Source organism: Dama dama, chromosome 15 (genome assembly GCF_033118175.1).
Source record: "Dama dama isolate Ldn47 chromosome 15, ASM3311817v1, whole genome shotgun sequence".
In the NCBI taxonomy this organism is placed as follows: Eukaryota; Metazoa; Chordata; class Mammalia; order Artiodactyla; family Cervidae; genus Dama; species Dama dama.
This window is the reverse complement of record NC_083695.1, coordinates 83,355,313-83,643,670: the sequence shown is the minus strand read 5'-3', so window position 1 is coordinate 83,643,670 and position 288,358 is coordinate 83,355,313. Positions and strand designations below refer to the sequence as shown.

At 46.5% G+C, this 288,358-nt stretch overlaps 1 protein-coding gene and 1 long non-coding RNA gene across 5 annotated transcripts; one reads left to right on the top strand and one right to left on the bottom strand.

Moving 5' to 3' along the window:
* Window positions 1–147,517: 147,517 nt before the first annotated feature.
* On the bottom strand, window positions 147,518–153,720 carry EMX2 (empty spiracles homeobox 2). Of its 2 annotated transcripts, XM_061162746.1 has the most exons (3): window positions 153,312–153,720; window positions 151,237–151,421; window positions 147,518–149,029 (listed from the first exon to the last, which is right to left on the bottom strand). In XM_061162746.1, exons 1-3 carry the CDS (start codon window positions 153,718–153,720, stop codon window positions 148,862–148,864), a joined length of 762 nt encoding a protein of 253 aa, XP_061018729.1. In that variant the 3' UTR covers window positions 147,518–148,861. The 2 variants fall into 2 exon arrangements, with proteins under 2 accessions (XP_061018729.1, XP_061018730.1); XM_061162747.1 differs by lacking the exon at window positions 151,237–151,421.
* A 1,052-nt stretch (window positions 153,721–154,772) lies between these two features.
* Window positions 154,773–281,009, top strand: LOC133070464 (uncharacterized). Of its 3 annotated transcripts, XR_009696152.1 has the most exons (8): window positions 198,906–202,123; window positions 204,280–204,333; window positions 204,894–205,004; window positions 207,496–207,623; window positions 252,787–252,846; window positions 253,121–253,242; window positions 271,304–271,359; window positions 278,014–281,009. It is a non-coding gene; the product is annotated as an uncharacterized LOC133070464 (long non-coding RNA). The 3 variants fall into 3 exon arrangements; XR_009696154.1 differs by lacking the exons at window positions 198,906–202,123; window positions 204,280–204,333 and adding an exon at window positions 154,773–154,883; XR_009696153.1 differs by lacking the exon at window positions 252,787–252,846.
* Window positions 281,010–288,358: the final 7,349 nt, after the last annotated feature.

Here is a 288,358-nt window from a genome sequence, read left to right as displayed (position 1 = left end):
GCCACCAGCAGCCTGCAGGGCTGAATGAGACTCCCCCAACTCATTTTCCGTTTTCCCATTGGATCCATCGATTCCAGGCCTTCCCAAGCTTGGAGTGCAGCTCATGTTGGAAATCCCATAAGATCTTGTGTCTGGTACTGTGTTGTAAAGTCCATAACACATACCATGCAACTGAAAGTGAGATGTTGGAAGATGAGGAACAGCCCAAGCTGGGCTGTTCCAGCAAACTCCACGGAGCCTCTAGGAAATGTTTCATCGTTCATGCTTTGAGTTTCACAGTTTTTCTCTGTGATCTCCTATATTTCCTAAGCATTTTAAATTTTGTATTCATTCAATAAGTAGGTCTTAGTCACCTACTATGTGCAAGTAAGATTTGGAGGGATAAAGAGAGTGCAGAAAAGAGAGCTCACTTGGAGAGAGCTCACTGATGGACAGAAATAAAAATGAGAAAGATGATGATAGGTAGAACAAAATGGGTGTCAGCAGAGAATAAAACAAGAAGAGCTGATATTTTCAAATAGTCAGCATCTTCCAAGCATGCTTCCAGTTTCTCTAACATGCATTAATACTTTATTTAATCCTTACACCTCTCTTATCATGAAGGCAGTATTATTAGTACCTGTCCCATTCTATAGATGAGAAAACTGAGGTACAGAGAGGTTGAATAATACAGACATTCCTCTACTGCATTCCTGAAAATATACATGAGGATTAAATGAATAGAAGTTGAGTAGCAGGCTGGAGTGTTAGAAATGGAGCTCTCTTTCAATGACAGAATACATAGAAATTATCTTGCACAGTGTTCTACAATTTATACTTGATTATTTAAATTTAAATATTTTATATCATTAGCATATCAAAATGATTAAAACCCTAAAGCATTAATTAAATATGTATATATAGACAAAAGCATGGCTAAAATAATTTCTTACCCCAAATCTCTGACCTCTTGGTTGACCTAAAATGGTATTTATAAAGCAGAGTCAGTTTTTTTTTAATTAAAGCATGGCTGATTTACAATATTATATTAGTTGCAGTGTACAACGGAGTGATTTGATATTTTTATAGATTACACACCATACAAAGTTATTATAAGCATTTGCTATACTGTACATTATATCCCTCTGACTTGTTTTAAAAGAGCCAGTTTTAATTTAGATCAGAGCATTTGCTGAGAAGGAGGCATTGCAGCGAAACCAGCTCTGAACGCAATTCTGAGCAGAGAAGCTGGGTGACTGGTGAGTCAAAGCAGAGCCCAGGAGTTGGTCATCCTGAATCGGAACAAGGGCTTCTCCCACCATGGCTTGGTACCCTTGGGCTAATCATTTAACCTCTCTGAGTCTTAGTTCCTCAGCTTAGCATGGAATCTTTGATATTAACTTTCCAGGCCTCCTGGACTTTTTGTCAGAATCAATTAGAACATGTTGTGAATGAGTTCTATGAACTATTAAGCATTTATGCTCCAAGTCAGGTTTCTCAAGGTATGGTCCCTGAACCTGCAGTATCAACATCACCTGGGAACCAGGGCAAATTCTTAGGCCCTAACCCTACTGAATCAGAATCTCTGAAGGCAGGGCCCGAGAATATCCTTTGACATTCCTTACCCATGGTAAAGTTTGAGAACTACCTCCTCAAGGGATGCTACTTCCCCAAGAGAGTCCCAGGTTACTGCTGTGAGAAACATTTAAGAATGGCCCTTTCATTCTCAAAAGTATCTGAGCAGGTGATAATTGTAGGGTCCTTGCAAACGGCTCACATGAGCTTAAGCCTTCCTAAGAGAATTGCGTTATGACCATGGAGACTGGACTAGGAAAAAAAAAAAGAAGGAAGAAAGGAACAGAGGGAGGGAGACAGGCAGACAGACTTTCTCTAGGATCTGCTTTTTGGGCAGCTAGAAACAGAGAGAAGTAGAGATCATGGACACAGGCCCCAAGACCACAGCGACTCAGAGGATCTTGGCTGTTGGGGCCATTTCTATGTCAATAATCACGCCATCATCTATAATCATCCTCTTCATCCTGGAGATGAGCAAACTGAGGCCCAGATAATAACTCCCCCATAGCACACAGGGTATTTGCAGAGCTTGGAGTGCCTCACAGAGATAATTCTTCTTGGCTCTCTGCAACTCTGTGCTGTCTGAGAGTGAATCACATTGAATGGCTTGGCCTGCTGAGAAGGAAAGATAGGAACATTGAAACTTTCAGTGACACAAGCCTGAACCATCTTGAGGGAAGTAACCTTAACTTTACCCTAATCAGGCAGAGAGAGGTCACCCATTTTTCAGATGAATAAATGGAGGTGCAAAAAGGTTAACTGGCTTGCCATAGTGGTTAAGAGACCTAATCTGAACCTCCTGATGCCCCTTGATCCTTGAATATTTGATTGGAAGTGTTGACTGCCTTTTTTAGACCTTAAGGACTTTCATTTGCTGCTAGCCTGAAATTCTTATCTTAGAGATTCATTCCTTTGGATGTGTAGAATAACTCAACTGGCAAGAGCCTTACCTGTGAGATTAGTGCCCTCATATGCAAGTGTTGTTATAAAGTGGCAGTGAGCCAAGAATAGGACTTTCTCACCAGTTTGACCATAGCTACGCACCTGTCCTTATATTCTTTACTCAAAATTTAACTTTCAGTTGATTTGCTTTTTTATTAATAGTTTTAATACATTTATTTTAAAAGAACACATCACGTTACTATTGGAAATGAGAAACCAACTTCACTTACCATCATTCATTATAACCCATATATAACTTTCAAAATATAAAATGTTCCTCAATGTGATAACTTCAACCAACTCACATGCCACCCATATGGCACATAATGTGTATGGAAATATGATCACACACAGGAAGGCGAGGCCAGGAGAGGGCAGGGAAGGAGTTTCCATATCTGCACTGAGGTTGCCCAGCACTTTCCAAGGAAATCTCAGGGTGTGGAGGGAGGGTTGGACATGACCTCGTTGAAGCCACTTCTGTTTGAAGCTCAGTTTCTTCAGCTCAAAAGTGAGACTGCAATGTGATCATCCTTTCCTTCTCTGGAGGCCTGGGAGGACAATTCATTAGGATTGTAGCTGTTCTGAGCTTTATAAACAGTAACACAGCACACAACTGAATGTTCACTGTCATCGTCCTCAGCTCTCCCCACTTGTGAGGCTGCCAGTCCTGAGTAGATGCAGGCGTGCACAAAAGGGCACTGTTCCCAGAAACCTTGTCACACGTGTATGTCACTGAACCATGTAAACATGAAACAAAAACTGAGAAAGTGAAAACAAGAGCAGACCATCAAGAAGTTTCCCTAGTTTAAACACTGAGCCTCCTAGTGGCAAAAGCAAAAAGGGAAAGATAGTCAATTATGAAGGAGAGAAGCAAAGCATTTTAGTTGCTCAGTGGACACAATTTCTTCCTAGTCTTAAATTTAAAAATTACTTTTTCACTTAAAATTTAAGATGAGGATGCTAGGTGACAGGAAAAATTGCCTTATCCCAGAGCTGTACATCCAGCCTCAGCAGCTGCTATAGATTCCAGGGCCCCTTCTGAATCTGCCAGTGCTCCCCAGCTTTTGAATTCACACCTTCTCTCTGTTTCATTTTGTGACTCTCTCCACCATGTGCACAGTGGGAAGGGTGCTGATCTGGACACCCAAGAACTCCAGGTCAGATTTGGGGTCTTGAGACCCCACACAAAGGTCTGTCTAGTAAAGCTATGGCTTTTCCAGAAGTCATAAATGAATGTGAGAGTTGGACCATAAAAGAAAGCTGAGTACTAAAGAACTGATGCTTTTGAACTGCGGTGCTGGAGAAGACTCTGGAGGGTCACTTGGACTGCAAAGAGATCAAACCAGTCAGTCCTAAAGGAAATCAGTCCTGAATATTCACTGGAAGGACTGATGCTATAGCTGAAACTCCAGTACTTTGGCCACCTGAAGTGAAGAGTCAACTCATTGGAAAAGACCCTGATGGTGGGAAAAATTGAAGGCAGGCGGAGAAGGGGATGACAGAGGATGAAAAGGTTGGATGGCATCACTGACTCAATGGACATGAGTTTGAGCAAGGAGTTGGTGATGGACAGGGAAGCCTGGTGTGTTGCAATCCATGGGGTCACAAAGAATCAGACATGGCTGAGCAACTGAACTGACTTAGGCAAGTCAAATCCTCTCTGTGCCTGTTTCCTCCTCTGTAAAATAAGATAATAATGGTACCTACCTGATAGACTTACTTTGAGAACGAGATGAATTAGTATATGAAAAGCATTTATAGTAGTGCCCAGCACACTGATCATTGTTCTGTGTGTACACATGTGGGTATGTTTGTTTGTGCACGTGTGTGTGCGCCTGCATGTGACTGTGAGTATGTTCAGCCACTGAGAAAATTTCCAACAACAACAAAAAAATCCAAAGTGCTAAATGTCTTCTGGTGGTGGTTTGGGTTTTCTTCTTTATGCTTTTCTTTGCTTTTCAAATGATTCTCATTATTTTACTTTTCTAATCAGGGGGAAAGTGCTCATGTTTGACTTTTACCATCTGAAAAATCAGGATCCCAAACCTTGATCGACATATTTCCCAGGGTCACTGGGAGGTTCAAGGAGACACCGAATTCCAGGGTTTATAAACTGTAAAGTGCTGTACACAGTTGGGGAATTGCCCATATAAGCACCCTGGAGCCTCGAACCTCCAGCACTTTTGGGCACAGTCTCCCGTGGTGGGTCCTGTGGCTGTGTCTCCCTCACACCCTGGCCCTGAATCTGGGTTGAGGGCTGCCTCCCTCAGCGAGTCCTCTCTGAGTGCCCCCCCAAAGGCCTCTGGAGAAGGGAAAACACTTCCCCCTTTGTGCTTAAAAGCTGGATAGTCCTTTATCATTCCTTCCATGGTGGAGAGACTATCTTTCCAGCACCCTCCCACCCACACATACCTCCCATCTCTACCACAATCAGGCCTCTGAATATTTTCCATTAAATTCAATGTTTTTTTTTTTTTTTTTTTTTAATGTGCAGGGATCTCCTTCCTTGGGTATTTATCCCACCATTTAGGAGGTATCTGGAGCCACCCCCCCTTCTCCAGCTCACTGATCCCAATTCATATCCAGAAATGAAATTTACAAAAACCAAGAGACCCAAGGAACCAAGAGACCTTTCCCACATTTTCCTCCTGAGATTATTTTTTTTTCTCTTTAAAACAAATTTGGCATCTTAAGCGAGATACCACCCTATATTTATGGGAGTTTAATAACTTCTTCCATTAATAACATAGACAAACTAATTTACCCAAACGTGTCTGTTTTAAACTCTGGGAACAAAGGGTGGGAGGAAGAAAATCAATCTTTCCTTTGTACTTGAGCCACTGACCCGTTAAAGCTTTGAAGATCATTTCTTTAAGAAATTGTGAGGAGTTATTTAACTACAAACAGCAGCTACCTTCCCATTCCAGCTGCGTAATCAAGCATAATAAATTAGAGTTTTTTAAAAAAAAACAAAGTTGACTCCTTTTTTTTTTTTTTGTATAACTGAAAATCCTTAATAGCACTTTGACAAATCGGCGTCATGGCAGACATCAGCGAACTTCCCTTGCACTGGAGCTGGTTAACCCAAGCTGAAGCCATCCGGAGACATTCCTGATTGGAAGGCGTTGGGAGAAACCCAGGTTTTACCTTTGAAGCAGGGCTTGATAAAGTTCCTGACGCTGGCAGGGGTGACCGATGCCCTGGGACCCAGCCATCCTGAGCGGGTGGCAATTTCCGGCCTCCGCCCTGAACGCCCACCAGCCGAGGGACAATCCCCTGGGGAGGAGCAGCTTCTGCTGGCCCCCAGGAGCAGCCAGGCACCTCCCTCCCAAATCTGGCCAGCATTCCTCCGTGCAAACTGTTCTGATCCACTGTGATAAAAATCAGTCTCCGTGGGTCTTGAAAGAGTCAAAGGCCCTTCTTAATCAAATGATCAACTGTTCATTTTGAAAGCTTGACTGGTTCAATTAAGATCACAGGCAGGAGACAGGCCGGTCATATTACCCTCCTTTCTAGCCGGCCTGGCCAGTCCCCGTCCCCAAAAACCTACCTTTGACCAGCCCACTCCTGTGCCTGCCTGGAATGTTCCACCACCCCCTGATGAAATCTGACCACCCTTCAAGGCCTCATCGTGCTCCCACCTCCTCCCAGAAGCCTTCCCTGGGCCCACCAGCTGCTGGCGACCTGCCTTCCCTCTGAAATCTTGCAGCCATATTGTGTATCTTTTCACTCGGGGTTTTATTGTGGTCTGTCTCAAACTGCTCTTCACCACTTCTGAGCAAGCAGACTGCAAGCTCCTTGAGGAGCCTGGCCATGGGACGTGGCCTTCATGAGTACACCCTGACCGCTGACTGAGGACAGGCCTTTATAACCCCTGTGCGAGCCTGCAAACAGGCAGTCCTTGACGACCAAGGGTTGGCTTCCAAAAGTTCATTTGTGAGTCAGGCTGTTTGGAATTCAGAATGTGCTCTTTTATTTTTTGTCCAGAATAACAAAGTCCTAAAATGATGCAATAATGCTCTGGTGGAGACTGGGTTGCAGGCTAGCCCACAGAGTCCTATTTTGCCTGTAACATACCTGCAATACTATTCAACAGCCATGCTCCAATTAACAATGTTAATCCACTGGGAGCTAAATAATTTTTTATGGGCCAGCCTGGGAACTTGACCCCATTATCCACTAAAGGGAAATGCTTTGGTGGGAAGACCAGTCACCTCCCCAGCCTTCCTCCCATCCGTCCAGCACCACAGTAGCTAGCAGGATACAGAAAAGAGGCAAACCTATGGATCTGTTCTCCTGCTTTTTTCTACTGATCAGGTCAGCCTGGTTGCCCTAAAACAAAAAGAGAGAGGGAGACTTAGGGAGTCCTAGTTGGCCAGAGATGCCCCTGCCAAAGCCAGTTCTTTGTTGGATGCTGGCAGCAGGGGTAGGGTGAGGGCTATAAGTTTAGGGACCCTGGGAGGCAGCACCTACATCTCAAGTTTCTGGAGAGCTGCTTTTCCAAGCACGCCCAAACCCAGCCCTCAGACGTGTTATCTCCCAAAGGCATTATTTCTACTGGGAGACGTGGCAGACACCCGTGTGCTCTGAGGTCACTCTCACAAGGACTCTCATCTTTTTCCCCTTCTGTCCCTGGCACAGGGCCAAGTGGTGCAGCACCCCCCACCTTACCCCACCGCCCAGCCTCCAAGCACAAAGTCAGATAGTGCTGGGACCCCCTGGGCTCCAATCCTACCAGTCTGTCTACACCTGGTGACTAGACAGGCTGAATGTCTATTTTTTAAAAGCAGTGAAACTTAAGGTATAGCATTTTCTATCTCCCCTGCCCAGTTAATCCCATGCACCTCGCCCCCCAAAAGAAACTCCTACTTTCAGAATTGATGCTTTCAAGGACAATACCATGTATATATCTCTTCTGATCAAGTGACCAATAAATTATGTTCACATCAGTGATTTTTCTAGAAACAACTCCATCCCAAATTTTAGACCCACCCTGCGCTCAGTGCATGTGACCCCGGAACACCTTTTCAACTGACACATTAATGTCAGGGAGGTTGACCCTGGAAGGAAAGTCAAAAATGGTCTGAAACGGACAACTGTCGGGAAATCCTTAAATGGAAGCTTTCAGAGACTCGTTACCTCGTCGCGTCACCACTTTGCAGACGCTGTGTTAGAACCCATTTAAAGCATTCAAGCATATAATCAAATTTCAGTAATGAGTTATTAATTAAGCAGGGGCAACCAATTCTCTGCTAACTGCCTCATAAACAATCGACAGGAGATTTGTGAATTTTGACTTCCTGACACTATTAAACAAATCAATATTAGGTTTCAGACACAGCAATTCAGACAGTTTTCTCTGTTATTTGGCAGTCATCTGCCTGGAATACTAATGAAAGAATTAAGAGCTGGAGATTTTGCATGTGTTCCATCAAAAAGATCCTTATCTGTGGGGAATTGGGGCCTGATTTGCATGGAAGAAGTCTTTGCTTTTGTAGGTACAATTTTTCTCAATATGTCACTCATTAGTATTTATAAAAGCTCTGGGCAGTGGAACGTCCACCAGGCTTCAGAGCCAGCAGCCAAAGCCCTACTGGAGATAGCTCGGAACAAAGCAATTCATTTATTTATATATTTTGCAGACTGGTTAATTTATAGCTAACCTAACCCATGGAACACTTGGGTCTAAGAATACAGCCAAGCGTCTTACTCAGCTTTTATTTTTTTCTAAAGGTCTGTTTGTTCCAGTGTAGAAACAGCTAACTAAACCAGGAAGATGGAGTTGTGCAAAATCTGGGCAACCTCTGAGTGGCAAAGCGTGGTCATCTCAGTTTACACTTAACCTTCTCTCTTCCTTTCTCGTCTCTTTGTTTATTTCTCTTTCGTACTCATTTGACTCAACAACAGTGCTGTTAAAAATACCTTATAGAGACAATGACAGAGATTTACCTCTGTTTATCTAAGGAAGAAATGGAACGCAGGCAGTAGCAGTGCTAAGGTGCTCTTATTCTTCCTCGTGTACCCCAGACCCAGAGTCGGGGAGTTGTTCAAGGGGTCACTCGGCAGGTGTAATCCATTCCCTCTGTGGCCTCCTGGTTGGCCACAGAGGTGCCAATTAGGAATTGACCTGAAGTTTTAAGGATTGGGCTAACGTGTGGATAAGGACTCTTTTCAGAGGCAGAAGATCCCCTGCTTATCACACACTTATGTAAATTGCTTGCAACACCTCTGTTCAAAAAACCCACAGCTATATGTCTGTGTGTGTGTACACATATACACATGTATATACATATATGCACACATATATAGTTTTTAATAGATATTTATATATTATGTACTTTTATATATTGATATATTTTGTGTAGATATACATATCCAGAGGGGCTTCCCAGTGGTGCAGTGGTAACTGCCTGCCAATAAGGGAGATGCAAGGGAGATGTGGATTCAATCCCTGGGTCAGGAAGGTTCCCTGGAGGGGAAAATGGCAACCCACCCCAGAATTCTTGCCTGGAAAATTCCATGGACTGAGGAGCCTGGTGCTACTTCCTTTGTGGCTCAGATGGTAAAGAATCTGCCTGCAATGTGGGAGACCCAGGTTTGATCCATAGGTTGGGAAGATCCCCTGGAGTAGGAAATGGCAATCCACTCCAGTATTCTTGCCTAGAGAATTCCATGGGCAGAGGAATCTGGCAGGCTACTGTCCATGGGGTCAGGATGAGTCGGACATGACTGAATGACTACACTTTCTTAGAGGAGCCTGGTGGGCTACAGTCCATGGGGTTGCAAAGAGTCACGACTGAGCAGCTAAGTACATGCACACATACATACCCAGAAATATATTCTTGAGAGAGTTGAGGTTTAATTTTTTTCAGATGCATTTGATTTTGTTCCTTATCAAAAAGTATTTTAGAACTATAATCTAAAGCCATACAGAAAAAAAAAAAAAAACCTGAAGGTTGTTATATATTGCTAAAGCTGAGACATCTTGTCAATGGTTCTTATTCCCTGGTATTTAGACCACTAAGGAGTTCATTGACTAGCTTCAGAGGCCTCCAGAATTCTCCCGACATTGTCTGCCAAACTTGTTCTCTGTGAATATGTGTATATTTTTAAAGATGTGGCTCAGGTAGTAAAGAATTCGCCTGCAATGCAGGAGACCCAGGCTCAACCCCTGAGTTGGAAAGATCCCCTGGAGAAGGAAATGGCAACCCACTCCAGTATTCTTGCCTGGAGAATTCCATGGGCAGAGGAGCCTGGCAGGCTACATTCCAAGGGTTGCAAAGAGTCAGACATGACTGAATGACTAACACTTTCACTTTTCACCACTCAAAATGAATTAAGAACCACTTTTTTACCCCTTTTATAGGTGGAAATCAGGGTGAACTGAGTGCTGTGATTCTCAAGATGACTACTGATGGTGGCTAAACTCCCACCTCTAGACTTCTAGCCTTTCAGTCTTTCATTGCATGACATGCACGAGTTGCTATTTATCTATCAATTAAGATTATAGTCAATTGTTAATAACAAGAAACTAAAAATAATAGCGACTTAAGTAGGAAGAAATGTTTTCCTCTTCCACAAAAATAAGGTCCACAGATAAGCAGTCCAGGACTAATATGGCGTTACAATGGTCCCAGGCTTCAGACATTCTGTTGCCTATGTTCTACCATGAGGTCCCAGATGGCTGCCCCAGCTCCAGATATCACATCCTCAGCTCTGTAGTCAGCGAAAAAGGAGAAAGAGTAGAGTAGTCGAGAGGGCATGCCCCTCTTTTAAATATATTCTTCAGAGACCATCTTACATCCTAAAGAACAAAATTTACATGGCCCCACCTATAAGGGAGGCTTGGAAATGAAGATTTTATGGTAGGTAGGGGAAATTGTGGGCTTCCCCAGTGGCTCAGCAGTAAAGAATCGGCCTGCTGTGCAGGAGACCCAGGAGACATGGGTTCGATTCCTGGGTTGAGAAGATCCCCTGGAGGAGGGCATGGCAACCCACTCCAGTATTCTTGCCTGGAGAATCCCAAGGACAGAGGAGCCTGGCGGGCTACAGTTCATGGGGTCACAAAGAGTCAGACACGACTGAGCAACTGAGCATGAGGGGAATTTGCCCACTGGAGGAAAACAAGTGGAGAGAGAAAGTACCTAGTGTCCCTCCCCAGCACAACCTGAAAATCAACACAGAAGGTGCCCGGAGTGACTCTGACCCATCTACTTCACGGAGCCAGAAGACAAAAGTGTCATCATGCCTAAAGGACAGAATGGACAGTATGTCGAAAAATGGTCACTGGAGTTCAGTGGTAGAAGGGACAGCCTGGTGTGGAAGTGGAGAGTTAAACAGAGAACCAAGAACTGCAGAAGAGAGAATGGGTGAAATGGGAGGTGGCAAGGATGGGTTTCAGAAACAGATCAACACCCTGGCAGGTGCTCACATCAGTAGGTTTCTATAAAGGGGACATCATGGAGCAGATTTTGAGTTTAGTTCCCCTTTGATCAGCCTCATTTTCTCACCCTCAGATTCTGAAGTCTCCAAATTCAATTAGGGTAATAAAACAGTATCTCCTAGTGCATGAGTACTTTCAGTCGGAAATTGCTTGAAAGTGAAAGTCACTCAGTTGTGTCCAACTCTTTGCGACCCTATGGACTGTAGCCCACCAGGCTCCTCTGTCCATGGGATTCTCCAGGCAAGAATACTGGAATGGGTTGCCATTCCCTTCTCCAGGGGATATTCCTAACCAGGGATTGAACCTAGGTCTCCTGCATTGCAGGCAGATTCTTTACCAGCTGAGCTACCAGGGAAGCCCAAAATTACTGTAGACTGTTAAATAATTCATCAAATGAAAAATCCAGAGAAAATTCAGAAATTATCTGTGTCCCATCAAGCTTATATTCCTTGCCTTGATGGAGCAACCTGGAAACATATTATGTATCTTAAAATATATTTGTTCAGAGCACTGGCCATATGCCAATGGACCAATCAATAACTGATCACTCAAGATTTGTCAGCTGCAGTTCCATATTTCTTCATGACACAGTGTCAGCATTTGAATATTATTTCTGTACAACAGAGTCTACTCCAGTCAGCTTAAGCAGAAAGGGACTGTTTTCAAGGAAAACTGAGTAGCTCACAGAACCTCCAGGGGTATTGGAGAACCAGATTTGGATTCTAAAGAAAGACACTTAGCCAAGGGGCCACTTCACTGGGAACCCAACCCATGAAACTGTTGTTCTATAAAACCCAGGGTTTCTGTAGTCCACTGATCAGAACCTATGGTACCGAACTAAGGGCTCTACAAACTCTACCAGAACCAGCTGCAAACACAGATACCTACACCCACTCACCAGCACATCTGATCTTCCTACATATGGCTACCATCTTCTATTGCTCCCTTCACTTCCAAGACTTGCATGACACACAGACAGAACAGAATTTAAATCATATGCAAATTCCTAGCTGCAAGGTAATCTAGGAAATGTACTTGTTTTGTTTTCAGTTCTAGAGCATCTATTACAAAAAGATACGCTAGAAGAGAGTTGGGATGAGTGATGAGTAAGCCGCTGGACAAAATCAGCCACTGTATTGCTGGTCATGGTTTTCTATTTGGAAAAACTAATCCATACACTACGAGGCTCACAATACACTACAGAGTATCCATGATGAGTAATAATCTGACATTTGTAAACTTATTTAATTTTCATACAAATACCCTTGGCTAGATAGGTACCATCTTACCTGCAGATGAGAGATCTGAGACTTCGAGATGTTAAGAAATTTTCTCAACATCATACAGCTAGTGAATAGTAGAGATGAGCTTTGTTCTCCTATGTCCTAGTCCAGCAGAAAAGTTATACTTTGAAAAGATCACAGAAACTCAGCCAGTGACCAGCCAAGTGACTTAAACTTTTATCTGACTTCCTTAAACCTCAAGTTACTCATCTGAAAAGTGGAGATAATTATGCTTCAAAGGTGGCATATTGAAGGTAGAATAAGATATTATATGTATATCCCTAATTTGGGATCCAGAATATAATTCAACAGTCTTTTAAAACAGTTAAATAAATAAATGTATGAAAAAATCTAGAAAACAACCCTCCCCCAAAAAAGAAGACCTTCCTAATTCTCACTCCCTAACAACCCCTCTTCTTTTGCTGAATGGGTCACGATTTACTTGATAATCTCCCCAAGACATGAAGGATTCATGGCCAGTAGTTCAATGTTAAAATAGGATTATGTGCCCAAGCAAAGGGAACCTTTTAGAGTAGCAGTGGCTCACTTCAAAAACAGGAGGCCTGTTAACACTCAGGCTTAATTAAACTGATTTCTTGATAAATCCACTGTGACAGGGACCAACACCTTTAACTGTTAACATGCAAGTGCTCTCAGACTTTCTCTGGGGAGAGAGAAAAAAGGGTATTTTAATAATTGTTGTAGAGGTTATTCAATAGATCTCCCTTTGCTGTTGTGATGATATAAGTCAAATTTGGAATTCCTTTTGAGTTAGATTTGGCTGATGGATAGCACTTCTTTGAATATGACCCTACATAGACTGGGTTACATAGGGTCTAACTTATATTTGGGTTACACTCATTTTGAAAAACTCAGCCAATAAGACAGTGGCAGTTGGCTTATTTCAAGGGTCAACATTTATGGATTTGGGATTCTCAGGGAGTGGAGGGTAAACAAAAACCTTGTAAGAAATATCTGCCTTCATTTATTCACCAAACATCGCGTGTAGATTGAATATGGAATATGCTTCAAACACATATACATGCACAACTATTTTTCTCCTTCTTTATCGAAAACATTTAATTTTACAAGTAAAACAACTTGTTGCAAAAAGTTCAGAATTCAAGATCCCTTTACCATTTATTTAATTCAAAATGAATGAAAGAGCATTTGTGTACCTATGATGTCCCAGACATCATTCTAAGTGCTTTACATATATTAACTTACATTCTTCTCCAGACAACTCTAGAGATTGGTCCTAATATTTATCCACATTTTCCAATGAGAAACCTGAGGTGAGAGAAGTTAAAAACTGATGAGATGACACAGCCAACATGTTGTAAAACTTGAACCCAGGCTGCCTGGTTTCAGAGTCCATGCTCTTAACCACCACTATGTGCCAATTTCTGCCCATCAAACCTTTCAGGAAAAGACACTGTTACAACTTTTCTGTGATGCCTCCCAGATATTTTTCTTCATGTTTCGATCATAGGCAAACCTATAAAATATTTTTAAATTACCATATGTGATACATTAACAAAGTGGTTCTCAAAGTGTAGTCCTCTGTCATCAGCTTTATCTGGATAGTTGTTAAAATGCAAATTCCCAGACTCCACCCTAGACCTACAGCATCAGAAATACTAGGTCTGGGGATTTGTGGCGTAACAAATCCTCCAGGTGATTCTAATACACACTGACTCTTAAGAACCGCTGTGTTAATGGTGTGCCCTAGACCGGCTCTTCCAAGAAGTAGACACCAAGGTAGGAAATTCCTCTGTGAGAGGATAGAGGTTGAGAGTCATGCGTTTCCGTTCTCCAAGGGATCTTCCCAACCCAGGGATCGAACCCAGGTCTCCCGCATTGCAGGCCGATTCTTTACCAGCTGAGCCACAAGGGAAGCTCAAGAGTCCTGCAGGAAGAGACTAAAGGGGAAATAGGAGGAAGGCTGAGATAACCATCAGACTACAATGCAAGTCTGACCCTGAGGAAGGAAAGGGGAGAGAAGGTTAGGTGGGGCTGTCTAGACTGATGGTGGAGAATCCTTGAGATCAAAGTTGGCCAATAGAGGAGTCCTATGTCTCCCAGGAACAGGTTGGCTTTAGCTTTCTTCCCACATCCAGTCATTGTGGGGAGCAGCTCATGTGAAGCTTGGCCTTGACTCAAACACAGAGATGGATTTCAAAATGTGACAACTAAGATCCTCAGTCTGCGATGCTACCTGGAGATGTATGAGACTTGTTCTCAGGGAGGCCGAGTAACAGCACAGGCAATATTATCATTCTGCAGCTGATCACTTGTTTCACGTAACTACCTGTCTTAGAAATCCTGATCTGCTCACTCAGTTTAAAGGCTGCTTATTATTCCATTGTGTGACGATTCCATTGTTTGTGTAATTACCCCTTCATTGACAGACATTTAACCTACTTTCCAATGTTTTTGCTATTCCATACATTCTCTATTCCATAGGGTGGCAAAGAGTCAGAATGACTGAAGCGACTTAGCACACACACGCACAGTATTTCAAGGTGGTGCTGGTGGTAAAGAACCTGCCTGCCAATGCAGGAGACAAGAGAGACAGCGGCTCAATTCCTGGGTCGGGAAGAGCCCCTGGCAGGGGGCATGGCCACCCACTCTAGTATTCTTGCCTGGAGAATCCCATGGACAGAGGAGCCTGGCGGGCTATGGTCCATAGGGTCACAAAGAGTCGTACACGACTGAAGTGGCTTGGCATGCACACACACGCTCATGCTCACATCGTGTTTCCAAGTTCATCTCATCTTGTACACTAGAGGAATTACCAAGAAGTGAAGTTGCCTCATCCCAGTGTGTGTGTGTGTGTGTGTGTGTGTGTGTGTGTGTGTGTGCTGTATTTTAATAATCACTGCTACATTCTCCTCCAAACTAGCTGCACCAATTTATACTCCTGTGAACAGAAAATAGATAAAAGTAACCATTTCTCCACACCGCCACCAATACGAGATAGTATCACTCTTAATTTTTGCCTATCTGATGAATGAAATGATGTCTTATTGTTGTTTTAATTTGCATTTCCCTGATTATTAGTAAGATTGATCATCTTTTCATTTACTTATGGGCCATTTGTGAACTTCCCCAGTGAATCACCTATTTATATCTGTACCATTATCATTAATTTACATAGATGTGATGTATAAAATACAATAGTATTAAATTGGGAGTATCTTTTTATCATTTGGTTTTTATCAATTAATACATTCTAAAAATATTGGGAATGTTTTCATATTAAATGGATATTTGTAACTAAAACTATCAAGAAGGGGTGGATTCATGGGCTATGAACTCAATAAATATGCAGAATAAATATGCAGAGAGCCCAATAAATATGCAGAAGACAGAGGGGGGTGAACCCTGGCTCCCTAGGAGTGTCAGCAATGTTTGCACCAGGCTTCCACAGCCCTGCACAGGATGGGTCCCAGACGTGCATTCATGTATGCTAAGTCACTTCAGTCATGTCCAACTCTTTGTGACCCCATGGACTGTAGCCCTCCAGGCTCCTTTGTCCAAGGGAGTTTCCAGGCAAGAATACTGAAGTGGGTTGCCATGCCCTCCTCCAGGGGATCTTCCCAACCCGGGGATCGAACTCGAGTCTCCTGTGGCTCTTGCATTGCAGACGGATTCTTTACCGCTGAGCCACCAAGGAAGCCCCTCCAAGTGGTAGGGCATCAGCTAAAAACAATGTCAGGTGGGCAGGCCTTCCTTCCCAAGCCATCCTCAGCTGATGTCCTGCTAGATAGCCAGATGACAAGGATTGAATGCCAGCTCTGCTCTGTGCTGTCTGCATAAGCTCGGGCAAATCATGGAACCTCTCTGAGTCTCAACTTTCTCATTCACAAAATTACAGATAACCACACCCCTCATAGAGGCGCTGCGAGAATCCAAGTATGAGTGCAACCCTCGCCCCAGACATGAGCTGTCAGATGCCCGGTGGACAGCTGCCATCGTGACTGTACTATGTGCTACTCTTATCAGTCACCACAAGAAAGAGAAACGGGTATAAATTCCTTCCCGGCCAGTTTACATCAGAAAGAAGGTGTCTATTTCCAGTTTTTTAAGAAATCTCCACACTGTTCTCCATAGTAGCTGTACTAGTTTGCATCCCCACCAACAGTGTAAGAGGACATGAAACATGTATATTACCGTACGTGAAATAGATAACCAGTCCAAGTTCAATGCATGAAACAGGGCACTCAAAACCGGTACACTGGGACAACCCAGAGGGATGGGATGGGGAGAGAGGTGAGATGGGGGTTCGGGATGGGAGATACATGTACACCCGTGGCTGATTCATGTCAGTATATGAAAATCCATCACAATATTGTAAAGCAATTAGCCTCTAATTAAATAAATCAGTTCAGTTCAGTTCAGTCGCTCAGTCGTGTCCCAACTCTTTTCGACCCCATGGACTGCAGCACACCAGAACTCCCAACTCCTGGAGTTTACTCAAACTCATGTCCATCGAGTCGGTGATGCCATCCAACCATCTCATCCTCTGTCGTCCCATTCTCTTTCTGCCTTCAATTTTTCCCAGCATCAGGGTCTTTTCCGGTGAGTCAGTTCTTCGCATCAGGTAGCCAAAGTATTGGGAGTTTCAGCTTCAGCATCAGTCCTATCACTGAGTATTCAGGACTGATTTCCTTTAGGATGGACTCTTTATTTACCCCCGATGTTCATCACAGCATTGTTTATAATAGCCAGGACATGGAAGCAACCTAGATGCCCATCAGCAGATGAATGGATAAGGAAGCTGTGGTACATATACACCATGGAATATTACTCAGCCATTAAAAGGAATTCATTTGAATCAGTTCTAATGAGGTGGATGAAACTGGAGCCCATTATACAGAGTGAAGTAAGCCAGAAAGATAAAGATCATTACAGCATACTAACACATATATATGGAATTTAGAAAGATGGTAATGATAACCCTATATGCAAAACAGAAAAAGAGACACAGATGTACAGAACAGACTTCTGGACTCTGTGGGAGAAGGTGAGGGTGGGATGTTTCGAGAGAACAGCATGTATATTATCTATAGTGAAACAGATCACCAGCCCAGGTGGGATGCATGAGACAAGTGCTCGGGCCTGGTGCACTGGGAAGACCCAGAGGAATCGGGTGGAGAGGGAGGTGGGAGGGGGGATCGGGATGGGGAATACATGTAACTCCATGGCTGATTCATATCAATGTATGACAAAACCCACTGCAATATTGTGAAGTAATTAGCCTCCAACTAATAAAAATAAAATTAAAAAAAAAAATGAAGGACTCTTTATTTAAAACAAATAAAATTTAAAAAAGAAAGAAGGTGTCTTCAGCCCTGAACCTGGCACAGGGAACCTGGGCTTAAGATCTTCCCACAAGGCACCTCTCCAGCCCCTTCTGCAGGAACCCCCGAAGCAAAGCCTGGGACTCCCACTGGGTATCGCCCCCTCCGGAAGCCTGTCACCCTCCCAGCACCCCAGTCAGGCCCCACTTGGCACTGACTTCTTTGTCTCTTGCTGCCTGCCTTAATCTTGTGATGCCAATTAATTTTAATGAAAGTTACATGGGAAAATTGCGGGGTGTAGACACACAAATATGTCTTTAGCAGGAAAACAAGGACAGCCTTAGAACCGTGGTGATTTCCAGGTGGAAAGAAATGTGGAGCTTTCTGTCTCCTCCGGGCAAAAGAGGATTTGCAAAACCCAAAGAAAATAACTCTCGAAGCAGAGGTTTGAACTGTGCCAAGTTTGTGACACGAAGGAAGCCGCTCCCCAAAAGGAAGTTCTGATTAAGACTGACAGTCTTGCTGCCACTCCCGGGGGGCGGGGGACGGGACCGCATGTCTCTTGGACAGGTAGCGGGCTCCACCCACTCACCACATGAGCCCGAGCCGGTCTGGGGGACACACCTGACTGCTGGTGATGGATTTCCCCCACTTTTATTTAATTACCCTAATTCCTCACATCTGGAGAGCCTTTCAGCATTTACAGCACACCCATTATCTTGCTTTCACTTCCTAGCCACCTCTTAGGGTAAGAATCACTTTGGTCCCTGTTTTGTGCATGGGCAAAACTGAACCAAGGAAAGGGTAGGTGATTCACCCAGTAATGAGACGACCAGAATGCATGTAACCCACTGCTTCCTGCAGCTTTCCCCATGAACATGTGTGTCCTTCTTGCTTTCTCCCTCGCCCTCCTGGAAACTTATCTCCTGAGTGTGACAAGCAGAACTTACTGGGAACAGTGAGAACAAATTCATAGGTTGTTCCACGTTCATCACTGCAGCTGCCATTGCCAAATCCTCATATCTTTACACCTAAGGGACATCTCTAGGGTGCCTGTGCTTCCTCTAAAACTCCATCTTGAGAGGTACCTAGAGCAGGTGTCCCATCCTAGAAGGGGGGCTTTGGCCTTGCAGACTTACCACTCTCTGACCTTGTTCAAACATTTGTGGCTGGACTCTTTTATTTTTTCCACCCCACCCTACCCCACCAAAAGAACAAGAAAATATGTACCCTGATTACATTATTATAACATTCAATTTAAAAGGATGCCTTTTAAATTATTAGATAATAGCTCCCAGTACTCAAGTGCAGGCATGCTTTACAGCTTAAGCACACTCTCTGACCTAGTCCTCTCCACAGCCAGCTGATGAAGCTATTTGTGGTAAGACAGCTAGTTATCCATCAGAGAGCAACACTCCTTCTTCCATAGTAAGAGAATGGTAGCTGAATACCTGGTTGCCCATCTAAGGACTACATTTCCCAGGCTCCTTTGCAACTAGTCTGGTCATGTGACTACATTTAGCTCAGTAGAATGTTATTGTAAGCTCTGTGTTCAACTTCCAGGTCATTCTTTAATTCCAAAGGTGAACCCCTTACTGTGATCTCTCTCTCTCATTCCCATTTCTGCATAATGATTTTGACTTTATGGATGAGGACAATGACCCTGAGAGGCAGGGCAGTGTGGTAGATGGGATCTTGGTCCTGGAATGACCACACAACTAGAATGAACACAACTGCACATTGACTGTGCAGTTCATGCAGGACTGATACATGAGAGGAAAGTGCACATATATTTTTTGAGCCCTGTATTTCGCCATCTCTTTGTTTCTCACTATAGCTTCATCTTTAACTGATGCAGTACTATTATGCCCATTTTACAGATGGGGAACTTAGGCTCATAATGAATAAGTAACTTGCCCAATTTTATATTAATACAAAGCAAGGATTCAAGACCATGTCTGTTGGATTCCAAAACCTCTGCAAGATGATTCATTCATTCATTTACTCATCAAGGCTTTAACAACTATCTATGTAATAGAAGCAAGAATCCCAGGGCTTTGCCTGTACAGGAGGATCATAAATCCATGTGTTGCCTCCCTCCCTCCCACCCTCAGGAGAATGCCATGCTCAAGAGGTGAGTTGCCCTGAGATGCAGATGAGAGTTAATTTCAGAACTTCTTCCTGGTCTTTGTGTAGCCATAAGTGAGTAAGTAGATGGCTCTGAAGTGGGTGCCAGCTCCTTCTACAGATGACTCTCAGAGGGCAGTCCAGGATGGCCAAAGAAGGATTAAAAGAGAAACAGAGAACACCTTAATTAATACTCTAATGGCTTTTCCCTTGGAGAGGAGTCTGTGAAGATGAGGTGGCATTTGGAGAAATGTCTTTTTCTCTTAGCATGATCTACCCTCTTTAGTCTCTGAGAATTCATATTTCTCATTAAAGGAGGTACAGGTGTATGTGTATATGTATGTTTGCTCATGTTCACGTATTATGTGCCAATGCGGTTACATGTGTATATGGGTAAGTGTGTATGCTATCGTGTATGTATATATGTATGTGTGATGTCTATTATACTTTTGGTGTGATTGTGTAACAGTTGCGTGTGGAGGGCGGTGCTCCTTTGCAGTTGTGTCTGTGTTTGGAAATGAGGGTGGTGATCTACCAGTTGTTACTGGATGGCTAGGAAGAATCACCCCTGCACACCTCCCACTGTGAGAAACCTAGCAGACCTGACTTGGTGTGGCCAACCACACTCCAGATGTCCTGCTGGTCTTCTCGCAAATACACACACACAAACACAAGCTCATCTCTCTTTTCTTTGCTGAAATATAATTGATTTACAATATTGTGTTAGTTTTAGGTGTACAGCAAAGTGATTCAACTGTATATGTACATATGTGTGTGTGTGTGTATATATATATATACTTTTTAGTTTCTTTTCCATCATAAGTTATTACAAGATATTGAGCATAGTTCTCTTGCTATACAGTAGGTTCTTGGTTAACTTTATGTTTGTTTGTTTGTTTTCATGCTCTCTTTTTTTTAAGCTTTGATCAAATCACTCAGTTTCTGGAAAGGAATTACAAAGATTACTGAGGCTCACAGACTAGCTGCTGAAAAGAGGGAGTGAATTCCAGGGTCAGGCCAATCCTCCAAGCTGAGCATGGAGCTTTCCCAGCGTGGGGTAGAGACTCACCTAGAAGGTTTAAAGGAGGAGGCAGGCTCCAAGGAGGAGAGGGCCGTCCCAGTTAGGAGCCCAGACTCCCTGTGGATGGTTGATCTGGTCCTTGTGCTTTTCTTTCAGGGAGTTTGTGGGAGTCCTATGGACTGGGGAGTTTCACATCTTCCGCTCCCGGTGTTGTCAGTCCTGTTAGTTACTCCCGTCGCCCCAGGAAAGTCTGGTCTGGTGGTGCAGAAACAAGTTGCAACAGGGCCATACAAGCCTGTGTATCTTCTGCCCTCTCTCCCACCCTTCAGAGGTGCCCCAGCCCCTCAACCTGCCCAGAGTATAAGCGGTGACTGTCCCTAAAGTGCACAGAGGTCTCAAGGATGATGAACGAGAGCCAGAGAACACCCTGGAGAAGTAGATGGGAGACAAACCTTGAGCAGCCCCATGTGTCCTGGATGGAGGTAACTCAAAGCTGCGAGGCTGAGGTTGGGCTCCACCTACCCTGTTGCCGGGCCTGGGCCTTGGAGCCTGTGTATAGCTGAGAGAGGGTTTCCTGTAATTACTCCTATTATGCAAAAGGAACTTTAATATTTTCTTTTCTGTCCTATTTCATGTTTTGCCTGTACTGTGGAAAATACCCAGCAAATTGGTTTTGGGATCCCCTGAAATTTCGTAATGAGTAGTTAGGAAAGCGCTTTCTGGAGTAAGTCATGCAGAAGGCAGCAGCGGGCAGAGGAGCAGCTGTATCTTCACAGCTGAGGGGGTGGGACCAGGGGGAGGTAACTGAGATGCCTGAAGCTGACATTTAGAGAGGCACTCACTCTCAGGGTCGGCACCCAAGAGTAAGTATCTCCTCAAATTTTGTTTCCCACCTACTTCTCTTGTCACATCCTAGTCTCAGCCTTGTAACTAGGGACCTTCCCTGTTCCAGACTTTGTCCTAAGGGCTTGTATGCACCATCACGTTCCATCCTCTCAGCTGCCCCTCTTTTTATCAGGAATATTGAACCAAGAGAGACACTCAGGGAATGTCAGTATAATGATTAGCAGCCCCCAGACTTGAGAGTCCCTCGGACTGAAAGGAGAACAAACCAGCCAATCCCGAAGGAAATCAGTCCTGAATATACAATGGAAGGATTGATGCTAAAGCTGGAACTCTAGTACTTTGGCCACCTGATATGAATATCCGACTCATTGGAAAAGACCTTGATGCTGGGAAAGATTGAAGGCAAAAAGGAGACAGGGTCAGCAGAGGTTAGATAGCATCACCAACTCCATGGACATGAATTTGAGCAAACTCTGGGAGACAGTGAAGGACAGAGGAGCCTGGCATGCTGCGGTCCACGGGGTCGCAAAGAGTCAGACACGACTTAGCAACTGAACAACGAACAAGACATCTTGGATGATTGATGATGGCACCAGGACAAAAAAGCAACAGGAATGGCTGGCTTGAGTGAGGAGGGCTGGCACAGGAGCTGAAAATACCTGTATGAGAGCTAAAAAGTCACATGTACAAAGAGCATATATATTCCCAGCACATAGGTAGGAGATCAGCAGATAGTAACTGAGTTAGACATAGAAGGGAAGGTAACAGTGACTTCTAGTAATGCTGACCTTGGACACAAAGAGCTTGACAGGGAGGATGCCCCTACAAATTCGCCTACTGCGGTTTCCTCTGTGAACATCCTTCATGCCAATATCTCAGGCTGCTCCTCAGGACCACAGCTAGCCCATCAGTCACCTTTGTGTGAGTTAGAAAAATGCACCCCTTCCTCTGGGCAAATGCAGTGCCCCAGTCTTCCCAGCAGCCTTGGTGCCACTGGCTGAAACATCGTCTTGTTAGTTAGACCCTTAAGGGTCTTTCAAGTCCTTATTCTTGAACCAAGTTCTATGTGAAGAGAAAAAAACAGATCCGATCCCATTCCAGAGAATCACAAAGGCAAATTATATAAATGAACATGGCCATTCATGGAGTCCCATTGGCAAATTCAGCATTTACAAGGCAGTGGGCTCTGAAACTTCCCAACGCTGTTCTTTCACAATCCAATGTCTTGGGTGGGAATGGGAGAGGCGGACAGAGACCCCATTTTCTATACGGAGAAGCATCATGAAATATAGCCCCAACCTTGTTCCCTGTATCCAAGCTTTCAGGGGCTTAGTATCCACTTGGATGATGACCTACCATGGGGATATGAACCCCACTATTAAACACCCAGACCCGTGAGCCTCAGAGAAAAAACTAGCTTCCCAGCCCTGTGTAGAGAGAATTGCTACTGTGTCCAGGAAAAACCAACAGAGCCTGGGCCCCAGGAACCGTAATCGTCCAAAAGTTACTACAGATATCAGATAAATGAGGTTCCGCCCTGCAGAGACCGGACTTGACAGGCCCATAAAGGCGGCCTAATACCCTGAGCCCATGTGCTTTTGATATCATGTCTCATTTTCTGCATGAATGAGAGACTCAGCCAAGGGAAGAAATCTTGAGTTTTCATTTACAGCTCAGGAAGCCTGGCTTGCCGGCCGTGGGCAACCATGAGGGCCACCGCAGAGCTGGTGGCCACCTGGCCTGGCACACACGGAAAGAGCAGGGGTCCTCAGTGGCTGCTCAGTAATTTAACGGGAAATGGAAACTCCCATGCCCTCCCGAGGCTGAGGCCTGATAAACAAGTTTTCAGGGCTGAGTAAATCTTCAGTGAGCCCTGATTTCCTGGTGCTTTGAGGGAGAAAAGAAACGCAGGGCCCATAGGTAAGGTCAACTCTGGGGCAGTCTGTCGAGCTTGTGATTAGTGACCCTGATCCGGACATTCAGGCCCTCTGCCCTCACTCCCTCCAAGAAAGGGAAGTAGAAAGGAACAGACACTTACTTGGCACCTACTGTCAAGCTGTAGGCCCGTGTCTCCACCTCTAGTCTTTCTTTAACTATTATTCCCACTTGACAGATGGGAATACTAAGTCACACAGATAGTAAGTGTCAGAGTCAAGCTTCGGATGCTCCTCAGAAAGCCAGCAACCTCTGGGCTCTCCCTCCTGAGAGCCTGCCCCCAAGTAAAGATCTGCTAGCAGTCATTTACACGTCAGTACAGAAGGCAACAAGGGCTTGGCTTCCCAGGTAGCTCAGTGGCAAAGAATCTGCCTGCCAATGCAGGAGATGCAGGAAACATGGGTTCGATCCCTGGGTCGGGAAGATGCCCTGGAGAAAAAAAATGGCAACCCATTCCAGTATTCTTGCCTGGGAAATTCCATGGACAGAGGAACCTAGCGGGCTACAGTCCATGGAATCGCAAAGAGTCAGATACAACATATGCACGCAAAACTCACCAAAGGCAGAGGCAGCTGAAATCTGGTAGGAAGAAGGATGCTGCATTGAAAATGTGTATGCAAAACAAGCATGCTGAGTTGACTCGTGTCCAGGAGCTCCCACCGGAGGACCCTTCTCTGAACTTGAGCATTCCAAGGCCCTGTACATGGTTTTGCCTTTGCAATTCTGTATTCTTACTCCCCAAATTTTGGCAGCTTTAAGCTTGAGACTTCCCTTGCTGCATGCATGCAGACTGTGTTTTACTGGGGAGGGGGCTTTGGAGATGGTGCTGGTGGAGATGATGAGGTCAGGGCAAAGACCCGACATTGAAACTCTGTTCAATGTTATGTGGCAGCCTGGGTGGGAGGGGAATTTGGGGGAGAATGGAAATGTGTGTATATATATGTGTGACTGAATCCCTTTGCTGTCCATCTGAAAGTATCACAACGTTGTTGACCGGCTGCCATACCCCAACACAAAATAAAATTTTGAAAAAAAGAACTGGGTGCCTCCCCCCAGGTGTTGGCCTTTGTGGAATCTGGAAGCCCAGCCAGGTATCCGCCTTGTTCCTTTTGGCTTCGGTGGGTAGGGGCACCGTCCATGGGTTAGAGCAGAGAAGGTGCAGGAGACCCCCTGTGTAAGGACACCCGAGGGGACCAGAGGGCCAGAACTTGCCCATCCTTCCAGGAGCAAGCGGTCCCTATCCCAAGGCTGCCATCCCATCGCAAACGCCCACACACTGGCTTTGGACAACAGGCCAGACGTTCAAAAGACCACAGCTCTGGAGGCCAGAAGTTCAAAACCAAGGTGTCACGGGGTTGCTTCCTGCCAGAGGCTCTGAGCGAGAAACTGTTGCAAGCTGCTCTGCCGGTGGTTGCTGGCGAGGTTTGGCTTCCCTTGACGTGTGGATGAATCACCACGATCTCCGCCTCCGCAGGGCACCCTTCCCTGGCTCTTCTGCATCTCTGTCCAGTGTTCTGTCTCCTTATAAGACTATCTTAATCCAGCAGGACCTCATCTGAACTTGATCACATCTGCAAAGACCCTGTTTCTGAACGGGTGCTGCAGGGGAGGACTTTAGCAGTTTTTTGTATGTGTGTGTCAGTCGCTCAGTCGTGCCCAACTCTTTGCAACCCCATGGACTGCAGCCCACCAGGCTCCTCTGTCCAGGAGATTCTCCAGGCAAGGATACTGGAGTGGGTTGCCATTTCCTTCTCCAGGGGATCTTCCCAACCCAGGGATCGAACCCGGGTCTCCTGAACTGCAGGCAGATTCTTTACCGACTGAGCTACAAGGGAAGCTCTAACAGTTCTTTGGGGGGACACAACTCTACCCACTGTAGGAGCTGGGGTCACCTTTGCCAGAGTGGCCTTGTGGACTCCTGGCCCTGTCAGTGGAGGCTCATTGGCTTCTCAGCCCATGTGCTACGGCCCTGCCCAGGGGCCTGCATGAGCAGGGCTGGTGCCAGTGGTTCATCTTGCCCAGGATGGGAGAAGTGGCCAGTCCGGCAGCCTGTCTCTAGGCCTCCTGGGCACACCCTAGAAAGCTTGTTACCCATGAAACTCTGTTCAATGTTATGTGGCAGCCTGGGTGGGAGGGGAATTTGGGGGAGAATGGAAATGTGTGTATATATATGTGTGACTGAATCCCTTTGCTGTCCATCTGAAAGTATCACAACGTTGTTGACCGGCTGCCATGGGTAACAAAGGAAGAGTGGGGCTTTCCCCTTCTCCTGTCACCCCACAAATCAAAATAGATGTCCTCTGGAAGTCCCCCCATTTATCCACCTGCCATAGACTGAATGTGTCCCCCTCCCCCACAAAATCATACATTGAAACCTTGTCCCTAGTGTAATGGTATTTGGGGTTGGGGCTTTGGGGAGGTGATTAGGGCAGATATAAAATGGGATCTGTGTCCTTATAAGGGAACTGGGAGAGCTCTCTTATTCCTTCAGCCACATGAGGACAGAGGGAGAAGATGGCCACCCATGAATCAGGAAGTAAGCTCTCATCAGACGCTGAGTCTGCTAGTGCCCTGATTGTGGACTTAGCAAATCTCCAGCCTCCAGAACTCCGTGAAATAAATCATGGTGCCAAAGCAGTTTCAGACTATACAGAAAGGAATGGCCACAGCTGAGTGCAGATAAAACTTTATTTATAAAAACTGATGGACAGCTGGGTTGATCCAAGGGCCATAGTTTACTGACCTGGCCTAGCTCATCAGTTATCAAGTCAGTACCTTTCAATGTTAGAGCTTAGGATGGTCCCAAATTAGAGCTGTTCCAAATAAGTCTGGAGAGATCTTGGTGCTGACATCCCGGTCTACATTTCTGATTATTTTCTAGGACAGTGTCTCAGAAGAACTACAATTTGAAGGCTCTTGAGTTATACTGACAAATTCAGCAAGCATCACCTCTTTCCTTTGAGCCAGGTCTTACACTTCGACCTGTACCTTGGCTTGTCCCACGACTGTTTTCCAGATGTCTCAAGCAGAATTTCTGTCTCTTCTCTCAGACTTCCAATTCCTCAAGTGTAAAGAAGTGACATCTTATTCTACTATTATGTGCCTTGCCCTCAGCTTTCCCATCTTCCTCCTCTCCCCCACAAAGCTTGTGCACAAGTGAGTGCATGCACACACACACACACACACACACACACACACACACACGCTTGCCCAGTACCTATTGTGACTGCACACATAAGATACACAAGGGAAACTGGGTAATAGCTGAACGAACGAACTCTACATGTTTAAAACCCTAAGGAGGCACAAGCCAGATACATGTGGTTAGTCACCGATACTCGAATGTAGCGGACCTTCGTAAGTTAGATGATAAGTAAACCTCACTCTTTCCCAGAAAACCCTGGGCAAGATGTCAAAGAAAATAATAATGATTTGTCCTAAAGTGCTGTGTTCCCCTTTGCTTGCCCAGGGTTTGGTGCCACCCCTGCACCACCCCTTTCCCAGAGAGTCCCTTGGAAAGACAGGGATCGCACGACTGGGTTTCCCCCCATTCCTCTCATGTTCACCAACCTCCTCTGCTCTGGGTCCACACCCCAGGGGACCCTCTCACCAGCTCTGCCATAATCCAGTTCATGAAAAATTTAAAATGTTCTTTTACATTTCTTTTCACCTTGAATTTTTCGTGAAACCAAATGGCGGTTTCCAAAGGTGAAAAACTGTTATTTTCCAAGGCAAATTCCTGTGAAGTGAAAATTGCTAGTTTCACACAGCTCTACCACTGATGACTATTATTACTGCGGGTGCTAGATTAACACAATTTGATCAGGAAAAAGTAAAACCTGGGTTATATTCCCAGCAGGCCTTAAATATTCCCATGGCCAGACTTTCACAGACCAAGAGTGAGCGGGAAGTCTTCCCAAGGCTCTGGTCACCAGGCCCACCATCATCTCTCCTGTGGATGTCCGCTGAAGCCAGTCCCCTACGAGGCACAGTCAAACTCAAGAACATGCCTCTTATCCTCCCGAAGACAGGGATGGACTCTGTAAAGGGCATTAACTCAGACCCTCTGAGAGGTGACATACAATGTTTGCTAGATGTTAGAGAATGGGATAGAATTGCTTAAAATGGTGACCTGTATGGGAAAATATCTCTCCATGTATTAGTCCATAGACCTGCCATGACAAGTAGCACAGACTGGGTGACGTTAACAAGACAAATTTATTTTCTCACAGTCAAGGATCAAGTCCAGGATCAAGGTGTTAGCAGATTTGGTTTCTTCTGAGGCCTGTCTCCTTGGCTTCTAGGTGGCCATCTTCTTCCAAAGTCTTCACATGGCCTTCCGTGTGTGTGTGTGTGTGTGTGTGTGTGTGTGTGTGTCCTAACCTCGTCTTCATACAATTCATGTTCAGCCACTTCAGTCGTGTCCCACTCTTTGCGACCCTATGGACTATAGCCCACCAGGTTCCTCTGTCCATGGGATTCTCCAGGCAAGAAAACTGGAGTGGGTTGCCATACTCTCCTCCAGGGGATCTTCCTGACCCAGGGATCAAACCCAGACCTCCTGCATTGCAGGCAGGTTCTTTACCATCTGAGCTACCAGGCTGGTGCCAAAAGGTGAGAGTCCCGCTATAGTCAGAAGCAGGAGTGAATTCACATGTCACAAAGCATCATTCTTGGGGTATGGACATGTGGAAAAGTGAAAGTGAAAGTCGCTCACTCGTGTCTGACTCTTTGCGACCCCATGGACTGTGTAGTCCATGGAATTCTCCAGGCCAGAATACTGGAGTGGGTAGCCTTTCCCTCCTCCAAGGGATCTTCCCAATCCAGGAATCAAACCCAGGTCTCCCACATTGCAGGTGGATTCTTTACCAGTTGAGCCACAAGGGAAACCCAAGAGTACTGCAGTGGATAGCCTATCCCTTCTCTAGTGGATCTTCTTGACCCAGAAATTGACCTGGGGTCTTCTGCATTGCATGCAGATTCTTTGCCAACTGAGCTATCATGTGGATCTCAGCTTAAATATCGGAAAATCTGAGTCACTGCTATCCTCGTGTCAGAGATTATTTGGGCATTGTCATTTCCAATAGGAAGAAAAAAAGGCCCCCTTCAGGTGCGTTTGGGTGTCTCATTTAGGGGCCATGCACAGCGTGGAGAAGTGATAGATGTCTTCAGTGACAAGCCGTGGCTGTTTTTGCATGCTTTCCTGGGTGTCTGGCTGTCAGTAGCCCAGATAGAGATGAAGAAAAAGCATCAGCCTCTACTTAAAAAAAAAATTAATCTCTGAAAGCCCAACCCCCTGAGCTCACCACAGAGTGAGAGTTTTGTCACCTGTAAGTTCTGAAGAAATGCCCTCAGTTGGAATATCCCAAGAAGTTCTTGGCTATGAAAAGCTGAGAGTCGTTTTACCTAGAGATGAAGTCATTTTACCTAGCGTTAGGGTGAAGGCAGCTTTTGGGTGGGAGGAAAGGGCACAATCCCAGGCTGTACATTTGGGGGGTCCCTGCACTCTCTCCTGTCTGCAGCCCCCTGGAATCCCTGGGCTGGAGATAGGAGTCAGCACTGGGTTGGGCCTGTGCTTTGCGGGGCTTCAGGGTAAATTGTGTGAGAAAAAATGGGAGTCTCACTCCACACCTAACTGAATATAAGAAGCTGATTCCCCAAGCTTCTGTTTGGAATGTTCTGGTAGGGACCACACCAGGCTATTGGGGCCACTCAGTTCTTATCCATTCTAATAAAACTTGAACCAACTCTTTATAAAGTCATTGAAAGAAATCCTGGAAGAACAGCTGACCCTCCACAATGGAAAGAGCATGACCCATTCCCAGGCTACTCCTTGGCAAGGTCTGACCCCTTGGCCTGGGCCCATCTTCCCCCACCATGGCCCGGCTTCCCTGGGGCTTCCTCCGGCACCCAGCTTGGACAAAAGCATTTCCCAGCCTCTGCCCAGCACCAGCAGCATCAGACTCACCTGGGAGATGATTAAAAATGCAGAATCACTGAACTGCCCCAGACCTACTGGATCAAGATCTGCCTTTTTGCCAGATCCCTGTAACAATTTGAGAAGGGTTGGTCTACTGGCAAGGAACTTGAGCAGCTGGTTCTGAGGCTTCATGAGAGAGAGCCCCATGCTGTGTGGACAGAGAAAACTACCTATGGTTTATAAGCTCTAACGTGAGAGTCACAGGGCAGACTCTGGTAAAGTGTTCAGGATGAGTAGCAGCAGAATGTATTACTGGAGACAGAAAAGGGCCCTCCCCAACCCTGCTGGAGAATGGTGCCAGCTGGTCAAAGCTCCAGGGTCCTAAGCATCTCCTCTGTGCAGGCCTGTGATAAATAAATGTTCTGTAGGCTTTGCATGCATTTAATTCTTGCATCAGCCACATGAGGTTGACATTCATATTCTAAGTGAAAGAAATGCAGGCTTTTAGTAAGAGTCTCTGAAAAATCGTTGAGGTGGCTCAGTGGTAAAGAATCCGCCTACCAATGCAGCAGATGCAATAGACTCCAGTTCTATCCCTGGATGGGAAAGATCCCCTGGAGAAGGAAATGGCCACCCACTCCAATATTCTTGCCTGGAGAATCCCAAGGACAGAGAAGCCCAGTGGTCTACAGTCCATGGGGTCACAGAGAGTCAGGCGTGACTTAGTGACCGAGCGTACACGCATGTAATGTTGACGATCCCTACTCCCTGCCTGTGTGTGTGCTAAGTTGCTTCAGTCATGTCCGACTCTGCAACCCCATGGACTGTAACTTGCTAGACTCCTCTGTCCATGGGATTCTCCAGGCAAGAACACTGGGGTGGGTAGCCATGCCCTCCTCCAGGGGATCTTCCCAACCTAGGGATCGAACCCATGTCTCTTGCATCTCCTGCATTGGTGGGCAGGTTCTTTACCACTAGCACCACCTGGGAAGCCCTCCCCTACTCTCTAAGATCCAGCAATTTCACTTCTATGTGTATGTCCTATAGAAACTGATCCACATGTGAAGTAGAAGGCATACATTTAAATGGGCACAGAAGCGCTTTTATAATTGTAAAAAAAATCAATAACAGCTGAAATGCTCATCAAAAGGAGACCAGATAAATACATTTTAATGTATTCCTACAACAGGATATTCTCCAGCAAGAAAAAAAATGGATGAAACACAGCCTTGCTTCATAACAAGGATGACTCTCAGAAATATATGTTTAAGTGGGAAAAAAGCAAGTCACACAAGACCTCAAGAAAGTACAATGCAACTTTTCTAAAGCTAAAAAAAAAAGAAAAACCAAACCAACAAAAATAAGAAATATATTATTTAGGAGTGCGTACATAAGTAGTAAAAAAAAGTTTGTGCTGTTTTCTGTTGTGTTCTGTTGTTTTGTTTTTAAGGAAGAGAGCCATAGACACGTTTCAAGATCACAGCTGCTTGTCTTGTGGAGGCAGAGGGTTGAAGGAAAGAAGCCCACTGCTGATGCAAAGATATTGGGAAAAATCTACCTCTTAGGTTGGGAAGTGAGTTCACAGGGATTTAGCACTTATTCATATGTTGTCTGTCTTCTAGTATATGTGTATATATATAATTTCCAAGGAAAATCAAAATGGTGAAAGTTGACATCAGAAAGACAATAGCTTGGATAGGATTACACAGCTAGTAACTGGTAGCGCCAGGGTTTGAACACAGGCAATAGATTGTAGAATCCACATAACCATGAGCTGAGCTGAGCTGTCTCTTGTGTGTTTGGCTGCCCCCAAGAGCAGCTACAAGTGCAGTATTATCTACAGGTATGACTACGGGGTCTGGGGACGGGGTGGGGTCGGGGTGGGGTCGGGGTGGGGGAGTTGATATGAATGACCCAGGTCACTCCACAAAGGGACAGGCGCAAACAGGTGCATGTCAGACACGCCTCAGGGTGAGGTCAGTGCCGGATGGTCCCCTCCACAAGCTGGTTCCAGGGGATGCCAGTCTGCCTGTGAAGCCACCTGCCTTGTTCCACTGGACACACAGTGACCCCAGCTCACAACAGACTCACGAATTTGCCTGAATTTGCTCCAAGTTCCAGCACTGTGCGGCTATCACAGATGTATAAAATAAGGAAAAGAAACAGAAGGCAGAAGAGAAAAGTAGGGACATCTTGTTCATTTTCACTTCATCATTCCAGCTCCTAATAAGGAGTTTCAGGGGCCCTTGCTTTTGGAAAATACATTGCAATTATTGAAAGAACTACTCTCTCTCGCCTTCCTATTGGTCCATGTTGTGAAAAGCGCTCCCTATTGACAGATAAGGATGGCAGCACTCAGAGATGGTAAACAAATTGCCCAAAGTCAAGGCTGTGTGACCTTGGACAAGTCACTCTCGCTCTCTGTACTTGATGTCTTCGTCAGTAAAACAGAAGGGTTGACCCCAGTGATTCACAATTGACAATCGGCAGTTCTCTGGGAGAAAAGCAGGAGAAAATCCCCATCTTCCAGTCTGACTGGTTCTTCAATACCTCTGCTTTAGGAAGACCTCATGCGTTCAAAATAACCAAAAAGGAAAAGGGAAAGACAACAACATATCAGGAAAATGCAAAAAATAAAAATAAAAAAGTCAACTCCTGCTGCTCTATTTATCTTTTAGGCTCAGTTCTGGAGAGCATAAGAGAATAATTCGCATTTCCTGTTTGTCTCTTGGCTTTGATAGCAAACAGCCCATCACCAAGTTAACACAAAGGAGGACTAAAACGGCATCATCCCAGCAGCGGCGTGGCCAGCAGTGTCAGAGACAATGGGCACTGGTTTAATTTCCCCACCTCCTCCCAAACTGCCTTGAAGCAAAGTCAGATGACGCCTTCCCAGAAAGTGGAAGAGGAAAATATCAATCTGTTTCGGGGAAAGTTACGAATTGCGTGTGCCTGGAATACTTGATATATGACTGTAGCCTGGTGAGCAACAAGTGATTCTGGCTGTTGCATTTGATCTCGGGATGGTAATATGCTCTCCTGACATCATCCAAATGGGGAACGACTGAGGATGTTTTATATAAGATGCTTGCAAACTTCAAAGGCCACTCTTAACCCCAAACCACCCCTCTTCCCTCCCTTTCTTCCTCCTTTCCCTCCAGACCCTCCTCTCCCTTCGCCCAGCAAATTGTTTCGGGGCCAAAAGTGATTGTAGGACGATCAAGAATCAAGGAACTTGTGGCAGGTGGTACCACCTGTGTCTGGGCAGCAGCCTCTCAGGCCGCATCTGCTCTGCAGTTGTGGAGGGACGGAGAGGGGGGCGGCATCTGAGAAGGATTCCCAGCCGGAGAGCCAGAAGCCTCGCCGCCAGGGAGGGCAGCTGGCGGGGGTGGGGGGGGTGATGCGGGGGGCTCACTCACATCCTTCTACCAGAGTCAGAGGAGGACTCCTTGGGGAACCAAGTGCCCGCATGCAGCCCCCACATTTGTCACAGATGAGGAAACTGAGGTCTGAAAAGACGAACTCAGAGTCAGCCACCGAGGGGTGGGGGCAGAAGCGGACCCCAGGTGCCCTGACCTCCAGCCTTGAATTCTTCCCCTGCACCAACCATTGCCCCCGGGCTTGGCCGGTTGGAGAAAGTCATTCCATCCATCTTCTCCGTCCTTTGGATGAATGGGAGCTAACATTTAACCAGGGCTCCCTGTGCCAGGCACTGTCCTCAGCCACCTACATGAATTAACTCATTTTGTCATCCTATTGATCTGGTGGTCCTCAGTGGGGGTGATTGTGACCCCTGGGGAGTGTCTTTATTATCATGATTGGGTTGAGGGGGCGCTACTGGCATGCCTTGGGTAGAGGCCAGAGATGCTGCTCAATATCCAGCAATAGACAAGAGAGCCCCGCACAACAAAGAACCATCCAGCACCCAACATCAATACTGCTATGACTAGGAAATTGCATTAACCCTGCATAGTATTTTATCATCATCATCGTTATAGTAGTTGTCTTGTAATGGTGGTACTGCTGGTGGTAATTTTCATGTTACAGATGTAGAAGCCGAAAACAGTGACATAGCCCCTGAGTGGCAGAGCCAGGATGTAAACCTAGGCGGTCAAACTTCTAAAGGAAACGGGACACAAGTTTCCTCTCTTCAGGAGGCCAAATTCATCTAGAAAAAATCTCAGAAATACAGCTCAAGCCAAAGAACCCTTAGCCCTCACCCAGATTCATTCCCCTTCCCAGAATGAGGCACAGTTGGGGCACATTCTCTCAGCCTTTTTCTCTGCGTATGTGAATGCATGGAGCTCTGGTGCTGTTGTGTGGTTGGTGAGCACTTCAATGAAATGTCTCTGTATCTTTTGCAACTTTCCTTTTCTCCCTTACTCTTTGTCTTCGAAATCATTCTACAGCGGGACATGCAGGCAGACATTATTTTTAAGCAACTATTTAATATTCCATAGTCTGGATATCATCACTCCCCTACTGATGGACATCTGCGTTGTTTCCAGTTTTGGACTCTTTGAACCACATGATATGGTGGTTGGAAGTAGAGGCTTTGGGGTCACAGAAACCTGGAACTGAATTTTGGACTAGCTGTGTGACCATGGAGGAGTTCCTTGGCCTCTCTGGGCCTTGCATTCCTCGTCAGTCAAATGAGAACCTCACAGGATTTGAGTTTAAGTTTTCAATGACATTGAATGAAAGGGATGAATGAAGTGTCTGGTACATAGGGAGTGCTCAAAAATGGCAGAATTTGCTATTATTTTTTACCACACCTCAATTATTATTTGCATTATTACTATGATTCATACTATCATTATTAATCCAGTTAGTTAACAGTCTGCTGAAGCCAATTCACCCAGAAATGCCATCAAAATCCTTTAGAGAAAGTGGGCCAAATGATGGAGTGTTCCATGTCCAAAGACTTGAAACACTTTCCCGGCATGAACTGACTCAGCTACAGGGCACCCATCAGGAAACTGGGGGGCGAGAGGGGCTCACGTTGCTAAGGCAGATTTAGTGTGGACCACCTCCCACCCTGGGCTTCCCCTGTGGCTCAGCTGGTAAAGAATCCACCTGCAGTGCAGGAGACCCGGGTTCGATCCCTGGGTTGGGAAGATCCCCTGGAGAAGGGAAAGGCTACCTACTCCAGTATTCTGGCCTAGAGAATTCCACGGACTGTATAGTCCATGGGGTCGCAAAGAGTCAGACACGACTGAGCAACTTTCACTTCACACTTCATACCTCCCACCTTAACCAATGCGGAAAGGCCAGCATCCATGGGAGACTCAGCAGATGGGTTTTCAAAAAAAGTCAAAGGAAAAGAGGACAGGGGAGTTCTGTGCCCAGCTGACACTTGAACTGGACAAGATGAAGACCTGATACTGGACAAGTGCAGCTCATGACTCAGTGGGCCATGGTGACTAGGGCTCCTGATGGCCAAAATCCCTAATCACACCTGCAATTCAGGGAGAGGCCAGATGGGAATGGTTCTGCGATGGTTCAGCCTCTGAGATGGTTCAGAGGCTGAGGCTGGCCTTGGGGCAAAATTTTGTAAACAGGGCTCTGTTCAGCTCCTTCTTGGTTGTTCCCTGAGAAAGTCCCCCACACTCCTTAGGGATGGAGGGTGGAGGAATGCCTCTTTTAGGGGCCTGAGACAAGAGTTCTAGAGCAGAAGCTTGTCAAGGAGTTTGCAAACTGAGGCAGTTGTGCCAAGAAAAGAGTGCCAATCTCTACTGTTATTACTGCCCAAATCCTTGGGGGTGGGGGGTGGAGAGAGAGGGCAGAGGGCAATCATAACGTATTCCTGGTATCCTTCCCTACCCATCCTCCTTCTGGGTCCGGATGAGGAGAGATCTGCCACTCTGGCTATGAAAGTGGGGTCATAGCAGGGTGGACCAATCACAGTAGAACCTCACCTAGAAACAGTGACTGCTCTGAGGACAACACCTGACTCAAGATGAGACCATCACAGATCTCCTGGATTTTTTTTTCCAGACTGGGAGGAGACGGGTAATAGTTCTCCTTCCTAAGATAATAGACCCTGTGGATCTGTCTCTAGAGCTGCTAGTGGCCAAAGAGATGTCTAACAGCACAAAGCCAGTGCAGAAACATCCATGGAGACACAGCAGGGGGCAATCTGGCGGCTATTCAAATGCCTAGAAGCACTCCTCTTTATCCTCCCTGGATACCTGAACCAACTGATTGATTTTTTGTTTTTCTGTCATTAGCAAATGAAAAGGGTTCTGAGTAAATATATCAACCAAGTCCTGTAAGGAAGTACTGTGACTGTCCGTGGCCTCAAGGACACTCAGAGACCAGGAGATCCAGGAGGGTCATTGGTGACCATGTAAGCATACGTTCCCCCAAAACCGCTCTCCTTTTTCAGAGAGGGGAGGCTTGTTCCACCCAAAGCGAAAGTCAGACCCGTCCGTCCCAGGCCATGCGTCCTGCAGTCCTCCCAGTGCGCCAGAAAGGATCCTCCCGGTGCCGGCACATGAGGAAGACCCTCACGCTCAGAGCTGAGCTGAGAGCAGGCATAAAAGCCCAAAGAGGAACTGAATCCTAAGGAGGGAAACAGACTTCAGTCAGAAAGAGACAGGAAAGAAACACCTCCCGAAAGACCAAAACGACTTCATTCGCTCATGAAGCCTCGCTCAGGATTCCAGCAACATAGGCCAGTCAGCCAAGGGGAGCTTAGTGGCATTCATTTGGGGCCTGGAGGTCTGCAGGTCAGACTTTAGGTACCCCGTTACTAGCTGGGCTCTCTCCAGGATGGCACATGTGCCTGCTTTTCTGCCTGGCTCTGCCCCTCCCCAGCTGCGTGTCTGGATGAAGGATACATGTAAGCACACGTGTGTGTACCGTGTGCTTCCCAGGACCTGAGAGTGGGTCACCGGGATGACACAGCTGTTGCATGAATGTCTGTGAGAAGTGGCAAGGGCGTGTGATGTTCATAAATAAGGCGAGTGCATGTGGGTGAGTGGACACGGGCACCTTCCAAAGGGTAGAAGAGGGACAAAGAGTGACAAGTACTTGGAAAGGGGGTAAAGGATAGTGAGGGGAGTGTGAACACCATGTGTGTGTGTGTGTGTGCACGTGCACACACATGCCTGCACACGGCAAAACAGGCCTCGAAATTGGAGGGTACCACTTGACTCGGGGAAGTGGAGTGGGTGGGATGTGTCTACTGGACGTATATGGCAGAGCTGGGGGATGGGAGTAAGGGGTCTGCTGACGGTGAGCAGCCCCCGAGGGGAGACCCTACCAGACCTTCCTGGGGAGGCAGCAGGCAGTCCCATATATCAGGCCCCCTCCTCCCAGACCCTGAGCCCCAGGCAATTGGCTTTCCTAGCCAGTGCCAGGGTGGTGTACCCCAGGGCCTCCTGGCCTGGCCAGCTGCCTGTGTTAGTAATCCAGCCCAGAAATGCCAGCCTGATTCCTCACCCCAGGGTGCCAACACACCTCATGTTTGGCCTGGAGGCTGGGGAAATGAACTTGTCGGGAAAGACAGTCTAATTTTCTTTTCCAGTCCTAAGGCAACTCCTGGATGCCTCAGAGAGAGGGAGTGAGCAAACCTGAGGTGGTGATGATCAGTCTGGCGGCGCTCTCTTTTGGTGAGCTTCCCACAAGAACTTCCAAGGGGGCAGCTAAACCCATGGTCTCCAAGAACCAAGAGCTCTGCTTCCATGGACATGACTGCCCTCCGTGGCTATGTTCGGGCCCCTCTGGAGTCCCCCAGTCTGCAAGGGAAGTGAGGGAATCTCTGGGATCTATAAGCCCATCTCCAGGGATCAGAACCACCAGGAAATCAGAGCGACTCATTTCTGGGCTGAGAAGCTGTGTCCCCAGGCATCTCGCTGGTACACAAGTTGGAACAGGCCTGGCCTTAGTCACATCTCCACTTCTAATCCTGGTCCATGTCCAACACCCACATGCCAAGTGGCTGAAATATCTGGTCCTTCCTGCGTGTCCATCTTCTCCGCCCCACCCATATTCCCGCAACCCGGCCCTTTTCCACCCAAACCCAGGGCCACTCCCATCCTGCCGGCCCTGGATTGACAGGGTCAGTGGCCATCAGGAGGTGGGCTGCTCTCTGCGTTCACAGGAAGGCTCCCCGGGGAGACCCCCACCACCGCCGAGCTCTGTGCGTGACCCACGCCCCAATTCCTTCCTCCCTCCCGGATGATGAAATCATAGCCTCGATCTGGACCTGTTCATGCCACAAGACAAATTGTCAAAATGTTTTGATCTAATTGGGTCTTTTTCAAGTCAGCTGAAAACCATCAGGCGGGGAACCAGATGGAGCTGGTGATTAATGAGGGACATTTGGTTGCTTCTCCACATCCATCATGGAGCCCCATTTGGGCGGGTGTGTTCTCATCCTCCGCCACGAATGGGTATGACCAGGCAGATAACTGAGGCTCCGCTTCCACGCTTCTGTGGGCTTCTCCCCTGAGGCTCCAAAACCCGGGGTCCAGGAATGACTGCTGCTGGACAGGCCCCTGACTCAGAGATAGCCTCTTGTCCACAAGCGGCCCCGGCACCATTGGGGACCACGTGTGACAGTGCCAGGCTCCAGTACAGTTAGGGGGCAGAGGGGAAGAGAGAGCATTTCTGTGAGCCCCGGGGACACGCTGGCTGCCATCGACCCCGGGATCCAGGTTTGCAGGCTCTAATGCTCAGCCCACGTGGCCACCGTCCCTTTGTCTGAAAGGCACTCTGCCCTGGTGTGGGAGGTCTGAGCCGGTTTCTATGGACGTTTTCTTCACAGGGAAGCAGGCTCAGAGCCAGCGTCCAAGGCCTGACTGTTGGTGCAGCCTGGGCCTCCCACTTGCAGTGTGATTTTTCAGTGAGATCCACCCCTCTCTGCGCTTCTGGTGCTGCATGGGTAAGATTCGATGGGACCCAGTCCTTGAACCGGTGACTGCTCTGTGCCGAGGACTCTTCCTTGCACCACAAACCTCCACATGCGTGTGTGCTCAGTCGCTCAGTCTGATTCTTTGCAACTCCATGGACTGTAGCCCGCCAGGCTCCTTTGTTCATGAAATTTTCCAGGCAAGAATATTGAAATGGGTTGCCATTTCCTACTTCAGGGGATCTTCCTGACCTGGGGGTCGAACCCACGTCTCCTGCATTGGCAGGCAGGTTCTTTACCTCTGAGTCACCTGGGAAGCCCTACAAACCTCCCCAGATGAACGCTTTTGGTTAAAATTTCACACTCACTCGAAGTGGTTCCCAAGACCCAGGATTTGTTTTTCCTAATGATAATAATCTTTGATCAGCGAGACTCAGTGAAGTGGAATTTACCGTGGGATTCATTTTAGGTGGCTGGGAAGTTGGCTCCCTTCTAAACAGCCATGGGTCCTTCCTGCCCCACACTCTGGGGGTCTGTCACCCGGGGGCCCAGCCCCAGAATGGGGTAAAGCTGGTGTGAGGATGGCAAGGGGCTTGCAGTCAGAAGACCTGACCTCAAACCCTGCCACAGCCCACTTCCTGCCTGTGTGGCCTTGGGCAGGTTGTACCTATTCTCAGATACCTTTTTTTCACATCTGTAAAATGGAATCATCACACCAACTTTCTTGGGGTTATTGTGAGGCTTAAACAATACAATACTTGTGTATCATTTTTTTTTAGATTCCACGTATAAGTGACATCATATAATATTTGTCTTTCAGACTGACTGCACTTAGTATGATAATCTGTAGGTCCATCCATGTGGCTGCAAATGGCCTATAGAAAACAGACTTATGGTTACCAAAAGGGAAGATGGGGGAGGGATAAAACGGGAACTGGGGATTAACAGACACACACTACTGTATATAAATTAGATAAACAAGGACCTACTGTACAGTTCAGGACATTCTATTCAATATCTTGTAATAACATATAATGGAAAAGAATCTGAAAAAGAATATATATATATATATACACACATGTATATAACTGAATCACTTTGCTATACACCTGAAACATTGTAAATCAACTGTACTTCGACTTAAAAAAAAAAAATGATCCCTGTGAAAGCTCTTTGCCTTGGAAAGTAGATTTCCTGGTGTGAATTGCCATTACTATTCTGTGGCCACATCCAGGCAGAGTAGAATGGTGACCCCTGGACCCCCAAACTGATTTCCCCTTCTGATCTCTGAAATTCCCTTAGTACAGGTTTTCCCAGCTTCAATATTGTTGATGTTCAGGGTAGGCTAAGCCCTCTTTAGGTAGGCTGTTCTGAGCCCTGTAGGATAATTAACAATATCTCTTGCCCCTACCGCTAAATGCTAGAAGCAGCCCCACTCCACCCAGTCTTACAACAACTAAAAATATTACAGATGTTGCCCAGTCTTCTCTACTGGAGGGTATACCAGCCCTGGTCAAGAATCATTGCTTCAGTAGGACCCATGGTATTTCTGCCCTTCGACACGATGGGTGGCTTGGAGAGAAGGGACATGGTGTTTCCAGTTCATACTGAGGGTTCAGCTGGCTCAGCCTCTAATGAGCTGTGTGAGTTTAGACAAGCCTCTGGCCTCTCTGGGCCTCGGTATCTCATTTGTGAAAAGAGGAACGTGGGGATGAGCTGCCCTGTAGGGTTTCTCGACTTGGGGCTGAGTCCTTTCCCAAGGAGTGTCGGGTGGGGGAAGGTTTGGGGACCTGGTAGGCGGGAGGCATGGGAAGAAAGGATGGAAAGACAAACGCGTCTACATCATGGAGCTCCCATCTCTCCGGAGGCTGGCCTGGTGGAGAACTGAAATGCTTGCTTCTCACAGTTCCTTCAGAAGAGAGTATAGAGTCTATAATAGAATAACTGCCAATGGTCATTGAGCCCTTTTAGGAGGCACTTTGCCATGCTTTTTACATGCCTCATTTCATTTAGTCGTCAGAACCACCCAAACGGCCCTCTGAAGTAAGTTTAATTATTGCTCATTTCACAGATGAGGACACTGAGGCTCAAAGCGGGTGAGTGAACAAAAGGTATATATGGTGGGGAAAAGCGAACGGAAGAGAGCCCAGAGGAAAACGAAGACTTGTCCTAAAGCAAAGTCCTGCACCACTTCGATTAAGCTCCTGCCCCATCTGGAGAAAGATTCTCTCTTGATTCATGCATCTGATAATAAAAGAGGTGCCAACCACATGCCTTTTACTACCATTGATTAGTTCTGTGTTGCTGGAAACTAGGTATGTTGGAAAGATGAACCAACACCACAAAATTTCCACGTGGCTTTGGCACAAGCTTTTTGGGTTCTCCTTGATGCTCTCCCAGGAAACCCCAAATCTTCACAAGCCCTCTGGGGCCTGCAATATCCCATCCTTGCCCCAGCACAGAGACAAGAGCCTGCCGGCCCTGTATTTCAAACTCTTCCTGTTGGTGACTTAGCTTCTCTTCCCCCCACAAATATACTTGGGGCTATTTTGGAAGGATTTTGCCATGGCAGCCTCTGAGTGCTAATGAGTGTGACTCCAGAAGAGAAATTTCCATTAGTAGGTAAGAAAAGAAGACAAATAACCTTGAAATCTAATAAGCAGTACTTTGCCTTGTAGTTTTCAGGGTTCTTCAGAGAAATAGAACCAATAGGATACAAATAGAGAGAGAGAGAGACAGATAGATGATAGATATATAGATGTTGTTGTTCAGTAGCCAAGTCACATCTGACTCTTTGCAATCCCATGGACTGCAGCATGCCAGGCTTCCTTGTCCCTCACACATATATAGAACTGTATAAAAAGATATATATGGTGGGAATGCAAACTAGTACAGCCACTATGGAGAACAGTGTGGAGATTCCTTAAAAACTGGAAATAGAATTGCCATATGACCCAGCAATCCCGCTGCTGGTCATACACACTGAGGAAACCAGAATTGGAAGAGACACGTGTACCCCAATGTTCATCGCAGCACTGTTTATAATAGCCAGGACATGGAAGCAACCTAGATGCCCATCAGCAGACGAATGGATAAGGAAGCTGTGGTACATATACACCATGGAATATTACTCAGCCATTAAAAAGAATTCATTTGAATCAGTTCTAATGAGGTGGATGAAACTGGAGCCTATTATACAGAGTGAAGCAAGCCATAAAGAAAAACACCAATACAGTATGCTAATGCATATATATGGAATTTAGAAAGATGGTAACGATAACCCTGTATGCGAGACAGCAAGAGAGACACAGACGTATTGAACAGTCTTTTAGACTCTGTGGGAGAGGGCCAAGGCGGGATGATATGGGAGAATGGCATTGAAACATGTAAATGATCATATTTGAAGCGAATCGCCAGTCCAGGTTCAATGCATGAAACAGGATGCTCAGGGCTGGTGCACTGGGATGACCCAGAGGGATGGGATGGGGAGGGAGGTGGGAGGGGGGTTCAGGATGGGGAACACACGTTCACCCGTGGCAGATTCAAGTCAATGCATGGCAAAACCAATACAATGTTGTAAAGTAAAATAAATAAATAATCTTTAAAAATACATGTATAGATAGAAGTATTTATTTAGAAAAGGAGGTTTCTATTAATAACAGGAACCAGCTCACATGATTATGGATGCCAAGAAACTCCATGATCTTCCCTGTGCAAGTTGGAGGTCCAGAGAGTAACGTGAAAGTCGTTTCAGTTGTATCCGACTCTTTGCGACCCCATGGACTATAGCCCACTAGGCTCCTCTGGCCACAGAATTCTCCAGGCCAGAATACTGGAGTGGGTAGCTGTTCCCTTCTCCAAGGGATTTTCCCAACCCAGGGGTGGAACCCAGGTTTCCCACACTGCAGCTGGGTTCTTTACCGTCTGAGCCACCAGGGAAGTCCAGAGAAGCAGTAGTTAAATCCAGTCCAAACCCAAAGACCTGAGAACCAGGGAAGCCAATGGGGTAGGACCCAATTTGAGTCCAAAAGCCCAAGAATTAGAAGCATTGATGCCCAAGGTCAAATGAAGATATATGTCTCTGCTTAAGCAAGAGGGCACCTTCACCTTCCTCCACATTTTTGTTCCATATAGTCACCCAACGGTTTGGATGATGCCGATCATATGAGTGAGGGTGATCTTCTTCATTCAGACAACCAGTCCAAACACTAGTCTCTTCTGGAAATACTGTCACAGACACACCCAGTCATAATGTTTTACCAGTTATCTGGATGTTCCCTCGCCCAGTCAAACTGACACACCAAAAACTGACACATCAAATATCGACCATCACAGTCCCTTACCTCCTAGCAATGTCCTATGTGCTAAATTCTACCTGGCGCTCAAGTTCAAAACTAAAGTTGTTTTTTGGTTACATCCTTCATTCAACAAATATGTCTTGAGTACCTGCTACATGCAAGGCAATGGGCTGGGTGATGCTGAGAATCCAGCCGGGAAAGGACATGGGCCCTGCTCTCCCATGGCGTACACTCTCAGAGGATAGCACACATAATAAAATATGGCCAAAGAAGAAGAGACCTGCAGATCCACGGGAAGACTTCCTGAGACGAAAGACTTCCTGGGAGGAATGGGCCTTGAAGGATGAAAATAGATGGTGCCCCACCACCTTGCTTCAAATCTCATCTCGGAAGCTCAGCAGCTGTGTGACCAAGGCAAGTTACTTAACTTCTCTGTGCCTCCCTTTCCTCATTGTCAAGTGGGCAAAAAACATAAAAATAACACCAACCCCATTGGATGTTGTGATGATTCACTGAGTTAATACATATATAGTACAGATCTTGCCACGTAGTAAATGCTCAATAAAAGTGAGATAGTAAATGATTATTATCTGTTAAATGGAGTAATAAAGGGTCTTATTTTGCTGCCAGGATAAAGATGAGATGATTCAAGTAAAGCATTTCGGACAAGGCCTAGGGCATGCTAAGCACTAGATAATGTTGCTATTCTTTCTTAATGGTGCTGTCCTGTTGGCGGCAGAGGTACAGAAAGGAGGAGTGCAAGGCACGCAGGGCGAAGCATTAATTAGCCCCCCCTCCTCTCCTTCCGGGTCCCAGGCCCTCTGTTTAGCCCCACGCCCTAGGCTGCCAAGTGTCATCTCTCCTGTTCCCCAGCCCTGAATCGCCCCCGGAAGCTGGTGCAAAGGGGACGCTGGTTTCCGCCGCTCTCCTCTGTTCTCAGTCAAATGTGCCGCTTTTCTGCCTGGCTTCACACATTGTAAAAAGCAGCCGTGTGCGGATTGCTCAGTGTCCACACTTTGGGCTCCTGACCTGCTGATGGCTCTGGAGCCCATTATTATAATGGATTTGCTGTTGGGAAGAAGAAGGGGTCGTCTGCCTACTAAACCCCCACCCCTGGTGGATCACGTCCAGCAGCCCATCTTCCATGCAGGTTTTCACTCTCACGAATTTGTTTAGTGATTTCTGAAAGACAGACAAGCTCTAATAAGTGTCCTGAGATACAGGCAAGACACCACCGAACTGGAACAAGAAACGCAAGACTTTTTGGAGCAATGATTCAAGTTCTTTTTTTTTCCTTTTTTTTTTCTCCTGTTCACCTTCTGAAAGCTTAATACTGTCTTGCCGTATTAGGTTTTTTAAAAAAAGAAGTACTGCTAATGAAATGCATAGAAAAGTAAAAACATGTCATGCAAATTAGACACCTTTGGGGATTTTGAAAAACTTGTTTGAAGGGCTAATTAAGAAGCTATTAAAAATAATTAATAATAATCTGCTTTTCCCAAATTCTTTTCAGTTCAGAAGTGTAAGTGACGCCATCTTTACTTCACTTTTTAAAAAGTGTAGGCTGAAGTGGCCAATCCTTCGTTTACCCGGAAGTCTTTTCTAAACTTTTCGTGATGGTGGGTGGGGGGAAGGTAATCCCATTCGTGTCCTTCCTTCCTTGGGTTTTCTTTTTCTGCATCAGCTGGTTCAAGCAGTAGATCGTTCCACAAATGCAGTCAATGTACCATCACAGGAGTGGTTCTAAAGTCTCACTGGGGGAAAATTGTTGTGAGTTACAGGAAATTAAAAAATTCTTGCAATACCAACCCACTTCTCAAAGTCAATCTGTGGTATCCCCACGTCCATTCGACTCTGAAGTCAGGCCAGCATGATTTTTTGAAGAATAATTTCCAGCCTTATAAAGGGTCACGCCGGTGTATTGAAGCCACATTTGCTTCCGTGTTTTGTAAATTTCTAACTCATTACTGAACCTTTTGTCTCTCAGACCCCCGTGTCTGCCTCTCACCTCGCCCTCATCAATCTGAGCCTTAAAAATCTAATGAAAAGTGCCGAGACACATTTTGCACGTGGAAATGCGTTAAAACACAAATTGTTATGAACCTGAGGAGGAACTGGCTCTCCAGGACGGGTGGGAGAGGCCTGCCACTGTTCTTCAGAGCCAGCACACTGCTGGTCATGGTTGTAGGTCCTTGGGAATACAGAGAAGACAACAGGACTTCCCCACTCTCCTCTGAGCCTCAGGGTTCCGGGCCTTTAAGATAAATCCACCGTAGTGTCTCCTCCACAAGATTCCAAACTGTTCATGCCCTAAGTACCAGACCGGAAGACAGCAGTGATGCCATGTTCCCTCCAGAAGACACGTATCAGAGGTCTCCGTGCCTCCACGGTGTTCTGACCCAGGAGCTCAGTTAAGCTGTGGTCAACTTGAGAATGTCACACGGTACCTCGTAGTGGACAGAGAAACCACCATTGGGCTCTGTGATTTGGGGGACATTAAGAAGAAGCTGGGAAGGATTGAGGGCAGGAGGAGAAGGGGGCAACAGAGGATGAGACGGTTGGATGGCATCTTTGACACAATGGACATGAGTTTGAGCAAACTCTGGGCAACAGTGAAGGACAGGGAAGCCTGGCATGCTGTAATCCATGGGGCCGCAAAGAGTCAGACATTACTGAGCAACTGAACAACGACAAAAAGAAGTTGATGAAAGCTGTATGAACTTCTCCTAAACACACACACACACCACATACAGAGTCTCTCTCTCTCTCTCACCCTCACTCTCTCTTGCATTTCTTGTCCAAGAGCCCACACTAAGCTCCTATGATACAGGTAATTGTCACACCTGACTCCCTTCACCTGGGTAGCAGGGTAGTCAGCTTAGTGAAATGAAAAGAACAGGAAAGCTGTAGGCAGGTTGACTTAAGTCTGCAACTCAGTTCTGCCATTTCCTGGCTGTGTGGCCTTGGTTGAGTCACTTAACTGTCTCTGAGCCTCAGTTTCCTCTCGTGTAAAATGGAGATAGTGATACCTACCTTTCAGGTTTGTGTTGAGAATGGGTCAAAACATAGGCAAAGTGCCTGGTGCCGAAGCTAACACACGGCGGGGCTCCCTCCACGAGTGGGAGGCAGTATTTTGGTTCAGATGGTCCTGGGCTCTGATTTGGGGTGGGGGTGGGGTCAATCCACTGAGGTGGTGGCTGGAGAATTAGAGCTGAGTGCTGCCCTGAAAACTCTGGATTCAGGGATAGAAGAGCTCTGTTCTTTAACACCCCGCCTGACACCTCCTAATGAAATGTAAATGAGGGTTCTAACAAGCCTGGCATTTGCTTTGGGAAAAGGTGTGAGCAGATAGTTACAGCCAGGGCAGTGAGCGTCCTGGGGTCTGAACGGAGCTGGTTTACAGAAAGAGGACCTCAGCTGCTCCCCAAGAGTGGCCACAACCAGAGAGTTTGAAGAGGCTTTCCCTGTCCATTGGAGGAGGAAATACCCACTCCAGTATTTCTTGCCTGGAAAATCCCATGGACAGAAGAGCCTGGCAGGCGACAGTCCATGTGTCATACACAGCTGAGCACGCATGCACGCACGCTTCCCTCTCCAAGGAGATGAGCTCAGCCTTCTTTCAGTACACCTGTCCCTTCGGGCCTTCCCATGAATCACCATCCGAGCAGCAGGGCCTGGTGACCTACAGCAAGTGGACGCGTCTCGAGTCTGGGGGTCAGTCTGTTCCTCCTGCTCCTTCCTACCTTGGGCAAGTAGGGGGAAGGGGTGCTTGGACAGAGTCCATGCCCATAGCCGTCATGGGACCTGCTCTCATCAAACCTGTAAAGACACAGCCTCCTCAAGCCCAGAAGCCAGGAGGCCAAGGCCCATAAGGGACTCTACCAGCAGGGCTCTCCCCGGGCACCTCCCTGTCTGGGAAGAAAGTGAAAGTGTTAGTTGCTCAGGTGTATCCAACTCTTTGTGACCCCATGGAATGACTGTAGCCCGCTGGGCTCCTCTGTCCATGGGATTCTCCAGGCAAGAATACTGGAGTGGGTCACCATACCCTCCTCTAGGGCATCCTCCTCTAGGGATCGAACCCGGGTCTCCCACATTGCAGGCAGATTCTTTACCATCTGAGCCACCAGTTCCCCTCAAGTGTGAAATCCTCCTGGTCCAGGAGAGGATGTGGCCCTTAAAAGAAACACGTATACTACAGCTGCCATACAGGCACGAGCCCTAGGGGCAGAGACACAAGGGATAACTTGGCTGACCCTTCAGAGTGAGCCAAACATCCAGGGCTCTTACAGCAGCATCTGGAGCTGTTAGCCAGTGGGCTGGGAAACTCACTTGTATTCATTCTTCTGACTCACCTATGGCTGGAGTGTGAGAACCACAGCTTTACAGAGGGTGCACCGAACTTACTGCCCAGCACCCGCATCTCAGCTCAACCAGTGTTCTGGGCTCCCAGTCCTCCCAGAGCAGAGGTTCTGGGGTTGCTTTGCGGCACTGGGATGGAAGCCCAGAGAACTGGAGGGACCCACAACTCAAAATGCATTTAGCATCACCCTTAGAGACTCACTAAGGATCAAAAAGGGGCCAGTGAACCTGACTGCATTTTGCAAGGGATGTTGACTGCTGCGGGGGAGGAGCTTCTGAACTGTGGGAGGACCAGAAATTGCCTAACACAGAGGAATGCTATAACTAGCTCGTTATTCTGTACTTACATATGCATCCATCTTTTCTCGAGGGCAGGAATTGAAACTTACTTGGCTCATTCCTCACACTTAGCGAGGAATAGTTTTTTAATAATTTTTTAAATCAATGAATCAGTGGCTAAAAGAACTAATCACCCACAGAAAAACACTGCCCGGCATTCAGCCTGGGGCCAGACATGAGCTGAACCTCAGCCGTGCTGCCTCTCAGGATCCTGTGGTCTCCATCCCCAGGGCTGCCCTTCAAGCGGGATGGAATCTAGGGTGAGGGAGGTCATTTGTGCCCCCACCCCGCCCCCCCAGAGATTCTGGAGCTTCTTTCGGGATCCCCAGTGGGCTCGCTCTGGCTGCCACAGCCTGCCAGCCTCCCTCCTCCCCAGAAGCAGATCCACAGTCTGACACGTGGGGAGCCAAGACCTGGCCCAAAAGAAGGGCCCAGAGAGCTGCATCCAGGGCCTGCTGGGCCCTGGGAGTGTGGATGCTCGGTTTACAGGCTACTGACTGCTGCTCGGTCACTGCCCCGGGGCTGGCCTCAGCAAACCCCGCTCTGCCGGGGCTCACCCCTCTCCTCACTCGGACCTCAAATGTCACCTCCTTCCCCACACCCCAGCAGAGGCGGCCCCAGTCCAACAAGCCTTCAGCACATGATACACAAACGTGCTCATTTTGATCTTCCCACCACCTCCGAACTGCTGCGGAGGAGATGATGGGAATAGAATCCCCAGGGAGCCCTTGGGGCCTAATGCATCACATGTGCTGAGAGAGGCCAGGCCGGGCCGGACATTTGCAGCTCAGCTCCCAACCCTCCTGGGGCCCCGGCTCCTTGCACTTGGGCTGAACTTGGGGACCAGGAGCGGGAGGCTGAGCAAGAAGGACTCACTTCTCCCAACCAAGGCCACCAGGGCACACAGCCCAGCCCCTCTGGGTTGCTCCAAGGCAGGACATTTTCTGGCATCTTCCCAGCCAATTCAAATCCATACAGACAATGGCATCTCTTCCTCGTGTTTAAGCCCAGGAAAGGGAGACATTGAAGGTGTCTGGGCCCACTGACTCAGCTACTGAGGGGGTTCAAATTAAAAATAAAGTTGATCATAATCCGCAGACTCAAGTTCCTCCCACTAAGCCAGGCGCCTGGCAAAGCTGTGTTAAAGGACCAGTTTCCAGCCACTCTCAGAAACACAGATGGGCACAGGAAACAGGAAGTACAGTGTAGTATGTACACATAAGCATCTGCTCTGTGTCAGGCCCAGGAATTACAAGAGTCTGGTGGGGAGACTGGCCATTGGAGGAAGTAGCAGATAAAGTGGGAAAACTAAAACAATGCAGTGGAAAAAGAACAGTCAAGTCAGACAGGCCAGCTTCTACCACTAATTAGCTCTGGACTTTAGGTCAGTTACTTAACGTCTCTGAGACTCTGTTTCCTTATCTATAAAACAGCCGTAAGGGCAGTGGTGTGTGCGCGCGTGCTAAGCCACTTCAGTCGTGTCCGACTCTTGCGACCCTGTGGACTGTAGTCTGCCAGGCTCTCTGTCCATGGGATTCTAATTCTAGTCTCCTCGTACCAACTCCTTGCTGGGCTTCCAACTGCTTCTCAAGTTTTGTCACCTGCACCTCCTGTTCATCTTCCAGATAGTTCATTTCTTGCAATGCCCAGTGCCCCATCCTGGCCCTTTCATGGGTCCCCTGCACTGCTGCCAATGCCCTTAACTTGTCGTCCAGCCTCCAACAAGACCTCTTCCAGGCCAGCATACACAGAGCTGCAAGACGGGCATGTTCATGATCCATCAAATGATGATGGTGGGTGATGATGGTGGTGATTGATGATGGTGGTGATTGATGACGGTGATGACAACACTGAATGCTGTTCAGTGCTGACTTTATGCCCAGCCCTGTCCCAAGTCTTTTGCTTGAATTAATTCATTTAGTCCTCCTAGCAGCTCTGTCAAGGAAGCGCTATCATTATTCCCATTTTCCAGATGATAAAACTGAGGCACATGGTGGTTAAGTCACATGCAGAGATCACACAGGAGTAAACAATGAGGCCGGGGTATGAACCTAGGCAGTCTGACCCAGCCTTCCGTACTTAAGACCCTCAGTGGTTTTCTTCATAATCACCACAGGACACAGACCCCAGAACACAGCCCCTCACACCCCCATGCACCCAGCCGACCCTCCAAGCATGCCCTCATCACCTTTCCACACCCAGGGCTCCCGCCAGGCCGAATGACACACTGTCCACGGCTGAACACAGCAGACACTTTGATGTCTCTGAGCCTTCCTGCTTGTTGCTCCCTCTGCCTCAAGCACCTTTCCAAATCCCACCTTTCTCTCCAAGACTCAGCTCTAGGAAGCCTTCCTTGACCTCCCAACCCCAATACATCCATAGCCCCTGCACTGACCCCAGCACAGCATGTACTGTCTTCGTCATCTGTCTCATTCATTAAGCAATGAGCTCTCAAGAACTCTCAAGAGCACTATTGTGTTTTTTTCCCCCTGTATTGCCTGCATCTTGCATAGGGTGTGAATGAACAAGCTGGAGACTTAATTTATTTCCAAATGTAATAGAAGAATTTTGAATCAAAGTGAGAATAAAACAAGGGCTTTGAATCCAGCTGCTCTGGATTAGAATCCCAGTTCCGTCACTTATTAGCTGTGTGACACTGGAAAAATTATTTAACCTCTCTGAACGTCAGTTTCTTCATCTGTAAAATGCCAGGGAGGGCATAACTCCTTCAAAGGGTTGCCCTGGATATTCTGTGTGTGTGTGTGTGTGTGTGTGTGTGTGTGTGTGTGTGTGTGTGCGCACGTGCACTTAGTCACTCAGTCATGTCCAGCTCTTTGTGACCCTTTTGGACTATAGCCCACCAGGTTACTCTGTCCATGGGATTCTCCAGGCAAGAATAGTGGAGTGGGTTGCCATTTCCTCCTCCAGGGGATCTTTTCAATCGAGGGATAGAACGTGTGTCTCCTGTGTCTCCTGCATTGCAGGTGTACTCTTTACCCACTGAGCCTTCAGGGAAGCCCCCTCTGAATATTAAGTGTAATAAATTTGATAAAGTGTAGAGCCTTGCCATTGTGCTGTGCTCAGCCACTTCAGTTGTGTCTGACTCTTTGCGATCCCATGAACTATAGCCTGTCAGGCTGCTCTGTCCATGGAGATTCTCCAGGCATGAATACTGGAGTGGGTTGCCATGCCCTCCTCCAGGGAATCTTCCCGACCCAGGGATTAAACCCACATCTCTATGTCTTCTGCATTGGCGGGTTCTTTCACCACTGGCACCACCAGGGAAGCCTGGTCCTTGCCGTTAAGTGGAAGCTATTTTGATAATGATTATTAAGTTCCCTGTGTGATTATTAAGCTTTTATGTGAAGAGTATTCACGTGTGTTCACTTCTGCATGGGTATGTGATTGCATGCACTGACTAGGGCTCTGCTAACAGCCCTGAAAAGCCCTAGGCAGGAATCTCTGAGCAGACACTCTCCTCTCTGCTCCTCACACAATGAAGCCAGAAGCCCTTTCCCACCACAGGACCTTTGCACATGCTATTTCACTGTATGTGTTGTTCCTCCCTCCAGTGGCCCAGTGGTTGACTCCTTTGCATCTCTTAGACTTAGGTATAGGATGTCACCTCCTTGGAGGGCCTTCTCAACCACTCTGTCTGGACAAAAGTCCCTGTACTCTACTGCCCTGTTGTCCAGTTCAACCCTGGTTGATTTCTTCCATAGCACTTTGAAAATATGTAGGGATCTGTGTCTTTGTCCGTCCAATCCATGTCAATCCCAAGATAGTGTGGCGTTGCCATCATCTCCTGCTGTGCTTCCAGTGCCTGGCACACCGCGTGGCACTTAGTGGGGAGCTCAATAAACAAACGCGGAGAGAATGTTGAATAAATAACCTACTTGGGTTCCATTCAGCAAGAGCAGAGAAAAGGTGTGAGGATTTGCAGCTAAAGCTCCTCCCCTACAGATGAAAGAGAGACCCCTCCCTCTCCCGGAAGCCTCCGCGAGGCCGCACCTGGCTGCCTGCAGCCCGCAGAGCCCAGCATCTCACTAGAGACAGATTGGAGGGAGTTCAGAGGAGTGGGCCAGGCAGGATTAAGTGGAGGGAGAGGGTGATTTATAAAGAAAGATAAAAGGGCCCAGCTTCATAAGGTTGGGCTACAGGATTATTTTGATAACAGCCTCCAAATGTTGGCAAGGTATGTGTGCCAGGGAGTGGGGATCGTTCCCCCACGAAGGTGCTGAGGCAGTCCCCTGGGGAAATTCGGTGAAATCTCAACTGACCCTGGGGTCCGGAGCTGGAGCTGGAAACCACGGCCAAAGCAAGGAATCTTCCCTGTGATCTGGGCTGTCAGCAAGTCTCCTTGGAGCATCCCAGGAAATTAACACAGCAGAAACCAGGAGGGTCTTTTGAGAAACCAGAGAAAACCCACCTCCTGAGTAAGACTACTTTGTTAAGTATCTGAGAAGGAAGATACCTCGGTTATCTTGTAGACCAGGGGTCCACGCACTATGGCCTGAGGGCCAACTCCAGCCTGCTGCCTATTTTTGTAAATAAAGCTTTATTGGAAGAGAGCCACACCCATCTCTTTACATATTATCTATGACTGCGTGTGCACTACAACTTCGGAGCTGAGAAATTGCATCAGAGATAATATGACTCACAAATTCTAAATATTTACTCTCTGGCCCTTTACAGACATAGTCCAAAGACCCTCAGTTACACCATCAATTCTTGGGTAAAGTGCATGACACTTGGAGAGGGAAAAAAGTGTCCACAGGGCCCCAACTCTGACTTAAATTATTTTTATTATAGTAGTAAACACACACACACATATATAAAGTTAGGTATAAATGTTTTAGGCTTTTAGCTCTTACACAACTGGAAAACCAAAAAGCATTCTTGGATTAAATGCCAACAAAATGACAGAAACATTAACATTAAAATGAACAGCATTAAAATAATGCAGTCGATGTTGCTTTTGCTGAAGAGCCATTGCTGCTCACAGCATGGATGCGCTGCTCGTGTACAGATTTGTTTGCATTTGGCAAGACTGCTATGAAAAGAGTGTTGTGTGATGACTCAATTCCCCCACTCAGCTTTTTCTTCTAACTCTTGCAAAAACCTTCATTGACATAGAAAGCCGTAACATTGTGGGCCTTCAGTGGATACAAATGTTGAGCCACATCTGCGCTTTCTCTCATCAGCCCATGAGAACTAAAGTACATAGTTCTGATTGACTCAGTGTCCTCTTGAACACAAAAGTTAGGCACTAAAATTTTATGGCTCTGTCCAGGTGTACGGTGACCCGCCAGATGAGCCAGAAAATATTTACAACCATTTTCTAAAATAAAAATAGAGTATTTAAAACAACAACAACAAAAAAAACAACAACTAAAAACCTCTTAGAAGGTCTGTCCACTGGTTGGGGGATCCAGCCCAACCTTTGCCTTTTCCACCTGGAGAAGGAAATGGCAACCCACTCCAGTGTTCTTGCCTGGAAAATCCCATGGACTGAGGATCCTGGTAGGCTACAGTCCATGGGGTCACAAAGAGTCGGACACAACTGAGCAACTTCACTTTGCCTTTTCCAAATGAAGAAACTGAGTCCCGAAGGAAGACGGTAACTTGGCGAGATCACGGTGGGGTTGGGGCTGAAGCCACATTTGAATGGGGATGTGCTGACTCTCAGTGCCCTGCACTCCTCCTCAGCCCAAGGCGGGGCCCAAGGAGCTCCCAAGACAGCTGACCAGAGCAGAAGTTGGCCAACTGGAACCAAGAAGGGTGCCCATTATCTAGAGTCACTGACTATGACGAGGATGACTTCCTCTGGACTTGGAGAGGAGCTGTGCTCTCGGACACCATGAGCAGCAGCTGGAGCCAGCATCTGGGAGGCACACGCGGAATGGTTCACTCAGGGTAGACGACTGGCTGGAATGACTTCCAAGAGCCCCTCCCAGACTTTAGAAGTGAAGCAACAGCCGCAGAGCCCCTGCAACGGCAGAGCCCTCTTCCTTAGCCCGAAGAGTGTCAGTGGGATCCGCCTGGGCTCAGAGAAAACTAGACTGTCTGAATCCTAAAGTCAAGCCAAATCTTCACTGTCTTGGAGGATGACTCAGACAGAGGAATCATGAGGAAGCCACCCAGTTTAGCAGACCCTAAACGTCGATGTGGCAGCAACGGAGTGTTCCTTGGGGAATCCAGCTCCTATGGGGCCAGGCCTGGAGAGGGACATGTGAGCCGCTCAGCCTGGCCGCAGATTTTGCAGGGCTACAGCCCCCGTTCTCCAGGCCGGTCAAGTCCTGGGCTGCCTTCTCTCACCTGGGGAGCAGCACGCTGGTCAGGAGGAGAAGTGGGGAGCAAGCTCACAGTAGCAGCTTGTTCAGAGCAGAGCAAGGCAGCCTGCTGATACCCCTTCTATTCTATACGGGAGGCTTATTTAAAGACTCATGACTGGTTGGTTCAGACTAAATGAGAATATTTAAAGCCAACTCTTTGGTAAAGACTCTGATACTAGAAAAGACTGAAGGCAAAAGGAGAAAGGGGCAGCAGAGGATAAGATGTTTAGATAGCATCACCAACTCAATGGACATGAACGTGAGCAAACTCTGGGAGACAGTGAAGGTCAGAGGAATCTAGTGTGCTGTGGTCCATGGGATCACAAAGAGCTGGACACGACTTAGCAACTGAACAACAACAAATGAGAATAGACAAGACATTTCAGAACAGGGCTTGGCAAACATTTTCAGTAACGAGCCAGATAGTAAATTTTTAGACTTTGTAGGACGTGTGCAGGTCTTTTATTTTAACAAACTTTTAATAATGTAAAATCCATTCTCAGCTGACACACTACACAAATATAGGCTACAGGCTGAATTTGGCCCATAGGTGGTAGTTTGCTGACCTCTGTTCTAGAATATCACTAACGCAAGATGTGCCCTGCACAATCAACTTGGCCTTCTCGGGACTATAAACACCCGAAAAACAGATGTGCTCTCATCTCCAGGCTCACAGATACACATATTCACACCCATGGACACACACACACACACACACACTCAGTGTTTTGTCCATGAGACAAAAATAACTTCCAAACTTGCAAAGCACACACATGCCTGAAAGTTAATTCAAGGGCAAACTAATGTGCAAAGCCACCATGTCCAAGGCTGGGAAGCTAGAGACTATTCCCAGAGGCACAGAAGAAAATACAAGAGGAGATCAGGGCACGGAAAGAAGACCTTGCCTGTAATCTAGTCTGAAGGTTTCCAAACTGTTCCTACGAATCATGTGGCCTTTAAGCAGGGGACCTCTGGAGTTCTCTGCTTCAGGCTGCCACATTCAAATCAACTAAGCAACCTCACCTTTGTTGTGTTGAGTCACTAAGTCATGTCCAACTCTTTGTGACCCCATATCCACTGAGTTAGTGATGCCATCCAGCCACCTCATCATCCTCTGTCGTCCCCTTTTCCTATTGCCCTCAATCTTTCCCAGCATCAGGGTCTTTTCCAGTGAGTTGGTGCTTCGCATCAGGTAGCCATAGTATTGAGGCTTCAATTTCAGCATCAGTCCTTTTAATGAAGGGTTATTTTTATTCAGGGTTAATTTCCTTTAGGATTGACTGGTTGGATCTCCTTGCTGTCCAAGGGACACTCATGAGTTTTCTCCAACACCACAGTTCGAAAGCATCAGTTCTTCAGTGCTGAGCCTTCTTTGTGGTCCAACTCTCACATCAGTACATGACTAATGGAAAAATCATAGCCTTGACTATATGAACCTTTGTTGGCAAAGTGATGTCTCTGCTTTTTAATGTGCTGTCTAGGTTTATCATAGCTTTTCTTCCAAGGAGCAAGCGTCTTTTAGTTTCATGGCTGCAGTCACCATCCACAGTGATTTTGGAGCCCAAGAAAATTAAGTCTATCACTGTTTCCATTGTTTCCCCATCTATTTTCCATGAAGTGATGGGACTGGATGCCATGATCTTAGTTTTTGAATGTTGAGTTTTAAAACAGCTTTTCCACTCCTGTACATACTGGATTTCCATTGAAGAGTTCATCCAAAGGTAGGATTTCATGACAAAAAGTAGTGGTGGGTGTTCAAAACCAGTACCTGGCCAATTGTCTTATATCTGGTCCCTCTAAAAAGTCTGGCAAGATTAGCCCACATGCTTGCCTATAGCAAATATTATAAGATAGGACTAGTGCTCCATGGTTTGCTACAGTCCCCTCCCCTCCCTATTGCCTTACACCACTCTGCTTCATTAATCAGTAGGACCTGCCTGGCCCCAGAGGCAGCAGGCCAACAATACGCCAGCAACCCCCTAGCAATGTCAGATCTGGAGTGAAGCCAGCCAAAGGGGTATCCACAGCTTTCTCTCCAATGACTGGAGGAGACCAGAAAATGCTGCTGAAAAAAAAAGAAAAAACAGGAAAAATAGGAATATAATCAGGACCTTGACTCTCTTGGACAGGTGATTGGGGAAAATAATCCAGTAAAGGAAATAGTGTGCACACCCCCTGCCCACAACTGGCTGTGGTGAGCCCAGGAGAGGACACTTAGCAAGATGTCAAAAGTGGGGATCTAACTCAGATGTCTCTTTACTGGAGCATCAGGATAGAAACATGTGACTACGATACGAAACACCATTCCTCAAAATGCAGCAAAGGATATGAACACCCATTAATAAAAGTTGTGCAGATTTATAGAAATTTTATTTATAATCACCTAGAATTGAAAACTCAAATATTCATTAACTGGTGAATGGATAAACAAGGTGTGGTACATCCATACAGTAAAATAATACTCAATAAAAAGTTAAGTAATAGATAAATAAAAATTAACAATAAAGCAATAGAAAGTAAAGACTGCTGATTCATGCAAGAAACATGGATGAACCTCCAAAGCATTATGCTAAGTATAAGAGGCCATAAGCAAACAGTGACTTACAGCATGATTCTATTTTACGGCATTCTAGGAAAGACAAAATTGTTCAGTTCAGTCGCTCAGTCGTGTCCAACTCTTTGTGACCCCATCGACTGCAGCACACCAGGCCTCCCTGTCCATCACCAACTCCCGGAGCTTACTCAAACTCATGTCCATCACATCGGTGATGCCATCCAACCATCTCATCCTCTGTTGTCCCCTTTTCCTCCCACCTTCAATCTTTCCCAGCATCGGGGTCTTTTCCAATGACACAGTTCTTCTCATCAGGTGGCCAAAGTATTGGAGTTTCAAGAGCAAAAGTGACTTACTGTATGATTCTATTTATATGACATTGTAGGAAAGGCAAAATTGTAGGGATGGGAAACACATCAGGGGTGGGGGCCAGAGGACAGAGGGGAATGGTGGGTGGGGGGAGGACTGACTGCAAAGAGGAGCAAGGGCACTCAGTGAGGGGATGGAAACAGTATAGATCTTGACTGTGGCAGCAGTTATACAATGGTATATATCTGCCATTATTTGCAGAACTGTATGCCTGAAAAAGGATGAATTTTATTAGATGTATATTATACCTCAATAAACCTGACTTTAAAAAAATAACTAGCCAAGGGGGAAAAAGCAAACTATCCTCAAGTACAATGAAAGAAAGTCAAGAAGCCAGCCATACCCCATGAGAGCAAAACCAATGTCTAAAGAGAACTACTCAGCATGTGCCAAATAAAAAGTAACGGTATAGCAGCTAGGCAATGAGGGATGTCCAGTTTGTGGCGATTCTTCCTGAAGGGGAAAAGAAACATAGCAACCAAAAGACAGACATAAATGTATTATGAAAGAAACATTAATAAAAACCACAGGTAATTAGCATCCCTGATACAGAGAAATTAAAAAATGGAATGGAAAAATAATGAATGCAAAAAGTATTAGATAATACATAGCACTGTCTGAAATGCAGGGAGGACTGAATCCACAATATGTACTGTTCCAGAGATAAAGAAAAAAAATTAATTCAGAATTCTCAACACAATGATATGTCCTTATTAAGTAATTTAAGTTCAATAAGGAAGTAACAAGTCCTCAGTAATCCAGGCATAAAAAGCAAATGACCACTGACCAGGCTGCTCTCAGGCCTCCATGGCAACATTCAAAGTCACAGTGGTGAAAGGACACTCACTTCAAAAAGAAAGAAAAGGAGACCAGAGTACTTCTTTCAGCCAAGGTGCTGGTCAGGCATGTAGGCAAAAAGCAAACATTCTCAGACATCAAAAGAATTTCAAAACACATTTTAAAAATTGATGGAATACAGTGACTTCTCGACAAAACGATTGTACTTGGCTATGAAATCCAGCCAGTTGAGAGATAAATTAAAATCAGGACTTGAACAATGGAATACATGTGGTAAAAGAGCCAGTGGTGACAATAGAATCTTAGACATGAGAGTCTACTTAGATAAAGAATTAATACTAAATCACTGTGTGAACTGTGAACATTTTATAAGTCTTCAAAGGTTAATAATTATAAAACTTACAAAAATTAATAGGGAAAGGGAGTAAAAGAAGGTATGAATGTCCTTAGTTTTCATGGCAGGGAGATAACTGATAGTATGTAAAACTGAAACTTGCAGTTAGAAAATCACAATTACTCTAACCTCCATGTTCTTTCAAAATCTCTTTTCTTAACCTTAGAGAGATCTTTTGAAAAAGAATATCTCTTGTTTCAAGTTGAACTTGAACTTTTATTTCAAGTTCAAGATTTCCTTCCACTTCCCTTTAGCTTCTTTTCCTTCTTTTAAATTCGAATAAAATTGACTTTAAGACTTTATATTAAAAATAACATGCATAATTCATATGATCTTTTTCTCATGAATGGATTTTTATACATGTAGATAAATAGATATATGGTAGATAGATACATGGGTAAATAAGTAGAAATAAATAGATATATAGAAGCTCATTTGTGGATATCAGCTGATATAGATAAGTATACACATACAAACATAGTATGATATTTGGAATATTTTTCATCTCATGGTACTAGTTGTAGTGATTTTTAAATACTATTTCATACATCCCTGTATTGATTAAATTTTTAAATTATTATATTTTTATTTATAAAATCAATAAAGTGTTTTTACTTATTAAAATGTTAGAGAAATAGTCATCCTTGAGCTTCCTAGCAGCCAAAGAAAAAAGAGACCTTCATTCAGTTACAGTCTAACCATGCGTGGCATCCATCAGATTAAAATAAACCAACCCAACAAAAGTGCAGCAATTCCTCAGAGGAAATACAACTTTTCCAGGCACTCAGATTTATAGAGTTGACTGGTTGGAAGTGGCATTTTCACAACCTGCCTTCACCGATCAAGCAAAAGGCTCTTTTCACACCCCTCCAATCCTTTCATATGTGCTCACCTGCCCCAGCTGGAGGAAAGCACCAGATGGCCACGAATTTTGGCCTCTGGTTAGCAAGATGGCCTCTTCTTCAAGATTTATTCACACATGTTAATGATTCCCTCCAGGTGAATTCAGGTTGTGGTGGGCCCAGCTGAAGGAAGGATCCATCTTTTCCCCTCCCCTTTCTCCCACTACACACACACACACACACACACACACACACACACACACATATACTCCCCCCTCTCTCTCTCTTTCTCTCTCCCCTCCAGTCATAAAAACTCACACTCAGTTCTCATGTTGATCACCACCAATTCCTCTTGCCTAGAAAATGCTTCATAGTATGCCCATGCCTTTCATCAGGCTGACCATACTCATCCTTTAAGGGCCAGCTTACATATCACCTGCTCCAGGGATCATCCAACTGATCCCCCCAAGTAGATGGAATCAGGTTCTTGGGTTGGGACAAATAACCCACATCTGACTACTCCACAGGTGTCACAGAAGTCAAAGGGGTTTGAAATCCCAAAAGGTCATGACTCATGTACAAACCATATAATGGCTCTAAAAATATAAAGGGTGAAACCATCATTGCCTCTTAGAGCTATGCAGAAAATAATGGGGTAGATAAACTGACATTTTAGATGTCTTTTTAATAGCATGTTGGAAGACTGAAAAATATTTCCATCATAAATTGGGAGACTAGAAATGGCTTTAAAAAAAAATGTATGTGTCCATCTAAGATTATACTCTAGGAGGAAAATTTTATCCAAAAAATTACAATCTCCCAGAAACTTAAAAATTGGATTTTGAGAGTCTATCCCATGACCTAATTTACAAAGACTGTATGTCAATATTGTCATAGAAGGTAACTAGAAGTGAGACTTAAAAACATGGCCTGTAAGATACCCTGTAATTCAAAAATGGAAATCAGCACGTGTGGCCACAAATTATTCTCTTTCACCTCCTTTCATCTGAACTTGGTCTTGTGGCTTGCTTTCACCAATAGGACATTGGCAATCATGACACAAGCAGTCTTTAAAAGTGATTGTACATTGAGGGATCTCTCCCGTGCTGCTCCTGGAACCTCACGATTGCCCTAAGGAGAGAAACTTCAGTCACATCAGCCATCCCAGATGAGATCATCATAAACCAGATAGCCTCAGCCAACATATATGCTGACTGCAGACACATAAGCAAGCCCAGTCAAGATCAGTCATGCTTAACACAGACCAGAAGAACCACCCAGCTGAGCCCAGGCTAGATTGTTGACCTACAGAATCATTACCTAAATAATTGGTGGTTGTTTTAAGCCAATAAGTTTGGAGCTGTTTGATATGTGGCAGAAGTTAACTATTTACCTTGTGGCATCCCATAATGACTCAGGAGACAAGGGCCCTGCCTCCACCTCACTGTGCAACCTTCAGCAAGTCACTGGACCTTTCTGGTGCACCTAGTTCTTGCACTATAAAATGAGGACAGCCAATTAAATTATCAAACTTAAACGAGCATTAAAAACTCCTTCCAATTCTGTCACATTCTGTGATTCTAAATCTCAATCACAAATACTCATGAGTGCAGTTAAAATTCTTTGAACTGAGCTGAGGCATAGCTGAGTCTCTGGAGTTTTCTTGCCTCGAGGCAAGAGATTCTGAGATTTGCTTACCTGACCTATGAGCATAAACATAAAATGCTTCTTCAGCATTTTATGATCTTGCTGGACTCTTAGGCTAAAATATGAAGTTGAAAAAAGCTGACCAGAAAGAAACTATAACTGATCCTGGCATGCAAAGAAAGGAAATTACTATCAAATCTAAATCCAGAAAGAACTTTCTGCTGGGATGTGAGGCTTTCAGAAAATGCATACACAGGGTTGGGACTATGCCTTGTGGAAGAGAAAGCCCCCAGATTGCAAAAGGAAGAAAAATCTTAATGAATCTTATGAATTTGCAGAACCCCAAAATTCATATTTTTATTTATCTAGAAAGTGACCCAATGATTTTCTTTTTAAAAGTTATCTAGGAAAAAAATGGAAACAGGAGCAACATGTGTTGGTTTTCTTTGTTTTCTTCAGTGATTGAAATAGATCATAATGACCCTCTAAATGCTCTCTGAATGGAACTGATATTTCATGAAGTTGCATTCTTGGAACTGGGGCTGGAAGCAATAAAAAGTATATATTAGCCAAGAGTAATTTTATTTTTCTATTTCAGTATCATTGCTTAGAAGGACCCACTACTGAGGTTGCTGGTGCATCTGGGAATAAGTTTGCAGGAGAGAAGCAGGGAAAATGGATACTTTTCCAGAAAAGAGTCATTAGCATGAATTTCACAAACTGGACTATGTAAACCCTGGGGGTTACTGCCTAAGTGTACACAAGCCCACAGAATCCACTGGCTGAATCTTCCAGGAGCATAATTTTTACTTGAAAGGTAAAACATCAAACATCAAAATGTGTCCTTCTTCCAGCATGTGTCTTCAGGAGTAGCCTCCTTCATCAGGGCTACTGATGTGACTAAGGGTGAAAGACCAATATTAGACAATCTAACATATCCACAGGGTAAGCATTTCAAAGTGTCATTTTCCTGAGTAAAGAAAATCATCAAAAGCACTGCATTTCCTCTGAGAGATGGTCTGGGGCTAAAATGTTGGTTCCTTATCTGGATATACCTTATACCTTCCTGGACCTGAGAAGCAATTCTAGAGATAGACCTTTGTTATTGGTGTTTTTCAGTCGCTAAGTCATCTCCAATTCATGGACTGCAGCATGCCAGGCTTCCCTGTCCTTCACTATCTCTCAGAGTTTGCTCAAACTCGTGTCCATTGAGTCAGTGATGCCTTCCAGCCATCTCATTCCTCTGCTGCCCCATTCTCTTGCCCTCAAATCTTTCCAGCATTGGGTTCTTTTCTAATGAGTCGGCTCTTGGCTTCAGGTGGTCGAAGTATTGCAGCTTCAGCATCAATGCTTCCAGTGAATATTCAGGGTTGATTTCCTTTAGGATTGACTGACTGGATCTCCTTGCTGTCCAAGGGACTCTCAAGAGTCTTCTCCAGCACCACAATTCAAAAGAATCAATTCTTCAGTGCTCAGCCTTTTTTATGGTCTAACTCTCACATCCATACATTAGTACTGGAAAAACCATAATTTTGGCTATATGGAACTTTGTCAGTAAAGGCCTGAATCTCTCAAAAGCCATTCAAGGAACTTATTAAAAAAAAAAAAAAAAAAAACTAGGTCATGCTATTCATCTTAGGAAACACTACTTAAGAACAAGGAAAGAATTTCAGTGAATCCACCCAATGGTTACCAGCAAAGTGTGTGTTTCTGATCTTAAGGAGCTCCGATCACTGACAATGGAATGATTTGATAAGTTGAAACTTCACCCAGTCGCCTCTCCTCCTGGCTCTTCTTTGGTGTATTTATTTTTTCAGCAAACATTTTCTTGAGCTTTGACTTTGGGCCAAGACTGTTCTGGGCACCTGAAGTTCAAAGGTCCCTCTCTGGTGGAGTGGATATCCACCTGGGGAGAAAACATCATATGAGTAAGTACACGAACATTTTTACAAGGATCTCACACTCTTTAAGTGTGTATTAAGTCATGTCCACATTCATGAGATTTCATAGAAAAACAAAAATAATCTCAATCTTTTTAAAATCTGCATTACTGAACCAACCACTTGTAAGCTGTTTCCATTCAAATAATCTATATAGTTTCAGAGTCTATCACAGCCCAAAGAGTTGTCATCACTTTAGATCCATCTCCTTTCATTCTGGGTTATCTGACAGTACAATTCAATTACAATGCAAACAAATTGCAGAGAGAAATTGAAGAGTTTACCAAAGATGTAAGATTTTATGAGGTTGATGAGAGAAATACTTAAACTTCACGCCAAGCCAATGACAGATGGGTCTCTCACAGTTCATCAGGTAACAAAGGGAAGGGGCGGGGGCTGGCAGAGGTGATGAACTGGTGGTCAAAACAGAATAGCTGGGTCATCAAGTGGTTTAGGAAAGCCTTTAGAAGCTCTAAGCCTTTTTTTTTTTAAACAATAAACAGTTTTCTTTATGTTTGTGTTGTGAAGATATAAAGAAACATGAAACTAGGGAAGCCGTATCGTGCCACTATCCAATTTTGTCATTAAAAACTACATTCCTCAAAATTATCAACACATGACTTTGTTCATTCTAAAACCACAATGTGTGATGGAAATTAGACTCTAAAACTGGAAAGAATTATATTAAAATAAATTTATTTTTATGGTGTATAGGTTCAATTTTCAAGCTAAAGTCTGAATCCAAATTTTTTTTTAAAAATCCCCTCTGTTGCCTATGAAGTATTGGCTCCCTTGTTAAGTGAACTTGCTCTTTCCAGGTATGATTACCCATGGATAACAAGGCCTCCTGTCATCACACTGGTGTAAGTGCTCTAAAGGAGAGTACAGAGGGCTCTGAGACCCCAAGCGGTCTTAGCTAGTCTAGGGAAGTGAACCACAGCTGAGACTTGAGGGATAAACAGAGACTAGAGGTGAGAATATGCCTGGAGCGGGTGGCAAGGCAGGCTGGCAAGGTCTAAGAAGTGAAAGAAAGCCAGCATGGCCAGAGGCAGATACAGGAGATGAGTCAGCAGACACGGGCAAGCACCAGTATGTTTCTTTTCACCAAAGGAGCAACAGGTCACCATTGCAGGATTTCAAGTAGGAAGGTGACAGATTTCTGATTTAAAGAAACTCTTGTGGGTACCACATGGCAGGTACCATCTTACCTCTTGTCACTAGCAAAGCCTCCCTGGACATCTTGTTTCTTCATAGACCCAAAACCCTGTTCAAAATTCCCAGACTGGAATCAGACTTTCCAGCTTTAGGGCCTCACTAAGGGACACTGCTTCACTGCAGGTTTATAAGACAGTGATGAAGCCCAGTGAGAATGAGTGACCCACCTGGCATTTTGTGTTGGGAGTCTTTAAGGTCTCCACTTTCAATGATGAGACAGTACCAGGGACTGGAAATACCTTCTTACCTTAACCAAAAAAATGGAGAAGATGCCAAAACAAAAATTTTTTTTCAGAACTTGGGCAATAGGAAGCTCAGCCAGTGATCCCTGAAAGAAGGGAAATAAGTGAAATGAGCCCTGTGATTGGCCCAGCTTGCCGCTGGAGTTCCTAGACCATGGCACAAGGTGGGGAAACTCAAACGAGTCCAGCAATATAGCTGAGTTGAAGAGACACAGTTATGAATTTGGGGAGGCCAAGGTGGCTGGAATTTGAAGGATGGGGTACCTGTGAAAAAACAGAGGCACAGAAAGGAGAAAGCTACAGAAAGAACTGTCCACTTACCTGCTCCCCTTGAGCCTTTAACTGAGTGCTGATCAGTGTATGCATGTGCAAAAGCTACTCAAGAAGGTGTCAGGGAGAGGGTGGTGAACCTCAGGATAGGACCAAGCAGGACAATAACCGGAGTTCACACTTGGCTGGGAAGCGTCTGTGTTCCCATCAGCCAGAGAGGAACACTCATAATATACAGGCATCAAGTAGGTACCCAAAAAGGTATTTTTTGTTTCAGTACTAGAGAAAAATTAGCCCTTTTCTAAAGATTGTTTCTTTCCACCCAACAAAGCTTAAAAACAAACCCCAGAAATACCAAATGGCTTCTAAAGAATTTATCTGTATCCCAGAACAAAGTCAAGAATATTTAAAGGAATACAAAATGTCAAGCACTACCCATGGTAAAAAGTGACAATGTCTGGCATCCAATCAAAAATTATCAGCCATGCCAAGAAGTAAGCAAATACAATCCATAATGAGGAGAAAAATCAATCAATAGAAACAGACCCCAAAATGACACAGATGATAGAATTAGTAGGTGAGAGTCCAGCTTTCTCATCTGAAGACTTCCACAAGAATAATCAGTAAAGACAGGCACAAAGGGAAGTGGTCTTGTGATAGCCATCAAATGAAAGGCACTGGATCATCAAGAGTGAGAATGAGTCTACACACAGGGTTTTAATCTCACCTCAAGTTTCCTAGAGCTCAGAAACTCCTCTCAACAGAGACTGATGGTTCTATTACAACTTTTACACTGAGTGGAACTCATTTCAATTATTCAATCATTTGAAATTAGAATATTCCTTGAGGGACAAGAAAGGCATGGGTAAGTATGAGCAAAGTCCATTAGAAAATCAATCTATTTAGCAGCCTTTCAAAAATATTCAATCGAGTGTATTATCAGGCATTAAATCAGCATTACTTTTTATTAGAAAGATAGACTATTCTGGTTTGGCAACAGCTCTCATTCAAACCTCTACTTCGTTTCACTATCTGTTATCTATTCTGCCATCCATATCTGCTGTTTAAATCATGAGGAAAAATTATTTGAAAGACAAGCCCTCTATGACAACTGAAGAATATTCTCCATTGCAGTGTGTTATATTATTGCTGAGCTGTGTTAACATGTAAATTCTTTTCTAAAGTCAAGTGCAGGAATATAACATCAGGAGCTAGCAATTTAAAAAATGAAAAATCTCAATACATATCCAAAATGACTAGTTGTGGGAATAACCTTTCCCATAATGGGAGAACAGGTAATTTTTACCATCCTCTGACTATAAAGTGGGAACCCAAATTCTCAGCCTTGACTTTTCCAGGTGATGTCATTCCTCTTATTTTCTTTATTTGATACCTGTATTACAACATAATGTATGCTTGCTCTAACAAGTAAATCCATGAAAGATACAAAAGGAAAAGCTAATAATCTTCCAACCACATTCACAAACCATATTAATACCCAGGAGGATATTGTCCATATCCATACAAATGCAGTTAGATTATAGATACATGTATGACCTTGGTTTGGTTTGATTTTATTTTTATAAATGTAAGATCATACTGTAGATATTACTTGAGAGTGTGCTTCTGACACTTAATATATCATAGACCACTCCACATCAACACTCTAATTTATTATTAATCATGATTGATTAGTTTATCAATCTTGTTTTAAAAGACTTCTTTTAGAATTTTTTTCTTTTTTTTTCTTTTTTGCTATGACAAATAATCCTAGAGAAAAATATCCTTATTTGTCTGTCCCAGAAGCAGAAAATCCCAGGTCAAACTGCCTGTAGATTAGATTTCCTCAAAGCATATTGCAGGGTCAAACGTATATGTGTATTTATTCTTAATAGCTATTGTCAGATTACTTTCTTCAAAAAGATAAAGTTTGCAACAATACAATGTATATTAGAAGTGAGTTACAGTGCCAGGACCCTTTCAACTGTCCTCTGGAAGTTTGAGAGAGTTACTTAACCTCTCAGAGCCCCCCCAAATGGTAATATAATAATATGCACATGAGAGTGACCTGGATGCACTCAATATATGGAAAGTGTTGAGGGTATTATTATTGGTAATTTTAGCATCATCATAATTAATCTACTATCTTTTCAGATTAGTCGAGTGAAGGTTTTAAATTACAAGCAATGTCATGTTGAGATAAAACAAAATGCATTTATTCGGGGCATCCAGGAAAAATAGAACTGCCTATCAAACAGTCTTTATAGTGTTACAAAAAACAGTATTGTTTAAAGCCTAATATTCATGAGTTTTTTCTATTCTTGGTTTACTGTTCCACATCTTAACTCCTGTCTAGTTTTTTTTGTTTTTTTTTTTTAACTACTGCCCTTTAGAAAACTGTGTTGAAAAAGTTTCTTTAGGAAATCAAGTGTTGTCAAGAAGACCATGCAGAGACCAGCCTTTGCAACTTAAACTGACCAGGGTGGTGTTGGTGAAGGCTTAAGACCCTAGTGAAACTGTCCAAGCCATGAAGGCGGGTGTTGAGGTTGAACAAGCACAGACCCTGGCAGTAGCAAGGCCTGGGATGACCCCTGTCCCTCTCAGAGTGTGACCTCAGGAAATCATTCCACTTTGCAGAGCCTCCGTTTCTTCATCTGTAAGTTGGGTACAAGAGTGTCTCCCCCAGCACTGTGGTTATGAATGTTTTAATGGAACATTCCCTAAGGAAACTGTCTACAGGTGAGGTCAAGGTGACCAATGGCCAAGCTTCAGGAAAACAAAGGTGGGACGCATGGTCAGAGGTCCAGGCTCAATGGGTGGGTGCCAGGGTTGTCCTCACCTTAGCAGAGGGGCTCCTGGGAAGATCTGCAGTCAGGATGACCCATGGTCTCTCTTTCAGCATCTCCAGCATCATCTCCTGGCCTACTGTTTTCCCAAATACAAGAAGGACAGAGAAACCGTGTGATTAGATACTCATGGTCAGCATCCTCTTTGTCTGGTTGGTTTTTGCCATCTCTGCCTGTTTGAGCTCAACCCCAGAGCCCAGGAAACTCAACTGGAGGCTCTGATTCCTGGCATGATCCTACCCCAAGTCCCTGCTCACTGGGAACCCCAGGCTGTGACCAGTTCCAAAGTAACAGCCTTTTCTGACAGGTTGGCTTCCTTTGTCCCTACCACTTCCCAGCAGGTGAGCTGGAAGCATAGCCCCACACTGTAAAACCCGATATCCCAAAACGGGCCTCGGCAAAATCTTCTGTCAGCATCCTCTCCTGGTCCCCACCAGGCCCCCAGGGCATCCTCAGGCCTCATGAAGCCAAGAGCCATCACTTTGCTTGTGTCCCTATTGTAGTTTCTAAGAAAACAGGAGGAAACCTGCATTTTTGATATTACACAACAATCTCAGCTGTTTTCTGTTGTTTTCATGATGACTGGAAAGGCCCGTGGGTGTCATCCAAAGTGGAAGGGGTCGCTGGGAGACAGAGAACATAATCTCATTCTCTCTCTCTCTCCCCCTCCCCATCCCCCAAGGAGGCCAGTCCTGTCTGTCTCACTTGGAAGCACAGGAATTCCAGAGCTGGAGGTACACACTCTGAGAAGGCCACAACATCTAAAAATCTGTTTGTTTTAGCCCAGGAACCATCTCACTCTATCCACAGGCCATGCAGGAATCTGCCATTAGCTAATAATAGCATTACCAATCCTGAAGCGAAAAGGAAAAAAAAAAGACTCTAATACTTCGTCTTACCAGCTGATAATGCAAAACAGGGTGGCATTTGGAGGCCTAGGACGATGCCAGTCTCCAGGGAGAGAAAGGTGTTAACTTCTAATAGCTTTTCAGTAATAGCCAAGCATCTGCAGTCCCCTATAAAAAGGGGGGGTTTTTAAAAATTAATCGAGCTGAATGTGCTTCACACTGAGGAGAATGCCAGATTAATAAGTGCATTAAGGGCCGCTTTGGATTGGAAATAATTATGGATGATGACAAGGAGCAGAGGGGGCACGGGTGCGCTCACAGGAATGCATTTTAAAAAGCAGTTTAAAGAGCCTTCAGATGTTGGTATTATCCTGCATGACCAAATTAAGAGCAAATGAGAAAAGTTTATCTGGCATTTTGGAGTATTGAAAGGGCTTAGTGTTATAAATTATACAGTATGAGGATAGGAAATGGTGAGTAAATTCACGTTAAATATTATTGGCAGTTTAAATAGCAACTGCTTTATAAAGCATTAAATACTTTAATTTGGAATTAAAAATCCAAACCACAACATCCCCCAACACCAAAAATATTTCAAGATTGTTTCAGTTATTTATTTGCCAGCACAATAATTAGAAGTTGCCTTGATCAAAAATTAATCTCCACCATGTCCAATTTGAGCTATCAGTCTTGCGTGAGTGTGGTCTGTCTGCGCCTTGGAACTGGTTCAGAACTCGTAAGACAGGAAATGTCAAATGCTCTTCCAATATCTTAATCAGTCATTGGAAGAGCACATTGTAGTCACAGCCTGGGCTGAGGTTTATCAGTATTTAATCTAGCCCACTTCAGGCTTTCCTTTCTGGCAGTGCTTCAGATAGCCGAAACTGGCCAGAGATGGAAACTAGGAAATCCAAGTTCACAGTTAGGCACATTCAAGCAAATGATATGTCTGTGGTGAGGGAGAGTCACTCATGCCAAGGGGGTAGCTTCCCTAGAGGTCCAACACTGTATCATGAACATTCTCGTCTTTGCTGATGGATGGGTGCCTTTCCTGAGAAACAATTGGGCAAAATTTCATAAAATTCTTCAAAAGATATGTACCTAACAATCCAGTTTCTACTAGTTTGTCCTACTCAGAATAAGAGCACAAAGATGTATGTCCAAGTGTATTTATTGCTTCATCACTACTAACAGCAAAAGCAAATATTAAGTCATCTAAATGCCAAAAATAGAAAACAGTTTAAACAAGGCACAACACATGCATAAAATACAATGCAATTATTTTAAAATTGTGTTGTAGATTCCTGGTTTCCACTTATAGATGGAAAGATCTGGAAAGAGCTTCATTCCTATTCTTATAAGAAAAAAAAAATACACAGAAGTTGCAAGATTGCTACATTTCTTAAACCCATCAGAAACCCGAGGTCATAGGACAGCCAACCACCTGAAAATCTGGAGAAAGACAGTACCTAGAGGGAGTAAAGCAAGAGAACTTGCTTAACTGGGGCAGACACAGACAGACACCTAAGAAGAGGGAAAAAAAGAGAGACAGAAGAAATATATGAAGAAATAAAAGCTAAGAATTTTCTAAAATTAATGACAGACACTAAACTACAGATCCAGAAAGGTCAGAGAACACCAAGTAAGATATAGTCAAAAGAAAAGCAAAATATACTACCTAGGTACATAAGAGGGAAGGCGGAAAATTCTGAAGACAGCCAGAGAAAAAGACTTTTTAGCTACAGAGGAAATAAGATAATAATTACAGCACTGATCAGAAACCATGCAAGGAGAAGATAATGAACTGATATCTTTAAAGTACTGAAAGTTAGAAAAACACCTGTCAACCCAGAATTCCATATCCAGCACAAATTTTTTTTTTAATGAAAGGGAAATAAAGACATTGTCAGGGAAACAGAAACAGAAAATTCATTGCCAAGACACTTATAGTAGAAGAAAAGTGAAAGGAAGTTCTTCAGGCCAAAGGACTATGATATCAAACAGAAACTTGTCTCTAAACAAAGATATGGAAAAGAGAAGGTAAAATGAAATGTATTTTTCTTAACTTTAATTGTTATAAAAGATAGCTGACTCTCTAAGGCAAAATATAGTAGCAGTGTGTTATGTGTTTATAACATATGTAAATGTAAACTGTATGCACATATAGTACAAAGAATTGGAGTGAGGAATTGGGAACACTATACTGTTGGAAGTCCTTATACCATACATGAAATGGTATGTTATTTGAAAGCAGACTCTGATTAGCTAAAAACACATATTTTAAACCCTAGGGAAGCTACAAACAATATAAAAGAGGTATAAATTATAAATCAATAGAAAAGAAAAAGAAATTTATTTAAAAATACTCAACCTAAAGAAAGAAGCACAAGGGGAAAAAAACACAAACCAAAACCCTCAATCTGAATCTTGTATACAAAAATGAATCCTAAATGGATTATATGCCTAAATTTAAATATAGAGCTATAAAATTTGTAGATGAAAATGAAAAAAATCATCGTGACCTATGGTTAACGAATATTTCTTAGATATTATAACAAAAGCACAATCTATGAAAGAAAAACATCTAATAAATAAACCTTATTAGAATTAAAAAACTTGTTTTGCAAAAGACACTGTTAAGAAAATTAATGTGCTGGTCGCAGAGTAGGAAAAAATATTTGCAAATCACATTTCTGACATAAGATTTGTATCCAGAGTATGTAAAGAGTTTTCAAAACTCAGCAATATGGAAACAACAATGCAGTTAAAAATGGGGCAAAAGACATAAACAAAAGATGTTTTAGGGATTATATAAACTTATGTTAAAAAGATATAAACAAAAACCTTACCAAAGAAGATATAGAAATGATAAGTAAGCTTATGAAAAGATGTTCAACATCACTAGGAAAATGCAACTTAAAACCACAGTGACATACCACTTATATGTCTAATAGAATGGCCACAGTTTTTAAAATTTTGAAATGAAAATACCAAGCATCAGTGAGAATGCAGAGAACTGGAACTTTCATACATTGCTGAAGGGAGTTCAAAGTGGTACAACCACTGCAGAAAGCAGTTTGACAATTTCTTAACAAAAGTTAAATATGCACATAACATAATTGAGCATTTCCATACCCAGGTGTTTATCCAAGAGAAATAAAATTTTACATCCACACACTAAAAAAACTATACATAAATATTTAAAGTAGTTTTCTTTGTAATTGCCAAAAACTGGAAATAACCCACATATATATTTCAGCTAGTAAATAGAAAAAAAATCAACCTGTGGTACATCCATAATGTGGAATGAAAGAAAGTGGAAGTGTTAGTCAGTCAGTTGTGTCCAACTCATTGTGACCCCATAGACTATAGCCCACCAGGCTCTGTCCATGGAATTCTCCAGCAAGAATGTTGGAGTGAGTTGCCATTTCCTTCTCCATAATATGGAATACTCTTCAACAATGTAAAGAAAATAAATCGATGCACATAAGAAGGCATGCAAATTTTAAATGCACTTGTTAAGTGATGGAGGTCAGACCCCAAAAGTGACATAATGTATGATTCCATTTACATGACATTCTAAAAAATGGTAGAAGTATAGAAATGGAAACAATTTGGTGGGACTACTATAAAGGGACTATATGAAGATTGCTGCAGATGATGACCTGTTCTATATGATACTAGAATGATGGACATTAACTCCATGAATTTATCAAAAGCCGTAGAACTGTAAAGAGTGAATTTTACTGCATGTAAATGGCAACCCACTCCAGTATCCTTGCCTGGAAAATCTCATGGACAGAAGAGCCTGGTGGGCTACAGTCCATGGGGTCGCAAAGAGTCAGGCACGACTGGGCGACTAACACTAACACTTAACTTCAAAAACTCAGCATGTGGAGGGTACCCTCAAGCAGAAGACCTAGCGTAATAAGTCAAGCTGACTGTATTACAAATGAACCATACAACCACGCTGAAGGGGGTGAGAAAAAAACAACTAACCTACTTTGGGAAACAAAATGTTGACTGGATATTTTTAGGTCAAAGACAAAAGAACTGTACACAAATACTATATTTTTGTTACGGGAAGAGTTAGCTATTCTGATACTGCTTTATGTGTATAGACTAGTTGAACAATTATGTCAACATATTGTAGATTATGAGAGCCTGGCTTCTCATGTCAGAGGAAATTGAAAATAAGGAAAGTGAGAAAGCTAGAATGAGCCCTGCAGTGTTGGATTTGAACAAGAGGTATCAGCATTAACTCAGGATATTTTTAAAAAATGAAAAAAAGTGTGTGTGTGTGTGTGTGTGTGTGCACCAAATGCATATCTCCAAGCTTTGTCTGCTGAATGGGCTTAGAAGCAAGTGAGGACATCTAGCCAGATCTTGATTTCTAAATATCACTCTCCAGTAAAATGAACTAAAGCTCCTGGGAGAACCAGTTGATTCCAAGACTGGTCATAGAAAATATACAGTTCTTTGTATATACATGAAGCACTTCCAGGTGCCAGAAAGTAATAAAGTGCTCAAAAGAAGTTTGGGGAGGTGGGAGGTAGACCTGATGAAAAGGCATAGGAACCAACCAGAAAGCACTCCTGAGGTTCAAACCAAAACAATTTGTGCAACAAAATAAAGGTAGCATTGGATTATAACCATAAAATAGGACAAATATCTATGGGGTCATACTAATATGAATAAATTAATCAACAGGAAAGGAAAGAAGGAAGGGAGGGAAAAGGAAAGGAAGGAAGGGAGGCACTGGGGTTGGCATGGGGGGAAGACAGGGAGGAAGAAGGAAGGACTGGCCTCTGTACCAAAGAATTTCAATTAATAAACAAAGGAATGAAGCAGATAGAAAATCATCATTAAAATATCACAGTAATAACTGTTGCAATTTATATCCACTGGTGGATGCTAAAATCAGCAGACTAACACCGAGCAAAAAAGGATATTTGCAAACTCCCAAGGTATCTCCCTCAAGATTCATTCATTGCAAAGGGAAAAATGACTTTACATTGGAGGGACATCCGGCAGACATCACTTTAACCAACCAATCAAGGTTAACATCACCAGTAAGGGGACATAACAACACCATGCACCCCTGAAGATTAATGGGTGAGGAACACATGGGATGTTCTTACCAAAAAAATACAACTTCAATCCAATCATAAGAAAACATCAGAAAAACCCAAATTGAGAGGCCATCTGCAAAATAACTGACCAGTATGCTTCAGTAGGGTCAAAGACATGAAAAATAAGAAGCTGAAGAACTACCACAGATGAGACACTAAGACAAAATGAAATGCAATGTGGGATCCTGAACTGACTTGGGACAGAAAGGGATAGTAGGGGGAAAACTGGAGAAGTCCAAATAAAGTCTGTAGTTCAGTAATACTAATTTCTGAGTTTTGATCATCATGTCATGGTTGTGCAAGATATTAACATCAGGGGAAGCTTGGCAAAGGCCATACGGGAGCTCTCTGTACTATTTTGCAACCTTTTCACTGTCGAAAATTATCTCCCCCAAAACTTAAAAATTATATAGATGTAAATATGTATTTACAGACACAAACGATTTTCACAACATTGCAGGAGGAAAAGCAAATCACAAAATAGGCATCTATAATATGCATGTTTAGTTATCAAGACAAGTATGTACATGCATATATTTATTGTTCAAATGTGTATATAAGTACGTGTGTGCTATGTAACTTCAGTCTTGTCCAACTCTTTGCGACCCCAAGGAGCCTGCCAGACTCCTCTGTCCCTGGGATTCTCAAGGCAAGAATACTGAAGCGGATTGCCATGCCTTCTTCCAGGGGATCTTTCCAGCCCAGACCCATGTCTCTTGCATCTCCTGCATTGGCAGTCGGGTTCCTTACCATTAGCGCCACCTGGAAATCCTGTAAACATGCGTTTATGGGCGTCCCTGGTGGCTCAGATGGTAAAAAATCTGCCTGCAATGCAGGAGATCCAGGTTCAATCCCTGGGTCAGGAAGACCCCTGGAGAAGGGGATGGGAACTCGCTCCAGTATTCTTGCCCAAAGAATTCCATGGACAGAGGTGCCTGGTAGGCTACAGTCATGGAGTCACAGAGAACTGGACATGAATGAGCAACTAACACTTTCACTTTCACATACCTGTTTATATACACATACCTGTTTATATTTGTAATTGTATAAACATATACATACTAATATATTATATCATACACAAAATATAAAATAATACCAAAGTGTTGTTGTTCATTTTGCAGAGTGAGTGGGATGGTGGATGTTATTAATTTTTTTCTTTTGTCTTTTTTTTTCCTTATGCCATTACTCAATGTTATTGCATATATTTGAAATTTTATCATTTCAATATTTATGTGCAATCCAAGGATGAAGCTGAATTGGGAAATCTGGGAAAGACCCAACTGCAGGATTCAGCTCCAGTGGGTGTGTCGTGAAGATGCTGTGGTCATCATCTTCTTTGAATCCAGTCTCTATTGTTTTACCTCAAAGCAACAACACAGGTGATATCGAAACTTTCTCCCTTTCTTTGATTTCTATCTCCTACCAGGTATCCGACCTCTACGGATGGGGTTTCTGAGATCTTCTGTTCTCCCCAAATGCCATCCATTAGCATTCTAAGGTCCCCAAGTCCTCTTGGCAGCCCAAAGCACAAACATCCTTGGGCACATAGGAAAGTGTAGAGAGGTGGTTGTTGAACTCTTGACCTCTTGGCAGAGAGGAGAAAAAGCATAAGGAATTGGTCTAGGCACTTCCTTTATGATAGAAAAAGGGTGATGAAACAGAGATGTGACTTACATTTCAGACGTCAAAAGGAAATTGAATCCTTCATTCAAAACTTTCCATAATCTGAGTCCTCAGCTCCAAGACACCAAGGGTTTTTCCAAAGATTGGCAGCCATTTGTTTTACTCACTGTCTTTGGGAAATGATTCTGCCTGCTCAGATTTACAATAAATTTAATTTAGGCCCAATATTCTATGATTTCATAAGAGAAAGCAGATAGTAGAGGCTGAGGCAGGGCTTCCCTAGGAGAGGAGGAGAGACACAAAGAGGGCAGACGCCACAGCTAGAGCCACTCTCATTACATGACTCCTGACACAGTGGACACAAGCGCTGGCCCCTCGGAATTTCAAATCCAACTTCTCAGAGATTTATTTTTCTCCTGAAACAATTTCTGGCAGCTTTTGATCTTCTAAACTGAAAAAAAAAATCAAAGAAATCTGTTTCTCTATTAATAGCAAAGGCATTTCTGGATGCTGCAAAGTAAGAAAGGAACATAATAGCATCTCGTTTTATTCATCTTCAAAGCAAACTAAATATAGTTTTAAAAAATAGAAGCAGGATACCCTACAGAGTTTTGAAGGGATGGAATAAACCTCTTTACACAAGAAAAGATGACATGAAATTTATTTTGAAGACATTCACTGGGCTCTTGTCCGCTTAATACCTACAAGTGGGCTGTTAGAAGGAATGTAGTAAAAATATCCAATCATTCGGGGAACTTGCAGGCTCCACTATTTTCATCAATATCGGGCACTGCTTCTCTTACCCTGCTGGGATGTCACTACCATCTGTCCCCCAAAACACAATACAGGTGTCAGACTTTTCTAAGGAGCAGATGTCTAGCCAATGTACCTGAAAACCTGAGCAGCATCTTCATGTCTCCCATAATCCAAATTCAATCTTTACGCCCTCATCTGGTCACAAGTCTGGGAGTGGGAGTCAAAGTTATGTTTGTATTTAGCTGGCTGCGGATGGCAAGGCACATGTGTGTGCAGAAAATAGTTCTGGAAGTGCAACTATGGGACAGATGCTTCTCTAGGCACTGGAGATAACAGAAGTGCTTGCAAACAAGCACAGATGCTGATTTCTGATTGTGACATGCACTGCAAAAGAAAGAAATGAGAATATATGATGAAGAGTACTAGTGGCATAGGACGCTAATTTACAGAGGGTCTGTCAGAGGAGGAGACTCTGTGCTAACAGCAGAAGGATAAGATGCCAGCCTTGCAAAGACCTGGGGAGAAGGCTGCTCCACTCCAAGGAGCAGTAAGTGCAAAGGTCCTGAGGTCCTACAGCAGCCCTCCCACATTTCACATTAGCACTTACCTTTCCAGCACACACCTACAGTGCTCTACTGCAAACTCCCGAAAGTCTCTGCCTGAGGGCTGTCTGTTGGATGGTGCCTTGAACAGATCAGAAAGGCCAGGAAGTGACTGTCCCTAGGAGCAGCCTTCAGCCAACGCCCTATAAGAGTTGATGGGTAAATACTCCAGCTTCCTCACCCTATGATTCCCCATCAGGATCGAGTTCCAACTGCTCTCAGCAATGAGCTGCTGTAATGAGACACACTTGGCTTCCTTTCCTTCCTTTCTCAGCCTTACTGCTCTGCTCTGCCTCTGCTGCTTTCTAAGATCACCTCCCACATCAACTGCTAGGACTCAAATTGCTAACCTCAGAGCCTACTTCTGGGGCATACAAACTAAGAGAGACTGGAAAGAACTTGGCTGGTGAGTTGAAAGATAATTTTCTCTCAAGGAGGCCAGAGAGGATAAAGGGGGCCAAATCATGCAGGTGCTTGGTATCTTTAGAGGCATTTGTGTCTCAGATGGTTTCACAGTGGGAGTCTGTCTTCTCCTGCCCAATGGTCAACTGCTCTTAGCCAAAGACTGTCGCTAAATTGATTCTGTATCCCTACAACATGCCCCTCTCCCTCCCCTTGACCCTACTCCTCCCTAGCATCTTGGACCATCTAGTTCAGAGTCAACTCCATAGGGTCAGGAACTTTGTTTTGTTCATGGCTGTAACCTTGGTACCTATAGCACTGTCTGGCATTCGGCATGTAGTGTCCAACAAATACTTACTGGATAAATGAATCCTACAAATAAGAAAACCAGGAATTAGAAAAGGTAAATGGTTTACATAAGGTCATACCCAAGGTCGACTGGAGTACTGGTTCTAGAAGGCAGTCTCCTGCTTCTAAGAAGCTTTTGCTATGCTCCCCAGTCTCTCAACTTGGGATTGGTCTGGTCTGATCCACGATCTTTCATGGAAATCTGAGGGACACCCTCCACCAAAGGACTCTACAAGATTTTGTCATCTCCTGGGAGAATTATAGGACAGGGCAAGAGCTCAACAAAAGTGCATCAGCTTTAGAGTCAGGCTGGCTGAATTTGGGTCTTAATTCTGACCTCAGAGTAAGCTCCATGACCTTCCCAGAGACCTAAGCCCTCTGAGTTCCGGTGGGATAGAGACCAGCTCGTGTTCACAGTAAAGAGAGTGACATTAGGGTCTGAGAAGGGACAGTCTGACTTTTCCATTTTCACCTGGCTCCTCTTTGTTCCTAGAAGAAGCCTGGAATATCCAGTAGGAAATTCCTCACAATTTTCACGTAAATGACCTGAAGAATAAATACAGATTAAATTTTAATCAATCGTTACGGGTGGAAGTGACCTACACAAAATACAACTGCGAACAGTTCAAATTGAACGTGTTAAAATGTATTGTACATTTGGAACTAACGAAAGATTGAAATCATTCTGATAAGATTTTTATCACAAGAGTTACAGAGGAGAAAGGGATGAATAGACAGAACCGAGAGGATTTTTAGTGCAATAGTGAAACTATTCTGTACAGTACTATCACGGCTGATAGCTGTCATTCTACATATGGTCAAACCCATAGGATGTACACCAAGAGTGAGCCCTAATGTAAACTCTGGACTTAGCGTGATGATGCGTCAATGTTGCTTCATCAGCTATGAAAAATGTGCCACCATGGTGGGAGAGGTCCATGGTGGAGGAGGTTGTGCGGGTGTGGGGACTGAGGAGCATGGGAGAAGTCTCTGTACTTTCCATTCGATTTTGCTGTGAACCTAAAACTCTTCTAAAAAATTAAAAGCTAATTAAGTTTTTAAAATCTACCACAAAAAAAAAAAGGTAACACCCACAAAAGAGAATTCCAGTGGAAACTGTTACAGTTTGTAAAACTTGATGAGGACCTGAAAAATTGATCAATGAAGCAAATATTCTTTGTGAAACCTACCTAGGAAGGAGTTGATATTGTTGAAAATGGACAAAAATCAGGACCTGTTTCACCAAGTAAACCGTGTTTAATTAATCCATTAAGTTGGTTTGGCAGAGTGTGCCTCCTGTCTTGGTTGTAAACACATCTGTTTTTGTATCATTCTGTATTTTTTAAAGTTTGTGTAAGCAAAACTGCAGTTAGAGAATTCTAGGGGTCAACATCGTAGGCTATATTAATACATGTTCACAGGGTCAAATGGCAAGGTGCAAGCTCCCCGAACCTGGCACGGGGCCCTGGTTGCAGAGAAAACCCATTTGTCCATTCACCAAGTGTTTGCTGAGCTCAGATTTGCTAGAAGTACTGAATGTCTGTGTTTGGGGTGAAATTTTCAATCTCAGACCTCGGGGTTGAGCAGGGAACCCAGTCCTGGGTGTTGTGACAAGACTTAGCAGCAACTGCAGGGACACAGAAGTGACTCATTGGCTGAGGCAGGTGCTTGCAGGAGGCTTCACTGAGGACATGACGTTTGAGCTGAGTCTTCAGAAAGAGTCCAGGGGCTCCAAGATGACAAGGGACAGAAAGAGCATTCCGGGCAAAGGGAATCTTATACCCTAGATGCATGGGAGATGGCAGTGTTCAGAAACCTCGAAACCGTCCCCTGGGTTAGACACAGAGGAGAGGGCAGGAGCCAAAGGCCTGGAATGCCTGACACCCTGGGCTTTCTCCTGCCTGCAGTGAACACAGCTGCATGGAGGGCCAAGTGCAGGGCCAAGGCTAAGGGGAGGGGGAGGCCAGAGAGGACACCAGGCAACTGAGCGGGGGCAGGATGGGCGCAGGGGCTAAAAGGGAAACTAAGGAAGCAGGATGGGGAGGAAGCAGGGATAGCATCCAGGACTGTCTCCCAAGGGCTTGTTAAGGCCGGTATGGGGTGGAGAAGTGCCGTGAACCAGGGGTGGACACTCAGGAGGAAAGGAGAGTGAAATATGCAAGATCATTTTGGTCAATTGTTCAGAAAAAATGTTGGCATCAGAATCCTTCAAATGAAACCTTAAGAATTAAAATCAATACACAGAGCTGCTTCAATGACTAAGATGCCTTGGAAAGGTGTGGCGGGGGGTTGGCCTTCCCAGGACTGCTGTTTTAAGGCCCCTGATGTGGGTCTGAGCCCCTTTTCAGCTGAGGCTCAGAGGTGGGGTGTTTTCTGGCTCAGAGCACACAACTGGGACGGCTCCGGGACCCCGCTCAGGGACTCCTGGAGACCTGCTCCTCCTTCCACAGCCAGGAGGCTGAGAAGTAATGAGGACTTAGCGTTCTTGGCCCCCACTCCTGCCCAGCTGTCCTTCTGGCTGAGGATGTCTCGAGTCACAGAAAAGCCAAATTCCTGTGAATCTGTCCTAGTCCCTGGACCCTGTTCATACTCTGGCTGGGCAAACACCCCATGACGTACTGGTTCTTTGCTGCTAGCATCACTTCTCCGGGAGACACCCATTATTCAAACCCCCAGGTGCATCTGGCCCAGGTGGTAAGCAGAAAAAATTCAAGTCATAGCTCTGCCACCATCAGCTGTGTGGTCTTTGGAAAATCACTTGGCCTCTCTGAACCACAGATTCCTCCTCCACAAATCAGAGGTCATCATGCTAACTCTGGCTACATCAAAATGGTGTAAGGATTGTTGTTGTTTAGCCCCTAAGTCATGTCCGACTCTTTGCAACCCCATGGATTGTAGCCTTCCAGGGTTCCCTGCCCTCCTCTGTCCATGGAATTTTCCAGGCAAGAATGCTGGAGACGGTTATCATTTCCTTCTCCAGAGGATCTTCCCAACCCAGGGATCAAACCTGCGTGTCCTGCATTGGCAGATGGATTCTTTACTACTGAGCAAGGCAATCAGCAAACCCATGTTGTATCCTGAAAAATCTCTATGGGAACACAAGGGACCCATGATATTTTTCATTTGTCAAGGTTTCTGCCATAAGAAGTAATAACTTCTAAGACTATCACCACCCTTCAAACAGCCCTGGAGAGCCGAAGCAGGATATATTTAAAAGGAGGTGGGGTGAACAGGACCTAAGAAAAATCTTCCCTCATGTTTGTCCCATCAGATCCTCACTGAAGATTCTATTTACTCTTAATTTAGGTACAACCAGAACAAACTTACTCATCTGTTTCCCAGCACACAGTACTTGAAAAGTAGCAGACTAAAAGGTGGGGAGAGAATGACAAAGGAAAAATGTACTGAAAAGGATGAGACAGAAGCACTATTAAAAGTGGATGCAAAACCTTCGCCACCATAGCCTGGAGGTAAACAGAAAAAGTGCAGGAAGCCTGAGGCCATCAGGGTACAATTGTTGATACACCCAATAGGACCCTGAGTCAACCAAAGATAAAAATAGGAACAAAATATTAAATTAAGTACAGCACACTCACATTTTTTAAGAGACTCTCAGCCTTTAAAATCAGCAGTTCCACTTCTAAAGCATATATCCTAAGAAAATAACCAGTCAGGGGCACAGAGCTATGTATATACAAGATTATTCATTACAGTACTCTTTTCAGTAATGAAAAAAATTTGAAACACTCTGAATGTCCTTTAAAAGATGATGAGCAGTATATTCCATTCTCAAAGCACTTTCTAGAAGGTTGTTGTATTTGCATATCATCCATTCTATGGCTTTTATTTTCTTTTTTTAAATTTATTTATTATTTAATTGAAGGATAATTGCTTTACAGAATTTTGTTGCTTTCTGTCAAACCTCAACGTGAATCAGCCACAGGTATACATATGTCCCCTCCCTCTTGAACTTCCCTCCCATTTCCCTCCCCATCCCACCCCTGTAGATTGATTCAGAGCCCCTGTTTGAGTTCCCTGAGACATACAGTAAATTCCCAATGGCTATCTATTTTACATATGACAGTTAAGTTTCTATGACTTTTCTTTAAACTGATTCATTCATTTTATTCAAATAAATGTAATTTCTTAAAAAATAATACGATATTACCCTAAACAGAATGTTAGTGTCAGTTACTGTAAATAGAAGTAACCACAGTGCAAAGAAATCATGTCATTATAATCTAGCTAGATGAGCTTACAGAATTGTAGAATGAAAAGTATTCTCCCTTTTTGCTTCCTGATTTAAACAAAACCATTATTTAAAAAGAGAGTTTGGAGGACTGTCAGGAAATCTGATGACAGACCCTCCAGGGAATCAAGGTTCATTTTGTTAGGTGTGAAACTGGCATTGTGGCTGCATAAAAAAGTATCTTTTTTTTTTTTTTTTAATAAGGAATGCATACTAAGGGATGCAGGGCTAAAATGACAAGATAACTGGATTTGCTTTAAAATATTTCAGCAAAATAAATGATTGACAAAGCAAATGTGGCAAAATCTTGATCATTACTGAATCCAGGTGATGGGTATTGGAAAGTTCCTTACACTCTTCTCTCTACTTTTAAGTAGCTTGAAAATTTGCCTAATAAGAATAAATTTAAAAATATAAATAGGAAGATCCCTTGTTCATGGGCCACCAAGGCTGACAAAGCCCTTGTCATTTTGAGAAGAGTCAAACCCTAATTTCTGTGCATATTAACAGACATTTTATACACTGGCAATATGACTCTTATGAATTAATGTAGGTCAGATTCAACAAAAATAAATAAAAATAATGATGCAAATCCATACATAATGACAAGGGAAGGGGTCCAAGACAGATTGCTGAGTGGGGAAGTATGCACTAGAAGAATGTGTTGGCTCTATCTCCTTTATGTAAAACTGTGAAGGAAAATCCCCTGAGTCTGTGCACCCAGAGAGAGTCTGGATGCTGGGACGCTAAACAGTTATCTCAGGATAGAGAGGGTCCTCCTCTTGCCTTTGTTTGTATCTTTATGCTTTTCTGTATTGTATAAACTTTTTACTTTTTACAATTGAGTAGATACTATTCTTATAATCAGGGAAAAGGCTATTACCATTGTAAGGCAAAAAGAAGAAATCAGGAAAATATTTCTATCTGTATAATGAAATGATTTAAATATACACAAGGAAAAAATAAATAAATATACACAAGGCTGCTTAACAGAAAATGAAACTTCCATTATTATCCCATGGCCTCTGACACTGCGCGTTTACTGTCCGTGTCTGGCAAAGGTGCTGGAACAGGCCTCCTGTAAGCTGATCTCAGCCCAGGGGCCTGAACAAGCGGAGGGAGGGGCGTCGGGTTTCCCGGACTTAGCCCTCTGCTCACACCATGCGCCCTGCCTGCGTGTTCTCTGCTCTCTTCTGTGGCTCCCTCTCTCCCCACTTGGAGGCTCAGCTCCAGGAAGGCTGCTCTGATGCCCCAGCAGGCATTACCTGGGTTTCTCCTTTGACAGGTGTCAATCTTCAGCCCATTTGCTGGGACCTGTCCAGAGCACTGGCAAGCAGAGGCCTCTTTCTGGGAGGGCTCACAGGCCCTGCTGGGTGCAAGGAGCCCAGCAGAGTGGATGGGACTCAGACATGCTTCCTATCCCTTTCTAGGTTGGGTGAACTGGAGGAGTCATTTTCCCTCCTAAGGCCTCAATTTTCACAGCTGTAAAATGGGAATAAATGGACCTAATAGATATACACCACTCAGAAAATTAAATGAGATGGCCTTGAGAGAGTTGGTAATCTCTAAAGCATTCAATTAAAAGATAATTTTTAATGTTAGTAGTACCACATACATATTTATTGGTAATGACAAGGACAGGATTAAGAACTTTATTATCTTTCAAAATCACAGGAGCATATTTATTCTAGTATTTTCAAAAAATTTCCTAAGGAAATTCTGTGTGAATAAGGATGTTCATCAATGTATAATAGTAAACATGGGAAACTATCTCCTATGGCTTGTCATGCAACTATTAAAGATGATAAAACATGTTGAGTGATTGAGGAAATGCTTATAACATATTGCCAAATTTAAAAATCTAGCTCCAGAAGAGTACAATCTATTTTTTTTTTAATATATATATGTATGCTTGTATGTATGCACTATATATATATATAGGCTTCCCAAGTAGCATCAGTGGTAAAGAACCTGGCTGCTAACGCATAAGAGATGCAGATTCAGTCCCTGGGTTGGGAAGATCCCCTGGAGGAAGACATGCTAACGCACTGCAATATCCTTGCCTGGAGAATCCCAAGGACAGAGGAGCCTGGTGGGCTAGAGGCCACGGGGTCACAAAGAGTTGGACATGGCTGAAGCAACTTAGCACACACACATAAACACACACACACACACACATATCACACATACAGAGACAGAGAGAAAGATCTACAAAGATCTACAGTTATCTCTGGATTAAGTGCTTACAGATCACTTTTTCAGTCTTCTTTTTTGTGTGTATCTGACTCTTCTAAATTTGTCTAAAATAAAATGTGTCTAAAATGCCTTTGTGTGGCATTTCTAAGTTACCTTTAACCATTCCTCTTCCCCCACCACTACCACTACCAAATGTCCCTGTCCAGAAGTTAATGATAAAAGACTGTCCCAGGCCCCCAGCCTCGGATTGTGAGGGCCTCCAAGGTCACGAGACAACCCCATGGACCTCTGGTGTCTATGTGGAAGAGTCTGGTGTGATTTTCACCAGAGAGTGAACACGGTGGGTGAACAATTAGCCAGCTCTGGGCAGAGAAACTGCCCCCCAGGAGACTCACACAGGGACCATGGCCTTGGGAACAAACAGGAGCCTCTCAAACAAATTCCCAGGAGGCAGGTCAATTAGAAAACTTAGCCCCTCGGCCTCACCACCCCCTCCATCGTGTAACCTGATAGGCTGGGTTGGAGGGTCCTTGAAGGGGGGAAGCAGATGGGAAGAGCCAGGTTGGAGGGCTGGGACTTTCCCTCCTCTCTCTCTCCCACTGCCCCCGCCTCCCCACCTCCTTCCCCACCTCAAGCCAGCCCTCACCACTCCCTCTGGGCTCCTCCCCCATCTGTGTCTCTACCCTAGTCTCCATTATACACCAGTCTCCTCTCCAAAAACTCCACAGTCTTTCTAGGAATCTTCCAAAGAGATGAAATTGTAAAATGTCAGAGCCAAAAATAACACTCTACTCTCTCACTTTCTAGTTGAGGAAACTAGTTCAAGGAGATTAATCGATGTGTCCAAAACGTCCATCCAGTAGATGTATTAATAGAACCCAAGATAAGAGCTCAGATGTCTTTATTCCTAGGCCAGGGTGACTGTGACCCCTACCATTTCACTTCCTGCTGTTGGCTGAAAGCAAGCCCTGCACTGTGCTTAGGAGCATGGTCTCCAGGGCTGAACCCCTGGGTTCAAATTCCAGATCGTGTATGTAGCACCCATGTGGTCTTGGAGCCCCAGTTCGGAAGCAAAACAATAGTAGTAATTACATCGTGTCTTTGTGTAAAGATTAAATGAGTTAAAGCATATTTAGAGGAGAACCTGGAAGGTGGTGTATGTTATGGAAGCTAGTTAATTGTATCTATGGCTAAGGTCTACGGGGATCGCAAGAGTCGGACACGACTGAGCGGCGAAGCACACACATACATGGAAGAAGTCAGCAAAGGGCAGAGATGAACCAAATGATTCAGCCGAGAAAACACAGGAGATCCTCAGAAGGCAAAAGCTCAGAACCTCCATCTTCTTCAGGAGCACGTGAGGCCCAGGGCATCTACTATTCATCCCTGAAGTATTCACCGAGCCAGCAGAACGGAGTTCAGAAAACAGAGGCTCACACATATGGTTGTCCGTGTGTGCTAAGTCACTTCAGTCGTGTCCAACTCTATGCGACCCTACAGACTGGAGCTCACCAGGCTCCTCTGTCCATGGGATTCTCCAGGAGAGAATACTGGAATGTGTTGCCAGGCCCTCCTCCAGGGGATCTTCCCGACCCAGGGATCAAACCTGCGTCTCTTAGGTCTCCTGTATTGGCAGGTGGGTTCTTTAGCACCACCTGGGAAGCTTACAGTAAACATTCATTTGCAATGCCTGAAGGAAAAATGACACACCCATACTGCAGGGTCAAGAGGGATGTCTGGATTAAGAAGAAGTAAAGGTCACCCCAACCTCCACCATAAAAGTCATATCCCAAAATGGGAACATAGGCCTAAATTGTGAAAGTTAAACAATGAAGCCTCTAGACAGTAACATGAGAGGATATCCTCACAGCCAAAGGATAGACAAGATTTTCTTAACAGGATGCAAAAATCATAAAGGAAAAGATTGATAAATCAGACTTCATTAAATTTGAGAATCTCTACAATTAAGAAGAAAAATTTAAGAAATCCAATGTAGGAAATAATATTTCAAAGGAAATAATTCCTACAATAATTCAATCTTATATCATCATTAGCATCTACCAAGATGTAGTTTACTTTAAAAAATTTGAAAATTTCTGTTCAATAACAAAAATTTCTGTTCTGTTCATGTCTGTTTCATAAAGAAAATGAGAAGGCAAGCCTGAAAAATTCATATCCATAGTATATCAAGAACTGGAACTCATTATGAAAAAGTCAACAACTGCACAAAAAAAGGGCAAAAGTCTTAAATGGGAAAAAAAAACAATTGTTTAAGTGTTCAGATAAGGACTTCCCTAGTGGTTCAATTTAATATATGTATATATATATATATATATATATATATATATATATATATATATATGCCTATCAGTGCAGAAAAACACGGGCTCAATCCCTGATCAGGGAGGATTCCACATGCCGTGGAGCAACTAAGCCTGTGTACCACAGCTACTGAAGCCCAAATGCCCTAGAGCCTGTGGTCCACAACAAGAGAAGCCAGCACAGTGAGAGGCCTGCACACAGCTACTAGAGGAAAGTCCTCGCAGCAGTGAAGACCCAGCACAGCTTATAAATAAATAGAGTATTCAAATAAATAGCAATCAAGTAAATGCACATTAAAATCATAATTATAGACTGCTATAGACCCTTCAGAACAGTTTGTTGTTTTTTTTTTAAATAAGGTAGTATCAAGTTTTGGCATGCTTATGGAGCAATTCATGGAATCCCCTCTCCTACAATGCTGGTGCACACAACTGGACAGACGAAAGAACTTTTTTCTGTTGAGCATACCTGTGTTTCTAGAACCCGGTTCTCTCCTATCCAGCAATGTGATAATCACATGCACTATGCTGATCTCGTGACCTCAGAGACATCAAACAGCTCTGAGATCTCAAACAGGTTGATCTCGTACATCTAGAGGCAGGATTTGAACTCAGGCTTCAAACTCCAAAGTTCGGGCTCTGAGCCACTGGCCTAGACTGTCTTGTTCAAAATATAGGAGCCGCTATCTCATCCTAAATCACATTTTCATTTTCATCAGCTTGAGTAATTCTTCACCCCTGTGATTTGGGCACGGATGGACCGCCTGGTGAGAAGACCAATTCCCTGGACTCCAGCAGAGAGATGGACGAAAGCAGGTGGTCTTTCCTCTGCAGGGGCAGACATTCAGCCATGAAACCTTTGGCTCCAGAGAACCGTCTCCCACCCTTTCCTGGACTAAGCCCTCCCCTATCCCCAGCAGGTCTGTCCTCACCCCCTCCAGTGACAGATCACCAGTTTCCTGAGGGTAAGCCATCCCAGCAACAGCTTCTACCCAAAGTTAGAAATGCGTGTGTCCTTTTGGATATAGATGACCATTTCTAACTTCTGCAGAGGCATTAGTGGAGTCTTGCAATTGTTATATTTCACTCTCTTTTTAAAAATATAACACACACGCATATACTCACATATGGATAGCCAGATACTTAACAACTGTTGCCAAGATTCTAGATTTTGCTCTAGTCATCTCCCAGCTGAACTGCTGTAATTTGTTCTTGGCTGATCTTCCTTCATCTATCATGTCATTTGTCCTCTTCAAAATGTGCCCTCACATTTGGGCTGACCCTTCTCAGGTCTCTCAATTACCACAATAATGCTAACTACACCACTTCCCACTCACCTGTTGGGGTTAGACGCCCATCCGAGTGCTGTCCCATTGTAAAAGGACTTCTCGTATCAGTCCCTTGGAGATAAGGCTCCACCAACTACTTCAATATTCCCCAAACTCCAGGGTCATGTTAGTGATGATGTCATCCAGTCTCCCTGTGCAGAGTTTCCATAATCAAGTCTTCAAACCACTAACCTCCCCCCTTCCCCATAGAAACATCAACCATGCTCTTTCTGCTGTCACTGGAGATATTTTCTGTGTGTTCAGAGTCCCCTGGCCTGCCGGTTGTTTCGGCAATAAGTTAAGCTTGAAAGCAAGATCCACAGCTGAAGATATTGCTCAACAAAGCAATAAATCATATCATTTTACATCATTGCCCCGATCCCATACCCTACACTGACAGACTCCTCGCAGATTCACGGATCCTGTCTCTAAGGCACGCTCCAAGGAAAGACAAGAGATTTTTCAGCCTTTTGTTTTGTTTCACCGAAGAGATTTAATGTTTCCCTTTACAGAGCCAACACTTCCTTGTGTGTGTTCAGTACGAGTTCCCGCCTGCCTTCATTTCTGGTGACCAAATGTAAACAGCTCACCAGAAGGACAGCAGGAAAGTGTTAGTGTGTAGGACTGCCCTAACCAACTGCCCAACCTTGGTGGCTTAAAACAATAGAAATTGGGGCTTTCTGGGCTGTCCAGTGGTTAAGACTCCACCTTCCGATGCAGGAGCTGCAGGATGGATCCTTGGCCAGGGACCGAAGATCCCACATGCCTTGTGGCCAAAAAAAAAAAAAAAAAAAAAAAACATAAAACAGAAGCAATATTGTGACAAATTCAATAAAGACTTTAAAGATGGTCCACATTAAAAAAAAAAAAATCTTAAAAAAGAAAAACAAGAGAAATTTGTTCTCTCACCATTCTGGAAGCCAGAAGGACAAAATCGAGGTGTCAGCAGGGTCATGCCCCCTCCAGAGGCCCCAGGGGAGCATCCTTCCTTGCCTCTTCCAGCTCCTGGCGGCTCCCACCGTCCTCTGGCTCCAGTCTCTGCCCCCGTCTTCATGGCCTTCTTCGCTCTGTGTCTGTGTCCCTCTCCTCTTCTTGTAAGGACACCAGTCATTGGACTTAGGGCTTGTTCTAAATCCAGGATGATTTCCTCTCAAGAGCCTTAACTAATTACATGTTCATTACTCTATTTCCAAACAAAGGCATATTCTGACCTCTGGGCAGACACACAAAAAAAAAATTTTTTTTTTCGAGATAAGGGGGACACTATTAGACCCACAACCCAGCATGTGGAAGGATCCAGTGCTTTCTTCCTAAGACCCTCATTTGAATGCCCTGCCTTCTGCCTGCCTGCCTCATCCTTCTCCACAGACAGACAGCTGCATATGTCTTTGGTTGTAACAACCGTATTTTTTTAAACTGCCTCAAGTGTTATAGTTAAGTTTCGACTGGTGTGAAAGGAGCAGCTGCACCTCAGTCTCCCAATCTGCGAAATGGGACCAGCAGTGCCTTTCTGGCAGTTGTCATGAGGTGTAACATACCAAACCAAGGGGAGGCGCCTGGTTCAAGCTGTGATAGCTCAGCCCCCAGGCTCAGGTCTCTGGGACCAGCATGCCTGACAAATTGAACTCACTTCTGAACAGAAGGGAGATAAGGGCATGAAAACCACGTGTTGGTCACATTTAACCAGTAAGGTGAGAAAGAAGCAGAAAACAATTGCTGAGTGGCCATTGGGCTCTATTTCACTTCAGAGCTACTCTGAGTCCCACCAAGGGTGTTTCTCCAACTCCTCCCATCCTCTCCTGGATCCTGGCAGGTGGCAAGAGTATTATGTCCATTCTGCAGATGAAAACACTGAGGTAAGGAAGTTAGATGTAAGTGACTTGGCCATCATGTATGTTAAAATCTTGAGGGTCTAGTTTCAAGCCAAGGGCCATGGTGGGAGGTTTCCAGCTGGATCTGAGCCTGGGATTCAGGGGTTCTCTGAAGGCAATAAGTCACAGACCCATTGAGAGGTGTCAGAGACTGAGTCTTTCTATGGAGTTTTGTTTGTGAAGATCATATGTGCTCTGAGTCTGATAACGTCAGACTCAGAGGTTAACTGGGCTGCATCTGATAACATCAAAACAGCAAAGAGAAATGTGGAAAATGAAGTCAAACCTGTTACTTGTTTTCATGAAGATGGAAAGAAAAAAAAAACAAAGATGTGAATTCTACCTATTATTTCTTTTTTAATTTAGTCACATCTATTTATACATATTGACACATGGAACTAAGAATTGGAGGCTGGTAACCATGGCTTAAAAATAACACCCTAGCCAGAAGAGAAATGTGATCTTAGGGGTCCCTGAGTCCAGAAAAACCCTAAATGATCCTCTGGCTCTCAGGGGACTGAAAGTAATTGGTTCGGAGATTTTTATTTTAATCATTTTTAAGTCAAGGAGGTTTGTGGTGAAGGATGAATTCCTTTCTAACCATGTCCACCTTGACTTGCTTCAGCCACGATCCACAGCGTCGTTCTCACAAACCAGATCCCAGGAACTCAGAAACCTGCAAAGAGGGGGTGGGGGTGGGGGTCAAAGTTCAATCTGCCAGAACTTTATTTTCAATCCAGAACTCCATTCCTCCAACCAACTCTCGAAGAAACAATCAACTTGCCCAGTTTTGCATTTGTTTTCCTGTCAGTTTTGTGGCTGTTCATTATGTGTGAGCAGAAATGAGGGCTTGTGTATAAACACCACGGTTGAACAAGGAGCATATTTCTTCCCCCATCTCTAAATCTGGACCCTTCCCCTTCTCGCCCATGCTACAATTTCCTCTGGCACTTCAGACAGACATATGTTATTTTCAGTTCCACAACTTTCTCGTTCGCTGTATCACCGCACACATGGCCCAGCCACTGCAAATATAAATACATGTGGGCGTCTGCATTTCAACCACTGGACTCTCGCCACTTTTTTTTTTTTAATGCAATATAACTCAAGTGGATTGTCATCACAGCCAAGCGGCATGACAAAGTCCAACAAAATCAATGTTTCCCAAGCCCCGACCACCATCCCACCCCAAATTCTTGCCATTTGCCATCCACCCCTGCCCATCGGCAGATGCTCAAACTGGGTTCAGTGGGCAGAATCCTATAATGACCCTCTTATTTATTACTCTTACCTGATGATACAAGAGCCTAATAAATAAATACACTAATTGGGCTTTGCAAAGATAGATCTTCCCCAACAGTACTTATTACCACATAATAAAAACCCATGACAAGCTTCAGCTTTGTGGATACTCTGAGAGTAAATAAGAGATTATTTGCAAATTCAAACGTGCTGAACAGGTTGGCACTCTTTCAGGTAGCAGTGGGTTTAGGCCAGATGCCAAGCTGTGGGGAAGGGAGGGTTTTTTAATATGCACTCCCTTCCAGGCACCGTCAGCTGGAGTATGCTCCAGGAGCCAGCAGCAGGACAGTGGCACATAGATATACAGACAGATGTTGGATTTTTTTCTCCCAGATCCTGGAGGACTTGCAGATGGCCCCACACAAAGGAGATGTTGGAGGGTAACTTAATGAAACTAAAAGCAGCAACTTCCTTTTAATGTGTGCTTCCTAGAAGCCACACAGTGTACCTCGTTTTAGTTTCATAAATAATTATCCCCATTTAACAGATAGGGAAACTGAGACTTAGACCAATGAAGCCTTTTGCTAAGATCTTGAACCTATGAGTCAGGGATGAGGCACCCATTGCTGACTCCTTAAGAAGTATTTGGATTTATCAACTATGTGCATTTCATATTAGTGGTTTAATCTAATTTCAGGAAACCCTGTAAGATACATATTATCAGCATTTTACATTCACAAAGATAAAGCTCTGAGAAGTTAAGTAACTTGCCCAGGGCCACTTGGATAATAAATGAGCAGAGATTTGAACCAATGTGGTCTAATTCTGAAGCCCATGCCCTAAAACATGGACCAGATAGTAAATAACTTAGGCTTTCAGTTCATCCACTGTCACTACTACTATGAGTCTCTATTGAGTTAGCCAAAAAATTCATTTGACTTTTTTCATAACATCTTCTGGAAAAGCCCAAATGAACTTTTTGGCCAATCCAATAGCCTGAAAACAGCTATAGACAATATGTACATGAATGGGTGAGCTTCCCAAGTGGCGCTAGTGATAAAGAACCCACCTGCCAATCCAAGAGATGTAAGAGACGTGGGTTCGATCACTGGATCAGGAAGATCTCCTGGAGGAGGGCATAACAACCCACTCCAGTGTTCTTTCCTGGAGAATCCCAAGGACAGAGGAGCCTGGCAGGCTACCGTCCATAAGGTTACGAAGAGTCGGACAAGACTGAAGCATCTTAGCATGCAGGCACAAATGAATGGGTGTAGCTTTGTTCCAGTCAAACTTTATCAACAAAAACAGGCAGGTGGGCAGATTTGGCTAAAGAGTTGTAGTCTGCTGACCCCTGCTCTAAAACACTACAGCCAACATGTCACATCTGTGGTCAAGGTCAGGGAATGCTGAGCACAAGCTAAAGGCACAGAAACCAATGCATGGCCCTTTGCTCTCCCTGACCTCATCTTCTATTCCTCTTCCCTGACTCTCTCTGCTCCAGCCCCGTAGCCTCCCTGCTGCTCTTCAAACGCACTTTCATCCTACTGCCTCAGGGCCTTTGCACTTGCTGTTCCCTGCCTGGAATGTCTGTTCTTTGAGATCTCCTCTTGGTTTACTGTCTCATCTCCTTCTGTTTCCTGCACCACTCTCAACTTTGGGTGAGAGCTTCTCTGAATACCCTATCAAAACGTACAGCACACACTCGGGTCAATATTTCCTGTATCTCTCTCCCCTGCTTTCTTTCTTTCTCTCCATGGTCCTCATCACCATCAGAAAACACTATCATTTTACTAACACATTTCATTTGTTTTCTGTCTGTGCCCTCGAACACTAGAATGGAAGCTCTGGGAGGGGAGCCATTCTTGTTTTGTCCGTTTGGTCACTGCAATCCATCCCCAGATTCTAGAATAGTACTTGGCACAGTGAGGGCCCAGGAAATACTTGCAGGATGAGTTAATATATTTTGGACTGATGGGAACTCATCTTTAGAGCGAGCAGAACTTGGCCCCAGCAAAACTGCCTCGGAGTGCAGGCACTTCGCTGTGATGACTTCTGGGCCCACCTGGGCACTGCCCAGGGCAGAATCAGGGGCCCCAGCACTTCTCAGCAACTTTGCAACGTCTCCATTGATCATACAAAGCACAGCGACATGGGGGTGGGAAGGCATTTGCGGAGGAACAGGGAAGTTGAACCATCAGCATGAAATTCCCTGGGCTTCATCTTCCTCACGCTGACCTCTGTCTGTCTGAGTGATTGTCCGATGCTTCTGAAGCCCTTTGAACTCGCCCTTCCTCTGGGCACAGTTACTATCTCTCTGGAAGGGAATCATTCATTTGACACCCTGTTAGAGGTAACGGATGAGTCAGGAGGCTAGCTTCGGGATGTTTCTCAGCAGCAGCGTCCCCCCACCCCAACTCCACCTCCACCAGAGATGAGGGGAAACCATTTGGGTCTGTAACCTGACACTTTGTTTTACGAATGAACTAATTTTCCATAGGCACCTTCAAGCTGGGAAACATCCCAGAGGTGGACTAACCTTTAACATTAGGTGTAATTAAGGATTAGCCATGTCACCTGACCCGTGAAGCACCGGAGACCAGAGATAATAAATCTGCCCTCCCCGCTTCGCCCCAGCCACCATGGGCCGTTCCCCACAGGCAGCCCAGCCTCGGGACCTGGGAGGCCTAGCAGTGAACAAGTAACACCCGCAGCTCAAGCACCCTTCCGTATATCCAGACCAGGCAGAAGAAAGCATTGCCTGGGTGCAAATCCAGTTTACAACCAACCAGAGACGGGAAGGGTCCATGCCGAACACTCTGGGCAGGCCACTGCATCTTTCTGCACAGTCATGACTGAGTTAGTTACTGACTTGCCAGGGGACCCTGGGCCAGTCCTGGGCTCCCATTGTCCCCATGAGGTTACTGAAGGCAAGATGTCTCTGGGGTTCCCAAGAGAAGAAAGTCACCGATAGTCATAGAGATGAGCGCTTTCCTCGCCTCTCCCCCTCCAGCCCTGTGTCCCCCTTCCTTCTCTCAACCCCCCAGCCTGCCTCCTCAGCCCTTTCCTCTTCAAGACCCAGTGCTTCCCAGTGCCTGGGAGGGACTGCACAGATGTGGGGGCTTCTGCTCAGCCCACACGCCCACCTCATGCACGCGGCACCCCGGTCCTGTCTGGGGGCCCCTGTGTGCGTGCAGTTTCTCTCACGTCCGCCGGGCCTGCCCCGGGGAGAGGGCTTCAGGCTCCCTCTATGCCCAGGGTACTTGACTGTTAATGATCCCCGGGCACACTTCCCCCACCCTGTCCCCTGAGACATTTCCAGAGTTGTTTTATGAGCGAGGCTGGGGAAATCTATTAATGAGAGCGGTAATTGCTACCTTTGGGCACCTAGGGCTGATTTACAACGGTTAATGCCTCAGATTCCAAAGGCATAAATTTCAGCTTTTCCACCATTTTTGTCTGGAGCAAAATGACACAGAGGGAGATTGCATATCCTGGGCTACAGATGTTTGGCTGCACAGAGTGTTCTTCTAAGATGGGGCGGGGACAGAGGAGTTGTTTAATTTAATTGACAATAGAGCATCACTGACACTTATGAAGCCCTATGCACCTACATGGGTGCAAAAGCGTTCGATGGATGGCAATGCCTATTTCTTAGGAGAAAGGAATACAGGACTAGACAAGGAGACTGGGCAAGTCCTCAACCCCACCCCACCCTCCAGCTCTGTCCTGATTGGTTTGATCACTTGGTCATGAAGGTGACATGGCTTCCAAAGTGCTCTCTTCACCCTCAGGGAGTGGCTGTGTTTCTGAGTGGCTCAGCCATGTCCTTGAGAGTCCTTTGGGGGGGAAAAAAAAAGATTTCCAAGATCAAGGAGAGGTGACCCGTGTGGAGGGTGATCGGGTGTCTGTCAAAAAGCAAGGAGACTGACCCCATTTTCCTTCCAAATGAGGATCTGAGGGAGTTGGAAACTCGAAAAAGAATTCAGTTTTTGGGATTCATCCAATTGGAGTTTCCAGGAACCCCTCATAAGGGCTATAAAGCCACAGTAATTTATTCCCAAAAGGAAAGAGGAAAAACAGCTACAACACGAGCAGAAAAACACAAGCTCCACCACCAGCACCATCCCCACCGGCTGTTGGAAATCCATCTTCCTACCTTGGCTGACAGATGCCTCATGACGGGCGAATAAGTGGCCTTGGCACCAAGCAGGTACCAGAAAGCCCTGGTCCAGGCCCAAGACCCACCCTTCCAGCTGCCCCATCAGAGACCTGCTCTCGGACAGAAAGTAGCACAGCCCATGTGCTGTGTGGAGATCCTCCACAACTCCAGCAGCCCCTGGGATTCCAATCATTCAACAAATATTTGCCACGTGTCTGCTACGTGCAAGGCACAGCACAAACAGGCCTGAAGGAATTTCTGGCCCATTCTTAGGCCAGTTTTGAGTGAGAGTTTAATAACAGCTCATCCCTGTCTCCTGTACAATTCTTTATGATTTTTCAAACCCCTTATTAAATATTTGAAAATGTCAACAGCCCAATAAGTGGACAACCCCACTTTACAGAGGAAGAATATCATGTTTGGAGAAGCAAAGGAATTTGCCCAAGGTCACCCAGCAAAAAAGAAAAAAAGTCACAAGGCACAGTTGGCATTTGAATTCATGTTTTATGATCACTGAAAATGGATTGGGGGTCAGTTAAACCATCGCCCAGTGAGAGTAAAGCAAATGGAGGTCAAATATATCTGGAACAAGTGGGGTCCAAATTCTCTTTGTTATTGAAAGTTACCTTTGTTTAAAAAAAAAACACAACAATCTGGGGAGTTCCCTGGTAGCCTAGTGGTCAGGATTCAGCACTGTCATTCTTCTGGTCAGGCTTCAATCCCTGGTTGGGGAACTGAGATCTTGAAATCTGCATGATGTGGTCCAATTTTTTTTTAATTTTGAATAATAATAAATTAAAAATATGTATAGGATTGCACCTGTGTGTGTGTGACTAGAAGGAACCACTTGTATGGCTCTGTATGAAAAACCATTATAAGGAAGACAAAAGAGCAACTATTATTATGGAACTGCAGAGGGTCTGGGCTGGAGAAGTCTGTAAAGGACTGACCCCTTGTTTCAGGAATGGGGACATGGAACCCAGAAAAGGTGCCAACGACTCCCACTCATGGAGTCAAGGATGAATTTCAACCCCAGGTGTCCTGGCCCCTGCCCTTCTTCTTTCACCAGCCAGGATGCAGTTGGTTGGCAGAGAAGAATCAGCTGAGAGTAAAGCATCCAAATTGCTATAGAAGTCTCTTCTCTTCTCCTGTGTTTGTTTTGTTTTGTTTTGTTTCCTTTCCAACTAGGAAAAGAAAGCAAAAAGGAAGCACCTGGCCCCAGGACAGCCCCTCCTCCCAAAAAGAGGACTAGTTGAGAACCTCTGCTCCACCACTAGGGGAAGAGAAAGGTCCTCAGCTAGAGTATCTGGCTTCCTCCCCCAGTCCAAGCAGAGGCCTTGAATGGGGAGGGAGGAACCGCTCCCGTGGAGCAGGGAAATGGGATGGGGAGAGAGGCTGGGAGCAAGTTAATGATGTGCCCTGGGATTTCCGGATCAGCAACTCTCGTGTGTGTTTAGGAGCTTCCCTCTAAACTAAATCGATGCGAACTTAGCCTCTCACGCCCTAGAAGTTCACACGCAGCACAGAACAGAGCATGTGTCCACTGCATCCACGTCTTACCCTCATGGCAGACCCTGCTAACCAGTGGTAGGCTTCCAATCCACTACTGGGCAGCCAACATTAATCTGATGGAGTTGAAAGGTGAAAAGAAATTTATACCATGAATATAGAAGATCTCACTTACTTTGGGGGTATGCAGTACATCCCTTTTGTAAGTTAACAGCACTGACTCTGCTGGGCTTTGATAGAGCTGTCAATCAAGAGGCCACACCTACTTCTTCTAGGGTGACTAGCTAATCAGAGTACTCCAGGCTCAACTCCTAGCGCCTGATTGGGGAGGACATGTGACCCAAATTGGCCAATCAGAGTTTGTTTCCGAGAGTAAGCTAGATGAGGGCCAGAGAAGGCAGTATCTCAGTCTGGGAGTGCTGGTCTCAAGAAAGATGTGAATGTGGGGCTTACGCTGAGAATGAAGACGACACTGTGGAAACCAGAGCCGAGACAGAGAAGAGAAAGACAGTTCCTGGGGATGTTTAAATTGTGGAGGAACCAAGGCCTACCCCACAAAGTTGCCAGTTCTGTTATGCAGTAGAAGTCAATGAATGTCACGGTCTTCATTGGGGAATCACATAACTCAGCTTTGCCTCAGTCTGCCTGTATTGAAGCCAGTAGGGCCTGGGACTGATGAGGCTGCTGTATGCAACCTGCCCCACCCTGTGGATATATCTGCATCCTCGCACCTGCAAGCCCTTTTCACCCACTGGTCCCTTGTAGGAAAGAGCTAGGACATCTCCGTGCAGACCCTTTGCAAGCACTCCACCAACTGCATTAACAGCAGCTCTCAGACACTCTCGGAGCCTGGATCTGACCTGTCCGTGAGTGCTCAGTCGCTTCAGGCATGTCTGACACTTTGCGACCCTGTGGACTGTAGCCCGCCAGGCTCCTCTGTCCATGGGCTTCTCCAGGCAAGGATACTGGAGTGGGTTGCTGTGCCCTCCTCTAGAGGAGCTTCCGACCCAGGGATTGAACCCGACTCTACTGCATCTTCTGCATTGCAGGCAGGTTCTTTACTAATGAGCCACTAGGGAAGCGCCTGGATCTCACATGCAAAGTATCAATAAGTAGGCAAGAAAAAGATAGGCCAAGATCTAACCAAGTCATCTCTTAAAGAATATCAGTTCATTATTGGACAAGAAAAACGATTGCAAAACTAATAAGACGGTAACGTGACGGTGCCAGAGCTCCACGCACCTGGTTTAGTTGGTCGTGAGCTCACAGCTCCAGTGTGGGGATTGGATGATGTTGAGCGCCCAACAGCTATCTGCTTTTCTAAGTTGGCCTGCTTACCAATTTCACACATCCTGCATCCCCAGGTACCTGTCAGAACAGTTTGAATTGCACTGAAGTTGGACTGTGGCAGAAAGAACTAATGAAAATATTAGTCACAAGCTGGCAGGACTTAAAAATTTCTTCCAGAAGAGTTGCACACAAGCTCATGCTTCTGAAAAAGAGTTGCTTAGTTTTTTGTTTTTTTTTAAATAAATGTATTTATTTTTGGCTGTGCTAGGTCTTCATTGCTGTGCGCAAGCTTTCTCTAGTTGTGGTGAGCAGGGGCTACACTTCATTGCAGTGTGCAGGCTTTTTATTGCGGTGTCTTTTGTTGTGGAGCACAGGCTCTGGGGTACGCAGGCTTCAATAGTGGCAGCACTCAGGCTAAGTAGTTTTGGCGCTCAGGTTTAGCTGCTTCTTGGCATGTGGAATCTTCCCAAACTGGGGATTGAACTCATATCCCTTTCACTGGCAGGTGGATTCTTAACCATTGGACCACCAGGAAGTCCCAAGAGAGCTGCTCTAAATTGAGGTTTTCCTGCCTCAAAGAGGAATGAGATTCCCCATCCATAGAGGTATTCAAGTAGAGGCAATTGGATTAGTCTATCTCTAAGATTTTGAAGTAGCCAATATTCTTAAGGTTGAAGGAACATAAACACAAGTCAAAAAAGGGAGGATGAGACTTATATGACTGATTGTTTAAGTGGGTTTCAGGCATGGCTGAATCCAGGTACTCAATCAATATTATAGGAAATCTGTGTCTCTTCATCTCTAAACTCTTCTTTCCTCTCTGCTTTATTTCAGACAGGCTTCCCCACATGAGTGCTATTAATTCCAGGCTTAAGCGCTAGTAGACAAAATGTTCCTCATTCACAATATTATCTGAATTCAGCCTCATTAGATGGGCTTGGGTCATCTGCCCTAACCTGGAACCATTCACCATAGCCAATGGGGAGTGGAATGCTCTGATTGGCCAGGTCTGATTCATGCACCTACCCTGGATCAGGGAATAATGTCAGTTCATTCTCCTGGTTTGAGAACAGAAAGTGATCATTTTCTCTGGGTGGAGGTGGGGGGTGGTGAGTTTCCCAGTGAAGGTTGAAATGATTGCTGAGCTGATAAAAATAGAACAATAAAGTATCATCTACAGTCACCTCCCACCATAAACTCTGTGACTTGTTTGGCAAGGCTTTTTGATCACATGTTTCTTTTTGCCCTGCACATGTGTCCATGTGTCGTTGTGCTCACTAACCCTTTCTGCATTCCTCAAACAGAGTCCTCCAGCCATCAACGCACAGGCAAATGACTAGGCCTCAAATGGGTGCACCTGTCTTCATCCACATTCCAGTAACTCCAGGAACACATGCGAATCCTAATGGATATGCTGAGGAGGCAGACTTCTCCCCACAAGACAAAATAGCTCACTTCTCTGCCAGGAATTTGCCACCAGGCGCTGAGTGGACTTTGATGTCCTGCCTCATTTCCATTCTTGGCAAAAAGAAGAAACCCTAATACCCACCCAGCCTCCCTCTTTCCATCAGGCACATTCCAAGAACTTGTAGGTCTCAGCCCTGGACCACGTTCCTCTTCCACAGAGAGACTTTTCATCAGTGTATTCCCTTGACCTCCCTGGACCCCAGATGCCCCTGAAGCTCTCCTCATTTGGGGGTCCTTCCGTTGCAGAGATGCCCAAGGTTAATCCCCTCCCTTTTCAGCTGAACACTGGCATCACCTCATTAGTGCTGGGAAGAATGTGCCAATATGATAAGAAGAGCACATAGGACACTTGAGGGCACTGCATTCAGAGCTATGTGCTAACTGGAGAAAGTGTTAATAAGGTTGTCACTGCTTTTATATCCTTTTATGTCACTGCTTTCGGCAAGGCCATTATCTTAAAAACTTGGCTGTGCTGGACCAGCAAAATTGCTGGGTTTTATTACAGACAGAAGTACACAACTGGGACTTCCCTGGGGCCCAGTGGTTAAGAATCTGCATGCCAATGCAGGGGACGGGGGTTCAATCCCTGGTCCAGGAAGATTCCACATGCCATGGGGCAACTAAACCAGGGTGCCACAACTTCTGAAGGCAGCACACCTTGGAGCCAATACTCCACAACAAGAGAAGCCACCGCAATGGAAGCCCACACACTGCATCTAAAGAGTGGCCCCCACTCGCTGCAACTAGAGAAAGCTCACAAGCAGCAGCGAAGACCCACCACAGCGATAAATAAATTAATAAATTCTTTAAAAAAAAAAAAAAAAAAACAACTACCCACTGCCTGACCCAGGTTCAAGAAAAATATGCACTTCAATATCAAGGGCCAGGAGAAAGGGAGAGAGAAATTCACAGGTAGGCAAGGCAGTGACTCCGAATGCCCTTGTGGAAGTGGTGACCTCAGACAGGGCTCTGGCTGGGGAGAGTCCCGTGGAACTGTGAGTGCCTGCAGTTCAAATGGCCCTTGAGTGGTCTTCATGGGAATTCAAGATTGACTGATGGGATGGGACAAAGTGACGTGTGGGATATCCTGAGAGCAGAGACTCATCTGAAATCAGACAGGACTCTTGAGCAGTGCTGAGAAAAGGAAGAAGCTTGGAGAAAAGCCTCAGCCAGGTTGTCATGAATCTGTGTGTGCTCAGTCACCCAGTCATGTCCAACTATTCCTGACCCCAAGGACTGCAGCTCAGCAGACTCCTCCGTCCATGGGATTTTCTAGGCAAGACTACTGGAGTGGGTTGCCATTTCCTCTCCCAGGGGATCTTCCTGACCCAGGGATAGAACCCACGTCTCCTGCGTCTCCTGAATTGGCAGGCAGATTCTTTACCACTGAGCCACCTGGGAATCCTGTTGTAATGAATGACAACTGCCATTTACGTAGTCTCTGTATGCCAGGCTCTGCATTCAACTCCCATGGCACCCATCAGCCCAGTTAATGGCTCCACAAAGTTTGGGGATAGCACTGTGCCCGTTTTCCAGATAAGAAAACACAGATCCAGACAGGTTTCATCCCCGCGCACAGCTAGTTGGGGGCGGAGATGGGTGTAGTGCAGGAGGCCTCTCTTCCGTTGCCTTGGCATTAATTGTCTCCAAGGACCAGACCATTGTTTTTGACCTGGGACTGCTAAGGGCCTCAAAGGTTAGAAGTTCTGCTCCTTTAATTACTCATCCACCTGACAAAAGTCACCTTAATTAGGATGGCTTTCCCAAAGAAAATGCAGCCAGTAGGAGCTGGGCCACATCATCCCACTGGGCATGTATCACCTCCCTGATTTCCAGTGCAGTTACTGAGTTTTCCAGAATTTCTTCTGCAGCTTTTCCTCCTTTTTCTCCTGCTCTACTGTCCCATAGCTCAGCTCTTTATTACTCACACTCAGACCACCCAGTCTCTCCCAACTAGGCTCCCCACCCACCCAATCCATCTTATCTTTCTTTAGCAGATACTTTGCTGCTTCTACTCTAAAACCTTCAGCGGCTCCCTATTGCCCACAGAAGATAGTGGAAACCCCTGAGGCCAGCAGCCCCAGCTTCCTTTCGAACCCCACTGCCCTCCATCCTCCAACCTTAGCTCCAGGACTCAGGCCTCTTTCTCTCCTGGAAGCCCACCAGGTGTCAGACCTCTTGCCTGGAACGTGTGCTGACCTCAGAGGGGCTGGTGATAGAGGCCACGGCCAAGATGCTTACAGATGCCATAAGTACAGTTGAGACTTCCTACATGTTGTCACCCCTTGTCTCCACTCCCCACTGGTCTTCAGACCCTCCCACCCAGGAGGCAAGACGCAGACTCCTAGGCCCACTTTGGGAGACGTGAAGAGGTTGAGGAGCCAGTGCTAAGGCTCATGGGTAAAGAGGCATAGTCAGAGGATTCCTGCTGAATAGCCTGTACCGGAGGGACTTCCCTGGTGGTCCAGTGGTTTAGACTTCACCTTCCAGTGCAAAGGCTACGGGTTCAATCCCTGGTCCCACACTTCACACCCAAAACACTGAAAAACATAGAACAGAAGAGATATTGTAACAAATTCAGTAAAGACTTCAAAAATGGTCCACATTAAAAAAAATAATAAATCTTTAAAAAAATTTTAAAAACTTTAAAAAAGTACTGGAGCAAGAATGAGCTTTAGGAGTAATGTCCCCTCCAGGAGAAGGGACATTCACTGCAATCCCCTTCTTGGGCTTCCATGTCCCTCCCAGGGTCTTACTTCTGTGACGACTCCCAGGACCAACATGGAAGGGCCTCCCACAGCATCCCCACAGTAGTTTAGGGACTATGGTTCCCTGCCATGGTGTGAGCAGACCATGGCCATGATTTCTATCCCCATGAAGCAATGAGGTACCACCCAGCACCCAAGTGATGGATCCTCCCTGGATCACCCAGAGGGAGCTCACCTGCAGTGTCCTCCACGCCTCCTAAGGGTCCTGTGAGCACTGGATGGGCCCTGACCTCTAACCCCTAGGGAGGCTGGTGACGCTGGCTGCTGGCTCCTCCCTACTGCTGTGCATGGGTGACAGCTGAGTGACAGCATGTTGGCAAGAGAAAGGAGAGGTCTGGGATACAGAGTCAGGGGGAAGAAGACAGGTGTTGGCACAGCCCTGCCCCACTTTGACAATTTTAAGACAGAAGTAAACCTAGGTGCCTAATAAAGAGCCAGCCTTAGGTCCAACATTTGCAGTTGGACACCTGCAAACACCTCTGTGAGTTGTTCTTGACCCACCCTCCAAAAAGCATCCTCTTCCATGCCACCCCAGCCCCCACTCTGGCACCAGTCACCAACCTCCTATGCCCTCTGGGTTGGCACCTTGACCACACTATCTGCCTCTCCCCACTCCAGACCCCTCTTTTTTTCCTCCATCTATTTGAAACCCTGGTTCATCTTTCAGAACCTGATGTAAGCCCAGCTCCTCTGTTAGGCCTTCCGGTCCATCCTTCCCCCTCCCCCTACCCCATCTCCACCACCCAACCCACCCACATCCCTCTCTATACAGTGATTTCCAACTTGTTAGAAAAGCTTTCCTCAATAGAGAAACTCTCTTACCTGTGCCTGGAAAGTCATGCACAAGCTTTGTTTGTGACCAGGGAAAATAGAAGTAACCTAAGTGCTCATCAACAGAGGGCTGCTCTGCAAAATGAGGAATAATTGTACAATGGAATACTATACAGCAGTTAAAAGGAATCTGCCAAGTGTATACAGGTTGACAGTCTGGTAACTTTGATATAAAACACACTCAAGACAGTGCTATGGAGGGAGACAGAGATTTGCCTGCAAGTGTGTATTACAGGTCTAATAAGAATACCCACCAACATGTAACGTGGTTACCTTTGGGGAGGGCTCAAGGGAAGCAAGCCTGGTCATGGAGAGTGAGTAGATTTTAGTGTAATCTTTTAATGTTTGGCTTTTTTTTTTCCCAAAGGAGTATGAATTTTCTGAGTGACTGATAATTTTTTACATGTTCTCTATTCTCTAGAGACTCCTACTCCTCATTTCAACCAGGGAAGTTCCACCTTCAGCTTTTACCTGTTTCTCTTGGTTATATGGTTTCATTTGATAGCAGGGGAGGTAAAGTTTATCTTGAGCTTTGGAAAAGACTTCCCTCTGGCTTTTCTTCATGCACCTGGTTCCTGGGAGTCCTGAGCCCTCCCCAGCCTGCGTAAAGCCCATGAGGTCGGGGACCTCATCTCATGTTCCGCTAGTGGTGCCTCATGGTGATCCATCTCACCCCTCACTGGGAAGGGAGAGGAACCCAGCCTCAGGGAAACGCTGTGCTGGTAGACGTGGGTGCCTCTTACCCGCAGCCACGGTGCTTGCCCCAGCCATGAGGAGGTCTAGAAAAACAGCCCGGTCAGAGCATAAAGAGCCCAGGGGTCATGGAGTCCATGCCTTTGACAAGGAGGGTAATTCGAGAAACAGCTGAGCTCAAACAGTAGAGGTTAATGGTCCTAGAGGCCTGATGAGAACAGGCTAGCAAAACTCCAGACTCATCAGCGAGCTGCCAGGGTCTGCTAATATAGAGCCAGTTGGCTGGGAGGGAGGGATTTAAGATGGAAAAGAGGAAGTGGCTGGAGGCCCCATGGCCTCCCAGTGGACCCACAAGGCCCAGTTGGACCCTTGTACCCAAGAGGCATTGAATCACCGACGGGAGAATTTCAGTTGACCTACAGGGGGCCACACCAGACCTCAGGTAAGCCTCACCCAGAGAACTTGGTCTTCTTTGCTCCTGGTCTAGAATCCCAATGACCAAAGAATACCCGTATTCCCTTTGATTGACAGTTCTGACATTTCAGCCCACTCCAGTCCATCCTCACCCTCTTCCCAACATCCTTCTTTTTATTGTAGTTCAGGCCAGAGGCTGCCATGTTGCTGAAGGGGCCACAACACTCCGTGCAGACACGGTCAACCTCCTCCCTTCCCCCACCCACTCCACGATCAACCCCACTGAGGTTTCCAGGCCTGCCACCAGCTGTGTTTTTTGAACACACACCTCGGAGACTTCCAGGTCTCTTGGGGGAGACCACTGTTCAACCACCTTAGAATATAGATCATTAAAATTGTGTACGTGATGAAGGGTCACCAGGGAACCAAAAGATGCTACTATAATTTGTATCTGAACACTGAAATGGATTGTGCAGGATATAGAAGGGGTTGAGAAGATTAGCGCAACTCCAGAATTTAATTGTTTTTTTTTTTTTCCCAACTCAAGAAAAGTATTCTCTTTGCAATATGGGGCTTGTTGGTTAGGATGAAAAGTTTCCTTCCCACCTACTGGGACCACCAAGGAAGGAGGGAAGCAATTACTTATCTGTTTCAGGAAGTGTTCTGAAGTCAGAAGCCAGAAAGAAAATTGAATAGAACCCCACTTGTGTTGTTTCCATTTTTTAAGTTTCCAGGGCACATTTTAGAGTTTATATAACATTTGCTCATCGACTCATCAAGTGAGAAGATTTTCTGTTGTGTCTTGACTTTTGTTTGAGCCAATGGATATATTAAAACAGGAGTCCCAACCTCTGGGATCTAATGTCAGATGATCTCACGTGGAGCTGATGTAATAATAACAGAAATAAAGTGCACAATAAATGTAATGTGCTTGAATCATCCCAAAACCATCCCTCCCACTCAGTCCATGGAAAAAATTTGTTTTCCAGGAAACAGGTTCTTGATGCCAAAAAGGCTGGAGATGGCTGTATTAAAAATACTTATTTTCATCTCCCTTCTGTGTGTACCAGACCAATCCGATCCCCACATTTTTCTAATCAAAACCCTGAGTCCCAAAATGGAGAAGTGATGCATCCAAGATCACACAGCCTTCAAAGAGCAAAATCTCTCATCTCTTGTAGTCTAACACCCTCCATCATACCACTTTGAAATGTTAGAAGCTTACTTGAAAACTGCTTGGGTCTTATCTCCACATTCCCATTGAGCAGAATTTTGATTTACAAACAGACAGCAACACTCCCCACGCTATTGTCTTCACCACCATTTTCTCAAGTGTACCCAAGCTGCTCATTTTAAAGCAGGGGCTACAGATAATCCCAAATAATTTTTAATTAAAGCTCATCATTTAAAATGTATAATTTCAGAAGTCTACCAGTGATTAGCTACATTAGGGATTTTGGTGACACATGTCACAATTAAGTGTTTTCAGTGTTGGGCCAATTAAGGGTTAACAGGCTGCAAATACCTACTTTGCACATTTTTGCTTAATGAATTCATAGTGGGAAACTATTCTCATTAGGTTAATTTGTCAACACAATCAAGTTACATCACCAGGATTTTTCTTGGAGCTCACCAATGTAAGTGCCTTTGTATCATGGTGCACGCTCTCGCATTTGATTACAGGCTGTTGGAAGAAAACCCTTTTTCATGAACGGGGAGGAAGTGGATAGAACATTTTTGGGTCTTGATCTTAATTCTCACCTTCTTCGACATAGGCATGTTTATGTCGTCTTATTGAGCTCTCTGGGGCTTTCTGTCTGTATTTCCCTAGTAGGTTGTCATGCCTGAGAGTAAAACACACATCTGTGTACTGGTAGAGAGAAGGCTTCAGCCCCTAAGACGGGCGTGACGGCCGCAGGGAAAACTGCTGTCCTCCCTGAACTCGCTGGGTTTTTTCACCAACTTGGAAAAACACCCAGGCTCCCTGCAAAAGGCTTCATCTTCCTTCTGATAAGACTGGTTATCATCTGGGCAGAAGAGAAAGCACTCTTTCTCACTTCAAGGCTATCTACACACTAATTAGTTTATTTAGTAGGGGGATAAACAGTCATATCGTCAAGCCTCTCACAGGACACAAAATATCATTCTCCTCCCAAATTTAGGGGTACATGCTTATGTCCACAGTCAGTGTTGTTTCTAATAGCAAAGAGATTGAAAACAACCTAGATGTCCCATCGTGAGAGACTTTTATGATAAATCCATGTAGTGCATAGAACTTAAAGGAGCTTTGAAAACAATGACATGACTCAGAAATGTATTTTTTTAAGATACTTTTAATGTATTCATTTATTTTGCACAGTATGTAGGGGATCTTAGCTCCCCAACCAGGAATGGAACCCATGCTCCCTGCAATGGAAGCACAGATAGATTCTTAACCGCCGGACCGCCAGGGAAGTCCCAGGACTGTATTTATTGACATGGAAACCTGTCACGGTGTGATGTTCACTGACAAAAACATGTTGCAAAGTGCTGTGAAGGTGATGATGACGTGTGTTTTTAAATGTGTGTATGCGTTTACACACACTAGGAAAAATCTAGAAGAACACACTCCCACTATCTGATAATAGGAGTTATCTCTCAGGAGTGGCTTGTAGGTAATTATTACTTTCTTCCTTGTTTTTTTTTTTTTTCCCCAGGTATTGCCTGATTCTTTATGATAAATATATATTACTTTGGTGATCAGAACAAAGCTATTTTTATTTGTGAGGGGAAGGTGAGTGAATGAATCCCAGACCTACAGGTCAGGGTGAGAAGAAGACTCCACAAGCCTTAAGCTAAGCTGCTAAGAAGAAAAGAAAAAATGAGGACGCTCAGTGCTCTGATTGTTTTCATCTCCAAAGTTTTTGACTGATGCTCCACTTACACAAATCAGCAAGTTCGGGTGGGAGGGATTTGATCAGGGTTTGCATTTGGTTTTAATTTAACTAAGTAGCCTCCTCCAAATGTAGTCAGCACACAGAGCACACGGGGAAAATGACATGAAGTTCAAAAAACATTCGTTTGAATGTTTTTCACACCATTCATTCCACAAGCCTGGGATCAGAGCTTGCTTGCCACATGCAAAGCTGCTTGCCTGGGACTGGGGTCACAGAGGTGAATCAAGATAAGCCCTGCCCCCAAGTAACTCACAGTCCCACCCATGCTCAAGGGTTCCTCGAGCTAAGGGAGTTTCCCATTAAGTGTGGGAGGGGTTAGCTCTGAGGGAATTCAGTGTTGGGGGGGCGGGGTTGGGGGTGGGTAGTTATGAGGGAATTCAGAGGTGGGGCTGGCCTGGCTATATTAGGATGGTCATGGAAGGCTTCCTGGAAGAGGAGTTCAAAGGTGAGACCTGAACAACCAAACTGGGTTAAACAAAGTGTAGGGAAAGGGGGCGGGGCTTCCCGGGTGGCACTGGTGGTAAAGAATCTGCCTGCCAAAGTAGCAGATGCAAAAGATGTGGGCTCGAACCCTGGGTCGGAAATATCCCCTGGAGTAGGAAATGGCGATGCGCTCCAATCTTCTTGCCCGAAAAAGTCCATGGACAGAGGAGCCTAGCCGGCTACAGTCTGCAAAGGGGCCACGAAGAGAGCCAACTGAACATGCACACAGAGGGGAAAGGGAGCAAAGTGTCCTCTGCGAAGGTTGCAGCCGGTGACGCTGACTCTGCCCTTGCTGTGCGGTGACAAGGGCGCTCCACACGGCGCTGCAGAAAGGGGCCATCGAGCTTAATTGTGATGGTCCCAGCAGAAGGACTAAGGGCGGGGCTGTGTCTCTAATCCTGCAAGACCTGCCCCAGAAATTGCTCTCCTGCACAAACCCCAACTCTCAGCTGCTTTATTTGTGTGCATCTCTCCCTCATGAAAGCTAAGCGCAGAAAACATTTCTGAGTATTTGGACTTTTCAGTCCAGCTTCTCAGAAACCTGGAGAATGCTGTAAAAATGTACCCAGTGACTATAATAGGGCCTCTCCCATCCTCTGAGTGCCCCAGGGCACATAGAAGCTGACCCTTGGCCCATTTTATTCACAGTAGAAAGACAGAAGCTGGTAGCCAGCTCTCACTCCAGGTCAGCCAATCCCTGAGTTGTCAACATCTGCCTGAGAAACATAGTCTCTGCCTGCCATTCCCAGGGGTGGGAGAAGACTCCTCACAAAGAATCAGAATCCCTAGGAGTCATAATCACAATAACAACTGTTGCAATATTTGCGGGGGGGGGGGGGGGGGGCTGGGGGTATTAATGTGCCATGTGTGTTACTGATTCCATCCAGTGTAATTTAATGCTCATAGAAATCTAAGAGTTGGATAATTATCATGCCCATTTTACAAATGAGGACACTGAGGTGAAAGAGGTTGGGTCACCCAGCCAACACCACTCATGATGGAGGCCAGATTTGAGCCCAGATCCTTCTAACACCAAAGCCACAATAATGTTGCACGGGTTCCAGGCACTACCCACCTGTGCTGGAGCCTGGGCTCCCCCGGGAAGTCTAGACCCAGGGGGTGAGCAGCACCGCGGTGAAGTCCATTCTGTGCCCTGAAGACAATGCTACCCCCGGTCATTGGGCACTGGAAGCTCCCCAACCCACATTTAAGAGCATATTTTTAAACTGCAAAGACCACCCATTAGTCATGTCAAAACCAGCATTTTTTCATGAAAGAACGGAATGGACTTAAGCTGAAGTGAAGTGAAATGAAAGTCACTCTTTGTGACCCCATGGACGATACAGTCCATGGAATTCTCTAGGCCAGAATACTGGAGTGGGTAGCCTTTCCTTTCTCCAGGGCATCTTTCCAACTCAGGGATCAAACCCAGGTCTCATGCATAGCAGGCAGATTCCATTTTTTTTTTTAAATTTATTTATTTATTTTAATTGGAGGCTAATTACTTTATAATATTGCAGTGGTTTTTGCCAAACATCGACATGAATCAGCAACAGGCGCACATGTGTTCCCCATCCAGAACCCCCCTCCCACCTCCCTTCCCATCCCATCCCCCAGGGTCATCCCAGTGCACCAGCCCTGAGCACCCTATCTCACGCATCGAACCTGGACGGGCGATCCGCTTCTCATATGATAATATACACATTTCAATGCTACCCTCTCAAATCATCCCATCTTCGCCTTCTCCCACAGAGTCCAAAAGACTGTTCTTTACATCTGTGTCTCTTTTGCTGTCTCGCATATGGGGTCATCGTTACCATCTTTCTAAATTCCATATATATGTGTTAGTATACTGTATTGGTGTTTTTCTTTCTGACTTACTTCACTCTGTATAGTAGGATCCAGTTTCATCCACCTCATTAGAACTGATTCAAATGCATTCTTTTTTAATGGCTGAGTAATATTCCATTGTGTATATATACCACAACTTTCTTATCCATTTGTCTGTAGATGGACATCTAGGTTGCTTCCATGTCCTGGCTATTGTAAACAGTTGCAGGAGGATTCTTTACCAGCTGAGCCACAAGGGAAGCCCAAGAATACTGGAGTGGGTAGCCTATCCCTTCTCCAGAGGATCTTCCCAACCCAGGAATCAAACCAAGTTCTCCTGCATTGCAGGTGGATTCTTTACCAACTGAGATATCAGGGAAGTGGACTTAAGCTATATGGATGCAATGCAACCAACAATGAGTCCTGTTTCAGAAAATTTTATTTTGTTTTTGCACATGTGTACAGGGCCATAGGGGACAGTTGGCAAGTTGGCCTTCATGCACTAGCCCAAACTCAACTCACCACCCACGCTCTGATACAGGACTACATCCCCAGGAAGAAGGTGCACAGAGATGCTCTCCTGTGTGCCAGGCTGTGTGCCAACTTGGTTGTCTCTCTAGAGGGGGGTGCCCTTCTTCACATGCTCACAAAGGGGCCATATGGACTTGGGTTGCATTGTGTGCATGCTCAGTCGTGTCTGACTCTGCAGCCCCATGGACTGTAGCCCGCCAGGCTCCTCTGTCCATGGGATTCTCCAGGCAAGAATAGTGAGTGGGTTGCCATTTCCTCCTCCAGGGGATCTTCCCAACCCAGGGATCGTCTCTAGCATCCCCTGCGTTGGCGGGCGGATTCTTTACCACTGGCGCCACCTGGGATGGGCCAGCAGTGTCTGTGTACATGAGCCCTGCTTCAGCACAGTGCCTCTGATGAAGACCGCATCTCCCAGGACCACAGCTCCTGCCAGGAGTCTTCTTCAGGATCCCATACTATTCCTCATCTCATCTCTTCTGCCCTGGGGGTGGTAATAACTTCCCACTGCTGCTAGGGTCCGCGTGTCTCCTCAGCCATGTTTTCCTTCACTGGCCCATGCCTCCGTCAGTATCCCTTCAAATAAGTCTTTATTCAAACCACTCGGAGGGATTTTGTCTCCTGCTGGGACCCTGACTTTCTGCTGATCCAGTGTCTGTGTATGAATATGTGTGTGTGTGTGTGTACTGCACCACAATGTAAAATGTATTTCTTACTGTGGGATACAATTTTTTTTTTAAGTGTAAGAGCCACTGGCCCAGGGGAATTCTAATGCAAAACAGCTTGGGGAATGCAGGCCGAGGGTGAGCTGGGGAGGCCTCCAAGGGGAGGCCCGGCTGAGAGAACTTGAGAAAAAGCGCTGGGCCGGGAGTCAGGACTGATGGGACTTCCTCCACCTCGGGCCAAAATATGGCCACTGAATTCGGTGACCTGTGGGCTCCAGCCAGCGCTAACCGGCTAAGATTCTGTTTTGGAAGTTGATTTATTTGCATACTCCAAGACCCACATCTAGGAACATCACACATATTTTTAATCTAAGAAAATATCAAAATGACATCTACAGCCTGTTTGTGGGAATTAATAGTCCCCCCTCGGGCCTCTTCATCCACCGATCCCTGTCTTTCACACCCTGGCGGCCCCTTGGATTTTGTGCTAGAACCACATTACATCGCGTGTGTCCCCTCGAATTCCCCAATTATGAGTCATTGTCTTCCCCTGAATATTTTTATACCTAACTCATGATCAGGCTGCCTTGCCAAAATTGTGAGCAAATGCTGTCCACAGCCGCCCCTCGGAGAGGGAGGCAGGCCTGGAGCAGTGGATAAATCCCTCAGACTCTCTCTTTTTAAAAATCTTTCTAATTAGAGGAAAATGGCTTTACACTGCTGTGTTGGTTTCTGTCGTAGAACAATGCAAATCAGTCATAATTACATATATATATATATATATATATACACAGCCCCTCTCCCTTGATCCTCCCTTCCCTCCCCCATCCCAGTAGCATTGACATATATACACAACCATGTATAAAATAGATAGCTAGTGATATATAGTTATAGCTATGGTGATGGACAGGGAGGCCTGGTGAGCTGCGATTCATGGGGTTGCAAAGAGTCGGACACGACTGAGCGACTGAACTGAACTGAACTGATGGATATATAGTTGCTACATAACCCAGGGAGCCCAGCCTGGTGCTCTGTGATGACTGCAGGCTCTCTTAACAAGGCCCTGGGTCCACGTGCCTCAAGCCACGGTGAAATGCTCTTGGAAGAAGAGGATCTCCAGCCCCGGCCCCTCCCACTGAGAGTGGGTCAAGAGTCGGGTACAGTTCATGGGGATCAGATCATTATGTGGATGGTGTTGTCTGTGGAAGTTTCCCCAGGAGTCTTCCCAGCTGCGGTGATACTGCGTATCCCCGTCAATGACAGCACCCGCCACTACGCAACTAGCATGGAGCTCCCCAGAATATAAAGCCCAGCTTGTGCAGTAAGCCCTCTACACGCAAGCGAGTTCCTTTCCAAGAGTGCGCTGGTAAGTCCAATCTATTCGTAAGTCCAACCAAGTTAGCCTAGGTACCCAACTAACACGATCAGCTATGCAGTACTGTAATAGGTTGATGATACTGTTCACACAAATAATACATTAAAAAAAAAACCCAAAAACAAAGAAAACTTTTTTAATCTTACAATACAGGGCCTTGAAAAGTATAGGAGTACAGTCCAACAGCTCTGCCATCTTTTTGCCTCGTTCCTCTCTCTCAATTACTCCTACTTTTGTCTCCATCGTTACTGCTTGGTGTTTCTTAGCAGTACCAGCTACATCACTGCTGCTTCCAGACACCCTGGGCTTGAAATAAAGATGCTGTACTCTGTACTCTATACAGTATTATACAGTAAAGTACACAGAGACCTCCTGTAGAGAATGCACGCATGTGACAGTGTACACCAGGCACTTGAACTAAGTGATGTCATTGGACTTGCAAATGCACGGCCACATCTTTGAAAATTTACAGCGTTTAGGCTTACTGTAGCTGACGGATGGTTCTTCCACAAGGAAGAAGGGCAGCGCAGCCGCCATCCTGATGAGCTCCAGGATCTGGATACTCTGTTGATAATTCCCAGCCTGAAGCTGGCCGGGAAGGACAAGACATAGTGCTTTGGCCTTAGAGGACCAGAGTTCAAATCCCCTATCTGCTATCTCTTAGTTGTAGGACATTTGCCCATCCTTCAGCCTTCCAGAGCAGCCACTTTCCCATCAAAAAATCAGAATGGCACTGCCTATGCAAAGGGTTATCATGAGAATTACATTAAGCATCATGTGCAGAGCACTTAGCAATGGACACAATTGATACCTGCTGTGAACTGTGTAAGCATCAGGCACGGCAATGAAACCACCTGTAATCAAATCTCAAATCAAAGCTCCTCCATTTGGGGACCTCCCTGGTGGTACAGTGGATAAGCATCCACCTGCCAATGCAGGGGACACTGGTTCAATCCCTGGTTCAGGAAGATTCCACATGCCACAGAGCAGCCAAGCCCAAGCGCCACAACTACTGGAGCCCATGAGCCTACAGCCCATGCTCCACAACAAGAGAAACCGCTGTAACCCAGTGAAGAGTAGCCCCTGCTCGGCGCAACTAGAGAAAGCCCACACACAGGTACAAAGACCCAGCACAACCAGATATATAAATAAATAAATCATTTTTAAAAAATTCTCTGCCATTTACTAGCACTGAGACTTGGGCAAGTTACTGAATCTTGCTGAGCCTCCATTTTCTCACCTTTGAAATGGGTGATATAATAGTAGTGACCTACCACAGTGGCCTAGACAAATAAATTAATTAAATGAAACAAGTGGTTACATAGTAAGATAATGCTTATAAATTTTTTTCGAAAAAATAAATTCTTATTGGAATAACGTCAGGCTTATAAAAGTTGTAAACGTAGTATAAAGAATTTCCATATACTGTTCACCCAGTTTCCCCAAATGTTAAGATTTTCCCAACTTGCTTTATCATTTTCCCATTTTCTCGCTAATGTATCAAACTTATACGTGTATAAGTTTAACTTTTTCTCTGAATTTTTGAGAGTAAGGTAGAGGCAATTATTGTTCAGACACCAAGTCGTGTCCAACTCTTGCAACCCCACGGACTGCAGCACACCCAGCTCTGCTGTCCTTCACGACCTCCTGGAGTTTGCTCAGATTCATGTCTGTTGAGTCAGTGATGCTATCTAACCATCTCATCCTCAGCCACCTCCTTCTCCTTTTGCCTTCAATCCTTCCGAGCAAGGTGGAGACACAATGTTCTTTTATCTCTAAATACTTCAATGTGTATTTCTTTAAAAAAAAAAAAAAAAAAAAGACATTCTCCTACATAACCACAGTGCAATTATCAAAATCAGGAAATTGACATTGATAAAACAGCATTATCTAATCTTCAGACTTTACTCAGATTTCACCAACTGTCACGCCACTGTTGTTTCCCTGGCCCAGAAGCCAATCCAGGATAGCGCATTCATTTACTTGTCATTTCTCTTCAGTCTCACTGAATCTGGACAGTCTTCTGATTTTAGTTTTCATCATCTTGACTAGCTTGAAGAGAAAAAGCGGTTATGTTGTGGCATGTCCTTCAATCTGAGTGTGTCCAAGTTTTTCTCATGACCAGGTTCAGATTCTGCATTTTCAGCAGGAAAAACGTATAGTAAAAGTATTATGCCATCTCAGTGCACCATTCGGGGAGATAAACAATGTTGATTTATCACATTACTGTCAGGTTGACTTTGATCCTTAGTTCATCTGGTGTCTCCAGGTTTCTTACTGTAGAGTTACCATTCTCTCCATAATTAAATAAATATCTTATGGCTGGGAGGATGTGGGACAAAGGCGTTATCAAAGGCATGGGCAAGCACTGAGATACTTTGTAGACAGTGAACTAGGAGAGAATGGAGATGCTGGGATTGAGGCAACCAGAAGTTGACTCTGGTTCAATGTCATGGCCTTTGGTTGTTGCAGAAATGCTTTTGGGATTGGTGCTGCCTTTGTTCTTTAGCTTTGACAGTGTCACCAGACCAATGGGTCAGGGCATAATGCGGGCCCTGTTTCTAGCCACATCTAAGCCACACTTAAATTAGAACCCACTGGCTTTTTGTTCTATTGTGAAAAAAAAAATACATGACACAAAATTTATCATTTTGTCCATTTCACACACACAATTCTGTAGCTTTAAGTACATTCATGCTGTGGTGCAATTGCCACCACTATCCAGCTCTAGAACATTCCCATTATCCTAAACTGAAATTCTGTACCCATTAAATGTAACTCCCCATCCCTTCCCCACCCCTAGCCCCTGATAACCACTGTTCTACATTCTGTCTCTGTGAATTTGACTATTCTAGGTGCCTAAACACAAGTGGATTCATGCGGTATTTATATTTTTGTATCTCACTTATTTTACTGAGAATGAAGTCTTCAAAGTTCATCCACACTATAACATGTATCAGAATCTAATATTCCAGTGTATGTACTTATCACATTTATTTTGTCCATTCATCCATCGATGGGCATTTGGGTTGTTTTTTACCTTTTGATTATTGTGGAGTGCTGCTATGAACATGGGTGTACAAATATCTATCTGAGTCCCTGCTTTCGATTCTTTGGGGCATATACCTAGAAGTGGACTTCCTAGGCCATATGGTAATTCTATGTTTAGTTTTTGAGGAGCCACCATATTGTTTTCCAAGGACCAAATGTCTTTTAACACACTGGTGCCCCCAGTACTCCCTCTCCCCCTACACCCACTCTGCTTTATTTCAGTCTTCAGAGCATGGAGTGGATAACAGTAATGAGCTTCATCTTTAGCCTCAGGGGATTGAGAGACCCACTGGAAGTACCACTCCACCTGTAAATAAGAATCCTAATGGCCCCACGTTTCGGCAAGTGGAACTCTGATTCTCAGGAACACGCAGTGGTGACTTCCACCATCAGCAGGAAAAGAGCCTCCACCCAGATGAGGGTAGAGTTGGAAGAGGCACTCCACTTTTGCAGACCGGGAAGGAGTAATGGAAAAGCACATGGAGAGTCACATCCACAAAAATACAAGTGTCTGCTCTGCCCCTCGGTCTAATTATGATCCAATGTCTCCTTACCCCCTGGGGACTGGCGACTTGTTTGTTCGAGATGACATATCTATTATTACTCTTTAGGTAGTTAGCAGCATCATTTGCAGCATTCATTAACAAGTATCACCGTATGGATTTCTAAACAGCAGCTCTGCTTTAGCTAATGAGCCCCAATAGTGTAATACTTTACATATTTTATAGCTAGACAATTAAGCGATGTCTTGCTTTTATAGCAGACCTTAAAATAAATCATCTAGGATACAAAGAATAGACAGGAATAACGGTACCTACAGTGTGTTTGCGGTTAGAATTGGGGAAGTTAAACTCACTTTCACCCAGGCTCCCATTATACATATGCACGCACTCAGGCTTCAGAGAAATAAAAGGTTTGCCATGCTTTCTTGTCAATTTCCCAGGTTTGTAATAACAGACTGCTTAAGTGATCTGCATATGGTTCACACAGAGATGCAGGGAAAGGGAAGAGAAAGGGAAAGAGGAAAGAAAAGAAGAAGCAGGCTGAGTTTATAAGCAGGAAAAGATTGAAAATGCTAGTATGCATTGAACATCTACCTCTGCCAGGCTTTTACCTCCACCCTTCATATAATTTCCATGAAACCCTACAAGTAGGTATTAGTAGTTCCATTGCATAAATGAGGAAACTGAGACTGAAGGAGATTGTTGCTTGTTCAGGGTCAGACAACCTGAAAGTGGCTACACTAGAATTTAAAACTAGATCTTTGTGGGACTTCCCTGGTGGTCCAGGGGTTAAGATGCTGCACTTCCAGTGTAGGGACATGGGTTCGATTCCTGGTTGGGGAATTAAGATCCCTCTCAGCCAAAAAAAAAAAAAAAAAAAAAAACCTCTAAGCATGAGTCCAAAGACCTTATCCTTCCATGACTGTGTCAATGGCAGAAATAGGATTCCCAGCCCCACCACTTACTGCTCGTCTTCAAAATATTCTGATCTTCCCAGGAACGTTGGGGTGAATTCTACAGTATACTTTATTTCTGCATTGTGCTGACTCAGACAAGAGGACACACAGCCTCTTTCCTGAACCCCAGATGCCTCACTGACAAGACCCCTCCTCACCCCCACAACCCCCCACCCCCAGCCCCTGTCCAGGACTCCCATTTGGTCTACCACGTGTTCACTAATCAGAAAGACATCAGTGATTGCTGGTGAGTTTGTGAGTTTGGCTGCCAGATGGGGTCACTTCAGCCCTGCAAGGTTAGGTTAGGGGTAAAGGATGAGAGAATCCCAGATCTGGTCCTACATCCAGAAAAAAGATATGAGCAGAGAAGTTTTACGTTAAACCACCACCCAACCCACCCAGACCTCAAGCCTACCACTCTACATTCCTCTCTAAGCACAACACATTTCTCAGGGCTGTGGAGGGACACAGATGTGTGGACAGCTACTCCAAGTATGGTCCATGGCCCCCTACAAGCCTGAAGGCAATGGGTGTGGCCAGTCTTTAATGACTCAAGAAGGACATGGTTTCTCTCTTCTCTCTTGCTTTCAAAGCATGAGTCTCCAGCTACTGATGGAGACCTGTGGCTGTTTCCCTGAGTGAGGACATCATCCCCAAGGTGATCCAGGCCTATTTACCCTAACTGTTCTCTAGGGACTGTGAACCTGAAACCGCTCAAAATATAAAGTCTGTCTGAAAAAAAAGGGAAAGCAGACTTAAGGATCTCTGGCCACATTTCTGCGGCCTGTGTCCATTTGGTCTTGTGGTCACTGGGTTCACAGTATTATGGCTCACAAATCATTCCTGTTCAAAGTGAGAACCCCAAACCTGGAAGCCAAAGACCTAACTATGCTCCATGAGTTCTTCTTAATAAGGAAATACCATGGATGGTGCATTTCAAGATAATCCTACTAAAAGTATATTTTGCGAATTGGAGCTTGAATGAAAACACTTAGCTCTCTGGATAGTTCTCCACTTGGGACAGCTGAGCACTAGGTCACATTCACTACCGCATGCCTGTCAAGACGGGGTTCACTACTGCACTTCAATCATGCCATACCCTGCAAGGCTCTGCTCTGACTCCATCTGCTTAATTTCACACCAAAAGGAGAGCGCTTTGGGTATGAGGGAGGGCTCAAGGGGACAGAGCCCCAAAAAAGAAAGATGAAGGATGTCCTTGCATGAAAACAGGTGAAGCCAACATCCCACGAGGGTGGGCCGTGAAAATGAAGCTGGTAGTCAGATTCCTCACAGGCACCAGCCTGGATGCTCATTATGGTGTAGGTACCCCTAAGGGGGCCCACGGAGAGGATGAAGACAAATAAGTGAGCATGCCTTCTGTTGGAAAAACTAGGACACCTTTTATGTAGACAGGAGACTGAGAAGTGCACTCTGGGATAAAAGAAGTTGGGCGGCAAGGATAAGTCAGGTGGTGCCTGTGATATCCACAACTGCCACTCCCAGAGGTCCTGCAGGTGCCAGCTGCTGTTCTGAGCACCAGAGATGCAGAGGTGAGTGAGACAGACACGGCCCTGCTTTATCCAGCTTACTCTAAACATGGAAACAGACAACCCACAATTTATTTATTCTTCATTTATTATTGAGTTTAAATAAATGCACTCCAGTGATATGGGCTCTGAGGAGCATGAAACAGGATGATGAGAGAAAATTAGATGTAGCCCTTCAGATGGTAAAGAATCTGCCTGAAATGCAAGATCTGCCTGGGTTTGATCCTGGGTCAGGAAGATCCTCTGGAGAAGGGCATGGCAACTCACTCCAGTATTCTTACCTGGAGAATTCCATGGACAGAGGAGCCTGGAGGGTTACAGTCTATGGGCTCGCAAAAAGTCAGACATGACTGAGTGACTAACATTTTAGCAGGCACTTAGGGAAAGTCTATCTGATGATGTGATATCTGAAGACTGGAGTCCAAGGAAGCCCTGGCATGCTGAGACCTGAAGGCAGTTCATTCCAGAGTAGAAAGCAAAGGAGAAGATTCTCAAACAGGAACAAGCCTATGAGGGTGAGAGACGAAGACACCAGAGAGGGTGGAGTAGGGTAAATAGAGGAAGAAGTAGTAGAAGATGAGATTGGAGCTGTCAGCCAGGGTGCCATCAACCTGGTAAGGAACCTGGATTTACTGCTAAGTATGATGAGTAAACCATGGCTTAACCTGGAGAAGGATCTGATCCCTCTCACTGTATAATGGCAGGAGCAGAACGAGGAGTACCAGATAAAAGGCTATTTCAGGAGTCAAGAAGCAATGATGATGATCCAGATTAGGGAGGAGGCAATGCAGATGGAAAGGAGGCAGATATGAAGTATAATTTTAGGGCATATATTTTTAAGTAACTGCTGATGGACTGGATGTGGGAGCTAAGAGGGTGGGGGAAAGAGTCAAGTGAGACTCAACATCTGGCACCCTGCATTGCTCACAGCAGGAACTAGTGACAAGTTGGATTCTTGGTTGTCTGAAGATAGGCTGGCTGGTTGGGGGATTATCTGAAAGGTTTATTGTTTGGAAAGGAAATCAACCCTGAATATTCACTGGAATGATTGATGCTAAAGCTGAAGCTCTGATACTTTGGCCACTTGATGTGAAGAGCTGACTGGAAAAGACCCTGATGCTGGGAAAGATTAAGGGCAGGAGAAGAAGGGGGCAACAGAGGATGAGATGGTTGGATGGCATCACCGACTCAATGGACATGAGTTTGAGGAAACTCCAGGAGATAGTGAAGGACAGAGAAGCCTGGTGTGCTGCAGTCCATGGGGTCGCAAAGAGTTGGACATGACTGAGCAGCTGAAGAAAAAACTGTTTGGATGGAAGGACAGATGGATGGGTAGTTGGTTAATAGTTAGGTGGACAGATAGTTGATTTGTTGAAGAGTTGAATGGATAGATGGGTGAACAGGTGGATGAGAAGATGAATTGTTGGTTTATATTCAGGTAAATGGACAGTAGAGAGGTTGGTTTGTTCACTAACTAGTGTCATGTATTTCCTGCTCACTGGACAACTCTCCTTCCTTCCTTTAGGGTCCTTCACTCCCACCCTACTCCCATGAGCCTAATTCCCTGGCCTGACCAACCTCCAGCACTTGCCATTTTATCCCACTCCTTGCTATTTAGCCCATGATCCTGCATCTTCAGAACTTTCCAGGGAGATTGTGGGGCCAGTGCTGGGCTCCAGGTCCTGGAAGATTTGGGGGCAATGGATGGAGATACACATGGGCCTTAGACTCAAGCAGAGTCCAGTTTTGCCCCTTAGTGACCATCTGGCCTGGGGCGGGTTACTCTAGCTCAGTTCTACTTTGGTAAATGGAGCTAGAACATCTGGCCCACCTACTCTCACAAGGTCATGGGAATCAGATGAGAAACTAGGTGTGAGAGTGTGCAACAGATGTCAGGCAATATTCTTATTATCCTGATGTTACAGTTTAGGAGCAAGAGCTTCCTGTCTGGGGCAGGCATCTCCCAACTTCTGGGGCCTTTTATTCTCTTCACCCACTGCTGCTCTCACAGTAAGCCTAACTTGAACATGAAGCTCAGACCTCTGCCCTCATACTACTCAATGCTTTCTTGACTTGCCCTTCTCAGCCTTAGACATGCTGCTCCCCACAGTGTCAACATCCACCTCTCATGGGACACATCTTGACTGCACTTTCGACAAAGCCCCTGTGAGGCCATCTGCCTTCTGTTTCCGCATTTGAAAAGTAAAACTTGCTTCCTCCTAAAGATCTCAAGCCCAGCCCACAGCACAGTAAAAAAAACATAGTAAGTGTTTACAAAGTGTCAGGCGGGCTTCCCTGGTGATTCAAATGGTAAAGAATCTGCCTGCAATGCAGGAGACCCAGGTTCCATCTCTGGGTCAGGAACATTCCTCTGGAGAAGGGCTTGACAACCCATTCCAGTATTCTTCCCTGGAGAAGTCCATGGACAGAGGGGCCTGTGGGCTACAGCCCATGGGGTCACAAAGAGTCAGACACAACACAAAGTGTATACACCTGAATGATGCCCCTCTGGTTTTCCAAGCTATCTTTTGCCTTGGTATATTAGTTAGCTATTGATGCAAAACAAGCCACGCTAAAATGAGGTGGCTTAAAACAACAAACACGTACTAGTTCTCATGATCCCGTGGGTTGGCTGGTACTTCTTCTGGCCTGGGCGCCTCAGTAGGAGCCAGACAGTCTAGGATCTCCTCACTCACATGCCTAAGGCTCCTAGTATGGCTGGGTCCTCTCTTGCCATGGTCTTTCATCCTCAAGGAGGCTGGCCAAGCTGTTTCACAAAATGGCAGATGAGTTCCCAGCAGCAGGAGGCTGAAAGCCCAATGCATGCGCACTTTATAAGACCCTGCTTATATCACATCTGCTAGTGTCTACTAAGGCAAGTCACACAGCCAAGCCCAGAATCATTCTGAGAAAGAGCAACATGAGAGAACTGACACAGAAAATGGTAGGTTTACTGGGGGCTGTTACTCCAACAACCTACCATACAAGGTAACTGAAAACAGGACTGACTGAACCCATATTCCAAAAACTCCTCTGAGAGGCAGAGCACTGAAGCCCACCAGGGGAGCCAAAGAAATCAAGAAGCAGGTAGCTGAGGGCTGTCAGACCAAGCTGAAATCCTGACAAAGAAACTGGAACTTCCTATCAACATGATACCTCCCTGCCACATGCTAGCTTTCGCCTCTGTATTGGTCAGCTACTAATCCATACCACTGCGTAACAAACAACCTCAAAATATCAACGACTAACAGCAAATACTCACTTTTCTTATTTGCAAATCTGTGATTCAACTGGAGTTGCTCTCTTCCACGTGTCACATTCTGGGTTTTCGACTGAAAGGGCAGTGGCTGGCCAGGGCACACACACCTCACAGCAACAGCAGAATCACAGAAATAGAAAGCCAGCTGAGCAATCACATTTCAGTTCTCCTTCACATTACATCTACGAACATCCCACTAGCCAAAGCAAGTCTCATAGTCAAAGGACAGAGAGGTTGCCCTTGTCCACCATGAAGTTCTGACAAGTATATAGATGTAGAACATTCCTAGAGAAGAGTAAAGAACTGTGTTCAATTGTTCTTTTCTTTTTCTTACTTTTCCCTCACTTCATCCCTCCTCATCTTTCCCCTTTCCCCATGCCAGCTCATCATTTCAGAGCTACAGGTAACAAGTGGGTCAGTAGCCTTGCTCTGGCAGGTGACCCACACCTTCCCTGGAGGTTCTCTGTGCTCAGGTCTACAGTAGATGACATGAGAATAAGGCTGACATGGTTAGAAAGACAGCACAGGGATAGGGTCCATCTTCCTGCAGAGGAGAATGCCCTGAGGCCAGGCAGCGACCTCTGTCAGAGCAGATATCACGACACTTATCATCATTTCTGGTACCCAGAGTCCCCAGCTTCTTACAGTCAGGTCTGAAAATAGCGTTATTGGCTGGGCTCCATATTTGACAGAAATGTGTGTCCAGGACATATTTTTATCATTAAACTCTTCTAGAAGTTAAAACAGCAGAACACTTTGGAGGGGACTTGGGCAAAACTTCCTCAGGAAATGCATTGATTTCAACCACCTGGACGGAGCAGATGTCCTGATTTTCTTTTTTATCTTGCTGAACACCTTAATTGATTTATTACCTTCTCCTAACACATATAAAGGGAGATCTCATTCATTTGCTCATGGAGCTTCCCAGGGGACCAGGAATTAGGTCAAGGGGAGGTTAGAAAACAAAATTTTTTAGGGTATACCTGCTAAGTGCCAGGGACTGCACCAGGAGAATAAGTGGATATTCAAATAGAGAAAAAAAATTAATCTTGACCCAGAGTTCACACTATGCACACCAAAAAATAAGCTTTAAATGGGTGGGTCATGGGCCTGGATAAAAGCTAAAGTTGTAACATTTTTAGAAGAAAAGATAGGAGAAAATCTTTCGTGACCTTGAGGTAGTCTAGGATTCCTTAGATAGGTCACAAAACCGAATACCAATCATAAAAAGAAAAGATAATGTGGATTTTATCAAAATAAAAACTTCTGCTCTTCAAAAGACACTGTTAAGAAAAAATAATCAAGCAACAGATACAAGAAAAGATTCACTGTCTAGATAAACAGATGATAGATAGATACATATGTATACACACACATAGACCACTTGATAGGTATATAGACATACGTATAGATAGATAGATAGATAACTTGCAAAGAATATACATCCAGAATATATTAAGAACTTTTACAACTCAATAAGAGGGGCTTCCCTGGTGGCTCAGCTGATAAAAATCCACCTGCGATGTGGGATACCTGGGTTCGATCCCTGGGTTGGGAAGATCCCCTGGAGAATGGAACGGTCACCCGCTCTAGTATTCTGGCCTGGAGAATTCCATGGACTTGCAAAGAATATACATCCAGAGTATATTAAGTACTTTTACAACTCAATAAGAAGAAAACTCAGTGGAGGAAAAAAAACCCACGGGGAAAGATTTGAACAGACACCTCACTGAAGAAGATGTACAGATGGGCAATAAGCACATGAGAAGGTGTTCCACGTCTTTGGTCAGCAGGGAAATGCAAATTAAAAATATAATGAGATTCTACTACACAGCCATTGGAACTGCTACCAAAAAAATTTAAAAGACAATGCAGAATAAGGTTTGTTCAAGTTTCTGCTCACTAGAAGTTCCCACTTCGGGGACCTGACTGTCAGGAGAAGGATCTGCCCAGTGTCCATATTTGGCCAAAATTCCGCCTGGAGGTGCCACTAACTCGATACTTCACAACACCAACAGAAGGATTTGCTGAGAAGAATTTGCCGAACCAATCCACAGAGTGAAAATTCTAGATACTTAATCGTTCCCTTCCCTTGCAGACTATTGTATCCACAAACTGTGAATGATTTGCAGGGAATTCTGATCAGCAATTTCCCCTCTCACTCGGCCCAGGAATAGCTAAATGAGGTGGAGCATGCTAAGTCGTTTCAGTCCTGTCTGACTCTTTGTGACCCTATGTGATCTAGTCCACCAGGCTCTTCTGTCCATGGGATTCTCCAGGCAAGAATACTGGACTGGGTTGTCATTCCCTTCTATAAGGGATCTTCCTGACCCAGGGATCAAACCCGGGTCTCCTGCTTTGCAGGCAGATTCTTTACCATCTGAGCCACCAGGGAAGCCCTTGAGGGTAGTGGTTAGAAGCAAAGTTATGAGAGATACAGATCCAACCTCCAGGTCCAACTGCACCACAGAGTGGCTAAGACTTAAAGCAAGTTATTTAATGTCTGAGCCTCAGTTTCCTCACCCATAAAATGGGGATAAGACTCCATCTGCTTCACAAGGTTGTCATAAAATCTTCCATGAAATCAAGTATCACTTGGTACCTGGTGTCATCCATAAATGGCTGGCGTTACTATTCTAGCTAATGAATGACTTTCTCACTCCACACCTTTTAGTGTAGTATCCACTTGCAGTCTGTGCTAGGGTGCTGGGCCAGCCCTGGGCCTTGTGCTCTCAGGTCTACCCCACATCCTTCCCCTCTGCCACAGCAGGATGAGCCAGAAGGCTTCATTCCCCAAACTCCCGTGCCAATGGAAGGCACTGAAAAGAAACTGGAGGGTGGGGAAAGAAGGAACGCATGTGTTTCCCCTCCTGCTCCTCTGCCTGGGGTGTCTTCTCTGGCAGCAGCTCCAGCTTTCACCGCACAGGCCTGCCTGATTCCCAGGACACTGGGCTCTAGAAGCACGGTCTCTTCCTTCCGTTTCTCCAGTTTCAGGTGGGCATGGCTTCCTGCCCAGATTCCCCTCCGAGGATGTCACTGAACCTTGTTTGCCATCCAGACTCCCCCAGATCACTTGTGGAGCACATTCCCTGTATTATATGTTTTCTGTTATAAATACCTGATGTGGTTTCTGTTTTCCTGGTCAGCCCCTGACCATCCACATCGGTGGTCACCTGGTATGTAGGACCCTTGGGATCTGCAGAACACTGTCATCACCTGTGTGCTTGTTCAGGGTCCCCTGTAAGTTCCAGGTCTTAAGCAATCGCTTTGACACAGAAGCTTCGAATCCTTCTGATCCTTTTAGTAAAATGTGTGTGTGTGTGTGTGTGTGTGTGTGTGTTATTCATTCAGTCATGTCTGACTCTTTGCAACCCTATGGACTCGGGCCCACCAGGCTCCTCTGTCCATGGGATTTTCCAGGCGAGAATATTGGAATGGATTGCCATTTCCTTCTTCAAGGGATCTTCCCAACCCAGGGCCCAGCATCTCCTGCATTGGCAGATGGATTCTGAGCCACCAGGGAAGCCCACATTATGCAGTGCTGGTCTTTTATTCCATAGTTTTTGAACACAAGTTGTACTAGACTAGACTTTGGCCCTCAAGTTGTTCCCACCTGATCAAGGAGACACCCAAGAATAGACAGCCAATGGGACAAAGAGACAAAACCCAAAAGGGAGGATCAAGCCAAGTATGCGAGCCTCAACTCCAGGTTAAGAAGTTTGCCCTTTGCACCTAATCGCGTGGTTTCCCCATTAGGCATCTTTGACCCCTGAGAGTCTGAGTAGGCAGTTATGGGGAAGGAGTATCCAGGAGCTATTTTCAGCACTTCTAAAAGCTTTGCAGGAACGGTACCTTGCTATGCAAAGTAAATATGCAAAGGTCGGTAAGATACCAAGTTTCTTTGCTTTGAGCTGAAATTTTATTAGCACTTCTTATCTCTGGCTAATCAACAATTCTGACTGGCAGCCTTGTGGCTTTGATTATTTGTAAATGAAGATATGAATTAATTCATAAGTATGAAGACTGGACTACACATGCCCATAGAAGAAATTATTTAAAGAGAGTACCAGAGGGGAGGTTTCAGGCAAGGGAGTGAGCAGAGCAAACTTGGATTTCAGAATCCTCTCTGCAGGTGCAGAGGGGAAAATGGATTGAAGGGACCAAGAACAGGAGTAAGAAACCCTGTCAGGAAACTGCAGTGGTCCCCTGGGAGAGGCTGTTAAGTGACCCGGGTTGCTTCCTGTGTACCGTCCACCCCTCCATCATCCCTCATCCAACCACCCATCCATCATCATCCACCCATCCGTCATCTATCCATCCATCCATTCAACAAATTTATTAAGCAGCTACAATGTGCCAAGCACAGCACATGTGCCGGGAACTCAGCAGGGATGAGCCACAGAAACACAGCCATCCTTATGAAGCAAGCCATCCTCAAGGACATAGCTGTTACACCATTGCACAGATGGATGTGTGGGTGCTCTGTAGACAAAGGACAGGGAGCTAGGACTGTAGGACAGGTCCTGTGCTGATCACAGTATTGTTTTCAAAGTCTGAGTAGATAAATGACATGCTGGAAGAAGGCATCACCCATAACCAGGAAATTCAGTGCTTTTTACCATGGAAGGAGAAGGAATTGTGTCTGCCTTCCACACCACTATATGGTCCCATACTTCTGCTGGTTCCAGCACACGGTAAGGGTCATTGAGTAGTCACTGAGTGGATGAATGAATAGGTCCCTATAAATCTAAGCTGGCATTTATCTATTTAACAAGCTTTGATGTAATGTTAATTTACCATGTGCTAGACACTGCTATAAGAGCTTTGTGGTTGTTACTGTTTTTGTTCAGTTGCTCAGTCACATTCAACTCTTTGGGACCCCATGGACTGCAGCACGCCAAACTTCCTGTCCTTCACTATCTCCTGGAGTTTGTTCAAACTCATGTTCATTGAGACAGTGGTGCTATTTAACCATCTCATCTTCTGCCACCGCCTTCTCCTTATGCCTTCAATCTTTCCCAGCATAGGGTCTTTTCCAATGAACTGGCTCTTCCCATCAGATGACCAAAGTATTGAACCTTCAGCTTCAGCATCAGTCCTTCCAATGAATATTCAGTGTTGATTTCCTTTAGGATTGATTGATCTCCTTGCATTCCAAGGAACTCTCAAGAGTCTTCTCCAGTACACAACCACAATCACTAACTCAGGTAATCCTCGTTATAACCCTTCAGAGGTAAATACTATGACCAATCCCACACTACAGATGCTGAAACTGAGACTACACAAGTTAAGTCCGGCTCCAGGATCTGCCTACACCAGTGCCTCTCAGACGGTCATCCCCACACAAGCTGCATCCCCATCACCCAAGGGCATGTTGGAAATGCAAATTCTCAGGCCCAAACAAGGAGGTCAGCACTGTTTTTAACGGGCCCTCCAGTCTTCCCAGGTGGCTCAGTGGTAAAAAATCCACCTGCCAATGCAGGACATGCAGGAGACGTGGGTTCAATCCCTGGGTCGGGAAGATCTCCTGGAGAGGAAAATGGCAACTCACTCCAGCACTCTTGCCTGTGAAATCCCATGAAGAGAGGAGCCTTGTGGGCTATAATCCATGGGGTCTCAAGAGTTGGACACAACTCAGCAACTAAAAAAAAAAAAAAAAAAAAAGACCCAGATAAATCTGACCTTATTGTGATTCTTGTAATAAGAATTACAAGTGATCTTGTTAAAACTGCTGTATAGCTTCTTCTCACCAATCTCTCCATCTATTAAATCAGATTGGAGGGAACTTGGGAATATGTATTTTTAGTAAAGTCCCCCCCCCCCATGTCAAACAAGTTTTACAAACTTTCATCAACAAAGTTTCATCAAACTTGCATTAACACTGCACTTGAAGAAAACAAAGATGAGACTTCGCACAGTGTAGGTGGGTGTGTCTGGCAGAGAGATGGTTTACCTTTCCTGGATGCCTAATTAAACACTGAAGCTTCCCATCCTGGAGTTGAGAAAACAACAGATCACAAGTGAAGTCATGGGTATAAATCTCCCTGGCCTGACCGGGTGCGTGCTGTTCAAGACTTCCTAACCAGAAGAGCAGATTCCATCTCCTGCAGGAATGTTAATGCCGCTGCCCTCAGATACTTGCAGATCAGCCTCAGAAGTCCCATGCTCTAGGGAAAACTGACTTTATTGCCATCTCTTTGAAAAGCATAGGTCATCCTTGCCAGGGGTTTCCTGTAATAAATAACTGCCATCTTGACAACAGAAGCTGTTGACCTAAAACACCTTGGGCTGAAATATTACTTCTGCCTACCTCTTCATGGTCACCTGGACTTCACAGTGTTGGGGTTTGGGAGAGGCCAGGGAAAGAATGAACCAGCCAGAGAAGGACAGGATCACCTAAGATCAGTGTCATTTCCCCTGCTCCTCCCAAACCTCCCCCTTTTCATCTACTACTGACAACTGAACAGGGAATGATGAGAAACTGGGTATACTTTTGAAAGATTAACATTTCTAAATTAAAAGGATAAATGTAGGCATGTGGTTTGTAATCCAGCTTTCAGTTTATGATGCATTCTAGAATATTTGTGATGCTCAATCTGCCCAAAACAGAAGAAAATGTGCTAGACTGGGCAGTAGAAACCATGGAGTTTAGGTCCTGCTCTGCCACTGGGTACTAGTAAGTGTGGCCATGAAAAGTAAAAGTGTGTGTCCAATTCTTTGTGACCCCCAAGGACTATAGCCCACCAGGCTCCTCTGCCCATGGGATTCTCTAGGCAGGAACACTGGAGTGGGTAGCCATTCCCTTCTCCAGGAGATCATCCTGACCCATCAATCAAACCCAGGTCTCCTGTATGGCAGGTAGATTCTTTACAGTCTGAGCCACCAGGGAAGATTTTGAGCATGTCTGTAAACCTCCCCCAGGTCTTAGACGACCTCTCTGTAAATGGACGGTACTTGCACCTACACAGTCAACTTTGAAGGCTTGTTGGGAAGACTGTATGAGCAGATGGCTACAAAAAGCGCTTTGCAAACTGTAAAGTACTCTCTAGTGTGAGGAGTTAGGGTGGCATCAGAGAGAGCCCAGTGCAGATCCAGACCTCGGAGCATCAAGCACAGAGGAAGGTGGGGGAGGGCGGTATGGTGCCCCAGGGGAGGGAGGGGTGGGAAATGTCCACTCCACGGGAACAGCGGACTCACACAACGAAACCCAGCTTGCCAGTGTGACGCCCACTGCTCAGTCTCTCAGTCTGTCCGACTCTTTGTGACTCCATAGGCTGCAGCTCACCAGGCTCCTCTGTCCATGGACTTTTCCAGGCAAGATTACTGGAGTGGGTTGCCACTTGGGTCACAGCCAAGCAGACCCAGGGAGTCATTCCTTTCTCCAGATTCTGTAAAAGTTGGATGCTTAGGACCCAGTTCTGGCAACAGAGATGTCGCAGCCCTGAGCAGGGTTGGCAGTGGTTCACTAGAGGCAGCTCACGCTGGCCGCTGACAGACGACGATGTCCCCAACCCTACCTTCAACAGCATCGTGTTAGTAGCATGAATTGGCCAGATTGGAAGTACTTACACCATAGCATGGCAAACACTACAAGTCAGAGTGGTTTTGTCTTGTTTTTCTGCTTTCGTTTTTCAGAGAGCAGTTCTTAAACACTAACAGTACATCACCGGGTGAGTGCAGGACAGGTTGTAGCTGTTGGGACCTGGGGGCAACTGCAAAAGTTGTAAATGGACAAGAGAGTTCCTCTTCCACTCAGGAGTGGGGGTACCATTAAACCGTGAAGCTTCTACTGATCAACATTTAGAGACTTCTCAGAGAAAAACGTATTTCATTAATCATGCATACAATGAGGGATTGCCTTCTCTCTACGTGAAAAGTGAAGTGAAATTTAGTTGCTCAGTCATGTCTGACTCTTTGTGACACCGTGGACTGTAGCCCTCCAGGCCCCTCTGTCCATGGGATTCCCCAGGCAAGAATACGGGAGTGGGTAGCCATTCCCTTCTCCAGGGGACCTTCCTGACCCAGGGATCAAACCCAGGTCTCCTGCATTGCAGGCAGATTCTTTACCATCTGCGCCATCAGGGAAGCCCTCTCTCTGTGTAACTTTGGAGCAAACCCCACTCCCCTAATGAACACATGCTTCAATATCAGACCCAGTGCCACCACCTCCAGGCAGACCTCCCTGATACTCCTCACCAAATTCTACAGGTAACCCCAGCATCCTCTCAGTTCCTACTAAGACAGTAGAGGGTGGTTCCTCAGGCTCAGGCTTTGGAGTCCAAATGTTTGAGTTAAAAATCCCCAGTTTGACCGTATACGTATGGGGAAAGTCAGTGAATCCATCTGTGAAATGAAGCTGAAAGACTCTTTAGCCATCAAGAATCGTTGAGAGGATGTCTGAGCTAATGCTGATAAAGTCCTCAGCACAGTGCCTGGCACACATTAAGTGCTTAGTAAACACTACCCATTAAAACACCAGTTCTTCTGAGCTATCATTTCAGTTTTCAGAGGCAAAACTTGTGTCTCTCTGATGGGAACTGAAATTTTGTGAGGCTAAGGACCTCGCCTTATTCACCTCTCATCCTCCACAGGGCCTCTGAAAGCCCTGAGGAAATCCATGTTGCTTAAATGGAATTGAAAGCAGGCACGTTTCCTTTCTGCACCTTCTCCACTCAAAGACTGGATGAACCAGTGACAAGAAAACACCAGTTGAGAACAGATCAACCGTCAGTCAACAGGTGTCTGTGATGCTGAGCAGCCTGGATCCCCCGTGGCTGATTCCTTCGCCAGACCTTGCTGCCTACTCCAAGCTGCTCTCCCTGGGGTGCCCATGTCCAGTGACTGGCCCATGGGGGATACAAAGACCCCATCCCCAGCCTTGATTCAGGATGTCCCTGAAGGACCAGCCCATGCCAGAGGTCACCACAGATAAGCTGGGGGCTTTGTTACAATCACCTTGCCGCCCAGTTCCCCCCTGCCCAATCCTATCGCCCTTACTTCTTTGCAGCTTTTGTTCCTAAAAGCACTCCCTAATAGAAGCCGACTCAATGGACATGACTTTGAGCAAATTCTGGGAGATAGAGGAGGACAGAAGACCCTGGCGTACTGAAACCCACGGGATCACAAACAGGTGGACACAACTTAGTGACGGAACAACAAGAAAACAGAACCCTGCCCGCTAATCTCTGCCTTGGACCCAAGAGGCTGCCCAGGTGTTTGTGCCCTTACCTATAGCCAGGGTCCACTCCCCAACCTCCCACCTCCGTCATTCAGAAGAGTGGGTGAGATCTCTGCCGTCTATGATCATAATTCTAGCACATTCTCAGACGACCTCTTCCCCACCTCTCTGCCGGCCACGGTTTCACTAAGGGCTCCTCTCCAAGATCAGATTTTAGCAAAGGACCCACCCCTCCCTCCCTGACCTCACCTCTGTTCACAATCTTGATCCCCAGACCCTTGCTCAGCACCTTTCTTAGGTCAGGTGTGGAAGCAGATCTTGGGATGAGAATTTATTTGCAAGGGATTTGGAGGTGCTTCCAGGAGAGACTGGAGAGAGGGAGTGGGCGAAGAGGAGAGGGAAGAGAGAGACATAAAGCAAGGATGCCATCCGAGAGGTATCCCAGCACCAGCCTGATCCCTCGGGGAGCTCTACAGTGCAAACTACACCTGCCTGCAGATAAGGAAGCTGGTTCCAGTCACTCATGGGCTATGAAGCATCCAGTTAGCTCTCAAGCACTTGAGGCCCTGTGCCTGGGCAAACAGCTTCAACGGTTCAAAGGCAGACGCCTCCTGAAGAAGGTGACAGGCAAGAGCCATGGGAAGCAAAGCACACGGAAGCCGGCGGGTGGTCCTAGGTGGGAGACCCTGGATCTGAACAGGGCATCATCAGTACCCACTACTGACATTTAACTGCAGCATGGAAAACAAAATCTAGGGTGGAGCAGGGTAACTTCCCTGGAGGTCTAGTGGTTAAGACTCTCTGCTTCCACTGCAAGGGGTACGGGTTCTATCCACGGTGGGGGAACCAAGAACGTGCATGCTACACAGCTTGGTCAAAAAAAAAAGCAAGCTCATAAAGGTGTATGTTAAATATATGCAATTTTGTAGATCAACTATATCTGAATAAAGCTTAAAATTTTTTATTAAAAAAAAAAAAAGACTATGAGTAAGGATTGTACTGTGATGTCAGGAAGAGAATCCCAGGCTTGGCCCAGAATCCCAGCTCTGCCTGTTCTGTGCTGTGTGATCTTCAGCGAGTCTCAGCACCTCTCTGAGCTTCAGTTCTACCATCTGTAAAGTCCAGATAATAAGGAAAACAAATCACTACCTCTCAAGGTGGTTGTGTGGTTTACATAGAATTACGTGGGGCAGAGTGTTTTGTAAGCCATGGGGATGTAAGCTATCATTCCTGTCCTAGATGAGGCAGCCTCCTGTCACCAACACAATCATGCCCTGAGCCAAAACTCAGCAGGGATTTCCTCCTTTCTCCCCCTTGCTGGCTTCATTTACTCTCTCTCTCCTTAAAGGCTTCTATGTTTGCACTGCAGGCTGTTAAAACTCTTCATTCAAAATAACCCAATAAAATGCTCTCGGGGGCTTGCTGGTTCCAAATAGATACACGAGGAGCAGGTTGGCCTGAAACACAAAACTCAAGAGCCCTGAGCAGGGGAGAGACACATCCCCCAGGCCTGGGAGAATGGCCCCAGCAGCCGAACTCTCCGCAGCCAGCTCATCAAATCCTCATCATCAGGACGCCAAGCCAGGTGGTGAGGGCTGTGTGACAGGCCCAAAGGGGGAAACTATGATCAGCTCACCTGGAAGCCAACCTAAACAGGACCCCCAACCTGAGGTCACAGCCCCCTGCCCATATACCCTATCCTATGGTGAGGGACCCCCCCCCCCTTCCCTTTTTCCTGGAGCCATCCTTAAAGCCTGACCCAGATCCCTGGGGCGGAAACCCAATGCACTTTCAACCCTAAGGGCTGCTTGCACCTTGAAAGAGGAAAATGCAACTGATCCCCCAGGGCAGGTGAAGAGAAGGGCTGAGAAATTGCTGACTGGTTTAATTTCATCCAGAAGCACCACAGCAGTACACACAGCAGGACTGGCCTGGGAGCCCAGAGGTTTGGCCTGAGGCCCTCGTTTTGAGATGATGACTTGGACAAATCTACTTCCCCTTCGGGGGCCTCAAGTTCCTCACCTGCACAGTGAGAGTGCATCTCCTGCCTGTCCAGAGGCTTGAGAGGGATACAATGGGAGCACTCGCCTGTCTGTGCAGATGGAGGTGGGGAAAGCTCAGTGCAGCTTCCTTTCAGAATCATGAGTGCTCAGTTGCTCAGTCGTGTCCGCCTCTTTGCAACCCTATGAACTGTAGCCCACCAGGCTCCTCTGTCCATGGGATTCTCCAGGCAAGAATACCGGAGTGGGTTTTCATGCCTTCCTCCAGGGGATCTTCCCAACCCAGGGATCGAACCCACATCTCCTGCCTCTGCTGCATTGCAGGCAGATTCTTTATCGCTGAACCACCAGGGACGCCCCTTGGAATCCCTTGCCATGTGCCAACACACTGCTTGCATCTTCCCATTGAGTCTGTAGAATAAATAATACCCCTTCTGCAGATGAAAAAATAAGCCCTGTGGCTCCGAAACTCATGCACTTTCAGCGATCTCCAGAGCGGTCCTAGGTTCTAAGAAGTCAACAAGCAAACCTCCCATCATTCATTCATACAGCTGGGGTTTTTCTGGAGCCCAACTGAACACAAAAATGACAGTATTGCGATGCACAGGCAGCGTTTTCCCATCTGCTGGAGCCCTGCCTCCCAGTGATGTGGTCTCCACCATTTAGCTCCAGGCCACAGGATAAAGCCAGAGGAGAGCCACTGCATGACTTCTTCTGGGCAACTCACCAAGGCAGAGAAAAGGACTCACCAGGAACTGACAGGCCACCCCGTACGAAGTCAGGCGATCTGGGCTTAAGGATGGTCACAAGAAGAAGGGTGATAACCAGCAGAGGCGGAACCCTCTGTCTGCACCAGGCTCAGCTATGGTCACTTTGCATGTGTTTCCTGTGGGGTGAGGGCAGGTGCCATCCAAGGCTCAAGGCTCATCTTTCTGCCTCCTGAGCCCATGCCCTTCTCTGTGCCACTCTTTCCCTGAGACCCTCGATGACTTTGAGCAAATCCCTGGACCTCAATTCCCCCCATGCCAATGGTCAGGTAGGACTTGCTGAGATCTCTTCCCACCCCAATAATCAAGGGTCTTGACCTGGGAGATGTGGGGAGAAGGGTAGCCCATGGCTGGCCTCCTCCCTGGAGAAGGGGACACAGAGCCCGGCTGGGCTTCAGCCAAGCAACAGGGGACACCTTGGGACAAGGGTCAGCCCTACCTACTGGACAGCTTCCCCCTGGAAGCCAAAGTGAAAGGCTCACTGTGACCTCCCCATGGCAAGCTGCTCACTGAAGGGGCTCCTGCACTAATGAGCCCGGAATGTCAAGTTCCATCAATCAGGCAGTGCAGACACGAAACGCTGACACATCCCAACTCTGGGAGGAGGAACTGTTCTCTTGCCTTTTTCTGTTTCTGCAGCAACATTTGTCACTGCAACGCAGGGACACTCAGCAGGCTGATGAACAACAAATTTGAAAAGGGGCTGTCATTAGCCTAGGCCCCTGCTAGGGGTAGGAGAGGGGCTGAGCTGGGTCATTCCAACTGTCTCTTCTTCCCAACAAGGTGGTACTTCCCTAAGTTAGTTTCACCCTGGAATAGCAGCATCCCACAGCCACTCCCCCAAACAACAGGCTGATGGAAAGGTGAGCAGAGAGTGGGGCATTGCTCAGTGAGAAAGGAGGGGGAATCAGCTCTCAGGAGATGGCGTGGCCAGGTCCCCTGGCCCAGCAAAGCTCTAAGCCCCGCCCTGGACCTTTTCCCATGTAACTCCTTGTTTCCAAGCCAGGAAGCTCCCCAGAGTTGTTGGACCAATCCATTTCACTCTTGGTGCCTCCAGGACAGATTGCCAGGTATCTTGTAAACACAGAACGCACCTTTTTTTCTTTTATTCTCACATTGGGGATCTTAGTTCCCAGACCTGGGATCAAACCTGCAGCCCGTGAAATAGAAGCACCACGTTCTAACAGCCAGGGAATTCCCCAGAAGGTATATTTGCTGAGTTTGTCCTGTACTCTGTCAGGGCTGGCAAAGGCATTCTAAAAGTTCAATAAATTACAAAAATTCAGCTCTTTTGGAGCTCTACTTTCTAATCTACGTGGGCATCCTGCATTTTTATTTGATAAATTTGGCAACACTGCTCCCAGGATCCAGGCACTCTGAGACCACCAACCACACCACACCCTGGGTGGGAGCAAGGGGTGTGGTTTCCACACAGACCATGGAAGCAGCTCTGTGTGTGAGTATGTGTGTGACATGTGTGCATGTGTGTGCCCCCATGCCCACTGGGATGGTGCTCTGTGTGTGTGCAACTTTAAAACCATGCAGGGCTTGGGCCTCTACCCAACTCTGAGCAAAGCATACAGGTCAGGGAAAGACTCACTAGAGGTCTAGGTGAATTACCTAAAAAGAAAAGACTTCCCCATGGCCTTCCCCGCCATTTTTAAAGCTTAGGACCCTTCCTGCCAAACCCACCTGTGAGGCTGGTCAGAGGCTCCTTCTGAGGCCATTCTACACATGATGTTCAAGGTATGTCACAGTCTTATCAGGCTGAGAGGGTCCTGCTTAGGTGAGACCACCGAAGCCCAGAGAGGGAAAGGGCTCTTTCCCTCTTCACAAATCACATAGCCCATCAGAAAGAGCTGAAAGTGGAATCAGGTCTTCTGGTTCCAGCCCCAGTTCATCCCACAACATAAACTGACTCTTTCTGATAGCAGGACACAGTCAAGAGAAAGATGAATTCTTGAGAATTCCAGGGCAATCATTTGCTACCCAACTGTAGAAATAATTGCAGCATTTATTGAGTTCTTACTGCATGCTCTTCTCATTTAATTTACATGGCAACCTCATGTTATAAGTCTTATTACTGCCCTCATTTTTGGATGAGGAAACTGATGCCAAGCTTACCCCAGGTCACACAGCTGCTAAGTAGCCTGTCCATAGTGGTTGGACCAATTCATCTCGGACTTGGGGGCCTCTAGGACAGGTTGCCAAGACATGCACTTTAACCATGGTAGGAAACAGGCTTCCTCATGCTAAATAAACTGAGTTCTACAGTCGGTTTGTGGCTCAGTCAGTAAAGAAAGTGGAAGTGTTAGTCACTCAGTCGTGCCCGACTCTGCAACCCCTTGGGCTGTAGACCACCAGGCTCCTCTGTCCATGGAATTCTCCAGACAAGAATACTGGAGTGGGTTGCCATTTCCTTCTTCAGGGTATCTTCCCAATCCAGGGATCAAACCCAGGTCTTCCACATTGCAGGCAGATTCTTTACTGTCTGAGCCACCAAGGAAGCCCTCAGTCATAGAGTATTTACCTGCAACGCAGGAGATTGCCTGCAATGCAGGAGACTTGGGTTCAATCCCTGGGTCAGGAACATCCTCTGGAGAAGGAAATGGCAACTCACTCTAGTATTCTTGCCTGGGAAATCCCATGGACACAGGAGCCTGGTGGGTTACAGTCCATGGGGTCAAAAGAGTCAGACACGACTGGGAGACAAAACCACCACCACCACAGTCAGTTTTTCAGAAATCTGAACAGCTAGCACAAGTGAGAGTCCACTAAGATGGACCGTATCTTTTTTCTTTTTTTTCCTTTCTTGGCTGCAGGGCATGTGAAATCCCAATTCCCTGACCAGGGATCAAACCCATGTCCCCCACAGTGGAATCACAGAGTCCTAATCATTGTATACCGGCGAAGTCCCAAAACGGGCCATCATTTAATCACCAGGGCCTGAACCCTTTCCCTCCAAGACAAGAGTAGCTGCATCTACCAGCCACTTCTCCTCACACCCAAGTCATTCATTTCAGCTAAGATTTTTAAACCCACCACATAGATATTTTCCAAGACTGATGCCCTAGACAGGGGTGGCAAGAAGTGATCCTGTTTCTACCTTGTAAGCCCTGCGTTTCTACTCGCCCCATGAGATAAGACACCTTCCCCTTTTTCCTCCTGAATGACTCGTCCCTATGTACCGCACCACGCCCTCTGCTCCTGTTTTCCCTCAGACCTCAGCTCAGTCCGGCCACTTAATTCAGCAGCATTTGTCCCAGCGCCCCCGACACCACACAGTAGTGTACTGTATGCTCACCTGCTCTCAGGAAAGTAAGTAGTCTTTTGGTGAGCCGCCAGGAGAGGGGACTGGATATGAGCAGAGAGGGGCACACAGACCCCTCCCCAGGGAACTGCCCCAGGCACGTTATCGAGTGTTCCTGAAACCCGATGCCCAGTCCACTGGGGCCGCCAGGTGTGCCCCAACACAAGGCTGTTTTCCCTCTTCTGGATGAGGGCCCCTCCTGCTGTGGAGGAAGGGGGGCTGATAAGGACCTCCACTTTCTGCAGCCAGGCTACATGGGCCGCCCTGGAGGATGGAATCTCACCTCCGAGGACCCTCTGGCTGGGTCTGTGTCTACTCCGCCCCGCCTCCTCCTTCTGAGAACCTGGATCTGACTGCCTACCCCCCAGAGGCCCCTGTACTGACCCAGCCTTCATCCCCATCACTCCTCACTCACCTCTTGACATTCCTGGGTTGAAAGACCCCCTGATCCTCATCTCCACCCTTCCCACCATCCTGTTCCCCAAGGACGCTCCTGACCGCTGCTGCCCCCAGCGAGTGCTCTGTCCTTCCCAGGCTGAACCCAGCACTCCTTGCTACAAGCTGCAGAGGGGCTTATCAGAGGCCACAGCACCTCAGCTCAAACCTCTGCTATGTCATATACTGGCCTTGTAGCCTTAGACAAGACTGAGTTCTGAGCCAGTGTCCTCATCTATCAAATGGGGGTATAGGAGTCCCCACCTCTGGGGTTACTAGTGAGAGGATTAAATGAGATCAGGCACATAAAGGTCCAAGCCCAGCACGAAGCATATTCACTCACCATCACTGCTGTCACAGAACTGTGACAGGCTCCTGTAACATATCCACATTCCAAATCCCGCCCCCAGCCTCCCACCATCTTGACTCTTTTAGTTTATGGTTTTCCCAGTGTTAATTGTTACTGTTTTTTTAATAATTGGCTTATATTTCATATGTATCTTGCTATCGTTGTTCAGTGACTAAGTCACGTCTGACTCTTTGCAACCTCATGAACTGCAGGCTTCTCTGTCCTTCACTATCTCCCGAAGTTTGCTCAAACTCATATCCATCAAGTCGAAGATGCCATGCAACCATCTCCTCCTCTGCTGTCCCCTTCTTCTCCTGCCTTCCATCTTTCCCAGCATCAGTCTTTTCCAATGAGTCAGCTCTTCGCATCAGGTGGCCAAATGGCGCCATCACTATCGGTGCTTCGGAGTCAATGAGTATCTTTAATTATATTCACCTCAAGTATTTTTTGGAATGAAGCAGGAAAGACGGATACATGAAGACAAGCAGAAATGACAGAGAAGGAGAAACCAAAAATGGGGCTGAGAGAGGGAACTGGGAGGAGAGAGAAGCAGGAGGGCTAGAGGAGGAAGGACTGAGCAGTTCTGGCCACAGCTGGGCACCAAGGAGCCACCAGGAAAGATGAGGACCAGCCCTGCTCCCACACGCATTCTTAGAGCCCACTGGAGAGATGGATTTACCTACTGAGAGAGGTAACTAACAGAGGCAGCAGGAGGAAATGACAGCAGGCTCCGTACAGGGAGAGAGCTGGCTGGAAAATCCAGGTAGACTTCCTGGAGGTGGAAGGCCTAGTGACAACAAGTAAGGGAACAGAGGGAGGCATTTTAGGCCCTTGTGAGGAAAGACTGAGACCAAGAACTGAAAAGAAACCCTCCCAGGGAAACTCCCCATCCTTGCTCCATTTCCCCAATGCACATGCACACCTACACACCCACACACATACATACCCATATACACACACCTATATACATACCCCCACACCTCCATATACATACATACCCATATACACCCACATACCCATATATCTCCATACACATGCACATCCATATTCACACCCATGCATACCCATACACCCACCCTTCCCCCCACACACACACACACACATAGAGCTCTCTGGGGGGCCTCTGCCCTCAGCACCCACAGTGTCACCACATACACCTAACAAAGCTCCAGGCCCTTTTCCTGGCTGCAGCCCTGTGGACCCCCTCAGGCCAGGCCTTGTACCTGCTGCCGTCTGACCTTGGCATGCTTCTCAGAGGCCGCTGGGAGGGTTCAACACACAAAAGAGGGTGGGAGAAAGTGAGAGGTGGTCCACTGGGGGTGGCCGTGGGGCAAGAATGTTCAGCGAGTCACAGGGACATCCTGACTAGAAGGTCCAGAAACCCTGGACAAACACCACAACTGTTGCATCCCCACCTGCATGCATTCCCTCCGCCACCCCCACCGGGCCTCTGGGGCTGCAGGTCGGTCTCTGATGGGCCAGTCTGGAAAGTTATGGGGCCCTGCCCACCCCGAGGCCTCCAAGGCCCCAAAAGCCCACTGACCAACCTGGCCCCACCACACCCCAGAGGTATTCATTTCTCCCCCCACCTCTAGCGACAAGGTTTTAGAGGAAACTCAAGAGGATGGTTCTCTTGAAATGGAGAAGGAGGTCAAGACACACATTTCCCAACTTTCAAAAGAAACTGTTTGGGATAATTAATCTGCACATTACCACCACCAAGGGATAGTTTTATATCTGAAGACATACAATTAAGGAAACAATAATAAGTTTGTAGGGTATTTTGTTCCTAAAGAATGCTGATTATGTTAAGCATCCAGACACATCCAAAGGTTCTCCCCCAATATTTAGAAATCCTAAGTTGGCCTTGAGATCTCTCTTGGCCTGGACTTAGAACAGGGCAGGTAGTGAAATGAAACAGGCTTCCAGCAGGCGTTGGAGAGGGTTTCTCTGTCTGCGATTGCTGCCCCAGAGAGGAAAGGCAATTGCTAAACTGCACTCACCATTGCTTCATGACACCTTCAGACAAGCACCTAACTTGCTTAGGGTGCAACTGAGCTGGCATGGGTGTAATTACTTGCCAGGGACACTGCTTAGCAATGCAGCCACAGCCGGGCTACATGAGGAATCAGGCTCGGCTCCCCTCCAAGTGGCTGTAGCCCCACGACTGCGGCTTCCAGGGCCCCAGCCCCCAGCAAGCTGGAGGAAGGCAGCCATGACCCAGTTGCTCCCTAGGAGCCACCGGGGTGCCAGGAAGCTCAGAAAGGTCCACCTGGATCTGTTCAGAGAGCAACGAGGAGGACGCTCCTGGGCTGCCCCTCCCAGTGGGTCCCTCCCCAGCTGCAGAAGTGACACTAGAGAGTGACAGGAGCACTGCTCCGGTTCTGCCCCTCTGTCCTGGGAACCCTGCTGCAGCCTGGTCCCCATGGGCACTCCACACGAGGGCACGGCAGGGTAAGTAGTGGCCAAAGATGCCAGCACCCAAGGGAAGCAGGTTCATGACTGCAGGCACCTAGACCCCAGGCAAGGGAGCAAAGCTCCCTCTGAGTCTCCTCAGGTCCTGCCACAGTTTGTAGTCTGGTCAGAAGGGCAATATCAAGATCCATGGTCCCCACTAAGGAAAGGGAAGATACCTACTTTACCCTTCAACACACACACACAGACTTTTTGGAAGGGAAATCCTTCAAACGAGAGGAGGGCACCAGCATTTACAGATGGACCTGCCCTGGGTCTCAAATGGGCTGTTCTTCACTATACTCTAGGGGAGTTCGCACCCCAGGCCACGAGTTACATCCAGACCCGTCTACTCATAAATCAGCCCATCACCTCATAGAGAGGAGAATAATTAAGGAGTCATGGTATTGTGATTAAGCTTCTAAAAGACTCCTGTTTGAGGTACATCCTAAAATTGTCACTAGTGAAAGATAAGGTGTCCAGAATGACAGATGGAGCAAGAGTGACCTTGATTTCATAATTTGCATTCATTTGCTAGGGCTGCTGAAACAAAGTATCACGCCCTGGGTGGTTTAAAAAACAGAAGTTTATTTTCTCACAGTCCTGAAGGCTGGAAGTCCAAGATTAAGGTGTCTGCAGGAATGGTTCTTTCTAAAAGCTAGAAGGAAGGATCTGTTCCAGTCTCTCTTGCCTTGGCTTGGAGATGACTGCCCATTCTCCATGTCTTCATATAAGCTTTTCTCTGTGCATCAGGGTCCGAACTTCCTCTTTTTAGAAGAACACCAGGTATAATGGATTAGGACCCACTCTAATGACCTCATTTTACCTTGATTGCCTCTATAAAGACCCTGTCTTCAAATAAGGTCACATTCAGAGATCTTAGGGTACAGAACTTCAGTACATGAATTTGAGTACACAATTCAACTCACCACATAATTGTTGAGGATGGGGGATGTATAAATTAAATAATTCACTTTACTACTGTTTGAGCTTGTATTTTTTCATAACTGGAGGGAAGGGACATGGAGGCAGGCAATGTTTCAAACAACTGTCACGTCACCAGGTATTTTTATGCTCCTATCCTCACCACCACTACACACACACATACACAGGCTTGCAGCCTTCTCCCACAGACTCAAACAACTGTTTACGTTCACTCACACTCATTCATCCGTGTGTAGGCACTCTGATCCTCAGCCTCACTTACAAGTGCAAAGGCACCTGCAGTCACGAGCCTTTTACATGATGTTTAGGAATGTTGTTGTGGCAGACAGAGGTGGCTGGTACATCCAAAACCTCCACACTGAAAAGGGGGCAGTCCCCAGCCAGTGAAGAAGGGACGGCTTGGCCCAAAGCTGAGCCTCAATCATAAAGGCACTTTCAATAATATCACACCCAGGGACTTCCCTGGTGGTGCAGTGGATAAGAATCTGCCCACCAATGCAGGAGACATGGGTTTGATCCCTGGTCCAGGAAGACCTCACAGGCTCAGAGCAACTAAGTCCGTGTACCACAACTACTGAAGCCTGAGCCCCAGAGCCCATGCTCCACACAAGAAGCCACAGAAACGAGAAGCCTGCACACCACAACACCTCCCAAGCAAGTGAGGAGCCCCCACTTGCCGCAACTAGAGAAAGCCCCGGCAAAGAGATGAAGACCCAGCAAAGACAAAAATTAACAAAATGTCACACCCAACACACAAAATCCCCACCAGAGTCCGAGTGTATGGCATACAGGCTGGGTATGGCATAAGCAGTGTGGGGGCAACAGTGGAGTAGGGGTCGTTCATTGCAATCCGGCCCACATTTCACTCTTCAAGTCACAGGGAACCATCCACCCAGAAGGAGTGCCTTTTCCTAAGTTTTGTAGGTGCTCCAGCAGCCCCTTCACCCCAAGGCCATGTGCACACTTACACATCTATGTATGTGTCCACATGCTCAGGTTACATGTTGTGCAAGCCACATCCATATATGGCCACTCGTGTATCACATGCGAGGTGCATGGCCATCCTCAGGCACAAAATCCCTTCCTTACCAGCTCACTCCCAGGGGCCCAGGCACAGATCTTTCTGCTTGTCCTTCATCCAGGCTGAAGGTGATGCCCTCAGCCCCCATTCCAGGTCCTGCACCCCACACAGAGGGCCTTAGAAGGGTCGGGGTGGACAGGAATCCTGCCTCAAGATCCAGTGATCAGGCAGGTGCCCCCCAAAAGTCACTCTACCTGTCCCCCTTGCCCAGAACCAGGATAAGGCCACTGGTCACACAGTTCCAGCTGGAGGGAGAAGCTAGGCACGATGCAGCCCTTGGGTGGCCAAGAACATGTGGGGGGGGGGTGGCCTCTGCCTCCAGGAAGTCCTAGCTCCCACCTCTCGGCCTCCTCTTGGAGCCCAATTGGGAGAGGCTAGTGAGATCCATGATTTCTAAATAAGGCAGGTCTAGGACCCAACGGGAGTGCAAGGTCCAACCTTCTTTCTCCTAGGTGTATGTTTACCTGCCCAGGAAGTGCAAGAAAAGGTCTTGGAACACCTGACTTTAACCATGTCATCTCTGATGAGGTCTGAAATGTTGCTATTTCCCATGAGTTCTCCAGCCTAATAAGTTCTGGATGGGAGCCTAGGACACCCCCCTCCCTGGCCAATCCTTAAGTAGGGTGCTCTGAAGACAAGGAGAAGGTGAGGGGTAAAGGACTCAGCCTATTCCCTCCTCCCAGCCTCACTTTTCAAGCCGGGACAGGACAGGGTTGAGCCCAGGGCTGGGGGTGGGCAGTTCCGGACGCCTCCCTGCCCCCACCCAGCTTCAGACCAGCTCCTCTGGTTTAGGGGAGAGGGAGGAGGGGCACCCACGTTCTCTGGGGAGCATAGCGAGGCCCCGCGAAGTGACCCCTTTTCTGAATGAAATTGAGCTGCCATTTTCATCTTCTTCCCCAAATGTCAGCAGCGTTAGATCAGATTAGGAGCTAATCTCTTGCCAAAATTCATTTCCGAACAAGAGAGGTGGCTCTGGGCGGGTGGAGGTTTGTTGTTTGTTTCGATATTCCTCCCCACGCACCCTCTTTTCCTCCCTGTCACTGGGGTGCGGACGAGAGTAAAGCGGAGAATAGTAGACTTCATGGAGGCCCCGGGGGGCCTAGGGGAGAACCCGCCGAGGATACAGCAGCAAGCGGCGCGTGGAGGTGGGGGAGCGGGGAGGGCCGCCGCCCTGGCCCCGCGCCAGCAGTAGCGCCCTGCCTGCGCGTTTGTTCTCCGAGCGCTCGGATGGCTCCCGGGGTGCGCCCGGGGTCGTCCTTCCCGGCCGCGGAGGAAAGGAGCTGGAGCCAGAGCCGACTGGGCCCAGGAGACCTGCGCTGCGAGGGCCTGGACGCCTGAGCCGCATCCTAGGTGCGAGACGGACCTCCCTCCCCTAACCCCGCCTCCCAGTCCCAAGAGACACTCCCCCCACCCACCTAGCCTCCCACCCTCCCGCCAGGGCGGTTAAGGAGAAGGAAAGGCAATTGCAGCCTAAAGAGAAAAAGAGGAAACGGAGGAAATAAACGCCCAAACGAACTGGTCAGTACCTTGCAGGAGGCCTCATCTGACAAGTGACCAGAATACAGCCGCTGGCCTGAATGCATAATTACCCCCAAGTGAAAATTCCCCATCTAATTTGATATTTGGTTCTTTGCAGAAGCTATAGCCTTCGTAAATAATATACAAAGTAAGAAACCTAATCCCGCCTGCTAGAATGTTTAATTCATCATTATGCGAGCTAATTGGAAGGTGATTATATGGTAATTGCTCATTAGTGGTGTATATTTATCGCTGTACCTTATGTCAAGGCCATGGGAATTGTGTAGAGTCTGTTCTCTCATTTCAAGGATCAGTTTCAGAAGCAGGAGCGAAGCAGGCAAGATCAAGTTCTTCCTGACGTCAAGGTCCAGCCGAGGGCTGTGGAGACCCGCGCTATATATAGGACCTGGAGCTAGCTGGGGGCAGGGGCGGCCTGGGGCCGGGCTGAGACCGGGAGCCGGGCAGCCAGACCACTGCCGGGCAAAGCACGTCCTCGCCAGGGAAAGAGGAGAGGCGTGGGTTGGGGGCCCTGGATCACTTTCCAAACGCGACCCCATCCCCATTCCAGGCACCTCCCTGGCGCATCAGGTGCGTCTGGGTCTCTGGGCTTATGCTGGTAGAGGAGACCTTGCCCCTGCACTCTCTGTAGGACTCTATGGCGGTGTGTAGTAGATGTGGGTTAGAGAGGGGACCGAGGAGGCTTGATTGCTCCACTGGGTGGGAGACAGGGAGAGGGAAGGTCAGGCTTGATTTAGAGCCGGGTAGAATTTGGAGTGGTGGAGACGCGCGGTCTTCCTCCGCGATCTGATCGCCTAACAGTTGATCAATTCCCACCTCCTAGGCGGGCAAAAAAAATTCTACACCCAGCGAAACTAGGTGTAGGCGGGACCAGAGTGCCAGCTTGACGCCTAGTAGGGGGACCCAGAGCCGCTCGATGGTAGGCAGCTAGAGCTGGGCGAAAGAAGCAGGGAGAAAGGCTGGGCGTGAGCCCAACGCAGTCCCAAAGCCAGTGCCTGAGCTGGGAACTTAGGAGAGGCAGGAAGTCAGGTCTGAAAACCCGAAGGCGCGGAGGAAAGGCGTGGGAACTCAGTCTACATGCAGGTGGAGATGGGGGCAGAGACGAGTCCGTGGGTCTCCAGCAGCTCGGAGGATCCCGCGGGGGGTCTCGGAGACCCAGCCTCCAGCCGAGCATCCTTGCACGTGGGCGTGATCTTTGGCGCGCTCTGGCGCCCCCTCCGAGGAGTGCGACGCGCCTTTGCCCTACCCGGCCCCCAGCCCGGAGCTCCAGGCACCCCTACTTGCAGTCCCGGCGAGGCCCTCCCAAGTTCCTCCAACCCCCCGCGGGGCAACAGGCACTAACAAACAAAAGGCCAATTAGACGCCGGGGCTCGGCTGATGAATGGACCTTTCGCTTTCAAGCGTGGCACAGCCTCGGGTTTCCCGGAGTCCTGGGTCGCGCCGGGAGAAGCCACCTCCTCGAGCAGGGTCACGGTTGGGGTCAGCGGGTTCTCAAAACTCCCACTTCCCGCTCGCCGAGGGACGGGTTGGGGGAAGTGAAGACGGCGGCCGAGCGGCTGGCGCGGGAGCGGAGCCGCGGACCTAGCGCGCCCGCGGCCCCGCGGCCCCGCAACTCGGCCTTGGGGCACCGCCGCCCGCCGAACGCGGCAGGCCCGCTTCCTCTCCCGCCGGGCCTGCCGCTGCTCGGAGGCAGCACCCACGTAAACCAAAAGCTGATTGCCGGAATAAGAAAGGCCGGCCTGGAAAAATGCGCAGTTACCAAAAAACCCCCAGCTGTTTGCCAAACTCCGGGGCGAGTGGTGCGCTGCGGAAACAATAACCAAACCCGAGCCTTCTCACTACACACGCACGTCTAGATCCCGAGACACATAAGTGCCGCCCCGGTGGCGGCGCGGACGCCATCACCCGGGACGCCCACCCAAACACGGAGAAATGTTCCCACGAGCCACACACACCGAGGTCATTCCCATCCTCCGAGATCCACAGCTATCGCGGGGCTCACGGCCACTCGACGCTGGCACACGAATTTACGCACAACTGTGTTTCTACACCTCTGTAAGCACGCTAATTACAGCCGCGCAGCTGCACGTTCCTGTCCGAACTCCATACAATCTGGATGCACAAGGAAAGCTGACCACCTGGACACACTCTCAAATCTACACACGCAGCACTGGCCTCTCCGGCCTCTAACTCACGCAGTTAGCACAATTAGCACCTACACACCCTGACTTCACTCCTGGCTCAAACACACAAGCACAACTGTTTTACAAACCTAACTCGTACACTCAACCTCTACAAAGTCACAAGCGCAGCCTCCCGCCCTGACTCACGTCCCCACCCTTATTCCGACTTGCAACTGCCCACATGCGGGGAGCCCAGCCCAGATCCCCCCAACGGCGGCGCGGGGCCCTGGGCCAGGCCTCCGACCAGCCAGAGTTCCCCCCCACCCCGCCCCAATGGGCCTGCGCGTCCGAGACTTTGTTTCCTGCGACTCGAGGCGGGGACGGGGAGGAGCCGAGGTTTCCAAGGCCGCGCGCAGGCCCGAGCCCCCTTTCTGCCTGGCCCGCTTGGCGCGGCTCTCTGCCTGCCACAATCCGCCCCTAGCACAAAAGTGGCCCGGCAGGTTCCGGGCCGCCGCCAAAGCTCCCGCTCCGTCTGCGCTTGGCTGCCAGAAACAGAGCTGGAGCGAGTCGGGGGTACCGGACACGCAGAACAAGAGGCAGAAGAGGGTAACGGTCCGGAGGCCCCAGGCTTTTCCTTTCTCATGAGTTTCTGATGCCTTGAACGCACTCCCCTCCCCCACCTTCCACCTCTGCTTGCGCCTACCTGGCCCTTTGCCGCCCTAAGGAATTGGACCCCAAATGAGAAACGCGCGCCGAGCTCCTGTGTACCTCGCAGGAAGGAGAATGAGGTTGGGGCACCCTTGCCTTGTACATTCCGTCTGACTCTCGGGAAAATGTTAACGGAGAACCCATGCCTCTCGGCTCCCTAAACTCACTCAGCTCAGGTGAACGCACACAATCGACAAGAGAGCGGGTCAGCGATCAGATGTGTAACCTACATTCCCATCCGGGGTAACAGGCAGGACGCAAGGCAACATGCGTGCAGCTCCAGGTGCAGGGAGAAAAGCCGAACCTGACCCTGGATGCCCCCTGAGCCCTGCCAGGGTTATCTAGGCCTGGTACCCATGAGCCACGAGGGAGGACACAGACCTGCCGCGCACAGCTCCCACGCTCCCCTCCCCGAGGGGCTCCAGCCCAGCACGCGCGCACTGCGACGCGGACGCAGCCGCACAGCACGCGCGCCCCGCACCCTGCCCCGCGCCCCGCGCCCAGATAGTCATCGTGGGATGGCATCTCGCAAATATTTATATTCCTCAGCGCCACGGCAGCCCGCGTCCACATTAGACCCTCTAATCCTGCCACTTTAAATAGATGAATTAATAAAGCAAACGAGCGGCTAATAAGCTGACTGTCCAGCCTTTTTGAGGCGGGGGAAGGACTCGAAAGTGCGCCAAATTTGTTTGCAGTGGATCAAGGCGAGCCGCCTCTGCTTCACTTTCTTTATCTTAATTCCGACTTGAAAAGATATAATTATCTAGTTTGAACAGAGCTGCTATCAAATCCTTCTTTGGGCCGGGAAGGGGGGCGTTGGAGTGGATTGCGGCTCTCTGAGCCGCTCCGTGCAGCCGGAGATAGCGCGTAATGAAGATGTGGAGGCCCGAGATACAAAGGGCATTAACCTCATTAGCATGAAACCTTTTCTTCTTACCATTGTGGGACCCTTTCAGCCGTCTAATCCCCCCTATTTTCAAAGCTTGGTTTGTAATAAAGCTTTTAGTTTTTTTTTTTTCAAAGCTAATAGTATTCTCTGATGATTTTATTGCTGTTACACTACATAGGACATTTACCAAAAAAAAAAAAAAAAAACTTCATCACCCTCCCTCTTTTCTGGTACTTAAAAAAAAAGTATATGCTTCTTGCAGAAATAAGCCTTTTGTCAAGATGGGAAATTTTCTTCAGGAAAGGCTAGTCTGAATTTTAACAGGTCTGTGCTCCGTATTTGAGGCGTTCTGGGCTTGAGGAAGTGGGTCGAAGGGAAAGGTAACTTGTTTAAAAGAAAGGTGCGGAGGTGCTGCAGCAGGGACTGCGAAGCACAGAGGACAGCTATTGGCCACAGAGGTCCCACTGTCCAAGTGGCTGGAATCCCCCACTTGAGTCCCCGGGATACACAGGGCAGCACCTGTCCCCCCTCTCCTGAAGAGTACCCCTCTTCTCAATTAGCCCCTTCTCGCCCAGCATCCTCAGAGCCGAGTCTCCCCCAGTTCCCCCACACCTTTCCAGGGAGTCTGGAAATGCCCCTACAAACATCCAGAGTTCTCCAGAGAAACAGAGAGGGAGAAAGGGGGTGAGAAAGGCAGAGATAAAAGGGGAAAAAAAAGAGAGAGAGAGACCAAGAATGAAAATCTACTTTAGAAGAGAGGAGGGGAGGGAAAAAAAAGAAAGAAAAATTTCCATAGTGCCCTATAGTCCCCACACGTGCACAGAATGTCTAATCTTAACTTTTCAAGGCAGGATGTTAACAAAGCTTGTATTTTTGCCCTGCATTGTAACTTGGCCTTATCACAGTGTAAAGGGTGGGGAGATTGTCCTAAATTATGTCCAGGCAGCCCCCCTGGATCCGTGGATTAAGAGATTAAAGGAGACCACTGGGCAAGGCCTCCTCTTTCCCCTTCATATTCCTGGTATGATAATTGCTTAAACTGATTTGCACTTTCACAAAAGCTCGCAGGACGCTTTGTAGCTCGAACAGAACAGACGAGGTTTCTCTATCAATGGAAATAAAACTGATTAATGCAGCCTATCAGGATAAGAAGCAAATGAAGCATGCAAAAACAACCTCGTACCCCCAGAAGGGGGAAAGAGGTGGGGGGAGCTAAGTTTCCTCCAAGACTGGTTACAACTTTTTCTTTACTGTTAAAATTGAGAGTTGAAGGTTTCTCAGAATGCTTGCCTTATAAGGCTTCTGAGGCCCTTGGGCTCATCTCATCACCTTTAGCAGATTGGGGCTGGAGAGAGGAAGTAAAGAAGGGAGGGAGGGAGGAGAGAAGGAAGGAAGGGTAGGAGGAAGAAAAAGAGAGGGAGAAGAGACATATTTCAGGGATTTGAGGTCAGAAACACAGTTTAAAAGTCCTAGGTTTCTGATTCTGCTAAGTGTTTTCCCTAATCTTAGGGGAATATTCTTCAGTGCAGAGCTATATGTCTAGGTTTTTTTTTTTTTTTTAATAACTAGAGATTAAGAGTAGTGAGCATGTTTAACCTGAAATTCAAATTAAACTCCTTCTTTAGGCCGTGCAATGGGCAGAGGTCTGGATGGAAAACTTTTCTTCCATCTCTTTTCTGAAGGACTTAAGTTTTCCTAATCCTCTCCCTTTTCCACCCTCTTCTCTCTTTAAAATGCCCAAGAATCCATCAGTCTGGCCCTTTTGTGGGTGGTGAGCCTGGGCTTCTTGAGCCTAGTTGGGGACGGACCACACTCAAATTAAAAAGATGCTTTAAAAAAAAAAAAATCACTTCAATTTCCCAAGACGACTACTCTGAGGGCATATTGATAAATCTTTATTGACAAAATATTGACATTGACATACTTCTTGGAAGTATATAGTGTGTTAGAATTCTAACAAATTAACACAAAACACAAAAATATTTACATTCTGGTATAGAAGACATTAAGGAAGCATTTGTCACTCTCTTTAGTAAGTCTATGATCTTGAAATAGAAACTCAGTGCTTGAAAACTTGCCGCAGTGTCCTTGGCCACACTTAACATCATCCCCGCTAACTACAGTCCTTCAATTTTTGCAATATATAGATTTAAAGTTTGGAATGGCCTTTACGGCAAATGGTTGAATTCGGCCAATATCTTCAATGACTAAAAGGAGAAGTTTACTTTGTGGTTTTAAGCCTCGGGATGTTAGGAAAGGGAATGTCCAAGAAATAAAATTTAGGTTTTTTTTTTTCTTGTTTCTTTTCCCAGCACAAGTTCTGACTCCTCTTATGGGCACCCTCCCCCTCCACCCCCAGCCCCCCATCCTGTTCCCCGTTTCTCTGAAAGAGGACCGCTATTGCTGAGCCTACCTCATTTAGCTTTCACAATCACTTTGACATCAGAAGGTATCAAAAAGTGTTTACAAACTGCACATTTCTTGAAAAAAAATCAAAATAAAAAACACACAGAACCTGTCTTTAAAAGGAAAAGAAAATTACAATTCATTTTCTGTCTTTAGACACCATTCGCCCAACAACTGCTACATGCAATTCAAGTTTTTGAACAGGTGTGGGATGGGGCTGGATATGGAATCTCGATTGTTATTATTACTAATTATTTTTAAAGATTGGGGGGGGGGAAACACTTCGAAGGGCAAAATTTTAAAGTCCTGTGCCTGGTTGGGTTTGTTTTTTTTTTTTTTCTTTTATCATCACCATTATCATCATTTTTTAAAAAATAAATCGGACTGCGATAAACGGAATACCTGCCAATCATCTTGTCTCGCTGGTTTGGCGTTTGACTGACAGCTCCCCTTGTCAGAGCGCCTTCGGCTTTGCCACCTCAGGACCACTCTCTCTCTCTCTGTCTCTCTTTCTGCCTCACTCACTCAGCTGCCTCTTTAGACAAGGGTAGCGTGTTCATCAAGGAGCCTCCTGTCTTCTGCCATCTAGGCGCGGCCTCGGATCGGGACCCTGCGTTCTGCCGCCCATCTGCGTCGCGCCGCGGCTCCTCTCTCTGACTCCCTCTCCCCTTCTCCGTGAATGTGTGTGTGCGGTTTGTTTTTGTTTTGTAGGTTTTTTTTTTTCTTTTTTTTTTTTTCCCGTCTTCCCCTCCTCTCCCTGTCTCTGTTTTGCTCCGTGATGTCCGTTTCGGTGGGGTTCTGTCTGTGTTTTTAATCGTCTGAGGTCACATCTATTTCCTCGGGACTCGCCTGCTTAGTGGCGATCCTCCACCGGTTAATATGGTGCGTCCCTTTTTTCTTTTGTTGCGAATCTGAGCCTTCCTCCTCCAGCTTCTGCCTTTTGAACTTCGTCCTTCGGTTCTGAAACCATACTTTTACCTGAAGGAGAGGCAGAGAAGGCGCGTTAGTATTCCTGCACAGCGCCCTCCTACCTCCTCCTCTATTGCCTGGCCAGACCCTGGGCTGGACTACAAAAGTCCAGTGCGCCAGGCCACGCATCCTGTTAACTGGCACCCCCACCCCCCACCCCCCACAGCTTTCCCTTGGGGAACGGAGCTCCTGTTGCCAGGCCCGGGGAAGCCTGGATCCCGGCCCTTCTGAGCCCTCTTGGGGAAAACTTTCCCCTGGACCCGCCGGCTCCGCGTGCTCGGTGCCCCTTTCAGCTTCAACCAGCTCAAGACACCCACATCCCCGTTAAGTGCAAAAGCCTGGCAAACATTGGGAAGCCTCTATAAAACAATTAGTAGAGGAAAATTAAAAGGTCCCTGACTCCCTCTACCTAATCAGTGCCGCAAAGAGTTCATTCAAGCTGCTGGGCCAAACGTGCTGGCTTTTATTTTCTGCTGGCTTCCGCAGCCACTGCCTAAATATAGCGCCTCCTCTGCAAGGCCTGGGCCCTGGGGTAGGCAGTCAGGATTTGCCTGCGCTTCCTCCTCTGTGCCCAGGACTCCTGCAGGTGAGCAGGAGCAGTTGTGGGAGACAGTTGGGGGTGGGGGTTTGGAGGGAAAACCAGGGTGGACGGTGGGGTACAGGGCCCTAGGGACTAACCCAGCTGAATCTTTTCAGCTGGGAAAAGAAGCTCAAAAGTGAAAGCTTCCGCAAGACCGTGGGATAGAGGGGAAGTAAAACTGAGAAAGACAAGGGAAGAGCCCCCTCTGTCCTCTTCTTGACCAGCTCCAGGACAGGCCAGGGCCAAACTCCCACCCCATCGCATCACTTCCCACCAGGGCGGGGCTGGCGGCCTGGCCTCCCCAGAGGGCAGCTAGAAGTCTGGGGAGCACTGATGTGGGACTGGGTTGCACCGGTCCCTGGAGGAGATTGGTGATGGGTCCCTATACACTGACCGGACCACACAATGGCACTGCCCAAGCTTCTCAGCAGCAAGGGACAGGTGAGGAAAATGGTAGTGACTGCGCCTTCCACGCCCCGGGGCTGTCCCCACTTTGCCAGCAGTACCCCTAAGCCCCTGAAGTCCGCTGGGCTTTCTCCTTCGAGTCGGCAGGCCCAGGTCCCGGCTTGCTCTCCCCGAATGCCCCCAGTCCCCCAAAGTGTTCCCATGAAAAAGCCGAGCTGGAACAAGGCTGAGTTTAATTTGCTTTGAGTTTGCTAATTGAGGGGGAGGACGATTCATTTCTCCCCGGCGCTCGCCCAAGGCGCGCGTCGGTGCGCTGGGGGCTTGACACGCACACAAAGACTCCAGGCAGCGTGGGCAGCGAGGCGGACAAAGACCACCGCCGCCTGGGCTATCCAGGAGAAATCAGCCGGGCCGCGCCTGGTGCCGGGCCCGCACCAACCCGCGAGGCCCTCCTCGGTTTTGTCTGGGGGGACGTCTTAAAACAAAAGCCTCGACCTCTTTGCGCCTCCCAGGAAAAGTGTTACAACTTAATCTGCCCGAAAACGTTACTGTTTGCCGGGAACTTTGACCCCGCCCGGCGGCTCCGCGTACAGTAGCGCCTACTGTAGCCCGAGGCCCCCTCCCCAACCCCGGGGCAGGCCGGAGCCTGGCCCGCCGGGGGACCCTGTTGCGCAGCAAGGATTTGCCCCCTGAGGCAGCCCCTCTCCGCAGCCTCCTGGCTCAGTTTCTCCGACTTAGGGACGCACCCAGGATGCCTGGCTCGGTGGCCTGATCCTCCTGTCCCCTCAAGGGGAGTAACTGGGAGCTGTCCGTGTGAGCCGTGAGCCTCTGGCAGCACAGACCTCGCGCTTAACCCACTCCCAGCCCTCTCTTCCCAGCCTAGAGCCCCAAACGCTTCTACACCTCTTCCTGGCCCCAGTCGTGCCCCCAGACTCCCACCGAAAGTCTCATCAAAAGTGCAGCGGTGTCTCAGCCAGGAGCTGCGAGTCCAGCCCGGCCCCACAGAAAGAGCACCTCAGCCGGTCCCCCCGACCCCCCGGAACCTCCAGCGGGTCGGCTCCTACAGTCCGGTGCTGGAGCCCAAGGAAGCCAAGGGCCCCTCGAATCTCACACATCTTGAACCCAGGGCGTGGGAGTAACTCCCGGCCTGTTGGCGGAAGGCCCTCCGCACTTTGCGGGCTACGTGTGTCCGGGGATCTGGGATGCGGTGGCCGCGCCGGGGCCCGCTCACCTGAGTTTCCGTGAGGCTGAGGCTGTGCGCCAACTGCTTCCTCTCGGCGCCCACCACGTAGTGGTTCTTCTCGAAGGCGTGTTCCAGCCTCAGAAGCTGGGACGGGGAAAAGGCGGTGCGGATCCGCTTCGGCTTTCGGGCCAGCGCGTTGTGCAAAAGGAAGCTCTCCGGGCTCGTGTCGTTCCCTGCGGGGAACACAGCAGAAGTCCTGTTAGAGGGGGCCGTCCTAGCCCGGGCCGCGCGCTTCTCCGGAGCCGGGCTGACCTGGCCGCGCGCTCAGGGCCTTCGCGGACGTAGCCGGTGCGGCTTGGCCCAGGGGGGCCCGACGCGCGAAGGGAACGCCGGTCCAGCCGCCTGGCCCTGTCCGCTGGGCCCGGACCTGAGCGGCTGCCACTCAGCAGTTGTCCTAGGCGGACTTTGCAGACCCCCGGGTGCCGCGGGCCTCGCCACCTCCGCGCCGGGCACCCGGGGATCGAGGAAGGGGCAGCAAGGCCGGATCCGGGGATTGGCGCCCTGGACCCAAAGCAACGGCTTTCTATTTTTTCTAATCTCGGAGAAAACTTTGCCCCCGGGGATGAGGGGCGGAGAGGTGATGAGCCGCTATCTAAAGTTTTCTCGGGTACACATTTTAAAAGTCTTTCTCCTCCGGAAAAGCTCAGAGGCCGGGCGTGTCGTTGCACCCCGGGCTTCACAGAAATCTCTCCGGCGGGTGCGCAGGGTTTCTGCTGCAGCTTTCTCCCCGAGGTCCCGGCTTCCCCGCTGCCTTGCTCCGGAGAACTAGGAGAAGCGAGCGAAGGCATCGTAACCCGGGGGCGGGGGGGTGGGGGCGGGTGGGAACGGAGCTGCGGGCACCTTTTAGGACTGTCCGCGGCCCGGGAAGATCCCAGCTACTCCGAGTCTGGTGTGGGGACCAAGACCGTGGCTGCTGGAGAATGAGGAAAGAGAGCCCTAAACTTTTCGAGCAAAGCCAGTTTCAGGTTCACTCACTGGGGTGGGAAATCGATTCACCAAAAACCCAAAGAAAAACAAACCGACAGTTCAGGGGGGAATGGAGGCAAATCCGGTCTGGGGATAAATGTAAAACGTTGTTTTTGTTTGGTTTGGTTTTTGAAATTAAGGAAGAGGGGGGGGGGGGTCTACCCGACTTTAGGCGCTGGCAGGAACGCAAAGGGTTAACAAATGGACAAGCCGCCGAGTATTGATCGGCTGCCTCGGGAGGTAGGTCTTTTCCCCGCTCGGATCGCCAAACTAATTACTTGTCCCCTTTACTGGAGTTTTAACTTTCCTCCTACCCCCCCCCCCCCAGAGGAAAAAAAAAAACAAATCCCCAAAAACAGCAAGAAAGGAAAACACCCAAACATCTCCTCTAGCCCATCTTCCGACCCGGTTCATTTAAAGGAAAAACAAAAACAAAAATCAGACTGAACCTGCCTTCCCGCCGCGGCGGCTCGGCGCCGGAATTGAGCAGGTCACCGCGAGAGTGCCGAGCCTCGGAGAGGTTCCTACCCGCGCGGTTCCCGCCGCTCCCCAGCCTCCGAAATAAGCAGGATAAAACAACCCCCCTGACTTTGCTCCGGGGGCGTGAGGGTCTCTTCGCTGCCGGAAGAGGGTCAGAGACCGAGACGTCGCGGGTCTAGGAGGCAGGGGCGCGGAGTGGGTGGCGAACACGCAGTGGAAGGCGAACCTGAGGCCGGGCCCTGCCCGCGCCCCTAGGAGCCAAGACGGCGAGAGCAGAGCCGAGGAGACGGAGAGCCTGGGCACCCCGCGGCCACGGATTCCTCGGTGGCCAGCACTCGCAGCAGGCTAGGACAGCCCGCCTAGAGAGCATTCGGAGGCAACTCCTCTGCGTCCCTCCCTAAAGGGGCAAGCGGCCGCAGGCCAGCCCCCAAACCGGCCGCAGCTCGGAGACTGGGAACCAACACCATGCCCGACTCCTCGCCGCCCAGTTTCCAGACGCAGCGCGCGGGCGGTCGAGCCGGAAGAACCTCCATCCAGGCCTCGCCGGGCGCCCACCCGGAGCAGGCCGAGGGCAGCGTGGGATGAAGCGCTCCGCGGCCCCGCGACGTGGCACGTACCTTGGAAGCGGTGGCCCAGATATCGATAGCGATGGATGAGCCAGGGGTAGAAGGTGGACGGGTCCCGCTGCTGCGAGGCGAAGAGGGGGTGTGGCGAGTGCGAGGAGGGCAGGGGGTGGGCGGCCAGGGCGTGCGGCGGCGGCACCGGGTGCACGGGCACGGCCGGGTTTGGCGGGTGCGAGACCGCCTCGGCGAACACCAAGTCCGGGTTGGAGTAGACGCCCCTGCCGGCGGCGGCGGCGGCGGCGGCCGAGTGGAAGCCGTTGAGGAACGGGTTTATGGGGCTGGAGTTGGCGTAGCTGAGCGCCGCGGGACGGATGGGATCTTCGGAGCGCGAGGCGGGCAGGGGACTGTCCTTGGCCACCAGCGACTCGATGGTGAAGCAGCGCTTGGGCGCCGGCTGGAACATGCTGCGCCGAGGAGCGGGCGCCCGGGGCTCCCGGGGCCCGGCGACCGCGGCGCGCTGCCTCCGCCGCCCGCTGCCCGCTGCCCGCGGCGAGAACGGACGAGAATCGGGGACTTGTTTGTTGGGGGTGGGGGTGGGGGGAGGAAAGGGAGAAAGAAAGGAAAGGAAAGGAAAAAGGAAAGGAGGGGGGAGGGGGAGGGAGAGGCAACGCCGAGGATCCCGAGAATCTTGCACCAAACGCGCCCAACCTGGAGAGAGGGGGAGAAATCCTTCCAGAAGAATTTGCAGGCGTGGATTGGGGTAATTTTTTTTTTTTTTTTTTTTTTTGGCGAGATGGCGTGGAGCGGGGGGGGGGGGGGGGTCGAAGTTAGAGGCGGAGGTGGGGGGGGGGGGAGTTTCTCGGGGGAGGCAAAAAAAAAAGTTTTCTCTCCTCTGCAAAAGGCAGGCAGGGCGCCCTAAGTCCAAGGACAATCCATGGAAGTGTTCGCTTCTTCACAAGTTGTGCAAACGATTTGTTAGTTCATGAGCCTAATTAGTGCGGGGATCACATAAACAGCTTCCTCCGAAGCCTGGTAAATGGCTTGATGATTGGTCGCTATTACTCGCCCTGAGGTGGAAGGGGGGAGACTCTTTAAAGTGCGTCAGAGGGAGGCGAGCGCCTGGGAACCCGGAGGCCTGGATCCGGGCCGAGAGTGGAACGGAGTCGCCGCCGTTGCCGCGGCCGTGCCTCCTGCGCCGGCCGGGCCGCCCGGCCTCTCGGCGCCGTCGCCCCGCGCCCCCAGCTCACTCGCTCCCGCGGCGCCGCGGCGGCTTCTTCTCCTCCTCCTTCGCCTCCTCCTCTTCCTTCGCTTCTCCTCCTCCTCCTCCTCTTCCTCCTTCTTCTCCTCCTCCAGTTCTCCCTCCTCCTCTTTCCCCACCTCCTCCCCCTCGGCCGCCGCCTCCTCTCCACCACCATCACTCCCTCCGGGACACCCCGGTCCCTGCAGAGTCCCCGGTCGGCGCCGCCTCCTCTGCGGCCCCCTGGATTCCCCAGCCTGCCGGTCCGGGGCTTGGGGGAACAGACGGACACGCGGACACTACAGATTCCTCGCGCCCAGCGCTTCCGCGCTGCTGCCCTCCGCAGCCCCGCGTCTGGGGAGCTGGAATCGCCCCGGGAGCCTTCGAGGGTAAGCGGGAAGGGGTGGGTTCCCGGCGAGGGTTAACGGAGCTGTTCGGTCAGCGAAACTCCCGGCGATTTCCTAGGTGAGGAGGGAGCTTAGCGTGGAGGGGTGCTGGGAGTCCTCCAACCGCGCGTAGCCTCGAGATCTCAGGGTCGCCGATCTCTCCATCCTTGACGCGGCTCGTTCTTTTCCAAGTTGAGACCGGAGTGGATGACCCTGCCGGGACGGTGGGCGCTTCCAACTTCCCCCACAGGGTCTCGATTTTCCTTTCCGGAAAGGGGCTCATCTCCTTCCCCCAAACAGCTCCTTCTGCAATATCTGGGACTAGGGGTCCAAGGTCAAGGGGGAGGCTGGTGTGCTGTTACTATTACCGTTAGGTTGTCGTTATTATTTTTGTCAGTGTTGTTGTCATTATTATTATTTATTGTCACTATTTCTATTATTATTCTGCCATCTGTCGTCCCAGGGGTGGGTTGCTGTGCAAACCCAGGGCTTGCAATTAGGGAGTGCAGATCGTTTCTCCAGTCCTAGGCCGTGTCCGCATTTTCGAGCTTGCCTTCGGTTTTGGGATGATTTTAGGGCCGAGTTCCCTCGTCCCCATTGGCTCACGCAGCAGCATAATTATGATCACATCCCCCAGGCTGCTGGCGCTGCTCTCTGTTTATTGGTGGTTAAAGATCTATTATCTATTCATCAGCCGCCTCTTTTTTTTTTTCTTTTTTTTTCTTTTTGCCAATTACATTCTTCTAAAGTGAAGTACCAGCAGGTATTTTGCACGTTTACAATTAATGATTTAAAAAAAAATCTGGCATCCTTTAAATCTCTTACTTGGAGGCCCATGTCATTTTGCTTAAGGACGAAGAAATGCCTGTGTTTGGTGATGAGGTTGCCCGTGAGACTGAAAAAATGTCGATTGGGAGGGGGAGAAGAGGGAAGTCCTGTAAGTCAGGCTGCACCGCCCCTAGATTCATCAGTCATAAGTCCCCAGGTCTGGGAACTTGTTCCTCTGCCTTGCCAGCCATCCGCTCCCTGTCCTGGGGTCACCCCTGATCCTCTGAGGATTCATCTGCTGTGTATTTATGTTCATGTCAATTTCTTCTTTATTCCAGGCATAGTCTGTATTGGGGGTGCAGTGAGAGGAGGGTCCAAACACCCCTTTGGAAAACACTCTAGGCAAGAAAGGGGTTAGGGGTGTGTTTTCTGGGGTTGTCTGGGCACCTGGCCTTAGTGAGGACCCAGCAGAGATCATGGTGCTGCCTCCTCCCAGCCTTCCCAGGGCACATACACACATTCACACACGGCACAATCTTGGGCCTCAGCTTTGTGTTCATGTCCCAAGAAGCCTGCCCCTGCCTCAGACTTCAGCTCTCTGATGCCAGCTATGGGCAAGGCTCTTGGCTGTGTTTTCACCCTTAGCAGTTTCTCTCCACCTTCCTTTGTGGCATCCCCCCATCCTTTCCCACAGAGCCAAGGAAACAGGGTGCTGGATCCAGCCTTTTGGGGTGGGGTGCATTTTGAATACTATCTCCCTGGGTCCTAAACCACAGACCACCAAAAATATCATCTCCAGTTCAGAAAACCTTCCTTCTCTTAGGCTGTAGGGACACAAGCCCCATTGTGCTCAGGCCAACAGAGCCTGAAGCCACAAGGAAAACTGGAAGTCTTTGGGCTGCACTAGCCAGCCAATCTGGGGTATAAGTAGAGGTCAGCCCTCTGTTCCCAGAAAGAAGCACCCAGTTTAGGTGGGTTGTAGATCCCCGATCCTGGAGTCTATGGGAGAGGACCCCATTCTCCATAGAAACATCTCCAGGAGGGCTGGAGGTTCAGATTCACCTGCAGACCAGACCTGTCAAACTCGGCCTTAGGCTCCAAATGGAAACTGGGGATACTAAAAGCCCCACGCTGTCTGCAGGCAGGGAATGGCCATTCGTTGAACAGTAAGTATTAGTGATCTTAGCTGAGGGGAATAAGAGGACACGATCTTGAAGGCCAAGGGCCTCCACCCAGTGTCTGGGTGGAAGGGTGAAGCCATCTAAACTCTCAGGCTGAGCATTCAAGTGTTACTGGTACCACCGTAAATGCTTTCGCCTGCTTTGGTCAAGATGTGTCCAGAAAGTGTCCTAAGGAAGTGAGTGGTCTGGATCCCAGACCCCCAGTCTCCCTCCCGGAGTATGACCAGTTGGCCGGGGCAGAGGACCCAGGCTTTTCCCAGCCTACAACAAGAGACAGGCCACCCGCCTCTTGCAAACTGCCCTGGAGGGGGCTGGCTTTACCCCAGCGGGCTCTAGTTATCGGCAGGTGGGTGAGACTGAGAGAATCTCCTATCGGCCTTCCTGGCAGCAGAAAGACGCCCGCCAGTTCCTCTGCCCCTGTTCCCTGCTGGCCCCATGCCTTTCCTGGGCCCCTGTGAGGAAGAAGCGGGTTTCCAGTGAGTGAGGGGCCTCACTCGGAAGTCCTAGAAGGGGAGAGTGATCTATGCTAATTCATGCGCCAGGACCAGGAGCTTGGAAGAGTTGGCGCTGCCGGCCTCGACGTTCAGGGGAATTAACTAGAAAAGTAACTCATTAACCAGGCTGGCAGTGGAGGCGCATCAAGTCGCTGGGCACCCTAGTCTGTCTGAACCCGGAGCCTAGGCTGCCCCTAGACTCCGCTCCCTGGACCCAGCGGCTGCTGTTCTCTTTATGTGGGGCTTCCCCTAGCCTTGCAGAATGCGGCCTCTCTTTGTTCCTCATCCTTCCTGGAAGGGTGGGTGTTTGCTTAAGTAACGGTGTGAGCAGTGGAGAGTGTGGGGTGAGGAGGATTTCGGAGGCTCTTCACTTCCACACCCCCAGCCTCTGAGTGTTGAGTTCAGTAGATTTAGGAGGCTACACTGTGCAGGCAGCTGATCTGGCAGGCACATAATGGAAGTTCAAGTCTCCAATCTGTCACTTACTGACGAGCGATCTTAGGCAACACCACCACCTCTCCCAGGCTCCATTTTGTCATCCGTTAAAATCACGGCCAATGCTGCCTGCAAGGCCGTGGAGGGAGTGATAGAACCCTTCTACCTCCTGATCATGGCAGGCAGTTATACATCTGTGTGTGTGTGTTTTACAAACTCAGAATTGTGCACAACAAAGGGTGAGTTTTACTGTATGTAAGTTACACCTTAGTAAACCTGCCCCCACCCCCGACCCTCCCAAAGCCAGACCTGGATGATCTTAGTCAGGTTACCTAACCTCTCAGTGCCTGTTACATCTTGGCTCTTGAGATTGCTCAAAGATAAGCCTAGCTGATCGTTCAGAATAAGCCCAGCAAAGTGCTTAATGTCTAGCATGTAATGAATGAGCTGTAATAAAGGTAGTCCCTGTCTTTGATATTAATGTGATTATTACCTACTCCCCTCCAAGGCTTCTTGCTGGGCTTCAAGACTGAACAATAAAGTTGTACAAACATAAGCTACTGCTCACCTCATGCTCCTGACATGTTCCCCTCCATCTTCTCCTAAAGGCAAGGGACTTCTAGGGGTGAGAGAGGCTTGCATTCTTGCCTAGGGAGACATCAAAGGGCAGAGATTTCTGGTCCTCTCTCCCATACCATCTGCTCTGAGTTTCCCAGCAGGCCCCCTACCTTTAGAGGTGCAAACAGCAGTGCTTTTCTCTCCCCTGGCTCCTACTGGGCCTGTTTGACAACTGGGGTGGATGCATAGCTTCCTGCAACCCAGGATGGACGCCAGGTGCTGCCTGGGCCACTACCTGTGTGACCTTCACCTTCTTGAGTCTCGGGTTTTCTTTCTGAAAAGGAAATATCAGGATCTTAGTTGTTTGAGAGGAGTAAGTGAGCTAATGCTTGGCACAGTTGTTGTTGTTCAGTCGCTAAGTCCTGTCCGACTCTTTGCAACCCCATGGACTGCAGCACTCCAGGCTTCTCTGTCCATCACCATCTCCCTGAGTTTTCTCAAACTCATGTCCATTGAGTCAGTGATGCCATCCAACCATCTCATCCTCTGTGGCCCCCTTCTCTTGCCTTCAATTGTCCCCAGCATCAGGGTCTTTTTTTTTTTTTTTTTTTTTTTTTTTACCGTTTATCAAATGTTAGTATCAGGCGGTGGCTTTGTACCTGCGGCACTCCGCTAAAGGTCGAGGCAGTTAGGAGCCTCCAGGTGAGCGGTACCATGAGGCTGCACTGTGGGCCCGCCTAGCAGCGCGGGAAGCGCGGACGTCGGTGGAGGGGAAGCCGCTTCCCGGGACCAAGGCATGAGAAAGGTGTCCGGGATGGGGAGATCCTTGGGACCCGGCCAAGAATTCCTCCAACCCACTGTGATTCCCAGCCACGCGGACATTCCATATGCGTAGGACGGCGGTGGGACAACGAAGAGAAAAATTAATATCCTAAAAACATTTCTTAAAACTGTTACTACGGCAAATCCCTTTCTGCTGTCCTCCCTCGAGGCCGTTCGCTGGGCTGGCGCGGCGGCCCGGGGCGAGTATCCGCGTGCGCGCAGCGGCGCCTAGTGGCGAGGGCCGGGCGCTATCGCATCCCAGCCGGCGGCTGAGACCCCGTGTGCCCCACTGCCAAGACCTTCCCGCGACCGCAGCCTAAGCCGGGAAAGAACGTCAAGGTTGGCTCAGAGGAAGAGAGGGCAGCTTGGAAATGCGTCTCCCCTCCCTCCATCGGCTCGCCGCTTCAGAGTTCACCACCCACGCTTGAATTCCAGCTCCACCCCAGTAGGACTTCTTTCGGAAGGGTGGAAAGAAGAAGAGAGCGCGGGTTGTGCTCCAAAAAGGACGGCGAGGCCCCGATCACCTGTTGTCGGGGCGATACCGCGCAGATGAGACCACGACTTCATGCGTCAGGTCCTCGATCCTGCAGCCTGACCACGGTGGCTCAGAAAGGGCCCATGGTGGCTTGAGCTGGCCCGGCCTTGGGTAGAGAGCTTTCCCGTGCGGTTCTCTCCCGTGGGGGTCTCGCGTGCGGTTCTCCTAACGTCACGCCCCCTGACGGCCGGCCGAGGACACCCCGAGACAAGGGTCCCGATGGTTATTACTGGGGTAGGAGTTGATCAGGCAGTCGGATAGGGCGGCCGTGATGACCGGCCCAATTCTCCGGGAGCCCTTATCTGTCCCAGGGCAAGTCGGTTCCTCCATGAGATGTCGTGGAATCCGAGCGGGGTTCATTGGAAACCGGTGTGTAACTGTTCAAGGCGTCCACTGCGGGGGCGGGGGGCACCGAGCCCTCCCAGGAGGGTTGGACCTAGGTCCAGGCTTCTGCAGCCCCAGACGACTGCAGGAAACACGCTCTATCCTTCTCCGAATGTTAGGAGGAGGCTGCCAGCGTCTGGGTCTCGGAGATCCATCCCTTTTGAGAGCCAGCGTTTCAGGAGCCAGGAACTCCGCACTGACTCGGCAAGTTCAGGACCTGACCGTCGCGTTTACCTCCTTCACGACGCTGAGACTCGTCAAATCTCTCAACATACAGGCGGTCCCTTTTCACTACTGAAAGCAAAGAAACAGATCAAAGGAAGTTTAGGTTTCTCTCTTCCCTTGGCTACCTTCAAATGAAAGTCTAAAACCCAAGCAAGGATAGGCGTGGGGGCAGACCGAGGGACACAGGAATTAAGGACCTTGGACGCGTTTGCTCAGCCGACTGCCCGGTCAGGGGTGGAGACAGCTCCCTCTCCCCTGCCCTCGCCCCGCTGGTGGGTGTCTAGAGTTGTTGCTCTCCCCTCCAACAGTCCTAAAAGCTTTGGCTTCATTGGGCCTCCAGGTCACCGACTATTGCCGGAGCTGCCTGCGGCCGGATAAGGTGACCTGCAGCACAGGGTCACAGGACCAGCACGGGCGGCGGGGAACTCATCTGCTGACTCATATGATACCTTCTCTGCCGTCTTTTCGTTTCAGACTCCTCTCTTGACACCCCTCACGGGCCTTGTAACTAGTGGGGCCCAGTCCTTTAAGGACATCCTTGAGGGTGTCAGTGGCAATCCACTTTCAAACCTAGGGACAGTTTCTGAAACGCAGGCGGGTCGCTGGGCCCTCTCTCAGGAACTTGTCTCCTCTTCTTGAACTTCCTCTTTTTCTGGGCTCTGGGGGCTGGACTAGGGCTTAGAAAGATCATGGCCATTGGAGGAAAGAAAGAAACTGGAAGCTTTTTCTCTTGGACGATGCAGCTCTCCAAGAAACCCTGGGAGGATATTGGGGGAGACTTGGAAGGGCAATTCCTCTCCCTGTAACGAATTTTAGCTTTTAAAGGCATGTTTGCACACTCTCAGTGAACCTCGTGATCTGGTATAAAAAGTCATGATACCCATTTTCCAGATGAGAAAATTGAGGCTCAGAGAGGTCATCTGCAAGGAGCCTCGGAGCCGGGCTCCTTCCACTCCCAGCTCCCCAGCGTCCAACGTCAATGCGTTCAAGCCAATGAGAAATGGCAGCAAGGACTCGGCAGGCTGACGGAACACGCTGCGAAGCCAGTCCAGGCGCATAACCCCATTACTTGCCTCGAGCTCGCTTGCCCACTATTGTCCTCCAGGTCACTGTTTCCACCTTAGGTCTCACCCGACACCCTCTTGTTTCCTCCCGGCTAGTCTTCTGCGGACTAAAGCCCCGAGTTTAGGATCAGAGGGTCGGAGGCCTCACTGCGGCCAGTCAGCGCAGGGGCTGACCGGGCTGAGACTTCGTGCGCTCCACACCCTCTTGTTGCTCTTCAAAGCGGCCCTGAAACCTCCGCGGATACCCACAGAGCGGCCCTGCGCCGGCGTCGGGGATCCCGGAGCGCGGCCCGAGGCCCCCTCGCCGCCAGCAAGGCGCCCCGAAGTCCCTGGCCTAGCGACCGACCTCTGCCTCCCTAGTTCTGCGCAGCCTGCGCGGAGCTGGCCTGGCCAGGGGACAGAAGAGTGGCCGGGAGATGGGCGCTTCCGAAGAGGCCCACAGGGAGGGTCTGTTCGCCCCCTTCCTGAGGAGCCTTGGCCCTGGCGATCTTTAATTACAGGCGCCCCCCGCCCCCCCAGGACAATCCGGAAGGAGCCTTCTGAAGGTTAGGGCCCCGAAGCTGCTTGGCTGCTGACATTCAGGGGAGGGCACCCGAAGGTTGGGCACACCAGGCCCGCTCCCCTAGTTGCGTCCCCTCCATGTCTGAGCTCGGGGAGGGGGGGCATGCGGTGCTGCCCGCTTCTCCTGAGACCCCGCCAAGACCCTGGCAGTGGAGGAGAGGCGAGAGTGAGGCCCCACTGCCGGGGCCGAAGCTCAGTTGCGTCCCGTGTGTCCCCCCACCCAGCCACACCCCCGGGGGGGGCCTGACCCTGAGAGGCCGGGCCGCAGCCGCCCCGCACTTAGCTCGGCCGCCAGCCGCTCGCCCGGGGCTGCGCAACAAAGGGTGGCATCGCTGCGGCGCGGGCAGGGACCTCATTGGTTCAATATTAGCTTTTCATTCCAGTCTATTGTGCCCATCTGAGATAATATTGACTCTGAGGTGAGAGCCCGCAGACGACAGGGCTTGTCTAACACTCCACGACAGGGCGCTCGAAGGGAAGAGAACCGGAAACGGGGAGTTCAAGAGGCTGCAAATAAAAGCTCTGGCGCGGAGGCGCGCCCCGGGGCCGCTTAGGGCCCCGCCGCCGGGCGCTCCCAGTGGCGTGCGCCCGGGCCTCGGACTCGGGAACCCGGGCTCGGGAGAGGGGCTTGGGGTCCGGAGGCCGCTCTGAGGCGGGCCACTCCTTTCCATCGAAAACCGCCCTCGTTTACCACCCTCCTCCCCCATCTTCCACACTACTGATTTTGAGGTTCCGCTCCTGGGTAACTCCGGAGGAAAACGAATTCCCACGCACCTTGTTTTAGTTTGCCAGTAAGCCACTGAGCTATTTTTTTCCGTCTAAACGAGATGATTTTTAAGGGTGACTTCGCTGTCAGTGTGTCTCCTATTTCCCCCAACACCAGAAGAGTGAGCACGCCGCGATGATAGTTAGGCTGCAGGACTGGCGAGTGCGCGGTTAATATCAAATTTCTAACTGCATTTTGCTTTGCTTTGAGTCGTCTCCTGCAGCCCATCCGCGGGTTTGTTAACCGCCTTTCTAACCACAACTTTAAAGGGCCTCCAGAACGTTCACGTCTTGCATATAAAGATCCGTTTCAATCTCCAAATTGCCTCTAAATGCCTATGTTGGAAAATGGCCCTTAAAGTTGTCCTAGGTGCCTGAGAAAAGAACACTTACGTTTACACTCGCTGTACAGAAGGCCAGATTCAGGGCTTGCAGTGGTCCTGAGAATGGATGCCCTCAGGTCTCCTTTAGGAAATCTGTGTCTCCCCCCCATTTGGAGTCCGACCTCCTCCCTTAAGAGATAATCTGTTAACCCCGTCACTCCCATAAGGAGCTGATCCAGTCCAAGACACTTGGGTGTCTTGTGGGGAGCTGGGGTGGCAGCATCAGCACCCGGGAACCACCGTGAGCCTCCCTCCTTCCTTTTAGGTGCCCTGTGCTGAGCTGGGGTTCAGCGACACCCAGTTCCAGCACCTTGGATATTTCAGAGAAGGATACTCTGTCTAATATAATATATTTTACATACGGGCCGTTTGTTTTCTATATTGTTTAATATAGAATATATACTATATGTATTTCATCATATTATGTACTGTTTGGAATATATTTAATCTCTAATATTACAATACTGTATCAGTTATTTAACATTTTTATACATTATATATTATACTGTATGTAGTTAGTTCTGAATATATAAGTACATATAAATATATTTATTTTATGTGTGTAAAAGTATTTAGAGAAGCCTTTAATCTTCCTGCAAGTACATATTTGATCGTTTTCCATGCAACGTTATTTTAAAAAATCCTAATCGAAACCACTTTGACACCAGCCATGTCTTTATAACAAATAACCCTGGAGTCCAATTTCGGCTCCAGGGACCGAAGAGGGTAGGGGGAGGGAGGGAACTCTGCCATAAGGGACAGCAGGTTCGCTCTGGAAAGTGGCTTCCAAATGCCCGGTCCCTGGGGACCGAGGAGCCGAAGTTCTGGACTGGGCGGCCGCCCCTCTGCCTGCTCGCGTGGTTGTTTTGGTCTTGAGAGAGGCTGTTTAGAGGCTCCTGTGGTCCCTACACTGATGTCATGAATTAAAAATGAATTTGGAGAGTGCAGCATATGCTCGGCTGCGGCGTCTGCGAGAGCAGCGGAGGCCTTTCACCCCGGGTTCTGGGCTCCAGACGCCGGAATGACGGCTCCGGCCTCGGCGCCTGACGCGGGCGCGCACGCGGGGCTCGGCTCCAACCTGCAGCCGCCCTCCGCCGACCCCGCGCCTGGAAAAGCTGTCTGTGGCTTAGACCGCTTGCAGATCAGGTGGTCCGCTTCTAACATCTATTAAGAGCCGAAGAAAGCAGGCAGTCGGGAGCTCCCGCAGGAGGGCTGGGGCCAGGTGGAAAGGAATCGGGATTTCAGATGTCCCTAGGTTATTAGCCGGAGATCCAGTTTATAGAGGGAGGAAAAAAGATCATTGAAGTCTAGTGGTGCCGACTAAAGCATCAGGAAAGAGAAATGCCCCGACTTTACAGCCCGATGAACCTGAGGGGTCTACTTCTGAGGCCTGGGAGTCCGGAAGAGAAATTGGAGTGGAGGGGGAGGGGGAATGGGGGGCGGGAGGAAGACTTGGAGAAAGGACAAGAGGGATCAGAGACCGCCAGGAGGCAGGGTGTGGCGAGCTGTTTATTTCTTGAAAGTAAATCTCCTAAATGGCTACCTGGCGAACACCTTGTGGAACAAAGCAATGAAACTCGGCTAAAATCTGACCAAGAGATGGGCTTCCCACTTCAGGCAAAACCCCGGGTTCAGCGAGACCCGAAGTCCTCCTCTGATCTGGTCCAGTCCCCAGCCTTAGGGAAAGGTTTTTGCCGACGTGGAAGAGTGCAGGCTATGCCCTCGCGACTCGGTCCCTGGCTTGGACTCTGGGGTATTTGCTAAGATGAGCTGGGGACCAGGAAGTGGGAAAATGTCTTCATGTTGCTAAAAAGAAAACAACTGACCCCTCCTCCTCCCCAGGCTGCAGTCTCAGAGCCTGGCTGCCTGGGGAGGCGTCTGAACACGCACAGGACGCCAGGGCTTCCAGATGAAGGGTGGATCACAGTGCCAACCATGTGGATCTCCCCCAGATGGACTTCAGCACATCTGGCCCATCTGTAGTATTTCCTTCATACAGGTGATTTGTCTTGCCCCTGCCCAGTGTGATAGAAAACTTTGTTCTAATTGTGGAAGTGTTAAGAGTTCCATGTTTCTGCCCCTTGCTCTGAGCCCACCCCCGCCCCATCCTGGTTTAAGGAGCAGATGCTCACGAGTGCTGGGAACAAGAAAGGATCTTTTTCATTGAACAATTGTTCGTTTGCCACCAGAGCATCTTACATGAGATGGTCCATTTCTATCACTCATGGCACCTGCCAAGGGTACTGGGCTAAGCACCTATTACAAGGACCTATCTCATCCAGTCTTCAGAGCAATCCATCAAAATACTTCTCTTCTCACTTTCCAGATAAGAAAACAGGGGGCTCTGAAATGTTAAGGGGTTCACCTAACATACACACAGCTAGTAAAGGAAAGGGTCTATCTGATTCTAGTATCCCACCCCACCCCCACCACCACACCATCTCATTTCCCCAGTGAGGAAGTCCCACAGGGTAAGAAAAGAGAACACTTTGCTCCTGAGTCCACCAGAGTCTGGATCCCCCATTCTCTCCAGAGCATTTATTCCAGTTCTGGAAGAGACAATAAGCAGTTGGCATATGGCTAGTATATATGGTGTATAAGGAGTTTGTTCACACCTCACTTCAGTCATCCCTCCCACCAACCCCTTCAGGTGGGTACGGACACTATCACTGCAGTTTAAAGAAGCAGAAACAGGCTCAGGAAGGTTGAACTATCAGTACATGATCACTGCCCAGCCAGTTCACGCAGAATCCTGGCACTGGCCTGAGCTCATTCCAAGCCTCCCAGCTCCACAGATACCACATATGAGACCATTTAACCAACGGAGTTAGGCCTTGTATTCTGTTGTGAAATTGCTAGGTTGTTTTCTCTTTGTTTTAAGTATTTCTGCGAATGTTATTTTGGGATCCAAAACTTTTTCTTCATTTCTGCCCCTCTTACACACATTCTTTCTCCATGTACATACCAATCTGTATCACAAGACCATCAAGGAAACAGAACAAGGAGTTGCTGCTATCTGAGTTCAAATGTTAGAGACCATAGTGTACAGATTTTATCTACAATTTTTGCTGTATTATTATTTGTATATTTTGTTCAATTACCATTTGCTTTACTTGCATCTCTCAAATGTGTGATCAAGAGTTTAAAGTTGCATATGTGTGGTTTTTTTTCATGACTTTAATAGCATTTTTAACTCTTGCTTGGACAATGCTTTTCTTTGCTAAGATTTAAGCAGAAGAGTTGGAGGTTGGAGAAATCCTTTGAGCAAATAATTCCATATCTAATGGGATAATTGAGACTCCAGATAGGAAATAGCTCAAGGTGTCTCTGACTTTGAGATGATGTACCATGTCCCCTGCCACTAGCAAGTCCTTAGCCAGGGAGGGTGTTCTCAGCCTTCAGGTGGCCAGGGCTCTATCCCCACACTCATTCTGAACCTCATGTCTTCACTCTCCCCAAGAGCCATGGCCCCACCTCCCATGAAAAAGCTTTATTTTTTCTCATTATTATAAAATTATATGTATATCTGTATACTAGACTAGTGCTTCCCTGGTGGCTCAGATGGTAAAGAATCTGCCTGCGATGCAGGAGACCCAGTTTGGTCCCTTGGTCAGGAAGATCCCCTGGAGAAGGAGATGGCTACCCTTCTCCAGTATTCTTGCCTGGAGAATTCCATGGACAGAGGAGCCTGGCAGGCTATAGTCCACAGGCTTGAAAAGAGTCAGACACACTTGAGCAACTGACACGTACACACATACTAGATTAGAATATATAATGAAGATAGTAACAATCACTTAAACCCCTCCTGACCAGAGGTCACTACTGTCAGCATTTGGGATGTTAACTTTTGACGATCTTGGAAAAGAAAAGAAGTTTATATTTATACCTTTTCATTGCCAGTGTTCTGGTAAGGAAAGGAAAGCAAAGAAATATACTATATGATTCTATTTACATGAAGTTCATAACTGGGTATAGAATTCAGAAGAGTGGTTGCCTCTGGGAGAAGGTTCACTGGAAAGGAGATCAAGGGAACTTTCTGGGATCCTAGAAATGTTCTATATCTTGATTTGGGCCATGGTGACACAGACACATACAACTGCCAAAACTCAGCGACCTTAAGACCTGTGTATTTTATTGTGAAATTTTATGCCTCAATAAAGAAAAAGAAAGGAAAGCATTCTGGAAAAATACTATAGCAAAAGACCAGACTAGGAATATGGGGAAGGAGAAAAAGAAAGCGTGAAATACTGAGCTAAGACAAGGCAAACACAATATCTGGAACTAAATAGAAGAGGGTAGTAGGATTGGCTACCCACCTCCCAGGGCACCAGCCCGCAGCACTGCTTCCCTCTGCAGGACAGCAGTTAAGTCCAAAAGGCCTTAAAAAGGGAATACAATCTGAAGATCCAGATGGGCCCACCATCTACCAAACTCTCCCTCTTTGATGTTGTTACTCTTTTATATTTGCAGTGAGGCATTGCATTTCCTGATAGAGGCAGGGGATGGAGGTGAAGGGGTGGAAGGGATTTATTTGGATTTTCGGTATTTTTAAAGGGGGGTAAGATGGTGGGGATGCATGTGTGTGTATCCCTTGGAGCCTAATAAGAATCTGTGCTGGAGTCAGAAAGGGAGATTGAAGGTCTTAACTCTCAAATAGATTATGTTCCAAAAGTTTCTTTCTTAATCACTATGTAGGACTCAGTATATTTTTACCTCATAGAAACGATGTTATAAATGATGGTCAAAGTTCCAAGTTTCTCCTCCCCCAAAGTCTATTAAGTGAACTAGTCATAAGATATAGAATTTTACACTTGGTAGAAACATAATTATAATGGTTGTGTGCCACATTAAAAAAAAAATAGGAAGAAAGCAAAATTCTTTTCTTTTTCCAAAAATATATCTTGCTATCTTTGAGGCACTATGTTGACATCTTATAGGTGTTTGGGTAGAGGTTGTCAGAATTTTTAAAAACAGAAAAATAGAAGTGAATGTTAACTGACAAGGGAAAACACGTTTCAAAGCAGGCAGAGTTGATGGGATAAGGAATTAGATGAAGACTTATGAAGAGACTGTAAGGGGTCCTGGAGCACTCTGAAGGTTGAATGGCCCTAAATCTGTTTCTACTTCAAAATATATGTCTTCCCTTTTCACTGCTACCAGAGCATTACAGTTTGACTTCTCAGTCATGATTGGAGTTGGTTGGTTGGTTGTCCTTTACTTTTAAATAATTTGGAGAGAGTAGAGTAGGATAAGACTTACAATTCCAAAGAGAAAAGGAAAGGAGATTTAGAAGGTATGTAAACCTAGAAGAAGGATTGTCAGAGGTAGATTTGAGCCAGTAGTGATGGAGGAAAAAGCATAACTTGAAACCCTGGGGAAGAAAGAAAAGGTGATTTCCCCAACAGCCACCAGGTGGCGAAGTTGGCTCAGGACAGCTTGGTGGCCATCTTGAAAGGAGAGTGGGCTAGGAAGCTCTGTGCTCTCACAAGGATGGGGCCACTTAACATTTATGGTATCAGGGGATCATTTATTCATTTATTCACAACCAATATTGTGCATTTACCGTTTATAAGGAAATTTGCAATTGGCTTGCAATTAACAGGGTTAAAAAATTTAGTGAATTATGATCCTTGCCTTCAAGGGCTAGTTGGGGAACTAGAAAATTTAATGTGCCCAGACATGAAATTTTTTATGTTTTTCCCCCCATCAGTAAGTTGAGGGTAATAACAATACAGGCTTTACTGACCTCACACAACTGTTCTAAGGCTAGAATATGATGAAAGTGAAAGTTGCTCAGTGGTGTCCGACTCTTTGCAATCCCATGCACTATACAGTCCATGGAATTCTCCAAGCCAGAATACTGGAGTGGGTAGCCTTTCCCTTCTCCAGGGGATCTTCCCAACCCAGGGATCAAACCAGGGTCTCCTGTATTGCAGGAGGATTCTTTACCAACTGAGCTATCAGGGAAGCTCTAGAATATGACTGGGGAGTAAAAATGCCTTTGTAAAGTACAAGTGTCAGGCAATTAATTGTGAAAATGATTTTCAGCTGTGTCCTCCCTTTATGGTCAATTATTCATTCAACAAATGTTTATTGTGTACTTAGGCTGAATAGTCACTGTTCTGGGCACTGGGAACATAGCAGTGAAGAAAACAGACAAAACCTCTGACATCTCTCAGTAGGACCTTCTGCTGACATGAATAAGACTCATCAGTCATATGATGTGAGAGAGGCAGAAAGCTTATAGCTAAAATGAGCCTATATATATACTGTTTGGAATATTGAAAAATCGGAAACAATCCAAGTATCCTTTAATATGGGACAGGTTTTTCAAAAATTATGATACTTCCATACTACAGAAAACTGTGTAACTGTTAAAAGATGGAAGTAGCTATCTGTGTGTAGTGTTATGGAAAGATTCCCAAAGCCTGTAAAAGGTGAGGGGAAACAAGTTTCAGAATAAAACATGGTATGACCCTAGTAATGTGTCAAATAAACACTGCCTATCTGTGTTTTATTCACATTCTAATATAAAGTTCCATGTGAATACTTACATGTAAACTCAGGGAAAAGTTCTTGAAAGATACACAGCTGGCAATTGGGTTATTTTAGGGTAGGAGAGCTGACATGGTTGGGGATGGTGTGGACTGGGGATTTTAAAACCTGTTGTTCAGTTGCCAAGTCATGTCTGACTCTGACACCCCATGGACTACAGCACGCCAGGCTTCCCTGTTCTTCACTATCTCCCAGAGTTTGCTCAAATTCATGTCCATTGAGTCAGTGATGCTATCTAACCATCTCATTCTCTGCCACCCCTTCTCCTTTTGCCTTCAATCTTTCAGCATCAGGGTCTTTTCCAATGAGTCAGCTCTTCACATCAGATGACCAAAGTATTGGAGCTTCAGCATCAGTCCTTCCAATGATTATTCAGGGTTGATTTCCTTTAGGATGGACTGGTTGGATCTCCTTGCATTCCAAGGGATTCTCAAGAATCTTCTCCAGCACCACAGTTCAAAACATCAATTCTTCAACGCTCAGCCTTCTTTATGCTCTTTACAACTTAACGATGGTAGTTTCTGACAACAAGGGTGCATTCATGTATTATGTAATTAAATAAGGAGACACATGCATGTGGGTACAATTAAGTTATAGCAGTATGATTACAGATGACAATTGTTACTCTTTTAATCTGCTATAATGTTGTTTTAATATGTCTACAGAGAGATATACACATAGATGAGATGATGCCAAAACATAAAAGGTAGAATTAAAACACTGTGTCCTGGCTCAGAAATCTTGCCTCTCCCCAACCCACCTGCAGTTTATAGTGAAGCTTTTTTTAAGAGCATCATGGGATGTTGGAATAGAAACACTTGGTCTCCCAGTTTTGAGGCCCATGTAATTATTTCAGTTAAGTAGCCTCAAGGATCTTTGCTAAAGACATGATTTCATTATGAGAGCATCATGCCTCTTCCAGCAGTAACTGAGCTTCAGCTGGAGCCAACACAGGGGATCTGGTATGGAATAGGTGGATCCTAACAGGGTCCCCTGGTTCCCAAACCAAGCCAGGTGAGCTAGCTTTAACTTTGGCAATCTCTGAAAATCAGGTCAAGCATCCTGGCTGAATCTCTTCCATCATCTCTGTGACCTTGGGCAGGTCTTTGCTGCTTCTGAGTTCAATGTCAGGAGCCACACTGTATGGCCTATAACATCATTGCTGCTCCTAAGCTTAGGATTTCTATTGTGGCAAGTTGTTGAGATCACACTGTTGATGTGCACCTGCCATGTGCTGGGACCAAGAAGCAGAAAAGCAAGGTCCTTGGTCGTAAGGAGCTGTGGTGGAGTCAGATTCTTGGTGCGGGGGATGTTGAAGCTGATGAAACTGCTGGAAAGGTGGACTCAGAAGAGAAGCACGGAGATCCTCCTCCACTTTTCTGCCATCTCTGGCTCTAAATCTCTTGGAGAAAGCTGGCCTGTGTTCTTCTAGCCCCTTCCTTCTGAAGCAAAGCTGGCAGCAGGGCCCCTTGCCATGTTGGGTGGCTTCAGGTCCTAGAGATGAACCACATTCATGTTATTTAGAAAAAAGAAAAAAAAAAAAAAGAGTCTGAGTGATGACAGGGATAGTGGGGTCAGGGTGAGCTCTAGGAGGACTGGAGACAGACCTGGGCCTTACAGTCAACCCACTGGGATTCAGCACACTCTTAGTGAGCACCTGCTCTCTGCCAGGCACTTGGCTAGACTGTGGGGGCACAGGTGTGAATCAAACCCGGGGCTGACAGAGCAGGCCTTCAGTGGTTAGAGGCCTGCCCGCTAACCACTTAGAAACAGGGCACAACTCTGTGCCCTTCTCCAGGGAGCCCCGAGAGAGCAGAAAGCTGGGGGTGTTAGCCAGTCAAGTGCCAAGCCAGTTTCACCCCAGAGCTGCTGGCGGAAGCCCAAGCACCCTGGACACTGAGTCAGGGGATGGGGATCAAAAGTCATCCTCAGCGGTGCAGAAGACTCCATGGGTGCCCTGTGTCCCAGCCAATCTGGAACAAAGGGAACTTGCTTCCGTGGGCTAGGGGCAGGGGGTGTTCGGTGTTCCCCACACCGAAGATTTAAATACTTATGCCAGTAAAATTGTTAGTCTTCTCCTTTCTGGAGTCTGAGTTTTATCTCTTTTCAAGAAAAACCTTTCTCATCCTCAAGGTTATGGAATTCTTATTTTTTAGTTTCCTTTCCAACTTCACATCATTTTTTAAAAATGTATACATCTTTAATATATTTGTTTTTGTTTTTTCTGCAAATGTGGCATAAGGTGAAAACCGACTTTTTTACCCTCCAAACAGATAACTATTTCAGCATTGTTTATGGAAAAATCCGGTCCTTCTCCACTAACAAGAAATACAATCTTTGTCATATATAGATTCCCATATATACATTTTATTTCATTTATCTGTCTTGTTCTATCCTATTTTCTATTTTATCCATTTCTCTATCTGGTATTCCTACAACATTGCCATAAGTTTCCCTGATGGCTCAGACAGCAAAGAATCCGCCTGCAGTGTGGGAGACCTGGTTTCAATCCCGGTTGGGAAGATCCCCTGGAGAAGGGCATGGCAACCCACTCCAGTACTCTTGCCTGGAGAATCCCATGGACAGAGGAGCCTGGTGGGCTACGGTTTATGAGATCACAATGGGTCAGACATGACTGAGCGACGAAACACACAGTACAACATTATCATACTGCCTAATTACTCTGACTTTGTAATAGCTTTTAAAATCCAATAAAGCAATCCTCTTCTTTTTCTTCTTTTATAAAAAATGTCTATTCTCATGTATATGGCTTAGATAAAATTTAAAATCAACTTGTCCTTTCAATCAGAAATTTTACTGAAATTGCATAAGAATTACAAACTAATTTGGGGAAGGATTGAAATCTTCACAATATTTACCAATCCCAAGCAGAAGAGTAATTTACTGCATTTGATTTTATTCAATGTACTTCAGTATGTTTCTAAACAGGTCTTAGATATTTCTTATATGAATAAGTCATTGTATTTTCAGTTTTGTGGGAGATTTATGCTTTGTTTTGTTTTTGCTATGGTGAATGGAATAATTTTCATTTTATATTTTTAACCTGTTATTACTATTATATGAGAAAACTAGCTTGTGTCTGGGAATCCTTGCAAAGTCTCTTATTGTTTCTATTAAGTAATCAGTTGAGTCTCTTGGATTTTCCATTTAATAACTGCTTTACTTATTACCAAAATAAAGCATGTCTCTTGTAGAAAATGAAAACATACAAAAGGAAAGAAACAAGCAATATCTGTAAAATCTACTCTTCAGATTTAGTCATTCTTTACATTGTGATGAATGCCTTTCAAAAAAATACATGTTATATACATGCACATATATATTTAAAATAGTATCATAATATATATAACATTATACATATATCTACTGACGTAAACAGACATATATGTCTAAGAATTAAGTAGACATATGTCTATAGAGTCTTACAAGTAGCATCATAATATGCATATTGTTTTCTAACCCATTTTTCCTACTTAATAAAATTTCACATTATAGTTCTAAATTATCATTTTAATCGCTCCATTAGGTGTATGAATTTATTTAAGCAATCCCCTATCTTTGAACACTTAGAGTCCATTTTTTAATATTACAAATCTACAGTGAACATCTTATGACATAGGTCTTTGTGAATATTCATGATTATTTCTTTAAGAGAAATTTCTAGAAGTGGACTTTCTGTATCCAAAGGCATGCAGAAATCTAAGGTTTCTGTGATGAAGTGGACAAATTGCCCTCTAGAAAGCTTATTCTCCCACCTCCACTTATCAATACGTATTTCTTCTCCATGTTTCCCTTTCATCAATGAACATTATACCATACGAATTTCTTAAGTTTTTAAATGCACTAGTACCATTTTTAATAGTAGCAGGGTATTCTGTCAGCCACCAACCCTCACTGGAACCTTCACAGTTATTTGTGTTTTCTGGGATAACCCAAAATTCCTGATTTCCAGAAAGTTTCTGATCCCTAGCAGCTTTGTTAAATGATGGGGAGCCTCAGTTTGGGGTTCCGAATTCTCAAGCAGAAATAAAATGGTTAATTCAGCTTTGATCTTGTTTCCTCTGTGTAGCAGAAAGGTGGCCAGGATGCTCCTGAAATGTTAAGTATTCTAAGAGTTTGCTACCTACAAGGAGCAGAAGATCCATTTATATTTTACATAAAAACACCCCTTCCCTGTCATTTTTTGTCAGTAGAAAAAGGTGTCATATTCCTCCCCATCAGGTGTTCGTTTGGCAAGAAACTCCTAATTCAGAAACCCTTCCAGCAAGGGGGACACATTTTCTAAGCAGCAAATGACTACAAACACATCTGCATTGACAAGTCACAACTTATATCCTTCTATGGTGTTTCTGCTCTTTTGAAAATGTTAATAAAAACTTAATGTGGAAAAAAAACAACTTTTTCCAAATATGTGTACCAATGAGCCTGAGGCAGCTCATAGTTTCTTATAAAATAAAGTAGGTCACTCACATCAATCATGTTGTCTTAGCACATTTTTTCCAAATTAGGAATTCTCAATCCATCATACCATGTTATGGCATCCCTTTTCCAAACATTTCCTTTTAATATGCTCTTTAACATGATAAGCAAATCTAATAGAATACATTAGTGTCACTTTCCAGTGATGGAGTGTTTCCTCCTGTTGCGATCCACGAAGAGTTCAGGGAAAGATTTTCACTGGTTCACCCTCTAACAGCAATTGCTTATTGAAAATACGACAATGCCCCCAGAGTGGCCAAGGCCACACTGGGGTGTTGGCCTTAGAAAGATCACAGGCTTCCCTCCTCACCTCTCCATGTGCCATAGATGTAGAAAACTCAAAAGATGTGTGTGTCCCAAAGCAAAACAATAAATCCAGATTCTGTACGTGAGGAGTGTTTAAATTTAGCCATCGGTTCAGTAGAGTTGCACATGCACACATACTATCCCATATAGATCAAAAGCTTGTACTGGGCTTCATTTTAAAACCACATTGCTCGCAGAACATTTCCAAATCTCCTGAATCATGCAGAAAGGGAGGATCCTTGGCTTAATGTGTGTGAGATTCTCCAAAACCAGTTACCATCTTCTTGCAAGTGAATTTGGACCCCATGTGAAATGCACACTCTGTTTACAACCCACTTGAGATAAATACATTTGCATGTTCCTGTAGTTGACAACATTTACCTGGCAAAAGCAGAGTCTTTGTTTCCACTCGTATCTCTAGTTCTCAGACTCATGTGCTCAGTGTTAGCACTTGACTTTCTTTGGAGATTTTTTATTTGGACAGAGTTTTGGAATAAAACATTTGTGAAAGATGGGAAGCGGAGAGGGTTGAGGGTGCCCAGGAATTTTGTTTCAGGCTTTTGGCCACCCAACAAGAAGACATCTGAATGGAAAAGGGAAAGTTCTGTTTGTTTTCTGGACCTCTTGTTTGGACACGTGGGGGTCCCACAGACACTGGTTTCTACTGCCCATTCCATAAGTCACATGACTTCTTCCTCCAGTCTTGGGAAAGAAGACTTGCCACCGTCCCATTCTTGCCCAGAGCAAATAACTTGAGGCTGTGTGTGTTCAGGAAATGTCATTAACTCATCACAAAAAGGACTGTGCTGGGGGCAGTGGAGGACATAAAAATGAAGCCTAGCTCCTGCCCTTAAGGAGTTTGAAGTCAAGTTTGATATCAAGTAGAACATGACAAAGAAAAGCAAAAACATTCAGGGAGTTCAGAGAAGAGAAGAGAAGAGAGAGGTCACGGACAGGTGAGGGAGGATGTAATAAAAGATGGAGAAGATGATCTTGCAACCAGGTCCAGCTGGTGAGCATGCTTTGGACCTACACAGATGGAGGAAGGGAATTTTAGGTCGAAAGCACAGTGAGAGTCACAGGACAGGTATGAGAAAGCATGCAGGGAAGTGTGGAGGCATGACAGACAATTCAGGACCCACGGAAAACAGTCTTGTAAAGAGAAGCATGAAAGGGAATCAGGGAAGGGACATCGACACAAGTGTGTGAGGAGTCTTGAGCGCCAGCATAAGGAGCGAAGTCTCCAGGCAATGCTCCCCCTCCATGTCCCCAAGATTGTTCTGGTCACATCACCACATTTGTCTGAAATAGGGAGAATATATATATATATATTTTAATAGGGAGAATATTAGGGTGACATTTGAACCCCCTCAGTCTTTTATCTCTTTACATTTCTCCTTCTATACATAAGAAAATGCCATGGCAAATTCAAGTGTTTCACATTGCTGAGCTTTGGAGCACCATCCTGGAAATTCCTATTGGCCTCAAAACCATTGCTCACAGAGGTTTAAGATTCTCCCAAGGTTCAGTGTTTTCTATGAGTTGATTACATTTGTAGAAGCTGCCCCGTCCATGACCAAGAGGAGACTGCACAATGCAAGGCTCGAGGTGCTTTGGGAAATCCATCAGTTTGTTCACCAAACCTTTATCAAGCAACTACCACCCTTCCTGTTGTTCTACTTGCTGGGGACAAGGTGTGTAAACAAGACAGACAGGGTCCCCGTCTCATGGGCTTTACTTTCTGGTAGGACAGACAAAAAGTCACCAAGATCATGTTAGAGTTATAAGAGAAACAAAGGAAAGAAGCTAAGTTACGTGATAAAGAGTGATGGGAGGCGAGAGAAGGACAACCACATCCGAGAAGGTGGTCGGAGGAGACCTGAAGGATGGAGCCCAAGAAGGAGCCAGCTAGATGAACAGTGACCAGGAGAGAAACATGGTGAGCAGAGGACAGAGCAAGTGCAAGTGTGTGGGGAGCTGGAAGAAGCTAGTAAGTGAAAGGGAGAGGATGAGCAGATGGGGCGGGAGCCCATTTGGGATTTGAGGTGCCATGGGAAGTTCCTGCAGGGTTTTCAGGGAGGAGCGACTGAGCTATGAAGGTTGGAGTCCCCACTTGAGAGGCGCCATTCACCACCATCTGCTCCGGCCTCGCCCTTGCTGACTTTCCCTACAAATTCAAAATGAGCGCTCGGAGTGCATCAGCTTTTATTTTTACAGCAATCTTTGTACCCAAACCACCGTAGCATTTTTAATAACAAACTGGCAGGGAGTCAGACATCTGTACTTGAAAAAAACAGCCCAAGCCAAGTATTTCTAAATGTTTTATATTTACTTGTAACATTAGAATAACCATGAGGTTGCTTTTTGCATAATCGGAACCATTCTCATTAGGGTTCGACAGATCTCATCCTTCGTGGGTTTGGGTGGTGGTTTTCATTATGGCAGTGACATTGATCTGACGAGAGTGAATCTCTCCTTGAATGTTTGTGGATTAAAGGGGGAAGAAGTTGAGAGAAGCCAGGGCAAGCTAGGAAAATAAGAACTCTGTAAAGATAGCCATCAGCGTGGCACTGGAATGCCATGAAAAGAACCCAGCTCTCCAAGTTCAGCAAAAGTGTCCTAGAGGTTCAGCTGGCTGACCTTGGGTGAGTCTCTTAACCTCCCTGAGCTTCTGTCTACTGGGCAAAATGAGGATGATAATAAAAACTACTTCATGGAGTTGTGGTGAGATCTAAATAAAATAGCATAGGTAAAGAGACTTGGCACACGGTTGTTTTCTGCTTGCCTACCTCCAAAATTTGTACTTAACATCCAAGATTGAGATACTACCCCTCATCCTTTTTCTATAGTAGGTTTGCAAGATTTATCAAACAAAAATACAGCATACCCAGTGAAATTTTAATTTTAGGTAAACAGCAAATAATTATTTAGCATCAATATGTCTCATACCATGCTTGGGATATACTAACACAAGGCATCCTGTATTTTATCAGGAAACCCTATTCTAAAGGTTTACTAATCCTAAGAAAGAGGGCTTTTTAAATTTTATTTTATTTTTAATTGGAGAATAATTGCCTTATAATATTGGTTTGCTGGTGTACATAGATGCCCTCCCTCTTGAACCTCCTTCCCACCTCCCACCCTTTTCCACCCCTCTAGGTTGTTACTGAGCCCCAGTGTGAGTTCCCTGAGTCATAGAGCAAATTTCCACTGGCTATGTATTTTATATATGGTAGTGTACATGCGTTCTCACTACTCTCTCCGTTCATCTCACCAGAAAGAGGGTTTTTGAGACCCAGTTGGGTCCTGTTATTCTACCTGGGCACCTGTGTTGGAGGCAGTTTGATATCCTTGTTAAGATTGTGTCTTTCTTGCTCACTGAATCCCCAGTGCCCAGGACAGAACCAGGCATATAGTAGGTGCTCAATAAAAATGTATGGCATGAGCAGCTAACAGCCTGTAAGACCTCATTATAAGTCCATCAGATGGGGAGTCATATATGTTTTAAACATGCATCTCCTTTACCTGAGGTTGACATGAAGACAGACCCGCTGACCACCCCAGCCCTCACTCCCACCCCCAGAATCAAGCTGGAATTGAAAAGCAGGGTGACTATCACATGTGCAGTCAGATCTGTGCAGTTTATACCACAGATCCTGCCCTGAACTCCCCCCAGTCCATTGCTCCCCCAAAACCACAGGGGTTGCAAAAGTATTTTATGCCGACTCATTTCATACTTCATTAATACTCTGACTCCACGTTCAGAGTCCGCTTATCTTTCTTCCCCTTCCATCTGGGAAGCAGGACATCTCTGGGGCTGGGACAGGGGAATGGCAGGGTCTGGGGCTGGGAGAAGCTGCTTCGCCAGTAGAAGGTAAAGAAGTCAGTTGTGGCCCTTTCTGAGCTTCCTAGGCCCGCCCCTGTCTACATTTCTGGAGAAGTTGTGATTACAGAAGATTTCCCCAGGAATCCAGGCTAGGCTTGTAAAGAAATGATCCCAACATCAAGAAAAGAACCCGGCCAGTAAATTCCTAGTTAGTTCATTTTCTAAGACTTCTGAATGTGTTTTGAATTTTCTCTAAATTAAGATAATCATAAAAGGTTAAGATATTTAAACAGAGCTCCACCTGATCCCAGGGCTTGATGTTTATGCTTAATTGGTTCCCGAACATATGGTTCAGAGCTTCTTATAAAAACAGGGTAATGACTGGAGGTATAGTTGGGTATTAGATTGAATGATGTTAAAGGGACATTCAGACCCATCTCAAAGGCCTTAACCTGCCCTTGATCTGTGCTGGAAGTTTTTGCTGACATCTGTTTCAAAGAGATATCAAAAAAAACTTTCCATTGGCCCCTGATAAAACTAAAATGCACATGGAGATAGATATCAGGCATTAAAATACTTAAGATTCGACATTGCCTGAGGAATGTGTGGCCCCAGATTATAACCTTTGGGGTGAGGGGGTAGATGAGGAGGGTCGTTGCCTCCTACAGTCAGAAAGGGCGGCTCTGAGAACAGCAAGGAGCAGCTGGGTCATAAATGTCCCCAGGGCCCTTTGTTCCTTCCGTGTGTTTCAGCCCCTGATAATAAATTAGGTGCTCCTCTGTGGCAAACAAAATTCATCAGGTCGCCAGAAGTCACATCCCCAGCTACCACACTTCCCCGGCCCACCCCTCCCCCTCCCTCCTCCTCCCTCCCCTCCCTCCCCCTCCCTCCCCCTCCCCCCATCCCAGCCGCCAGGCAGGCGCCCTCAGGAGGAGGAGCGAGGTATTGCACTCATCTGCAATCTTGGGTACCGCTGTGCGCGGAGCCCCATCCCTTCCAGCGAACGCGTGTGCTTGCTCTTCAAAACACAGCTGTCCCTCACCAGCCTGTCATCCCATTTCTGCCCCTAAATCCTTCCTGTCTGGGCACCCTGGATCCATTCTGTTTGTCAAAATTTGGGCCATAAATCAGGCCCCACCAAAGGGATCAGACTCATCTCTTCCCCCTGCAGTGCATCTCATCTACGGAAATTCATTAATTCATGCATCCAGTCAGCTGTCCTTTCAACAAGTACTTCTCAAGCACCGATTGTGTGGGGGGTATGATCTGCTATGGGAAAACCAGAGCTGATTTTAGTCCAGCCCTCCAGGGGCTCACTGTCTAAGGAGGTGAGGCAGATACTGGAAGACAGCTACTGTGAGGCCTTTCACGGTGTTTGAGAGCAAGGAAGCAACATGACTGGGTTCCCCAGTGACTCACTCAGCGGGAAAGAATCCGCCTGCCAACGCAGGAGATGCAGGAGTCACAGGAGATGCGGGTTCCATCCCTGGGTCGGGAAGATCCCTTGGAGTAGGAAGTGGCCACCCACTCCAGTATTCTTGTCTTGGAAATCCCATGGACAGAGGAGCCTGGTGGGCTACAGTCCATGGGCTCTCAAAGAGTCAGACACAACTGAGTTGAGTAAAACAGCAACAAACAAACAAAAGCAACATAATACAAGAAACAGGAGAGGGGAGATCATTTCAGGCAGCGTAATGAGAGTGACTTGAGGGAAGACATGGCGTTTGCCCTGGGCTCTGAAGGATGCACCCATGTGGTCCATGGTAACTGAGGGTGACTAGGCACTCCAGGTGGAGGGAATGGCAAGAACAAAGGACTCCACTGTGGTCCAGAAGCTGTGAGTCACTTTCATGGTAGAGTCAGCATACCCATCCCCACTCTGACCTTCAAACATCCTTGTGAAGTTGATAAGGCAGGGATAATTATTTCCACATCACAGATAAGAAAACCAAAGTGCACCGAGGTTATATACGTTCCCTAGGGTTTCACAGTCCAGATGCAGCAAAGCCTAGATTCCAACTCAGGCTTAAACTTCCCAGATACACCTGAGGCTGGAAAGTTAAGAAGAGGTCAGTTTGCCAAGGGTGTTAAATGAAAAGCTGTGAAGTGAAGTGAAAGTCGCTCAGTTGTGTCCGACTTTTTGCGACCCCATGGACTATAATATAGTTCGTGGGATTCTCCAGGCCAGAATACTATAGTGGGTAGCCTTTCCCTTCTCCAGGGGACCTTCCCAACCCAGGGATCAAGCCCAGGTCTCCCGAATTGCAGGTGGATTCTTTACCAGCTGAGCCAAATGAAAAGCTGAGGAGGTTGCTATTTCCTCTGCCATCACGGGGAGTCATCGAGGACTCTGAGCAGGGCTGGAAGAGCCATGGGGCAGCTAAGAGCAGAAGAAGCCACAGAAGAAAGAGGCTGGGTACAGGTGGATGAAGGAAGAACAGGTGGCAGTCCCTCAGAAGCAGTAACATCCAACCTGGGCCACGAGCTGGAAGAGAAAAGAGAACGGGGTGCAAGGGAGCGAGTTAGACTCCAATCATGCCGAAGGCAAGAAAGAGGCTCCAAGAACCACTGTGGGCGTGCTCTGAAAGAGCTGGCTCTGACTCCTCCCCAAACCAGCTGAGACTTCAGCATCATTGACAGCTACAGTTTAGACTGATTACAATGAGCCAAGTGCTTCCGCGTATACATCTTCAATTCTCATGACAACCTTGTGGTTTAGTCACTGAATTGTGTCCAACTCTTTTGCGACCCTGTGGACTGTAGCCCACCAGGCTCCTCTGTCCATGGGATTTCCCAGGCAAGACTACTGGAGTGGGTTGCCATTTCCTTCTCCAAGGGATCTTCCTGACCCTGGGATAGAACCCACATCATTTGTGTGTCAGGCATTGGCAGATCTTATGAGGCAATGGCTTCCCAGGTGGTGTTAGTGGTAAAGAATCCACCTGCCAATGCAGGAGACATAAGAGATATGGGTTCAATCCCTCGGTCAGGAAGATCCCCTGGAGGAGGAAATGGCAACCCGCTTCCAGTATTCTTGCTAGGAAAATCTGTCCTTGGGGGGAAAATCCTAGAGGAGCCTGGCAGGTTAAAGTCCATGGGGTTTCAGAGAGTTGGACACGACTGAGCATGCAATGCATGCTTGAGATACTGAAGCAAATCTTATTATGTCCATTTTACAGATGAGCAAACTGAGGTCCACAGTGGTTAAGGCTCTTGACCATGATTACCCGGGGAGTACATGGCTTATCCTGGAATGTGAACAGGTCTTCCCACCTGGTGCCTGAACTCCTGATGACTACCTCCAACCACCCTCTCTTAGGTCTTAAATGCCACTCAGACAGCCAGGGGTGAGGTGGCTTCCATCGCCCACCAAAGTGCATCTGCCTAGCTGCCCTTGGCTGGCAAACCTCTCCTCAATCTGACCCAAAGTTACCTTTTTCCTTTGTTACCTCCCCCTGGGTCCCTAGGGGTGCTGCTGCCACAGCCCAGCAGGCAGGAGGGCAGATCCAGGCTGTGATACAGAGAGAAAGAGTCCCTGTGAGCTGGAGTCCCAGCCTGGGGCATCACAGCAGGAGACCTCAAAGCCCAGCCAAGCTCAGTGAGACTGTGATCAAAGCCAGTGGCGGGGTATGGCAGAGCAACAAGGAACAGAAGTGAGCAGGGGTGAGGCTGGTCCTGTATCATTCCTGTGGCTGCATCCCTTGGCTGGAGCTTCTGGAAGGTCTGGGACATGCCATCCCTGGGTGCAGGGCCAAAGACCTCCCTGCTCACCCTGTTCCCCTCCAGGGGCTGGGGGCTGACCACGTGGGGGCTGCTGTTGTCTGTGGATGGACGAGAATTCAGTCTTCCGGCCTGGCCTCGGCAACCTCTCCTCCTTCGATCACTGCTTGCTGGCAGCATCTCAGGATGCTGTACCCACATCCGTGTGCTCTGACATGGCTGCTTTCACTTTCCCACATGGCAGATGGCTGTGGGTCCCTCCTGGTTTGGCCTGTTACCCTCTTCACGGCTCTGGGCACAGCAGCATGCACACTGTAGGACTTATAGAAATCCTTGAGACCTGCTTGATGCAGAGATATCCTTTGTGTGGCCCTAGGTCCATAAAAGCACTGGACATTTAATGAGAGTCAAACCGGCACACAGCGTAGGAAGAGCACTGTCTGTCCAGGAAGCCCAGACTCAAGGTCTAATCCTGGCTTTGCCACCAACATCCCCACCAAGCCATGTCACCTCAGGTTCCCAGTCTGTGACGCTAAAGACAGGCTAGCTGACCTAAAGTTTCCATAAAGCTTCCCTATCTTCTCCTCCTGGCTCCCTCTTGGCCATTGTTCCTTCTGGGTCCCCTCCTCCCAGAGGCCCTCCTGGACCACTCAGGCCACAGCAGTTCCCTCTCTACCCTGTGCGTTAGTCGCTCAGTCGTGTCTGACTCTTTGCGATTCCACGGTCAGTAGCCCATGAGGCTCCTCTGTCCATGGGATATCCTAGGCAAGAATATTGGAATGGGTTGCCATTCCCTTCTCCAGGGGATCTTCCTGACCCAGGGATTGAACCCAGGTCTCCTGCATTGCAGGCACCAACCATGTCACTTTCTTTGCTGTCTCCATCTGACCTTTTCCTGTTTGGGTATTTTTGCACTTTTTTTTTAACTGTCCCCCTGAATAGGATATAAGTTTCAGAACAACAGGGAGCCTGTCTGATCTCACCTGTGCTGCCCCCTGCTCTGTCTCCAGAGTCCAGGATGGAACCTGGCATCGGGTAGGTGATCAACTGATGTCTGTTGAATGAATGAATGAATGAACTGTGAGCTCTCTTCTTCCATGTCATAAAATATTCTTCAAAACCATGTTTATAATGACTACAAAATAAAGTGTGGGTATGTTAAAAATATACTAAATCAATCCCCTGTTGTAGGATATTTAATAACTACCATATAAAAAATAAATAAATAACTACCATTTACTAAGTGCCTAAGCACAATCACTTTTGTAGCCTTATTTTCTGTCTCCTAACTATAAGCACATCAGACACAAGGGAACAAGGATCTTCTCAGGTTTCAGTGTCTCCAGCCCCAAGCACAGCCTGGCACACAGGTGCTGTTCAAAAGTATTTATTATTACATAAAGTAAGGGCTTCTTCCTTCCCAAGAACACTTTCAATTATTTTACTCTTCCCTATAGTTCTACATTTTGAAAGCTGTTTGTTTACCCAGCAAATGTACTTATCGTGCACTAATTACACTCTTATTTTAATACATCAGTTTTAGCTGCAGTCCTGCCCTTCTGGCAGCTTCTGGCCACCACGAGAGAATCGGCGTCACCACGTCCAGCTGATGTCACTCCAGATCACTGCAAAGGAATGTGAAGTATCAGTCAGCCCAAGTGATCTTTTCGGGAGCATCCTCACCATGTCATGAGACTCATAGAAATTGCAAAAGTGCTTAGGAGTCTACAGAAAAATCTCAGCCCTGTGGCTCTGAGATCCCTGTTCTTGCATCCTTACCCCTGCCAGGTTACCTGAGGAATGGCAGGTCTTTATCTGTCTATTCTGACTGCTGTAGCTCACTGCAGACCACCCACACACCAGGCTCCGCACTGAGACCAATTAGGGCAGAAGAATAGTACAACTTCCAAGATGTTCACTTGGTTCTGGCCCCCAGAAACACGGAGTGGGCACACGAGCCTCTCTGTGACTGTGCAAAGCAAGTCCAGATGGCACAGGATGCCAAGAAATCCTGGGGTTACCCCTTGGGGTGCCCCCGTCAAGGGCAGGCACAGCCCAGGCCTGGTACACTTCCGGATGGCTGTCTGAATGAGCCCAGAACCACCAGCCTGTAAAAAAAACACAGTGAATGCTGTTAGATCATGTCAATTTTAATGTACTCCCATAGTATTAAAAACACATCTGCAAGGAAACTTCTGACTCTTCAAAGGCTCCCTACAGGCAAAAATTTCCTTTAACCCTCATTCAGGAGGAAGACAGAGAATAAGATGTCATGAAGGTTGAGCAAGATATTAGGACAAATCTGAAGTCAACCAGAGAGATGGGGGTGGAGAAGCCAGGACCGGAGGCTCATTACTCACACCAGGTTTCTGCCAGAGGATACAGATGGGACTGTGTACCCAAGGAGATTGTCCAGAAGTGAAGAGCAGGATGACTCCATACAGTTGGGCAGGTTGTGCACTGCAGCAGGGCACCCTCCCCTCCCCAGCAAGGAGGTGCCAATCACCTCTTAGATATGGTAGATTTATATATTTGTTCCATTTCTCTGGACTGGGATAAAATGCCTAATAATCAATGTGTTATAACACTTTTCCAACAGATAGAAGTAACATGTCTTGGGGAAGAAGCCCCTTTTTCTAGTCTGCCCAGAGCTGCTCTGTGACTTGTGATAACCCTGAGAGAAGTTACTCTTATTTGGGAAGGCTGGGCGGTGTTTGGATATTGGTGTATACGGCAGATTCCACGTTTGTCACACAGATGCCAAGCTCAACTTCATGTAATCAAAGGGAACATAAATCAACAAGGAGAATATTTTTGTACTCATCAAATTAACACAAGTTGAAATAATTGATAATATCCTCTGTAGTGAAGCTGCAGGAAAACCTACTTTCACGCACTGATGGTGAACATATAAATCATATAGACTCTTGAAGGGAGAATTTGGCAGTATTTATTAAAAAGCATATATTCTTCCACTTAGTACTTTCTTTCTCTTCTAGTAATCCACCTTGGGGAAACTGTCACATATGTGAACAAAGATACATAGTACAGAAATTATTGTTGTTAGTTAAGTCATGTCCAACTCTTTTGCTACCCCATAGACTGTAGCCCACCAGGTTTCTCTGTCCATGGGATTTCCCAGGCAAGAATACTGAAGTAGGTTGCCATTTCCTTCTCCAGAGGATCTTCCCGACCCAGGGATCAAACCCACATGTCCTGCATTGGCAGGCGGGTTCTTTACCACTGAGCCACCAGGAAAGCCCCATATACAAAAAAGTACTTCTGTAATAATGAAAATTTAGGAATGAGTTTAACATCCAGAAATAGGGCAAGAAGGTATAAACTGGAGTAGTTGGTCTATGGAATAGGCAGGGGTGAAAAATCCTGGAATAGTGTTATCAGTTCTCATAAACTCCTATGAGTACAAACTAAAAAGAGAATTATATTTCTCATTGGACTCATGTAAACATATAGGGAAAGGTCTGAATAGACACCCTTTGATCTGTTGACAGTGGTCATGGCTAGGAAGAGAAGTCAACTTTTGCTGTATTTTTTCAAACTTTCATAAATGAGCCTTCTTCCTTCTATCCTAAAGAGTCAAGTGGTTTAGCTCATTGAACTCTGAGGTTGGACTGATTTGAATTCAAACCTTTGTCTTTCTGTTTTCTTAAGTGTCTGACTGAGCAGTTAATGATCTAAGCATTAAATGAGAAAAATCCATATAATATGCTTAACGCAATACATAGCATATGAGACTGGCTCTATTAGCATTGCTTATATCTTGGTATCTCTTTCTCTCCTTGCCCCCAACCCTTTCAAAGCCTGAGTAGACACTAATAAGTGTTTGATGAATGAATAAGGTGGCTCATGGTAAGACTTTTTCTAAGTGTAAAGAAATATGAACAGAATAGGCTTAGAGAGGCAGATCTTACCATCTCCACACTTCTCCAACTCAAAGTGTTTTTCAGACTGTAGATTACACTCAATTGGTGGGTTATAAGTCAATTTATGGGACAAAAATTGACATTTTAAAAATACAGAATAGAAAATATCAAAGTGTAAGTAAGAAGTACTGTTACATGAACTTCATTTTGTGGATGTGTGTACTAGGTTGCAATGCAAGATTAATCATGGTAAAAATTACATGGGGAAACCCTGTTTCAAGTGCAGCCTTGTTCTATTCCAGTCTGAGGATATGGTTCCCAGTCTCTGTTGCCCAATTCTCTGCTAACATCATGGGCCAGGGGGAAGCATCATCTGATAAAGCAGTCACGTGATCCTATTGGGTGGACAAAGGTAACAGTGTCCACATGACAGCATTCTCTCTTCCTGCCTCCCAGTATTCACCAGGATGATCCTGATACTTGGGAGAATGGGAATCCCCAGCCCCACATGGGTTTCCTAGGGCTGCTATAGCAAAGTACCACAAACTGGGTCAGACAGTAGAGAATCCACCTGCAATGCAGGAGACCTGGGTTCGATCCCTGGGTTGGGAAGATCCCCTGAAGAAGGGAAAGGCTACTCACTCCAATATTCTGGCCTGGAGAATTCCATGGACTCTATAGTCCAAGGGGTCGCAGAGGGTTAGACACTACTGAGTGACTTTCACCCTCACAAACTGTGTGACTTAAAACAAAATAAAAGTACTCTCTCACTATTTAGGAGGCTAGAAGTCCAAGATCAAGATGTCATCAGAGTAGGTGTCTTTTGGAGCCTCCAAGGGAAAATCTTTTCCATGCCTCTCTCCTAGCTACCAGTGATTGCTAGAAATCCTTGGTTATTTGTTGGCTGTGGCACTTATAACTCCCATTTCTGCCTTCTTCATCTTCACCTTGCCTTCTCATCCCTCTGTCTCTATGTATTTCTGTTTCTAAACTTCCTTCTTATAATGACACCAGCCACTTGATTGTTTATGCTATTGTTTAGTTGCTATGTCATGTCTGACTCTTTGAGACCTCATGGACTGCATGCAGCACACCAGGCTCCTCTGTCTTCCATTGTCTCTCAAAGTTTGCTCAAATTTGTGTTCATTGAGTCAGTGATGGTGTCCAACTATCTCACTTGATCAAGTCTACCCTAATCCATTATGACCATCATCTTGATTATACCTCCAAAGGCCCTATTTCCAAGTAAGATCATATGCACAGCTTTTGGAGGACATGAACTTTTTGAGGGACACTAGCCAATGCAATATCTCCAGCCCCAAAGAGAGAAAGGAACCACATTAATACTTCCTTCTGGAGGAGAATCAGGATGGAAGTGATAAGGAAGTCCTTCTCTGGCCTCTGTGCTCTAAGCATCAGACTGGGAGCCTATAACTCAAGACCCTTGGAACAGAAGGGACAAGTTCTACTCCAAGGAACCTGTACCCACAGCTTTGGAACAGCCAGATGGGTTTTCCTAATTGGTAAAAAGATTTGGGCCATTGAACTTCCCTGGTGGTACAGTGGATAAGAATACACCTGCCAATGCAGGGGACATGGGTTCAATCTCTGGTCCGGGAAAATTCCACAAGCCATGAAAGCAAATAAGCCTGTGTGCCACAACCACTGAACCTGAGTACTGAAACTACTGAACTACAGAGCCTGTGCTCCAAAACAAGAGAAGCCACTGCAATGAAAAGCCTGTGCACCACAGTGAAGAGCAGCCCCCATTCACTGCATGTAGAGAAAGTCAGGGTGCAACAGTGAAGACTCGGTGCAAACAAAAATAAAAAATAATTTTTAAAAAATGTTTGGACCATCATCATCATCATTGACCATTATCAGTCTATGACCATTATTATAGACTGAAGGTTTTTGCTTGGGGGACATTGAGATCACAGCCTCCATCTTCTCATATTATAGTTGAAAAACCTGAAGTCCCGGGAAGTTAAATTTGTTTCCTTAAGTCACATGGTTGGTAAGTGGCCAAGTGAGGTCAAGAGCCCAGCACTGGACACTGCCCAGTGCCCCTCATACATGGCCATTTGTCTTTTTTTTTTTCCCCCTAAATACTTAATTCTAAAATCAATGGTGGCACCTATAGGTGGCTTGCAGGAATGGAGGAGAATTCAGTTCCTTCACAATGTTCAGCCTCCCCACAAAGGTACCTCACCTCTGTATCTTTCCACCCGCCACCAGCCCTGTGTGTATGCATGCTCAGCCACTTCAGCTGCGTCCAACTTTACAACCCCTTGGACTATAGCCTGCTAGGCTCCTCTGGTTATAGGATATCCAAGGCAAGAATACTGGAGCAGGTTGCCATTTCCTACTCCAGAAGATCTTCCCAACTCAGGGATTGAACCCATGCCTCTTGCATCTCCTGTGTCTTTCTGCATTGATAGGTGAATTCTTTACTGTGCCACCTGGGAAGCCCCCTACTAGCCCCGAGTAATCATCAATCTACTTTCTATCTCTGTAGGTTTACCTGTTCTAGACAGTTCATGTAAATGGAATCATACCATATGTGACTTTTTGTGTCTAACTTCTCTGACTTACTGTAGTATTTTCCAAGTTCATCCACATTGTATCTGTACTGCCTAGATCCATATATCTACACTGCATTTCTTTTTATAGGTGAATAATATTGCATTATATGGATACACCACATCTGGTTTATCCATACATCAGTTGATGGAAATTTGGAAGATAATGCTTCCTTAATACTATATGCCAGTCCCTGTTCTAAGGGCTGTATCTCATTTAATCCTCACAACAACCTTTATCAGGTGTTATGATTACCTCTATTTTACAGAGAAGGAAACTGAAGCACAGAGAGATTATCTAGCTTGCTCAAAATCACACAGCTAGGAATACTGGCTTGGCCCTTAGGTTTCTTCATAATTCCCAGTGGCACATGACCCCTCTCTTAATTGGAGTCTTTAAGGACAACTCATACGTACCTCAGCCCACTCATGTGTCCCTACGTGGAATCCAAAATGGCGCACCAAGAGCCTCGCATCCTCATTACCCACCTCCCCACTCCCCACCCCTTCCCGACTACCCAAACTTGACTCTTTTTCCAAGCTGCTCAATCACCCTCACACCCTCACACTCAGGAACATTCCAGAAAACCACTTTCACAGTACAAACACCTTTATTCAACAACTGATGTTTGGTCAACAAACCCATTCAAGAGGTGTCATCTGAGCTCTGTAAAATCCTCATTATATGGGGCCTCACTAATTCAATATTTGTGATCTTTTCATGACACTGTGCTGGAGGAGAGTATGGTTTCATTAGTAAACTTTTCTTCACTATGAATTACAAATTCATAGTGTAAAGAAGATTGTAGAAATCATGTTTATTTTCAAGCCTTCTCAAAAATCGCAGAAATCTTCCCCCCTCCCCCGCAAGCAACCTAAAGCTGACATGCAAGTTACACACAACTATTATCCATTCTCTAAGTAAGTCCCCTAAAGATCCTTAAGACTTTCCAGGTAACCTTTTGCTAAACAAGGTAGTGACAGGAGTCATCGCTCACGCCTGTCTCCCTTCAAAACATGTGATATTTCAGACTGATTCTCTGATTCTCCGAATCAGTCCTGATCCTCAGCTTCACTTCTATGGAAAGGCTTGTTTCTGCCAATCAGACATTCAGATTCCCTCTTGGAATTAGGTAAAGAGCCCCAGATTCCCTCTTGGGCCACACCAAGTGGAAAAAGATTTTAGTTCAGATCCTAGGAGGGAACCAGCAAGAAAGGTCCCCACGAGAGGTGGAAATTCTGAGCTTGAAGACCCCTCCTTCTATTCATGAAACCATCATTTTTCCCAGAGAGAATTTCTGCCTGGCAGAAAAGTCTGAGGACACGGGGGAGAGCCTGCAACCAGCCCAGACAAGTGCTCAATACCTTTGGCCTTCTGCATCCTGGTTGTCTTTGATCTAGGCATTTCCTGTGGTCCAGCAAGTGAGAGGGAGGTGGGAAAGGCTGCAGTGGAGAGAGTCTGCAGATGCTCATGTCTCCAAAGTGAAACTTTCCACTTCTTTCTAGAATCTTAATCCCCAAATCATAAACCGGTTCAAGCTGTCCAAGTCTGTCCTAGTTTAGGGGTTCAGTTCAGCTCAGTTCAGTTGCTCAGTCATGTCCAACTCTTTGCAACCCCATGGACTGCAGCACACCAGGCCTCCCTATCCATCACCAACTCCCGAAACTTGCTCAAATTCATGTCTATCAAGTCAGTGATGCCATCCAACCATCCCATCCTCTGTGATCCCCTTCTCCTGCCTTCACTCTTTCCCAGCATCAGGGTCTTTTCCAATGAGTCAGGTCTTTGCATCAGGTGGCCAAAGCATTGGAGTTTCAGCTTCAGCATCAGTCCTTCCAATGAATATTCAGGACTGGTTTTCCTTATGATTGACTGGTTTGATCTTGCAGTCCAAGGGATTCTCAAAGTTGCAGTGAGATTTCAGTCTTTTACACTTTTCCAGGGATACCTTTCATCCTACCTGCAGAGCAGCTTCAGTGCCATCCCATGCGGTGAGGAGCCTGGGAGAGAGCAGCGTGTGTGTGCATGCTTAGTTGCTCAGTCATGTCCAACTCTTTGCAATCCCATGGATTATAGCCTGCCAGGGTCCTCTGTTCATGGGGATTCTCAGAGACCTGGCAAAAGGCAGAGGCTTCTGACCCCACTGTACCTTGGCTTCCACTATACCACCACCTCCACTGCAGTGGATGCAGAGAATACCAGACAGGGAAGCCAGACAATCACTAGGTTGAGAAGGATTTTGAGGGCTAGCAGGAGAGAGAGAGAGAGAGAGCTGGGATCGATTAGCAATGTCTGCTGTGAGCTTGGGAAGGACAGCATAGCCACCTTTCTTGCGCTATGTTTGCCACTCCTGACATAGATCTCCAAAATCCTCTTTGGCTCAGATCTTGTACGATTTTCTGAGTCTTCTTTTCTGTGCTGTCTTCTTTACTGTCTCTGAAGACCTATCTCAAAGTCTATTCCCACCCATTGGGAATTGGCAGTGGTCTGCAGACAATTAACTGCTTATGGAGTTTGGGGATGCCAGTTAGAGACCCCCAAGGCCAGTTAGATAACATCAAGGCCAGATCTCCACCTTGAGACTAGAAATAAGCTCTAAAGAACGTCTCGCTCTGTCAACACTGAACTGAAATCCACAGGGCATGAAGCACAGTCAAGGCAGATGACTGCGTTAAAGTTTATCTGCCATGAGACTGATGCTGGACATGGCCTCCATCTGCATGGTAGAGGCATGGAGAAAGTCAAATACCCTCTAAAAAAATTGTAAAGAATTTCGAGCAGAGGCCTGCTGGGAATAGGGGAGTCTCCCTGCCTGTAAAGCAGAAATGAAATAGTGCTTCCTTGGAGAGGGCTGGTTGAGACCATGCAATGAGGTAATGCATACAAAGAGCTCAGCACAGAGCCTGGCACCAGTGTCAGTGCCCAGTAAATGTGATTCAGGGTCCACAGTATTATTTTTCTCTAGGGTCACCCTCCGGTGGCATTGGGCCTAAGGATATTAAATCTACTCTGAAACCGGCCCTCCCATCAACAGGGTGGGAGCCTTCGATCTCACCACCAGGGCCCTGCGTTGGCCAGTTCCAATAACACGATTAGTCATTTTTCATTCCTGAGATGTCTGCCCATGGGTGGGTGCATGTGTGCAAGTGTGAGTGCGAATGCGCCTCTCAGAGCAGGGGAAAATCCATATTCTCTCTCTTCTGACCGAATTAATCAAATAAATCTTCTGTAAGGAGCTGCTAAATGAATCACAGATGGCTCTGCCCTTTTACAGGTTGCAGAAAGCACCCGTTACAGTTCTTTTAATTTATCAGAGGAAAAAAGATGCCCTTGTGTGCCCCTTCCCGCTTGCAATAATAATCAGAACCAGTCTATTTTCCAAGGGTCCGAGACTCATTTTCAAAAAATGTGTATCAATAGATGTAACAGCGGGAAGATTATTTTGCCAAGTTCCAGCCTCCAGCACGGCAAAGGTGCCCTGGCTGGGGAGAGCGTTTATAAAACCACATTTAATAAAAGAGAGTGTTATATTAAGTATGTTTGCTAGTGTATTTAAGCATATGGTTTCCATATCAGGCGTAAAGATGGCAAACACATGCTTTACCTTCTTTCTAACCTTTCTCAGAGACGTCCTTTCTAGGGGGTGGTGGGATGGGAGGCTTTGGGATGGATGTGAGTGAGTGTGTGTTGTTTTGTTTTGCTTTTTACAACTCTGGCTCACATGGAAAAGCACTGAGGAATGTTCAAGAAAACATGCGAAGCCTCTCTGCCTTTGCTACTTATGTAATTAACCCAAGAAACTTGCTTTTCTTACTTTCTTCAACTGTCCCAACATTCTCCCGGCTCTCTCTTGCCTCCTCCCAGGCGCTGGGGGCTGGCTGACTTTAAAGTGTGAATCAATTTCAGCTGCAAAGAACTTGAGCTCCTGGATTTTAAACATGAACCCCTTGGCAAAGCAAGAGCGCTGAAGATGGCTGCCTGGCTTTGTGTCCCTGAGTTCTTGTTTACCGGCGAGGCATCCAGCTCCAGGATTCGTCTGCCTGTTTGTCGTTGCTGTTGTTGTTATTCAGCCGCTCAGTCGTGTCTGATGCTTTGCGACCGCATGGTCTGCAGAAACCCAGCCTTCCCTGTCCTTCACTATCTCCTGGAGTTTGCTAAAACTCATGTCCATTAAATCGGTGATGCCAGCCAACCATCTCAAACTCTGTCACCTCCTCCTCCTGCCCTCAATCTTTCCCAGCATCACAGTCTTTTCCAATGAATCAGTTCTTCGCATTAGCTAGCCAAAGTATTGGAGCTTCAGCTTCAGCATCTATCCTTCCAATGCATATTCAGGGATGATTTCATTTAGGAGTGATTGTTCTGCCCTTTGGTGTTTGGGTTGGGTATTTTAGGATTCGATGTTTTTCTTCAGATCAGAGGCAACAGGCTGTAGTTCTGTAGGCCTAGGGTCCCCAGAAAGGTAGCCAGGAAAGGTCTCCCACAGCCCACTCCCCTAAAACAGTTTCAACAATCCTCCCATTCTGAGATAATCCCAGAAGCCAAAATGCCAAACTAGGAAGGGGACTGGGTGGGGGCGTCTGCAGGGAGGCTGCCATGCCCACCCCCACCAGCCCAAACAGATTTGCCGGAGCGAGTTATAAATCTACTGGTACCATTTCTTTTTCGTCACTTGCCTAATCCTGTGCCCTTCGTTTCATGTGCTGTAATTATTAACATCTGCTTTCTGAGCCTGGCCCGCATGGAGTTTGCAAAGGCAGTTTTCAGGCCAGAACAATGGTGACAGCTGTTTCATTTAGCCTAGGGCCAGCACTTCCTGTTCAGTCTACATCTGCCCTCCTGTGTCCAATTTCTGATTCGGGGTTTTCTGTTTTGTTTTCTGGGTGTTTTTTTTTTTTTTTTTTTTCCCTTCATCTGACCTTACTATATGTTTAAGAAGAATTTCTAACTTAACACTCCAGCTAGTATTTCTAGTACATATGCTTATTAGATTGCCAACAGCCAAAGAGAGAGATAGGAGAAAGCTAGGACTGTCTTCCACAGCTAACAGGGTGGAGGGCAGACAGAGGCACAAAGGAGGGCTGACCGTGAATCTAGGGGACCAGACTCAAGGAAATTTCTGGGCCTTGAATTTGATCTCTCTGGAAGCTAGGCACAGGAAAAGCGGCCTTAGCTCCCCTGTCCCCTGGCCCGGTGTCATCTCCATAGCTTATTTGGTAAGAGGTCACCCAAACATACCGCTGAGGGAACCGTGTGTCTGGTTCCAACACACAGAGGCCCTTCTTCCTTGGGAATCAAGGAAGCTTGTCAGGTGAGGCAAGATTCAGAGGCCCTCAGTTCACTTTTTCCCACTAAGTCTCCAGCAATACAAACCCTTCCTAATTTGTAGGGGAGGTCCATTAGATGGGAAAGGACCGTGCCGCCCTTAGGCAGTGCTCAGTATTTATTGCCAAACAGGGCGAAACCCAGTCTCCACTTGGATAAGAACGGCAGGGGGTAGAAGTGTCCTGTGGGTGCAAAAGGCAGAGCATGGAAAGCCGGAATCATCCATCAGAGGCTCCCGATCTCCAGAGGCTGCCTCTGCCTCTCACGGGATCTCAGGGCATCAGGACTGGAGATCTCGCAAGAGCTGATGCCCACCTCACCCCCTTACATCTCTTAGATGAAGAAACTCAGCGCCAGGGACAGGGGGTGCTTTCCTGTGGTTGTCGCTTGGTCGAGCTTGATGCTATTGGACAGAGAAGCAAATGAAGGTAAACCTGTGCAGCTTCTAGGGGCTTGAGGCTTTCTCATCTCAGACCCTCTCCACCCTTCTCAGTGGCTCACAGGAAAAGAGATCGGGACCCCACTCCCAGTAGGACCAGTGAGGTGAGTTGGGGAGACCCCAGCTTGGCTGTCAGTACCACAAACCCAGTCCAGAACTGTTTCTGGCTGCCAGGGTCAAGTGCTGGACTCAGCACTTGAGAAAAGAGTTCATGCTGGCTGGACACCCGGGGGTCATAGAGGTTCTTAACCTGTGACCTAGGCCCCGTGTCTTTGCAGGAGCCAGCGAACGGAAGGCACAGCTCAGGTGTGAAAGAGATGCAGTTGAGACCGCCCTTCTCCCCCAGAATCCCCGCCAGATGTCAGGGGTGCAGGCCCTGGACCGCAGCCCCCCACCCCACCCAGAGAAGACCCAGCCTTCCCAATGCTTGACTTGAGCCTGGAGCAGCCCAGAGGCCAAGGCATAAAGATCATCAAGGATTGTTCCTAAAGTCTGGAATCAAAGGAGCTGATGGAAGCTGGGTCCCTTGCCCCCGGGGTACACCCAGCTCTCCCGGGAATGCCAGCCCCGCCCCTTTCCCTGCCCCCACTCACCATCTCTCGGCCTCACCCTCCCCCTTCCCTTCTCTTTCTCTCACTCACTTCTTTTCTTCTTAAAGTTAATTGCAACTTTTTTCTCAGCGCCCTGATCTGGATAAGCCACATCTCATTAGAAAAAGATTTAGCTGGAGCCAAAGCAGGCTGGAGAAGGAATCCCTAATCAACAGAGAAAAGATTCGGGTGTAATTGCTCTCTCCCGCCATCCTCCCCCTCCCTCCTCCAATCTTTCTCTGCTCATTAATCTGAAAAGAAAGTCGCAGTTGAACGTCTTGGTGTTCAAGTACCTGCTGCTGTGGCAAACAAATCGAAGTACTTGGGGTTGTCTTTTGTGGGGGTGTCTGTGTGGACAGCTTCGGCTGTTGTGTGGAGGAGTAAAGCATTTCGCTCTTGGAGGTGTGTAAGAAGCACCTTGGTTGGGGGAGTAAAACTCTGGGGGGGGGGGTGTGTGTGAAGTGCTTGGTTGTGGGGAAAGTGTGAGTGGGTGTGTGAACCCTTTGGTTGTTAGAGTGTGTGTGTGTGAAGCTCTTTGGTATGAAGTGCTTTGATTATTGAGAGGGTGTGTGAAGCTCTTTGATTACTGAGAATGTGTGTGTGGTGGGGGGAAGCCCTTTGGTCGGATGGGGCAGTAAAAGCTCTCAGCGTGTGTGTAAAGCGTGTCGGTTGTTGGGTACATGTGTTGTGGATGTGGGATATGGTTGCGGGGTGTGGGAGGCAGCTCTCCAGTTGTTGGTCCGTGGGGATGCAGTGGAGGCCTTCAGTTGTTGGTCCGTGGGGATGCAGTGGAGGCCTTCAGTTGTTGGTCCGTGGGGATGCAGTGGAGGCCTTCAGTTGTTGGTCCGTGGGGATGCAGTGGAGGCCTTCAGGTGTTGGTCCGTGGGGATGCAGTGGAGGCCTTCAGTTGTTGGTCCGTGGGGATGCAGTGGAGGCCTTCAGTTGTTGGTCCGTGGGGATGCAGTGGAGGCCTTCAGTTGTTGGTCCGTGGGGATGCAGTGGAGGCCTTCAGGTGTTGGTCCGTGGGGATGCAGTGGAGGCCTTCAGTTGTTGGTCCGTGGGGATGCAGTGGAGGCCTTCAGTTGTTGGTCCGTGGGGATGCAGTGGAGGCCTTCAGTTGTTGGTCCGTGGGGATGCAGTGGAGGCCTTCAGGTGTTGGTCCGTGGGGATGCAGTGGAGGCCTTCAGTTGTTGGTCCGTGGGGATGCAGTGGAGGCCTTCAGGTGTTGGTCCGTGGGGATGCAGTGGAGGCCTTCAGTTGTTGGTCCGTGGGGATGCAGTGGAGGCCTTCAGTTGTTGGTCCGTGGGGATGCAGTGGAGGCCTTCAGTTGTTGGTCCGTGGGGATGCAGTGGAGGCCTTCAGGTGTTGGTCCGTGGGGATGCAGTGGAGGCCTTCAGTTGTTGGTCCGTGGGGATGCAGTGGAGGCCTTCAGGTGTTGGTCCGTGGGGATGCAGTGGAGGCCTTCAGTTGTTGGTCCGTGGGGATGCAGTGGAGGCCTTCAGTTGTTGGTCCGTGGGGATGCAGTGGAGGCCTTCAGTTGTTGGTCCGTGGGGATGCAGTGGAGGCCTTCAGGTGTTGGTCCGTGGGGATGCAGTGGAGGCCTTCAGTTGTTGGTCCGTGGGGATGCAGTGGAGGCCTTCAGGTGTTGGTCCGTGGGGATGCAGTGGAGGCCTTCAGTTGTTGGTCCGTGGGGATGCAGTGGAGGCCTTCAGGTGTTGGTCCGTGGGGATGCAGTGGAGGCCTTCAGGTGTTGGTCCGTGGGGATGCAGTGGAGGCCTTCAGTTGTTGGTCCGTGGGGATGCAGTGGAGGCCTTCAGTTGTTGGTCCGTGGGGATGCAGTGGAGGCCTTCAGGTGTTGGTCCGTGGGGATGCAGTGGAGGCCTTCAGTTGTTGGTCCGTGGGGATGCAGTGGAGGCCTTCAGTTGTTGGTCCGTGGGGATGCAGTGGAGGCCTTCAGTTGTTGGTCCGTGGGGATGCAGTGGAGGCCTTCAGGTGTTGGTCCGTGGGGATGCAGTGGAGGCCTTCAGTTGTTGGTCCGTGGGGATGCAGTGGAGGCCTTCAGTTGTTGGTCCGTGGGGATGCAGTGGAGGCCTTCAGTTGTTGGTCCGTGGGGATGCAGTGGAGGCCTTCAGGTGTTGGTCCGTGGGGATGCAGTGGAGGCCTTCAGTTGTTGGTCCGTGGGGATGCAGTGGAGGCCTTCAGTTGTTGGTCCGTGGGGATGCAGTGGAGGCCTTCAGGTGTTGGTCCGTGGGGATGCAGTGGAGGCCTTCAGGTGTTGGTCCGTGGGGATGCAGTGGAGGCCTTCAGGTGTTGGTCCGTGGGGATGCAGTGGAGGCCTTCAGGTGTTGGTCCGTGGGGATGCAGTGGAGGCCTTCAGTTGTTGGTCCGTGGGGATGCAGTGGAGGCCTTCAGTTGTTGGTCCGTGGGGATGCAGTGGAGGCCTTCAGTTGTTGGTCCGTGGGGATGCAGTGGAGGCCTTCAGTTGTTGGTCCGTGGGGATGCAGTGGAGGCCTTCAGGTGTTGGTCCGTGGGGATGCAGTGGAGGCCTTCAGTTGTTGGTCCGTGGGGATGCAGTGGAGGCCTTCAGTTGTTGGTCCGTGGGGATGCAGTGGAGGCCTTCAGGTGTTGGTCCGTGGGGATGCAGTGGAGGCCTTCAGGTGTTGGTCCGTGGGGATGCAGTGGAGGCCTTCAGGTGTTGGTCCGTGGGGATGCAGTGGAGGCCTTCAGTTGTTGGTCCGTGGGGATGCAGTGGAGGCCTTCAGGTGTTGGTGTGTGGTGCTTTGATTGTTGGATGCATGTGAGTTCATTCACACGCCCCTTTGATGGTTTCCTTTCGCCCCACTAAATCCCAACGGATGCTTAAATGGTGACACACAGAAGATGAATTTAGAAGCAAACCATCTCCCCATGTAGGGAGAAGAGGTGGGTCCCTACTCGCCCCAGAACCTCTGGAAAGCCCAGGCCCCTGTGTCTCAGCTACCTTACCTGCGATACGCACTCTGCCTCAGTCCAACTCTTTTTGTGACCACATGGACTGTAGCCTTGCCAGGCTGCTCTGTCCATGAGATTTCCCAGGCAAGAATACTAGCTTGAGTTGCCAGTCCCTTCTCCAGGGGATCTTCTGGACCTAGGACTTGAACTTGCATCTCCTGCTTGGCAGACAGATTCTTAAATGAAACAAATTATGGAAATTAATAATGATGTGTGCATGTTAAGTGCTTTGACGCTCCTGTTTCCTTTACTTCATTTCATGCGGCTACTGTAAAAAATTTTAATTACAATGTGTCTTGCACTTGTGGCTCGTGTTATATTTGCATTATATAGCACTGGCCTAGAATATAACACACCCTTTCACGAATACTGGTATTCTCCTTTAACCAACGAGCAAACCAGCTCAGGTTGAGTGGCTCTGGCCAAAGACACCAGCTGCAAAAGCCAGAATTCATGAGTGATCCTGGCTGGACAGTCTGCTACTTGATGAAACTCCTAAAACAAGAGCTATATTGTTGTGACACAATCTTACACAGAGTGTTTAGTGCCAGCAGGACTGAAGCACATTTGGAGTCTGGGGGAAATTAAATAAAGCCTGTGACTCGGGGATGAAGAGGTTTTCCTGACACTAGCCAAGAATGTTAAGGTGCAGGGTAGTTCTCTGTGAGTAGTGCTTGGGCAGGTTTCCGAGATCCCTGCGTGAACTTGGGTCAGTCCCTTCCCTACTCTGGTCCTCAGTTCTTCCGTCTGAAGAGAAGGGGCTGGATTAAATGTTCTCTGAGGTCCATCAGGGTCTCTGGTGCCTCTCAGCAGAATCCCATCCTCCCAGGGATTAAGGGTGAGCGTGTAAGCAACGTGCTGGGTCCTGGGGCAAATAGCACGTCTCTTGTGTCACCTGTGAGATACAGAGAACAGTGTGTACTTGGAAGTGATGCTCTAAGGATTAATGAGAAAATGCAGGTGATGCACACAGCACATGCAGGGCACACAGGAAACATAAATGCTAGCTCTTGTTATCAGTATAGCAGTAAGCAGGTTGACCAGCTGGCTGGGATAGTTCTGGGTCAGTAGACTCAGATTTGTAAGCAATATCTATCTTGGGTCCTCCCCCTAAGCTGTCACATTCTGAGGCTGAATTGATCCAAGGATCACCTTGAACTTGGCTTTTGAAGGGTTTGTTACCACTACAGTTCACTTCCCTGATTGCATGGGTAACAGAAGCACCCAGGAAGAGCACAGATTGGCAGGGGTCCAGAGGATGTTGGAGCAGAGGGAGACTCGGGTTCTTGTAAGAGGGCATCTTCGGGAATGTTCAGAGGAAGAAGTGTTAGTGTCATTTCTGTCCTTTGGTGGTATAGCAGTCACATGTCACTTTTCCATGCTTTGGAGGACTGATGCAGATCCATGACCATAAGATTTCTTCACTGCTTTTTTTTTCCCACCATGGGAGGACTCTGACTTCAGTTCTTCTCAACAGCTGTTTTCATTTTTTCATCCCTGAATTGTGTGTAAACAACCTCCGATAGTAGATAAAGGCTTTATCAGCTCAGCAGCTCACCTCCTACATACAGCCTCTTCTTCATGAATACAAGCCTGTGTTAGGAGTAAGTTGGACTTGATTTTGTCTGCTGGTTGTTATCTTGGACTTAATTGGGAGGAATCTTGCGTTCAGAATGTGGGCTCCCAGCTCTCTCTAGTGTTCCTCGGCCGCCATCTGCTGGGTAATCCTGGCATGACATAGTCCCCTCGGCTGGCGGGCTAAGGAATGGAGTGTCTTGCATTCAATAACAAAATATACAGCAGGAACTGTGTACCAGGCATAGTTCCAGGCACTTGGGATACATTAGTGAACAAACAGACAAAGATCTTTTCTTTTTAGCACTGAAAATATTCAACTATCTGGAATATTGGGTGGATTTTTGTTGTTCAGTCACAAAGTCATGTCTGGAATGTTATTTATTCACTTACCTACTGAAGTGTATCATGGTTGTTTCCAAGTTTTAGCAATCATGAATAAAACTGCTATAAATATTTCTGGGCAAGTCCTTCTGTGTACATTGTCAGTGTTTTGGATTTGGGCCATTTCTATAGGTATGTAGTAGCATCTCATTGTTTTAATTTGCATTTCTGAGGTAGTATATGATGTGAAATGTGGTCTCATACATTTTTTGCCATTTGTATGTCTTCTTTGCTGAGATCTGTTCAGATCTTTTGCCAATTTTTAAATCAGATTGGTTGTTTTCTTATTGTTGAGTGTTAAAGAGTTCTTTGTATATTTAAGATAATAGTCTTTTATCAAATGCGTTTTTTGCAAATATTTTCTCCTCCTTCTCTTGACACTACCTTATCAAGCAGAAGCTTTTAATTTCAATGAAGTCAAGCTTATCAATTACTTCTTCATGGATGGTGCCTTTGGTGTTGTATTTTAAAAAGTCATTTGCCACATCCAAGGTCACCTGGGTTTTCTCCTATGTTGATTTGCTTTTTTTCTAGTTTTATAGTATAGAAGCTTAAACGATTGATTTTTTATATTTCTTCTTTTCTAATACATATATTCAGTGTTACAAATTTCCCTCTAAGCACTCTTTTCACTGCATCCCACAAATTTTGATAAATTGCATTTTCATTTCATTAAAATATATTTTAAAATTTCTCTTAAGATTTCTTATTTGACTCGTGTTATTTACAAGTGTATTGTTTAACTTCCAAGTGTTTGGGGATTTTCTGGCTTTCTGTCTGTTGTTAATTTCTAGTTTAACTCCACTGTTGTCTGAAAGCTGATGTTGCATGATTTCCTTTTCCTTTAAATTTGTTAAAGTGTGTTTTATGTCCCAGGATGTGGTCTATCGTGGTGAATGCTCCATGTGAGCTTGAGAAAAATGTATATTCTGCTGTTGCTGGATGAACTTGCTTATAAATGTCAGTTATATGAGGTTGACCAAAGGTACTGTTGACTTCAACTATGTCCTTACTGATTTTCTGCCTGCTGGATCTATTTTTGATAGAGGTGTTAGAGTCTCCATTATATTATTGGACTTTTCTTTTTCTCCTTATAGTTCTGTTTTTGCTTCATGTATTTTGATGCTCTGTTATTAGACACACCCACATTAAGAATTGTTATATATTCTTAAAATGTTGATGCTTTTATCATTATGTAATGCTTGTCTTTATTCCTGATAACTTTCCTTACTCTGAAGCCTAGTCTGTCTGAAATTAACATAGGTATTCCTCTTTTCCTTTAATTGATGTTAGCCCAGTATATTTTTCTCCATCCTTTTATGTTTAATCCATAAAAGTGAGTTTCTTGCAAACAGCATATAGTTCAGCCCTTTTTTAAATCCATTCTGACAATCTATTTTAGCTTGAATATTTAGATCATTGACATGTAAAGAGATTATTGGTATAACTGAATTAATATATACCACATATGTAGGGATTGCTGCTGGCTCAGTGGCAAAGAATCCACCTGCCAATGCAGGAGACGCATGATTCAGTTCAGTCCCTGGGTGAGGAAGGTCCCTTGCAGAAGGAAATGGCAACCCACTCCAGTGTTCTTACTTGGAAAATCCTATGGACGGAGGAGCTTGGTGGGCTATAGTCCATGGGGTCGCAAAAGAGTGGAACCCGACTTAATGACTGAACAGCAACAAATACCATGTATGTGACTATTTTCTGTTTGATGTCCTTGTTCTTTGTTTCTGTCTTCACAATTTTTCTCCCTTTTGTGACTTTAGTTGAATATTTTATGTAATTTCTCTTTCACCTTTCTTAATGTTTCAATTATACTTCTTTTTTTTAAAAAAATCATTTTAATGGTTGCCCTTGAATTTGCAGTATAGATTTACAACTACTTCAAGTCCTCTACTTTCAAACACCATTTTACAGGTAGTGCAAGTACCTTATAATAACAACAAAAATGACATATAATAACAAAAACAACAAAGAAAGTCTCGACTCTTCCCTCTCATTCCTTATATCATTAATATCATTCAATTTGCTTATATGTAAGCACACATGAGTATATGTGTATTAGATTATATATCCTTATACATAATGTAATACATTGTAGCTATTGTTTTGGACAAACTACATTTATAAGATACATTAAGAATAACAAAAATAGCTTTTTTATTTTACTTTCCCTTATTCTTTCTCCAGTGCTCTTCCTTTCTTCATATAGATCTGAGTTTCTGATCAATATAATTTTTCTTCTCTCTGAAGAACTTTTGATATTTCTTGACAGTCAGGTCTACTGGTAACAAATTCCGTCAATTTTTGTTTATCTGAGGAAATTTTTATTTCTCCCTCAGCTTTGAAGCATACTTCCTAGAGTACAGGATTCTAGATTGGTGAGTAACATTCTCTCAACACTTTAAAATACACTGCTCTGTCCTCTTCCTTCTTGCATGTTTTCTGAGGACAAGTTGGAATAATTCTTGTCTTTGCTTCTCTATAAATAAAGTGCCCCCCACTGCTTCTTTCAAGAATTTTTTTCTTTGTCTTTGATTTCCTGGAGTTTGAACATGATGTATACTGTGTGTAGTTTTTTTTGTTTGTTTGTTTTTGGGGGCATTTACCCTGCTTGATGTTCTACGAGCTTCCTGTGGTTTGGTGTCTGTCATTAATTCAGAGAAATTCCTAGTCATTGTGACTTCAAATATTGTTCCTATTTCTTTCTCCTTTCCATCTCCTCTGGTATTTCCATTACACTTATGTCACACCTTTTCTAGTTGTCCCACAGCTCTTGGATATTCTGTTGTACTTTTTCTAGTCTTTTTTACCCTTTGCTTTTCAGTTTTAGAAGTTTCTGTTGAGATATACTCAAATTCAAAGATTCTGTCATCAGCCGTGTCAGGCCTATTAATGAGCATATCAAATGTATTCTTCTTGACTGTTAATGTTTTTAATCTCCAGCTTTTCTTTTTGACTCTTAGAATTTTCCCACTTGTACAACCCATCTTTCTTATACATTGGTTTTTTTTTTCTATTAAAGTCCTTAGCGTATGAACGATAATTTTAAAAAATTCCTGGTCTGATCATTTAAACATTCCTGACTCAGATTCTGATGCTTGTTCAGTTTCTTCAAACTGTTTTTGGACTTTTAGTATGCCTTGCAATTTTTTTTTTTAAGCCAGACATGATGTACTGGTAAAGGGAACTGCCTTAAAGAGGCATTTAGCAATGTATGGGTAAGACATGCAGGGAGGGGAAGCGTCCTTTAGTCCCATGGTTAGGTCTCAGACTTTTGGTGAGTCCATGCCCCTGGTCTGTGAACTTCACCAATTCATCTGTTTCTCTCCCTCAACTTCGGTGAGACAGCATGGCTAGAGAACGCTGAAATTAGTATTTTCCTTCTGGAAGGCTGAAAAAGCTAGAACTGAGTATTTCTCTCCACCTAGGTCAATTAGGCTCTGATAAAACGCCAGCAAGTTAGTTTCTAGTAAATAGTTTTGCTTGAGGACAGGCTTGTTAAGAACAGAGTTCTCCCGCACATTTCAAAGTGGTTCCTTTTTCCACCCCCTGCTGGAAGCACAAGGGGATTTTTCTCCATTATCCACTGGTGGATCCTCTGAAGAGAAGACTCACAAAAACACAGGGACCCCCATGTCTGTGAATTAAACTGGTGGAGAGTTTAATTCACAGACTTGTCCACACTGAGCCTCCAACTATTTGTCAATTACAATTCAGGTTTTCCTACCGCTGCGCTGATTTCTGCAGAGGTTTCTGCTCTGTTAACTTGTGATTTTCTGTATCCTCCTGTTTGTTTCTCCAATTTTTGGAGCAGAAATCTGCCTCATTTCGCTGATGAATATTAGAAGATTTGTTGATATTTCAGTTTATTCAGCTTTTTATTTATTATGATGCAGTGGTGACTGCTAAGTACTGTAGATGGCACAGCGGAAACTGACAGTCTCTTAGTTTTCTTCTCTTGTACTGTTTTTGTCTGGTTTGGGTACAACAGGGTAATACTAGCTTCATAAAATGAGTTGGAAACTGTTCTCTCTTCTATGTTCTGGAAAAGATGATGTAAATTTTATGTTAGTTCTTTTAAGTATTTGGAAGAATTCTCCAGCATAGAACTGAAGATTTCTTTTTCAGAAGCTTTTAAAGTTACAAACTCAATTTCTTTAACGGTTATAGGGCTATTCCAATTATTAATTTTATCTTGGTTGAGTTTTGGTAGTTTGTGGTGTTTGAGTTGATCCATTTCTTTTAAGTTGTTGAATTTATGAAACATAAATTTGCTCAATGTATTTGCTTATTACCTTTTTAATGGCTGCAGGATTCGTAGTGACCCATGTCTCATTTCTGATACTGATCATCTATGTCTTCTTTATGTCAGCCTTGCCAGATGTTTATGAATTTTATTGATGTCTTTAAAGAACCAACTTTTTGTTTCATTGATTTTTCTCTATTGTTTTCCTTTTTAAATTTCAGTGATTTCTGCTCCAACCTTTAATATTTCCTTCTGGTTACTTTGGGTCTAATTTTGCTCTTTTTCTAGATTCATGAAGTGAGAACATAGATTTTTGATTTGAGATGCTTCTTTTCTGAAGTGGTAAGCACTTCATATTATATATTTCCCTTTCAGTTCCACTTTAGCTGCACCTCACATTTATTGATGTTGTATTTTAATTTTCATTTAAATTCTATGTAATTGTTTATTTCCTTTGGATTTCCTCTTTGCTTCATGGGTTGTTTTGAAGTGTGCTACTTAATTTCCAAATATTTGGTGATTTTCCTGTTTTCTTTCTGCTCCTTAGATTTTAATAATTCTCTCCAGAAGAACAGACTTTTTCCATTAATCCTACCAGTATATCATTAATGATGAGAACAGGACAATAGTTTGTGCTCAAAAAATGAATATGAATGAACGATCTAAATACATAATTTAAAAATCAGTAAAGAGAAAGCTGAAAGTCAGAGAGGCGAGAGAGAGGCATCAAATATTTCAATGATGATTACTGCTGAGTGGGGAAATATGGATGCCTTTTTCTGGTTTGTTTTCAGATTTTTCCAAATTCTCTGTGATGAGCATGTACTACTTTTATAATCAGATAAAGGAATTATAGAAGTGGAAACTACTCTTTCTGATGATTCTCACTCCCTCTCTGGCAGGTCAAATCAGCCTCTAAATTATGAAAAAAACTGAAGATGAGAGGCAGAACCACAAAAAGACCCTGTAGAAGGTCCTGGAGCTGAAATGACCCCAGCACCCCAGGGAGACAGGTAAGGACCCTGCCAGCCATTCCGGGTTCCCAGGTGGCTCAGTGGTAAAGAATCCACCTGCAATGCAGGAGATGCAGGCTCGATCCCTGGGTTGGGAAGATCCCCTGGAGAAGGGAATGGCAACCCACTCCAGTATTCTTGCCTGGGAAATCCCATGAACAGAGGAACCTGGCGGGCTATATATAGTTCAAGGGATCACAAGAGTCGGACACAACTTGGTGGTTAAACCACAAACAACAAGCTGTCCCCTTCCATAACCTTCTGAGACTGCTGCTACGGAAACTTTGTCATGACCATTTTGAGTCACAAGGGTCAATTTCACACTTCTTTTCTCACCCCCGCCCCCAAAGGTCCCTAGAGATCTTGTGAATTAATGTTCATCCCAAAAGATCTGGTTTGCCATTAGAAATGAAACATCTGTTCACTAAGTCCAGCCTTCAAAATTCCTTTGACAGTTTGTTTTGAAGAAGCAGTATTGGCTTTTGCTTCCAGGGTTCCTGGTGTGCAACAGATTACAAAGAGTAAGAGGGAACAGAGAGGAGACACTGTCTTCTTAAATGTAATTATCTTTTACACCTTTAGTCACAGCCTCCTCGTGTTTTTTGAAGGCAATTTCTTTGAGAAAGCTGCGCAGACCAGACAATTTGATGGTAAGCCCAGGTGCCCATGGTCATCACCCAAACAGTTCTCAGGTGTGGACAATTTCTGAAGATGAGTGAATATGCTTTTCTACTTATGAAAACAATCCTGAGAACTTGGTTTAAATTTTTTTTTTTTCATTCAACAAAGACATTGCCCAGACATGGAAACTTTTTTCACCCTTTCCTAATTTTGAAATGAAGTGACTTGCTATAAGGTCAGGAATTACCTGGGGGCCCAGGATTGGGCAAGTATATAACCTGATGCCTGGGGATGGTAGAGGGCACCATTCCTGGAGGATGCTCCCCGCACAGTCGGAGGGGAGTGTGGCAGCAGCTACATCCTCCCTGGAGCTGAGCCAAAGAAGGCATGGGAATCAACAAGCATATCCGTATCGACTTGTCTTAAAGACTAGCCAAGGCCATGAGAATCTAGAACATAATGGCATAACCTGATGGAGTTATGGGGAAGAACAAGAAACCACACCCAGTAACAGTTCATATCAAATAGCACAGGCAATTTCTGTGTTGAAATGAGCCAGAGATAAAATATTGTGAAATAAACCAGTCTGTCCATTTTAAAAGTCATTTGATTTCCAGAATTCCTGGGCACCTCATTTGACTTTTTTTTTCTTCTGATTTTGTTGCTGTTGCTGACTTGACCTATTTGAACTGCACATGTCAAAAGGCATAGATCTCTTTAGCCATTTGATTTTTATTGACACTTACTGTTCAGTTAAATTCAAAACCTCAATTGTTCCTCCAGGACTGTCCAATGGAGACCACCCTTGACCACTGTGGAGACTGTTTGCAAAACAGTTCAGGCTGTCTGCTTTCTGAGGGTGCAAGCGTTCTGCTTCCCCATGTGTAAACTTAGATGTAGTCATGAGTCTTGCTTTGGCCAATGAAATGTGTGCAAAAGTGACACTTTGGGCAGAAACCTCAGGCCAGTGTGTAATTCACTCCATCTTCACTCTTCTGCTGTGGTTGTGGATGTGTGTGTCAAGATGAGGCCGTTCGGTGGGACAAAGCAGTAGTTAGGGAGTCTGGGATGGACATGTACACACTGCTTATATTCAACATGGAAAACCAACAAGGACTTACAGTACAGTACAAGGAACTCTGCTCAATGTTGTCTGGCAGCCTGGGTAGGGGGAGAATTTGGGGGAGAATGGATACCGTTTTATGTATGGCTGAGTCCCTTTGCTGTCTGCCTGAAACTATCACATGGCTAATTAGCTATACTCCAATACAAAAAGACAGTTAAAAAAAGAGAAAGATGAAGCCATTCTGGGTCCTAAAACAACTGTATCATGCAGATCACCCCTTGCTGACCTGCAATGGACAGGTAGCATGAATGGGAAGCATTCACTGTGTAAAACTGCTAAGATCTGATGGTTGTTACTGCAGTACAACCTAGTCCATCCTCGCTGATGTGCACATGCAGACATGCACACATACACACACACACACACACACACACACACTTGCTGAGTACCTATGCATGCACGAGAGGGGAGGGACCCAGGGCCATGGGCGAATTGGGGGGGAGGGGGCGGGTAGCAGGGGTACAAGGTAAGATGCAATTTCTGTCCCCAGTTTACAAGCAGGTTTGGCAGATTAGATAACTAGACAGCAGAGCATGATAATGACACGAGTGGACAGTTCAAGGGCAAGTGACGAGATGTTTATGTGACTGCAGCCTTAAGAAGGTATTAGTTGGTGGGGTTTAGGACGAATGTGAGGATGCCTCCTGTGCTGGCATCACCTCTTGGCCCCTCCACCATCTCCCTCTACCCTTCTCACCTTGCTCTCGGCCTGGCCACACTGACCTGTCTCTACCATCTGACTAGGTTCCTTCTGCCCTGGCTCCTGATCAGGTTGAGACAACATGGGGGACAGGGTGAGTGCTCAGCAGAAGACTGGAAGCAGGGAGGACACTGAAGCTGAAATGGGGATGCCTCTGACTGCCTTCTCACAGGTATGCTCCGACTGGCTGCACCCCTGGGCTGAAATCTCAGCTCCTCTCAGTGACCCTCCCCACTTGACAGTCTGCTTGCAGATTTCCGTAACTCTCTTCGCTTGCTCCTTCAGATCCAGGTGTGGTAAGAGCCCCACAGTCAGGGATTAGCCTCCGCATCCTCCACTGCCTCCCTTGGTTTCTCTGTACCCCGCCCACATCTTTGTAGATGGTCTTTTTTTAAAGGAGACTCTAAATTTTCCAATTTGAGCAGGCCATCTATTCTCCCGACAGACCCCCAAACTAACTGTCTTGCTTGGGGGAGTCAGCAGTAGAACAGAAATGATCGTGCTTTGTCTTTTTATAGGGTCAGTTGGTAAAAGAGGCAGGATGCTTTAAAATGATCAATCCTCCATTAAGAAATGAGTTTTTAAATGACTTTGTTTCTCCCACACAAACTGGAGGAGTTAACTCCAAAGTAGAAAAGGATTCCAGGCAAAGCACTAGCCTCTCTGCACCTAGGAGGAGCAAGTGGGCCCCGCAGAGCCTCTGTCTCACAAAGCCCTTTGCAAATGCTGGGGCCATAGGACACCACCAGGATGTCACATCACCCGCAAGGAGCTTCTCTGGTTCAAGGGAGAATTCCAACCACTGTTTTCAACTTGAGCCTGAGGACAGAAGCACAGTTTCTAGTTGCTCACAGAAAATTCCAAACCTTTCTTTTGGGTTCCCATATGTAGCACAGAGGGTTTCCCTGGTGGCTCAGACAGTAAAGAATCCGCCTGCAATGCAAGAGATGAGGGTTCGATCCATCCCTGGGTTGAGAAGATCCCCTGGAGAAGGCAGTGACCACCTGCTCCAGTGTTCTTGCCTGGAGAACCCCATGGACAGAGGAGCCTGGTGGGCTATGGTCCATGGGGTCACAGAGAGTCGGACACGACTGAGCGCCTGGCACTAGCTTAGCTCTGCAGCATAGGGCCGCTCGGGAAAGAAATGCCACTGTTTTGCCACAACCCTACCCACTGGGAACTGTCCTTGTCCTGCCCTGGGATTCCCATGTCCGATTCACAGAATGTATCCGTTTGCTGGCTGGTAGGTTGGTTTTCCACGTGCAAATTAAAGGAGCCTTACAAGAGTTGGGAGAGTTCTGCGTTCCGTTTTCTATTCTCCAGCCCACGTCGGCCCTGGCTCCTTCGCTGTCCCCAGCTCTGGAAGGGGCAGCCAGGAGGAGCCTCGTACCTGGAGACCTGGCATTTCCCAAAGCAGCCAGAATGAGCAGGTGCTGGACTGCAGGTGCTGGGGCTGGACCCGGGGGCGGGTCCCCTCAGGCATGCTAGGGTATAACGTTAGCGGAAGTGCAGACAGCAGTTTGGAAGATTTAGGGGTTCTTGGGCTACACTGGGTTTTACTGCGTTGTCGCTGACATATGTTTGTCTTCTCTTCTGAGCAGGTTAAGCGGTGGGGAGAGTGCAGGGAGGGTATTCCTGGGTGCTAGGTCTGCACAACTGGGCAGATGCAGAAAGATGCGGAAGAGGGGGGCGGAGATCATCTGGGCATCTGAGCATCCCCTTTTCTCCTTAAGTGCCAGAGGGTGCATGCATGCCGCGGCCTGGGGTGGTACCACAGAGGGGTGCTTAAAACTCACAGCAGTACCGCTTGTGTTAATAGCTTCCTTGAATTAAAAACACGCTTTTCCAGGAAACAAAGACTGATTCCATCCACAAACAGCAGAGGTTTCTCATTACGATTGTGGGGAGAGGCAAGACTGTTGAGAAGAATGAGAGTCTCAGAAAAGAGCAGGGCGATCCTGTGGCCAGAAGACACAAGTGTGAATGCACGCCCCCAGGGGCTTCATCCGTTTGGTCAGACCCCGGGAGCACTTTCTGAAGTGGGGGAGAAACAGTGACTCTCTTCCAGAGGTGACTGAACCGCAGCTTCCCTGTAGCAGTTGCCCTTGAGCAGTGCTCTCATGCTTTTAATACGCACACACGGCCCCTGCAGATCTTGTTGAAATGCAAGTTCTGATTCCGTAGGTCTGGTCTGGGCGTTTGCACTTCTAACAAGCTCCTAGCTGAGGGCGATTTGCTGGTCCACGGAACCCACTGAGAATAAGTAACAAGGCATGGGAGGATGTGTCGTGGCTCAGCACCACTGCCACTTGCCTCCGGACGGCTCTAAAATGATAGCAGGTGTAGACGACTCAATTCGACAGCCTGGGAAGTTTGGTGAAATGACCCTAGCCTTGGCCTGTTGACTGAGTGACTGCACCAGGAGCTCTTGCAGGCTCCCCGGCTCTCTCCCCTAAGAGTGAGCCATGTGTGGGGCAGGTTGGGGTCAGCCGTCCCCAGGGAAAAAGAGACTGGTCACCAGGCACAAGTGTGTAGGGAGCATACCTTCATGAATTCACTGCATCCCTGGACCTTGTTGACGTTGTTCAGTCGCTCAGTCATGTCCGACTCTGCGACCCCATGAAATGCAGCCCACCAGGCTTCTCTGTCCTTGGGATTTCCCCAGGCAGGAATATTGGAGAGGGTTACCATTTCCTTCTCCAGGGGATCTTCCCAACCCAAGGATCAAACCTGCGTCTTCTGTGCCTCCTGCATTGCCTGCTAACGGTGGCTCAGCAGTAAAGAATCCCTGGACTTATGGGCTTCCAAACTCCCCTCCCCCTGACCACCACTAACACACCCAATTATTTCTTCAACAAACACTGAGTGAGCATCTGTTATCTCAGACCCAGTGCCCAGCACTGGGGGTCCAGATGAAGAAGCAGAATATGTCCTCATGAAGTTTACTGCACAGCCAGCCTCTGGGAAGGGATCCATTTCTCAAGGGCACATGACTGATGTATGAAAAATAAAACCGGGGCTTTACTGGGGCTTCCCAGGTGGCGCTAGTGGTAAAGAACCCACTTGCCAATGCAGGAGATGTAAGAGACACCAGTTCCATCCCTGGATAGGGAAGATCCCCTGGAGAAGGGCATGGCAACCCACTCCAGTTATTCTTGCCTGGAGAATCCCATGGACAGAGGAGCCTGGTGGGCTGCAGTCCATAAGGTCACAATGAGTCAGACATGACTGAAGCAATTTAGTATGCACACATGCTTATTTATTATAATATTTATAATTACGATGATAATAGCTTATGTTTTTTAAAAAGCCTGGGATATACTTGCCACGGTGCTAAACTCTTTACATGGATCATCTCATTCATCCTCACAACAGTCTATGTGGCAGGTACTATTATTAAATTCACTTCAAAGATGAGGAAACTGAAGGTCAAAGAGGTTAGGAAACTTTCCAAAGGACACCAGCTAGTGAGAAGAGGAGCTGGGATTCATTCCTAGACAGGCCAACGCCAGTCCAGGCTCTGAGTCTCTGTCCCCATGGGCTGGGTCAGCACTTCTGCTCATGGGCACATCCCCTCCCTGCGGGGAGAGTGCTTGGCAAGTCCAATGACAGTCAGTGGCTGAGCGAGCTCAAAATCCAATGACTGGAGCATTGGCTGATGGGGATGATATTAACCACAGAGGCATCACACTGTACAACTTGATACCACTGATGTACCCATCTCCCTGAATGGACAGACCTTCAGCACAAACCACTCAAGTTCCTAGCCCAGAGGCCCTCTTTTTCCCCTGGAGAAAGGCAAGAACACACTACTTGGCTTTGCTAAGGCTTGCTGTCCCTTGCCTGGGTCTGCTTAGCCCTATACACACACACACACACACACACACACACACACACACACATGATCATGCACAACCACACAAATGTTCACTCTTGGGCATCCACATACATACAACTACACACAACAGCACATATACACACATACATTCATACTAACACACACACATGCTTCTGAGGACCACATTCTCCTTTGGTTATGTTAATACTATGAATCAGGTAAAACAAAGTTCTTTGCTCCTCTCTGCTCTGAACTATTATATTTGTTTCATAGTTTAACCCTCAGAAGACTACCTTATTTCTCTGAAGCCAGGTTCCATTGGGGCTCCTCACTTGGTCCAGGATTTTTTCCACTTTTAAAGCCCCCATGTTGTGTGGCCCCTTCCCTTGACACACGGGTATCAGATAAAAGAAGTCTAAAATGGTCTGGAGTGTTGCTGGTTGTTTGTTTTAAAAATGTACTCTCAATCACTTTATCAGTACCATCTTTCTAGATTCCATATATATGTGATATTGTACAATATTTGCTTTTTCTCTTTCTGACTTACTTCATTCTGTATAATAGGCTCTAGGTTCATTCACCTCATTAGAACTGACTCAAATGTGTCCCTTTTTATGAATGACTTCCCTGGTGGCTCAGACAGCAAAGCATCTGCCTACAATGCAGGAGACCTGGGTTTGATCCCTGGGTAGGGAAGATCCCTTTTTATGGCTGAGTAATATTCCATTGTATAATATGTACCAAACTTCTTTATCCTTTCATCTGTTGATAGACATCTAGGTTGCTTCCAAGTTCTAAAAGTGAAAGTGAAAGTTGCTCAGTCATGTCCGACTCTTTGCAATCTCATGGAATATACAGTCCATGGAATTCTCCAGGCCAAAATACTGGAGTGGGTAGCCATTCCCTTCTCCAGGGAATCTTCCCAACCCAGGGATCAAACCCAGGTCTCCCACATTGCAGGTGGATTCTTTACCAGCTAAGCCATTAGGGAAGCCCAAGAATACAGGAGTGGGTAGGCTATCCCTTTTCCAGTGGATCTTCCTGACCAAGGAATCGAACCAGGGTCTCCTGAATTGCAGGCACATTCTTTACCAACTGAGCTACCAGGGAAGCCTTTCCATGTCCTAGCTATTATAAACAGTGCTACAGTGAAAGGGGGGTGTACATGTCCTTTTCAGTTATGGTTTTCTCAGGGTATATGACCAGTAGTGGGATTGTTGAATCATATGGTAGTTTTATTCCTAGTTTTTAAAGTAATCTCCATACACCAATGGAGATGCAAACATAGAGAACCGACTTGCAGACATAGGAGGGGAAGGGGAGGGTGGGACAAATGGAGAGAGTAGCAAGGGAACATATACGTTATCACACATGAAATAGATCGCCAGTGGGAATTTGCTATATGACTCATGGAGCTCAAACCAGTGCTCTGTGACAACCTAGAGGGGTGGGACGGGGTGGGAGGTGGGAGGGAGGCTCAGGAGGGAGGGGACACATGTATACCTACGGCTGATTCATGTTGATGTGTAGCAGAAACCAACACAATATTGTAAAGCAATTATGTATACTTCAATTAAAAACATAATTAAAAAAAAATTGAAATGTACTCTCAGTGGGAGGTTGGACCCCCAACCCAAAGGTTGGACCCCTTTGCACTCAGTCTTCCTTCGTCTCAGGGGCTGCTGCTTCCATTTAACCCTACAGTGGCTGACCTCAGCTCTCCAGCCCCATGTAAACCTGCCGTCCACTGCCCGCTGGGCCCATGATGCTAGGAAGCCTTTTGCAGGCATTCTTCTCAGATTTTCAATTTACCTCCTAACTGCCAGTCCTGATACCATCAGATAGGAGTTTCTGCTGTGCTCTGCTTGTTTTAAAAAATCACAAATGAAAAAAAAAAAAAATCACAAATGCTATCCACCTGAAGTTAAGTCCAGACTCGGAAAGACAGAATGTGAACACCCAAGGTGGCCAGGCATGCCCTGACCACTGTGTTCCTTAGACATTCTGGGCTGTCGGAGTTCCAGAGAAGGGAGGTGAGATGAGTTTGTGTGGCTGCAGAAGGCTCCCTGGAGGGGGTGGGATTCCTGACAGGCCTTTATTATGAGTTAGACAGTATCCCCCCAAATTCATATGTTAAAATTCTCCAAATGTCCATCATCTAATAATATAATCACTCTGCCGACAAATGTCCATATAGTCAAAGCTATGGTTTTTCCAGTAGTCATATATGGATGTGAGAACTGGACCATGAAGAATTGATGCTTTGAAACTGCAATGCTGGAGAAGACTCTTGAGAGTCCCTTGGACTGCAAGGAGATCAAACCAGTCAATCCTAAAGGAAATCAGCCCTGAACTTTCATTGGAAGGACTGATGCTGAAGCTGAAGCTCCAATACTTTGGCCACCAGATGGGAAGAGCTGACTCACTGGAAAAGACCCTTAGGCTGGGAAAGATTGAGGGCAGGAGGAGAAGGGCGACAGAGGATGAGATGGTTGGATGGCATCACTGACTCAATGGACATGAGTTTGAGCAGACTCTGGAAGTTGGTGAATGACAGAAAACCCTGGTGTGCTGCAGTCCATGGAGTGGCAAAGAGTTGGACATGACTTAGCAACTGAACAACAACAAATCAGCAATTAACAGGGTGCTTCCAGGGGTCTTGCAGACTTTGCTTCATTTGTAACCCTCCCCTCCCCTCATGCCAGAGGTCCCATTATTTTCATTTTACAGACAAGGACCCTGCGGCTCTGAAGGATGAATGTGGCCATGGTCTTAATAACTGCCACTCGGTGTCCAAAGCACTCCCACTGGAGCCTGCCACTATGCCTTGGGAGCTCAGGACTGACTTTTCAAAGTAGTGCAGGCAGCGGTAAGGGCAGAACAGGATCTGAGCTGCTTCTCGAAGGACTCAGAGAATCCACAGCAGGCAAAACAGAAGGGAAAGGAACTCCTGGAGCAGGAGCACATATGCAAAAGCACCTGGGTGTAAATGAGTATACATAGGGGCATACATCCTTGGCTTCATTCTGGAAGTTAAGAGGATTCCGGGGTAGTGATGGCAGGTGCAGCTAGAGGCAGGGGCAAGATTTTAAAGAGCTTTGAATGGCAACCTAAAAACAAACTTCTGGAAGTAATAGGGAGCCATCAAATGTTAAGTGGAAAGAGAGAGCGCATCTAAAAGATCACAGGACAGGAGAAGCAGTAGAAATGAGCCATGTTGTCAGTGCCCTGGAGGATGGAGGAGGAGAGCCAGAGTGGGATGAACTCAGAAGGTTCCTGGAGGCAGGGGTTTCTGGCGGATGGGAGGATCCATCTAGATCCAGTGCCCCAGTGAAGCAGCATGCTGAGAAGGAAAGGCCATTTGTCTCATTAAGCCATGAACAGAGAATATCACACCTGGAGCATTTTAGACTCAGCCCAGATTCCTCCTGTAGCCACCTCAGCATAGGAACTAAAAAAGAAACAGCTAAGAAAGTGTCAAGTTTATTAAAACAGCTGAGTTCCTGTCTCTCTCCAGCTCTCTAACTCCGACTTTCCCACTATTTTTAGATGTTCCAGAAATCTCTGCCCAGACATTCCCCACACCCCCCCTAAAGACTGAACACATTTTCTGCCTCACCAGCCATGGACAAACCCACTCAGCCTCCTGCCCAACCCCAAGGCCCAGTTTCCAATGGGAGTCTGGGGGACTCCAAAAGTCACAGTCTCCTCTTCTCCCTGAGTCTAGATTCCACAGAGAACCACCCAGAACTTGGTGGTGTTCTCTTCTTAAAGAAAAGAAAGTCGAAATTCATTCTTTGGTTGGGTTTTTCACCATGACTGGTTTTCATTAGCTTTTCAAGTGGAAAATCTACCCCCTTCCCAAGTGGAAAGTTGCCACTTGTGTGCAGAGAGTCATTGTTCATTTAATATTTTTTATACTGAATGGCCCAAGCCCCAGTCTGCTGGAGCTCTGGGCAGGACCCTGAAGGAGTGTGCTTTACAAACCTTCCTGGCAGGCACTGTTTGAAAAGCCAGAGGCCACTTGCCTCTTGTTAAATCTTGAGGACTGAGGAAACCGAGGGAACTTGAACGGTCAGCTCTCCACTGCCCAGCCCCATTTGCAGAGCCTGGACCCCCGCTCAGCCTTTTCTTTCCAGTCCAAGTCCTGGTTCACCTGATGAAGAAGCTTCCCAAAGCCATGTCTGCCTCCTCGCCTTCCTCACACTGGAGCTGATAAGGGGTAGAGCAAAGAGAAAACTAAATCAAGAAAGAAACCCAGCTGATAAAACTCCAAGTCCCACTGCTTTGTGAAACCAGAGGAGGCTACGTGGCACACCCCTCCCCCTAAAGGGCCAACTCTGGAAGAGCTGAGACCAAGAGGGGTCTGCGCTCCCAGGCCAGCCCCAGGGCATTAAGCGGCAAGTTAAGACAGGTTAGATGAGGAGAGACAGGCAAGAAGTAGACACAGGAAGTAGAGACTGAGAAGGAAAGTGGGGAGACAGGAAATGCGGAGATAGATAGACCTCAGGGTTTTCCAGGTGGCACAGTGGTAAAAAAATCCATCTGCTAATGCAGGAGATGCAAGAGATGTGGGTTCGATCCTATGATTGGGAAGATCCTCTAGAGGAGGAAATGGCAACCCACTTCAGTATTCTTGCCTGGAGAATCCCATGGACAGAGGAGCCTGGCAGGCTATAGTCCATGGGGTTGCAAAGAGTCAGACATGACTGAGCACCCACGTGCATGCACACATGCACACACACACACATGCACGCACAGAGGAAGTGGAGAGACAGGAAGAAGAGGGAAAGAAAAATGGCCAGCAGGGGCCCATGTTACTCGGGATTCCTTTGCCAGCTGGACTCTCCATGCAACAGGATGAGGAAAATTTAAGTCTCTACCAGGAAAATTCAAGCCTGGAGACAATTTAAGCTTTCCTGGGACTCTGCCAGCCATCTCCAGGGTTTTGTCAAATTTTCCACCTACTCTGTTTGCATGAAGAAAGTCAGCTTCCATCTTAGAAACCCCATCTTCAACACTGTCCTTTTTCAACTCTTGGTTGTTCAGGAGGGTTTGTGGATGAAGATGCATAGGGTAACGGGTTTAAAAGGACTGCCTGAAGCTATACCCCTCCTCCCCCGCCCCCACTTACCTACCCACATTCACACACTCTTGTGCAAAAGGCAATACTTAGGGGTGGCCCCTTAGAGAATCAAGTACTGTGTTGTCCTGCTTTGTGCCCCAGGGAGATATCAGATATTCACAAAACCCCAGGACACCCCTCCACCTCACTGCTTGGAATCATAGCACTTGCTCAGCGTAATTCAGGATTTTTTCCTACTTCATTGTGCAAGTATAGAACCAAATCACACAATATAAAAGTATCATATGGTTGTTCAGTCACTCAGTCATGTCCAACTCTTTGTGACTCCATGAACTGCAACACTCCAGGCTTCCCTGTCTTTCACCATCTCCTGGAGTTTGCTCAAACTCAAGTCCATTGAGTTCATGATACCATCCAACCATCTCATCCTCAGCTGTCCCCTTATCCTCCTGCCCTCAATCTTTCCCAGCATCAGGGTCTTTTCCAATGAGTCAACTCTTCACATCAGGTGGCCAAAGTATTGGAGTTTCAGCCTCAGCATCAGTCCCTCCAATGAATATTCAGGATTGATTTCCTTTAGGGTTGACTGGTTGGGTCTCCTTGCAGTCCAAGGGATTTTCAAGAGTCTTCTCCAACACCACAGTTCAAAAGCATCAATTCTTCAGCACTCAGCCTTCTTTATAGTCCAACTCTCACATCTATACATTACTACTGGAAAAACCATAGCTTTGACTATATAGACCTTTGTCGGCAAAGTAATATCCCTGCTTTTTAATATGCTGTCTGGGTTTGTCATAGGTTTTCTTCCAAGGAGCAAGGGTCCTTTAATTTGGTGGCTGCAGTCACCATCTGCAGTGATTTTGGAGCCCAAAAAAATAAAGTCTGACACTGCTTCCACTGTTTCCCCATCTATTTCCCATGAAGTGATGGATCAGATGCCATGATCTTAGTTTCCTGAATGTTGAGCTTTAAGCCAACTTTTTCACTCTCCTCTTTCACTTTCATCAAGAGGCTCTTTAGTTCCTCTTCACTTTCTGCCATAAGGGTGGTGTCATCTGCATATCTGAGGGTATTGATATTTCTCCCAGCAATCTTGATTCCAGCTTGTACTTCTTTCAGTCCGGCATTTTGATGTACTCTGCATATAAGTTAAATAAGCAAGGTAACAATATACAGCCTTGACGTACTCCTTTCCCTATTTGGAACAAGTCTGTTATTCCATGTCAAGTTCTAACTGTTACTTCTTGACCTGCACACAGATTTCTCAGGAGGCAGGTAAGATGGTCTGGTATCCTCATCTCTTGAAGAATTTTCCACAGTTTGTTGTGATCTGCACAGTCAAAAGCCTTAGCATAGTCAATGAAGCAGATGTAGATTTATATAGGTATATATATTTTTAAGTTCATGGTCTTTCCCTCTCTCCTTTTAATCCTAACTGTCTGAGGATTGCTATTTTGATATATACACTAATTTTTTTTTTTAATGCTTATCAAAACACATTGACCTACTGGTTTTTTTTTCCCCAGATGAAATGGGGAAACATAGTATTCCTAAACCTGCTTTGTTAAAAAAAAATATATAGCAGTATGTCCAGGTATTGTTCCAGCTCATGAGATAGATCTGGGTCATTCTTCTTTAACAGCTCTGTTGCATCTCTTTGTGAGGATGTACCATTGTCTTCTTAGTCCTTTCAGGCCATTGTAACAGAAATATCACAGTCTGGGTGGCTTATAAACAACAGGAATTTATTCCTCACAGTCTGGAGGCTAGGAGATCCAAGATCAAGGTACTGGCAGGTCCAGTGCTTGGTGAAGACCTGCTTCCTGTTTCAGGGATGGCCTTCTCACTGTGTCCTCATGTGGCAGAAGAGGGGAGGGAGCTCCATGGGGTCTCTTTTATAAGAGCACTAATCCCACTCATGAGGGCCCCACTCTCATGACCAAGCACCCTCCAAAAGCCCCAGCTCCAATTGCCATCATGTTGAGGGTTAGTTTTCAACACATGAATTTGAGGACACAAACATTCAGTCTACAGTAACCATGATTTTAATAACCAGTCTTCTGTTGATGGACATTCAAGTTGTTTCCAGGTTGGGTTTTGTTGTTGTTGGGGGTTTTGTTTATATTTTGTTATTATTATAAAGGATCCTCTAATAATTACTATGCATCTCTCCTGACATTCTGGGGTTTTGATATTGTAGGGCAGAGTCCTTATTGCAGAGTCAGAGGAAGTATGTGTTTAAATTGTACTAGACACTGCCTGATCACTTCTTAAGAAGATCTTGCAGTTCTTACTCAGAATAATCTTCAACTCCAAAACCAGAGGGTGATAATTTCTCAAGGACAGCCTTTTTTAAAATGTCATGTCAGTTTTAGGTAAAACGTAAAATTACTTTATAAACACCTAAGTGTTTACAGATCAGATACCAGCTGGTGATGACTTGCTCCTTAAATTCTAAGTAATAATGCTTCCAATCTCCATTCTACAGATCTTCCCAGGTCAGCACCCTGCCGTGTTTTCTGAGAGAAGGGTGAGTAGTTGAAGTTTTAGGGACACCACTGATTCCACAGTCTGAGCAACCCTGAAATTCTGTTAATGATCCCACACATGTTGTCTTTTTCCTGTGCCATGTTAATCCAGATGAAGCCCTTTTCTGTAATATACACACACACCCTCTTACTGTGCATGCAGACTACTGAAACTTTAGGGGAACTGAAAGGATTTATAGCTTAAGATGTGCTGTGTTCAGTCACTCAGTCGTGTCTGACTCTTTGTGATCCCAAAGGGTCGTGTCTGACTCTTTGTAGCCCACCAGGCTCCTCTGTTCTTGGAATTTTCCAGACAAGAATACTGGAGTGGGTTGCCATTTCCTTCTCCAGGGGGTCTTCCCAACCCAGGGATCGAACCCACATCTCTTGCATCTCCTGCATTGGCAGGGGGATTCTTTACCACTAGCACCACCTGGGAAGCCCACCTTAAGGTACATATAACTTAAAATTCAGAGTTCAGTATGCCTGTTGCTAAAAATTCCCCCAAACATATCTAAACTGGGGCTGTGATCTTTGGACTTTTATTTGATCTTTCTTTTCTCTCCATATTTCTGTCCTCTCTCAGAAGAACAGTTGCCAAGAATAAATAAAATCCCTCCCTTTTCTTATATACTGAAATTCAATTTATTCCAGCCTCTGCCTCTAGATTTTTTGACAGGGGGACAGAAGGGTCTTTCGTATAGTGGAGTTCGCTCTCCTAGGAAGGAGCGTGGGTTGTAAGTAACAAAAAGTTTTCTCTCCTTTCCACACCAAAAGGTTCATTGCTTTATTCCATTCTCCACCCTGAACAGAGTGTCTTTGTTGTTGTCCAGTCACTCAGTCGTGTCCTACTCTTTGTAACCCTATGGACTACAATTTGCCAGGCTTCCCTGTCCTTCACCATCTCCCAGAGCTTGCCCAAGTTCATATCCGTTGCATCGGTGATGCCATCCAACCATCTCATCCTCTGTTGCCCTCTTCTGCTTTCAATCTTTCCCAGCATCAAGGTCTTTTCCAGTGAGTCAGCTGTTTGCACCAGGTGGCCAAAGTATTGGAACTTCAGATTCAGTTCTTCCAAAGTGTCTTTAAAAACTGTAAGTCAGACTTCATCAGCCCTGGTTCATCCCCACTGGCTTCCCAAAGCTGTTAGAACAGAATCCAAACCTCTTTCCTGGGCACAGACCTGTGACCTTTCCTGCGTCCTTTGGCTGGGCACGTACCCATCTCTGCTCACAGATCTTCAAACGTACTTAGGTTCTGTTGTGTTCCCTGCCTCCCCTCTCCCCGCTCATAATATACACAGGAACTCGGCCAAGGAAGACAAGCCCACCTCAGCCTTTTGCTCCCCTTCACCCCCCGACTACCCAGTCCTCAATGGGACTCACTGGATCTTCTCTCCTGGGCATGTGGGAATTGGCTTGGGTTGGCCACACAGCCTTCCAGATCTTTTGTTTCATCACTGGACCTTGGCTTTCAAAACTGAAAAGGCAAAAATTGAACTCTTGTTCTCTGCCTTGTGTTACAACAGCGATCTCTCTTGGGTAGATGGTCCGACGGCCCCTGGGGATGGGCACCAGAGGACAGGAGGAGCCAGAAGTGACCACCGTAGTGACTGCATCTGCTCATATTCTCTTGGCAAAGATACCCTAGCCAGACAGCGAGCTTGTTTCTGAATACCTTGATAAGCCCTTGAAAGGAGGCACCCCGTGGGGCATGCTCGAGGGGCAGGGAGTGGTCTCTGTCCTGCTAACCGTCTGGCTTAGCTCGAGAGGGGGTGAGTGCTGACAGTGGATCCAGGACTGCTCGGATAATGATGAAGTTTTGGGAGACTGTACATTAAAAGGAAGAGGCAACACGAAGCAGGGAAGAGAAACTTCTAGGAAAGATCAGAGATGCCAAGGGCCATTCTCTGGGGTTCTGCTGTCAAGACACCCAGCTGCGTCTTTCCCAGCTGCCACAATAGTGTCCTCACCATCTCCCACCGTGCCCCCTACCAGTGCACTCACCACACACGCTCACACTGACCTTTCAGTTCAGTTCAGTCACTCAGTTGTGTCCGACTCTTTGCGACCCCATGGACTTTAGTATGCCAGGCTTCTCTGTCCATCACCAACTCTGGAAGCTTGGCCATCGAATCGGTGATACCATCCAACCATCTCATTTTCTGTCGTCCCCTTCTCTTCCTGCCTTCAGTCTTTCCCAGCATCAGGGTCTTTTCCAAGGAGTCAGTTCTTTGCATCAGGTGGCCAAAGTATTGGAGTTTCAGCTTCAGCATCAGTCCTTCCAATGAATATTCAGGACTGATTTCCTTTAAAATTGACTGGTTGGATCGCCTTGTAGTCCAAGGACCTTTAGGCAATGCAAATCTGACTGTCCCTTTTTGCCTAAAACCTTCTGTGGCTTCCTACTGCCTCTGAGCAAAGTCCAAACTTTCCAAGTACCATGAGACCCATCGTGACATGGCTTCTCCTCCTCTTTTCTCTCCGCTCCTCACCATCCACTCCTCACTTGACAAACTGAGGTGCTGCCCCCTCGTTACCTTCCAGTCCTCCTTGTACCAGACTCTCCCTTGCCCCGGGCCTTCAAACAGCCAGACACGTCCTGCACAGCTCCCTGTCGTCCCCTGCAGGGGCTTTCTTCATCCTCACAACCACCCAGAGATGAGGGTGGTTCATCCTGGTTTTAGAGAGGAAGAGCCTAAGGCACAGAGCATTTAAGTCCTCATAGCTTTAAAAGCAGAGGAAGTGAAAGTGTTAGTCACTCATTTGTGTCTGACTCTGTGACCTCCTGGACTGTAGCCCACCAGGCTATTCTGCGCATGGAATTCTCCAGGCAAGGGTGCTGGAGTGGGCTGCCATACCCTTCTCCAGGGGATCTTCCCGACCCAGGGATTGAACCCGAACCCGGGTCTCCTGCATCGCAGGCAGATTCTTTACTATCTGAGCCACCAGGGAAGCCCTATGTTATGTATATTTTACCACAATTAAAATAATTTTTAAAAATCACATAATCAAAATAGAGTTCATGGGGAAAATGGAGTTGGGACATAACACAAAAAACTTGGTTGATTACACATTTTAAAAATACTTCTGAACCTAACAAAACAGTAGCAGTTTTATATGTGTTAAAAGGTTAAAACATACATAAATATGACAATAAACATGGTACTTCACCTTGCAGGAAAAAAACAGGAAAGATACAGAACAGAGATTCTCAAACTCTTTAGTCTTTACGCTCTTAAAGAATTTTGAAGAATCCCATAGGGCTCATGGGGTTTGTATCTATTGACATTTTCCACATTCAAAATTAAAGCTGAGAAATGTGCAGCAAACAAGAACAGAGAGATGCACAGTCCATCAGGGGGATGACATCATTCCACACCTGGTGGCTTCCAGAAAACCCCACCGCACACTCGTGAGAGAATGAAAGGGGAAAAGGTAAATAACAGCATAGTATTCTCTGATGAGAATAGTTTTGACCTTTTGGGTCTCCTGAAAGGATCCAGAGGATGCTCGAACGTTCCCAGAACATACTTCCTCTTAAATTTGGCTTTGGCTGCGCTGGGTCTTTGTTGCTCTGCTCAAGCTTTCTCGAGTCGTGGCTAGCCTTCGTTGTGGGGCTTCTTACTGCAGTCGCTTCCCTTACTGTGAGCACAGGCACTATGGCACGCGGGCATCAACAGTGGCAGCGTGTAGGCGCAGTGATTGCACCCCCTGGACTCTAGAGCATAGGTTCAGTAGTTACAGCATGGGGGCTTATCCCTCTGCACGTGGAATCTTCCTGGACCAGGGATTGGACCCCTGTCTCCTGCATTGGCAGGCAGACTCTTTACCACTGAGCCGCCAGAGAAGCCCCCCAGAGACCACTAAGGCAGGGTCTCTAGAGGGGCCAGTGGAGAGGATGGGAAAGGGGAAGTGAGGGTATCTGAACAGGAAATCAAGTACAGTCAGGAAAAGCCTCACTAGGAGGAGCTCCATAAAGACTGACAGACACAGGGAGACCAGCAGGAGAGCCAGCCGTGCCCACCTAACCTGGTACAGTGGCCCCTGCAGCCTGGCAACGGCTCCCTGAGAGTGCACCTTCCGGCCCTTCCCTGGCCCCCAGCAGCGACGCTCGCCAGGTCATGCCTGATCTGACGCGGGAAGGCGCAGTTGTTGGCAAGTGGTTTTTCTGCCAGCCAAGCCCTGCCTTGTGATGTTGCTGCAGATCCAGCGTGAGTGGCAGACAGTTTAATAAGGCTTATTGAAAAACAAAAACAAATCAGCTTATTCTCAGTATGAAATGAGTCGTGCGTGGCCTTAATCCCCTGTGGTCACTCCGCACTCCGCAGCTAGCCACCTGTCTTAGTCCCCGCAGACCTCCTCAGTGAAGGTTACGTCCCCTTTCCAATGATGTGGAGCAGAAATCCAGTAATGCATTCAGCACAGTGAAAACTTAATCCCAAATGTCATTTTTATTCATCTGAGGAAAGTTAACCTACTGAAGATTCAATTCAACAAACACTGCCTCCGAATTGAGGTCATCCATTTACTTAATTGCAACACTGCTGCTTCTGACACAAAGTCTGATCAACACCCAGGTCGGGGCTCTCAGATGGATTTTATTCATCACGTTTTCTGCTTCCCTCTAAACAAGTGAAGCCAGGATGGAGTCAGGATTGGCAATGTCTTCCTGCTGATGCCAAGCAGAGCGCCCGAAACATGTGGGCATTTATGGATCAGGAGGGGTCAGAGGCCCAGGGGTATCAAATGACATGCCCCTTTGGGAGGGCTAGTAGCCTCTTCAGCAGGGGGGCTCCTGGGCCACACGGGAGAAATGGGGAAAGGGTTGTGGAACCTGGAAGGAAGGTCCCTGCACTACCAGAGTAGGGTGCTGTGATTGTCAGGGTAATCCAGAAAATAGAACCAACAAGATGTACATAGAAAGGGGCTTCACAGGAGGCACAGTGGTAAGGAATCCACCTGCCAAAGCAGGAGACACAGGAGATGTGGGTTCAGTCCCGGGGCTGGGAAGATTCTCTGAAGAAGGAAATGACAACCCACTCCAGTATTCTTACCTGTAAAATCCAAAGGACAGAGGAGCCTCACGGGCTACAGTCCAGGGTTTTGCAAAGAGTTGGACACAACTGAGCAACAACACATGCACATACAAAGATTTATTCTACCAAATTGGCTCACGTGACATGAAGGCTGACAAGTCCCAGGATCTGCAGGGTGAGTCGGCAAGCTGGAGACCAAGGAGAGCAAATGGTGTCGCTCCAGTCCAAGTCTGAAGGCCTGAGAACCAGAAGAGCCAATGATATAAGTTCTATCCCAAGAGCTGGCAGACTCAAGGGTCAGGAAGAACCAGTGCTTCAGTTCCCTTAGAAGGTAGGAAAAAGCCAACATCTTAGTCAGACGAGAGGAATTTGGTCTTACTCATGAGATGGTCTACCTTTTTGTTCTCTTCAGGCCTTCAACTGATTGGATGTGGCCCACCCATATAGGAAGGGCAATTTGCTTTACTTAGCCTGGTTTACATGTTAACCTCATCCAGAAATAACCTTACAGAAACACATAGAATAATGTATTACCAAATATCTGGGTGCCCTGGGGCCCAGGCAAGTTGACACATAGAACTACTCAACACAGATACCCAAGCAAAAGGGAGGCAAATCAGGAGGGAAAAGTGCTCACTCAGAAGCAAGGGAGAGCAGAGAAACTGGCTGCCCCAGGCAGGCCCCAGGTCAGGCTGCTGGTTGTGCCAGGGCTGGGGGTTCCCCTTTTGTGAGTTCCTCCTGGTCCTGCAGCAGTGGGGAGCATGCCATGGAGTTAAGCTAACTTTGAAAGGCCTTTGGGGCCTGGACCATTAGAAAGCCAGGCCTTTGGACAGTTACCTGGGGCCAAGGAGGACCTGGCCCCTGCTGCTGAGCCTTTCAAGACAAGGTAACATCTTAGACCAGGATGCCTCCTCTCCTGATCCCATTTCTGCAGGTTTATTGATGAAGGCTGAGTCTCTTACAACCAACAATGAAAGAAAAGGGCCTTCATTAAGGAGAAAAGGAAGGAAATAGAATTCAGAGAACTGGCCCAGGACCCTTGCAACACCTGGCAAGTACATCATCTCATTGAGCAATGAAGAAGGACATGGTGGCCCTCCTATAATTAAGCACAGTTTATTATGATGTCATAGTTGACATAACTGAGTGCTTATGATAAACCTGACTCTGTGCTTTATGGTCTTGACTCATTCAATCTGTAAATGACATTAACTGGAACAACTCCAAAAGGTGGGAGGAAGAAAGTGAGGCCCATACGCATGCACTGACATGGGGTCACACAGCTCCTGAGAGGGGAGAGCTGGGACTTGAACCCACATAGTCCTTCCAGAATTATCTACTCCACTACCCACCTCCTCACTTGAGTGGATTCTGCCATGTGGGGTCCCCCAGGTTTAGGTTATGCCCTGGGCACTGGGGAAACTGAACTGAGAATCAGCTGGGCACAGGCCCAACGGCACAGCTGAGTGAAGTGAAAAGCAGGCTTGCTGAGGTGAAGGAAGAACAGATCAGCTTCCCACCTGGATCACTCTGTCTCCTGTCTTTCTCTCATCACGGCCACAGGCAGCCTCTGTGAGCATTACCAGAAAATCAGGAAAGAAACAGACGCCCCCTGTTAAAGAGAAACCCCAAGACCCCAAATGACATCACGTGTACTAAAGCCTCTGCTGACAGACCTGACAACTATAGTTTTGCCCTTCCCCAGGAAGGTGATGGTACTCAGCCAGTCTGGAATTTCCTGCTCAGCACCAATGAGACCATCTATCACAGGGCCATCTCCATTTCCCCCACCAAAGGATGACGAGGTAACCTGCATAACAGACCTTCGTCCCCTGCCTCTGCCCCCAAGAAGGTGACCTGATCTGAAACAATCCTTTTTTGTCTTTTTCTGAGAGCTTCCTTGCCTCACCCTCCTCCTGTCTATAAAAACCATCCATTTTGTGTAATTCCTCTGAGCATCCTCTACTCACTAGGTGGGATGCTGCTGCATTCTTGAATCATTGAATAAAACCAATTAGATCTTCAATTTTACCCATTTGAATATATTTTTTTGAACACACTCAAACAAGGCTATCCTGGAGGAGGGCATAGAAACCCACTTCAGTTTTCTGGCCTGGAGAATCCCCATGGACAGAGGAGCCTGGTGGGCTACCGTCCGTAGGGTCACAAAGAGTCAGACACAACTGAAGTGACTTAGCATGCACACACGCAAAGCAAAGCTAAGGGGGAGGTGGCAGCTTCAAAGACAGCAGTAGGCGTACCCCACCTACAGGGAGAGCTGACATTCCAGAAGAGGGAGACCAGGAGGCTGTTCCTGTCTGAGGGCCCGTCAGCCTCCTGTGCCCCCTCCAGGCTCCCCCATTACATCTGTAAACCCCCTGCTGACAGCACCTCTGTCTCCTCTCAACACACAGCAGACAATCCACCATTCCAGCGGCCCCTGGGCTCCAAACAACCATGACAGTGCTTCCCAAGCCAGCCTCAGGCCTCTCCTTATCCCTGAGGAAAACAGCCAAGTCTGCCCTTCAAGTCCAGAACAAGCTCTGAATTTTAATTCTGGATTTAATTCCATGTGGGTTGAGCCAGGAGCCATTCGGAGACGGATTAGCAGCCCTGACACTGCTGAGCCTCTCATCTTTGGGAAAAACAACATAAATCAACACCCACTAAGCCCAGCCCTGTGGAAGTCTCCCTGTGACCCCCAAGAGTGCTTTTGGGAATGACCCCTCTGGGCCACTTCACCATCTTTTTGGGATCGCTCTGCCCAGCCCAGAGCAGGACTCAGCAACATGACAGGAAGGTGAACAGAGGGGAAGGACGCAGCAGAAACAAGAGGTGTAATGCCAGGCCCACAGATTCCTGGGGTGGGAGGGTTTCCTCCTCATAACCCTTGACGGACACCACACACACCAAAACTGGGAGAGCAAAAGGGAGCCTGAGGAGCTGGGGCTGGTATTAGTCAGGGCCCGACAGAGAAACAGAGCTAACTGGAGACATGCACGTGTGGTCTAAAGGCCTGCAAATCAAGAGACATGTACGTACACCTGATGGTGAATGTTCCAGTCTGAAAGCCAGCAGACTGAAGACCTGAGAAGAGCTGATGCTTCAGTTCCTGTCCAAAAGCAGGGAAAGGCTGATGTCCTCGCTCAACAGTCAGGCAGGAGGAGTTCTCTCTCACTTGCAGAAGAGTCAATCTTTTCATTCTACCCAGGTCTTCGACTATTTAGATGAGGCCCACCCACTATAGGAGGGTAATCAGCTTTCCAGCATCTGTGGATTCAGATATTAATCTCACCCAAAACCACCCTCACAGACACATGTGAAATAATGTTTGACCAAATATCTGGGCAACCTGTGGCCCAGTCAAGTTGACACATAAAATTAACCATCACAGGGCTTAATGTAGAAAAACAGAGAATACTTAGCATAAAAACACTTAAGAGCTATGCAGGAGAAGTCGCCTTTGACCCAGGAAAGACCTGATTGTCTTTAAGTTTCCCCACTCTGAGGTCAGAGCAGGTACAAAGCCAAGTGGGATTGAGTGACTGCAAGACTGATGAGGGACCCTGAGAAGGATTCCTGGGAGGAGCCCAGAGTAAGGGAATATGCAAAATATGTACCACCTGGTCCTTACGTAAATCCAAAACAGACTCCTACCTTCTGTCTCTAACTTAAAATTATGCTGGCATTTCGTCTTATGAATAAACGTTGTAACACAAATCGTTCATTCAATCCCTCTAATAATTACCAGCTCATTTGTGAGTGATTTTTTAATTTGTTCTGGCTGCCACTAGCTGGGAGGTCCCTGTCTGAGCCATGACTGACTTAGTGCATGCATGCTCAGTGGCTCTGTTGTATCTGACTCTTTTGCGACCCCATGGACTATAGCCAGCAAGGCTCCCCTGTCCATGGAATTTTCCAGGCAAGTATACTGGAGTGGGTTGCCATTTCCTACTCCAGGGAATCTTCCTGACTCAGGGTTCGAACCTGTGTCTCTTGCATTGGCAGGCGGATTCTTTACCATTGAGCTGCTGGGGAAGTTCCCAATTGACTATCTAGACTGCATCAGTTTCTTTTTTGTTTTGTTTTTCAGAGAAAACTTATTTAGATACATTGTAAATATCGTGTGAGATTTCCCTGGTGGCTGCAATACAGGTGACCTGGGTTCGATCCCTGGGTCGGGGAGTTCCTCTGGAGAAGGAAATGGCTGTTCAATCCAGGATTCTTGCCTGGAGAATTTCATGGACAGAGGAGCCTGGCGGGCTACAGTCCATGGGGGTCGCAAAGAGTCGGGCACAACTGAGTGACTCACACACACAGGCATAGCCTGAGTAGATGGTATGTGAAAGCTGAAAAATCCTCAGTGCTACCCAGACCTTCAGCTTGCATGTGTCCTTTACCTCCCTGACATGGGCGGGAGGAGTGGGCAGTGTTCTGGATGCTGCCTCCATCCTGCCCTAGTGGACTTACAAACCTCAGAGCTGCTTAACTTCCCTTGACATATTCTTAGCTATGCATTCGCCTCCTGAATGTTTCTGAAATCTGTAGTTTATACATCCCTAACTTTTCAAAGCCTTGAGTATAAAGTGCATAAGAGAGAAGGAAAGACTGCATCAAATTCTCCCAAGGACGTCCCCATCAGGGTGATGGTCACGAGGTCCCTGGCACCTGGTCGTCTCTTACAGCCAGTGAAGCATGGCCTTGTGCCCACACGTCATGGCTGGAAACACACACACCTACCCCGTCGTCTGGAGGGAGAGAGCCTCTGCCACAGCAGCTGCCTGCCTTGCCACCTGCTCTCTTGTACCCACCAATGCTGGCTGCTCTGGGGCAGTGGGCTGGCACGGCGCTTACCCTCACTGCCCCCATCCACTTGGTGCCATCAAGGGCTGCCAGCCTACTCTCCAGCGTCTGGCCACCTGGTAACCTCTAGGCTGCCAGGGCTAATGTCTGCCAGGGACTACAGTGATGCTTTGTAGTCTCGTGAACTAGTACTTTTTACCATCTGGTATGAGAGGATTTCAGCATTTTAATCACCATGAGGAATCACACACATTAATCACACACATTACCAGTATGTCCTTAGCAAATCACAGTCTTGAGTCAGAAGGACCTAGGGGGCATGAGGAAGGGGGGATGGGGATAGAGGGGCAACCAATGAGGAGGGGTTTCTCTATAGGCTAGACAGGAGCAGCTGAGGGAGGCAGCCCAGGAATCTAGCATTAAGGCCCCCAGTGTCCCTGAGGGGATGGGGAATGAGCTGGAAAGAGAAGCTAGAAGTATGGGTCTGCTTTGAACATCTGAACTCTGTGCCCTTAACCACTCAATGGTAAAAACTAAGGGTGGTGTGCTGGGCAGATGTACCATGGATCATGGACCCACACCATGCCAGGCTCCGTGGAAGGCATGCCCCTAGTAGTTTTCTTTACATTTCTCAAAGAAACTATCTCTTTAAAGAACATACTGTCTCACATTTTACATGAGGATAGTGAAACTCGGAGACTTGGGATTTATCTATTCATTCACCCTATAAATGAACATACCAAGTACTGTGCCTCGCACTAGGTAAGGACTGACCCAAACCGACATGGGCCCCACCTTCATGGAGCTTACAGTCTGATGAGGAAGACCCACATTAAAGAAGTAAAGTGAAAGTTGCTCAGTCGTGTCTGACTCTTTGCAACCCCATGGACTATACAGTCCATGGAGTTCTCCAGGCCAGAATCCTGGAGTGGGTAGCCTTTCCCTTCTCCAGGAGATCTTCCCAACCCAGAAATTGAACCCAGGTCTCCCACATTGCAGGCAGATTCTTTACCAGCTGAGCCACAAGGGAAGCCCACATTAAAGAAATGAGCCCACAAGTAAATATATGGTTATATGTCACTGTAAATACAGTATAGTTAGAAAAAGGCCAAAGGTACCATGAGAGTGAATGATGTGGGGACCTAACATAGACCACTCAGAGAAAACTTCCATATACAGGAGCCCTCCGTGACCCAGCCAGTGAGCGGCAGAACCAGGATTCTAATGCACGGCCTTGTTCTTCCCATGGGTTCCGCATCTCTAAACAAATGGGAATGGTGGGGCTGATCAATATCCTCTTTGATATCTACAAGTCTTGGACATGTCTTCGGCTGCTGTGGCCTAAGTTCTCACTTCTACCTTCCTATCATCTATCCTACGTATCTCTCTTGGTGTATGGGGTTGGGATAAGTCAGACATGGGAAGCTAGTGATGGGACCACTTAAAAAAATGTTGACCAGTAGCAAGAAGCTTTGAGGCCCGTTCCTAACTTTGCTGCTTACCAAGGATGAGACTGAGACACTTTGCTTTGCCCAGACTCTAAGGGGTCATGCAGTGATCATGGTTACCTTTCACTAAGCACCTACCACATGTCAGAAGCTGAATAGCTGCTTTCGGTGAGCATTGTCCTCTGTGGTTGCCCGAATTATCAACTCTGATTCTTCCTTCCTCCCTGCACCCATGCTTTTGCCTTGGGCCATCCCATTACTTTAGACAATGGGATGTTAGTAGAAAAGATGCAAGCAAGGACTTGAAATTTGCTTGAGCGTTCTTTTTCTTGTGTCTCTGCTCTTGCTATGAGAAGAGATTCCCCTAGGCAGCTGTTGCCACCTCAGCCTGGGCCCACGGTAAGATTTGTGGAGGAGAATGGAGTTATCCAGACACATAGCTTGAACCAGAGCTGCCCAGCCTAGCCCAGCTCCAGCAGCTGGTCCCAGCCAACCCTTGGAAACATTAGAAATAAATATTTTGTTGTTGGATGTCACTGAGATGTACTGGTTGATTGTTACACAACAATAGCTAGCTGACACAGCATTTAAACGTCACAACAATTCTATGAAGTTTTGTTTGCTATCATTTTCTAGATGGATAAACTAGAACTGAGGTTTATTCTTTGGCTGTGTCATAAAATTAGTGTGTGGCAGAGTTGGGATTTAAAGCTAGGACTTTCTGGGGCTAACGTCCTCCAAAAGGTTGGTATTGGTGCTGCTTCAATAAAACCTTTGCACTGATACTGATTGTATCTGTATCTGTATAGTATCTGATCACATCATCTGTGATGATGTAAATTTGGATGTGAAGTACTGGACAACTGGCCCCTAGAGCCTGGAGCTGCCGGGTTGCACAAGTTTATCCTAGTTGTTTTATAGACTTACCAGTGATGCTATCCTAATTCATTTGTATAAAAATTTAAGTGCCTGTTTAATAGCAGGTTTTGTGGTCCTAGGCTGTCCCTAGTATGCAGGAGACCCCGGTTCAATTCCTGGGTTGGGGAGATCCATTGGAAAAGGGATAGTCTACCCACTCCAGTATTTTGGGGCTTCCTTGGTGGCTCAGCTGGTAAAGAATCCACCCACAATGCGGGAGACTTGGGTTCGATCCCTGGGTTAGGAAGATCCCCTGGAGAAGGGAACAGCTACCCACTCCAGTATTCTAGCCTGGAGAATTCCAATGACTATATAGTCCATGGGGTCACAAAGAGTCAGACATGACTGAGCAACTTTCACTTCACTTTGTGGTATTACAGCAGGTTTTGTGGTATTAAAATTCACTAGAAAGCAGGAGCAATTTTTAGAATAAAACTTAAGCATCTTGGAAAGGGAGAAAGAGAAATGAAGGAGATGGATTTTATTTAAGAAGATAAAAATCCCAGTGAGGGAAAGAAGGAAAAAGAGATGATTACTATTATTCATTTCAAGAGGCTGGAGTGGAGCTAACACTCCAACCAGGAGATCCATGAGAAGACTCTTGCAGTTATCATCAGGCAAGTGACAGTGGTGACCTGACCAAGGGTGAAAGGGTTAAGTGAGCTCCTGGAGAACGAACACACATGATGTGGCAAGTGTCCTAAAGCCACGCTCTGAGGGGGACTGGGCAAGGCAACCAACCTAAGATCAATGGCATCCTCCAAGTTCCTCCTCCCCATCCAAACTTAAGAGCTACAGAGCCCAACTCTAGGTCAGGGCTGGTTTCCATTAACTGGGCACCTCATCTCTTCTTCAGCCTGGGCCGAGGTCCCCAATTAGGTGGAGATCCAAGCAGGATCCCATGTCCTCATAGCAGGAGGGCAGCTGTGTGACCTGAGCTGAGGGGCATCCCCACTCCCCACTCCCCCTGGGTCTGTTCCAGCCTCGCAGGAAGGGTAGATTGCAGACCTGGGTCAAGGCTGAAGAGACGCTGGAGAGGCTTCCCATTTTCATAGAGGCCAAGGTGGGAGTGGGGAACAACATGGAGGACCCCAGGCTTGAACTGCTTTGGATCAGAGATTGGTCTTTCATCTGTAGGGCAGGAACTGAAAGCCAGGAGGGGGGTTGATTTATCTACCACAGGATGAACCAGACCTCTGCTCTTCACCCCGTCAGACTCAACTCGCAAGGAAGGCCTGGGGACAGGGATCAGAAGCCCTTGGCCTTTGTCAGGCTGTCTCTGGTTGTAGTAGACATCTGCTTCCTGCTCCCTTAAAACTCGGCAGTGGAAACTTGGGCAAATAAAGGACAACCATGTGGGTCACTGAAGGATACCAGGACCCCAGCCTTGCTGCCTCCTGTATCCCCAGACTTGGTTCCAGAGGCCAGTTCTGCCAAGGGTGGGACCCTGCTTAAGCATCTGGGTCATGGCTTTGCTAAATGTTTGTTTCTGAGCAGGCTGACTTCCTTAGGCAGTGACTAAGTTTCAAAGTCATAAAACCCAGTACTAAACCTATCAGTGAGGCTGTCAACCAGGCCAGGATGCAGCCCGTAGGTGTTGTCTGCAGCCAGCCAAGGCCCTGTACTTCCAGTTCCTCCAGATGCCCCAGGCAGTCCCTGTCTGACCTGCTCTGAAATCCACAGGCTCTCCAGGTCCTTTGTGGTGGGCCAGGAGGTCCAGCTGGCATCCACCTCAGATGCAGAGCAGGACTGAGCCTGGGTAGAAAAATGGGCCAAGATCAGTGTGACTTAGATGACCTACAGTGAGTCATTCTCTGAAGCCCTTTCTGAATCTGTGGGCAGAGAACCCTGGGATGTGATGGAGGGAGCCGTCTCCCAAGGGCTTTCCAACTCTGCTCATTGCAACACCATGCTCTTCCTGTGGATGGTTTTCACACACAGTGGTCGTGAAACCCACAGTCTGAAGAGACTGACCTCAGCTCAGCTCAGCCACATGACTTGGGCAGGAGGCATCTCTGCTCTAAGCCTCAGTGCTTTTCAGCCATAAAGTGGGAACAATAGTATCACCTGTCCTGCCTGCTCCACAGGCATTTGGAAAAGTTCAAGAGGAATAATATACTCAGAGGATTTGAATAAGGGCAGAGTACCCCATAACAATGAAGAATAACAAGTCTTGAGTTCAACCCAGTAGACCTTTACCAAGTGCCTCCTCTGTGCCAGATGATGTCTGGGCACCAGAGATCAGAAATGAGGGAGGAGGATACAATTCCTGCCCCCATGGGCTCAGCACTCTGCTGGATGTTTGGGGGAGACAAAAATGTCTCCTAATGGTAGCTTCCCAGGTGGTGCTAGTGGTAAAGAACTCTCCTGCCAACTTAAGAGATGCAGGTTCAATCTCTGGCTCAGGAAGAACCCCTGGAGAAGGAAATGGCAACCCACTCCAGTATTCTTGCCTGGAGAAGTCCATGGACAGAGGAACCTGGCAGGCTACAGTCCATGGGGTCGCAGAGTCGGACATGACTGAGCACACACACACAGTGGTAGCACTAGTGACATTCATTTCAATAATAACAGCTCATTCACTGAGCACTTGCTATGGCCCAGGCTGGAGTTAAATACCTCACATACAGGTAATCCTTGGACAACTAGGCAAGGAAAGCATGGCTGTTTTCATTTTACAGACGCGGAAACTGAAGTTCAGTGGAGTGCAGTCATTTGCCCAAGTTCACTCAGCTGAGCAGCGATTTCAAAATCTCTCTTCCCAAGTGTGCATTCTTCTCTCCTGGACGCAGGCACCACGCGCTTGTTTTAAATAGTTTCCTTTTGCAACCTTTAGCAACAGGACTAAATAGCTTTGAGCTTTATTGTGTCAGTGTATACAGGGATGTGGGTATAGAATCTATATATCAATTGAGCACCAGTGTGGAATGGATGCTTTTGAGCTGTAGTGTTGGAGAAGACTCTTTAGAGTCCCTTGGACTGCAAAGAGATCCAACCAGTCCATCCTAAAGGAAATTAGTCCTGAATATTCATTGGAAGGACTGATGCTGAAGCTGAAACTCCAACCCTTTGGCCACCTGATGTGAAGAACTGACTCCTTGGAAAAGACCCTGATGCTGGGAAAGACTGAAGGCAGGAGGAGAAGGGGATGACAGAGGATGAGATGGTTGGATGGCATCACCAACTCGATGGACATGAGTTTGAGCAAGCTCTGGGAGTTGGTGATGGACAGGAAAACCTGGTGCTGCAGTTCAAATCTGAATCACAAAGAGTCAGACACAACTGAGGGACTGAACTGAACTGAATTGGAAGCATCTTGTTTGTCTTCCTATTTAGACTGGACCCGTCTCCCAGCAAGTGAGCAGCCACTCTGTGCAGTGGGCCCACAAGCGGCAGTCACAGCATGCCCTGGCCCAAACTTCTGCTTATTTAAAAGCAAGCAGACTGGCCCAAGCCAGGCCTCCTTTTCCTGCAGTGGAACCCTGGGTAAGCTCTCTCACTGACCCAGTGTTCTCTGTGACATGGGAGGAGAGTGACACCTGCTTTGAGGTGCATTTGTGGAGGCGACAGAGAAGATGCCGCTACAAAGCCCGTGGATCCTGGAGAGCCTTCACCGCCGGCTCCTCCCCCGCTTCCTGCCCCCGCCCCTCCATTTCCGGTCCCAGGCCCTCAGCCGTCCGGGCAGGCCGGGCTCCGGCTCTGGAATCTTCTCTCACTTCTCAGAGGGCTCAGCCCAGCGGAGGTTGGCGGGTTTTTTTCTTGTCAGGATGAGAGGATTGTGGTGACTGGCTCAGGCACCCGGGAAGGTGGGGAGCCTCTCCCACTACACAGGCTGTCTTAGATGTGGCTCCAAGCAGACATCTGGGCCAAACACCCATTTTCAATCAGCAAGCGTGGGGTGGGCTCCAGCTGGTCTGAGGACTCAGAGAACAGAGGGAGAAACCTGCCCCCAGGGGCTCTACGAGGCCAGAGGAGACACAGGCTCACGTCCATGCTATAAAGGGCTGCAGGTGTTTCCATGATGTCTTCGTGAGCTCTGGGGGCCCAAAGGTGAGGCTGAGGATTCCTGCAGGGAGGAGAGAGATCAGGGTTGGCTTCCTGGATGGGCGCCCCCATCGTGAGAACTGAAGATGCATTCAGGGGGAGGCAGGTGGAAGGAGAAGTGAAAGCAGTGGCGTGGAGTTTAGAGGTTCAAGGAGCTCCCAGGCCTACCCTTCAGCAGGAGCAGCCCTTCCCTACCACAGCATCCTACAATATCCACGGGCAGTACCTAGGCAGAGGACTGTATGCGATCTCTCAGTCCTGGCCGACTCTGCGACTCCATGAACTGTAGCCCGCCACGCTCCTCTGTTCATGGGACTCTCCAGGCAAGAATACTGGAGTGAGTTACCAGTTCCTTCTCCGGGGGATCTTCCCAACCCAGGAATCGAACCCGAGTCTCCTAGGTCTCCCACCCTGGCAAGCGGATTTTTTACTCCTGCACCACCAAGACATCTGCCTGGTCTCCCTGGGGCTCCAGCCTTTAAACTTGCGTTTGCCAGCAGTCACAGGCTCACGCTGCTATTCAGCATGGCTAGCTCCCAAGGGTAGGATTAGACCAGAGGAGGAAGCTTTGTGGATATTTCACTTTAACCACATCTAGTTGAATTTGTCGGAGAAGGCAATGGCAACCCACTCCAGTACTCTTGCCTGGAAAATCCCATGGGCGGAGGAGCCTGGTAGGCTGCAGTACATGGGGTCGCGAAGAGTCCCACAAGACTAAGCGACTTCACTTTCACTTTTCACTTTCATGCATTGGAGAAGGAAGTGGCAACCCACTCCAGTGTTCTTGCCTGGAGAATCCCAGGGACGGGGAAGCCTGGTGGGCTGCCATCTATGGGGTCGCACAGAGTCGGACACGACTGAAGCGACTTAGCAGAAGCAGCAGCAGCAGTTGAATTTGTTGTCATGCAAATATAGGATTTTAAATACATTTATTTTTACTCCCTTAAAATAAAAGTGGGGATTGGTGGAGAGCAGAGGGATGAGGTAGGTGGATGGGAAAAAGAGACCTTTCCATGGCTTGTTTGCAGTGAGCGCTTCTGGGTGACCCATCCCAGACAGGGCCTGGGCAGAGTGGGGGAGAGAATGGTGCCAAGCTCTTACCTTCTTCTTCTTCCCTTCCTGCTCCCAGACACTGGGTTTGGTATCCACAGGCTGAACCCACCCTTGCCCATTCAAATCTTGCTCATTCTGTCCATGAAGCTTATTTAGAGATAGCACTTAGGCTCTCACACCAAAGCTGATCTGAACCCAGAGCTGGGGTGAAGACCCAAACGGCCACCATTTGATTATTTTTCTATGTATCTCATGGTCTTGCTTTGACACTGTTTTTACCAATACATATGAAGAGATTTAATGTGTGATACTTAGATACACCCCCAAAAGTTTAAAATTTAACATAAGTACCACCTGTATGCCCACCACCCAGGTTAAGAAACAAACATTTTACCAATAGAATTGAAATTGATCACACTCTCTCCTCCTTCTCCTCAAAAGAGTCTGAATTTGGTGTCCATCCTATATATCTATTGGGATTAAATTTGGCTACAAATCAGAGAAACCCCAAAACAGCTGCTTAAGCAGGATAGTTTATTCACCTTTATAAAAAGGGAATTGGAGAAAAACAGTTTAGGGCTGCTGTGGGAGCTATGTGATACTCAAGGACCAGTTGAGCTGTGTGCCAACATCCACAGCACAATTTCCACCTCCTGGACTATGATAGCTGCAAAGATCCAGCCATTTCATCTACTTTCAAGCCAACAAGAAGGAGAAGGGAAGGAAAGAAGGTGACTTCTTAAAACTGCTTACTATGATTATCACATATCCCATTGCCCGGAACTTGGTCACAAGGCAACACTCAGTTGCAAGAGAAGGTGGAAGATGTACAGTAGTTTCATTCCAGCTAGCCCTGTGCCCAGTTAAAAATCAGGAGTCTCCTTCTAAGGAGGAAGCAGAGAATGAGATTGTGAGACACCTAGTGGTCTCTGCCACATCACAGTCTTAACCAGAATGCCATTTTAGCACCTTGAAATGTTGAAGATGCCTGTTTTTGTGTGTTTTGGGGTTTTTGTTTTGTTTTGTTTTGTTTTGTAAAGAAAATGCAAATATGAATTTTCACAATGAATTCAGTGAAGCACAGTGAATTTTCACAAATGGATCAAGATATAGAATGTTACCAAAAGCCCAGAAAGCCCCCGTTAAAAAAGAACTCAATTAGAAAATAAAATGCCAGGTTAGGAGCTAGCTCTTTCTGTGTTGGCTCATGAGAATTTAGTTTGCGTTACTCCTTGGTCTTACAGTGGAGTATTCCTACTTTCTCTTCTGGAAGTCTGCCTCCTGGTGAACAAGCTGAAGTTGCACTTCCCTTAAGAGAAATCTTGACCCACAAGGGCTATGTCCATGGATTTGGTTCTAAGCTGCATTAGCTACAGAGAACTTTTATTGTGCAACTATGACAATGGACGTCATAGTAGATGTACTGAATGAAGATGCCACTTTCTAATTTTATTTATTTATTTATGTTTGGCTGCTCTGGGTCTTCACTGCTGTACATGGGTTTTCTCTAGTTGTGGTAAGGGGGTGTTACTTTCTAGTTGTGGTGCGTGGGCTTCTCACTGAGTTGGCTTCTCTTTTGTGGGGCATGGGCCCCAGGGTGTGCAGGCAACTTTAGTAGTTGTGGCATGTGAGCTAGTCGTTTTTGGCACATGAGCTTAGTTGCTCTGCAGCATGTGGGATCTTCCTAGACTGGGGATCAAACCCTCGTCCTCTGTACTGGCAGGTGGATTCTTAACCACTGGACCACCAAGGAAGCCCAAGATGCTGCTTTTGATGCTGTCCACACTCCTGGATCTCCCACTGCCCGGGGTATGTGATGTCACCTGGGATAATATTGTGATGATTAAAGGAGAAAAATGTGGCCCAAGTGGTCTGTAAATATGAAACGACTTAAAAGACATTGCCATGGGCTTGCTGTTGGTCCCTTTCCAATGGGATCTGAGTTGTGAGCCCTCTGCCTCGTGGACTGCAGCCTTCCCCTAGGTTTCTGGAACTCTCAGGCTGCCTACGTGCTCAACTTCCATGCTGCCTTCTTCCCTCCCTTCCTTTCATACTGTGCCAGCTCATATAGACTTAGCTCTTTTAATCTTGCTTCATCAATCATTTCTGTAAGTCAAGTCCCTGAAAATGTTTCCCCTGAACTCCCTCCAAACCGTATCTAAAACACTTACTTTCTGGTAAATGCATCATAGCCAGTTCAGTCTGCCACCGCAGTTGTCATTACCAGGAGAAAGAGGATGTGGAAACTGCAGAGGAGGAGAAAAGGCAGGCACTGTGGACTGCTGTGTCTCTCTTTTTTAAAGATGCTGAAACAGCATTGAAAAGCCCTGCATGTAATCTACATTTTGGTCTTTACCATAGCAATATAATCTGGTGGTTAAGGGTTTGGACTCTAGCTTGAGTGCCTGGGTTAATATCTTGGCTTCATCACTTGTTTGCTATGGCCAAGTCACTTAACTTCTTAGAGCTCTGACTTCCTCAGCTATAAAATGGGAATGATGAGTGTTTACCTCACTAGGCAGTTATGAGAATTAAATGAGATAATGCATACATGATATTTAATAAGTGCTCCGGAGCTGTTAGCTGTTGACTTTTCCTGTGGCCCACCCAATATCCAGTCTCTGCTTGTCATTATTAGCAGAACACCGATTTTATGCTGGGTGCCAATACACCTTGGTTTAAAAAAATGATGATACTAATGTTTTCTGGCTTCCTTTGCAACCAGTAGTCATGTGACACTGTTCTTGCCAAGGTGACATCAGCTGGAATCTCCAGTAATGCACCCAGGGAAACTTTTTAAAGGGAGCAGACTGAATTGGCAAGTGCTTGTCTGCCCTTCTTCCGTTTCACCTTTTTCTTGTTTAGAATGTGAGTGTTATGTCTGGAGCTTCAGCAGCCATTTTCTAACCATGAGCCAACTTTGAGGATGGGAGCCATATGCTCAGAATAAAGGAATAGAAAAATAAAAGGAGTTTGGAACTCTTCTCCCAGATGATGCTGTGGAGCTACCATACTACTCGTGGAGTGCCTGCCTTCAGACTTCTCATTACCGAATGAATGAACAACCCCCTCAATCTGCCTAAACTTTTACTTATCAGGTTCCTGTGGTGGCTCAGAAGGTAAAGAATCTGCCTGCAATGCAAGAGACCTGGGTTCGATCCCTTGGTTGGGAAGATCCCCTGGAGAAGGGAATGTCTACCCACTCCAGTATTCTTGCCTGGAGAAATTCAGACAGAGGAACCTGGCAGATGACAGTCCATGGGGTCGCAAAGTGTCAGACACGACTGAGTGACTAATACTTTATTACTAGCAACCATGCACAACTCCTAGATACTACAAGCATTAGGCTTCTTCTGATGAGGAACAACTCCAATTAGAGCTGGGCAGGAGAGCATGAAGTGGTTTTCACATTGCATGCCACAGAAGCTGGGCAGTTCCATGGATCCCACTTCTCAGACTGTAGATTGGGAGTGGGGGCGTAGGGGACCCCATTGCCTCTTCCTACCCCATCTTTTTTTCCAACTTTCATTTCAACATGCTGGAGGGGAAGAGGAGACCCACTTAGCTTTCATTTAAAGAACAGATTTCAGGGCAAAAAAAGTAAAAGGTTTAGAAACCAGTGTTCTTTTCCAACCCCCTCATTTTACACATGAGTGATCTGAGGCCCCAGAAGGGAGGTCACTTGCCTAGTCAAGCTCAGCCAGGCAGAGCCAAGACGAGAACCCAGGTTTTCTGCTCTTTCCGGGTGCCCTGCCAAGTGCTGGAATTGCCACAAAAAAAAAAAAAAAAAAACAGATCCAAAGAGTTTACAATCTCTGATGAAGCCCCAACCTCTGAGCCCTGATCAGCTGCCGGCTTGGGAGAATGGACAGACCTCTCCAGTTAGAGCTAATGAGGGCTGGGAATGCCCTTTCAAGGATCTAGGCAGCCAGTGTGCCCTCCTGCTGAGAAAAATTTGGACCTGTTTCCTCTCCTAAGTAATTCATTAATTGTTTGTTTATTTTTTAAAAACACACACACACACTGGATGCAAATGGATGGTGTGAAATCCTCGGAACACGGGGTTCTTTGTCCCTGTTCCTGTAGTTCTTTTCAGAATGCTGGCTTAATCAATTCACGATCAATGGCTGCTAAGTTGCAGCTGTAAACACCGCCTCTTTCAAGGTCAATTAGAGAGCAGCCCAGTGTTCTATAGCAGGAAGTTGACTGTGGGAGGAGCAGCCTGGAGGGCCTGGGAGCATGGAGCCTTCTATAACTGGTGGGAGGCCCTGTCCTTGCAGAGTTCCCCTGTTCAGGCACACTTGACCTACTCAGTAGGAAATAAATGACCACTTGGGTGGAACTGATGGCTCAGTGGTGAAGAATCTGCCTGCCAAGCAGGAGACAGGGTTTCGATCCCTGGGTTGGGAAGATCCCCTGGAGAAGGACATGGCAACCCACTCCAGTATTCTTGCCTGGGAAATTCCATGGACCGAGGAGCCTGGTAGGCTACAGTCCATGGGGTCGCAACAGAGTTAGATACCACTTAGCAACTGAATGACAACACTGGGTGATGTAATAACAATTCAGAATATCTCATTCTGGGACTTTAACTAGAAACTCTTTTCCTTCTCCCTCCGGGCCATCCAACCGTCCATCTACCTAGCCAGTAAGTATGGAGCACCTACTCATGGTCTAGCACTGGTCCTGAAGAAGACAGGCAAGGTCCTCATTTGCAGCGTATTTGGGGGGCTGGGGGGACAGACTGAAAACCAGCACATTAACAAGCAAACAAACAGAGCCTGTGGAAGCCACCCAGAGGAGGCCACAGGGTGCCTCCTCCAGGGCAGCCAGGACAGTGCAGCTGTACCCGCTCTCCCCTCAGAACTCTGATTTAAAGCTGTGGCTAACTGTCTTATGGGCTTCCCTGGTGGCTCAGTTGGTAAAGAAATCAGCCTGCCATGCAGGAGGCCGCCTGGATCAGGAAGGTCTCCTGGAGAAGGGAATGGCAACCCACTCCAGTATTCCTGCCTGGAGAATCCTATGGACAGAGGAGCTGGGCAGGCTATAGTCCATGAGGTCACAAGAGTCGAACATGACTTAGCGAATAAACCACCACCATAACTGTCTTATAACTATCATATCATGCAGTCTTATCTGATAAGTAACCTTATCAGATGCTTACTTTATTATCAAGCACTCCATGTTAAGTGCTTAACACTGGATTCTCCTGCTTAATTATTTTTGGAAACAAGCTTTCTTCTCTCCTGGTGACCCCAGACACCCAGCAGGAGAGAGGGACCCCCCAGCTTGCAGGGAGGCCTGGATATCAGGGTGACCTCCACAGAACTTCCCTTTGTGAGCAATGAGCAAGGCCCCACATTTTTATAAGGACACTTTTTTATAAACTACAGTTTTCAGAACAGCTGTGTGAGTCAAAATCAGCATATTGTAATCTTTCATAATTAGGAAAATAAAATAATAGTATAAAAATAAATAAAATAAATTCATTAGGCAACTATTTGAAAAGGCAGTGGAGGGAAACCAGAATATATTCTATTAGAGACCCAGGTTCAAATTCTCCTCCACCACCCCTGCCTCTTTCAACAAGCCCTTAATTTACTAAAGCTCACTTTCCTAACCTATAAATCAGTGATAACACTATCTTACTCATGGAATTGTTATGCAGATTTTTTTAAGTGATGCTGAGCACATTTCTGGCTTGGAGTAGGGGCTCCGTGGATGCTGGCTGAATCTGCCTTGAGGCAGGGGGTCTCACTAACAGTTCAGGAGGGCGGATTGAGGCTCGGGCACTGAGGGTCTTCCCTAGACAGGGAGCCTTGGGGATGAGAACAAGGGCTAGGAAAGATGTTGAAGTGCAAAGATAAGTGGGCCTGCGCCACTACCTAGGCAGGAGAGGGGACATCCATTCAATGGGGCAAGAAACTGGGAGAAACTTGGGAGACTTGCTGGGGGTGGTGCCATTGACAAGACTGGGGACCCCAGAGATGCTCAGTTTGGGGGTGCCAGTGGACCACCGGGTGGACCTCAGGAGACATCTGGATAACTAGGAATTAGCCACATGGTGGTCGTCATGGCAACAGTGGCTGGCAGTTTCCTGAAGGAGACATCTGCTGTTTCTCACTGTCCAGCACATGCACACACACCTCTTCTAAGAGCTGCTCCCCCTTGATGCCCATTAGGGGCATCTGGCAGGACCGCTGAGCCCTGCCCCACAATATACAAGGGTACACAACACAATCCTAGCACACAACTCACTTGGCCACATGTGACCCAACACAGGGTGCTCAGAGCCCTGCCTCAGGATTTTTAAGTTGCAGTTGGAGGAGAAGGGTTTGGTCTTTGAGTCCCAGAGTGGGAAGGAATTGAGGGCTGCCAGGCACCAGCCTCTGTGGTGTGTGAAAAAGCTAATTTTAAGGAGAGAATAAGCCAAGCATAGTTGAAAAATAAAAATTCCGACAGCAGCATGCTCCTGATTCCAGTTCACCCAAATCCATAGAGCTGCTGTGCTTCCTTGAGTTCTCTGAGCTACTCCAGGCATGTAAGTCTCTAAATTCCTTCTTTGTCCAACTTGGCTTAAATTGGGTTTCTGTCACTTGCAACCCAAAGCTTCTTGGCAACCTCTCTTCTCAGAGGCAGAAAGATTATATAGCTGTGGCTTTTAACACTTTACTGTTCATGGACCAATTTGAGAAGCAGATGAATGCTACGGATGCATGCACAAAATGTTATCTACAATTTAAGGTCCCAGCCGGTGTTAGTGGTGTTAGAACCTCTGGGATACAGGAAACAGCAGAGAACCCAGGCTGACCGTTGCGGGGCAGTTCCTTTCAGCAGACCAGGGGAGAGACTAAGGCCAGAGGAGAAGCAAGAATGTAGAGATGGAAGGAGAACCAGGAAGGGGCATATCATGGTAGAAGCCAAGGATGGAGTGTTCCAAGAGGGAGGCTGCCACCAGTGACTGACTGAGGCCATGAAAGGCCATGAAATTTGGGAGCAACTGAGTGGACGTCACAGGGAGCTCAGCAAGTGAAGCATGGGGAAGGTTCATGGAAGCCAGGTTGGGAGATATGTAAGAGTGAATGGCACTTGAAAACACTATGAAGTGAAAGTCACTCAGTCGTGTCCGACTCTGCAACCCCATGGGCTGTAGCCCACCAGGCTCCTCTGTCAATGGAATTCTCTAGGCAAGATTACTGGAGTGGGTTGTCATTCACTTCTCCAGGGGATCTTCCAAACCAAGGAGTCGAACCGGTGTCTCCTGCGTGGCAGGTGAATTCTTTACCACCTGAGCTACCAGGGAATTTGGTGGAAAAAGCCAGATATAAATGGCCACATATTCTATGATTATGTTTATATGAACTGTTCAGGCTAGAATAGATAGATTCATAGACACAGAGAGAAGTTCAGTGGTTGCCAGAGACTGAGGAAGGAAGGAACTGGGAGTGACTGCTGAAGGGTATAAGGTTTCTTTTTAGGGTAATGATAATGTTCTAGAATTAGATAGCGCTGATGGCTTTGCACTATAGTGAACACACTAAAACCCCTAAATTGTACACTTTAAAAGAATGACTATTATGGTATATGAATCATATCTCAGTTTTTTTTTAAAAGGAGTGAGTGAAAAGGATGGGAAACAGCAAGAGTAGACCCTCCTCCAAGGAGCTTAGCATGGAATCCAGGAGAGCTGGGTAGCACGTGCACGTAGGTAGCAGGACCAAAGAAATGGTTTTTCAGGATGAGAAATCCTGACTTCAGAAAGAATGTGAGTATGGAAGGCAAAATATGATATGTGTGTGCTTCGTCGCTAAATCATGTCCTTCTCTTTGCAACACCATGGACTGTAGCCCGCCAGGCTCCTCTATCTGTGGGATTTCCCAGGCAAGAATGCTGGAATGGGTTGCCACTTTCTCCAATGGGGGATCATCCCTACTCAGGGATTGAACCTGCATCTCCTGCGTCTCCTACATTGGCAGGCAAATTCTTGACCACTGAGCCACCTGGGAAGCCCATGCAAAATATGACAACCCCCATCAAATGTTCCTGTCTTAATCCCTGGAACCTGGAAATACATTACCTAGCATGACAAAGGGGAATTAAGGCTTCAAATGGAATTAAAGTTGGTAATCTGCTAACCTGAAAATTGAAGGATTATCCTGGATTATATGGATGGGACCAAAGTGATCGCAAGGGTCCTTAAATGTAGAAGGAGGCAGAAAGAACAGTGAGTGATTCAATGGGAGAAAGACATACCAGCTACTGCTGGCTTTGAAGGTGGAGGAAGAGGGGCCATGAGTCAAGGAACATGAGCAGCTTCTAGAAGCCAAAAAAGATAAAGGAAATGGATTCTTCCCCAGACCCTCCAGAATGAAGAGCAGCCTGGCTGACACCTTGATTTTGGCCCAGTGAGAACTGTGTCAGACATCCGACCTGCAGAACTCTAAGATACATTCACATCCTTTAAGTTTTGGGTACTTTGTTATTAATACATTAGCCAAAGAAAAGTAATACTGTAAGATATTCCAGTAACAGGGATGATTAAAGTCAAGTCAAGTGGATGTGAGATGGTGGTGATATAGGAAGAACCGGCTGAGTGTCACTTGATGTGTGAAACCCCAAGCTGCCACTAAATTGACAGAGAGAGAGAGAGAAATCAACCCTGGCCAACCTAAGAGAAAACACCAAATCCTTACTGAAAGTATTGTGCCAAGTCTCTCAGTCGTGTCTGACTCTGCAGCCCTGTGGACTGTAGCTGCCAGGCTCCTTTGTCCCTGGAACTCTCCAGGCAGGAATACTGGAGTGGGTTGCCATTTTCTGCTCTAGGGGATCTTCTGATTCAGGGATGAAAGCCTACCACTAGCACCACCTGGGAAGCCATTGCTTAGAAAATTAAAGAAAAAGCAGTAAAAGAGGCAAGACCAGGTTAACAGAGAACACAGTCAGGGTCATGCCACAAGAAAAGCTTGGTTGATACATCACTCTTGGCACCAGGGGACACTCCCGGTCACAGTCATTACACCAGCAATTCAGCGGCTACCAGCCGGAACAGTCTCTACCTCTTTGGGTCCCTCAAGATTCCAGGTTCCAGTGGAGAGAACCTGTGGCCAGCAAGTTAAGTGCTGCCCCCTAGTGGAAAAGAACTAAGAGACGCCCTCTGCTGGACTTGGCCTTTCTCAGGGAACTGGAGGCCCCGCCTCACACCTTAACCCATCCTGTGGGAGAATGTCTCCTAGTACCAAGCAGTTTCACATGCTAGATCCCCTTAAAAGGGCCTAGGGTCCCTTAACTTCAGATAATTACCATGGATGGGGGAATTCCTTGGCAGTCCAAGGGTTAGGACTTGGAACTTTCACTGCCGTGGCCTGCGTTCAATCCTTGGTCGGGGAACCAAGATCCCGGAAGAGGGACAGTAGATATAAACATAGATCAGTATAAATGGGTAGATAGTTACCATGCAGTGTTCCTGCTGGAAAAGACTTTTAAGATCTATGATGCAGCACTCCTCTTTGGGAAGCCCAGGGGGACTGGTCCTCAGCGGAGTTGGAACTAGAACATGGCCTCCCAGCTCCATTTCCAGTGGTTCGCTGCCCCCCACTGCACTCTCCTCCAGCCTGCAACTAGCCTGCTCCAGGGTAGCTCCAGGGAGGAGGCGGGTGTTGCCATGGCAACCAAAAATCACAGCTTTTCCAAGACTGGATGAATTTCTTGAACTGTCATATTTTTCTAAGGAGAGATGAGTAGTATTTCTATGTGATTTACTCCTTCTACCTTTGTAAACATAACTTTCAAGCGACTACATTAACAGTTCAGCAAATCATCCCTTTGCCTGGTCCTGTATATTCTTTTCTGAGAATCTGATTGCCGCAGGGACAGACAGGTTACAGAGCACCACAGCAAGGGCCTCTGGGCAGCAGGGCGGCCACAGTGCCTGGGGTGAGAGGATGGACAAAGAGGAAGCAGGAGGGAACCTGGGCAGGCAGGGAGGGAGCTGGGACTTCTAGTGACTTCATTATTTTTCAGCAAGCTGGCCAGGCAGCACTGCATCTTGGTTGGACAGGGCAATTAAACAGCTTCCCGAGCTCCTAATGAGTTGCTTTCTTGAGATTTAAGCTGCCCTCGGAGTTTCCCAAGGGAATTTATTCTCAAAAGTGGCCTCCCCTGGATGCACCTTGTCCATTGCCACTGGGTTTGGCCAACTGGTTGGAAACTGGGAATTCTGGGTTCAGAGCCACGGCCTGTAATTTGCAAGGGGTGATCAGTTGCACAGTTCAGCCCTAACTACAGCAATCATAATCATGCCTGCCAAAGACTCCTCCCCTTGTGGGGGCAACTCAGGGGTCTGCTTTCTCATAAACCTCTTCTAAGATGCCCATAGAGGGTCTACCATGCTTTGCACCTAGTTCACCGGGAGTTGGATAACAGCCCCAAAGGCAGGATTTATGATTGACTAGGAGCCAAAGCTCTGTTCTAGAGCAGAAGCTAAACCAACCAGACTCTCTCCTGGGGCACTGAGAGCTGCAGAAAATTGCTACTAAATATGAGCATGAGCAGTGGAATGATTTGCTGAAAGGAGGGGAACGATGTTGGAGGGAGAGGAGTCTTCCTGAGGCATGGCTGCTTGAGGAGGTGGAGCACTTCAGTTTCCTTTGTAATCTGAAACAACCTGAGTGCATCTCTGATCCTGTGACCCAAAAGGTCCTCTTTCACACAGTCACACACGCACAGAGAGCGCCAGGTGGACAATGGTACACTTCCGTCTGACTGACTTATGCCAGAAGGACGCCACCCTTGCCTCACACTGAGAAGACAGATGTGTGTCTAGTTGCTCAGTTGTGTTCAACTTTTTGTGACCCCATGGACTGTAGCCCACCAGGCTCCTCTGTCCATGGGGATTCTGTGGGCAAGAATACTGGAGTGGGTAGCCATTCCCTTCCTCAGGGGATCTTCCCAACCCAGGGATTGAACTCGGGTCTCCAGCATTGCAGGCAGATTCTTTACCGTCTGAGCCACCAGGGAAGCCCCGAGAAGACATATGGGATCTAACAAAATTCGAGAACTGTCCTCAGTTCCTCACTTTAGTTTTACCATGAAACATGGGCAGGGTCAGAATAGCCCCCTTTTAAATAGAGCGATCTTGTACATGTTTGGTTTCACCAAATTATGATTTGTTTGTTCATGGGTCCATCTCTCCCAAGAGACTATGAGCTTACGGATTGAAACTGGGTCTTACTCATCTCTGGAAGCCAATGTCCCAGTTACCTACTGCTACATAGCTATCCCAAAACTTACTCATTTAAAATAACACTCTTTTCACATCATAATTTTGTGAGTCAGGAATTTATACAGAAGTCATCTTGGTGATTCTTCTTGTATTCACAGTCTCAACTGGGGTGACTCAGTGACATTCAGCTGGTCACTGACTGGGCTGGAGAGCCCAGGACGGCTTCCCATATCGCTGGTGCTGCAAAGGGATGGCTGGAAGATTGGGCTCAGCTGGGACCCCCTCTCTAGTCCCAGAAGTGTAATCAAAAGCAAACATTTCAAGAAGACACAGGCTGAAAGAAGCTCTGAAGACCTATCATTAGAAGTCCCCAAATATCATTTCAGCTGCATCTTATTAGTCAAGCACATCAGTAAGAGCAGTTCAGATTCTAGAAGGAAATTCGATTCTACTTCTTGTTGAGGGACAGCATTCATGAACCGGAAGGGAAGACATTGGTGGTCATCTTCCTTACAGATGATCTACCACAGCCTAGTACAATAACCGCCAATAAATATTCAAAGGATAAATGAATTACTATGAAAACAGATTAGCCCTACTTAGTTCACACAGATGATGGAGTGGTTCAATGAATACAAAGCACATGAAAATGCTTTCCAAACCATCAAGTGCTACAAAGAAATAAAGGTTTATCTTAGGAGAAAACTATAAAGCTTACTCTATTTACAAATGAGTGTTTGCAGGGTTCTCTCTGGGCTCTCCCTTCCCACGCAGAGATTCATGACAGACATCACTAATCAATCACAGCTCTTGTCCACTGATGCTGTACACAGTCTCAGAATCCTTCTCAACTCAGCACTCCGGTCACCCAATACAAATTGGTCAAAGTCATCATGGGAGTTGAAACCTCTTTACTCTCATTGTTCTTGCCTAAATTCCTACTGCTAACCCACCCCCAAAGAGTCCAGGCCCTTAGTATATTAAAACATACACACAAACTGCTCCCTTTTTTAAATAGAAAAACATAAAGTTTAAGTCCTGAAGAAGATGAAATAGCAGACACCATCACCTTCCAAAATTGGTTTTGTAATGGAAACAGAAGCTGATTAATGGCAGTGAGCTCTGCCACTATGAATTATTTTAAAAGAAATAACTGCATGCAAGAATAGTCATAAGACATTTCAAAAAAGGAGAGAATCTGTCTACCTTGACAATTTTTCCCCCATGGAAGCTGCATTTCAAGGTGAGGCAAGACAAAACTTGTGCGTCTGAATGAACGCAAGTCGAGCTGGCTGACCACCATCTGCCTCCACGCTCGTCACCTACCCACTGATTCTCCCCATACCCACCCTGCTGGCTATTCAGCCTTTTGGAAAGCACATTGTGATGACTCAGCTAAAGTCCTCAAGGAAAGACAGAAAAATCCACAAAACAGCCTCTGGTTCTCACATGGCTTTCTGCCGTGTGATTGTTGATGCTACAAAGCCAGCAGCAGGTCATGCCTCCCATGGGGTGAGTGGTCCTGAAAACTGCTTCTCTTCCCTCCCCAGCCTCCAGTCCTGCCCTGTTCTCAAGCGAGAAAACAAAAGGCTGAAAATCAGTGATAGAATTTGGGGAGGCCAAGTAGACAGCTGGAGGTCACAGGATTTGAGATAAGGAGATGGGTTCACGTCTCTGGAAGGTTGGGCTTCCAGTGGCTCAGCAGGTAAAGAGTCAGCCTGTGACAATGGGGACATGGGTTTCATCCCTGGGTCAGGAAGATCCCCTTGAGAAGGGAATGGCTACCCACTCCAGTATTCTTGCCAGGAATATCCCATGGACAGACGAGTCTGGCGGGCTACGGCCCGTGGGGTCACAAAGAGTCGGACACAACTGAAGCGATGGGCACCGCCCAGCACAGCTCACTTATTCATCGCAGGTCAGTTTACATCCCTGAGCCCATCTGCTCATCTGTGCGACGGGGGCAGTACTAAGACTGGCCTCGAGGGAGCTGGACAGTTCAAAGGCAGTGATAGACGGGAGCCGGGAGCCCTCTCTACACGATGGGGCCAGGAGCCACCAGCAGGATATGGAACCACAAAATCGGACAGTCAGCTTTCCACGTTAGCACCCCAGCTTTCCCAAATGTGGAAAATCCAGGTCTGTAAAGCTGCCCTCCCCTACGGAGAAGGAATCAGGCCATAGTGACTGGGATGATGCTTCATGGAGCTACGTTCCATGTCATCTGCTTAGAAACAACCCAAGTAGAAGAGTCCTAGCTGACCCGGCTAGAACCACACCTCGAGCTTCTTCATGAAGTGTTCCCAGGGAGTCCTCTGAAGTGGGCGTGAGGTGTTATTGTTCTCGTGTTACAGATGAGGCAGCAAGGCACAGAGAGGTTAAGGAGCTTACCCGAGTTTCCCCAGATGGTAGACTCGGGATTCAAACCTATAGAATCCAGCTCCAGTGGCTTTAACCTCTAGGCTACACTTCCTCCCCCAGAAGATGAGAGTGGCTGGAAAGAAGTTGGAACCAAGCAGCTCACTCAGAAAGGGGCTCTTTCCCTCCGCTTCTTATACTTTGGGAGCAGTCTTTTTATTCTTATACTGCAGGGAAAATAAATGAGCCAGAGTCACAGCAAAAAACACAGTTGACATCAAGCATCCTGTGGAGTTGAAAAAAAAAGCAAAAAACAAACAAACAAACAAACAAAAAAGCAGAAGGGATGATGTCATTTACCTAAATGTTTTAAAACATACAGAAAACATGATATTTTATCTAGAGATTCAGACATACACAGCAGCAGTGAGACATTCCTTAGAATGATAAACATCATCTGTAAGATTTACCTTGGGGGCAGGTGCATATTGGGTAGGGGTACCCAAAAGGCTTCAAATATATCTATAATTCTGCAAATCAGTTTCAATGGTGGGAACATGAACATTCAGTATATCCCTATGCCTTTCTGAATGTTTGAAATAGTTCCTAATTTAAAAAATAACTTTCTACCTTAGAATACTAACATCTCAATATTGACATCTGATTCATTTGTTGCCCTTTAGTTTATATCAGCTCCCATTCCTTTGTCAGCTGATGATCAGATTGCCTTGAGCATCTGCTAATAATAACATTAATAACAACAGTAACTAACACTTATTGAGAACTTGGTATGTACCAATATGTGCTTCTCTAGTGGCTCAGATAGTAAAGAATCTGCCTGCAGTGCAGGAGACCCGGGTTCAATCCCTGAGTCAGGAAGTCCTCCCGGAGAATGGAATAGCTACCCTACTCCAGTATTCTTGCCTGGAGAATCCCATGGACAGAGAATCCAGGTGGGCTGCAGTCCATGGGGTTGCCAAGATTCGGACCCAACTGAGCAACTAACACACACACACAAACACACACACATGTACCAATTCTGTTAAACGCTTTTCAAATATCAGCTCAGTATTCCCAGAGACTTTGTACGGTAGGGACTGTTATTAGCCCCATTTCATAGGTGAGGAAGCTCAGGCTTAAAGGAATTTGCAGTGTTTCTATGGTTCCTCAGATAATATGCTACAGAACTGACGTTTGAATCCATTACAGCCTGACTCCAGAGCCTGATTTTGAACAAGGGGAGAGGCAAGTAGGAAGAATGACGTGGCCCCCAACTTCGAGGGGCTTCTGGTCCATAGTGGACACCATGATGTCCTCATTTCCCTGAGTCACTGAAGGCGCTGCTTGCCGCAGCCCTCAGTTGAGTCCCTCTCCAGGACTTGCCCTGGGCTGAAGAGAGACAAGATGTCCAAGGTCACACCTTCTTCCAGGAGCAGCTGCCTCCACTGTCTCGACGAGGGGGTGGAAATGCCCAGTCTTTGCCCAACTCTGAAAGCGCTCCCGTGTTAGCGCTCCTGGAGGCTGGCTGAGACCAAGGTTGCAGGGCTGCAGTTCATCTTCTCCCTCTGCCCACTCCTGCACCTGTCACTCCCCCATGAGCCTGGGCATGAGAGTATTTCCAGTAAACTTCTTGTGTACAAGAGCCTGCTTCCCAGGGAACTGGCCTGGGACTCCATCTGACAGGGCAAGAAAGGACACAGGGACAATTCCATGCTACACTGAAAGTATCCCAGGGAGAGATCAGAAGGGCCTGAGGAACTACAGAGCCTGGAGGAGGTGAAGATTCGGCTGAACTTTGAAAGGTAGGGAGAGTGAGAGTATTTCTATTTGGTCATAGAAAGGAATGAAGTGCTGACGCACGCTCCGATACCGAGAAACCTTGGGGACGTTATGCCAAGTGAAAGAAGCCAGTCACAAAAGACCACATATACCATTCCATTTATATGAAATGTCTGGAACAGGGGAATCTATTCAGAAAGGAAGTAGATTATGGGTTGTCCAGGACTGGTAGCCTGGGGCTGAGGGGACTGGGAAGTGATGGCTAAAGCTTATCGGGTTCTTTTCAAGGTGATGAAAATGTTCTAAAATTAACTGTGAAATATTGCACATACCTGTGAATATACTAAAAAATGATTTTATCTTACACTTTAGGTGGATTGTGTGGTATGTGAATTATATCTCAATAAAACTTTTTTTTTTTTTTTAAGAGGAGAATGTGGAGGAGGTTGGGAGGATCGCAGATGGGCAAAACCAGAAGCAAATATGTGGAGACTTACATGAATGTGTGGGGGTGTGGGGGGGGGCAGTTGTGATGAGAAATAGCAAAAAACAAAGGTGGCAGGAGGCTGTGGCCAAATAAGGAAAGCCAGAAGTCCCTCCAGAGAGGAAGTTCGTTTTGGAAGGTCTGGGAGTAGTGGGATGAACATGGTGCTACCTTCCCCTTCCTTCCCCTCCTTCTACATTTTGTGACTGCTTTGCAACTTTTTTTTTTTTTTTTGCTCCCATTTTATTCAGACTACACGTTGCCATAATTTTAATTTAAAGAATCTCAGAGGTCTCCAAGGCTTCTGATTTCCCCATCTCAAAGGCAGCTACTTAAACTCTTTGCTTGGTGATACTTTTGCTACATCTGAAGTTGTACCATCCTGGGAAAGAGAATTAACCAGCCAACAGAGATGTCCTCAGCTTTGCTTGGAATCCCAGTTGCTCTCTCTCCTGCTAGATCAGGTCCAGAATAGCTAAGCCAAACAACTTAGAGGGGGAATCCAAGAACAGCAGCCTTCAGAGATGGGGCTGCAGAAACCCAACTGTTTAATTAAAATATGAGTCACGGTACACTTAGCTTTTGATCAACATGCCTCTCCTGCTCCATTTTAAATCCCAGTGCTGGTGGCTCTGCCCAGCTTTGGAAGAGGTTCTGCCATCTGGTGTAGATCAGTACTGACATCCAGTGGTCACAGAGAATTCTCTGCCTGAAGCTCTCCATCTCTGTCTTCCTAGAATCCAGTGGGTGTTCACCCAAGGAAAGGAGGAGCTATGGAAGCTGACAGCTACCAATAGGTACTGTTAATTTGGAGAACGGTGTGATCTGTAGCCAGAGGCCAAGCAACTCAGGCCAAGGCCTTGTCAGATGCCCAGGGGTTATCTGAATGATGACTCTAGTGTCATAGGGAGAAAATGGGGCCATCACTGGCAATGCAGTAAAGACCATATAAAGTTAAAATGTTGAAGAGCCACAGGGCCTTGAAAAACACACTGGATTTTAAGTTAGAAAGCTTGGTTCAAGGGACTTCCCTGGTAGTCCAGTGGCTAAGACTATTCTCTCTTATTGCAGGGCACCTGAATTCAATCCCTGGTCAGGGAATTAGATTCCCACATGCCACAGCTAAGAGTTCAAATGCTGCAGCTAAAGATCCTGCAGGGTACAGGAAAGATCGAAGGTCCCACCTGCTGCAGGTAAGACCCAACACAGCCAAAGAAAAGAAAGCTTGGTTCAAGACCTGCTGCTCTGTGTCACGTTGAGCAAGCCCCTTAAACTCTCTGTGCTTCAGCTTCCTCCCCTTCAAAGTGAGACTGGCGCTCCCTTCTCAGCCTTCATAGTGCTGTGGTAAGTGCCAAGTGAGAATGTTTGCAAAGCATTTTGTCAGCTGCAAAATGCTGTCCAGCTGGGGCTTCTAGGATGAAATGGTGATGGACATAGTAGGGCAAACGGGAGCCGGTAAATACATGTTGAGAAGTGACTCTGGAGGTTTGGCCAAATTCCAGATAACATTTCCAATCTCACTGAGGCTTTCGAGACTCAGCCTTGGACTTGCAGGGTGACCTCATCAGAAAAGGGCATTCTGCGTTTTCCCCTGGATTCAAGTCTCTGAGATAAACATTGGTGAGCAACTTCAGAGCCCATCTAACTTCAGAAATCATATATGAAACAGGTTTTTAAAAATAGAATCATAACCCAAAGGAAAAACACAAAGCACCATTTCTTCTAATGTTAAAGGGAGCTATTGTCAATGCTAATTGCACTAGTAGACTACACCCTTGTACATTTCTTTTTATTTTTTCCCTTGTTTTTTCATTTATATTTGGACTAGGGTTTTGGCAAGGAAGACTTGTCTTGCAAAGTGGCTCTAAATGAAGTTATGAGATGACCAGAGATATCGAAATGGGGTGTGCACAGGAGAGAAAATGTGGGGAAGTGATTTTGGAGACTCAAAGACCATTGTTCTGACTCTTTCAGTGCCACCAGATTTCATAAATTACCAAAGCAGAATTTTTTAAAGCTTAGTCCAGTTTTTCTACTTGAGCTTAATTTGAAAGAACTAGAAACCAATTATCCCCTGCTTCCTTGAGGTATCAGAGGGTGTTGAACCCAAAGAAATAATTATGTTGCTGTATAAGTCTATCTGTCAAGGAAAAAAATTCTATTCTTGCCCTGTGCGTGCTGCATGCTAAGTTGCTTTAGTTGCAACCCTATGGACTGTAGCCCACCAGGCTCCTCTGTCCACAGAATTCTCCAGGCAAGGATACTGGAGTGGGTTGCCATGCCCTCCTCCAGGGGATCTTCCTGACCCAGAGATCAAACCCTGTCTCCTCCTGCTTTGCAGGTGGATTCTTTACCACTGAGCCACCCGGGAAGTCTACTGTATCCCTAGAAGGGTTGTTTTGTTCTGTTTTGTTTTTTACAGTTTATAGAATTATAGGAAGGGCTGGGGGAAAAGGTATAATTTTCAATCACACAACAGAATCAGGCCACAGGGAGCAGGTGCCTCTTCTGTTACCAGGAAACCACCTACTGAACTGGGAGGACTGGAAGCTTCCCTCCCGTTTTTTTGGTGCCTGGCAAGATCCATCGCCATGACTCTAGATCCAATTCATTGGAATGAGGCAGGTGCAGTTCCTTGAAAAGAGGGAGCAAAGCTGAGAAAGAGAATAAGGGATGCTGACAAGTCATGATAAAAATGTCCAAGACACCTCACAGAGCCATTGTGCAGATCAACTCCCCGCAAAAGCGCTCCCACAATGTGGCGTCGTTTAAAGCCTCCTGTGGGATGCTTCCTGTCGTTTGTAGACATAGCCACTGGTAAAGCTCAGAAGTTAAGGGGCCAGGCGGCCAGCCCAGGACTGAGAGGCAGGCGTGATTGGTTTGTAACTTGTGACCAAGGATGAGTCACAAAACCTCACCAAGTTCAGTTCTAAAAGAATTAAATGATGATATGTGCCTGGCACCATGTCTAAGGCTTTAGTACCTTCCTTCCAACAGAATCATTATGGAAGAAGGATTTAGAAGCCCAACGGTGAAAGTCTTTTTCTACTAAGGCTTTAGTACCTTCCTTCCAACAGAATCATTATGGAAGAAGGATTTAGAAGCCCAACGGTGAAAGTCTTTTTCTAAAGATGTCAGCAGCTGGACAAACTGAGTGGGACCTAATTGTTGAAGGCGGTGGGGGGGCGGGGGGCAAAACTGATGCCAAATCAGCATTAACCTGGAAAAGTTTTAAGTTACCATCCATAGCAAAGAAATGCCAAAGGAAATGTGAGTTCAGATGGGCATTTTTTCCTTACTCAAGCCATTGTTCAGTTAATACCCTTTTTTTTTTTAAGTTGAGTCTGATATCAGTTCTTTGGGTTGCAGAGACCAAAACTGGGTAGGCAGTGTGCGTGGGGATTTCTTCAACTGTTAATCCACATCCTTCATTGGCCATAGGCCCATCACTGCATGCTAGGTGTACGACCTAACAAGACAGGTTTATTATCATGGTGCCTCATGCCCCAGGTCTTCTAGGACTGGCCCCGTTTCAAATAGCCTGCCCTGCTGTCTTCAGGAGCTCACTCACTCACTCTGCATCCCATTTTGCTTTCTTCATAGCACTTCTCTTTTTTCAAAGTGTCCCTATGTGTTCATTTCTTGGCTGACTTGTTTATTTTTCTGCCGCCCCCCAGTAGGCCATCAGCTGCGTAAGAATAGCCCTCATCTCCCCTGCTCATTACAATATCACCAGCTCTCAAAACAGAACTGGCTCAGGGCAGGGGAGGGCGGGTGGTCACTCAGCAATATTTATTGAACGGTACTGAACTGAATCAAATGACTGAAGAGTTGTCAGACCATGTGGTTTGTTTTTCGTTTCCCAAAAGGCAGTCGCAGCACTTGAGTTTCGAACTTCACTCCCATTGGGCCTCCGTTTTATAGATGAGGAGACATCCATGGAGGGTGAGTGGTTTGTTTGACATCAGATGAAAGAAGTGAGCAGCATCAGGGCTCCCAGTCCAGTGCTCCTTCTACCCTAGAGACACATGGGATGGTTAGATGCAGAATAGCAGATCAGAGCATCGATGAGGAGGCTCCGAGGTCAGAAGCAGTTAGGGAACACCGGAAGCTGCGCTTTCTTTATTTGTTTGGTTCTGAAAGCTCTTTCTGGGAGCCTAATGTGATTTCGGTACAGATACTTCCAATTTGCGGAACTCTCTTCTGACGTCATCTCCTACAGTTGCTATGATCTTTCTTAAGATCCAGAATAGGGGTTTTAAGGACAACCAGCTCCAAGCCTGTGAAATAGCTTGATACAGTTTTCTTTCTGTGAGTCAGGATACTTTGGGTTGCACGTGCCAGAAGTGCAACCAAAGTAGCTGAGACAAAAAGGTCTCTCATCCCACCACGGAGAGAGCCGCAGCGGGGCTGCAGGAATGACCGAAACCGGGAACTCCAGCACCACCTCTCCTCTGCCCGTTGAGTTAATTCTTTCTCCATGCAGCCAGTTTTCTCCATGAGCTGAGAACACACTTACTCACATTTATCTCACATCTCAATGCTCCCACCTCCAAATAGTTCCAATTTTTCAAGTCTTTTTTTCCACCTTTTAAAAACTTTTTATTCTGAATTGGGTTATAGCTGATTAACAATGTGGTGACAGTTTCAGAAGAGACTCAGCCATACATATACATGTATCCATTCTCCCCCAAACTCCCCTCCCATCCGGGCTGCTACATAACATTGATCAGGGTTCCCTGCGCTATATAGTAGGTCCTTGTTGGTTATCCATTTTAAATATAGTAGGGTGTGCAAGTCCATCCCAGACTCCCTAACTATCCCTTCTCCCACCCTCCCCCCTCCCCACCCCTGGCAACCACAAGTTGGTTCTCTTACGTTTGTGAGTCTCTTTCTGTTTTGTAAGTAAGTTCTAAATGGTTCCAAGTTTTTGAATTCCCAGGTGAGACTTCTGATCTGAGTCAGGTGCCAGCACTAAGCTAATCAATTGCGTGGTGTGGCACAGGCGCGAGACCACATGGCCCAGACTTGGTCCTATTTCTGTGAGTTTCCTTCAGGGAAGGGGCCCTTCTGATCTACATATCCCTGTCATGAGTATCTACCACAGTTCGGGGCCTGACAATTTTGACCACCATGTTGCCTCTTCAGTTACTTCATAGCACTATGTGGTTCATGCCCTTCATGAGTTAAAACAAAACCAAGTCCTCCAACTTTCTGCATTCCTAAGTGGTAAGACACAAACGGGTTGATTGACTCTCAAGTCCCTGCCAACTCCTACCCGTGAGTGGTTTCTGGATGGCAGTTGTTCTATTGTCCCAACATTCTCCCCAAATGTGAACATCCCTCTGCTCTATCTCCTAGCACCAGAAAACCAGGTACCCAGAGAACCTAATGGGGCTGGAGAATAAGCCTGGCTGAAGAGGATAAAACTCTGTTGCACTGTGACCAGCAGGAAGAAACTCCTGGCTTACAAAGGCAGGACTGGGTAGAGACCGGGTCTTCTAGCTCCCACCAGGCTGCCATCCCTGAGAGCTTGAAACCTCTGAGGCCTCACTGTCCTACAAGTAGATACTTGGATGTGTCCTGCCCATCTCTCCCTGCAGAGATGTGGGTGTCTCCATCCTGGTAGAACCCAGGGTCTCCTGAAGACACAGGTCTGCATGGATATGGGAGTCAGACACATAAAAGGCTCCAGCCCCACAATGGTGCTCTGCCCTTTGCCCTGTGGTAAGGAGACAGTGAAAACCAAGGAAACCAGCAGCACTTCCCATCCACAGGGATTAGTCCTCCTAGAAGTTACTGCTGAATCTTAAAATGAAAAGAAGTGCAAGCAACCTAATGTCTCTGATGGTGGCTCTCAGGCTCAGGAAGACCTTCTGAATCTTAGAAGCGAACTGGGGGTCTGAGTCTGATGCCTCTGTAGCAGGATTTCGGGGTTTAGAAATGGATCCAGTGCTTCCCACCCCTCTCACGTGCCTGCATTTTACAGTCGTGCCTGAGATACCTCTGTTGGGTGTATTTCTTTGGGATGTAGCACTGAACTGGGTTTAAGAAGTGTACAGCCGTTAACTGGATGATAGTTACCGCCATCTAGAGGGCAAACAAGATGTGGGGATACACACAAGAGAAATAAGGCCTCCTGAGGACCAGAGAAGAGGTGATGCTGGAGCTAGGAGTTAAGGGGCCAAGTAAAGGCATGGAGAGAGAGCATGGACAAGGTGTAGGAGCATGGGACATTCTGGAAAATTCTAGACTAGGATATAGGGTGTGAGGTCAAGGGTAAGCTTATGATCATGAATGTCCTCCGACACATTTAAGCTGTACCTTCTAAGAACTGAGCAAGCACAGACTATCTCCCAGGTGAGCTAACCACGACCAGAAAGAGGAGGGGACTTGTGAACCATACATGCCCAGAGCCGAGCACAGTTTGGGTTTCTCTGCCACCCCCAGAGGACAGTGGCCCACTCACTTACCAGCTTCCTTACCACAGTCAGCTCCCTGGAGAAGGAGAAAGATAAGAAAAGGGAAGGGCAATGTGCAGATGGTGCACTCAAGACCAGCCCAACCCAGGAGGTGACTGACAGCAGTTTGCAGGCTGGCCATGATCCATCAGCCCCAAGTTAGAGTTGCTGGTGCCAGGACAGTATTAGAAGGAGGGTGGTGTTGGCCCAGGAGACACCATGCTTTGCCAGCGAGGCTTGAAGGGCAGGGCTCAGGACCCCAGAAGGCTTATCACACCTGGACCAGAGGAAGCCCCTCCTTCACAGGCAGAGAGATTCTGCATGGAGGAAGAGTGATGGTTTGGTCAGAGTTGCCACCTGCCAATGCAAGAAACCCAGGAGACACAGGTTCGATCCCTGGGTTGGGAAGATCCTCTGGAGAAGGGAATGGCAACCCACTCCAGTGTTGGAGCCTGGAGAATCCCATGGACAGAGGAACCTGGTGGGCTACAGTCCACAGAGTCGCAAAGAGTCGGACATGACTGGAGCAACTTCACGTGTATGCATGCAAGCACTCAGGCAGCCCAGAGAGCCACCTGGCTGCTTCCTCAGCTCCTAGGAGCCACAGGGCCCCCAAGAGAAGCAGGCACAAAATCAACAGGAGTTGGTTATAACAGCTGCGCCCTCCTGTCTGCTCTCTCTCCCTCCCCCTCCCTTTAGTAAAAGACAACTCCCCTGATTAGTTTCTGGTTGCCTGTCGTTGTTACTGACTTGTCATCAATCTCAAGGTGTACTGGGATGCTTTATATTTACTTGGAGTTGCTTGCCTAGGCGTGCTGAGTTGGCAATCCTATTAGCAGAATTTTTCTTTTTATTGTGTTTGTGAAATGAAATAAAATAAACAGGCCCTGTCTCTAGGGAGCTCTGCCTGCCTCATTTCTCTGAACACTGTCAGGCTCCAGGGAGATCCTATGAGGTCTTTCGATGCGGCCAAGGATACACCTTTACCTTTGGTACTAAGAAGGCGTGGGAGGAAGGGTGGCTGGCTCCTCCAGCCAGGAAGAGAATTGTGGTGAGGAAGAGAGTCCTGACTGGCCACAGTGAAGGGGTCCTGCAACTGATCATGGCCCAAGGCTGCGATGCCAGACAGCGCAGGTAAGGCAGGGAGACAGGTCCTAGTCCCAGCTCTGCCCTTCCTACCTGGGAGCCTTGCGTGCTAAGTCATTTCAGTCGTGTCCGACTCTTTGCAGCCCTGTGGACTGTAGCCTGCCAGGCTCCTCTGTCCTTGGAATTTTCCAAGCAAGAATACTGGATTGGGTCACCATTTCCTTCGCCAGGGGATCTTCCTGACCCAGGGATCGAACCCATGTCTCTTACATCTGCTGCATTGGCAGGCAGATTCTTTACCACTAGCGCCACCTGGGAAGCCCTGGGAGCCTTAAGCATATAATTCAAGCTCTGAGTGTTGCTTTATTCATCTGCAAAGTGGGGAGAACAAGTCCTGCCTCATAAAGATTAAATGAAATGTCATACACGTAATTCCTTGGCACGATGCTTGGTGCAGACATATCCAGCGAATATTCCCGTCATTCCTTTTGGAGCTTTACATTCTACAGGGCTGTATGTTAGAGCATGCTTTCTGATGGTGCAGGGAGAGGAGGGGACATTTGCTGGGTCCTTTGGAGAGAATAATAAAGGTGTGGGAAAGGCTTTGAGAAATATACATATGATTGAAATATACATATGATTAATGAGACAAGAGGGCAGTGAGCTCTCCTGAAAGCTCCAAGGAAGTGATTTATTGCCCAGAAGCAGCGGTGCTCCAGCACCACTAACTGAGGAGCACTTTCTGGGTCACAGACCTTGACCATGCACTTGCCATGCTCCACATTTAAATTCTCTATTTAATTTAAATTCTCCACAGAATTTAAAAGAAGTTCATTCCTAGCTGGCCTTTGGGGCTGCCTGCTCCATCGTCGTGAGTGTAGGCTCTGTGCCAATACAACCCCCTTGCTTCGTGCTGGAGAGAGTCAGAGGGAAGGGACCTCCCTACTCAGTGAAACGTTGAAAGTAAAAGTGAAAGTCACTCAGTTATGTCCAACTCTTTGAGACCTCATGGACTGTACAATCCATAGAATTCTCCAGGCCACATACTGGAGTGGGTAGCCTTTCCCTTCTCCAGGGGATCTTCCCAATCCAGGGATCAAATCCAGGCATCCCACATTGCAGGCAGATTCTTTATCAGCTGAGCCACAAGGGAAGTCCAAGTATACTGGAGTGGGTAGCCTGTCCCTTCTCCAGTGGATCTTCCCAACCCAGGAGTTGAACCAGAGTCTCCTGCATTGCAGGCAGATTCTTAACCGAGTTATCAGGGAGCCCTCAGTGCAAGGTTAGGACACATTTTAAGCAATTTTCATAGAAAAGAAAACCCTCCTGTAAACCCCCACTTGTAGGGAAATCTTGGTTCAGTACTGCAAGGGGATTTTACTTGATCAGTAAAAACATCATGTTGAAAAAGGATTGTGAAAAAAAGCAGAGTACAAAATTGTACTTCATGCTGTATGATCCAAGCTATGTTGAAATGCATTTAAAATTTTTTTTTAAAGATAAAAACACCTACTTGTGTCTAGCCAGTGGATGATGAGGCTTTTTTTTGTCTTCTTCCTACTTTTCTTTTTTTTTTTTAAGTCATTTTTGAGTTTGTTACAATATTGCTTCTGTTTTATGTTTTGGTTTTTTGGCCAGGAAGTATGTGGGATCTTAGTTTCCCAACCAGGGATTGACCTTAAACCCCCTGCACTGGAAAGTGAAGTGTTAATCACTGGATAACCAGGGACGTTCCCTTCCTACTTTTCTGTGTTTTTGTTGTTGTTGTTGTTTTTAATTTTTTTGGCTGTGCCACGTGGCATGTGGGATCTTAGTTCCTCAACCAGGGATCAACCCCGCTCCCCTTGCAATGAAAGTGCAGAATCTTATCCACTGGACCACCAGGAAAGACCCCGGCATGTAACTTTATAAAGATAATAAGGATGAGGGGAGAAAGGAAGAGGAGGAGGTGAGAAACCTTGAAAGGCCTCTCAAGCCTTTGTGTATGGATGGTTTCCATTTAAAATCACACTTTCCCTCTCTGGAGACCCAGAAGTCACTGGGGAGATGGAGGCACCGTGGCAGCAAGTCCATGGGCCTCAGGATAGAATTGACAGCTGCAGGACCCAAGGCCACGTCCCAGGCCTGCCCAGTGCTGACAGCCTAGGAAATTACCCTAGTCGATAAAGAATCTGCCTGCAACGCAGGAGACCTGGGTTCGATCCCTAGGTCAGGAAGATCTCCTGGAGAAAGAAATGGCAACCCACTCCAGTATTCTTGCCTGGAGAATCCCATGGACAAAGGAACCTGGCAAGCTACAGTCCATGGGGTCCCAGGAGTTGGACATGACTTAGCAACTAAACCACCACCATGTTGACTTACTTAGCATCTCACCTGCTAGAGAAAGAAAAGGTCGATGAGGCCAGTTGTTCTCCAAAGGCTATCTCATACACAAGTGTTGTGTTAGTTGCTCAGTCGTGTCTGACTCTGCAACCCCATGGACTATAGCCCACCAGGCTCTTCTGTCCATGGATTTCCCAGGCAAGAATATTGGAGTGGATTGCCATTTCCTTTTCCATGGCATCTTCCTGACCCAGGGATTGAACCCAGGTCTCCTGCCTTGCAGGCAAATTCTTTACTGTCTGAGCCTTGTACACAAGCTTAGTACATAAAACAGGTTGCAAAGGAACCAGACAGCTAAATTAAAAAGAAGGAAAGGAAGCAGGGAGGGAAAGAGGAAAAGACAGAGAGGCTCCAACCATCCCCACCCTCCATCCCCTGGTATATGAGGCCCCTCTTTTGAATTTTGTGGAAAGCAAACAGAGCTTGAAAACCTTGTAAGATGGGCCTGGGTTTAACAGGCCCATCATGTGGAGAACAGAGACTTGATGAAGGTGGGGTAGGAGGGAGGAGTCTATTTCTAAGTAATTGAGAAATATGTTTTTGCTGAAAATCCATTTCCAATCAAGCAGGTCCATCCAGCTCTGTTTTAGAAATAGGCAATAAAGATGTATTTATCAAACAATTCTGTCTCTTGGGAAAAGGGTAAGGTTTTATATGTGAATACATTTAAGTCTGAATTATCTACTTGCTTCATGAGCCCTACAATTTATGAGATTGAATAAAATCATGATTACTAGCAGTTCATCCAGGCTTACAACAAGTTGTTTCCAGTAAGTTCTGTGCTGGGCTTCCAGAGTGGGGAAAATACCCTTTTAGATTTCCTTCTACTAATACCTAATTGTCTCCTGGAAAACAGATTGCTCTGGGTGTTATTGATAGTTTCTTTTTTAAAATAAAAGGTGAGTTTGTGTATTATTGGAACTCATTTGCAAAGATGATCTAAAATGTCAATATTAAAGGCAAGAAATGTATTTTTCTGCATTTGGACTGTTTAATTCGTCTTGGCACCCTTTTGAGGTCTAGATCCTGGTGAATGGGAAACTCTGAGCAGCCTTCAAACACATCTGCCTTCTCAGCCTGTTCAACCACTGTGGGGCTGAGTGTTTTCTTTCTTCTGTCTTTAAAGAGAGGCAGCCATAGATCACAGGCAGCATTCTCAAAAGTGCTGGTATGAGTGAGTGTATATGTGGGCGGGTGCTCAAAGGGCCACTCTGAGTGCGTTTCTGGTCTGTCATGTGCCATGTGCCAAGGGGACTCGGCTGAGAGGAATCACAAGAAAGGGTCTGCAGAGGCGCCAGCCTTGCATGTGCCCCAGAGAAGGCAAATACCTCCACAAGGACCCTTCACTGGGTTCACATCTGAGACTAGGGAGCCCTAAGTACAGGCTCTGGTGGACAACTGCCACCCCACCAGCTACTTCCGGGGTGACCTTGGGCAAGTTTTGCCACCTCCCTGGGTCTGTGCTCTCACCTGTAAAATAGAGATAATCCCAATAGCTTTTTGTGGAGACTTTTTACATTATTCCATTGGCATTACGAGTATATAAGAAAATGCCCATAACTTTTAGAGAAACTCACAAAATATACAGAAAGGAAACAGCATGAGATCAGGGGTTTTAAAAAATTGAGCAAAAATATAGTGGGGGATGATTCCACATACATCAAGTTCAAGAACGGACAGAATGAATCTATGATGATAAAAATGAGAATGAGAATTGAAATGAAAATGAAAGAAAAGCAATGAAAAATGAGAAATGGAAAAGAGCACCAGGCAGCCTTCTGGAGTGCTGGAAATGTTCTATAATCTGATTTCACTGATAATTGCATAGATGGCAAAACTCACCAACCTGCAAATGGTTCAGAAAGATGATGACGATGACAATATGTGTGTAAAGTATGATAAAGCAAATGTGGTAAAATTTTAACATGAAGGGAGTCACATTAAAGAGTATGTGGGAATTCTTCGTGTTATTTTTGTAACTTTCTATAAGTATGAAATCGTTTCAAAATAATAAAAGTTCAAATTTTTAAAAAACACATACCTGTACACTTAATGTATTATGAATCTCACTAAATATGAATTACATGTCAAGGAAAAATTTAAAAGGGAGATTAGGAAGTATACACAGCAAGATCTTTAAATGTTGAGTCTGAGTGATAGGTGTATGGAGGTTCGTTGTACTAATCCTTTCTACTTTGGTATATGTTTGACTATTTTTATAAATTTAAAAAAATTAAAAACAGCCAAAATATCTGTCAAGCTCCTGGCCCTGTGCCTGGCAAAGGGAGGCTTCCACCACTGAGAATGGCCACCCTATATATTCTTGTAGGGTGATGGGGAATTACAAATACATCGTCTGCTGCTACTGGCATTGCCTGTGACCATGCTCGACAAATAAAGCATCTGAAGCTGGTTTTCTCTGCTCTTCAGCTAAAGAAGGTGACTATCTTAAACAAATAGCCCGACTACATTGGGGATACATGTCCCTTCCTAACACCCTCCCGGGCGAATCTCTTTGCCTGAGAGTCTTCCTCCTGCAGAAGCCACATTCACCCAGCTGCAGCCACAGCCAAGACACAGGGAAGTCATCGAGGACAAAGGCGGAGTCATGTAAACACCTTGTAAAACAAGCAGGAACCACTCAGGATCAAATTTCTCTCCTGCAAAGTAAACATTTGCCTTGGTAGAGACAGAGGGGAAAAGTGTGGGCTGATGACCCTGCAAGTGAAGCAAGCACATCTCTTAAGGAAGTCTCAGTTTTTATGAGGACAGGAGCACTGACCTTGAAGGGTGGAGACCTGGGTACTTTTCCATCCCCATCACAGATGACCTGTGTGACTTTAGATGAGTCACCTCCTCCTCCCTGGGCCTCTTTCCGCTACCCACGAATGAGGGTTTGGACCAAAGGACTCTTTGATTACAATCCAGTTTTGTGATTCTTTATTAAAACATCGAGCCAGGACTCTAGGTCAAGGAATGAGCAGCAACCCACCCATGGAATCTACCAGAAGGCTTTGCGTGTTTCCCAAACCCAGACAGGAGACAAGTGAGGATGCAAACAGGGCAGAGATTGTGGGAAAGATACCTGGTACGGTTAAATCTTCTGAATTTTCCAGAGAAGTTTAAAATCTAGATTTTTATGTCTGATTTTCAAACAATAGTAATGATTTCAAAATTTTTTGTCAGTGCAGTGCTAGCCTACCAAAAATATCCGTCAACAGAATTGAGTCCCTTGCTGCTCTAGTGTACCTTGGTGTGATGTCGTAGCCTCCTGGCTGGGGCTGGAGGTAGGGTCTCTGATCATATCAACATTAAGATTTGGTATCTCACCATCCTCTGGTGGCTCAGACGGTAAGGCGTCTGCCTGCAATGCAGGAGACCCGGGTTCGATCCCCGGGTCGGGAAGATCTGCTGGAGAAGGAAATGGCCACCCACTCCAGTACTCTTGCCTAAAAAATTCCATGGATGGAGGAACCTGGTGGGCTACAGTCCATGGGGTTGAAAAGAGTCGGACACGACTGAGCGACTTTTCCCTTTCACTAGCTCTCAGAGATGGTCACCTCAAAGCTGAACACAAATTTTAATAACATATATTTCAAGCATTTTTTTAAATCATAACCTACAGTAAAAAATCCATTTATGCTCCATCGGTGGTGACACACAATTGCACAGAAATATATAAAGCTGAAAGAAAAGATTCACAAAATAAGAGTGACCCCCCCCGCCCCACTACAAGTGATGCCCTCTGATATTTTCTATTCTATTTTTATCTTACTTCATTTTTTTTTAATGCTGGTGGCAACCCATTAAACTGATTTCAGGGTCATGTTAGAAAAACATGGCTTTAGAATTCAGTTAATTTTCATTTAATTCTCCCTGTCACCTTATGAGGTAGGAATTATTGACATTCCCATTTTACAGGAGAAAAATGAATCTCAGGCTTCACACACCAGATCTGATTTTTCTTTTATTTTATTATTCAAAAAAAAAAAAAAAAGAATGAGAGGAATTAGGAGATTCCAAAGGGCAAAGTCAGAGAGGAAGAAGTCCCAGAGTTTAAGTAACAAGAAGGACCTCAGGGAGAGAGGGAACATATGTATGCCTATGGCTGATTTAGGATATATGGCAGAAACCAACACAATATTGTAAAGCAATTTAGTCTCTTATTAAGAGTAAATAAATTTTGAAAAATTTTTGAAAAGGAGGACCTTAGTGAAACAGAAAAATCAAACACAAAGATTAAGCTGTATGCTGTGGGGCATGCAACATAAAGGCCCCCCCTTTGTCCACCCTATGAAATCTGCAGTAAAATCTGCATGGCTCCTCATGCCATGTGTGAGAGGTTTCTACAAGGAGGAACCAGAGTCGTCATCCAGGTGACCCCAGAGGACTCAAAGGGGATGAGGAAGTTGTTAATCCCTAAAGTCACATTCATGAACTTGAAACTCCTGTTCTCCAGACTTGTAGGGATGGGTAATTGGTGGGAGAATGGGTAGGATTTAAATCCAGATCTATTTAAGTATCAAGGCTGGCCTGGGAAACCTTGTCACTCACCTCTACTACTGCCCAATTCATCATTAGTGAACTGACAAAACTCCATGTCAGAGAGGACAAGAGACAGAAGCCTAGCTTAGGGATGTTAGTGGGAGAGGTTTGGTTTTTTAAGACGCTGATGAACTTTGCTCCTAATTGGACCAGTCAGCTAAGCCTGATAATACTGCGTCTAATCAAGCTTTGCAGCCATCTGGTCTGGAGTAGAGAGCCTGGCAACTTTCTACACAGCCCGGCACAGTGTAGCGTAACCTGGCCTGCAATTGTAGCATGTCTGGGCTGCATTCTAGGATGGCTGAGTCTATCCCCATCTCTCTGCGTCTTTTCCTTGAGTCTTCCACCTCCAGACTCGTAAAGAGAACCAGTGGAGTTGTGTCTGTTTATATAATCCAGAGACAAAGATTTCAAGCATTTGCATTGGGTGACTTTCTGCTTTCTCTAAAGTGTTTGGTGCAGATCCAGTTGTCGAGTAATGTTTAAAGGCAAGGAGTCCTACATTAGCATCCCAAAAGTCAATTAATAAGTCAATTTCTTCCCTTGGTTTGTATTTGTATATTATTAATGAACTACAAAGCCTGCTAGTGCAGTAAATGAGCCTAGGTAACTGGGGATCAGACATTTTTTTCCCTTAATGGCCCCAAACTTTTATCTCGTACTGAGAAAGCTACATACAGGTAGAGGGAGAGCTCCTTGTTCTGGCAACCGCTGTGGAAGCACATTGGAGCAGCTCTGATAAATATTGATGTCTGTTTATCCAAATGCCACAGACCATGCTGGCAAGTCGCCACCCCCTCCCACCCTCGCATAGCCCTAACTGGCAGGACTCATTATCCAAAGGGGAGACACAGGAGCCTCAGCTGCCTTTGCTGAAGGACTTGGAGCTTTTGTTTTCTGAACATGCACATACACACACACACTCACAAATTAGGGGGAACTAGTTGTCCTGATCTACAAAGGTCAAGAACAAGACACAAAAAAAAAACAACAAAAGAAGCCTGTGTCCTATCTTTAATGGAAGGGCAGAAATATATTCTCTTATGTAACAAAAGAATGATAATTGGAAGATTCTGCCTCACTGAAATAACTAGTTTAGGAATGTGTGAATCCTGCCCAAAAGTGCTGCTTTGTTACAAAATCAATGCCGTTAAGATCTGAATTGTGCTGCGTGTGTGTGTGTGTGTGTGAGTGAGTGTGTGTGTAAGTGAGTGAGAGTGTGTGTGTGTGTGTGAGTGAGAGTGTGTGTGTGTGTGAGTGTGTGTGTGAGTGAGAGTGTGTGTGAGTGTGTGTGTGTGTGCGCGCTCAGTCCCTCAGTCATGTCCAACTCTTTGAGATCCCGTGAACTTTAGCCCTCCAGGCTCCTCTGTCCATGATATTCTCCAGGCAAGAATACTGGAATGGGTTGCTATGCCCTCCTCCAGGGGATCTTCCTGACCCAGGGAACAAACCCACATCTCTTGCGTCTCTTGCATTGGCAGGGTTCTTTATCACTGCACCACCTGTACCAGAGCATTAACATGGAGATGTTAGTAACCACCCACTCGCTATGTCACAATTGAGCAACGACTCTGTACAACGCAGTGTGAACCATATCCTTCATCCAGTCTCCACTCATCTATTACTAAGCAACATGATTCAGCTTCAAAATGTTTGGTACTAAACAGAGTGTAAATTAATAAGGTCTGTGTATTCATTCCTTTAATTAACATTTATTGAATGCTTATCATGTGACTGCCAGGTGCCAGGCACAGAACAAAAACTGAAAAAGACACGGTCCCTCAAAGAGCCCGGTAGCTAGCCGGGGAAGCAGACAGATAGGAAAGCACTATAAAGTGGACCACAAGAGAGGTCTAGCCCAGGGTCCTGGGACAGGTGGGAAGGAGAGGGCCATCAGGAATGGCCAGTGAAGGTCAATGTCCTGGGGAGAAGTTAGACGCCTCTCCTAATGTCGTCTGCATTGATTCCTTCTAGGGTGATAAACTGACTCATCCAGGTAGCCTTCTCAGACAAGCACATCATCAGATAGGAAAATCTCAGGTGGACATCTCCCCATGCCCTAGGAATCCCACCTTCTCCCTTTGTTGTTGTCGTTCAGTTACTAAGTTGTATCCAACTCTTTGCGACCCCACGAAATGCAGCATGCTTTTCCCTCACCATCTCCTGGAGCTTGCTCAAACTCATGTCCATTGAGTTGGTGATGCCATCCAACCATCTCATCCTCTGTCGTCCCCTTCTCCTCCTGCCCTCAATCTTTCCCAGCATCAGGGTCTTTTCCAATGAGTCGGCTTTTCACATCAGGTGGCCAAAGTGTGGGAGTTTCAGCTTCAGCATCAGTCCTTCCAATGAATACTCAGGGTTGATTTCCTTAAGAGACAAAATAAGACAAAGCAGTTCCTCATTTCAGTATAAATTTTCTTTCTGACAAAATCTGTTTTCTGTCTGCCTAAAGCACCTTTATTTTTTTTTTAACCTTTTTATTTTGTATTGGGGTATAGCCAATTAACAATATTGTGACGGTTTCAGGTAAACAGTGAAGGAGCTCAGTCATACATGGACATATATTCATTCTCCCTCAAACTCCGCTCCCATCCAGGCTTGCCTAGTCTCCTTTAGACTGAGCTCCTTGACACACTTTAGAGGATGTTGACCCTGAGAGAGCCCTGAGGGGTCAGGCCAGGGATGCCAGAGGCTCTAGTGAGAGTTAGCTGGAGTCAGAGGCCTGGTGGAAAGCCACATGCAGCCTCTTGTATCTGTGGATGTGCAGAAAAGCAGCACATAACTGTCCAATGTCTCATTCCTTCATACGTCAGTGGGTCTGCGTGTTATGAATGTCTCTACATCTTATGACTTTCTACCTGGATGACATAATGAGTATCTACATGCAACGCTCCCTTCACCTGGAATATCCCCCATCTCCCCACCTCTATCAGCTTCATCTAGTTAAACACCAACACACCTTCAGATCTCGGGGAAATGTGCCTTCTTCAGAGATGACTTCCCTGACTCCTCAGGCTAATTGCCCAAGTTATTCATATTCTCTGTGCCAAGCCCTCTCCTCCATGACCTTAGCTGTAGCTTGCAATTATGCATTCATCTGGGTCATTTTCTTTTATCTCTGCCTGTCTCTCCCATTGGAGAAGGAAATGGCAACACACGCTCCATGTGGGAAGCACAGAGTCCAGCTTATTCCTCTCTGTAATCCCAGCTCTTACCTGGTGCAGGTTCAACCTCTAAGTCAAGATGATCCCCTGGAGAAGGAAATGCAAACTGCTCCAGTATTCTTGCCTAGAAAATCCCATGGACAGAGGAGCCTGGCGGGCTACAGTCCATGGGGTCGCAAAGAGTCAGACACAACTAAGCGACTGAGCATGCATATATACACAATCCTAGCTCTACTTCTGTGCATATCATGCACTCAGCAAATTCTCCTTGATTATTCAAAGAATTTCAAGTAATGAGATTCTTTCCCAGAACTTGTTTCTCCTGTTCTGCCACACCCCTGCTTGGCTTGGATTTCTGTTTGGTTTGAGGCTTTGTTTTGTGGATCAAAGGCATTATAGGCAAAAGCAAAGCCCTTCCACCTCCAAATATCTCTTGTGCCAGTTGGCCAAAAGGAGCCCTTCGAAGGAAGAATGCAAAAAGAGGGATTTTAAAAAATTAAGATCTGAATTCAAACAAGCCAAATATTTTGCCAAGAATAGCACACACTGGTTGTTTCAGAAGGCTATCATAGACACAGATCAATAATGTTTTTCTTCCAGTAGATTAACTTCATGTTTAAAACAAGAATCTAATGGACAGTTCTTTGCTTTCTCCCCTCTGTGATATGATGCGGTTATGTCAGAGCGAGGAATTTGAGGACAAAGAAGGTTAGAAAGCTAAGGACGTTGTCTAATGCAGGAAAGAAGACTTGGAAAGAAGGTCAGATTCTCCCTGACCTGTCAAGTGGGACAGAATTTTTTACGCACTTGAAATATGATGTGCAGACAAGTCATGTTGAAGGTGACTGTGTTGGCTGCATGTATGAAGAACCAAAGAAGGCCAGCCTGCCAACAGGGAGGATGACAAGAGGTCAAGTGTCCATGAACAGGAGAGTCACCCCATTCCCACCTTCCTGGGTCCTGATCCTTGTCCCTTATGAGGCCAGCATGGACTTCCCATCCTTGGAATCCATGATACCCTTTGTGTCTTCTGAGAAAATGCCTGCTCCCCATCTTTCTTGTTGCCAAAGTTACTTTGAGTGTGCTCCTATTCCTTATGTATTAGTTTCCTGTGACTGTTGTAACAAATCACCTTCTCTCTCATCTAGGGAGAGATCCTTTGCTTCTTCTAGTTTCTGATGGCTCCTGGCATTCCTTGGCTTGTGGCCGCATTACTCCAATCTCTGCCTCCATTTTCACATGCCCTTCTTCTCTTGTGCCTCTCTCCCCATTTGTCACTTCTAAAGACATTTGTCATTGGATTAAGAGCCCACTTGGTTAATTTATGATCATCTCATCTCAAGATCTTTAATACACCTGCAAAGATCCCTTTCCAAATGAAATCATGAGTATAGTCACTGAGGGTTAGGACTTGAACATAGCTTTTTGAGGGTCACCATTCAGTTCATTATATACCTTGCAACCCACTGAGCCCAGGGGTGAGTTGGCCAAACACTCCTGATTAGGCTTGCAAAGTGTCAGTGACCAGTTGATATATAGCCCGCAACAAAAACTGTTTACAGATTCTAAGGAATGAGTAAATGAAATAAAAAGCTATTTGTATTTTTTTTTTTTAGGGGAAGTGCTTTGTGACCAGTTGTTCTTGAATATTCTGGGATGGACTCAAGTCTTGGTTTGTCATATTTGAACTCACTGTCTTCTCTAAACTCTTCTGGATTTGTATTGATGATAATATAGTGTGATGAACTGAGCACGTGCTCAGTATCAGGCACTGTATTTGGCTGTTTATGGGGCAACACCAAGATCCTCTGAGAGTGGTTTTCTTATCCCCAGGAGTCATACTCAAATTGGTCTGGTGCAAAGTCAGCATTTTCATCACCAAGAAGACCTTTTGGAGATTTGGCACCTTTGAGGGCTGTGGATATTAGAGAAAAGAGAAGGACCTAATATAAACAGCCCCTACTATGTGTCAGCTTCCCAGGTGCTAAAGAACCTGCCTGCCAATGTAGGAGACACAAGAGATGAGGGTTCGATCCCTTTGTCAGGAAGATCCCCTAGAGGAGGGCATGGCAACCCCAGTCCGATATTCATGCCTGGAGAATCCCATGGACAGAGGAACCTGGTGGGCTAGAGTCCATAGGGTCGCAAAGAGTTGGACATGACTGAGGTGACCTAGCACACACACATTACCATGTGTCAAGCACTGCCTTTGGGTCGTCACAGTTATCTCCTTTGATCTTTATAGTTCCTCCATTAGAGAGATGGTGCAGAAATTCTGGGAGGCCAATCAGGCTAACCAGGTCTTTCCCTGGACATAACCTGCTGAAGTCAGTAGGACAAAGTCCCAGGTGCTCCTGCTCATCAGTGCCCAGGAGTTATCAGCCCCTACAGATCTATTTCTGCCAACCTAAGGAAACACAGCATAAGTAGACACCAGAGTGGCAGTTGTAAACTGAAGGTGAGAAAGGACTTCTTGAATTAGAATACTCTTCTCACTGGAGAAGCTGCTAATGTCACCTCTCAAGTTGTGTGCCCGGATGAGAACTGAAGTGAAGCAGCCTTCAAGGTCATGCCCCAAAGGGAAGGCTTCTCTTGGTACATGTTTTGTCATAGTAGTTTTCTACCCCAACCTCAGGAAAGGATTTACTTTCAAAAGCCTCACCCTATTCTCATAGATTCCCCCTTCCTCCTTATTGCCAGTGGAATTTTTCCCTTCCTCTCCCTTAAGAGTTGAGGACACACGGTGCAGATCAAGATCATCACTCACCTCCCGCTTTATTCCTCCTCACTAGCTCTACCCACACAGTCACCCAAGTCAGCCACCAGGATGCCATCCTCTGCTGTCTCGTGCCCAATCAGTCATCAAGTCCTGCTAGTGCTAAAGAACCTGGCTGCCAATGTAGGAGACATGGGAGATGAAGGTCAATCCCTGGGTCGGGAAGATCCCCTGGAGAAGGGAATAGCAACCCACTGAAGTATTCTTGCCTGGGAAATCCCATGGACAAGAGGAGCCTGGAGGGCTAAGGTCCATGGGATCACAAAGAATCAGACACAACTGAATGACTAACACTTTTCACTTTTCACTTTTTTGCTTACATATGACCTCTGAACACAAAGGGTAGGGGAAGGGAGTAATGCAAGGCCATCTGCAGTGGTTTTGTGGTTAAAATTAGTATGAAGTCCTTTGAAGGATCCTTTGCAAAGTAGAGAGTAGTTTCAAAGTAGAAGTTTCCTAACCTTCATAATACATTGGGAATATGTGTCAGATTTGTTCATTAGACAACATGGAGTATTAAATGCTAGAGTAGGAAATTGTCCTTGGTCAAAGACCTTTTGGTTCCTCTTCTTTAAGAATGAGACCCCACCCAATCCCACCTCCAGAGACCTTTGAGGTAACTAAAGAACGTGGAAGAAGAAAGTCTGCCCAGCCAACCAATTTTATGGAAAAAAATCATACAGTTGTCAGTCAGAGTCTTAATTACTCTCACTCTGATGGGAATAACCATAAAAAGTCATGTGGTCTAAACTGGACAGGATAGATGGTTTTGAATTGTCTGCAGTCCAAAGATATTTCTGTCTGAGCCAGGAAGTGAGACACTGAGGGTAAACACATCTGAAACCCATGAGCACCTTCCACCTATTGATCAAAGGTATTAGAGGATGTAATGAGCCCAAGTGTGGTTTGAGGAAAGTAGCTTTAGCACAAATGAGAGCAGAATTTCCTCGGGCTGAATGAGCATCTCAGTCAATTTCTATAGAGTTCCAAGAAAAGAGAAGTTTTGACAATCATCAGTTTACTTGATCAATATGTTCTGGTCCTCAAATGGATTTCTTTTAAATATGTGTGTATAAAGCCTGATCAGGCTCTTAATAAACCATCAATTACTTGTCAATGAATCCAGTAATTGTCTAAGCTCCTGTTCAGTTTGTATAAGAAACACGGCCACGCATGTGACTTATAGTGTCAATAGTTGTACAATATCAGTGTGCTCATCTACCCACAGGAGTATGCATAAACCAAATGCATCCAAATCATTCATTCAACACACTTTGAATTCCTAGGCTGGAGTTACAAACACAGATAGAACGTAACCCTTGCCTTCAAGAAGCACAGTCATGTTGGAGCGACAGGTATGTTAGCAAATTGAAAGTCCCTGTAGAGTGACTGAGTCAAGGAAAGAAGTTTGTATGAGAAAAAGGAGGTGTGGAGGAAGGGGTGTCAGAAGGCTCAGAGAAGGTATTTCAAGAATAAAGAGGGAGGCTGGCAGGAAGACAAGGGCACTCCATTATGAGAGAACTGCTTGTACAAAGGCCCTGAGATGTAAAGTCTTAGTACTCAGGGGACTGCTGATGGTTAGGTATGATGAGTATTGAAACAGGCATGTAAGATAAAGATGAAGAAACATAGGGAGAGGGCTGATCTTTTTTTTAATCAATATTTTTATTGATGTATAGTTGATTTACAATGCTATATTAATTTCTGCTGTACAGCAAAATGATTATTATACAGGTATACATTCTTTTTTTCATATTCTTTTCCATCAAAATCACAGGATTCTGAATATAGTTCCCTGTGCTATACAGTAGGACCTTGTTGCTTATCCACTATATATATATACACATATACACATATCATCTGTTGCATCTGTTAGTCCCAAACTCCCAATCCATCCCTCTCCCACCCCACGTCCCTTTGGCAACCTCTAGTCTATTTTCAATGTCCCTGATTCTGTTTCATAAATAGATTCATTTGTGTCATATTTTAGATTTCACATGTTCAGTTCAGTTCAGTTCAGTCACTCAGTCGTATCCAACCAACTCTTTGCGACCCCATGAACTGCAGCACGCCAGGCCCCCCTGTCCATCACAAACTCCCAGAGTTCACCCAAATCCATGTTCATCAAGTCAGTGATGCCATCCAACCATCTCATCCTCTGTCGTCCCCTTCTCCTCCTGCCCTCAATCTTTCCCAGCACCAGGGTCTTTCCAAACGAGTTGGCTCTTTGCATCAGGTGGCCAAAGTGTTGGAGTTTCAGCTTCAAAATCAGTCCTGACAATGAACACCCAGGACTGATCTCCTTTAGGATGGACTGGTTGGATCTCCTTGCAGTCCAAGGGACTCTCAAGAGTCTTCAACACCACAGTTCAAAAGCATCAATTCTTCAGCACTCAGCTTTCTTTATAGTCCAACCTTCACACCCATACGTGACCACTGGAAAAACCATAGCCTTGACTAGATGGACCTTTGTTAGCAACATAATGTCTCTGCTTTTTAATATGCTGTCTAGGTTGGTTATAACTTTCCTTCCAAGGAGTAAGCGCCTTTTAATTTCATGGCTGCAATCACCATCTGCAGTGATTTTGGAGCCCAGAAACATAAAGTTAGCCACTGTTTCCCCATCTATTTGCCATGAAGTGATGGGACCAGATGCCATGATCTTAGTTTTCTGAATGTTGAGTTTTAAGCCAACTTTTTCACTCTCCTCTTTCACTTTCATCAAGAGGCTCTTTGGTTCCTCTTCACTTTCTGCCATAAGGGTGGTGTCATCTGCATATCTGAGGTTATTGATATTTCTCCCAACAATCTTGATTCCAGTAATGTGAATAGAGCTGCTATAAACATAGAGGTGCATGTATCTTTTCGAATTACAGTTTTGTCTGGATATATGCCCAGGAGCAGGATTGCTGGATCATATTAATTTTCTGAGGAACAGCCATACTGTCTTCCACAGTGGCTGCACCAGCTTATGTCCAAACAGTGTAGGAGTGTTCCCTTTTGCCCATACCAGGAGAGGTCAGATTTTTCACTCACTGCTTCAGATAGCATTGCAGGCAGACTCCACTGTCTGAGCCACCAGGGAAGCCTCACTGAACACCTTCAGGAAGCATTACTGAATACCTATTACTTGCCAGGCAGGTACTTTTTGATACAGCACTAAACAAAACAGATGCAGTTCCTGAGCTCATGGAGTTTATGTTCTGATGGGCTGAGACAGGATAAACAAGCTAATAAACTTAATTTCACATAGTGATCAGTGCTGTGAAGGCAATAATCAGGAGGCGAGACAGAGTAATGGGTTTGGAAAGCAGTTTAGAAAACATGGTCTGGGAAGGCTATTCTGAGATGAAGTCTGTTAAAAGAGGCAAAGGATGAAAAGGCCAGAAATGAGGACTAAGGATCCTAGCTTCTCCCTTCTCCAGGGGATCCTCCCAACCCAGGGATCGAAACCAGGTCTCCCACATTGCAAGTAGATTCTTTACCAGCTGAGCTACAAGGGAAGTCCAAGAATACTGGAGTGGGTAGCCTATCCCTTCTCCAGAGGATCTTCCTGACTCAGGGATAGAACTGGTGTCTCCTGCATTGCAGGTGGATTCTTTACCAACTGAGCTATGAGGGAAGCCCCAGAAATGAGGACTAAGGGCCCAAATGTGGAGGTTCTTATCATTTAGGGGACAGAGAGAGGAAGAAGAGGCAGCAAAGGAAACCAAAACAAATAATCAGAGATTAAAGACAGGAGTTAGCAGAGGACAGAGTAATGGAATCCAAGGGAAAAACAGACTACAAGGAGAAGAAAGGCCTCCACTCCATCATTCTCCTTTCACTTAGTATTTTTAAAATAGATGGTTATCAGATTCCCAGACAAAGATGGTGTATTAAGCCAAGCATCTGGTTTTCCTCCTCTTAAAATTTCACTTAAAACTGTATTAAAGGAAAATTTTCTAAGACCTAAATCCACAAGGACAGAGAGAGTTGGCTAAGAGACAATATCAAAATTCTGGAAAGCAGATGTGTGTGCGTGCTAAGTCACTTCAGTCATGTCCGACTCTGCGACCCTATGGATTATAGCTGAAAGGTTGTTGCTGAACGATAAGACGCGGGATTCTTGGCTTCCGGAGGAGACGAATTCAATCCTGGGCCAGAGACGAGGCTGGATCACTCAGAGCTTTTGTGTAATAAAGTTTTATTAAAGTGTAAAGGAGATAGAGAAAGCTTCTGACATAGGCATCAGAAGGGGGCAAAAGAGTACCCCCTTTGCTAGTGTTAGCAATGGAGTTATATACTCTCCAATGAATCCAAAGAATGTCTGTCTGGAGGTTGTAAAGACCTCACCAGACCTACTCCCATAATTTACATTTTAAGATAACAGAGTTGGCCAGAAGCTTTAATCCAAAGATTGTCGTCAGGCAGGATACATCCTTGTAAAGACCAGGCCTACTCCCATAATTTATGTTTTAAGATAACAGAATTAGCCAGAGGGTTTAATCCAAAGACTGTCCTCAGGCAGGATACATTATTGTTATAGAGTCACTCACAATCTGTTGAGAAAAGAAAGGAATGTCATAAAACTTCGAATGGCACCAGATAATTCATCCCTGGCCATAAAACGATTGACTTGAATCTTGTAGAAGGGCAGATTACTAACAAATAGTTTCATTTACATAGATTAGGGGAACAATACCTGAGTAAGTAGGTTGGGCCATTTGGCGGAACCAACTTGAAGATAGAGTCTGGGGTACATTAACATAGCTTAAGACAACATTTCCATAAGAAAAAGAAATGTATTGGTTAACTCAAGGTTTGAGAGTAGTTAGCTTCAGGTGAAACCAGGTGTCATGGCAACACAGCATTTTAAGAGAAACCTCCTTTTAAATTTGTATAGAGAAGAAAAAAAATATCACTGGTTTGTTTCCTCCTGCCACTTAAGAGAGATAAAAATGTCTGGCACTTGCAGCCTATTTCCTCCATTTGGAGACCCCTGGCCTTCCTGCCTGTTACCCTCTCGTAGCCCACCAGGCTCCTCTGCCCATGGGATCCTCCAGGCAAGAATGCTGGAGTGGGTTGCCAGACCCTCCTCGAGGGGACCTTCCTGACCCAGAGATCAAACTGGCATCTTTTATGTCTCCTGCATTGGCAGGTGGGTTCTTTACCACTAGCACCACCTGGGAAGCCCAGAGAGCAGACAGATGAGTGTTAATCGACTTGACAAACAGAAGGAAGCCAAATTCTAAATTGGCAGTGGGGAATGTGGAGAAAATTCAAAAGACTCAGGAAATCGTGGCACCACATACCTTTAGAAATGAAAGTAAAGGTGGGAGATTAAAATTAGAAATTGGGAGGACTTAGTTGAAAGCTGTGTGAGAAATAATTCCCTCCTCCCACTCCACATTATTTCTCCTCTCTCACCCTGGCAGAAGACTGGGATTATAATATTTGGAGGGAGTAAAACACAGCTGAGGGCATGAGTGCTGTAATAAAATAACTTAAAAATTTGTAAATGGATGCACACTGATCTCTGAATTCCTCCTGTTTTCTGCCCTAACACAGTTCCCAGAACCCTGACATTCTGGTCTGTATCTTTAAGCCAGGAGAATCAAAGAGTGTTCTCTAAGGAATCTCACTTGCCTGAGAGGAAATATCTAATGATAATACAGCATGAGCAATTACCCAAAGGATGGCTGATTCAGATCATTCTATAGACATTTCAAAATCTAGAAGCAGACTAACATACACAAAGTTTCTATCAGCTACCTGGCCCACCTCTCTTAAACATATGCAGACAACCAGGATCACCTGACTCTTCTGAGAAATAAACACTCACATTTATGGTCAACTGATTTTTGAAAAGGGCACAGACAATGGAGGAAAGGACAAAGTATTTCCAACAGATGATTTGGGACAACTGGACATGAAAAAGAATGAAGCTGGACCCCTACCTCACACCATACACAAAAGTCTACTCAAGGTGGATTATGTAGTAACTACATGTAAGAGCTAAAACTATAATTCCTACAATAAAATATAGGGGTAAGTCTTCATACCCTTGGGTTAGGCAATGATTTCTTAAGTAATGATGCAAAATACACAAGCAAACAAAAAAAACAGATAAATTTGACTTCATCCAAATTGAAAACTTTTATACTTCAATGGATACTATCAAGGAAGAAAGTCACTCAGCCGTGTCCAACTCTTTGCGATCCCATGGACTGTATAGTCTCCAGGCCAGGATACTGGAGTGGGTAGCTGTTCCCTTCTCTAGGGGATCTTCCCAACCCAGGGACTGAACCCAGGTCTCCCGAATTTCAGGCAGATTCTTTACCAGCTGAGCCACAAGGCAAGCCCAAGAATACTGGAGTGGGTAGCCTGTCCCTTCTCTAGCAGATCTTCCCAACCCAGGAATTGAACCAGCGTCTCCTGAATTGCAGGCAGATTCTTTACCGACTGAGCTATGAAGAAAGCCCAATCATCAAGGAAATGAAAAGACAACTCACAGAATGGGAGAAAATATTTGCAAATCATATATCTGAGAAGGGACTTACATCCAGAAATACAAAGAACTCTTGTAAATTAATAATAAAAGACAAGTACCCCAATTTAAAAATAGGCAAAGGATTTGAAAAGACATTTCTCCAAAGATGATCATCATTAGATGTGAGGGAAATGCACATCAAAACCATAAAGAGATCCTACTCATTAGAATGGCTAAAATCAAAACAAACAATGGCAAGCAAGTGGAGAAATTGGAACCCATATGCACTGCTGGTGGAATGTTAAATGGTGCAACTGCTTTGAAAAACAGCCTAGTAGTTTCTCAAAAGGCTAAACATAGAGCTACCATAAGATCCAGCAACTGTAGTCATAAGTATATATCCAAGAGAAATGGAAACATATGTCCACACAAGTACCTGTACACACTGTTTCATAGCAACATTATTTATCATAGCCAAAAAAGCAGAGAAACCTAAATGTCTAACATCTGCTAAATGCATAAACAAATTTATAATCATACAAGGGACTATTATTTGGTCATAAAAAAGAATAAAATACTCATAAATGCTATAGAATGGATGAATCTTAAAGGCATTATGCTAAGCACAAGTTGTTGTTGTCACTGATTCACTTCCAACTCCTTGTGACTCCATGGACTGCAACGGGCCAGGCTCCTCTGTCCTCCACTATCTCCCAGAGTTTGCGCAAATTCATGTCCATTGAGTCAGTGATGTTATCTAATCATCTCATCTTCTGCCGCCCTCTTCTCCTTTTGCCTTCAATCCTTCCCAGCATCAGGGTCTTTTCCAATGAGTCAGTTCTTCACATCAGGTGGCCAAAGTGTAGCCAGTGACAAAAAAAATCACATATTGTGTCATTTCTTTTACATGAAATATCCAGATTAAGCATACAGATAGAAATGATTCATTGTTGCCTGGAGTTGGAGTGAGAGGAAATGAGGAGTGATTGTTAATGGGCATGAGGTTCCTTCTTCAAATGTTCTAAAATTAGATTATGGTGATGGCATCACAACTCTTGAATAATTAAAACTCATCAACTACACAGTTTAAATGGATGAATCTTACAGTATGTGAGAAATATTTCAACAAACCTATTACAAATCTCACTAATCATAAAGATATCAACAAAACATAAAACATAAAGATACGTCAGTATCTTCCTAGCACTACAGTATGTTTCCCCATCTTGTTACTCAAGACCCTCTTGGCACTTTCTCAACTTGTAATAACCTTGTAAAGCCGGTTGGTCTTCAAAAGATAATGCAAGTCAAAGTTTCGTAATTAGAGGGAAGAAGTACGTTCAGAGGTCAGGTTTTTACTCAATAGGAAAGCGTAGGTCAGAAAATATTGGTTTACAACATCTTAAAACTAACTTTTAACACATGCTTATTAAATGTTTGCATGGTGTTAATAAGCTTTATTTGTCTTTCTGAAGAATCTGAGGAGTAAGAAGAATAAAGATGTTTAGCCAGGGGTCCCACTGAATTTTTCTTCACTATTGTTGATTATTTGGTTCTCTGGAAGCGAGATGGTAGGGAGCAAAGAGCCAGTATGTCAAGGTGGTCACCAAGTTGGAATCCAGATACATGAACCTGGATTCGTTTTCTTCCTTTGCCACTTAGTGGCTGTGTGACCTTCTGCATGTTGCTTAGCCTCTCTGTGCTTCCATTTCCTCTCTGTAAAATAGGAATTCTATCTTGATCCCATGAACAGAGGAGCCTGGTGGACTACAGTCCATGGGGTCATAAAGAGTCAGACATGACTGAAGCAACTTAGCACACACACATCCTGATCCAGTTTTTATTTGAGGGCCTAGCCCATTGCAGTTACCTTTGTTTTTAAAAAGCTTTTAATAGGCATTTATGAGCAATATATCTTGGTTACTTTGTCCTGATTTAAAAAATAGTGTTGGCATTTTCTGCAAGTCAGTATCTTATTCCTGTTTCATTAGTCCTGCTTTATTTTGATGTGTTTATTATTGAGTTACTTGTCCAAGTTCTTCCTTGAAATTCTGCTATCAATCAGGAAATAAAGAATTAAAGCATTTGATTACTGTGTATTTTGTTACTGAACAGTTGTGGCTCTACTGATGCTTAGCTAGAAAGGGGGTGGAATCAGAATGATGACATTGAGGTGAAGAAGCTCATTCTTCTGATATGGGGGGGGGGGGGGGGGGGTTGGGCAGTAAGGGACAGTAAGGGCAGGCAGCACTACACAAATTTCCTTTTAAAGGTCCCAGGTGGCACCACTCACCTGCCAGTGCAGGAGATGCAAGAGACACGAGTTTGATCCCTGGGTTGGAGGATCCCTTGGAGTAGGAAATGGTAACCCACTCTAGGATTCTTGCTTGGGAAATTCTATGGACAGAGGAGCCTGGCAGCCTATAGTCCATGGGTTCACAAAGAATCGGACACATAATGAGCACATATACTTATGCATTCATCCCAGAAATTCTTCGGGGGTTGAGTAGGAATCTTTGTTACAGTGCAAATATTTCTTGGCCATCAACAGCACATGCTGCTGCTGCTGCTAAGTCGCTTCAGCCGTGTCCGACTCTGTGCGACCCCACAGACGGCAGCCCACCACGCTCTGCCATCCCTGGGATTCTCCAGGCAAGAATGCTGGAGTGGGTTGCCATTTCCTTCTCCAAAGCATGAAAGTGAAAAGTGAAAGTGAAGTTGCTCAGTCCTGTCTGACTCTTTGCAACCCCATGGGCTGCAGCCCACCAGGCTCCTCTGCCCATGGGATTTTCCAGGCAAGAGTACTGGAGTGGGTTGCCATTGCCTTCTCCCGTCAATAGCACATAAACAATAATAATTAAGTTCAGTTGTCCTTGATATTTTACCAACTTTCAGCCATGTAAAAACTAGAATATGCAGATTTTTTAAAAAGTTTTGCCATTGTGAATCCATATTCATAATGCACAAGGAAGACAAATCCTGTTTAACAGTCTGATTTCTAATTTTCAGACATTTTCAGTATTCCTACTCTAGCCCTGAGTCCACATATTTTAAGACGGGGCCCCATTGCTTCAATCAGATAATCAGATTATTCTTTTCCTGAAATTTAGCTAGTAATAACTTATTGACACTAAGCATGTGTCAGACTTCCTATTAAGTACTCTCTACATGTTACTTTATTAAATCCTCTTGATAGTCTTGTGTCACCGGTAATTTTATTATCCATGCTTTACAGAGAGGACTCTGAGGTTTGGAGAGTTTAAGTGACTTGCTCAAGGTCATATAACCTCTAAGTCCTGGAGCTGGGATCTGACCCCAGGAAGTCAGAGTAACTTTGGGAAAGGGTAGTTAGGAGAGGCAACCTTGATGTGCAGTGCTGTGGGGAACTTGGACAGAGGAAGGTAATGTGGGCGGGCCAAGGTATAGGGGGAAAGGGCCTCGAGAACATGTTCCACTGGGCTTTGCAGTCAGACCGGAGATTTGAGGCCACCTCCAGGGGGCATCCCCAAGCACCAAAAGCTACCAGACATCTGAACAGGTGGGCAGGAGTGCCAGCGTTGCCAGCTTTTCATGTTCTCCTGACTTTAACATACACAGGGAAGAAGAAGGTCCCATGTAACTGTGTTACTCTTAGATGCTCATTCTGAGGTCTAATTTCTTCTTTCCTTCCTTTCTCTCCCTCTCTCGCTCTGTCTCTGTCTCTCTGTCAGGAAATAGACACTGAGTTAACACCACTCACTGAGAACTATGCCTGGTTCAAGACAAAACAGACAGAACCTCATCCTTCTGTCTAGAGGGGATACAGAGAGCAAATTTACATGAAAAGACTGAAAATTGCCACGATGATCCAAGATGCCATGAAGGAGAGGTAGGTGCTCTAGGAAAGTGGGAACTAGGGGAATCTGGCCCAGTCTGAGAGTGAAGTGAAAGTTGCTCAGTCATGTCTGACTCTTTGCAACCCCATGGACTATATACAGTCCACGGAATTCTCCAGGCCAAAATACTGGAGTGGGAAGCCTTTCCCTTCTCCAGGGGATCTTCCCAACCCAGGGATCAAACCAGGTCTCCCGCATTGCGGGCAGATTCTTTACCAGGGGAGCCACAAGGGAAGTAGGGAAGAATTACCTGAGGCAGTGACATTTCATCAAGGACGGTAGTAGTAGAGGTTAACCACACAAAGGTTCAGGAGAATATTTCAGGCTGGGAGCTCTTTAAGGAAAGAGCCCTGTGGGTTGGAGCATGAAGATTCTGAGAGGAGGCTGGTGAGGCTGGATTGTGAATAGAGGACAAATTTCCAGATCTTCTAGAACAGGAAGTAGGCAAATTACAGCCCCCTGCCTATTTTTGTAAATATAGCTTTCTTAGAATACAGCGACATTTGTTTATCTACTGCCTGTGGCTGTATTTGGCTACAATGGCAGAGCTGAGTAGTTACAATAGAGAAAGGATGGCCCACAGAATCTAAAATATTTCCTTTCTGCTCCTTTACAGAAAAAGTTTGCAGACCCCTGATCCAGGGGGAGTTTCCAAATGAAACCAGTGCTGGGCAGACAAAAAAAATATCCAGTGACACAACTAGGCCTGTTATATCTAAACTGACCAGGCCAGTATCCACGAGCTGTGAGAGGAAGCCACTTTGGCTCCTGTGGCCAGAGCGGAGTAGACCAGAGATGGGTCCCAGAGCAACCCGCAACACACATCACTTGAACACAAGAGAGGCTGAAGAACACTGAGATGACTCAGCACAAATGCCGGGTGAGGGGGCTTGAGGAGCTAACCAATCAGACCTTCTCTTTTGGAAATATAAGTGGCAAGTCAGCAAAATAAGGAGAGCTATTTGCACTCAGATTAACAAGGCCAACATTACTTAGAAAAGTGCCTTGGTTTCTAAATACGTGGCTCACTCCTGGTCACCCCACATCCCGGGGTGTAAACAGGAATCCACACAGTAAATACCTCTTTGACTGAAGGAAAGACCACACCTGACTCTTCCTCCTAAGGAATTTGCCTGTCTTGATCACTATAGTCTGATGCCCTGGGAATATCTTCCTCTGCCTGCTCAAGAGAAAATATTTCTGTCTTTGAATTCTATTTATTTTATTAATTTGATTGCGCTGGGTCTTACTTCTGGCACACAGGATATTTTGTTGCAACAAGTGGCATCTAGCTCCCTGACCAGGGGTTGAACCCCAACCCCTCTGCATTGGGAGCTCAGAGGCTTAGACACTGGACTACCAGAGAAGTCCCTGTGTTTGAATTTTAGACAGCAAGAAACGAGCTACTTTTCTGGCAAGGAATATGGCCAAAAGAAAGACTCCCTTATTGAAAGAGAATTTAAACACTTCAGTAGGTGGTTAGGAAAATGTAACCACAAGACTTTCTAGGGAAAGAAACTGAAATAAAAGCTAAGCACCACAGAATTAGTAACCCACTGGCAGCTGGGCAGGAGTCCTGAGTTCAAGTCCCTGCTGGGGCAACCAGGGCAAGTCACTTCTTTCTTCTGGAAAATAAAGTTTCAAAGTCATTCACTCCTTCTACAAAGCTGTAGATTAGTGACTGGATTAAAAGGGTGGCTGAAGAGTGAATGAGGTGGAAAGTGGAAGATGATAGGCAACAGGGACCAGGTCATCTGGAACCTTGCACTTCACTGTTCAACATCAGCTTTCACCTTGCCTGAGACAGGGAACTGTATAAGTTTCTTGTGGCTCTTATAGCAAATTAACCACAAACAGTGGCTTAACACAAATTTATTCTCTTACAGTTCTGGAGGTCAAAAGCGCAACTTTCAGCAATCTCACTGGATGGAAATTAAAGTGTGCCTTTCTGGAGGCTGCCACAATTTGTGCTCTTGGCCCTCTTCCATCTTCAAAGTCAGCAATAGTCGACTGAGTCTTTCTCCCATCATGTCATTCTGATCTTCTGTCCCGCCTCCCTCTTCCACTCAGAAAAAAGAAACAACTTCTGTTTGGTTATTTGACTGAGCCAGGTCTTAGTTACAGCACATGGGATCTACAGCACATACAGATCTAAGAGACTGCTGCATACAGTCTCTTAGTTGTGGCCTGTGGGATCTAGTTCCCTAACTAGAGATCGAACTTGGGCACCCTGTATCAGGAGTTCAGAGTCTTAGCCATGGGACCTCCAGGAAAGTTCCCTCCTTCTTCTACTTTTAAGGACTCTATGATCATACTGGACACAACTGGATAATCCAGAATAATATCCCTCTCTTAAAGGAAGCTGAATAGCAACCTTAATTCCATCTGCAACATTAATTCCTTTTTGTTGTATAACACAACATACTGAAGGGTCCTGGGGATTAGGATGGGGACATCTTTGAGGGGGTCACTATTCTGCCCACCAAGGCACCATTGGTGGTTTTGAGCACTTGAGTGAAACAATCAAACTTACGCTTTAATGCAGTCACAGGGGCATCTGTGTTTGAACAGACATCAGGGTGGCCAGGGAAGAAACAGAGAGGCCAGTGAACAGTCTGCTCTGAAAATCCAGGCCCAATATGGTGCTTGAACCAGGATGTTGAATTGGTAAAATTCCAAATATATTTTGAAGATAGAGCCAACAGGATTGATCAACAGACCATATGTAGATATACACAAAAAAAAGGTATCAAGGACAACACAAAAGTTTTGACCTGAGTACCAGGAAGGACAGAGGCACCGTTAACTGAGGGCTGCCCCTCAGAAGAACCAGTAGTGGTGAATATCAGCTTGGCTTTGCACAGTATTATGTGAAGCCATGTGGTTGAATCAGATCACCTAAGGAGTGAATATAAAAACAGAAGAGGTGAATGTGCCCTGGGACCCCATCAGTTACACTGATTCCCAACAGTAGATCTGGATCCACCAGTAGATCTCAAGGGCTTACAAACTCCAAGCCTCTTGCAGCTGCAGCCTATCATTCTCCCCTACAGTTCCCTTCCTCTGCTTTGCAGAGGAGTACAGCCAAGGGCAGTGTCTCTTCTCTCAGTCTTAATGGGGCATTCTGGTATCACCGCTGCCTCTTCCCTAGCCTCTTCCTTCAAACAAGTGGTCTCAAAGTTTCAGAAAAATAGGGTAGCTGTCTCTCACCAAAAGTGAGAAAGAGAGGATGACATGTGAATATATTCATTCATCTAATAAATATCAGTTGAGCACTTACTACCTTCCAAGCTCTACGTTGAGGACTGGGAAACACTGTGTTGTTTATAAGACACATTGTACAAGTGATGACAAAAAGATGTGATGAACCTGTATCAGGATTGAGTCCCGTGGGTTCTCAAAGGAGCTGGACACAACTTAGCGACTAAACAACAACAGAGACCTGAGAAATAGCCAGATAGCTTAAGGGATATATTTCTCTAAAGCAAAAGAGGTCCCGAGGTGGGACTGCAAGGTTGTATAAAGCTTCAGTATCATCAGTGTTCTAAGGTTCTTCTTTCTGTTTAACTATCTTCAGTGCATTCTAAACTTCTCTACAGTTTTCTCCATATCTTGTGATATTTGCATTATTTTGTATCATTTTTATAAATGGTTAGTAGGTTACTCACAAAGCCTCCATATTCACATGCTTTGGCTTTTTCATCCTATTTGTTCCCTCACCAAGAGGAATTCAGAGTTTAATAGCAGAAGTGGTTCACACCTCTGTCTGGCTGGAGAGAATGCTGATCTTATTTGTACCCCATCTTCCAGTATTCAACTGCCTTTCCTCTTGAAATGGATACTTCCCAGGAAGGCTGGTGGGGCAGATACATTTCAATGACATCATTTGAACTCACTAAAAGGTCAGCAGGCTGGCCAAGTACTTCTTCCTTCAAAAACATACTCAGAATCATAAATGTTGAGAGCTGGTGGGGTCAAAGGTTCTCAGACTTCTGAGTTTCTGTGAACTAGCATTAATATTTTTAAAAGGTTGCTGAATTTCTATTCTTCCCTAGAATGCCATTAAAAATAATAAGCTTCTAGGAATACAGCATCACCTCCCACAATGCACAGGACATCCCTCATAACAAAGAATTTTCCAGCTCTAAATGACAATAGTGCCAAGGTTCAGAAACCCTGGGTTAGCTGCTCTTAATGAAAGGCATAAGAAGAAAAGCCCCCAACCTGGCAGACATTTGAATTGGCAGACACTGTTGAAATGTGGGAGTGGGTTGGCCAGATGGGCTATGATGAGGTCAGCTAGACAGGAGGTGGACTGGCTATCCCAGGCCTGGGCAGGGTGGAGGGACAGGGCCAATGCTTATGGACATCTTAATTTTTAAATGGGATAAGGCACATAAAATCTGTAACACTAAGCCTGACACATGGGCTTTCCTGATGGCTCAGCAGTAAAGAAACTGCCTGCAATGCAGGAGACGCCAGTTCAATCCCTGGGTTGGGAAGATTCCCTGGAGAAGGAAATGGCAACCCATTCCATCATTCTTGCCTGGCAAGTCCCAGAAAGAGAGGATCCTGGCAGGCTATAGTCCATGGGGTGGCAGAGATTTGAACACGACTGAGCATGAGCACGAATGAACGAACTTTAGGGGACAAATTCTGCTGGGCACCTGATCAACCCTATATAATGGATTGAGAAGATCTGAGGTAATCTGAGGAGTTAGGATGAGGTAGGAGGGCAGAACAGGGAACAGCCTGCAAGATGAGTCTGAGACTGAGACTCCCAGGAAAATCATCAACTTCTGTGTGGGGGAGGGAAGTGGGCGAAGAATATTTTAAGATGCTTAATGCATTAACGCACAATTTGAAGGTTTTGTATCTCAGTAATGTGAAGATTACTCAGATAAGTTTTCACCTCACCTCCAGCTTCTGGGATGTTTAGTATAATGTGAACGTGTTATTGGCTCAGTCCTGTCTGACTCTTTGCAACCTCATGGACTGTTGCTCACCAGGCTCTTCTGTCCATGAAACTTCCCGGGCAAGAATACTGGAGTGGGTTGACATTTCCTTCTCCAGGGGCTCTTTCCTACCCAGGGATTGAACCCAGGTCTTCTGCATTGCAGGCAGATTCCTTACCCTCTGAGTCATCAGGGAAGCCTTACTACAATGGTGCAAGAGTATTACAAAGGTTTTGGGGGGAAACTAAGGGTCTACATTTCCCATTTGCGTTGAAACAGTATAGAACTGAGACAGCAGCCCAGAAGCAGAGGCAGGAGCCAGAGGTGATTGCAGGAAAAGAGGCTGCTTGGAGCTCCCAGATATCCCTACAGGGTTCTGAACTTCCACAAGATGTGGAATATGGTTTTGAGCCTAGTTCTCTCAGCAGGCTTACATTTTCATAGTAAAGGAGCCATTCTGGTCTCATACTTGGGCATGCTGCTGCTGCTACTGTCGCTTCAGTCCTGTCCGACTCTGTGTGACCCCATAGACGGCAACCTACCAAGCTCCTCCGTCCCTGGGATTCTCCAGGCAAGAACACTGGAGTGGGTTG

Coding starts and splice junctions, on each gene's coding strand:
- EMX2 (XM_061162746.1), bottom strand. CDS start 153,720: ATGTTCCAGCCGGCGCCCAAGCGCTGCTTCACCATCGAGTCGCTGGTG. Junction 151,422..153,311: donor TCTGGGCCACCGCTTCCAAG/GTACGTGCCACG, acceptor TGTTCCCCGCAG/GGAACGACACGAGCCCGGAG. Junction 149,030..151,236: donor TCAGCCTCACGGAAACTCAG/GTGAGCGGGCCC, acceptor CCTCTCCTTCAG/GTAAAAGTATGGTTTCAGAA.